Raw genomic sequence first — 241,531 nt, forward strand, 5'->3', positions numbered from 1 at the left:
GTTTTCCATCCTCTCTTTCCACAAATGTAGTCAGTTTCATTCCTGTGTTTTCTATCTGGTGAGGACCACGTGTACAGTCACCTTTATGTTGCTGAAAAAAGATACTTGCAATGCAGAAGCCCTTAGTCTTGCAAAATTCTATCATGGGATCTCTGACATCGTTTCTATCACCAAGGCCATGTTTTCCAACTACTGATCCTTCTTCTTCATTTCCATATTTCGAATTCCAATCCCTAGTAATTATCAATGCATCTTGATTGCATGTTTGATCAATTTCAAACTGTAGAAGTTGGTAAAAATCTTCAATTTTCTCATTTTTGGCATTAGTGGTTGCTGCAAAAATTTGAGTAATAGTCATATTAACTGGTCTTCCTCATAGGCCTAGGGATGTTATCCTATCAATGGCAGTGTTGCACTTCAGGATAGATCTCAAAATGTTCTTTTTGGCGATGAATGCGGAGCCATTTCTATTCAAGTTGTGGGAAGACATCAAGGATATCACACGTGAAGTAAGCAAAAGGTCATTAAAAAGACAGAAAGAAACAAAAGACCAAAATGGATGTCAGAAGAGACTCTGAAACTTGCTCTTGAACATAGAGTAGCTAAAGCAAATGGAAGAAATGATGAAGGAAAAGAGCTGGACAGATTTCAAAGTGCAGCTCCAAAAGACAAAGTAAAATATTATAATGAGTGTGCAAAGACCTGGAGTTAGAAAACCAAAAGGGAAGAAAGACCTGGAGTTAGAAAACCAAAAGGGAAGAACATGCTTGGCATTTCTCAAGCTGAAAAAACTGAAGAAAAAAAATTCAAGCCTCAAGTTGCAATGTTGAAGGATTCTATGGGCAAAATATTGAATGATGCAGGAAGCATCAAAAATAGATGTAAGGATTACACAGAGTCACTGTATCAAAAAGAACTGGTCAAAAAAAAATTTAATAGAAAAAAAACAAAAAGAATTAGGCATTCAACCATTTCAGAAGGTAGCATATGATCAAGAACCGATGATATTGAAGCAAGAAGTCCAAGCTGGACTGAAGGCATTGGCAAGAAATAAGTCTCCAGGAATTGATGGAACACTAATTTAGATGTTTCAACAAACAGATGCAGCCCTGGAGGGGCTCACTCGTCTTTACCAAGAAATTTGGAAGACAGCTACCTGGCCAACTGACTGGAAGAGATCCATATTTGTGCTCATTCCAAAGAAAGGTGATCCAAAAGAATGCAGAAATTATCGAACGTTATCATTAATATCACACTTAAGTAAATTTTTGCTGAAGATCATTCAAAAGCAGTCGCAGCAGTACATCGACAGGGAACTGCCACATATTCAAGCTGGAATCAGGAGATGGAAGGAGGAATATTATTGCTGATGTCAGATGGATCCTGGCTGAAAGCAGAGAATATCAAAAAGATGTTTACCTGTGTTTTATTGACTATGCAAAGGCATTCAACTGTGTAAATCATAACAAATTATGGATAATGTTGCAAAGAATGGGAATTCCAGAACACTTAAATATGCTCACACAGAACCTTTACATAGACCGATAGGCAGTTGTTTTAACAGAGCAAGGGGATATTGCATGATTTAAAATAAAAAGGTATGTGTCAGATTGCATCCTTTCTTCATACTTATTCAGTCTATAAACCCAGTGCCGTCGAGTCGATTCCGACTCATAGTGACCCTATAGGAGAGAGTAGAACTGCCCCATAGAGACGCTGAGCAAAAAATCTGAGAAGCTGGACTACATGAAGAAAAATGTGGCATCAGGATTGGTTGAAGACTCATTAAGAACCTGTAATATACAGATGACAGACTTGATTGCTGAAAATGAAGAGGACTTGAAGCACTTACTGATGAAGATCAAAGACTATAGCCTTCAGTATGGATTACAGCTCAGCATAAAGAATACAAAAATCCTCACAACTGGACCAATAAGCAACATCGTGATAAAAGGAGAAAAGATTGATGTTGTCAAGGATTTCATTTTACTTGCATCCACCATCAATGCCCATGGAAGCAGCAGTCAGGAAATCAAACAAAGTATTGCATTGTGCAAATGTGCTGCAAAAAACTTGTTTAAAGTGTTAAAAAGCAAAGATGTCACTTTGAGGACTAAGGTGCACCTGACCCAAGCCATGATATTTTCAAGCGCCTTATATGCATGTGAAACCTGGACAATGAATAAAGAAGACCCAAGAAGAATTGATGCCTTTGAATTATGGTCTTGGTGGAGAATAATGAATAAATATACTGCCAGAGGAACAAACAAATCTGTCTTGGAAAGTATACAGCCAGAGTGCTCCTGGGAAGCGAGGATGGTGAGACTTTGTCTCATGTACTTTGGACATGTTATCAGGAACGACCAGCCCATGGAGAAGGACATCATGCTTGGTACGGTAGAGGGTCAGTGTAAAACAGAGAGACCCTCGAGGAGATGGATTGACACAGTGGCTGCAACGATGGGCTTGAACATAACAATTGTGAGGATGGTGCAGGACCGGGCAATATTTTGTTCTGTTGTACGTAGGGTGGCTATCAGTGGCAATCGACTAGACAGCACCTGAAAACAATAAATGTTTATTATAAAGCAGCACAGAAGCCAAAGTACAAGCCAGAGATAGCCATTATGAACACATCTTGACGTAATTCTGCAAGTATGAGTGCCTCCTGTGTGCCAGAGTCTGTGCTAGGCGCTGGGCCAGGAATTTGTGACTTTCAGCAGCTGCTGGAAGTAAAAGTGGGAGGAAGGGAAGAGGTTGGTGTCTAGAAACCCAAGGAAAAGCAGCATTCAGTTGGGGAAAACCCCTAGCTTTGGGCAGTAGGGCCGGGGACAGGGACGGGAGGGGGAGCAGAAGGTGGTGAGGGAGAGGGTGGTGCTATTGGGAGGGTGTTCATACCGGCTTCTCAGACTTGGAAGTAACTAGAAGGTGGGATTCCCCTCCCTCATCCTGGCTGGGACTTGAATTTGGCTGAGCTGGGAGGGCAGGGCAACACTTCTCCCCTGAGGCTTTATCAAAATTCCACTGATGTCTACGCTGAATCGCCTAGAGCCAAGAAAGGAAGTTTAGGCCAAGCCCCTAGAAATTCAGATTCGGTGAATCTGTATGTTAATGGGAATGGAGGTAGGAGTTGCCCAGGACCAGAAATTTTCATTTTTAAAGACTCTTTTTATGATTCTGCAAGGAGCCCTGGTGGCGCAATGGTTAAGGGCTTGCTAACCAAAAGGTGGACAGTTTGAACCCACTAGCCGCTCCGTGGGAGAAAGATGTGGCAGGCTGTTTTGGTAAAGATTCCCAAAAGGTAAAGATTACAGCCTTGGAAATCCTATGGGATAGTTCTACTCTATTCTATAGGGTTGCTGTGAGTTGGAATTAATGACAACGGGTTTGGTTTTGGTTTTAGTAAGCCAAGAAGGGTCCCTGGGTGGCTCAAATGGGTTGCCTTGGGCTTCTAACCTAAAGATGGGGACACACTCATAGGCCCTTCAGAAGAAAAGCCTGGCAGTTTGCTTCCATAAAGATTAAAAAAAAGAGCCAAGAAAACCCTATGGAGCCGTTCTACTCTGTAAGAAATGGGATCACCATGAGTCAGAATTGACTTGAAGGTAATGGATTTAGTATGCCAAGAAGTAGGTCTTCCTCAAATCTTATCTAAATCTTTACTACTGTCACTATAATCTCCAAACCCTGCCTGCCCTTTTTGGTAAACTTTCTTTTTTATTTTTGCTACTGGATCAAACTCTTTGCTGTAGAGTCTGTTCCAACTCATAGAGACCCAGTAGGACAGAGCATAACTGCCCCATAAGGTTTCCAAGGCTGTAATCTTTATGGAAGCAGGCTGCCACATCTTCCTCCCAAGGAGCTGCTGATGGGTTCGAACCACTGACCTTTCGGTTAGCAGTTGAGCACTTAACAACTGCACCACCAGGGCTCCTTTGCTACTGGGTAAAGACCGGTAAAAATAAGGTACCCCAAAGGGTTAAGCAAAGTTTGAGTTTGGCATTATTTCTATTTTATCCCTTGCTACCTTGGACCATGTAGAACAGTTGACCATGTGGAGGGTCATCGAAAAAGAGAAAGACCCTCAATGAGATGGATTGACACAGGGGCTGCAACAATGGGCTGAAGTATAACAACAATTGCGAGGATGGTCCAAGACAGAGCAGTGTTTTGTTCTGTTGTACATAGGGTCGCTATGAGTCAGAACCAACTCGACGACACCTAAGAATAAAACCCTGTTGTCCCCCGCTGTAGCGTTTAATTTCAGAGGAACTTCTGGGTCACGCATGCAGGAAAAGAAAGTTAGCTCTCCCCAGGAGACAGGACTGCTATTCTCTTGTTTACGTGTTCAAAGCATTGTTACCAATTGCCAATCTGACACAAAGGGTTCTTGTATTTTCCCGAGTAAGAATACATGCGAAAGACAAATTTTATCTTCAGCAAGCTTTATTTTGCTCGAGTCAAGCAAAAGGAGTCAGCAGGGACCTAAGCCCCTCCAAAAGACTGACTCGAAAAGGGAAGCAAGGCTAGGGCTTATATGGGAATAGAGTAATGAGTATTTAGTGGGCTTCTTTCAAGGGGCGGGTACTTCTCAGAATGGCAGTGCATGTTAATTAGGTTGCGAGGGCATCTGGAATCCAAGATGGAACCCGCTGATATTCAAGATATTCAAGATGGAGTCCTCTCGGCAGTCCATGGCATCACTTATTATGGTTTTATAGCGCGAGCTCACTGATCTTTGGCAGTATATCACCATCTTCGGAGGGCTAAGGAAGGTTAAACAGTAGTCATACTTTGTTCTTCTGTGCATGCGGGAGCCTGTAAAGGAGGAAGGGACTAGAAAACCACTAAGAAGGAGATAGTAATTTTTGTTTCAGCTTTATCTCAGGTTGACAGGGTGCGGTTCTTGTTTACCCAACTTCTAGATAGTAATCTTTTAACAGCTCTTTTGTTCCGCCAGCACAGTTAACCCTATCTGTCTCAATTTATTTATACCAAGTGCTGGCAAGCGTGTGGAATAACTGGAACTCTCATGTATTGTTGGTGGGAATATTAAATGGTACAATCATTGTGGAAAACAGTTTGGCAGCTTTTTGTAAAATTAGAACACAGACTTACCATGTGACCCAATTCCACTCCTCAGTATTTATCCAAGAGAAAGAAAAACATAATGTCCCCAAAAGACTTGAACAAGAATGTCCTCAGCAGCTTTATCTATATTAGCCAAAGTCTGGAACCAACGGCAATGTCCATTAACACAAATTGTGGTATATTCCTAAGATGGGATGCTACTTAGCAATAAAAGGGAAAAAACTATTGATATGATCAACAGCATGGATGAGCCTCAGAAACATGCTGAGTGAAAGACAATGAGCCCTGGTGGCACAGGGGTTAAGCGTTTGGCTGCTAACCGAAAGGTCAGTGGTTTCGAACCCAACAGCCACTCCGAAGAAGGATGTGCCAGTCTGCTTCCATAAAGATTACAGCATTAGAAAACTTGTGAAGCAGTTCTACTCTGTCCTACAAAGTCGCTATGAGTCTGAATCAATTCGAAGGCAATGGATTTTGGTTTGGTACTCTATAGTTACAGAAAGCAGATTATTGGCTGCCAGGGAACAACAAGTGTTTGAAGTGAATCGACCCCAAATAAAATGAAACAGAAACCCTTCAATCATCGTGTTGTTTTTTGAAGCAGTATAAAGAAAAGAAAGCACAGTTCTTACATTTATGACTCAGATAACACAGATCACCATTTGTAACTCGTAACGAACATGGGAGATTACCCATTTCTGTCGTGTTGATTCCAACTCACAGTGACCCTACAGGGCAGAGTAGAACTGTCCCATAGGGTTTCCAAGGCTGTAATCTTTATGGAAGCAGACTGCCACATTTTTCTCCCGAGGAGCAGCTAGTCGGTTCAAACCACTGACCTTTAGGTTAGTAGTCAAGTGCTTAACCACTGTACCACCAGGGCTCCTTGTAGTAATGATTACATATATCAAAATGCATTGCACTGTGCCCTTAAAGAAGCCTTGGTGGCGCAGTGGTTAAGTGTTCTGCTGCTAACCAAAAGGTCAGCACTTTGAACCCACCATCCATTCGTTGGAAACCCTATGGGGCAGTTCTACCCTGTCCTGTAAGGTGGCTATGAGTCGGAATCAACTGGATGGCAAGGGGTTTGGTTTTTGGTTCGTGCACTTAAAATAGGTAGTTTTTTTAATGTGTAAATTAAATTATGCCTCAATAACATTGAAAAATGGGGTAAAAAAGAAAAACTGCATTTATGCCACGGACCATTTGACCAATGAGGCATACGAAGCAATCAGCAAGGTACAAAAAACCCCAGAAAAGTCACTGTTATCAAGTTGACTTTGACTCATAGTGACCCTGTAGGACAGAGTAGAACTGCCCTATAGGGTTTCCAAGGCTGTAATCTTTACGGAAACAAACAGCCACATCTTTCTCCCTTGGTGGGCTCTAACTACCAACCTTTCCGTTAGCAGGCTAGGGCTTTAATCACTGCAACTCCAGGGCTTCAAAGTACCAAAATCTGACTCATAGCTTTCTCTTCAACACATTGCATATATGGGAGAAACAGTCCTTCCTCAAGTCAGGACGCACTTTGGAGAAATGGGGAATTTTCTTTTCTTCTTAAAAAAGTAGCCTACTTACAAAATAATTTGATATAAAAAGTGCAAGTTCTGTGTAAACCCAACCTTCCAGAGGCCACCACTGGTCAGGGATGGCGCCTCCAGGTTATTTCTAAGCCTAGTCTAACGTTTATTATTAGGTTAACCGATTTAACATACCCAACATTATTTAATAATTATCTATTTACAAATACGGAGCCCTGGTGGCACAGTGGTTAAGAGCTCAGGCTGCTAACCAAAAGGTCAGCAGTTTGAACCCACCAGCTGCTCCTTGGAAACCCTGTGGGGCAGTCCTCCTCTGTCCTATAGGGCCGCTATGACTCAGAATCGATTTGACAGCAATGAATTTGGTTTTTCGGCTTATTTACAAACACAGAATCACATTGACATACTTGGATTTTCAACTTTTTTTTTTTTTCCACAAAACAATATATTTTGCATATCTTTCCACACTCGCATCTTCTTTTACTTTTGGTATGGTTCCATGCAACCATCATTTAACTGGTTCCTTTTTGATGGGCAATTTGTTGCTATTTCTTATTACTGGAAACTGTAATAGACATTCTTGTAATTACCTGGCATGAGTATTTTTATAGGATGAATTCCTTGAAGTTTCTCGGCCAAGTTGCGTGGTCAAAAGGCGTAAACAGTTTTCAGGGAGGGGAAACTTCATCCCTTTCTGTTGCTCTGGCTGCAGGATATGTGTGTGGGGGACAGTGACATGTTCTCAGGGATTCAGGTTCTTATGTTTTTCTCAGTCCTAAACCAAAAACCCAAGCCCACTGCCATCAAGTCAATTGCAATACATAGCAACCTTATAGGACAGAGTAGAACTGTCCCCATAGGGTTTCTAAGATCACACAGTGGTTAAGCACTTAGCTGCTAACCAAAAGGTCAGCAGTTGGAACACACTATCTGCTCTGCGGAAGAAAGATGTGGCAATCCATGTCGGTAAAGATTTACAGCTTTGGAAACCCTCTGGAGCAATTCTGCTCTGCCCTGCAGGGTTGCTATGAGTTGAAATGGACTCAGTGGCAGCGAGGTTTAATCTTTACAGAAGGAGCCCTGGTGTCACAGTGGTTAAAGCACTCAGCTGCTAACTGAAAAGTTGGTGGCTGGTGGTTCAAACCCCCCACCCACACCACAGGAGAAAGATGGGGCAGTTTGCTTCTGTAAAGATTACAGCCTTGGAAACCCTATGGGGCAGTTCTACTCTGTCCTAAAGGGTCACTATGAGTTGGAATTGACTTGACAGCAATGGGTTTTTTTTGGTTTTAATCTTGTGGAAAGAGATTGCCACATCTTTCTCTCGGAGTGACTGGTAGGTTCAAAACGAAGACCTTTTGGTTGGCAGCTGAGTGCTTAACCAGGGTTTCTTGTTGTTGTTTTTTTTCATTAGATGAGATTTTTAGTTACAAGACATAAAAACCAGCTATGACTGATTTAGCAAACAGCTTTTTGCTGAAATGATCCTGTGTCCTTCAGGAGATTGCTGCAGAGTTTTGTCATAGTTAAAAAAAAGTAGTATCATATGTGTGTAAATTTTTGTATGAGAAATTAACTTGAGCTGTAAACTTTCGCCTAAAGCACAATAAAGAAAAAAAAGATCATCTTTGCTGATTCATGAAAGTAATAATTATTTTTTTTATTCTTTATACTGCTTCAAAATACAACCTGATGATTGGAGGGTTTCTGTTTCATTTTATTTGGGGATTTACTTCAGACACTTGTTAGCTGCCATCGAGTCAACTGACTCCTCTATGTACAACTGAACAAAATGCTGCCCGGGCCTGCGCCATCCCCACGGTCAGCTGGGGATTGGACCGTTGTATTTCATTGGCTGGTTTTTCGGAAGTAGATGGCCAGGCCTTTCTTCTTAGTCCATCTTACGTTGGAAGTTCTGCTGAAACCCGTTCAGCATCACAGCTGGTGCCTGTGCATGAGGATCGTTGGTCAGGAAGAGAATTCTACCACTGAATCGCCTCCTTTTTCAGGTACAGTTGGCGAACAGGAAATTGTCTTTCTAACTGAAATACATACCTGTGTTAGGTGTGGCTCAAAAAACCATTGGCACGATAATAACTACCTTTGGAGAGAGCTTCTCCCAGTCTTCTTTTTGGTGAACAACATTCTAGGCCTGGGAGGTAATTAGGGAAGAGAGGATTGCTGTCTTTTTGTTTTTAAAAATTATGTAATGACTCAAACATACAGAAAAATAGAGAAAACAGAACTCTCTCAATTTGTAATTTATTTCTTTTTCCTTTTCTAAATACAAGAACAATGTAATGTAGAAATTCAACATAGGCATGTCATCATCGTATAGAGCTTTTCACGTGCATCCCTCCCGGAGCGCTAGCTAGGAAAGGGATAATCACTACCTAAAAAAAATGATGAAATAATGGAAACATACAGAAAAATAGAGAAAGCAACATGTTTTTCTCCTATTTTTAATGACATTTATTCTTTCTTTTCTAAATACAAGAGAGACCCAAATGAAGAATCCATGGCCTGTGAGTTGATTCTGACTCACAGCAACCCTATAGGACAGAGTAGAACCGCCCCATAGGGTTTCCAAGGCTGTAATCTTTATGGAAGCAGAGCGCTGCATCTTCCTCCCGAAGAATAGCTGGTGGGTTTGAACTGCCCACCTTTCAGTTAGCAGCTGAGCACTTAACCACTGTGTCACCAGGGCTCCTTACAAGAGAAGTACAATGCAGAAATTCAGTGCATAAATATAGAAAACACAGAAGAGCATATGAGGAAAAAACATGCTTCATCTCGCATTCCAGTCTTTTCTGTCCATTCTTTATTTCTTTTTATCAAATGTTTATTTTTCTGTTTTTTTCTTTGGTGAATCTTTTTTTAAAATTTTTATTACGCTCTAAGTGAAAGTTTACAAATCAAGTCAGTCTGTCATACAAAAAATTATATGCACTTTGTTATATATACTCCTAGTTGCTCTCCCCTTAATGAGACAGCACGCTTCTTCTCTCCACCCTCTATTTCTGTGTCCATTCAGCCAGCTTCTGTCTCCCTCTGCCTTCTCCTCTCCCCTCCAGACAGGAGCTGCCTGCATAGTCTCATGTGTCTACTTGATGCAAGAAGCTCACTCCTCACCAGTATCATTTTTTTTCCAGGGATCTAGTCTAATCCCTGTCTGAGGAGTTGGCTTTGGGAATGGTTCCTGTGTTGGGCTAAAAGAAGGTCTGGGGACCATGACTTCCGGGGTCCTTCTAGTCTCAGTCAGACCATTAAGTGTGGTCTTTTTATGAGACTTTGAGGTCTGCATCCCACTGCTTTCCTGCTCCCTCAGGGGTTCTCTGTTGTGCTCCCTGTCAGAGCAGTCATTGGATGTAGCCGGGCACCATCTAGTTCTTCTGGTCTCTCCGTGAATCTTTTTAATGACTGTGTTTTGGTAAACTTTTTTATTTGAAATAGAATAAATTTACTCAGTATATTTTTGTTTTATCTTAGTGCGTGTTTATATATATATTTCGTATATTTAATGCATTAATAGAATGAATATTAATACACATATTTTCTGGTTTTCCTTAATGTTTAATAACTGTGCTTCTTTGGTAAACTTTTATTGAAATATAACATACAATGTAAAGTGCTTAAATCTTAAGTGTACAGTGTAATGATTCTTTTACTGAATAAGTGTTGTTACTTGCTGTTGAGTCTGTTCCAATTCGTGACATCCACATGTACAACAGAACGAAGCATTGGCTGGTCATGTGTCATCTTCCCAGTGGCGTTCGTTGTTGTAGTCACTGTGCATTCTGAGTGCCTCCCAATCTAGGGGGCTCATTGTCCAGCACTACATTGGGCAGTATTTTGTTATGACTCACAGGGTTTTCATTGGCTAATTTCCAGAAGTAGATCACCAGGCCCTTCTTCCTAGTCTGGCTTAGTGTAGCAGTTCCACAGAAATCCGTCCATCATGGCTTACCCTGCTGGTATTTGAGATACTGTTGACGTAGCTTCCAGCATCACAGTAACACACAAACTACCACAGTACTGCAAATTGACAGATGGGTTTACTAATAAATACATCCATGTTAACCACTTTGCAGGTTGAGATACAGAACATTTGCAAGACTCAGAAATCCCACTCGTATCCTTCTGCAGTGTATACCCTCCAAATGTAACCACTATTCTGATTTCTCTCATCTTTTGTCTGTTTTTGAACTCGGTATGTTTGGCATCACACAGCATATACTTCATGTTGTCGTCATTAGGTGCTGTTGAATCAACTCCAACTCATGGTGACCTTATGTATAAAAGAAGGAAACATTGCCCAGTCCTGTGCCATCCTCACAATCGTTGCTATGTGTGAGCCCACTGTTGCAGCCACTGTGTCAATCCATCTCATTGAGAGTCTCTCTCTTTTACACTGACGCTCTACTTTACCAAGCATGATGTCCTTCTCCAGGGACTGGTCTCTTCTGATAATGCGTCCAAAGTAAGCGAGATGAAGTCTCGCCATCCTTGCTTCTAAGGACCATTCTGGCTGTATTTCTTCCAAGACAGATATGTTCGTTCTTTGGCAGTCCATGCTATATTCAATATTGTTTGCCAACACCACAAATATAATACTTCATGTTTAAAGAAAAATATTCTATCCTGTTACAAATATTGCTTTGTAACCTGCTTCTCCTGCTTAGTATCAGCTCATGGACATTTTACGATTATAATCTGCAATAAAATCATGATTTTAAATTGGTGCACTGTTTGTAGTTTGTTTTTTTTTTTTGTAGTACACGCTGAAGTACACTTAAATAATTATTCTCCTGTTTTCATTCATGAGGGAAGAGGAGCTCAGAGTCCATTCAGGGAGCAAGTGGAGAAACTGGGACTCGAACCTGCGTCTAAGGAAATGGCTATTCTACTGCAGAAAGCAAAGTGCTCAAATATGGTCAGAACCTTGCCGAAGACTTACATAAGGGTGTTATACCAGGAACAAGAATGACTAATAAGTATTAATGGCCCATGACAAAACAAATGCCATTAAATTATCTTAATAGTCATATTAGTAATGTTTGCACAGTATTATTCATGCAGATACTATTAGCCTGTGTGGGGGCAGTTGTTGGGCTGAACATTGGGCTCAAAGCTCAGGTCTCCGCCCCTCATTCCAGATGTTTAGGGGTTGGGACTTTCAGGGGCACGCCCCCATGGGGGCCGAGGAGCCAATCGGCGCGCGGAAGGCGGGGCCCTGGGAGCGACAACTGTGTTATCCAATGGGCCGACAGCCGAAGCTGCGGCTGGGCCAATGGGCGCGCTGCTCGGCGGCCGTCGGAAGTGGTGAGGCGGCTCTGGGGCCGCGGTTGAGCGCTGGGGCTAGCTGAGAAGGTCCGAGCTGTGGCTAGCGGTCGGCTCGGCGTCCCTCCTCGCGTCTCAGGTGAGGTGTAGCGGCGGCCCCGCGTCGGAAGTCGTCTCCCGATGGGGAGGAGGCCGCCTTCCGGGGCGAGGATGTGTGGGGGTGGGGCCCTAGGCCCCGGAGTCGCGGCCTTAAGGCCAGTCAGGGAGGCCGCGCTTCTCCTCAGGGAAGCGGAGCCTCCACCGCCCCGGCGGCGCCGCCCCCTTCCTGGCCTTAGACACCGCGGCCCGGGCGGAGCTGCGTCGGGCCCCGGCCTGGGGAGTTGAGGGACCAGGTGTGCCGACCGTCGGGCTGCCAGCGTTGGGGGTGAGTGGCGGGTGGTCTAGCGCGGCCTGTGGGCCGACTGACCCGAGTTCGAGTCCCGGCTCTGGCCGGCGTGTAACTGCCTCTCTGGATCTCTGCCATTCACCTTAGAGATTCGTGGTCGGGAAGAAAGGATCATACGTGTGAAGCGTTTGGTACTTAACTAAACGCTGGGTGAAGGTTAACCACTATTACTGGAGTGCTGTGCTCTCTCCACGTCCCGCCCTCACCCCTTTCTGGGAAAGAGCACCCCCGACGTCGCAGAGGGAGGGGCAGGTCTGCACCCCGCTGGCAGCTCCGTTCCCCGGGCATAAAACCAGTACCCGAAACCTGGAGACACCTGGTCGACGCCTAACAGGGGCTCCTTCCATGGTGGAAGACTTAAGGGGCCAAAGCAGTTCCATGCTTTCTCCCGGGGACGCCTCACAACGACGCTTTGAAGTATTAGCAACTGTTAGTGGGAGGAGTCTAAGGCCCAGGGAGGGCAAATCACGCATTTACTGAGTGGCAGAACCAGAATTTGACGCCCAGAGGGGCTGATTCCAAGCCCGGCAGCCACGCCAACCTCCCTGAAGCTACAAAACTGGGCCTTTCCTGCATCCGAGACTCAGGTCTTGGTTTAGAGGTGACCATTTAGTGGGCTGGAACTGAGCACAGCTAGAATCGGTCCCTCAGCCCTGAGAATCTAGGCACTTCCCTTCAGAGAAGTGATTTGTTTCCATAGATAGTTGGTTTCTATCCCTTGTCTCCTAGCTAGCGTTTCATATCAGAGTCGATGTCCTGAATCATGTCACTTCCTGGTTTAAACAACCTTCCTTAGTTTACGGGTTTGGAATAGAATCCAGTAGCATTTCTGGCCTACACTGTCAGGCCTGTCTTGCCGGGTTCTCCTTGTTTGTTGTGTTCCTCATCTGCCTTTACTTTCTCTTTCCTTGTCTTTTTGCCCTTCCTACTTCCTGAATGGGTTTTCCCCTCACTCCCATCCTCTTCTCAAGGCTGGCTCTTCTCCCTTTTAGGTCTTAGTTTAAATGTCATCTCCGCAAAGAGGTCTTCCCCGACCACCCTATCTAAAGGAGATTTTTCTCCACTCAATCCCCCTTTGTGTGTGCTTTCCCATCAAAATACTCACCTTAAGTTTTATTTATTTGCTAATTGTTTTTCTTGACCACTAGGGTTCTCCGTTAGGTCAAACATTATTTTTCTTTAATTTATAAAGTATCCTTAGTGCCAGGGCGCTAAATGTCTGGCAGGTTTTGAACACTGACAGTTGGTTTGGTAATACTGACACCATTCGAGGGCCCAATTCACTGAAAAACAAACCAAACCCATTGCCCTCGAGTCGATTCCGACTCACAGCAACCCTGTAGGACAGAGTAGAACTGCCCCATAGAGTTTCCAAAGAGCGCCTGGTAGATTAGAACTGCTGACCTTTTGGTTAGCAGCCACAGCACTTAACCACTATGCCACCAGGGTTTCCAGAGCCTGATTACAGAGGCACTATTCAAAACTATTTTTAATCATGCAAAACCTAGTGCCATCAAGTCAATTCTGACTCATAGCGACCCTATAAGGAATTAAATATTGAATGTAAAGTTGCCCTGCTGCTTTCTGCATTGATGTCTTGTTTAAAAAGAAGGAATGACTGACTACCCTGGAGGAACCTGGCAGACACCATCTCAGCTAAGTGATTGAAGTTTACATCACCAGTAATATTAAGTCAGTTGATGTCATGTACCTTCTGATATGATGCACCAAGATGGACACAATATCACTTCTATGGTATTCTTGCCAAAAATGTATAACCTAAATTTAATCATGAGGAAACATCAGGCAGAGCCATACTGAAGGACATTCTACAAAATAACTAGCTTACATGGTTAAAAAAAAGTCAGAGAAAATAAAGAAGAACCAAACCAGGTGCTGTTGATTTTGATTCATGGCGACCCCATGTGTTTCAGGGTAGAACTATGCTACATAGGGTTTTTGATGGCTGTGGTGGCGTAATGGTTAAGTGCCACGGCTGCTGACCAAAAGGTCGGCAGTTTGAATCCATCAGGCACTCCTTGGAAACTCTATGGGGCAGTTCTACTCTGTTTTATAGGGTCTGTCTCTGAGTTGGAATTGACTTGATTTGTTTTTTTTTGTAGCACAGTGGTTAAGCATTTGGCTGCTCACCCCAGAGTTTGGCAGTTTGAACCTACCAGCCCCTGAGCAGGCAAAAAGACCTGGCAATCTGCCCCCGTAAAGATAACAGCCAAGGAAATCCTATGGGGCAGTTCTGCTCTATCATATAGGGTTGCTTTAAGTCTGAATCAACTCACCAGCATACGACAACAACACGATCTTTTGGAAACAGATTGCCAGGCCTTTCTTCCAAGGTGCCTCTGGGTGGATTTGAGCCATTAACTTTTCAGTTAGTAGCCAAGTGCTTCACAGTTTGCACCCCGCAGAGCTCATAGAAAGATTGGAGAACTTTCCCAGATTAAACAAGATTAAGGAGAAGTGACAAATGGCAGTGTGTGATCCTGGATTGGATCCTGGGCCAGAAAAAAGGGTATTAGTAGGGCAGTTGGTGAAATTTGAATAAGGACTATGGATTAGTTACTAGTATTATAGAAATGTTAATCTCCTGCCTTTGATAATTTTACTGTCATTATGATAAATTTCAGGGAAGCTGGGCGAAGGGTATATGGGAGTTCTTTGTACTGTTTTTTACAGCTGTTTTTGTAAATCAAATTATTTTAAAATGGAAATTAAAAAATAATAAGAAAAAACCCAAGTGTGTTAGGTATTAACTAATGCACTGGTTTTGGTGACATATTCTATGCACCAGTGTTTTGTTTTTGCTTTATGCATGTCATCCTTAGAGCAGAAATGAAACTGAAAGTTCACTCTTCTTCCTTTGTGGTTTTTAGGAAAAGCTAAAGATGGCCGAATTTCTAGATGACCAGGACACTCGACTATGTGACAACTGGTAAGAAATTAAATCTAAGAAATGCTCTTGGAATGAGTTGGCTTACTTGTTGACAGGCTAAAATTGTAGTCATATAATATATTGTGCAAATATCTGGGCCTAGAGCTTTTGAACAATTTGGGGTAAGGTGCCTGTTCTGGTAATTTTGACAAGATGGTTGGTTTAAGGTAGCATAGAGTAGGGACTAGAGTGATGAAATGAGCCTGGAGTCAGGATCTGCTTCCTGCCCTTACTTAGCTACTCACTTTTGGCAGTCACTTGGCTGCTTTGGAGCCTCACCCTTCTGATATATAAAGAAGGGAGCTTGCCACCTTTTTGTGTGTCTGAAAAATAACAGCACACATTTTTTGTGGGGGAGGGAAGTGACAACTCTACAATTTCGAAGATTTCTTTCTGGAACAAAATGTATCTCTCCATTTATTTGTATTCTGCTTCTCAGATCGTAAATTTAAAAAACGCAGTGAAGGCACAATGAAATGTACTGTTGGTCAGGTCAGTGTTTTTTCCAAAGTACAGGTAGTCCCCAGTTTATTACGTATTCAAATTACGGCAAACACACTTACGACTGTCTTTATCGTAGCTAATATATACTACGTACAGTGTCGCAGTGCATAATTTGCTGGTGTTATTGTGCTCAGATGTTCACTCGGAGATGTTCAATCTTATGATTTACTGTTCAAAACACTCCTGTATTTATAAAGATACTGATAGTAAAAGGCAAAAATAATGAAAACTTAAAAAAAAAAAAAAAATGAGATATTCTATTTACGTCAGAACTGACTGACCAACGGAGTTGTTGGAATGGAACCCTGTCCTAAGTCAGGGGCTACCTGTATGTTTCAAAAAAAGGTCTAATAGAACTCTTAAAGCAGTCCAGGTTCCTTGCTTCAAGATTCCCAAACTGTTAGTGAAGCCTGGGTACCTCCTTGAATGTAAAGCTTTCTAGTTCACTTTTTAACCCCTGAGATTGACAAGAAAGAACAGCTCTTTGCTGCTGAAGTGAAACCTAGCAATAGGTTTAATAATCAGCTGGTTCTTGGTGGGTATTTCTCAAGAATTTATCTTGGTATTTTGGTGATAAGCAAGTGCTCTTACTGAAAACTGGAAAAAAAAAAAAAAGGCAGAGGAAAGCTGTCTGTGCTATATTTAGCTTACCAAATTGTGGTAGAAAAAAATGGGACATGGCATAAAGGAAGTAGTTCAACTCAGGTTGGTGAAAGAGTCGAGCCAGGTAGCAATTTTTCTTGTTCTTCCTTTTCTTTCTTTTGCTCAACCTAACTTTCAGTGGATTTAGAGTATAATTAGAGCAACAGCATGGAGTTAAGATTTCATTTACTTGAGGGTGTCTTGCCTTATATTTCTTCCTAATATGCCACTTGCTGCCATTTCATGAACTATTTTGGCTTTGTTTACAGAGTAATCAATGAAAGATAATCACAAGAAACATCATTGTGATTTTGTAAGAAAACAGGCATATTGGTTTAGCATTAGTTAAGATATTCTTATTTTTTATTAGTCCCCTTTGAAGGACTCTCAAGCCTAAGCAGGTATGCTGCGGAAGTTTAAAAAAAAAAAAAAGGGAGGAGCTAATGAAAAGATTAGTCAAAGCCAAAGCAATTTACGTAAAGAAAAAAGCAGATTAGTTTGCAAGGCTGACTAAGCCGATAGACATCCTATCTAAGTAACCGTGTTTAAAATTCAGGTTTTAAAAATTTTTGTCTTTAGAGCCTTATCCCTACTGTTTTTCCCTAAGAAAAACGAAGGTGATTGAAGATCCTTTGGTACACGTCATCTCTGTTCTCTTGTGTGTGAGGTGGGGGCTGCTGCTGCTATGAGACGGAAATGGCAGCTTCATGTTAGAAGGCTTCAGCTTTTTCCATGGATGAGGAATTGATTTTTGGCTGATTGTGTTTCAGTACTTGGAAGACAGCTGAGAATTTTTCTGGAAGTCTTGGCTTATCTTTCAATCGTTTCTATGTAAAATGAGATTTCATCTTTAACTTGTTCTCCCTTCCTTTTTATCTCTATATGGAGTTGTATACTTATTTATTTCACTATTAAAACACCTTCTTTTATCTATAGGTAAGAAGCAAGTATTAGTATTTCGTCTGGTTGGAATGTTTGGTGGGAATATTTTGGCAGTTATACAGGTAGTCCCCGACTTATGATGGGGTTCCGTTCTGACGACTCTGTTCCAAGTTGGACCTGACAGAAATCGAATACCTCATTTTTTTTTAATGTTTTCATTACTATTGCCTTTTATTATTAGTATCTTTATAACTATGGCAGTATTCTGAACTGTAAATCATAAAATCAAACATCTGTAAGCAAACGTGAAAATGATAACATCAGCAGATTACACGTTGCAACATACTACTGACAATAAAATGTACACAAAAAAAAGGACAGTCGTAAGTGTGGTTTGTCGTAACTCAAATATGTTGTCAGCTGGGGACTACCTGTAGTTAAAAGGGAAAAAAAAATCTGTTTTCATGTAATTTTTGTGAATATTGTTTATCTTTTTCTTTCAAGGTGAAAATACGAAAAAGTGAATGTTTGGTGGTCTTACCTGACAGCTGCTTTTGATTCTTGCTTCTTCATTATGCTATGATGATATCGTCCTTAATATTTTAGTATCCTTGTGCTTTATGTCAACAGGTTATCCTGGACAGCCCTGTAAAAAAAAAAAAACTGTACACATTTATTTTTCAGTTTTTGCTATTTAAAGAAAACTGTTGTCAAAATAATGAAAAAGAAACCCAGAATCTCTGTGCACCTTAATCAGAAATTACTGATTTTAATTGTCTTTTAACCATTTTATGATATTATAATGAGAATTTTTATGTGTAAACCCAAGAGTGAGAGATTACTGAGTTAAACAGTATATAATTTTATGGTTCTAAAAACACATTTTAGGATGTTTTTAAGGAGTTTTTACTACTTAAACAATTAGTGCTTAATGCATTAGAGTACTGTTTCACTATATCTTTAACAGTTGGATTTACTAATTTTAGTTTTCATTAATTTGATAGGCTTAAGATGGTAACAGATTTATTTATAGCTCTTTCCACTTGTATTTTTAACATTTTACAGTTTTTAAAAATTTTAACTGAATTAAAAACCAGTGGTTTCCTTAGGAAGCTAGGAATATGGGAGAAATGTGGGAAGTTAACTCTCTCAGGCCCTTGGTAGTTTTCTCTTTGTCCGTTAGAGTTTCTCTGCCAGCTCTCCCAGTTCATTGTTCTTTGGTCACCTTCCAGCTTTGCTGTGAGAACTGCTTAGGGGTCCTGAGCCTGTTAGTTGTACCATTAGATGAACATGAATTTGCATTTTTTGGCATCTTGCGTGGCCTTTCAGATGGAGAGTATGGCTATGGCTGGAGGCACATCAGTCATCATACTAGGAAATACTCCTTAGACTGTATGAAGATTAAAGCTATAAAAGAGAAGTAAGCTATCAGCAGCTTAGCGTGAGAGAGGGTCCTGCGGCATTCAGCTTCAGAGGCAACGTAGGATATCAGAGATTTGCCTGACTATCCTGCTCAGTATTTTATTTTTCTGGAATCTTAGTCTAGGTGGCATGCTTTTAGGCACAATCCTTTACTGCAGTCTGTAGCTGGACTGTGAGGTTGAGGTTTTTTGGTGGTCATACCTAAATGAATAAAAGGCAGGCCTTGGAACGCGGTGTGCCTGTAGTCGGAGTATATTGCATTCTTCTCAAGTTGAGGTGGTCCTGCTCTTTCATTTAAGGTTATCACTTCATTTTGTCCCCCTGTTTTCTGCAAGTTGGATATGATGTTTGATTGGATCCCTTAAACTAAAGAAGAATGGCAAAAAGTGTGAGGAGACAGGACTGGAGAAGGGGTTCAGGACTTCATTTTTATACAGTTCTGTGGACTAGCATCCAGCCTGCTTTGAAAGGCATATGTGGGACATAAAGGAGGGAATTTCCCCTTCCCTGTGGATTATCCCGAAAGCTGGTGTCTGTTCCCATTAGTTCTTTTTGGTTTGATTTTTTTATAGAATAAAATCCAATGAAATTAAGCTACTTGAAAGTAAGAGTGAAAATAAATGGTAGTCTTTTTTTTTTTTTAATTACCCTGGAGTGTATCATTCTGCTTTGGAGCATGGATAGTTCTGGAAAAGCCTAGCTCAGCTCTCCTTGGCAGCTGACTTGGTGTTGTTATGACTGGCCCTGACTTCTAGAAAGTGACGCTGGGCTTTTAGAGGTAGTGCATAGTGCTAGTAGCTCTATGCTAGTAGCTAGTAATGCACCGGCGTCTCAGAGTCTTAGGATTTAATCGCTGTTTTTGAAAAGCAGAGGTGGTAACAACCTTAGCTTGTAGACTAGATAGTCACTAAAGAGAAATAATGGAGACCAAAGATTGGAAAGACAGATTTTCATGTTATACCCTTGTGCAAGAGAAGTTATACATCAGACAGTAATGCTTGCCTTTTTGTCAATTTCTGTAGCAAAAAAGAAATTCCTGTGTTTAACTTTACCATCCATGAGATCCACTGTCAAAGGAACATTGGTGTGTGTCCTGTCTGCAAGGAACCATTTCCCAAATGTGACATGGAGACTCACATGGCTACAGAACACTGCCAGGTGAACCACCGAGCACCCAGATGTTCATCAGTGTGTTCTACTTGCTGTTACGCATTAGCAAGTGAGCATGTTGTCACAAAGCCAATGTACTGATTCTTACTTCTTACCCTAGGTGACCTGCAAATGTAACAAGAAGTTGGAGAAGAGGCAGTTAAAGACGCATGAGGTTAGTCTCCTGGCACTATGAAGGAGTGACTTAGCATGGGGCCAGTCGTTCCGAGAGGACAGAGCCACATGCAGAGCAGAAAGCCAGTCTGGTGGAGTCTGTTTGCTAGCAGCCCACATTCACACTGCCTCTCAAAGCCTTACTGTTTGACTGCAGCCACGTTCAGCTCCGTGGCTCTTGTGCCACATGCTCAGGCCTCAGTCGTTCCTTTGGAACTGAGTGTCTCTCTCAGTTTTGTGGGGGTTTGGCTCTTGGTGCTGCAGTGAGTGCCAAGCCAGGCCTGGGTGGCAGTGTGGTGCAGCCTCTTTGGCACACAAGTGGCTTTATACCTTGTAATTTCATTTTGACTTCTTCGTTATGGTACTTTACACCCGAAGAAATTCCTCAGAGATCATTTGGTGAAAGAGAACATGGTATCATTTTGTCCTTAGTTGAGATAAAACTGGCCATAGTTGAATGAGTGTACTAAATATTAATTTAAAAATCCCAACGACAGGTTAGGTCATGGTTACCCAGGAGTTTGTATACTGGTATAAAAATTCATCAAGCTTTGCAGTTAAGATTTGTGCATTTTACTCTGTGTACCTTCAAAAAAACCTTATTTTATTAATTTATAATTATCTTTAATCTTAAAAAGTAGTTCATGGTCAGTGTAGAAAATTAGGAAAACAGAGGAAAGTATAAAAAGAAAACAAGAACTATTCATAACCCACAGCTCAGAGAAGAACATCTCATAAATACCTTGGCACTCTGGCTTCCATTCTTTTTTTCTGTGCATTTGACCTATGTTTTACTAGCCTCAGCAGTCTGGGAGGGTGGGGGGTAATGACTGAGGTCACAGTGACAAAAACAGTCAGTATTTCTTGGACTCCAGCATCTACCTGCTATGTTAAACACCCCCAACAAACTGCCCGCTCTCCTAGCTTTTCTCCCAGCCATTTCTGGGAGTCCGATGGTGATACACCAGTCACTGTCAAGGTACAAGTACAGAGCCTTCCATAACATTCTTGCAAGTCAAGACTAGGATAATTTTAGACCAGAGATTTAACTATTTAGGGTTAAAAAAATTCTTTTTAATAGTTTATACTTCCTTTGCTGTTCTGGGGAGTTGCTAACACGTTCTAGGGTTGTTACTGTATTGTATGATGTGTGCTAATGATTATTTGATCTTTTGCTGCTGAGTATCTTAAAACAGTGGCATTTTTTTTCTGTCAGAAAGTTTTTTTCTTTCTAAATTGGTATTCCATCTACATGGTATACAATTTTAAAGCCACGAAAGGATATATGTAAAAAGTATCTCTCCTCCAGCTACCTAGGCTCCTTATTAGTTGCTTGTGTTTCCTACAAGAGATATTCCGTGCGTGTACAAAGAGTGCTAAAAAAAAAAGTTTGGAGCAGCATTTGAAATAGAACTTAGTTTAATTGGTGTGAAAGGAAATTTTTGCCCTTTGTTACAGTGGTTGTAAAGTACCCAAACTTTTGAAATGATGTTACATGAAAGTTCTGAACTTAAGCTCCCAAGTTTTAGGATGTGCATATCATATAACATATTCCTTTATATCTTCTTAACATATTTAGTGTTTTAGCAACAATTTCCAAGTAAGCTTAAAAGTTTTTGAGTATATTTACATTCTCAGGATTCCTGGCTTAGCTGATCAGTTGAAAGCCAGTGTTAAACACAAATGTGCAGATTAGAAAATCAGTGTTCTTTCCAATTTTCAGTCTCGGTTCCTGCTTACAGGCACTTAAGACTGGAGTACTGAGGGAAAGTTAGGTTAGTGAAGCTTTGATAAACACATCTGAATTGCTAATTTTCTTGAGATTTGCCCCTGGGCTTTTCTGGTTGGTTTTGGGTTACTGTTTAATGTGTGTACAAAATGATGATAGTTGGGGTGACTGAATAGATTCCTTTTAAGAATTTTCCTTCCCTTCGTAGAACCTTGTGGGAGGGACAAAACGGGAAGCCATGGCCCTTTTTTTTTTTTTTTGAACATTTTATTGTGGTTTGGGTGAAAATTTACAGAACAGATTAGTGTCCTGTTCAACAATTTATATACATTTTGTTCCATGATATTACTTGCAGTCCCCTCAGTGTGACAGCACTCAACCCCCTTCCTCCCTGGGTTCCCTATTTCCATTCGCCCATCTTTCATGCCCCTTCCTGCCTTATGAACTTTGTTTTCTGGCAGATGCTGCCCTTTTGGTCTCGTATGGTTGATTGTTCTGGGGAGCACATTCCTCACAGGTGTTACTGTTCACTTTATAGGCCTGTCTATCATTTGATCTCTGGGAGTGGGTTATGAGTCTTAAATACATAGAAAAACATGGCAGGTGAAGCTAGGGTTGGGAGAAAATATTGAAGTAGCTGCTCTTTGCCTTCTTGCCTCTTGCTGAAACAGGGCCTCCCCCAGATATGCATATTGACTGGCCTATTCCTCTGTGTTACAGGAGACCGAGTGCCCCCTGCGGCTTGCCCTCTGTCAGCACTGTGATTTGGAACTATCAGTTCTCAAACTGAAGGACCATGAAGATTACTGTGGGGCCCGGACGGAGCTGTGTGGCAGTTGTGGGCGCAATGTCCTGGTGAAGGATCGGAAGACACACCCTGAAGTTTGTGGGAAAGACGGGGAGGAGAAGAGAGAGGTGGTTGCCCTGCCACCTAATGCTGATGATGAGCTTTGGCGTCAAGATGGAATGTGGACGGCATCCCATCTTAGACAGATTGACGCTCTGGTCCCACCCATGAGGCTGCCCCGGAGGCACCTGAGATCCTTTGAATCAGACCTTGTCCACAGTAGGACTACCAGCCAAAGGAACATGCCAACCCAGTTTCCAATTCAGAATAACCTGCGTGAGTTGTATTTGGGGTCAAACTGGAATGGTATCAGAATCCCAGAGAAAACAGAGTACAAAGAGGCAGAAGAACAGGTCTCTGGGGCCAGATTTTAATTATGAAACGAAACTGTAGCTGGATAACACTGGGAAGGATACCCAACTTTCCTATAAAATGGGAATAACAGAACCTGTCACCACTGGGTTACTGTTAGGGTTAATAACGATGATGGTGACGACAGTGCTGTGAATAGCTAACCTTGAATATATCGTATGTGCCACAGGTATATGCAAAGTGCTTTTCATGTATTAATTTAATTCTCACAACAGTCTTATGATGGGTCGGTTTTATTCTCATTTTACAGATCAGGAAGCTGAGGTACTGAGAAGTTAATTTGCGTAAGGTCATATGTAGCCCTGGTGGCACAGTGGTTAAGAGTTATGGCTGCTGACCAAAAGGTTGGCAGCTCAGATCCACCAGGTGCTCCTTGGAAACTCTGTGGAGCAGTTCTACTCTGTCCTGTAGGGTTGCTGTGAGTCAAAATTGCCTTGACAGCAGCTAATAAATGGTAGAGCTAGGATTTAAATTCAGGCAGTCTAACTCCTTGCTGTAAACCATTCTTTGATAATACAGAAAATACATGTAAAGTATTCACAGTGCCTGTCACATAGTTACGGCTTAGGAACACTGCCTATTAATAATACAGTTAGGAGGATAACGGAGCTTTTTCTCACGGCAGACTAGTGTTTGGAGCTCTGTAAAAACTGGAAGTCTGTGGGTGCTGGCAGAGCTGGGCCTCTCGTTCCTGCCCAGATGCCTGTAATCCTTGAAAATTTGCTGGGCATGGGCTTAAGCCGCAGGCCAGCAACATCTCAAATGTATCTTGAGTGTTGGTTGTTGGTTTTTTTTTTTAAGTTGAAGAACAAGAAAGGCAGGAGAGGAATAGAAGCCGCCAGCCCCCCAAAGAAGGTGGTGAAGATAGTGCAAACTTGGACTTCATGTTGGCCCTAAGTCTTCAGAACGAGGGTCAGGCCCCCCACATGGCAGAACAGGACTTCTGGAGGGCGGTATGTGAGGCAGACCAGTCCCGGGGAGGGCCCAGGGCTCTGAGTGACATAAAGGGTAAGTGTCTTTATTCTACACTAGCCTCATGGCTCTTTCTCATTCACATTTTCCATTTCTTTGTCACTCTTTGCTACATTCTGGCTTATTTCTTCTAGTTCACTGATTTTCTCCTTAGCTATTTCTAATGTGTTGTTTTAATATGTCCATGGAGGTTTTTACTTCAGTGATTATGTTTTTTCATTCCTAATACTATTTGATTCTTTTTTCAGTGTGCCTAGTTTTTTTTTTTTTTTCCAAAAAGCTTTGTTCTTTTGTCGTATCTCATTCCCTCTTTAACATGTTTAGACATGTTAAATATACTTACTTTTGTGTCTGAAAATACCAGTATCTAAAGTCTTTTTTTGGTGTGTCTGCTGACTGTCACTTCTGGTGACTTGCTACTGTGTGTGTGTGTGCGTGTGCGTGTGTGTGTGCGTGTGTGCGTGTGCGTGTGTGTTAATGTCCCGTTTTCTGCTGTGATCCTCTAAGAGGATTAGGTATGCTTCTAGCAGGCACCAGGGATCATGACCAACTGGGGTAAATTTAAGTTTTTGCCTTGGGCTTTTTAAAATCATAAATGTGAATTTATATAAAAATATAGATGTAAAAAAAAATTAAAACCATAAATGTCGATTCTGGCCTCAAACCCATGGAACAATCAAGCTGTAGTTACTGAGCCTTAATAGAAACTTCACTCCCTTCTACCGAGAGCCAAGGCTGAATAGGTGCATTTCCTTACCTCCTCCCACTGTTGACCCTCATTTATTCAGCAGTCTCACTGTTTTGGGAACCCCGGGTTTAAAAAGTCTCTATTTACTGACTTAACTTACTTTTAGTCCACAGTTTTGGGTGTTTTGTACTGGGAGAATGTCTCATAAGATTTGTCCGCCAGTAGAACGTAGAATCTACTTAAGTTTTCTCTGAGGATAAAAAACATGCATGGAAAGCTCTTGGATTAGTGCCTCGGGCTGTTTCACATGGAAGGCTCATCCCTAATTAGAGCAGCAGGTGAACTCCTACTTCCCTACCACTCGGGGAACGTGCTGACAAGCAAACACCCTGTTCCATGTGGAAGCTTGTGCCTAGGGCTTGTCTCTTAGAAGGTTTCCCTTGGAGGATTTACAGCCCCGCAAATTGCTACATCTAAGGAATATCAGAGAAAGTCAAACTTTTATATCAGTCCCCATGAGGGCGATGAAAGGTTGAAGTCCGATCCGTTTTGATTGTTTTTGAGTCTGACCGTGTGGCCTGGTACCTAGGTGCGGCCGGCGAGACCATGTTGCCTTGTGAATTCTGTGAGGAGCTCTACCCAGAAGAACTGCTGATTGACCACCAGGTGCGTTGGGCACTCCTCAAGGGCTTTCAGGAGAGCGTATGTGCAGGCCGTGGTTGGGGTTACAGGCTACCTGAGGTCTTGAGCAAACTATGTTAATACAGTGCCTGTGACAGGAGTAGCAAGTGTGCTTTTCCCCTGGTGTGAGTGGCCGTGGGCATGAACTCTGCCATGTCCCCTCACAGAACAAGTAGTGCTCCCTCCATACCTGTGTCCACCTCCACTGACCATCACAAGCCACGTTCTGATTTACTGGAGCCATACTAAAGTATTTGCAGTTCCCCGGGAGGGTCAGGGATCTTTTTTGCAGATACTTTCTCTGCCTGGAATACGTGTGGCCCTCTGCTCTGCCTTTTCAGCACATCCAACAACGCTGGTCTCTTACTTGTAGGGTTAGTTGAGATATGACTTTCAGGAGACTTTCCTGAGAGACACTCTTGACAGCGAAGTTAGGGGTCTCACCTGTCTGCTTCCCAAAAGTCCTGTGTCTCCCTAACCCTTTTTAGCTGCTGTCCCAGTATGAAGCATTATTAAAACTTGTTGATTTCCTCTAGAAAATGTTTTAGGAATATAGTTTTTTTCCTTAACCTGTGATTTTTTTTTTTTAACCTATGTTTTTTGCATGACAGACAAGCTGTAACCCTTCATGTGCCTTACCTCCGCTCAGTACGGGCAGCTCTCCCCTCAAAGTGGTGGAGGACCCTGATGTCATCTTCCAGAAGTTTCTGCAGCAGGCTAACCAGTTAGAGTCTTTGATGGGCCTGCCCAATTCACCCCCTGTGGAAGACAGCATCATCATCCCCTGTGAATTCTGTGGGGTGCAGCTGGAAGAGGAGGTGCTGTTTCATCACCAGGTAAGATTCCTTGACCCCACATTGACCCCCTGTGAACCTGAGGCTTGCAGAGCCTAGAATGCTCTTTAGCCTGTAAGTCACATTCCTGCCTGACCAGGACTCCACATGCTTGCTTCTGGCCATAGCCTGTTGTATGAGCTGACCGAGGCCTTCTCTGTGCTCTGGCGGCTGAAACTGTCACGTCACTACGCTGAGGACTGAGAGCCAGGACTACATTTATGCAGGCGTGGGGGGCTTGCAGGGGGGTTAGAGGTGTTTTCCTGACATCACGGGTTGCATCCTTGTTTTGGCTCTTCCTGTGGTGATGGCGATTGAGATTTGAATTCTAGGATGCCTAGAAGGGGTCTAGTTTTGGACAGTCATGTCCCCTCACCGGGGACATCTGTAAATGAGGAAGTTGGACCGGACAATCAGAGGTCCTTTTCCGTTTTTACAGTCTAGAATTCCAACCCATTAGTGGCACATACACTTTCTGTCCAATTTTGTTTGTTCTAGGGAGCTAACACTACAGGTCTCTTTAGGGTCGTTTCCGTAGTTGATGCCATATAGCTATTGATAGAACACTATACATTTCATTTCTGCAAGCAACTGCTTGTCTCCTAGAGGAGATTGTGAAATAAGCAACCACACAAATACTCTGTGGCCAAAGTAAAATGCTTTTCTGGGCTCCCAAGACCCAGAAGCCTTTCCTTCATCCCTGCGCAGCTCACAAAGTGCCACTGTCACAGCCTTAGGTGAGAGAGGGAATGACTGCTCCATTCCTGAGTCCCAGGGCCTTCCTCTCAGAGGCCATCACAGCTCCCTCCTGACAAGGAACCCGCTCTTCCTTCCTCTTCTACTGCCATTCCCTCTTCCACGAGTGGCTCAATCCAGAGGGACTCATTCTGGTTTTCTTGTCAGGACCAGTGTGACCAACGCCCAGCCACCGCAAACCACCATGTGATGGAGGGGTTTCCCAGACAGGATTCCCGGCCTCGAGAAACCTCACCAGAGCTGCCCAGGAGGCGTGTCAGACACCAGGGTATCAGCCACAGCCATGGGTCCACTGCTGGCTCAAGCCTGCTTACCAGTTCTCATCTGCTCCTGTGTGGGGGTTACCTGAATCCCAAAGTGCCAAGGCCACTAGGGTCTCATGGGGGATTCTCCTGTGGTAGTTGTGGTCCACATTAGACTGAGCTGGCCTTATAGCTGAGTGGGTTTAAAGGGTAATGGCTTTGGGATCAGTCATGGGACAAGCTTGGTAGTCAGTGCTTATTCAGCTCTAGGTCCCCTATCTGTGCACATAGTGGGTTGTTTGGAGATAATCTGCAGACCTTAGTATGGCTGCCTTTGCCCTGCTCCTAGTTGATACAGTGAAACCTGTGAGAGCCAGAACTCCAGGGGACTGCCTAGTTTTTCCAGGTCTCGCAAGTTTTCCACCTTTGACAAGGTGCAATCTTACTACTTTTTTCTCTCTCCTTTTAGTAGAAAATATTGGGGTTTGCCTTCTGACAGGATTTACTGTATGTGCTTAGGGTACTCAAACATATTTGTATTATTATTTCAGGCCCTTAAAAGCCTAATCACTACAAAGCCCACTAGAAGTTATTTTTAAAGCTTGTATGCACACTGTTGTTCACCAACTTGAGGCTTGAATAGTTAGGAGGCTGTAGGAGGGGCCTCGAGTAAGGAGTGTGCAGCTTTGTCCTGGAAGGGTGGGTTCCTCTGTCCAGCATACTATTGCTCCTGCCCCGAATCCAGCACCAATAGCAAGAGCAGGCTTTTCCCCTAAAGCCCTCATTCTCTTCTTAGGAGACCTGTCTTCTGGCTACATGGATGACACCAAGCAGGAAACGGCTAAAGGGCCCACCTACCCTGGGCCCCCCAACAGACCCATTAACAATATGATGGCTACCTATAACCGACTGTCAAAGTCCATGTCAGGCCCCAGGCCTGGGTGCCAGCCCAGCCCTCCTCGTGTCTTGAAGCTCAACAACTCTGACAGCCAGGACATCCGGGGACAGAATGGCAATGGCCATAATGGGGCCGTGGCCCCTGGGCACATTTCAGTGATTCACCCTGTTCGAAACCTCTACCCAGAGAACCTTGTGCCCTCCTTCCCCCGCGGGCCTGCAGGGAGATACGGAGCAAGGTGAGTGTCAGGAGCCTGGGAACGGAGCTTGGGGCAGGCAGGAGACATGGGAAAAGGTCAGGTCACTTCGGCCCAGCCTGGTGTCAGACAGGTCTGTGGGGAGAGGAAGATCGTGGCTTTTACCTGTGGTGCCTTGTGTTCCCACATCAGCAGCTTCTGTTCCCTTACGAGTTTCCAACCTGTGCTCAGGGGCATCTCAGGAACTATTTCTAATCCTTTTCTTTCAGTGGTAGGAGTGAAGGTGGCAGGAACTCCCGGGTCACCGCCCCAGCCGCCAGCTACCGTAATAGAACTGCAAAGGTAAGCGGAGACCCAGCACATGATACATAGTGAGGACCCTGGGTGGGACCGGTGTGGCTCTGGCGGTCAGAGAAAGAGCTGGGGATCAGGCTGGTTCTGGCTGAAGGGCCCTGGACTCTCCTCTTGGCTTTGGAGGAGGAGGTTTCTCTAGAAGCCTGACGTTTTCAGGGCTCATGGGAAGATGTACTGCTCTTGCACATTCTACATAAAATGTGTTTGTGTTCTGTTGGTCCACAGGCAAAAAGCCCCAAACAGCAGGGAGCTGGGGATGTGGAGGAGGAAGAGGAGTAGTCACAGTGTCGCGAGAACCTTCCCGAGGCTCCTATCTTCCATGCACAGCAGCACTCGCCGCAGTGCAGGTCCCGGCTCTTTGGGCAGAGATTTTTTGGATTTTAACTTTTTCTAGGTTGTGGCCATTTTGTGTCTTTTGAGATTGTGCTGTGGGAGTTTTGGGGTTTGAGGGAGGGTTAGCGGGGAGGCTGTTGAAAATGTTTCAGCTTTAGCTGCCACCTTTGGCAGCAGTTATGTCCTCTCGGCCCACCAGGGCTCCATCTTTTGACATTCTGTCACCACTGCTTCTTGGTGCTGTGTGGTCCTGGTGGGACGTAGCAAGGGTTCTGGAAGCCTGGTACCTGCCGGCGAAGGCAGTCTCTTCTCTCGGGGAGCTGAAATGTGGGGGCTTTGGGGTAACTTCTCACTTATACTGCCCCTCCCCACTCTAGAATTTGGGCCTGTGGTATGTGGGGAGGAGCTCTGGCAAAGTGTCCAGGCCAGTTGCAATATGCAAGTTAGAAACCAGGCTTTTGGAGACGAGTCGAACTAGAGGTGAGTGGACCAGGGGCTTTGTTTGAAGCTGCTTCCTTGGCATTTGGCACCGCTGCCTTGGGTTCCTGGTGGGGAGCACAGCTCCTTTGTCTTCACGGCCCCCTAGTGGTGAAGGCTGGGAGCTCCCTGTCACAGTCAGGGCCATGCTGGGTTCTGCCCTGAGCAGGACTGAGGCCTTAGCCCCATGGCTTGCCCTGAAAACCATGTGTCGGAGCCCCACACCCTCTTTTTATTTTACTATTGTTATTCTTAACTTCCTTGTAATAGAAATAAAGTTTGTACTTGGAGTTCAGCTGCGTCTCCTGACTCCTTCACCTGTGCGCTCTGTGGAGACTTCCGGGAGGCCAGAGTGGGTGGAGGCAGCCCTGAGTGCTGGGGGGCAGTGAGCAGGACTGGCCTTTCTCAGGGTTTCCCATAACTAGCAGGTCCAGCATGAGCTTATTCTCCAAGGCCACTGGACATCTAAGGTGAAGTGTCTCTTCTCTCAAATCGGATTTTTGGGAGACCGACAGGTTTGCAGCAGCTCTGGTGATGATTTGGGGAGGGGAGTTTCTGCCAGCTGAAGAGAGAAAAGCAAATTCTCAAAAGCCTCAGTCCCGAGAGTAGCTGGGCCTTAGCTGAATTCTCCATTACCTCTCGGCACCTCACAGCTTACACAGGACCATCTAACACCTGAGGTCATTCTGAGCTTCCCACAACCTGGTGAAGGGTGGGGAGGGCAGGAAGAATTCTCCCCCTTTCATAGATGGAACATGAGACCAGGGAACTGCAGTGACTTGCCTGAGGCCATGCAGCTCACTCAGGGCAGAGCCAGCATCAAAGCCAGCTCTCAAAATGGTTTCACCGAGTGGAGGAAGCTCCCCTCCCTTCAAAAAAGTACACACTGTGTGATTATGCCTTATTATAATTAAACTTACAATAAAACAAAGTCACCAGGAGTTGATTACTCTGAGACACTCATGTCTCAGGTGAAAGGCGTCAGGAGGAATGAGACTTGCCTGCTGCCGGCCCTGTCGCAGTTCCAGGGGACTGCAGAGGTAGGAGGAGGGCTCCAGGGCAGCCTCTCCCCAGGGGGCAGAGAACAGTTCTGTTGTCCTATCACTTTGTATTCTGGGTTGGAGATAAAAAATTAGACCTGATTAAAAGGAAAACTTTGGGTTCCCCCCCGTCCCCTTTTGCTTGGTTAGACATTGAGCGGTATCTCGTGATTTGGGTTCGCATTTCCCCGGTGACCAATGCCCAGCATCTTTTCACGTGTGTATCGGCCACGTGTAGATTCTCTTCCTGGGAGAAATACTCTTTAGATTCTTCCCTCATTTTTTAACTGGGTTATTGATCTTTTTAATTACCAAGTTGTTAAGAGTTCTTTGTATATTCTAAACACAAGTCCTTTATTAAACACATGATTTGCAAATATTTTCTCCGGTAAGTTTTTGTACTTTCTCGATGGTGTCTGTTGAAACACAACAGCAGTTTTAAATTTTGATGAAGTCCAATTTATATTGCTTTTTCTTTTATTGCTTGTGCTTTTGGTGCCATATCTGGGAATCCATTGCCAAATCTAACATTGTGAAGATTCCTCCCTGTGTTTTCTGTAAGGTTTTAGGGTTTCAGCTCTTCCATGTAGGTCTGTGATCCATTTGGAGTTAGATTTGGTTTACGATGTGATGTAAGGGTCCAGGGTCATTTTTTGCATGTGGAAATAGTTGTCCCAGCACCGTTTGTTGAAAAGACTGTTCTTTCCTGAGTAGTCTTGGCACCCTTGTTGAAAACTAATCGGCTACAAGTGTATGGGTTCATTTCATGACTGTCATTACTGCTGCATTGTTCTGTGTGTTACCTTCGTGCCTGCACCACGCTGTCTTGATTACCATTGCTTTGTAGTAAGTTTTGGAATCAGAAACTGTGAGTCCTTCAACTTTGTACTTCTTTTTCAAGATTTTTTTCAAGATTGGCTATTACGGGTCCCTTGCAATTCCATGTGAATTTGAGGATAGGCTTTTCCATTTCTATAAAGAAGTCAGCTGGGACTCTGATGGGGATTGTGTTGAATCTCTATTATCATTTTGGGGAGTATTGGCATCTTAATGTTAAGTCTTCCAATCCATGAACATGGGATGTTTTTCCATTAATTTAATCTTTAATATCTTTCAACAATATTTGGTAGTTTTAGGAGTATAAAATTCACACTTTTTGTTAAATTTATTCCTGGTATTTTATTCTTGTTGATGTTATTGTGAATGGAATTGTTTTCTTAATTTCATTTTTAGATTGTCCATTGCAAATGTACAGAAATACACTTGGTTTTTGATTTTGTATCTTGCAACCTTGCTGAATGTGTTAGTTCTAATAGTTTTGTAGTAGATTCCTTAGGTCTAATTGCTTCTTACATGAACTTCCAATCCCTGTTTTCCCCTGGCACTTGGGGCCTCCAATTCCTTCCCTTTATCCCTTTACAGTTTTTTTGGGGGGGGGCAAATAAGTTGCTTCCCATTATGATATGCTCTTGCTAAGTCGTTTCTTAGTCTTCCACCAGCGGTTCTCTTTCAGAGACTGTGGATTGAAATGATAGAGTTCTCTGAGTTTCATAAAGATGAAATATGTGCCTTGATTATTTCTTGATTTCCTTGGTTAAGGGTACTTTTATTTTCAAGAAACCATCCACACAGTCTAACATCCCTACAGAAAGGTGCATATAAATGTACAGAGCTCAGTGTGAACACAGACCTGTGGCATCACTGCCCCAATCACGACATTACCAACACACTTGACACCCCTCACATTCCCTCTGAGTCACTCCCTCTCCCTCAGCCATTATCTTGATGTTTTATCACTATCGGTTGTTGAAAATTATTTAAGTGAAATCATACCATTAAGCACTCTTTTATGTCTGCCTTATTTTGCTGGCCGTTCTATTTACAACTGCATGTAGCAGTAGTTGGTTCATCTTCCTTCCTGTGTAGTATTCCATTGTGTATCATAATTTATTGAGTCTACTGTTGATGGACCTTCAGCATGTTTATGGTCTGGCTATTACTAATAGTGCTATGAACATGCATTCTTGTACATGTCTTTTGGTGAACATGCGTATGTATTTCTGTAGGGTTTCCACCTCAGAGTGGCGTTTCTGGGCCGTGGGGTGTGTGTAGGAGACAGTACCAGACAGCTCTCCAAGGTCAGCACAGTTGACATTCCCCACAAGCAGCGTGGGAGGATGTGTGAGGGGTCTGCCTGCTCCACATCTTCCCTAGCCATGGTATGGCCTTTCTAGCTTTCTGGGTTGTGGTGTACCATATTTCACTGTGATTTTAATTTGCACCTCCTTGATGACTGATGAGGATAAGTATCTTTTCATTACTGCATGGTATACTTTTTGAACATAGTTGTTTTTTAAGAGGCAGGCCCAGGAGAAGGCCTCCACAGTAGACAGCAAGAGCACCCTTGCTGTGCTCGGCTGGGCAGAGAGCTTTGATGTCTGTTCCCCAGCTTCTCAAGTCTAACCAGCAGTCTTCTCTTTGCTGTGAGTGGCTGCTTTTGCTCTCTGCTTCCAGCACCCTGAAGCCACAGAGAGAAGGAAGAGAAGTTGTCCTTCATCTGAGAGGATCCTTGCTCTCCTTAAATACAGACTTACCTGGGACCCTCCACTGAAAGTTAGCATTTATTTAAGTACAAGAACTGTGGAGGCACGATGATGAGAATTACAAGAGTTGGGGAGCAGAAGTCCATGGAGCAGAGTTGTTTGCTGTCAATTTGATTCTGGCTCATAGCGACCCCAAAGGATAAGAGTAGAACTGCCCCATAGGGTTTCCAAGGCTGTAATCTTTATGGGAGTAGATTGCCAGGTTTTTAATCCTGCAGAGCCACTGGTGGGTTCAAACCTCCGACCTTTTTTTTGGTTAGCAGCTGAGCGCTTAACAATTGCTCCATCAGGGCTCCTTCCAGGGAGCAGCAGGAGGTCACAAGCTGGTCAAGGTGACGTGAGTTGGATTCTCCTGAGTGACCTCAGGGCCCCCTGAGGGTGGGTGGCAGCTGTGCAAGAAACACTGACCTTGGAAAGCAAGACTGAGCCAAGTCTTTGTCCCTTACCTGTATTTCCCTTTTGCACAAAGTAGTTCCAAATCCAGTGCCTGCCCCGAAGGAGGTACCTGGCCTAAGAGTGGCCCAGCCTCTCCCAGTGCAGCCGTCTACTTGAGGAAAACCCCTACAGTGGCGCCAGAGCGCAGACCAGGCACCAGCACACAGATGGGCAGGACATGCCGGCTGAGGTGTAGCTTTGACCTTGAGTTTTCTTCCCTTCAGTCCTACTTTCTAAATGAAAAGCACAGCCTTAACGGGTATGGTGGGGGAACGAGTAGTTTGTAAGCATAATGGAATTAGAATCATGTCAAGTGCAAAGAGACCATACTAATTAGAAACACTTTAATTCCCAGCCACTTGGCGGCACTTAAGTATCAGAGCCATCCAAGCGTGTCAGCCTTTGAACTTGCTCAGCAAGAGTAGACGATCACACAACTCTGAAGGTAAATGAAAATTAGGTGAAGGTTATTTATTGGTGCGACTGTTTTCCTGTAGTGAGCTTCCTTTACACAGCAATGGTGTAAATGGCATCAATTGAATGAAAAGTTTGTTAAATGCAACCATAAATAATTATAATAAATATACATCAAGTAACTTTACAGCACACATGTTTTAGGGCCAAGGTCGGGATCTGTCTGGACCTCAATGTGCTCTCTGGGAGAAGCAGTCATGTTAGCAGCAGATACCTTACTCACAGTTGTCACCTAATCAAGTGATGGGCCAACAGAAGCTTCCCAAACCCCTCTTGGGGAGGTAGCTGACAGATTTCCGAGTCTGTTCAAGGGATGGGAAGGACTGGAGGGTACCAAGAATTTAAAGATAAAGGGAGGAAAAGCCACTTCTAATAAACCCAAAGGCTGTTTCCATTCTGCGGAAATGAAATAAAAGGATCCTTGTTGTGAGGAACACATCCTGATGTTCCTCCCGCCCCGCATCGAGCGGGCTCTGGCCCCGGGAGGCAGCAGGCTGGCCACCTTCCTTCCAAAGCAGGGGAACTGCTTCCAGCACTTACCTCCAGAGATGACTCCTCCATCAAAAAGGAGCTGATGCAACAGCACCGACTCAGCCTAGACTGATCTCCTTCTTAGGTCGGGGGGCCCTCTACCATGGTCCTTAATGCAATTCCTAAGAGCAGGGAGGGAAGGGGGCTCCTGACAGGCCAGGGCCACACATCCTCCCCCTCACCAGCACTCACCCCAGAGCCGTCTAGCAAGCACGCACTCAGAGCTTCCACTATTCACAATATCATACAATAGATACAGCAATGCAATTCACTGAGACTGGCGAGGCCCAAATGACAGCGTCCAACAAGATGGCATGTGCTGCTCTTGAACAAAGTACCACCGGACAAGACCGATCAGGGGCACAGATACACTGGGCAGGGGGTGAGCTCGAGGCGGCTCAGCCCTGGCACACACACTGACATGGGGCAGGGAGGGGCTGCCGGGCCGGGCAGGGAGGCTGGGCAGAGCCCCTGGCACCTGCGGGCCCGGCCGGAGGGGCAGAAGCGCCCCCTGGAGTCTCCGCCTGGACTTGGAGGTCTGAGCAGAGCAACTTGAACAGTAGGCTCTTTACAACGGGGTGTGACCCTTTCCCTGCTCCCCACGGCACAGACACTGCGGTGAGGCAGGGCCCGTTTCCAGTATAAAAGTGGGACCGGCCTGGATCCTGTGCTTTCCTGCTCGGTTTGAGGAAAAAGCCCCATTAGAGCGCTGTCCCTCCAACCCTAGGAGTCCCAGCTTTCATCTCAACCCCAGGAGTTGGGATGCATGCAGCGGGCTCCACGAACAACCAAGGTACCCAAACAAACCCTCTGGCCTTCGGCTCCTGCCGAGCACTCCGCGGAAAACTTTCAGACCAGAGGCCAGAGCGACTGTGGGTGGGAGGGGCAGGGCCCCTGTGGGTTTCTTCTCAGAACAACGAAGACCAGAACAACACTCTCAAGCAGGAGGATTTAACACATAAAGCCCCACGTGTGTCTCGTGTCTGGGTGACTGGCGCAACTGTTTCCAGATGGAAGGATGCCTGTGGAGCCAGCCTCACGGAGAGACTCCAGCTGGAGGCAGGTGGGCCGGCCACGGCCTGGTTTGTGGAGATGCTCTGCAGAGAGCCTGGCGCTCTGTCTGGCTGAGGTTGCCTCACCACCAGCCTCCTGCTTTGTGGTTCTGTGACGAGGAACCATCTGGGCCCTGACGGCATGAGAACCCAGTGGCCAAGAGGGACTGTCCAGGAAGGTCAAATTAGACGCAAACTGGGAGCTAAACTATCCTACAAATATACCACAAACAGGCAGCAAAAGAACCCACCCATCACGAAACATATGGATACCAAAGGTTAAGTCTTCCAGGAGGCCCTGGAACGTGGACAAAAGTTGAGAAAAGCAAATGTCTCCAACTCCTCGCACAGGGCCCCGGGGGGATGTGCCCACGGCAGCTCCCCCACGCTGCGTAGCTGGTGCCTTGGTGACCGCCGCCCGGCCTCGGGGCTCCTCCCATCAGCCACTTAGGGGGTCTTCGCGGTAGTGAATGGCACAACGAAGTTTCTCCAGCATGATTTCCAGGGAGGAGTACTGGGGAAGTTTGATCATGAACATGCAGGTCTCCACTCGGATGTAGCGAGAGTCCGGGGAACCTACAGAGAAAACATCAGGCGGCAGTTAGAGGCCCCATGGGGCCTGGGGCTGCATAAGACGCGCCAGGAGCCTGGTGGGCCTCTCTCCCTCAGGTCTGCCTCTCTGGGCAGCTCCAAGCTAAGCCCAGGGCCCAGCAGGAGGGGGACGAGAAGGCTGGGGGAGAAAAGGGGAATCTACAGTTGCTGGCTGGACCACACGAGCACCAAGCCAGTGACCTGTGCGTTGGATCTGGTTGCAGGCAGGTTTTTGGGTCAGCAAGGTGTTCTATTTTTGGTTTTAATTGGATTACTTTCCACATTTAAAAGTTGGGAGATTTAAAAATGTCTGAATTTCAGCTTTTAAGATGTGAGGAGCTATGTCAACACTGGGCCTGTATTTCCACGGGCAAAGCTCAGGTTTGGGAGGCTCGTGGTCCCTGGTCCCCGGTTCCCACGGCCCTCTCATTCCCTCTGGGCTTTGGTGGCGGCGACTCTACTCACTGTGCCCCCTCCCTCACCAGGAGGCAGTACCTGCTGTGCCATCTGGGGGGGCAATCTTCATGGGGTAAGGGGGCACGTGGGCCGTGTCGGGGCCCCCATCTTTGCAGGGGCAGGTGAACGGGATACGCTCCTGATTGCAGGCGAACTTGATGAACTTGCACAGTTCCTCCTGGGCGAACATCTCCAGGGCCCCCCAGAAGAATTCGATGTGCTGGTCCGTCTCCATCAGCCCCACCTGGTACATGGTGTGGGCCTGGGGAAGAGAGGCCTCAGGCGTGAGCAGCCCGGCCTCTGCTGCCCTAGTGACCCCCCAGCCTTGAGTGGGCAGGCCAGGCCCAGTTCTGGGCAGAGTGAGCGCCAGGGCTGCATGTGGGCCCGAGTAGGGAGGTCGCAGCCACAGGACACAGGATATCACGGCCAGGCCACTGACCGTGGTGGCAGTCGTGGTGGCTCCTGTTGTGTGAGGGCAGCATATGCACTGGGCCCTAGGTATGTCACCTCCTTGACCCTCTGGGGCAGGTCCTGGGACCGTGCCCACTAGAGGTGAAGTCCCTGAGCAGGGCCTCGCAGCCAGTAAGAAGCCATACTGTGATGCCAGAGTGGGGCTGCCCTGAGGGGAGCTGCATGGCAAGGGGGGCCAGACGGAGGGGCACGGAGGCTTGGGAGGAGCAGACTTCATCAAGATGGCGGCTTAAGGTCTGGGCTCGGGAGGCAGGCAGGCCTGGTACAGGTTTTGACAGCCACCGCTGCCTGTGTAACCCTGACCTGGTGACTGCTCTCTGAGCTTCAGTTTGGCTGAAGAACTGTGAGAGGGGGACCCTGCTGCTGGGGCGCTTGGTGGGATGGGGCGGCAGCTGTGGTGCCCTGCTTCACCCACCTTGAGGAACTCGAGGTTGATGTAAGGGAGGCCGCAGGTGCGCAGCTCCATCTCCAGCGGGCTCAGCGTGGTGAGCAGCTGCAGGGGGATGATGGCGCCCAGGCCGGCGCGCACAGCCGTCACACACTCCACGTTCTGCAGTTCTTGCAGCCGCAGGCTCCGGATGGCCGCTGCGTACGTGTCCTTGTTCTCCCACCTGCCAGGCAAGGGGCAAGGTGAGCGGACCTGCCAGGCGGCGGAGGGGGGCTCCTCATCACAGGCCCCCGCCCACGTGGCCACAGGCTTAATAATTCCTCCTCCTGCCCTGGGTGGCATCTGCCTCAGAGCTGGTGTCTTCTGAACAAAGGCCTTCAGTTGAAGAACTTCCACCATCTTTCTTGTCACCTGCTGTCCTGCCTCATCTCCCTCCCATTATGAAATCCACCTGTCATCTGGCCTAGACCCTTGTGCTGCTGCCCAAGTCCAGGTGAGGCTGTCGGTCTGGCTGGCCACCTGGTCAGTCCCCTTCCCATGCGCACACTCACGCCACGGGAATGTGCCGGCCGTGGCTGCACAGCTCCACCTCCTCGCCCGTCATAGTCAGGTAGGTGAACCTGCAGCAGGGCCTGTTGGGGCCGTCGGGGCTCTCAGAGGCGAGGTGCTGGGAGGCGATCTCGGCGCACAGGGCTTCCAGCTCTGTCTCATCGTTGATCTGGAAGGACAGAGAGAGAGGAGGCTGACTGCCCACCCTGCTCCCAGAGCCCTCAGAGGATAGACCCTGATCCCCAGGCAGGCAAACACCCCACCTGCCTGGGATGTGATGGGGCCTTGGGAACACCTGCTGAGTGAGTGAAGGGCCGTGAGCTGCCTCACAGGCCCAGCTGCAGCCTGAGCACTGACCACACCCCCAGAAGAAACCCACTCTGAATGTGGAGGGACAGCCAGAAGTTGTGTGGTCTCAGTATCTCTGTGTCTCAAGCACCACAAGGAGAGAATGAACGCCATCCCCGAGGCTGTCCCCGGCCAATCTCAGATGATCTCTAAGGGCTAATGTCCCACTCTCTCTCTGAGGGCCCAAGACAGAAGCTGGACCCACCTGTAGCAGGGGCCTCACCACCCTTGCTCATTCGGGGGCAGGAACCCTTCATCCCTGGCTCCTTGGAGACCAACGCCATGAGCGGGGAGACCCAGCAGGGCTGACCAAATCACTCCCCAGCCTGCTGCTGCCAGCGGGGAGGGAAGCCACAGCCTCTTGTCCCCATGAAGGGAGCCTTCCCGGCAGAGATGGCCTACACCCCTCATCACTCCTCAGTGGGAGCTCAGGTCTCCCATGGCAGAGACCTCAGCAGACAGCAGGCCCCAGAGGCAGTGACAGGACCCCACAACAAATGTGCCTTTCACTTACACTCTCGAATTTCTTGACGTAGTTGTAGGTGAGTATGTCTGCTTCCTTCAGGTCTAGGTCAGGGTCCAGAGGCTCCCCGACCAGTGTCTTCCAGAAGGAGGGTAGGAGGTCCAGGGGAAGAGGGACATCGGCCCGAATGGCAATACCCAGCAGCTGCCCCAGGAAGTGCAGCAGCTGCTCCTCCCCGTAGGTGATGGGGCTTGGCGTCAGGATGTACTTGCCCTGGAAGTAGAGGCAGGGATGAGGGATGGGCGCCTGCCTCGCTTCCTCCCGGGAACATGTGGCCCAGGGGGAAACCGACCTGAGGCCAGTACATGACAGTTTGCCCAACCAGGAGAGCTGGGCCCAGTCCCACCCAGGCCAGGACAGTTTCTGAAGGGCTCCAAGGACCTGTACCTGTCACCCCAGCCACTGCCCCTTGGGCCCCTGGGAGCACTGGGACACGAGCCTCAGCTGCCCAGCCTCTGGGCCTCACCTTGTTCTTACTGACGGCCGAGCTGGGGCACAGCAGGAGCAGGGACAGCGCAGAGCTCTGTAGCTCTTTGCACACCTGCCACAGGAAGTGGCGGAAAGAACCACCTGCAAGACGAATGGAGACACCTCAGCACCTGGGACCCACCTGGCTGCCCTGCCTGATGGGCCCGTCCCAGGCAGAGAGGCAAGTCTGTGGGAGCGGGGTTCGTGGAGCCTGGGATGGGATGGCTACTTGGGGAGCAGTCCTGGCTTCTACATGGCAGGTAATGAGGAAGTGGAGTTCACTCTTGCTAACAGAGAACTCAGGCAACATAGGCTAAAAACAGCCCTTCCTGGAAGAAACTTGGAGCTGAGGGCGCCTCTAAGCCCAGCCTGCACCCAGCCTGGCTGGCGTGGCCTGCGGGACACTCACTGGTGCCGTGGACCTCTTCCCCGGTGAAACGGATGTTGAAGGCGTATGTGGGGTCGCCGCCGCTAGCCAGTTTGACGCAAAGCTGAGAGGACGGCACCGAGGCCAGCTGCCTGGCAGCTTGGCAGAAATAGGAGTTTTCAGATGCTCGAATTTCCCCTGGGGAGAGAAGAGAGGAGCTGACAACAACCTCCTGCTGGCCATCCTCTGCCCTTCAAGACAGGGCAGACCCCTCCCCATGCTTTGCAGGCCCTGCCCTGTACCGTCCACCCTTGCCTTCTCTCTGTTCTTGGGACATCTTAAGATCTTCCACGCCTTAGCACACGTGGTCCCCTCTGCCTGGAACCTGCCTCCCCTGTGCTCTATGTGGTCAGTCCCTCTCATCCTTCCATTTGCCCTCGAGGGAGGTCCTCCAGACCACCTACCTGAAGTCCCTCCCACAGCCTGGGCCACCTCTCTCATTTCCTCTTGAAGTGTCCTTCCTAATCTCTGTCTGTTCACATGCTATACGACTCCTGGCTGCCTCCCCAGTAGCCACTCTCCCCCTCTTCCCGGTGCTACAACCTCAATTTGGCAGGCACGCAGCCCACCAGAATAAAGGCCACGTCTCTCAGTCTCCACTGTAGTTAGGTGTAGCCATGCGGCTAAGTTCTGGCTGTGAGTGTAAAGGAAAGGAGCCCAATTCACGGTGGGGTGCACCCTTCTGCCCTGCCCCTTGCTCCGGATGCCTAGAATGTGGAACTCATATGACGTAATGGTGAAGTTGGAAGCTACACACTGGGATGCTGGAGCAGAATGGCAGAAGCCAGGGTCCCTGTTGAATGAGACCCTGCCACACCAGCCCTGCGTTCCCTTCCTCTAGAGGCTTCTCTTACATGAAAGAAACCAGCTTGTACTTTGCTGAAGCCACTGCTGGTTTGCTGTCTCTCTTTGTAGCCAGTCCTACCTCCCACAATTTCCAGGGGGTCCAAGGTGATTTCGGGAGCTGCGTGGTCAGCTGTTCTCTGCACGGTGGCGTTCAGCACCCGATTCATCACGGTCACCTTTGTGTCATAAAAGATCAGCCCTGAAGAGAGGAATGTGGGAAAGATGCTTGGGCGGGACTGTTTCTTTCTTTCCTGCGGTCACCCCGGGGCCCAGGGAGGCCAGGCTGTCCCCTCGGGGGTCTTCTCATCTAGGATGCCTTCAAGTCCCTGGTGGGGCACTCACGTACCTTGCTGGTAGGACTATCAACTGTCCTGACCTTCTGGAGGGCAACTGGTGAGTATCTAGACACATTTTCAATGTATATACCCTTTGAGTCTTTCAGGCCCAGGGAGACACCCAGCTTGTGGAAATACAAACCCAAATACATAAAGAAAGAAGAGGTTCATTGTTGCATTTTCTGAAACAGCAGAAAATAAAAACCACCAAAGTGTCTATCAAGAGGGAAATGGTCCCCTGCGCAGACATTCAAGAGGACCAGGCTGATCTGTGTGGGCCGAGGCATAAGGAGTGCTGAGCACATTATTAATTGGAAACAGGAGTTGCAGAGTAGAATGTATGATTAAAAAAAAAAAAAAGACAAAAAGTGCATGTATGTCTACTGGTATATAGATAGAAAAATCTGGAAAGGCATACACTGAACTGTTAATAACATCTACCTCAGAGGTGTAGGGACGTGCGGTGCAGATAATAGGAGGCAGCTGTAATTTTATATATTTCTAAATATTTTGAAAACCTTTAAAGGAAGTTTAATTTTTAGGAGCATATGTTACTTTTGTAACTGAAGTGATCTCTCCTCAGTGGAACTGCTGTTTCAAGGGACACCTGGATGTTAAGTGTAAGCGTAGGGCAGGGGGCTATCTTCCTGGGACAGCTGCCTGAGGCTGGGTAATGGCTGATGGCTCTCCCTTTCAGTTCTGGCCCTGAAGATGACCTCTCCGTTCCTGTCCCTCCTGCACTCAGCCCACCTCTGTGGGTCTGGGTGGGGGCACTGACCTTTGGCCTCCTTCAGCAGGGCCGCGATGCTGTGGGTGTACATGGGCGTCTGGCGCAGCTCCACCAGGGGCAGGAAGAAGGTCTCCAGCGTGGTGTTCAGGGATTGAAGCAGGGCAAAGCGCAGGCGCAGGCTCTCGATGGGCACGTCTGGGGGCATGATGGCCGGTCAGGCTGATCTCAGCCAAGTGAGACTGACACTAGGTGGTCCCTATTCCTGGAGAGGGCTACCGGGGTGGGTGTGCCTCCAGTGGGACAAGGAGCTCCCACAGTGGATTCTGTTCCTGGGCCCTAAAGAAGCTGTTAGCTTGTGAGTGCCGCCTCTCCGCCCCTGCCGCCCCGATCTGCCTGAATCTATACTGAGCAGATGCAAAGGGTGAGACCCTAGGCTGGCCAGATGGGAGCCATGCCACGGCTGATGCCCACTATGTATTTTTTAACTTTTTATTCTGAAAGAATCACAGGCTTGTAGGAAGCTACATAACTGGTGCAGAGTCCTGTGTGCCTCTCACCCAGCTTCCCCCAGTGGCGACACCACATACAGCTGTAGTACAGTGTCAAACCAGGAAACTGGCGCTGGCATGCTGCTCTGTGATTGTTCATCCTCACTAGTGGGTCTCCCTCCACTGTGCCCAAGTGGCCCTTCCCAGGATCCAGAAGAGGGCAGGGGCTCAGACTGGTTTGCTGAGGCAGGGTGAACTAACCAGGAAGCAGCCTGTGCTCTGCTTGAGCACTCAGGCCACAATCCAGGACAGTGTGATATAGGCACAGAAAACCCTGGAAGGCCATCTGCCAGCATGGCGTAATGGGTTATTTTTCAGGGGTGGGTGGCACAGCAGTTACACATTTGGCTGCTAACCAAAAGGTCGGCAGCTCGAATCCACCAGCCGCTCCTTGGAAACCCCATGGGGCAGTTCTACTCCACCCCATAGGGTCACTATGAGTCGGAATCAACTCAATGGCAATGGGTTTGGTTTGGTTTTTGGTGTTTTATTTCCTTTGTGCATTCCTAGATTTTAAGAAAAAGCACCTGTGATTCTCTTGTAATTAAGGATAAAGCCTCTAACACAGGCTGTCAGACTCCTCTGGCCCTGGCTCGCTCCCAGAATGAAGACAGGCTAGTGGTGGCCTCTTGGTCTGGCCCGGGCTCGCTCCCAGAATGAAGACAGGCCAGTGGTGGCCTCTTGGTCTGGCCCTGGCTTGCTCCCAGAATGAAGACAGGCCAGTGGTGGCCTCTTGGCAACAGGAAGGAGTGGCAGTGGCGGATCTTGCCTGCCGGCCACACTACTGTCTCTGTTGCTTGACTGTGTTGTAATGAGCATCTGACAAGGCCTCACAGACTTTAATGTGGCCACACTCACAGCTTCTTAGCTCTCCCCCTCCGATGTTACCAGCTCCCTCTTCCTCTGCACCTGGTTCATGACAGGTGTTCCCAGTATTTGCCATCTGGATGGCACATGGCATAAGGCCCTTCTACACAGCCCTGTGCCACCGCAGGGGATACCCCACCAGGTGGCTAAGGCTGTGGTCCATGAAAAGCATACTTGCTGGGGCCACATACTTGAGAGACAGGCCACTCTGGGGTCCGCACTGTCTGCAGGGTCCAGGTACACCTCATGGGGATGGAGTCGTGCGGGTGTGATGGCGAGGTGGCGGCACAACCTATTGATATACTGCACGAGCGCCACGTCCATCTCCAGGGTCCACTTCCTGGAGGCCTTCTGAGCATGTCGGACGTCGATGCAGGCACACCTGGGTAGGGGGAGAAAGGCAGGGTGGGCCAGGGCCTGCTGGGGACTACTGGATTCATTTTACATAGCACCTCGCCCCAGCCCCTGAGGGATATTTGTAAGGTGGCCTTGCCTTCCCAGCATGTGAACCTTTTCTGGAAAGCAGTTTAGCAACATGAGTCAACACGTACCCACCTCCTGTATGTGGGCAGTCTGAGGCTGTGGTTAAGGGATGGGCTCAGGAATTCTCCACTTGAAATATAGGCCACACTTAGTGACCTAGGGCAAAAAGGTATGTCTACTTCCTGAGCCTCTGTTTCTCTTAAAAATGGAGGCAGAAATGGCATGGGCCTCACAGCACTGTCATGAGGATGAGATGATGCCCATGAAGAGCTCAGCCCAGAGCCTGGCACATTCTAAGGGCGTGGCCAATGTCAGCGGCTGCTGTCACTGAGGTCATCGGCCTCTGATGCAGCAATCCCCCCTGCAGGGACTTACCCTACTGATGGGCCAGAACTAAGAGGCAGGATGTGTGTGTGAGGGCGGTCAGCGCACGACTGCTCTGTCACGGCAACATCCATACCACCTCGGTGTCCATCCTAGGGGACTAGCTGAATGAGGCACACCACACCCTAGTAATGGAATGCTAGGCAGCTGCTAGAACGACCTCAGTAAAATAATCCTTAATATCAGATGATATGAAACAAGCTGAGTACAGACAGGATGTCCTGTCTGCTCCCACTTCTACAGTGTTGTAAAAATGTATCTCCAGGAAAATGTGTGGAGGGACGTTACTACGACATGACAACGGTGACTATCTCCAGGCGCAGAGTTACAGAGAACCACCGTCTTTGTGTCTGAGTGTACTGTATGAGGTTTTCATTTGGTGTGCATGCCATCGCTCCACAAACAAGAAGCTATTAACCAGAGAAAGGCAGGCGGACAGGCGGGCTGGCAGGCAGGGGATGGACAGGCAGGCGGGCAGGTGCCCGTTGAGCCTATAGCTCCAGAGCCTGTGGCAGATCAGTGAGCCACGTGCCAAGTCGGGTACCTCACCCAGAGAGGGGTGATCGCACGGTGGGGGGGCGCATCAGGCATCTCTCCCTACACCCACGGGGAGCTCAGCGCACGACCTCAGCCTCCTTGAGAAGGGTTGCCCCTCTGACTGGAGGGTCCTCCCAGCCCCTCTCAGCTGGCTGGCCCAGGCAGGCACCCCTGGCTCCTTAGGCACGTGTGGGGCGAGAGGGGAGGATGTGCGGGCCCCGTCCCTGCTCCGTCACACAGAGCCTGCTGTCTATTACAAATGCCTCCCTACAGCGGTCTGCAGCCCAGTGTGTTCTCTTCCCACTTAGAATGCAGCTTCCATTTTCCAACAAAGACTCCACAGCCAGCCCTCTACCTGGTCTTGAGAACAAAGTTCCTAAAACTTGTTTTTTCCACTGTGATGTCAAGGTCCAACCGGGGGCTGACTCTGAACCTTTCATTAAGGTACAAGATGCCGGCGTCAAGCAGTAGATCATCTCTCATTTCTGAAAACAGATTTCTAAAAGGCCTGCGCTGCTAACCGTTCTGGCTGTGATGCCCGCCCATCTGTCCTGCTGTGGGTGATGGGCCGTGTAGGCCTGTTTATGAGACCGCCAGAGGGAAAGTGCAGGCCGGTTCTTTGGTTATACAAACACCTTGCCTGCTTGGAATTCCTGTATGGCTGGGAGGAGAACACTGTGTTTGGGTAGCCCTGGAGGTGTGATGGGCAGTGGCCTTGCCAGCTTCCTGGGCCACTGGGATTCAGAGGGTGAGTGTGACTTAGGGAAACAGGTTCTTTGTAATAAGAAATCTGCCCTAAGCCAAGAGTCTAGAAGAAAAAAAAGTGTTTGTTTTCAAACAGGTCAGCAAACCCACTTAAACAATTATGAAAAATTAGAAAAAACCTCAGAAGGCATTAAAAAGAAAAAGAAAAAAAGGGTGAACAGAATGGCTCCCCAGAAAGTGTTTACCTTGGTCAGTTGGTAGAAGCACAATTGTCTTACCTCTCAAAATGAAGATCATAACCACAGGATAAAATCGCCCTCCAGACGCTACGGATGTCTTGCTTGGCTCGGTCAATAACAAACTTGTGAAATCCTTCCAAGGTCAGGTACTTTTCCTCAGGGACTGATGGAACAGTGTAAGCAGTGTCAGGAATTTGGTGAGGACTGGGCACAACTTGGCCTTACAATATGCCAAATTCCGGCCTCTCTTTATCATGGCCTAATCCACCTAGTTCCCTCCAAACCAAAAAAACAAACCCGTTGCCATCGAGTAAATTCTGACTCATAGTGACCCTACAGGACAGAGTAGAATTGGCCTGTAGGGTTTCCAAGGAGCGCCTGGCAGATTCGAACTGCCGACCTTTTGGTTAGCAGCTGTAGCTCTTAACTGCTACGCCACCAGGGTTTCCAGTCCCCCCTCCAGGTCCCCATAACTCCAGGGTACCAACCCCCTGCCCCCTGCTTGCCCACACATAATCCCTTTGACTTTATGAGGTATCTGAGGCCTTGGCCTCATAGAATCAGGCTGGTCATCGAAGGGTGCAGCTGTCTTCCCACAGTCCTTTCTTTCTATGTGTCAGAAACATTCTCGGCTGACAAAGCAGTTTCTGTGACAACAAGAATAATTTTCTCCAACTCTGCTTGGGTCTTCAGAGGTTTTAGTGCCTAAGCAGATCACTAGCTTAGACATGTATCTTCCAGAAGAAAATTTCCAAGCATTTTCAAATCTTTACTTTTCAGCCACAATAATCTATTCTTCACTGTGGGTGTATGGAATTTCTGGAACTGCTATTTTTACCTACATAAGTGCATGGTCATCAAAGATGGCATTTAATCAGCACTGATAACTAATCGGTGTTGGCCAGGCCTACTTCCCAGGGTCTTTGGAAGTGCTGCCCTACTTAAACTAAAACCCAGGGAGTAGAAGTCATCCCGGTGGGAGAGTGGCCAGTCAGGCATAAGCAGAGGCCTCATCCCCAAGTGAGCTACCCGTCCTCAGGGGGAAGCAAGCCCCGAAACCTGATTCACACCAAGCTGCTCACTCACCTTCTTGCTTTTTAGTGGGTGACTTTTCTGGGTCCTTTTCATCTGGCTTGCTCTTTTCCGGAGACTTGGGCTTCACAGTTGGCTTCTTCTCACTTAAGGCGGTCCTGCTGTAGACCAAATCACCGGAATGCGAATTCTGCACATCCACACTGCCCCCCAGAGGAAGTGCAGAGAACCTCATGTGTGCACCTGTTCATATCCCCCAACTCCCAGCTAATGATTCAGGCAGAACTGGGTTCAAGGTCACCTCTTCTCTGACAGAGAAAAGTTTACTGAGCAAATTAGGAGGACAAACGAACAGTCTAAAATGTGAAACCCTGAAGGAGATGCTTTTCAAATGCCCTTTCTACTTACTTAGGGCTGTGCTGTCCAAAGCCAGATGTAGCTACTTAAACTTTACATAAAATTAAAAACTCACTTCCACAGTGGCACTAGTCACATTTCAAGCGTCCAATAACCACACATGGCTAGTGGCTACCATACTGAACAGAACATTTCCATCGTCACAAAGTTCTCTTGGACAGCACTGCTTGAGAAGCACCATTTACACACAATTAATAAAAGACACCTTATTTTTCTGATTATTAACAGTCAGTCTAGAGACTCCTGCTAAGTGACACTTTGCTATCATAGCTTCTAAGTGCTCGAGAGTCATAAACTTACACATAAAGAAAATTCTGTTAAATATATATGCATATCCCCATATGGAATACTATGTAGCTGTGAAAAAACAGGAAAGAGCCCTGGTGGCACCATGGTGAAGCACTTGACTGCTAACCGAAAGGCCAGCGGTTCAAACCCACCAAGGCTCCATGGGAAAAAAGATCTGATGATTTGCTCCCGTAAATATTACAGCCTAGGAAACCCTATAGGGCAGTTCTGCTCTGTCACACAGGGTCACTACAAGTCAGAATCAACTTGACAGCACACAACAACATAAAGGAATGGAGAAGCCTTTTTGTACTGATATGAAATAATCTCCAAGATTATTGTTAAACAGAAGTAGCAAGGTACAGACATTGTGTACGGTATCCAACATTTGTGTTTAAAAAACATACATGTATACATATATATTTGCTTATACCTATAGAAGAGCTCTGGAAGGCTATAGAAGAAACTGGTAACAGGCTGGGGAACCAGGAGGCTTGAGGATGGAGGAGTAAGGAGAGACTGTTCACTGTGTCTGTTTTTGAGTTCTGCACCACTTTAGCCATTCAAGAGTTAAGAAAATAAGATGCCTATGCATAAATAAAGGGCTATGCGTGTAAATGTTAGAAGTATTTTCTACGTGTGGGGGAATGTATTTTAAATATGCATATAAGCATTTTCAAATCTTCCTACAATAACTATATATTTTTTGTGTAGTCAAAAGAAGTTAAAAATATTTTTTAAAACTCTGGCCATTTTACTAATTCAGCCTGGTCTGCTTTCCAGTCTACACAGGCCAGCTTTTACTCCACTTCTGGGGAAAGGGAACTAGCCCCCTCCAGTGGTGGAAGCTGAGGCCTGAAAGAACCCCGGCAGCAGGGCCGAACAGGGCCCCGGGTCAAGCTCCCCCAGAGGTCTAGGAGGCTGCCACCAGCCCCCCGCCCGCCAGGCGCCCCTCCTGGGGCTGCTGGGCCCCACCTGACACTGTTGAGCACGGCCTTGTCCTTGGCAGGTGGCTTGGAGATGGGCCGCTTGGTGCTCACCACCTTCACGGGGTGCTGCTCCTTCCCGGCCTTGCTGTACTTGCTCTTGTCAAACTTGGGCTTGGGCACGCCGTATTTCCTCAGGATCTGCAGAGCACACAGCGGGAGGGTTTCAGGCTCGCCCTGCAGGACACCCAGGCCCAGGTGAGGCACGCTGGGGCCGGGCATCTACCTGGGTGAGCTGGTCCTCCAGCACCTTTTTGGGAGGCCGGACATTGGTGAAGAAGATGTGCAGGAGGTTCCCTGGCGTCTGGGAGTTGATCTGCTCTTTGCTAAGGTAAATGTCAGAGACTTTGACGGGCTTAGCTGGCGTCAGGCTCGTCATCGGCTCGGAGTGGGCACAGCTCTTAAATATCTCCGTCAGAACCTCTCTGGCCCCGGGTACCAGCTTCTCACCTTTGCAGAGTGGAAAAAAAAATTGCAGAGTGGAAAAAAAAAAAGAGGGGGTCAAAACAATTCTGCCATGAGCATGCTATGTCAGGAGAAGCCCTGCCAAGGTTTTGTTTGTTTTTCATAAACACGTTTTTTCTTTTTTAAATTGAGGTGAAATTCACCTGACATACAATTAGCCATTTTCAAGTGAGCAACTCAGTGGCATTTAGTACGTTCCCAGGGCTGTGTAACCGCCACTTCTGTCCAGTTCCCAAACACTTTCATCACCCCAAAAGGAGACCCTGCACCCATTAAGCAGCTGCTCCCCATGTAAACAGTTTATTTTATAAATGAGTAACAGATCTTTGGTGGAGAGGGCAAGCTATTTGTCAGATCCCACGCTCCCCTCTTTGGGCCACACGTGTTACGTTCTCAGCCTTCCTTGTGGTAAGGTATGCTGGGGCCGCTATTTTCCCGTGTGGGGCGAGAGCAGGAGGGATGGGAGCCAGGTCAGGGCCGGGGCCTCTCTGCTCTGCACTCATTCCCTTCGACTGGCTGCATGGAAATGATGAGCCCCTGGGATGGATTTCACTTCCATGTGCCAGAAACAGACTTCCGCTGAGCTGGAGTCCTATATGTTTGAGTTGGTTTACTGCAGTAGTCTAGCCAATTTTACCTTAAATAATACGTATATGCTGGATAATCCCAAAGGAACAAAAGGATAGGTAGCCAGCAAGTATTTTTCATGCAAGGTACAAATTATTAAAGACATGACTGTACTATTTGAGAATATGCTTCAGAACCAGCATAATCAGCAGGGAGAGAACATTTTCTCAGATACGAGAATACAGCCCACAAACAAACAAGTCCTCCAGAAAGGAGTCCTGATGGCGCAGTGGTTAAAGCACTTGGCCGCTCACTGGAAGGATGGCAGTTTAAACCCACCAGCGGCTCCTGGGGAGATAGATGTGGCAGTCTGCCTCCGTATATATTACAGCCTTGGAAACCCTACAGGGCAGTTCTACTCTGTCCTACAGGGTCGCTAGGAGTTGCAATTGGGTTTGGTTTGGTGTTTAAGTGCTCCAGAAGGTACTCTGACCTTTGCTGCGAGACCAATCATGACAAAGAATGGTGCTTCTCGACTAGGGAGCTGCACCAACTGGCCTGTCATTTCCACCTCCTTCCGCCCTTTTCTTTCCATCTTTCTCTCACACTGCTCCCCCTGAGGGTCCTGGCGCACCAAGGACAAGGCCCAGATCAGGTCCAGCTGTGGCAACTAGAGCACAAAGGCCTCACAGACATCTATAGGAAAACTTGTGAAAGCCGGAACTCGATGGGACCACCTTGTTTTTCTTGATCTTGCAAGTTTTCTGCCTTTCATAGGGTTTGGCCTTACCACTTTTCTATCGCTATTAGCAGAAAATGAGTTTTCCTTCTCTGACAGGTTTCTGCCTCACACAGGTCTGGCTTTTGCACGTTTTACTGTATGTGTGTGGACGAAGAGGGCCGGGCCCCAGGAGCTGACTCAACAGGGTCCACCATAAAAGAACCTCACATGCAAATGGCATCTGACAAATACACGTGCTGCAAAAAAGACCAAGCACCTTATGTGGAAGGCTTTAAAGTCAGGACTCAAAACCAAATTCAGATTCAAAGTCTGAGAAGACTGGTAAAGTGTTAGTCATGGTGGAAAAAGGTCTCAAACTAGCGGGCTACTCCATGAGCAGCAGAGAGCTGAGCGGGCAAAGCCTCCGCAGGGGACAGGGCTGGCGCTACAGTGAGGGCATGAGGCGCTGGTCACCAGCGCACAATTTGAGGGGTGCTGAAAGCCTCAGTAATCAAGATATATAATGTTTTACTCACTATTTAAAAAAATCAAAATTAATGCAAAAAACCCATGATGAACGAAATATCAACAATGCCAGTTGAGCCACGATGGAGCCTGAGGCAAAAGGAAGATCAGTGAGACTGATCCTGTCTTTGTTTAAAACTTTAATATTCTGTTGATTTTTACAAACGCACATTAAAATATCTTACTACTGAGCTTTTTGGCAAGCCCCTTCCCCTCAAATTTTCTACCCAAGGCTTCACTTGCCACACCCTTGTCCTGGCTCTGAGGGAATATTTCAAAATTTCAGGGTTGGGGTATAATAATTTGAAAACAAAAAAAACAAAACCTTATTTAATATTATATGGTTTTACACTTGGAAAATATAAAACAACAACTCTATTACATAATTTCAAACAATATTAAAAAATTAGAAAAAGGGACGTGGATTAAAAATTTTGAGAGAGACGGATAAAAACTGAACGAGGACACAAAGAACTACTGTAATTTTTAAAAGAATAAAGGAAATCCTGGCCGCTCCTGAAGTGATGTTTGAACCTGCCGGCATCTTAGCCAGAGGTCCCTCTGCTGATTCAGCCCTAGGGGCATTCTAGCACGCTGGCCCAGGATGAATACCGGGTCTTGTACAAAAGAAGTGGGGACACCAGAAAGGGTCTCCCCACAAATGAGCAGCTAGATGACGAAACAGATGGGAAGGGGCACTTTGAAAAGGGAGATGCAACTGTTTCTTCCCCAAGAATCAGTTTAAGAGAGTGAGGTGTCAGCTGTCCTCAAGCACATGACAAAATCATTACCAGCCTTCTACTTGCTACATTCTAGTGTTCCAGCGCCACAGGACAGGACAAAAGAACACACTTGGACTCCAACAAGGAGAAGCCTGGTTAGACAAGGGGAAAAGCCACTTAAACGCAGGCCCACATTCCAGCCTGAAGCAGGCCGGGCAGATCATTCCTGGAGGTCTCCAGTAGTGGGAACACGCCTGCCTGCAGGCTGCCCCATGGTCTTCAGAGACCTGACAGCTGGGAGAGGACAGGAACGTTCTCTTCACGTCACATGGAGATGCACGCAATCAGCCACTGTAGCAGGCAATGAGCCTCTTGTCTCATCTCCCCAACACCACCTGACTGGTTTTCAAAATCTGCAACCTACCTTTAATTGACTTATCATTGAAATAATCTTCTAACCCTGGGCTTCCTTGCGTATCAAACAGACTTTGATTGACCACAGATACAGTTAAAATCTCTTCTGTCGACATTTCCATCAATTCGTCTTCACCATCCAAACTTGACAAACCAATCAAGTCATTATTGTTAAACAAACTTGCTCGAATTTTCTCGATTTTGGCTCGGGATCTTATCTGCGTGAACATGGAGAAGGGTCAGGCAGGATTTGAACAGAGTAACCAGTTGTTCCATTATGAATAAACTTTTTTCCTTCCTGCCTTTCCCTGGAAACCCTCTGCTTGTCTTGAGTGTTGTGTAGCTCCCCAACTTGGACTAGCTTGCTTTCCTGGTAAAGTTCCTCCCGTGTTTCAACAATAATAACTTTTAAGGGAACAACTGAGCTGGAAATCTCCGCCGCTAAACCCGGGCCAGGGCTGTGGCCTGATGCCCGTGAAGCTTAAGTCCAGGCCTGGCTCAGAGGAAACCCCCAGGAAGGAGGAAATGAGCAGTGCAGATGGGTCAAAAGAAAGTGATTCCATGAAATCCCAGCCCCTGGGAGACAGCAGAGCACTGCAAGCTCTCTCCTCGAGCCCTTTCCACAAATCCAGTGAAGCAGAGGCCAGGTTCTGCTGCTCAGCCTAACTCTGTTACACAAGGGTGCACGAAGGCATCTGTTTGGTGTGGGATTTCCAAACAAGGAGGCACAAGAACTGATTGGTTCTTGCAGTAGAAATATGACTTGGTAACACACACATCATTTGAAACTCAGAGTCACTTGGAACCAAAATGGCAAGAGTCTATTCTCACACTGCTCAGAGCAGACACAGGGAAAGCACCCTCCTGCCAACAGCACCATTTAAAACAACCCAAAGCACTCTTGGAGATGCTGCCTCAGAAATACACCTACGGGTCTTGATAAAGACCATCCATCTCGGGTGGTCAACTCCCTGGGCTGCCCGGCCTCCTTCCCACCACACCAGTGAACTGTACTTACACCATGACAGCACACTCGGCAGCACTCTGGGCATGCTGCCTCAGACACAGAACCGTGATGCCGTTGCCCTGGATGCCCCAGGAAGCCCCCAGGTGTGCCCCAGCCATCCCTTGCAATAACTTTGGGGATTCAGATTGGTCGTGATTATAGTAGCTGCCCAGATTTGAGAGCTGTTACCTCCACGACTGCGAAGCCTTTGATGGGGCGAGCCGTGAGAGGCTGGTTGTCCAGGGATGTGACTGCGTACATGGAGCCCATGTCCGACACCGAGGCTGTCTCTGCGTTGTCCAGTGGCTCCCCCAGGCTCCCTAGGCTTCCAAGGCTGCCGGTGCTGCACAGAGAAATGTCCAGGCTCTCCTGGCTGGATACCACGTGGGGCTCCACCAGGCCAGGCGGGATAGGCAGCTCGAGGCCCGAGGGCAGTGGGTCCACAGAGAGGTCGCCGACCGTCTGCGAGATGCCCTGGGAGCTGCAAATGGAGGCCTGGCTGGTGGAGGCGGATGCGCTGATGCTCATGGCAGGGGTCAGGCTGCTGGATGTGCTGACCTCCAGACTGTCTGTGCCAGGGAAGCCGAGTGTCTTCTCCGGCTCAGCTTTCCTGTCACCGCCCTCTGCCTTGTCTTTTGGCTTCTTGGGGTCTTCTTCCTGCAGGGGAATGTAGATCTCATCTTTGAAGACCCCACCATGGGCATTGCAGGCCTTGCGGATGGCCCCTCTGACGATGCCCTCGTCCAGGTGGGTGGGGATTCCGGAGATCACCAGCAAGCGGCTGTGGGCAGTGGGGCCCACCAGGGCCTGGCAGGCGTCGGCAATGGCGTCGCTGGTCACGCCCAGCCCCTGCGGGTCCTTCTTGGTGAGGTGCCGGAGGATGATGAGCAAGGTCAGCGCTCGGTGGAACCACAGCATGTCCTCAGGCTTGCTGCCCCCGATGCTGAGCAGGGTGGGGTCGGATTCCATCGAGTGGGAGGACGAGCGTTTCCCGGATGATGATGCCTTTTCCCGTTTCATCTTGACTTTTTTTCTTTTGGACAAGAGGCTGGGGCTCTGGGGCGTCTGTCCTGGAGAGGATGATGAGGAGGAAGATGAGTCACTGAGGTTTGGGGTGGTCGTTGAGGTCACCCCACTGGCTGTGACACTCATGTTGGTTGGCAGGGTCACTTCGGCGACTGCCAGGCAGCCTTCCATCAGTGCGTGGAAATACGTGGAGAACCTGCCCTGGTCGGCAGCCACCACTGCCCCAGAGGCCCCGCAGGTGCTGCCTGAGACCCAGCTCTGTGTCTCCTCGTCGTACAGCTTGTGGAGCTCTGACTGCAGGGCCATCAGCATGGCCAGGCAGGGGTTCAGCTGGAGGGCGATGGAGGAGGACAGGCCAGCGGGGTGCTTCCTCTGCTCTAGGGCATGCACGGTGCGCAGCAGCTCTGCCAGGAGATGGAACACTTGCTCCTTCACGCAGGCCGCCATGTCTGTGGTCCACAGGAAGTTTCCTGAGGCAAAAACAAAGTGATAAAAATAGTGGTCACTCAGCGTTTATTACGTGCCAAGCACTGTTCTAGGCGCTTAACCCTCACAATAACCCTGTGAGATTGGTACTTCGTTATTCATCCGTATTTTACAGATGACAAGACACAGGTTCAAAGAGCTGGAGGACTGGCCCAAGGTCATACAGCTACCGGAGGGAGAGCTGGGATTCAAGTCTGCGCAGCCTGGCCCTGGAGGCTGTGGTCTTGCCCCTGTGCCAGTGACAGCATACTAGCCTGCTTCCATGGCGCAGACAAAGAAATCGTTATTTTCTTCCTCAGAAGACTATCAAGCAAATTGGTGGTAAATCACTAGAACAGAGTTTCCTGAAGTGTGGGATGCTTACTATGGGGGGCACGCAATCCAATTTCATCAAATAGCAGAGAAACACACTGAAAACGTACTCTTTATTCCACTCCTCTTTTCAGTCCTGATTTGTCGACAAGAAAGGCTCACTTCGGGGCTGGTATAGTCTTCAACAGCTTTGTAATACTTGCTAATCTCCATTTTTGACAGAGCCTAGGACAGAGACTCAGAGCCTCTGACAGGCTCAATTCAGCCTTTAGCTAATATTCTGTAACAGTGCTTGTTTTCCTGGTATTTATTTTTCATAGTTATCTTCTCATTCTGGCAAACTTACAATAGTGATGCAAATTTCCCTCTAAAACTAAATTTAAATTTAAAAAAAAAGAGGAAGGAGTTGATTGCAATAAAAATATTAAACAAGTAAGTGCTAAGGGGCATGATTCGTGGGCATGGCAGAAATCACAAGTTTGAGAATTTCTATCTAGAACACAAGATGGGGCACACATTTGTACCAAGGTTCCCCTTCCTACCAGACATTTCTCTTACATTCGCCTACTCAGGTTACCTGGAACTAAAAGGAAGTAGAAAAGCTCTTACTAAGTGAGAAGGTATTAGGGATCATAGACTTTAAGGAGGCCCATGTTCCTTAAAGCATCTGAGCCCTCACCCCCAAGACAGCAAGCTGCAGCTTGTTACATCCAGATGGGTCTTGTATAAGGTCAAGATCACCGGACAGAGCCTGAAGAGCTAGGTCTGGCTAACTTACTGAGAGCCTCCAGTTAGGTCCAGCACCTACCAGTAAGGAGGCTAAGCTTCCTGCTCCCCAGTGGTGACGCTGTTTGATTGGAAATAAACGTGTGATTGTCATGGGACATGGACTCTCACAGAGCCTTTCAAAGAAGACAATTGCCACTGTCCCACTCTACCCTGGTCCTGGTGCTCTTGCACCTCCCTCTATTGTCTGACACTTTGTATGAGAGAATTCTCCACCGAAACTGTAAATGGTGCCCTAGGACCTGAGACTGGCCTTAGCCATCTTGTTTCCACAGCTCTGTTTTAAAGAATTTGAATTAGTTGCCAACATTTAAAAATTATAGGATTCACAATCCGTAAATTTCTGGCTTTTCAGAGTCTGGATTTCTGCCTTTTCTTGGGGGGAAAAAAAAAATTTGGCAGGATGAGGCCATATTCTCACACAGCAATGGGCAGGAGGGGCCCAGGGGCTACCTGACAGGGTGTGTGCCTTTCAGGTCACTGACGTCCCCTTCCCCACCCTCATTTCTTTGTTTTCTTTACCTGCCTGACCCTGAGAGCATTTGCGTTTGCAACTTTTTTTAAAATGGTGGCAAAATTTACATTGTAATCACCTTTTCCCTCCAGCATTTGTTTCAAAATTTTTTTGTTTTTAAAAAAAATTCAAACAGACAGAAAAGTTGAGACAATCATACAGTAAATACCTACATACCTACTGCCCAGATTCTCCCATGAACGTCTGGCTGTACTGCTGTTTCACACAGCTACCCATCTACCCATCTCTCCAGTCATCCATCTGTTCATCTCAGCTTTTGATTATTTCAAAAAATGTTGCAGGCATCACTTAAGCACGTCAGCAGTCATATCATGAATTAGAGTTCAATATTGATTTCAATTTTTTTTGTGGTAAATTTATGTGTGGTGAACTGCACAAACCTCAAGTTTACAATCCCATGAGTTTTGACAAACGTACTCTCTTCCGAACTATTCAGGAGCTATGTAGTCACAATGCTTGGTTTTGGACCACAGTTCACTTCTATGCCATGCTACACCCCTCAAGTTACAGTAATGGCATACATTTATTTTTTTTAAGTAAAAAGTATGATAAAATTAATCTTCTTTTCATGATAATGGAACTACCCTGCAAATCATGTCTTTGGAAGTCTAAACCTCACCTTAAAATCGATTCCCCAAGCTCATTTCAAACGACAACGGGTTCAGGTTGCAGCTGCCTGGGCAAGTGTGGCCCACTCCCAGCCCCATTTGCCAAACTCCTCAGGTCCTGTGACAGCCACCCAGCCCCCTTATCTTGAGGGGAAGGTAAGCCTCACCTAGTAGCTCTACTACTTGCAGGAGAACGGATGTCGGAATGGTGTCAGGTTCATCTTCACACTTCCCTTCGCCATCCTCTGATCGCCAGGACAGCAGCTGCTCTGCAAAGGCCATGGCCAGTGGGAACTCCAGGGGCAGAGAATGCAATACCAGCACAGCTCCGGGAGGAGGAGACACCCCTAGAAGAAGCGCCAGGAGGAATCACCTGAGAAAATGGCCTGCCAGGTGCGTGGCCGAAACAGGGCCAGAAAATCTGCTCGAGTGGGAGGAAATGTAACTCCCAACGCTTCAGACAAGTCAGCGGCCAGGTAGGGAGGCAGGATATCCCTCTGAGAGGCCCACTTACTGGGATGGCAACGGGACAATAGCAGTGGGAACAGGGAAGGGTGAGCATTCCTCAAGCAGGAAGACATCAACCAACCTTCTGATCCAGACTGGGAATCCCATCGGAGTACTCCAAGCTCTTTTATACACCTGCTATCCCAAAGGCCATTAAGCTTAGACTAGGCTTATAGAGTGGACCAGCAAGGTGCCCGCAAGATGAAGGCACTTCCAAGGCTTTGTGTTTTGATTCTTTTTTATTACCTTCTGCCATTGCCATGGTTTAAGTCTGACCGAAAACGCCAACAGTGAGAGGAAAAAGGTCGCCTGGGCCCTGTCCACCTCACGTCCTGCACTGCCTCCAACCCCATCACACTGATCATCACGGGTCTTTGGAAGATCAGGAGGTACCATCTGGCCCATCTACACTTTGGGGTGACAATTAGGGAATGACAGGTAAGATGGAGAACCTCTGTTTTTAATAGTTTAAAACCTGAGCTAGCATAGGCAAATTATTATATTCATCTATCCTAGAGCAACTGAGGAAGTAGAGCCTAATAAAAAGGGATCAGAAAGATACGTAGCAATAACCAAATCACCAAGAAATACCCTTTTGTTTTATTCCCAAAATATGCAACGTCTAATGAACTGGGGCCATGGAAAAGCCGAAGTCCATTTCTGGGGCTGAGAGTTCAAATATACTTTATAACAGTCTCTAGGAAACATGCCTCAGTCTTGTACACTTATACACTACTGGTGTGAATGTAAAATGGTACAACCACTTTGGAAGCTGATTTGGCACTTCCTTAAAAGGCTAGAAATAGAACTACCGTACGATCCAGCAACCCCACTCCTTGGCATATATCCTAGAGAAATAAGAGCCTCCACACAAACAGATATATGCACGCTCATGTTCATTGCACCACTGTTTACAACAGCAAAAAGATGGAATCAGTCAAGGTGCCCATCGACAGATGAATGGATAAATAAGTTATGGTATATTCACACAATGGAATACTACACAATGATAAAGAACAACGATGAATGGGTGAAACATCTCATAACATGGAAGAATCTGGAAGGCATTATGCTGAGTGAAATTAGCCAGTTGCAAAAGGACAAATGCTGTATGAGACCACTATTATAAGAACCCAAGAAATAGTTTAAACACAGAATATTCTTTGATGGTTACGAGGGTAAGGAGGGAGGAAGTGGGGTATTCACTAATTAGAGAGTAGACAAGAACTATTTTAGGTGAAGGGAAAGACAACACACAATACAGGAGAGGTTAGCATGACTGGATTAAACCAAAGCAAAGAATACAACTGAACACTTCAAAGGCCACAGTAGCAGGGCAGGGGTCTGGGGACCATGGTTTCAGGGGACATCTAGGTCAACTGGCATAATAAAATCTATTAAGAAAACATTCTGCATCCCACTTTGGTGAGTGGAGTCTGGGGTCTTAAATGCTAGCAAGCGGCCATCTAAGATGCATCAATTGGTCTCGGCCCACCTGGAGAGAAGGAGAATGAAGAACACCAAAGACACAAGGTAATTATGAGCCCAAGAGGCAGAAAGGGCCACATAAATCAGAGAATACATCTTCCGGAGACCAGAAGAACTAGAGGGTGTCTGGCTACAACCGATGACTGCCCAGACAGGGAACACAACAGAGGATCCCTGATGGAGCAGGAGAACAGTGGGATGCAGACCTCAAATTCTTGTAAAAAGACCAGACTTAATGGTCTGACTGAGACTAGAAGCACCCCGGAGGTCATGGTTTCCAGACCTCTGTTAGCCCAAGACTGGAACCATTCCCAAAGCCAGTTCTTTAGACCGGCATCGGACTAGACTATAAGACAGAAAATGATACCGGTGAGAAGCGAGTTTCTTGGCTCAAGTAGACACATGAGACTATGTGGGCAGCTCCTGTCTGGAGGCGAGATGAGAAAGCAGAGGGGGACAGAAGCTGGCTGAATGGACACGGAGAACACAGGGTGGAGAGGAGGAGTATGCTGTCTCATTAGGGGGAGAGCAACTGGGAGTACCTAGCAAGGTATATATAAGTATGAGAGACTGACTTGATTTGTAAACTTTCACTTAGAGCATAATTAGAAAAAAAAAAAAAAGCCTCAGTCTTGAGGTGACCAAAGAAGAGCAAGGGAGCCTGTGACCAGGTTTTAATTTCCTCTCTGAGTCTACTCAGAAGTGGAGTCAGCTGGCCCTGGTGTAAAGGGGATAGGCATGCCAGCTGAAGCCATTATCTCAATCTAAAATACGTAGGCTTCATAAAGGATGCCAGGGAAAAGCAGACAAAGCAGCCTCCCAGCCCATCCATGCAGCTTCCTTCACCACAATAGCCATTCACGGTGGCCAGTGCCCCAGGGAGCCACATTACACATCAGAGAATTCAGTTTTAATGAGAACTCGGCAAAGGAGCTGGGTTATTACAGCTAAATGAAGAGGCTGCTCTGTTCAGATCATTCTGTATGGTATGCATCCCAAAGCACATCTGTGAACAGAAAGGAAATCCCCACTGAAATCTGGGCAGCACCCGCCAGGCCTTTCCCAGGCAGGAAAACTGGTCTTTTCATCTATGGCCTTGGAAATACACCGCCCAAGCAGTCCTAGTCTTTAAAAAAAAAAAAAAAATTTTTTTTTTTTTTAGTCTTTACCAATGGGAAATCAGGCCTTGGCAAGGTATAAGGTATTTTCTTTCTCCAAGAAGAAGGAAAGAAGAGAATGATCTCCCACTGTTCTATTTATCACCATGGGTTCATTAAGAGATTTACCCAGTTTGATGTGGACCTTGTCTGTGGAGAGGATCACAGAAGGGTACTGGTTCGTGGTGGGTGGAGGCGTGAGCCCGGTGTTGGCTGGAGATGCATCCCGCGGGTAGCAGACGGCCTCGATGAGGTTCAGCTGGCCATTGCGCTTCACTTTGTGGCCCAGGCCGTACACGAGCACCCGTGCCCAGGGCGCCTTGTACAGGGAGGAGCTGAGGAGGAGGGCTCAGTGTTAACAGAGTCGAGCCACGCACACCCGGGAGAGTCAACACGTGCTTTTTGATGAGAAAGAAGTTTAATGAGAACTGGGCATAAATCATTTCTACTTCATTTTAGAACTCCTTTAGGTCGCTTTTTTCAGAGTAATTTCCAAAACATGCAAATGTGTGAAGAAGTACAAATGATTTTAAAATGTCGTTGTTGTGGTGTGCCGTCCAGTCGATTCCGACTCATAGCAGCCATATAGGACAGAGTAGAACTGACCCATAGGGTTTCCTAGGCTGTAATCTTAATGGGCACAAACTGCCAGGTCTTTTCTCTTGTGGAGCAGCTGGTGGGTTTGAACCACCAACGTTTCGGTTGGCAGCCAAGTGCTTAACAATTGTGCCACCAGGGATCCTTTTTAAAATACAGTGGACATTTAATAATAAAAACCAATTTCAGTCTCTTCCTTTGCCAATTTCAGCAGAATCCATTTTACTTCTCTTTCCCCATCACCCGCTTCTTGAGAGTGGGCCACTTACTCTTTGCGGAATCCAGACTGACTTTCTTTACAAGACACGACGACAAAAGCTGCCCCAGGGAAATTAACGTCCATATTAACTTTGGACTCAGAAATTGGGAATTCTTCAGAGGGGAACTGCTCCGGTGCTGTCTGCAAAGAAAAAAAAAAGTGAGACATTTAATACGGAAAGCCATGGGCTAAACACCAAAGAGAGCATTTCATTTTCTCATCTCACAGAGCGAGAGAAAACAGCCAGAGCACCCACTGTAAGAGGTTCAGAAGGACAAAAGAGCACTCCAGGAGGACGACAACACCAGATGGGACAAGGCAGAAAAGCTTCTGAGGAAGGAAATCAATGGCGGTGGGGGCTTGGGGAAGGAAGGAATGTGATATCTAGCAAGACAACAAGACTTCCAATTAAAACCCATCCCCAGAGTTGAGGGATGTTAGTGCTTTAGACGTTTACCTGCAGGAAAGAGCAGATCTGCCTGGTCAGCTCCAGCAGGCTCTCCTCGCCCTGGTGCAGGGTGCGCGTGATGGCCACGCTGAGCCACTCCCGCACCGTCTGGGAGTTGCCCTGGTAAAAGAGGTCTGTGGCTGAGCAGTTCTGGGAGCGGATGCAGTGCTGCAAAGACTGCGCCAGGAGGATCGAGCTGGAGCTGATGGTGCCGTCTGCAGGCAGGGAAGAAAACACCAAGTTTTACAAGGACCAAAGCAGCCAGCGGTGATGAAATCCTAAGTAACAAAAACTTAGTAACATGCCAGAGACAACGGACATTACCAATGGACCCTCCGGGGGGGATTCTGATCAACGGTTTTTAACTTTTATTTTCTTTTTAAAAGCAGCAAAACGACTTCTTAAAGTAAAATCTTAAGTCGAAGCCCCGAGTCTCTTAAACAGACGAAAGTGGGGTCAGCTGCTTGGATTTCGGGGCTGCCCCGGCCACCCTGAGGCGGCACCAAGGAGCTGCGAGGGCACCCTGGGGCAGCGGGGCTGCCCGGGCCACCCTGAGGCGGCACCAAGGAGCTGCGAGGGCACCCTGGGGCAGCGGGGCTGCCCGGGCCACCCTGAGGCGGCACCAAGGAGCTGCGAGGGCACCCTGGGGCAGCGGGGCTGCCCGGGCCACCCTGAGGCGGCACCAAGGAGCTGCGAAGGCACCCTGGGGCAGCGGGGCTGCCCCGGCCACCCTGAGGCGGCACCAAGGAGCTGCGAGGGCACCCTGGGGCAGCGGGGCTGCCCGGGTCACCCTGAGGCGGCACCAAGGAGCTGCGAGGGCACCCTGGGGCAGCGGGGCTGCCCGGGCCACCCTGAGGCGGCACCAAGGAGCTGCGAGGGCACCTTGGGGCAGCAGGACTGCCCCGGCCGCCCTGAGGCAGCACCAAGGAGCTGCGAGGGCACCTTGGGGCAGCGTTTGTAGAGCAACGTGTTGGATGATCACGGCAAAGCTCTTTGTGCAAACACTTCAAATCTCTCGCAGGCACGTATCTAAGCCTCTCAGTTCTCGCGATGAGCTAGCAGACCCCAAGCGCTGAAATGACCAGTGGAGAGATAGCACATGCGTGTACACACGTACAGACAGGCGTGTACGCGTGCACTGCCCGGGACTCCACGGCTTCTGGCTGGAAGGCAACTGCCGCAAATGTAGGATGCGCTCAGAGTGCTGCCTGCCCCACCCCTGCTCCCATCGCAGTGGCTGGCAGACCCCGGGGAGCAGGCTGGAGGCTGAGTGGCAGAGGGATGCAGGAGGCGCCTCTCAGTCTTGAACTGCGCTGAGGGCTGTGCCTACCAGGGGAGCAAACACAACGCACTGACCCTCACCCCCAAGAGCCCCCAAGTTCACCACATGGGCACAAGGTGGCCCATTAAAACAGCTCTACCTGAAGCCTCGATGATCTAATGGGTCTGCTTTGGAGATGTCTGATAGCAGGAGTTTTACTTTCTTTACAACGCCAAATACAATGTCTGTGGCAAGGGCGCAGGAACTGTTTTCATAAATAATATGTAATTTCCCTTGAGTCACAATTCATTTGGGAAGCTCAATGAATGCTTAAAAGACTGATGACTAAAATGAGTAACACACTTAACATTTTTCAAAGAGGGAGAGAGATTGGCTAAGGCAATCCCAGTGTGTCAGTGGAGTTTATGTATAGCAGCCTAAAGGTACTGTGCTCAAAGCCCCTCTGTAGGTGGAGAGTGGGTGAACTCAGCACAGATCAGGCCTGGCTCAGTCTCAGGGGTATTCTACCCTGAGGCTGATTTCTGCGGTGACTATAGCAAAGCCTTGTTTACCTGGGAGGGGAGGAGCGAGGAGCTGATTGGACAGCAGCTGCAGGTGCTCCAGGGTAATGTCTCTGATGGCAGGGATGTGGAAGAGGCGGGTAAACAAGTGAGGCAGCTTGGGAGCGAAGATGTTGAGCAGGGCCATGCGGCAGTAGAGCCTAGCCAGTGCAGCCTCGCATCGGAGCAGCTCTCTGCAAGGGAAAAGGCTGGTGGGAGGCACCCACGTGGGTACCCGGCCCCACACCTGGGATAGACCGCAGGGTTCTGAGGGGCAAGGGCCACACCTCAGGCTTCTCTTCTGGCTCCATGTTCTGGACCCCAAGTGAGTTTTTTTTTTTTTTTTAAGTCACATTTAGTTATGTTTTTTCCCCAACTCAAAAATCCCTGTGGAAAGAGAAAAAAACTTGTACACTAATGTTCATAGCAGCATTATTCACAACTCAAGTGTCCATCCACAGATGAATGGAGAAACAAAATGTGGTCCATCCTTACAATGGAATATCACTTAGCCATACAAATGAATGAGATTTTCATACATGCTACAACATGGACAGACCTTGGAAACATTACGCTAAGTGAAAGAAGCCAGATACAGAAGACCACATGCTGTATGACTCTGTTTACATGCAAGGTCCACAACAGCAAATCCACAGAGACCCAAAATACACTGCAGGTTGCCTAGGGCTGGGGCACTGGGGAGAAATGGAGAGTGATCGAAAGGCCAGCACCGCTGAAGGACGATGGAGAAGCAGACAGAGGCCAGATCACACAAGGGCTCTGAGCTAGGCTAAGGGTTTGAACTCTATTCCCAGGGCCATGGAAAACCACTGGGAAGGTTTGATTCAGAGGAATGAAATGAATGATCCAGTTTATGTTGGTATTAAGATCACTCTGCTGTTGTGAGGAGAAGAGAGTTGAGGGAAGCAAGGAGTGGTGGAAATGGAGAGAAGAGGACAGATTGGGAGTACGTGGGGATGGATGAGGAGGAAAAAGGAGGACTCAGGATAATCTCTGGATAAATGGTGGTGTTCCTCACAGATATGGGGAAGAGAGTGAAGGAGGAGGAGGTTCTGAGGAAAAACCCAGAATTCCACTTCACGTACTGTATTTTCAGGTGTTTATTAAATTACCCTTTCCTCTTCTACTTGAGAACTGACTCTGGATTAACCTGCTTCTAGCTCTCTTCCCTGGAAACCTGACAAAGAAAGAACGTCAGCAGCATTACTAGGCACACTGCTTATGGGAGACGTGACCCGGATTGGCAAGCTGCATCTGGACTGGGGGGACTTGAAAGAGGAACATTCTTGGCGGGAAGCCACAGTTTCGAGGCTTCCCAGAGTGCGGTGACTGTGATAACTGGCGTGTCTCTTGCCAGAATCCCTGGAAGCTATGCCTGTGGAGTTGTTACTAGAGATACTGGCTCCTGTTTGGGACATGGGGCTGCTCAGCCACCATGTGAACCCTGTTGTGTGAAGTCTCCCTCATGCTTGAACTGCTTCTTGGGGAGAGGGTGAGAGACTAGCTCCTCAACTTCTGTGTGGACAGTTGTGAAGACTCCTGCTGAAGAAACCTGCACGATGTTGCCCAGGGGCACACCATCCTTCCCATCCTGTCTCTTTCTAAGTGAAGCTAACACCAACTTGGGCTACTTTGATCTTGCAAATATGACTGTCTGCCTGAACTTGAGATCACCAAAACTGGGCCATGCAATATCCGAGTAGAGATGTCAAGGAGGCAGTAGGACACACATATCTCAAGTTCCAGTGAGAGGTCAAAGCTGGAGACATACTCAAGTGAATAAGTGGTTCAAAATTGATAATCTAATGAGAGACTGTGGTGACTAATGGGTGAGTAGCATAAAAAATAGTTTACAGAAACCTTTTATCAGAGAACTCCATTTATTATTATATTTTCCTCTGAATTGCTGCAAGAGTTTTTAAGACCAAAGGAAACAATTCACTGGGGAATCAGTAAGGATACACATGAGGGATTTTTGCTAGAACTTTAGGTTTTGAACCACTGGGGGCAGACATGTGCCGTTAGCATCTTCTGTTCCCACACAGAACCCCATCTGGTGCAAACTAGCAAATTTTAGTTGTTACCAAGCCAGTTAGCTTAACAGAGAGTGTAGCTGGCTGCTCACATGGCTCCTGGGCCTCCTCTTATCATCTCTTCTTGATTCAGTTTACTTCTATAACTTTTCTACACTCTTGAAATGCCAGCCACCCTCAGTCCCCCACACTCAGCAGAGAATGCATGCGACATAAGCCAGGGGATACTGGATCCCCTAACTTTTCTTCCCACCTCCACCCATTTGGCTGTTATCTTTACTAGCTGCCTTTTCTCCCTTTAACTCTTAGCTTTGAAGGAGAAGCCTCTTGTCTTTTTGTCAAGGACAAATGGTACATATGGTAGGATATGATGGGTGGATTTCCTCAGCCCATTAGTAAGAAGGCTCACTTTTACCTGTGAATTTGAAGGTTGGTATTGTCCAGTGTGACCAGCCCGTTGGTGGCAGTCCTCCGGTAGCCGGCTGGGGGCCTTTCCAGCATATCAATAGGATACCAGTATCGGACCAGCACACCTTCACTTCGGAGGTACGTTTCCACCTGCACCAATTCATTTACCTACAACAGTGAGAGAAAATATCTTTTTGTTTTTCTCAGCATTGACTTTGTTTTCCAAGCTAAAAAAAATTAACAAATATACATTAGAAATTATATACATATATAAATTAATATATATAATTTTTTAAATTGTATGCTTTTAACCTGCAATTTCACGGCCATTTCAAAATAAATGAATTAAAAAGGAATTCACAATACATTTCTGAAGCACATACTACAAGGTAAATTTACACTATATAGTTTTCTGAATAAATAAAAAATAATAAACATTAAGAAGCATGGAGATTTTAATAAATTCTTAGATACAAATGTGAGTTAATTAATCAGTTACAAAAAATCACTTCAATTAAAATAGAAAAAGAGAAGTACAGGCTATGACCAGCAACTACTGCAGTAACCACTAGTTTCTTGCCATCGATTGAGCCTAAAAGTTCAAAGACATTTGGTTAGTATTTACAATGGGTTTTTGGGTTTCCATACCAGACAGTGAATTTTAGCTGTTACGATAAATGAAAGACCTCCAACGTCATCATGAGTAAACAATTCAAGGAGAACAGTGCTGTATTTTGGCACGCGTTGCTGCCAGGTAAATTTACGTTGTTTTTATGTCGTCCTTTTTTGAAAGAAGGGAGCCTGTCTGATGGCTCTATTTTATTGCTGGGAAAATAAGAAGTTTAAGTTCACGCCTCTATGCACTCTGGATCCAAATGCCAATGTAATTTTTACTAAGGGATTATTTTTTAAAAGGAAATCAAATTACTTGAGGAATAACTGAATTATTTAACAAAGTTTCTGTTTTACCTTCACGCAGTTCCATTACTGAAAAATATTGTGAGTAACGTATTTTCTGATTGCTAGGGTTAGAAGTTTGTACTGCAGGGCAGTGGGCGGCTGACCGTATTACTGATGGCACTTTCTATTTGATAGTTCACCTCAGTCAACCATAAAACAATGGCCCCTCTAAAAATATTTAATGATTTCTGGTAACATGGAATCCACTGAAGATGTTAGTTTTTAAAAGGTAGATTTCAAAGCATTATCTGTATTTCTAGAAAGAAACCAAAGCCTAGATCTAGGTAGTGAGAGATGACTGTTAGGTCTAATCCATGTATTATTTCATCAGCTCTTCTGGCATGGTAACTTCTTAAAGGCAAGAATGTACATGCAGCCTCAGGATCATGCAGTCATAGTTTTCAAACAAGACCCTTTTGTCAAGAGAAAGCTTCTACTTTCCTTTCTCCCACTCCCTTCTGTTCCTTCTTTACCATTCACACCCAAATCACTGCTGAGACCCCTAAGAGGGCTCTGCAAAATGGAGAAGAAAACTATTGCTCTAGTTTAACACACCCATTTCACAGATAGGGAAACCGAGGCCAAGGGAACCAGTGAGATGATGTAATCAAAATCACAAAATGATTTCTTCGACTGTGTCTGTATAACAATCACAACAATGGCAGATCATCCGCTCATTAAGGACAAACTCATTGCCATCGAGTCAGTTCTGACTCTTATTGATCCTACACGACAGAGCACAACTGCCCCATAGGGTTTCCAAGGAGCAGCTGGTGGATTTGAACTTCTGACCTCTCGGTCAACAGCCAAACACTTAAACACTGAGCCACCAGGGCTCTGAGTTAAGAGCCTATAATCTATCACAAGCCTTGACCTGGGTCCATGGAACCATCGCTGGCCAGTCAGTTGGCATGACAGCACTTTTCCTTGGTTTCTTCGATCCTAACTTGAAGAGCAACACACTTGTGTAAACACTTTTTCAGGTTCTTGGAGTCTGGGCATGAAAACCTCAGTATAAAAGGGCTTACAAATCTGAAAGGCAGTTCACTCACTGAATCAACATCTAAGACAACTCCATGAAGCCCAAAGGTTTTCAGCATCCCTCGGATGGCAAATTTTGGCAGAGCAGTTCCAACTGTAGTGCTGGCTACATTATTGCTGTCTGGAGAGCGGGTTACCACCGTGAGACCTAAGGAGGTTGGAAAGAGAAGTTTTTTTGGGGAGCACGTACCATTATCATCCTGGGACCCTATATTTTAGGGTCTCAAACAGCTCTTATAGCACTTAACAATAGCCTCAGTTATAATTAAAATGGGACACAGCTCAGAGGTAATGCAACGAAATGTAAGAACTGTTACAATTCAAAAATAAAATGACAACCCAATTAAAAAATGGGCAAAGGATTTGAATAGACAATTCTCCAAAGAGAAATGAAAAGATCCACATGAAAGAATGCTCAACATCATTAGTCTTTAGGGAAATGCAAGTCAAAACCACAATGAGATACCACTTCATATCCACTAGGATGGCTAGAATTTAAAAAAAAAAGTAAGTGTTGGGGAAGATATGGAGAAAATGGAACCCTTACACACTGCTGGTGGGAATGTAAAATGGTGCAACCACTTTGGAAAACAGCCTGGCAATTCCTCAAAAAGTTTAACATAGAGTTGCCATATGACTCAGTAATGGTAAAGAGAATATAAGTATTCTCTTTATATATCCGAGAAATAAAAACCTACATCTACACAAAAACTTGTACATGAATGTTCATGGCAGCATTTTTCATAATAGCCAAAAAGTAGAAACAACCCCAGTGTCCATCAACAGAAGAATGGATAAACAAAATGTGGTTTATCCTGACACATGCTACCACATGGATGAACCTTGGAAACACTGTGTTAAGTGAAAGAAGCCAGACACAAAAGGCTACATAATGTACAGCTATTTCATTTATATGAAACCTCCAGAAAGGCAAATCCATAGAGACAGGAAGTTGATTAGTGGTTTCCAGGGAATGAGGGAAGGGAGGAATGGGGAGTGACTGTTAATGGGCACAGGGCTTCTTTTGCGGGGGGATGACAAGGTTGTGGTAGATGGTAGTGATGGCTTGGTGGTTATGTCACTTTGTGAAAACACTAAGTCCACTGATGGTACACTATCCTATAAAAGGGTGAATTTTGTGATATGTGAATCGTATCTTAAAAAAAATGAAAAGAAAGAAAAAGAAAAAACAAAAGTAAATAGCTATCCGTGGCCCTGCCTGTGGTATTCTGGTATTTTTGTGTAGGTCATCTGGTGACTCTAACAGTGAGCAGCTTTAAATTCTCTTTTTTGTGCTTTTCTGTAGTTACTTCATTTTCCCAAAATGTGCAATATATGTAAACTAAAAATATTGTGATAAAATACATATAACATAAAATTTGTCATGTGTACAATTCAGTGACATTAATTACATTCCCAATGTGATGCAACCATCACTACTAATTCCAAACCTTTTTCATCACCCCAAATAGAAGGATGCAAGTGATTTTTAAAGAAAAGAAATACATTCTATTAAAATTCAAAAATGCACAGTAAAACCACGTATGTAGAGTGTATTAGCTCAGTAGCCAGGACTAGGCCCAAGGGCCTCTCTGGAATCCTCGGCCCAGGCCCACTTCCTTCTGTGCACAACTGCCCTGCCAGAGAGGCCTGGGAGTGCGGAAGTGGCCACCAGAGGCCAGATAAACGTTGACTTTTGCCCCACCAGGAAGCTGTAGGGCCACGGACAAGCCTGGAAGAGTGCATGGAAAGCTATCTGGCCTCAGAACAAGTCACTCCTAAGGAAGGAGAGTCACCCTGAGGAAGGAGAGTCACCCTGTGAGAGCCAGCAGCTGCCCGGCTCAAACTCATGCTTGGGAAACCTCAGCTTCTCATCTCATAGGAAATTCCCTAAGTGAAATGAAGAAGAAAGCAATACCTTTTCGAACTTTATCAATTGTGAACTTGTTTGCTTCATCTTTGATGTCTTCAATGGTGGGAAGATAAAGGTCTCTTGGGATGCCACCATTTTCCTCATAGAGAAATTCAACCGTCTGCCTGGCAATATCCACCATGCCTAAAAAAAAACAACAGCACTGGGTGACTTTCCAGAGGGTACACAATCTTCTCATCAACCATGACACCTACTTAAGCCTAGAATGAAAAGGTAAGAGAAGCCTTCAAACACGGTTTGAGGGAGTATGCAACCTTTTGGGGAAGGTGATTACACAGTGTCTACCAAGTTTAAAATGTCCTCTAACTCAGTACTCTACTTCTAGGAGTCTCTCCCACAGAAATACAAGCACAAGTGTGCAAAGGCACACATACAAGAACAATCACTGAAGCTCTGTCAGTAATAATAACCAAACACTTGGACAACCAAAGTGTTTATCAATACCAAATGGTTAAACAATGGTGGTATCTCATTAAGCTGTCACTACATTTTAGTTAACTCGAAAAAAAAAAAAAAAAAAAAACAAAGGATAGGACAACTGGGGAATAAGATGGGAGTGGGGCTAACTTTTACTTTTTAGTTTATACAGTGAAACCTGTGAGAGCCGGAACTTGACAGGACTGCCTTGCTTTTCCAGGTCTCATGAGTTTTCCACCTTTGGCAGGGTGCAGTCTCACCATTTTTCTATCACTCTCTATTACTGGAAAATACTTGAGTTTTCCCTCTCTGACAGGTTTCCACCTCACACAGATTCTGGCTTTCGCAGGTTTTTCTATATACTGTTGTACTGTGTTTGATTTTTATTACAACAGGCACATGCTGCTTATTTAAGAGAGACATCGACTTTTCCCAGCCACTACTGGAATTCCCACCTTTCTTCCTTTCTAGTAGGAGAACACACTCATTTTGTTCAACAGCAACAGCCACTATCAATGAATGAACCAGGTAAGCAAACATCCAAAGGCCTGAAAACGGCAACACTGCAGGCACACAGCAGAGGCGGGGCGTAGCATCTCCGTTTGCTGTGGCTGCCCTGGATCCCACAGGGCTAAGGAAGTTGTGGGCAAAAGAGTGGGTGCTGACAGTGTCTGCTTTTAAACAAAGCCTGCTTCCATCACATTGGGTTACCACTCGACTACTGCCCTCACTGTAATGAAAAGGTGTAGTGATTTTCTGATCATCATTGAAAAGAGGGCTACAGTTTGAGAAGGGTGCTTAGGAAGAGACGTGCCAGGGAGACTAAAAGCAGAAATTTCGTGGCCTAATATTAGAAGATTATGGAAAAATAATCTCTGCAGCACTTTCCAAAGGAATAGTAAGGAGAAGAGGAAAAAAAAACCAAAAAACCACGCTGTACTGTCTGTCTAACAAGCAGGAATCAGGGCCCGTGAGGAGAAGGCCACGTTAAAGCAGGCCCAGAGTAAGAATGGTTGTATTAACCTTCTTTGGAGGACTCAACAACAGACGCTGGTCCACCTTTGCAGAGTCGCCCTTTGGCCTGCATCACTGCTATACTGAGGGGTTTGGAGTTGAGAGGTCAATGTTTTATGCTTAAATCAATACAGTTCAGATGGTTGGCCATGGTCAAAAGGATGGATCCCAAGAGAACGGCTTTGGCAAGATGAGGTCAGGGGCCGTGGGTGCTTTCTGTGTGGGTCATGAGGCTGGGAGTCCTCAGTCTGGCTCTAATCCAACTGCTACCTTTGGGTAACTGGACACAGACATTCAGGACAACGCCAGGGACAAACAGTTAAAAAAAAAAAAAGGAAAAAGAAACTCTAATTGTAAGTGGAAGAACACACATGAAAATAAAGGCACGGCACCCAATGGTTGCACAAAAAAGCTGCTATCCAAATACTGCAGCCTCTTTTCTCCTTTTCTGTCTCCCACAGCAGTAAGAAACACCAACCTCCCTAAACAAACAGTGTTTCTTATTTCTAAACTTAGCCCTGCTTTTACCTAGTTAGCTCCAGGTCTCAGCTTACAGACCACATCTGTAGAGAAGCCAGAAGAGACTGGGTCGCTCTACTTACCTACAATGATTGTAACCACAAGGTGCTTGGTTGCTAATTACCTGTTTCTCCCACTAGAATGTAAGCTCTGTGAGAGAAGGGACTGGACCGTTCCTGTCTTGTTACCAGCAGGTTCCTTACTCCCTCGCACAAGGCCCGACACCCGGGGGGACTTGAACGCGTGAATGAACAAGTACATGAGTCAATGGCTGAATGAACGACTGACACCAAGCCCTCCTAAGTGAAACAATGACCTGCACCAGTGCTTCAAGGCAGACAGTAACCAAAGTGGCGTCACATTTAGTAAGTGTAAGCTGTCTGTAAAAGGACACAAAAAGGGTATTTTCTCTCAGATGCTGAGACTGGATGGAGGGCGGCAAATTCTCTCTGTATCTTTAGGATCTACTATATAAGATTACATTGCTCCTTTGCTCAACGCCGCCTGCTGGCTTCCTGTCTTACTTCCCGTCTTACATAGAGTAAAAGCCAGAGTCCTCAGGACTGCTCCAGCTCGTCTCCATTCCTACCACCTTCTCTTCACACCCTCCTCTTCAGCTACGCTGGCTTGGCCTTACTGCGGTTCCCTGAACAATCCAAACTCACTCCCTTCTTCCTAATATTGCTCCTTCTTAAGGAGGGGGAGGAGGAGGAGAGGGTGGTGGGGGGAGGAGAGGGGGGAGGAGGAGGAGGGGGTATAATAATTAGCCGCCCCGGGATTTGGGTTGGCAGCTGACATAGGGCTCTGATAAGACAGCAGGAAGCAATCATACCACATCATCATAGGATGTAAGGCTGTTCCCAGAGGTTGAGTGACTGTCACAGGTCTTAGCTTTGGGGATAGGACTGCATGAAAGGAATCATACACATATGATTAGTCATATCTGTATATGTCCTGATTCCAAAGTCCAAGTGCTCATGTATCACTGGAATGTATGGACTCAGCACACACAGGGACTAAGAAATAAAGGTGTCTTGGTGGCTTTTCTCTTTACTGGGTCCAACTCTCAGTCAGGACAAAAGTCAAAATAGGAGAAAGACTGCTGACAAAAGGAGAAAATCTCTTATACTATCTCTGACTGCCACATGGTAACAGAAAGCCCAAATTAACGTTCCACTGGAAAGGGCAGCTGCGTCTACTGGGAAAAGGCATTTCTGTATTTCAAAAAGCAGGTGTTTTGGAAGATGAGGAAAAGTCTTTAACAGAAATGAGCTATCTGCACTTAAGACACTTAAGACTCATCAACAATTTTGAGTTAGTCTGTATTATTAAATTTAATTTAAATTTGTATTATTCTTAGCTGGAGGAACAGTGAGAATTTTAGGAGACCAGTGGGGCAAAAGTATCATCATCATCACTGTGACCTCATGAAGAACGATATTGTCACAGGGGAGGAGGTTTGGGGACCATGGTTTCAGGGGACATCTAGGTCAACTGGCATAATAAAATCTATTAAGAAAACATTCTGTATCCCACTTTGGAGAGTGGCGTCTGTGGTCTTAAACGCTAACAAGCAGCCATCTAAGATGCATCAGTTGGTCTCAACCCACTTGGAGCAAAAGAGAGTGAAGAACACCAAGGACACAAGGTAATTATGAGTCCAAGAGACAGAAACCAAAACCAACCAAACCCGTTGCTGTCAAGTCGGTTCCAACTCACAGTGACCCTATAGGACAGAGCAGAACTGCCCCGTAGGGTTTTCAAGGAGCGCCCAGTGGATTTGAACTGCCGACCTTTTGGTTAGCAACTGTAGCTCTTAAGCACTATGCCACCAGTGCTTCCAAGAGACAGAAAGGGTCACATAAATCAGAGACTACATCAGCCTGAGACCAGAAGAACTAGAGGGTGCCTGGCTACAACCGATGACTGCCCAGACAGAGAACACAACAAAGAATCTGTGAGGGAGCAGAAGAACAGTGGGATGCAGACCTCAAATTCTCATAAGAAGACTAGACTTAATGGTTTGACTGAGACTCGAAGGACCCCGGAGGTCATGGTCCCCAGACCTTCCGTTAGACCAAGACTGGAACCATTCCCAAAGCCAACTCTTCACACAGGGATTGGACTGGACTATGAGACAGAAAATGATACTGATGAGGAATGAGCTTCTTGGCTCAAGTAGACACATGAGCCTATGCAGGCAGCTCCTGTCTGGAGGGGAGATGAGAAGGCAGAGGGGGTCAGAAGCTGGCTGAATAGACACGGGGAATACAGGGTGGAGAAAAGGAGTGTGCTGTCTCATTAAGGGGAGAGCGACTAGGAGTATACAAAATTTTGTATGAGAGACTGACTTGATTCGTAAACTTTCACTTAAAGCACAATAAGAATTAAAAAAGAAATTCCTAAAAAAAAGAAAAGAAGAACTACATTAATTGAATGCTTACTATGTGCCAGGCACTGTTCTAAGAACTTCACCTATATTAACTCATTTATTTCTTATATAACGTATGAGGTGGTTACCATCATTGATCCCATTTTAAAGATGAGGAAAGCCCAGAGAAGTTAAGTAATTTTCTGAAGGTCACACAGCTGATAAATAACACAGCCGTGACTTCAGAGCCCAAACTGTTAACCACTAGCTATGCCACTTCCCATTATAACCACCCCAGCTTCATACCTGCAGCTTATCAACTCAAAACAACGAGTTCAACTGACAAACAAAAGCCTAGCAATAAAAACATAAAACCAGAGTTCGATAAAGGTACAGTAAAAGGCACTATTAAGTCTGGTTCAACTTTAGATAAGCCCCTCTTTCCAGATTTACATTCTGATTTTCATCGAAAATACATCTCTTCAATTCATGAAGTGGGCTCCAAAGTAAAACAAAAAACACCAGACCTAGTTGTAAAGCACCCTTGATCTGGTCCAGGCCCGACTTCCGCTCAGCTTCATTGCGGAAGCGTCTTCGGATCGTAGGAAAAACTTTGGTCTCCCATGCTTTCACCAGCAGGGCATAGTGGTCCTCCTGGAAGGGGAGGCAAACACGTGATCAGGGAAGCAGCACCCCGTGCAGGCCCCGGTCCTTCCCAGCCTGAAGTCTTCTCCCAACTCATATGCCAGTGATGGAAACATGGTGTGCTGACTACCTCCCGCAGATGCCTAGGGAGGGAACAGCTACACTGAGCAAGCTTTTCCGTTCCCGCTAAAGCAATACAGGCATTTATATGATTCCCAGTTTTCCTGCTGAATTACTATCCAAGTACTTCAGTTCTCCAATGCCTGGATATTTATTGGGCAAAAAAGCCCAATAAATATTGCTACTGATACGTGGTGTAGAAAACTAACACTTCAGAGTCTTTGTGCAAAGACAATTACATAATTGAAAGTGTAACAACCCCGACCTGGAACCCTCTGGTCCAAACCATTCCTTGTGGTTTCCCCTGGTCAGGGAGCAGGGTAAGCCACACCTGCAGGTGTCTTACCTGTGGGATGTCATCATCGTCATCATCATCACTTTCGTCATCTGCAATGGGAGGTGGGTGTGGGTCTGGGCCAGAGGTGATGAAGTTTTCATAGCTGAGCTCTACTTTATAATGGCAGGAAGTGTCACTGTCATACTCTGTAACAAAGCACAAGGACAGTGAACTCTAAGCAAGAGCAGGCCAGAGAAATCACTCACTTGTCACTCTTGGACAAACCAGATTCTTTTAATTTATGTGACAGAAAAGGTTCCTAGTACTTTGGGGTTTTTTTAACCCAGAGTCAAGGAATAAATGATTATCCATAATTACCCTGAATCCTAAAATAATTCTTATGGGTAAAATTCATTCAACTCAGAAAAGAATTTGGGAAGTTCTTCATCATGAGAAAGAATTAGACAGACTCTTAGAAGAGTTTGCATCCTGGAGACCACCTCCCAGTGAAACAATAGACAAGCCCATAAGATAAAGAATAACACCTGAGAGGAACATACTGCTCAGAACAATTAATTACAGGAGATCAAAAGGCCAGTATCTGCCCAAAAGCCAAGATGAGAAGGTAGGCAGGGGTAGAGAATCAGGGCTAAAGGAAATGGGGAGCCCAGGGCAGAAATGGGGACAGTACTGACACATTGTAGGGAATGAAACCAAGGTCACGAAACACTTTTTGTACAAACTATCAAACAGGAAACTAATTTGCTCTGTAAAACTAAAAAAAAAAAAAAGTTTGCAGTATCTCATGGGCCAGATATGACCTAGAGACATCTTTCATATGGTTGGCTGTTTTTTTTTTTTTCCATTTTATCATGCAAATTTTCAAATAATCAGAAAACTTTTATAGTGCACACCTATATACCTAATACCTAAATTCTACCGTTAGTATTAGCATTTCACTATACTTGGGTGATCTCAGTTTTAAGACATCTTTTTTTAATGATCAATATTTACATATTAGGAGATTTCACATGAAATTCTGGGGTTCTACTAAAACCACTCCCGAAGCCAATTCTTCAGACAAAGAATAGACTGGGTTATAAGACATAAAATGATATTGGTAAAGAGTGTGCTTCTTAGTTCAAGGAGATACACGAGACTAAATGGGCAGCTCCTGTACGGAGATGAGATGAGAAGGCAGGAAGGGACAGGGGCTGGTTGAATAGACACAGGAAATACAGAGTGGAAAGGATGAGTGTCCTGGCACATTATAGGGAGAGCAACTAGGGTTACATAACAATGTGTGTATACATTTTTGTATGAGAAACTAACTTGGCTGTAAACTTTCTCTTAAAGCACAATTAAAAAAAAAAATCAGTAACAGCTGGACCATTGTCCAGCTTGTGTTGCTATGTAGCCATATTCTGCTGGCACTGAAATACAGGCCTCCGGTATGTGGGAAGGCTCCTTCCAGGCTCATATGCCTCCTCCTGCTCCCCACTTCCTTTCCCCAGCCTCTCTTCCCATTTACCAACCAGCACTTGAGTTTCCATCCCTGATTGTAATCCTGATGCTCAACTGAAACGGATTTAGAGAAATCAGAGCTTCCACTTCCCAGGAAGCAGAGGGGCCCTAGGAGGAGGCGGCTTACGCTGCTGAGCAGTGGCCACAGCAGCGATCCGGCACGGAGGCCCATGAGTGCCTGGGTCTGATGCAATACTGGTGCCAGCATCATTGTCACTGTCAGATGCCATGGCAAAGGGCAGGGCCTCGAAGTTAGCACTGATCTCTTCTGCCAGGTCGGTGCACAGGTCAGCAGCATTGCGGTGGGCCTGCCCTTCCGCATAGGCAAATGGGCGGGAGCCAAAGTTAGCCCGAGTTTTGGTGTTCTGGAAAGGAGATCAAATAAAAGGTTTGAAAGGACCTAGGTTTTTAAAAATTTTATTGATTTTTTTTTTTTAACATCCCCAGGTGAACTTCACTAAATATCAAACCAAAAGAATGGCTCCTGGATGGGACAGCATGTGACACCAGATGGAGGGGCCGGCAGAACTGCGAGCACTTGGACGCTGCATAAACAGCCTGGCCTGCCTTCTCCCCTCACAAGCTCCTGCTCTTTGCCACGCAAACACGGTGACCTTTCTTATTTCCAACACTGTTCCCTCCTACCTGTGGCCATTGCACATGCTGTTCCCTCCAACTGGAACATTCTTTCCCCCAATTTTGCCTAGTTAAGACCAGTTAATATTCCAGACCCGGCTCAAACATCACTTCTTCATGGTGACAAGGACATGATCAGATATGCTTGCTTTCATAAAGTCTTATATAAATCTCATTCATAGTATTTATTACAGTTTATGATTATACATGCACACATATTTGTGTGATTATTTGATTAATGTTCAACTCCTCCAACTCCCCCTATGATTATAATTCCATGAAGGCAGAGACTATATCTGTTTTGCTCAATATTATAGCTCCAGAGCTTAGCTGAGTGCTTGGCATACAGTAAGCATTCAATAAATATTTGTTGATGAATAAATATGACAGGTTGAGAAATGCTGTCTTAAATTATTGGCATCTTCAATTAATTCACTCAACAAACAGAGTGATAAAAGACGGTAGCAGCGGCGTATATAGGGTCAGTCAGATCCTACAGGGTCTTGTAAACCACTATAAGAACATGGCTTATACATGCGTGGCATGGGAAGTCACTGATGGTGTAGAGTGGGGAAGTAACACCATCTAACATTTTTAAGGGATCACTGTGGCTGCTGAGTTGAGAAGACATGTCAAAAAGCAAGAACAGGGCAGGGAGAGGAGTTAGGAGAAAACTGCAATAAGCCAACTGAGAGATGATGGTGGGTGGATGGGCCAGGGTGTTAATGGCTGAATGGGTAGGCCAGGGTGTTAATGGTGGAATGAGTAAGTGGTCAGATTCCGGCTGCATTCTGAAGGCAGAGCCAATAAGATTGCTGACAGATTGGGTATGGAGTTTGAGAAAAAGGGGAGTCAAGAAGGAGGCTCTAGGGTTTTTAGTCTTAGCAACTGGAAGGATGGAGATGCCATTTCCTGAGATGAGGAAGACTGGGAAAGAAGCAGATTTGGGTGTGGGACCCAGTTAGGCTCAATTTCGGACATATTAACTTTGGCATGTCAGTGAGACATCTATTTTGAGATGCTGTTTAAGAGGGTGAAATAGTTAAGCACTTAAGTTCCTTGATAATACATCATCCAAACAGTCTTGGGTTTGATGCAAAGAAAAGTTGAACCCACTCACATAGGCTCGTTTTGCTCTTCCTTTTGTTATCGTGCACCATGTATTATTATGTATAATTAGGGCACATTTGATGGCTTTAATTTTTCAATTCCTTTTAGGAACAAATTACTAAGGAGAACTTGTTTTCCTTTCCAAAGAAGATAACCTGCCTTTTTCTGAATGTGAACCACAGGCCACATCCCACCAGAGACATCTTCAAGATAGGGAGAGAGGCGATGCCCGCAGTAGGTGAAGTACACGCGGCCCTTGGCAGGCTGCCCAGGAGGAGGTGGAGTCCCCTCGGTCCTCTCCCAGCCAATTCCCGCCACATCACCTGCGGCAGAGAACAGGAAGGAGAATACTTTTTTTTCCCACTTATTGGCTGTTAAATAAACATCAATTTGCAAGCGGTAAAACGATGCCACATATCATTAATTATCTTTTTACTTACTTATGTCCTCAGTTAAATTAATGTATTGTATTTAAATAGATATAAATTAAGACAATAGAAATAAACAATTTAAAAAATGTAAGTCAGAAACTACATTGAAGGAGAAAAATACCTAGTGTCTGAGTTAATTATTGCAGCCTACACATAAAATTTAGCTTTTATTTTCCTGGTAGTCAGCATAAAAAGGGCAAGACACTGAGTACAATTTTTTTAAAAAAATAGAAGAATACAAGTTTTTCTGTGGAGACACATGGATTCTTTATGGAGGCTATTATGTATACACAGGGCATAAAGGTAAAAAGGTAGCATCTTCTCTGTAAACTTATGGAAGGTTTAAAAATGATCTTCAAAAATGTATTTTGAAACTCAACCATCAATGTAAGCTGAAGGTACACTATTCCGTAACATCATGTCCCCTCACTTACAGGTATTTAAGATGTCTTTGCAGGCAGCTAAGATAATACGGGCAAGGCTTCTTTCTGATTAGGCTACTGGATACTGCAGTAGAAGTGAGAGAGCCAAGGGGGGCGTGCCCATTCCATCAGTTCTCTTCCTTAGCTGCCTCAGACAAGTGCTATAACTAGCCCTTGAACTCGCCAATAAGTGCATGAAGTTCTATGATTCTGTTGTGGATCAGAGTCTCATATACTTTAGATTCCACTAGAATGGAAGCTTTGAGATGGCTGGAGACTTGACCAGGGCATCCCCAGGTCCTAGAAGACCACCTAGCATGCAGGAGATATTCGAGAAGTATCTGATGATGGATGAATACCGGAAGTGTTGGTCCAGAGGCTGAGATTCTGTTGTAAAAATGGGCTCCTGATCTCTATTCTTAAACAGACTCGCTTCTCTAAGAAGAGGGCAGTATGTGTGCCTGAGGTCTGGTCCAAAATTCTCTCAAAAGCCCAAATGTGATAAAATAAAACAAACAACAGTAACAAACAAATAAAAAACCTGATTATGCTTCCCCTGGCTCTCCAGAGCCCCTTTGTGCTTAAAGCGCTTAAAGAAACACTCAGCTAAAGCAACAGAGAAACAACTTGGTCCTGAATTTATTTCCAAGCCACAACTTGACCATAACTGAAGGTGCCCCACTCCCCAGAAAAGTGCAATATAACAAACAGCTCCCTCAAGGATAGGTGACAGCAAAATCACCCTGCAGGCAACTATAAAAGGCTTAATATTCCCAATCTAAACATCCCACGCCACCTACGAGATAAAACAATTTAAGTTTTCTCAGAGATGATGGGAAGATGTTCTCTCTGAAAATAAGTAGCTGACATGTGTGATGGTGTCTACTGTGAAGAAGACAACACTTCTGTTTTGCCACTGCTGGAACACCGGTATTTATCACACCCTCGCCACGGCTGGAACACCGGTATTTATCACACCCTCGCCACTGCTGGAACACCGGTATTTATCACACCCTCGCCACTGCTGGAACACCGGTATTTATCACACCCTCACCACTGCTGGAACACCGGTATTTATCACACCCTCACCACTGCTGGAACACCGGTATTTATCACACCCTCGCCACTGCTGGAACACCGGTATTTATCACACCCTCGCCACTGCTGGAACACCGGTATTTATCACACCCTCGCCACTGCTGGAACACCGGTATTTATCACACCCTCACCACTGCTGGAACACCGGTATTTATCACACCCTCACCACTGCTGGAACACCGGTATTTATCACACCCTCACCACTGCTGGAACACCGGTATTTATCACACCCTCACCACTGCTGGAACACCGGTATTTATTGCACACACCCTCGCCACTGCTGGAACACCAGTATTTATTACACCCTCACCACTGCTGGAACAACAGTATTTATTACACACACCAAGTTATTTACATGAAGGCTGAAAAGAAGGGGGGATAGATTTTTGTTATCGAACCGACTGTGTAACTGAAACATCTGGGCAGATGCTCAGGCCACTGGGTGCAAAGTCTACAGCATGTATGTACCAGTAAAGCACTTCATGGCTAGCTGTAGAGTTCCCTTTTTTTGAAGCTTTTTACCTGCTCATCAGCGAATAGCTGGTGAAAGACTAAACTTCAGAGAGAGGCAAAATCTCGGAATTTTTTTAACGATGGAAGAACGAAAGTAAATATGACTCCTAAGCTACTAAATGGAGAGGTCTCATCAAAAGGAGGGGTTTGGTGTAAACTAGGGGACAGCTATGACAAGCGTTTGGTTGTCACTGAAAGACAAATTGTCCATTTCAAGTTGCTGAATTTATTTCATTTTAACCTATTTAGAATGAAGCTTGGGAAACAGAAGTATGCAGGGGGAAGAAAGCTCCCACTACACTTACCAGGAGAGAGAGTCACATCTAAACGAACACTCTTCCACTGTAATAAACTGGAGCCATTGTAGTGTACAGCTCGGCCATTGCTAAGAAAAAACAGAGGGAAGTCAAGACAAGGCTAATCGGCCAACACAGAGGCAGTTACCTAGAGAGTAGGGAAGGGGACAGGGTTTCAGTAGCATGAGAGTAACTAGACGAGAAATTATAATAGGTACTCTCTTTTCCCGAAACACTAATATATTGCCAACTGGTACGTTATACATTTTGGGAGGTAGAGATTTTACTCCTTTAGTATTAGTACACCCACAAGTGTATTTGCAGAACAGAAGAATTCAGGTTCAAATACATTTGAGAAACAAGATAAACAGGTCCTTCCTGTAGGACAGCTAGGAATCAGTGTGCAACGTGCACTATAAATCTCCAACATAGGAAAGGAATACATTCTATTTCCCCAAACTTATTTGAAGACAGAATCCTATTTTTGTTTCCTGAACACCTGTAATATTTTTATTTCTTGAACATCTACTGTGTTTTTATGCATATAATGTGTGCCTTCTACGTTTGTTTGCCAACCATTCCCTCCTCCTGTGAGGTATCTTCATTACGTGCTTTGCTAATTTTTTTTTTTACGGCAACATGTAAAAAAATATTGGAATAGTGGTGATTATGAAAATACTTTGAACATACCTCATAGAGGAGGGAGCGGTTGGCAAATGTAGAAGGCGAACGTTATCTGCATAAAAGTACATATATGCTCCTTGTGGGAAGCTATTGTTCTGAAATACGGTTTGTTTGGGAAATAGGGATAGTCTGATCTACTTCATTTCTTCTCTTAAATAAAAGCAATAGTAGCCACTTACTTATGGAAAAGACAAGTGCCCACTGGATTAGTCCAAGCCCCATCTCGCTTCTCTGCTTCTGTAGCAAAGCCAAAGGAAACGATTGGTCCAGTGTCGTCATCAGTATCTCCATAGGAAACAATTTCAATTTCCCAGTAAAAAGATGGAGCCTGAAGAAACACCACAGGAGGGCAGACAATCAGAGAGCTCAACCTGGGCCCTTGAACTTGCCCCTGCTTTCAAATTTCAAGGAAGGAGACAAAAGACAGTATCGCTTCTGGTTTCTCACCTGAACTGGCAGTGGTGAGGTGGCATAGATAAAAGTGCCCCGGGGCAGGCCTCCCCCAGCACTGGGGTCAGCCAGAAAGGTGACCGAAGTGAGGTGAGATGAGAACATGCAGGCTCGAACAGGTGGAAACACTCGCGAGGGGCTCCACGTAATCTCCTTGGGCTACATTGAAGAAAAAAAGCAAAATCCTCAGTCAAAAGAAATGCAAATAGGAATCCTTTCATTCTCTCAAAGAAGAACAGTAATTTTTATTTCGTGGTATTATATATTGGTATATTCACAAAAAAGCCTATCTTTTGGCCCACCAGTTTCACTTTTTTCATCCTAATAATTCAAACAGGCATGCGAAGATATAGCTCCAAGGGTGTTCATCAGATCACCGTTAATGGCAAAAATTGGAGACAACTCAGATGTCCAACGATTAAAGCCTGAGTGAGTAAACTGAAGAACAGATGGACACTGGACTATTAAGCTGCTGTTGGTTGACATGAAAAGATAGTCACCATCTACTGAGTGGAAAAAAGCTAGATACAAAACAGCTCAGAGACTGGAAACCCAATTTGTTAAAAAAAATTATACGGAATACATCATATTAATATGTTGACAATGGTAACCAGAGAGGTTGAAAATTCAGGTGACATTTCTTTTCCTTTATATATTTCTTTTTATTTTGAAATAATTTCAAACTTACGGAAAAATTACAAGAATAATACAGCAACTCCTGTATACACTTACCTAGATGTACCAATTTTTCTAAAGTTTTATTGAGATATAATTTACATACCATATAAATATGTACAACCATCACCACAATCTAATTTGAGAACATTTTCATCCCCCCTAAAAGAAATCCCATACCCATTAGCTTGCTCCCTATCTTCTACTCTCCTCAGCCCCTGGAAACCACTAATCTACTTTCTGACTCTGAATTTACCTCTTCTGAATATCTTATACAAACGGAATCATATAATATGTAGTGTTTTGTGTCTAGCTTCTTTCACTCAGCACAATGTCTTCAAGGTTCACCCAGGTTGCAGCATGTATCAGAGCTTCACTCCTGTTTACAGTTGGATCGTAGACTACTGCGTAGTGGCTAGACCACATTTATCCGTTCATCCATTTTTTTTTTGGCTATTATGAATACTGCACCATGAAATTTTGTAGATACACTACATTTTTAACATTTTGCCACATTTGTTTTTAATTACTCTCTTATTTTCTCTCTCTATATACTTATTGGCACTGGGTATATACTTATTATTATGAAATGGACTATAAACCTAAAACTAGAAAACCAGCTCTTTTCTTCTTGCATTGACAACAAAAAAAAAAATGATTGACAAATTAATGAGCTCTGCTCCTCTGCTGTAATTTTTCAATATCGAGAAAGTCAAATCAATGTGCTCTGCTCTGACATTCAAAGATGATAACATGGCATTGCAGACACTGTACCTCAAACGAAATGGCTTTGTGAACAATCATTCTGATGATACTATTACGAACGTACTCTACTGGTCTGTATTTCTCAGTGACTGCTACTCATACGACACATGTTGCAGACCGGCAGGAGGTGTGGTCCGATCCAGAGGGCTCACCTGTCTCCGGTCGGCCTGCAGCGGGGGCGGTGGGGGCCGAGCGCAGTCCCGGTAGAGCATCCTCAGCCGTTCACACTGCACCTCCACAACCGCAAGTCGCTCTCCTGGTGGGGTACACACCATGCCCATGAGAACAAGCCCTATGATCCCCCAGGTGGGTTGACTCCTTGGTAGTAGGGTCAAAGTAATAACCCGCACTTATAAAAATCAGTCAAGGTTTTATAAAAGAGTAAATACCATGGGACAGCTTTGTCTACTATGTGTAGCTCAGTAGCATAGCAATGGGGTCAAGGATGTAAGTCCTGCAGTTGGGCTGCTTGGATTCAGAACCTGACTCCATCACTCGATATTTAACATCTCACTTCCACTATTGGGGGTAATAACAGAACCTTTGCCTCAAAGGGTTGTTGTGAAGATGAAATGGATTAACACAAGCGGAGCCCTTAGCCAAGTCCCTGGAAAGGCTAAACACTCAGTAAATGAAAGCTTTCATTTTTATCATCTAATAAATAAAGGCCATTTTTCTTATCATATAAACTGATTTAGAAAAATCTAATACCTATTGAACGCCTCCTATGAGCAAGGCACACTGCTAGATACTAGAGAATACAAAGACACAGGAGTCAAATCTCCTGCCCTCTGGGACGGAGAAAAGATATGCATGCATGCATGCGCACACACACACACACAGAGATGACAGAGAATAACGGACAAGGCTGTACTGTGTGATTACAGGATACGAGATACAAGTACAGGCCCAGGGGCATGAGGCAGAACCTCACTCCAGGATCTAGAAAAGTATAATAGAAACAATGTTAAGTTAGATCTAGAATAGACATGATTCCAATAAGCAGAAAAGGAAGGGGATTCTGGGTCCAGAATTAGTGAAGTGCAAGATGTCTGAGGAGTATCTTGTACCATATATAAAAATTAACTCCAATAACCTAAATGTAAGAGCTAAAACTATAGAACTCTTAGAAGAAAACATAGGTGTAAATCTTCAGAAATCACCACAACATGAAACAGGAAAAAAATGTAAGGACAGAAAAGAGATTAGAGAGTTACTAAAAAAGAAAATGGCATGAGAAATAATAAGTAACATAGATAATAAAAATGACCAGGAAAAAAAAAAGGAAGTTAAAGATATCCATTTCTTCCTTACAGCAGTTTGTGGAAACGCTGGTACTAGTACATTGGAGGACTGCTAATCTAACTGTGGACAATTTCCAATAGAGATCGATTACATCCTTGGAGATAAAGGGTACGTTTTCACTTAAAAACATCCAGGCCAACTACCAATTTATAGGATATACAAGGACCAAAGAACATGTTAAATGACACCACAGGGATACAATCAGCAGAAAACCCTTCAACAAATAAAATCCAAAGAAAAAAAAGAGACTGAGGGGGAATCTATATCTCAAAAAGAGACTTAAAAGACATAACAAGAAATTACGACATGTGGACTTTATTTGGATCCTGATTCAAATTAACAAATGTAAAAACCAGTATGACCTTTATAAGCAAATTAGAATTTAAACACTGACTAGATATTTAATAATATTAAATAATTATTGTTAGTTTTTAGATGTGATAATAGTGTTGTCATTATTCTTTTAAGGGTCTTTACTTTTTAGAGATATTTATTGATTGATAAAGTAATATCTAGGAGTCTCTTAAAAATAATCCAGAGGGGTACAGCATAGATGAAACAGGATTGGCTATGAGTTGCTAATTATTGAAACTGGATGATGGAAACACAGCGGTTTACTCTTGTAGTCTCTCTATTTTTGTATTTGTTTGAAGTTTTCCATCAACACATGCATACACACACACATGCACACTCATGCAAAACCCTAAGAGTGGATCTTAGCTCAAACTCTTGACTTTGAACTGAAATACAGTCAATGGTGATGGTCAGAATGTATATGGCACCCTTACGGAGGGCTCATAAATAGTTCTAATAGAGAAATAAAGCCAATGAATTAACAGGAATAGAGAAGAGAAAACACAGTGACATGGTCCTGAAGTTAAACTGAAAAACTCTGAGCTCATAGCTGGTCTATACTGAAAGCTATTTATTGACATTTCCAGGTCTGGGATGAAAGTGGGTTGTGATGAATGTTGTCTTTAGAGCTCAGCAGTTTGAGATGCGTGTGTACGAAAGCAGTGAGCACTGCATTATTAAGTCGTCAGTGTACTGATGCAACACAGTGAAATATGGTGGTAAGGAAAATACAGGTACTCACCAGCACTGCATTCCTGGGCTACCAGGTTAAGAACTTCAACAGCTGCTGGACACTGTTGTATGAATTCTTCACAAAATAAGCTGTCTTCTAGAAGCTGGGCCATGACCAGGCATGCTCTTAATGTTAAAAGATTTACAACATTTCAAAGTCATCAGTGTTCACTCTTCAAAAAGTCAACTGTGAAAAACATTTCAATCAATTTTGTCCCCTGATTTACAAAAAGGTTCAACTCCCCATTACTTTGCTTTTTCTCAGCTGGATTGGCTTGAAAATACGTGGATAACTTCTCTTTTCCCGCATAGTAACTGTTGACACTTCATGGACAATCAGAACAGGGAAAGACGGTTGCCATCTCCACTAAATGGAGACCAAAGTACCAGGTGAGAAATCAGCACTTTGTCTTAAGAGGCTTTCCTAAACCGTGTTCCCGAGGGCAATATTAGTTCTCTGGAACAAGAAGGTTCCAAAAGCTCGGGAAACTGATCACTTGCGCCTGATTCAAAATTTCTATTAGAACTTTATAAGAAGTTCCATTGCCAGAAGAGAAACTTGTTACTGCTATTTGATGGTAAACAAATAACTGCATTTGCAGGGAAAGAGTGGTTTTCCCTTCCAACGCCAACACTTGTGAGCATTCCCTAGGTTTCTTGTCGTCAATTTGGAAAGTGATGAACCGGATATGTATGAATGTCATTTATAAATGAAAAGGCTTGGTGGCAGAGGAATTCTGGTGACAGAATAAGGTTCTTTTCCCAAAGTGAATCAGTGGAGCCAGCCTTATGTATGTGTTCCATACATCGCATTTCAATTGTTCGTTCATTTTCTTAGGTGAAGAACTAAGCTTTATTTCAAAGGACAGAAACTGGGGAAAGCAGCAAACTGTGTCAAACATACTTTAACAGAATGGTTTCTGTCACCTAGTTTGGCATGAGCTTAAAGCTATGGGCCCACTAAGCCTGGGGTGGGGGACCCACGTAGGGGCCTGCACCACCAGAGCACATGAGGTGATCTTGGGAGGATGCTCACCTTGTTCTTATCTCAGCCAGGAGCCGAACGACTGCCATCACAGGAGCTGACCCGTCTCCTGTTGCAGGAAGTGAGGTATGAATAGAGAGACTTCCCTCCTGAGGAAGCAACATGGACTGGACTGCCTGTACTACCTTCTCAGTAATGGACAGTTTATGAAGAGGCAGTGCCTGGGGGAGGGGGAGTGTGGCGAAAAGTTAAATGCAAGTAGTTAGTTTATAAGAAATGAGGGTGTTATTATTACCTGGAGTTAATTCTCAAATTTTCAGTTAAAAAAAAAAAAAATTCCCACACAGAACATTGAAAACCAGATCAAAACAATTAAAAATACAATATAGTATGGAATATCCCTAACCTACAAAGAAACAAATTTTGTTGATTAGATGATAACTTTCACACAAATGTTACTATTAAATAATTATAATGAATATATAAATATCTCTCACAAATCCATAAATACACATCACAAGTAAAACTTAAGATACCCGAGCGTCTGCACTTGTGCGGGCCCATCGTTCATTACTGTACAGTTACCACTTGCAGTACATTTTATGACGCATTTAAAAATCACCTCACCTCTGATCTTGGAACACAAAGTCTAGACAATGGAATAGTCAATGTGTCTGATGCTTGCGAAGTCTTTCTACAGTCTATGGGTGGGAATCTGACCGTAGCTATACCTTCCTGTTCGTTGATGGAAGCCACTACTCCGACACTTGCTGATATTCCTCTACCTAAAACCTAGAGACAAAGATGGATTAGCGCTGCCTGCCAGCTCTGATGGTGCAGTTGGCTACCGCATGTGCCGGGTGGGAAGGGTACATTTCCGGCTGTCATTATTAATGCTACAGTAATAGTCTACCGTGACACAGACCTTGAGCCCTCAATATGAGTGAGAATAACAGGCCCTAAAACCTCATGGCAAGGTCATCACAACATTCTACGATCTCAAACTTTCAATTCTAAAATAGTGCTGAGGTTAATGACACGGCAGGACACAAGCAACATAGTTAGCATTCTACAGTACTGCTGAGTCAAAACCAAGTGGACGGCACCTAAGTGCCACACGGTATTGCATGAATTTTTGAATAGTTTGCAGAACAGTGTGGATTAGAATTCATAAGTTTGTCAAATTCCTTATTTAGCTTGAAGGAACAAGGCTTTTCTGTCTAAGTGGACAGTACCTTGTCTTACAAATGATCAATTAATCAAAGGCTGTTTATATACAGGGGAAAGCAGTGACCTGGGGAAAATAAAGATAGCTGGTTACCTGAACCTCAGACCCTATCTTGATTGTCTCTTTGAAGCCTCCAAGTGCACACAGTGCAGCTACGGCCTGTCGGGCAATTCTCTGCAGTTTGGCGAGCTTCCGGCCACTGCTGCTGCCATTTTCCAGAATGCTTTCTGCATACTTCCCCAGTTGTGGGATGTACATCAGCGCACGAGACAGAACCTAGATAAGAGGGAGCCCACGCAGTTGCTGTTAAAGATTTGGTTGTTTTGGTAGCAAGGTTGATGACATGCCTAAAATGGTGCCTGGGTCCTAGGTACTGAAGGAACTCTGGACACGGGAGGGGCCCAATAACTATCAGGTTCAATCAGTGGCATTTTGCCCATATTTGCCTTCTACAGTCTGACAGAACTAGAAATATGCAACCTCAAAATATGAGCGAATCAAACATTGTGTTAATAAAATCCCTAAAACAAAACAATCATTTATCTGAAGAAAAATCATCGCAACATACTGCCTGCATCTCAACACCCAGTTGCTTTTAGGGCACGAAAGGAATTCACTTGAAGAATGACTGCAGGGAAGGGGGACTTGATTGCAGATCTATAGTTTTCAGGAAAGTGGGCTGTTGTTCATCATGATGTATTACCTCCTGACAGAGCACTCAGGGTAATATAAATCATACAGAGGCCGGCTGTCCTTAGGGCCTAAGGAAGTACACTTAATAAATCCATACACCAAGGCTGGGTGATTTCCTAATGCCAGGATCAATCTAACACAAGCAAGAGGAAGAAACAAGAACTGCCTTTCTTTCCCCAGGTGTACTGTCCTGTTGTCTGCAATATTAGAACTGGCAGCAACAGGAGATATAGGTTAACAGAGTTGAAACTACTAAATCCAGAGGAAACACAGTTAACAGGAACATGTGGCCAATCTGGGAAACCTCTTCACTAAAACATCCCCCGCTATGCGTGATTCCAATGCAAGAATGGAGCGTGAACTTCCTTCTCACATGCTCAGCTCAGCAGCAACATGGCACTGACCTTTTCTGCAGTCGTGGTCCATATTTGGGCGGCATTTGACTCAGGAGCCATCAACAAACTGTGAAGCAAGGCAATCACTTCGGCAGCCATGCTGTTAGCCACGTGCCCACTGATGAACGGTCGCACGGGATCAGTCCTGCAAGTGTCAACATGGCAAACTGTGGGTGCCCAGTGATTGGTAAGAGTGCAGACAAGTGGCTTGCAGGGTTAGCATTAGAGGGAAACAGCTCCTGTTTATACTAAAGAGAAGTGGGTTTCGTTGACTGAGAAAAAAAAGAAAGCCAGTTATTACTAGGAAGAAATCCCTTCTCACTTTCTGGTATCTGAAGAATCCCCTGACACAATGGACCTCATCACACTTTTTATCAAAGAGGCCGCCAGGATCAAGGAAAGACACTGTGCTGCACCTACTCCTGGCTTGCAAGCACAGAACACATTGCACCTTCCCAGAGGCAACACTCACTCATCCCTTCCAGCCCTAGAAAGAAGGTGACGTGCACAGCTGGAGCAATGGGGAAATTTCTTTCAAAAGAAGTCGAGGTAGCAAGACCAGAGTTTACTAATACTCAAAAAAAATTGCCACTGGTGTTCCCGGTGGTGGACTTCCTAGAAAAAAACAATCCTCTGGCTGTAAATGTCCGCTTGGCCAGCACCTCCCTACTCTTATAACCTCAGATCTACTTGGACGAGCATTCCTCAGAGATCCTCACACTCCGCTTGGAGAGCAATTACTACCACAGATGGGTAACTGTAAGCCCCTCCCTTCATTTCCAGCAGGCCAAAGGGGATGGTATAAAATTAAAACCCTAAAAACAAACCCATTAAAGAATAAGTGTGGGCAGGGCTTGGAAAGGTTCTACTGTGTGAAAGGTTTTACCTTGCAAGCTCAGAGTTCCTCTCACGGCAAATGGAGGTTTGGGCGGTCTTCTTCTTGTCCCCTGTGGACAGTCCACTCACAGTCTCTGGGTTGACTGACTCTACAGGTGGCCCAACACTGACAATGAGGCCTGACTGTGCCCACTTGGTTGCCTTCCGAAGAGCAGCTACTGCTTCTTCTGTAATCACTTCGCAACAGCCACCCTGGGGGTCAGTTTGAATACGTACAGGATATTTATTTTATTTTCTCAGAGTGACATTTTTTTTCTTAATATTGTGTTTTAGGTGAACATTTGCATAGCAAATTAAGTTCCCATTTAACAATTTTTGTACAAATTGTTCCAAAACATTGGTTATAATTTTCGTAATGTGTCAGCATTCTCATTATTTCCATTCTATTTGTTCTGTTTCCATTTATCTAGCAGCCCTGCCCCTCTTTGCCTTCTCATCTTTGCTTTTGGGTAAATGTTGACTGTTTGGTCTTCCACAGTTCATTGTTTAAGGGAGTGCACGCCTCACAGTTGATATTATTTATTTTATAAGTTAATCTGTTACTTGGTTGAAAGGAGTAGCTTCGGTTCCAAGTTTGAAGGCTATCTTAGGATGATAGTCTTGGGGTTTCTCTAGCCTCTGTAAGTCCAGTAAGTCTGGTCTTTTTCAGGAATTTGAGTTTGTCCTACATTTTTCTTCCCATTCTGTCCGGGATCTTCTGTTGTGTCCCTGGTCAGTGGTAGCTGGGCACCATCTAGTTCTTCTGGTCTTAGGCTAGAAGAGGTCGTGGTTTGTTTATTAGTCCTGTGGACTAGTTTCTTCTTTGTGTCTTTGGTTTCCTTTATTCTCTTTTGCTACAAATGGGGAGAGACTAACTGTTGTATCTTAGATGGCCATTTGCAAGCTTTTAAGACCCCAGATGTTACTCACCAAACTAGGATGCGCAACATTATCTTTACGCACTATGTTTCGCCAACGGACTGAGTCGTTCCACGAGGCTATGGTCCCAAACCCTTTAACCCCATAAACTAATTCAGCGAGGTGTATGGATATGTCTAGGAGGTCTCTGTAACTGTGCCCCCGTGAGCTTTATTATATATGTGAATACATATGTAGCACACCCAACCACGTATATACTTATGCCTACAAATATACCCATATATACATGCATGTGTACTCACATATACCTTCCTGTACACATACACCATACATACATACCTCTGTAACCACACTCATATTTTTGGTTGTTATTACAGTTGTTGCAAAATTGTATATAACATTTACTGTAATGTTCTTTATTCTTGTGTACCTCTCAGTGTCTTCATTCACCTTGGTCAAGTTGTGCTAACTTCCCCCATATTATGTACTGCCTTTCCCATCACCAGAAATAACAGCTGTCCACTATCCAGTGAGTTATTTTTCTCCCCTTCCCCAGCACTACACTTTTAAAAATCTGTTTCCCCCACCACCAATTACCAAAGCAATCCAGGCTCATTTTCAAAAACTCATATAATAAAATATTATCTGCAGAAAGTTAAATTTCCATATACATCCCAGGCCCTGACCCAGTCAGAGATCACTGTGAGCTCTCTAGATGTTTTTCCCCATACACGTTCCAACACACATAACCATGGGATGGCACTACATACACAGCTTTTCAATTTGCTTTCATCAGTTATCAATATACCTGACTACTTTTCCATATCAGTATATACTAGAGCTACCTCATTATTTTTAAGAGCTGCACAGTATTTCACTATATGAGTGTAACAACTTCTTCAACCAATCCCCTACTTATGGGCATGTGGATTCTATTTTGTTTGGTTTTTCAAACAAAACTGTGATGAACATGCTTGTGTGTTCATTTCTGGATACTTGAGAACGCCTACTTATGTCATCTTAACATTGATGGTTATTATCAATCTTCCTGAACTTTACCTATCTGACAGGTGAAAAATGATACATTATTGTTTTTATTCCTTTGTTTTACAGTAATTAACTAATTGTAAACCTGGGTGTCTTTTTATGTTTTTATGGGCTATTTGTCTTTCTTTCTTACTATCTCTTATTCTCTTAATAACCTCATCACTTTCGAACTGTATTTTTAGGCTGTAAAACTTTCTTAAAAGAGCTAAGAAAAAATTTCTAAGTTAAAACTGAGAGCTCTCTTTTACATTTTAACATTAATGACAAATGGATTTTTGACTAGCTCTTTTTGAAATGGCCTCAGTTAAGCCACTGACTTCAATTTCTCACACTGCCTCTTTGTGGGAACTTAAACTAGTGTTTCCTTTTTTGTTTGTTTGTTTTTTCTCCTGAGAACCTGAAGCGTGGTAGATGCTCCTCAAGCACAGGTTTTGTCAGAGCAGGTGTCTCCACTTTGGGGTTACCTTGGTCATGTCGCGATCCATTTTCACAACTTTCTCCATGTTGGCGCCAGTACCAAGCCGGAAAGGCCGTCCTTCTGAGCTACTACAAAAGGAAAGACAAAAAGCAGTGCAGACTTACAGATACCATCAAAGGCGGGGGCTGCGTGCTGTAAAGCAACCCAGTAACAGGTAGGCCAGCATTAGATGCTAAATAGGCTTTTAAAATTTCAGTAAGACTCTCAATTTTTCAAAAACAAAATGATTTACTATTGCTTAATGATAGCACTGTTACGGTCTGAAATAACGATTGTTTTTAGAGTTGTAATGACATCTAATAACCTACCTGAAAATGATGTCTAAACTAAAGAGCTGAACAAAAATGAAAATCTGAACTTAAAATAAATGGAAGGCCTGGCATACAGGAGGAACTCAGCAAGTTATACATTCCAGAGTGAGGGAATTTAATGCCTTGATATGCATGGCTAGTTCTTCCTTTCTAATAATTCAGTCTTCCCAGATGCCTAAAACTGGCTTTCTAAACAATCTTTCACCCAATTTGTACTATGACATTTTGCAATGGCCAAGAATGTTTCTTGGAGATTTCTTCGTCTAAGCACTGGCCTGCCCTGACCCTGCTTAGTTCATGCCATCATCTCACTAGTTCTTTCAGTTGCCATAATGGTAGACAAGGGATCCAATTATGGGATGATGACATCATCAAATCATTTATTTGAAGAGAGCACTCCTCTATGTGAGACATAAGCTACCTGTCCTAAATTCCCTTATGCTACGTGGAAGGTTTCCTGTTGTCCTGGCTCTCATTAAGAAGGCCCTGTAGGGTTGTAACATAAGGACAATAATTACATTTTTACTTCCTTGGTGAGCAATGAAATAAATGCTCAACAAATTAAAGCTTTAAAAAAGTTTCCCTATTTCTCCACCTCACAGTCAATGGTTTCCCCAAATTTTCTGGGGGCTGAAGGATGCCCATAACTGAAACCAAGCCGCACTATTCCTTCTCTAAGCCCAAGGAATGCCGTAGAGTTTCCACAGGACGCAAACAACAATACATTCTCAGCAGGGCTTTAGGCCTCTGTCAGGTTTGGAAAGAGAGTTCTGAGTTTTGTTCAGCGCTCGGGCTCTGCGGCCACAGAGGCCTATGTTTGCGTTTCAGCTCTGCCTCCCTTTCTTCACGTGTAATGCAGCAGCAGCAATGACAGACCAGTGTCCACCTCCTCGGGCTGTTCAGGGAGCTGAGTCAGGTGACATACATAAGGGCCTTACTTATCAGCCCAGTGACTGCCTCATGGTTACTGCTCAGTGACAATAGCTACTACAATCATTACAGTTACCTTAGTAATGGCTGAAGAACTTCATGGGACGACTGGTCTTCCCGCTTGTGGATAAATATAGAGAGCTTGCCATCCACTGCTTCACTCTCTTCTCCAGGATCTTTATCTCCTTTTAAGGAACTCTTGGGACTGGTTTTTGTTAATGTGGTGTCGGGTTCAGAAGCGGTAGGAGAAAGAACTGTTTGACATCCTTCAAGAAAAAAGCAAAGCCCATTCAGAAAAATGCAATGTTGTTTCTGTGGCTCCTCTGCGTGTGGAAACCCTGGCTGTGGAATCTCTGCTCCGCACCCCCTCCGTCCCTTCTCCGTCTCTATTTTATCAGAGGAAGCACAGCGGCAACTGCGAACCAGTCAGGTCTCTCGGGCTGACTGTCACAGAAGTCCACTTCTCCGTCCGGGAGCTCCTCACCTGGGACCACGTAGTCTGCCAGCTTTGCCAACAGCAGTGATGCGATCTTGGAAGCTGGGTCGCTGGGATCCTCCTGTTCACTGTTTAAAGAGGGAACGGAGTAGCTCCATGGCGGGAGCTCCACGTTCCCACAGTCCTCCACGCTCATCAGTGGCAGTGCCGCCCGGCACAGCTGAAGAATGATGAGGACCAGCTTTGGGGACGGGCGTTGGTCAAGCAGCAGGGAGAGGAGCTTGGACACACACGCTGGCTGGCTCAGGATGGCTTTACCGATGTGACTCCTGGGAAGAAGTGAAGGTAAACAGCGCTAGAAGTTTTGATCTACAGAAACTTAGAAACAAGAGCTTCTTAAGCTGAGGCTAAGCAAAGTGAAGAAACCAGATTTCATGAGGAAGACATGGATCTGGCACTATGTTTTGATGAAGGAGAATTAAGGTTTTTTATAAACGTGATGAGAGCTCATTGATGACCAGTAACACTTAAAAAATGATTTTTAAACATTTTCTAACCCCTGATGTTTATTTAATTGAAATCCTATAGCTTAGTGTGATTGACAATGAGCCCTGGTGGTGCAACGGTTAAGTGCTCGGCTGCTAACCGAAAGGGCGCAGTTTGAATCCACCAGCGGCTTCTCAGAAGAAAAGACATGGCGATGTGCTCCTGTAAAGAATACAGCCTAGGTAATAGGGAACCCAAGGGTTGAGAAGGGAGTCTTAATATGTCGTGGGGTCGGTAACCAATGTCACAAAACAACATGTGTACTAATTGTTTAATGAGAAGCTACTTTGTTCTTTAAACCTTCATCTACGCTACAATAAAAAATAAAAAAGATTACAGCCCAGAAAACTATGAGGCAGGTCTACTCTGTCCTATAAGGTCACTATGAGTCAGATTCACTTGACTGCACACAATACCAGTGTGATTCATGGAGCACGGAGACTTAGAAAATCAAACTATAAGCTTTTCTGTTTGAGTCTTTTATTTCTTTTTTAGGAGTAGTTCAAGGTCAAAGATATCATACAGCATTATACTGCCTCAACATTCTCAGATCTGTGACAGCTGAACTTGTTGCATTTCACTAAGAAAACTTACAGTCCAGCAGAAGCCAAAAGAACAGTCTTATGGGGGCCAAGCTTTTACATCACGGCTCATACACGATGGTATTAAATCATCACAGAGTATTTTCTTTTAAAGACACAGCATGAGAAAGCAAGTTAAGCACAGGTGCTGAATGATTATTTTTTTTTTTTATTGTGCTTTAAGTGAAAGTTTATAATTCAAGTCAGTTTCTCATACAAAAACTTATACACACATTGTTATGTGACCCTAGTTGCTCTGCCTACAACGTGACGGCACTTTCCTCCTCTCTACCCTGTATCTCCTGTGTCCATTCAACCAGCTCCTGTCCCCCTCTGCCTTCTCATCTTGCCTTTGGAAGAATGGTTATTCTTTAACGTTGCTATAAGGGGATAAGGATTTTGGTTACTGAATGAAACTGTGTCTACTTGAAAGGCCAGCAGCTATTACCAGCAAATGGTATTTCATGATCACCTAAATAATTTCCACGTTTTGGAACTTAAATACTTACTATGTTTCAATGACTTTATCCTCTATCATTTTTCTTGAGGTAGAAGCATATGAAAAGGGCTTAGTAACTTACATGATTCAAAACACCACCACCACCACAAGGAAACCCTATAAACTCAAGAGGGAGGCCAGCTCACCCCGTAGCTCCGGGCCATCATACCTGGAGAGATCGTTGAGAAGACTAAGGACATCCTGGAGGGCGTCATTCCCAGCAGCCTGGTTGCCACAGCACTCGGTGGCTCGGGCAAGGTGGTTAGTAAGCAGGCTGGACACCTGACGAGCCAGGCCAGAGTGCACGGCCTCTGTGGAACCGCCTTCAGAAGTAAAGAGAGATTAAAGCGCAGTGAAAAATTTCCTGTCTTAAAGCCCTCGCTTTGCCCAATTTGTCTTTATTTTGCTCAGTATTTCATTAACCATCTGCTTAGTGCCTTCTTATTGGATGAAATCTGCACATAACGAAGTGTTGGGGGGAGACATTATTCTTAATTAAAACTGAATACAATTAATCCATAAGTAACCAAGGAACATACTTTGATTGACAGGGAAGAATCACCATTTTACTGGTGATGAAAACACCTTGATTTTTAACTCCTACTATACCTCTTCTCAAACACAATGAAAGACCTTTCAGGACCTTTCTATCTCCACTGTAGTTCTAGAGAGCCGTACACATCCCTTGTAGAAGCCACAAAAGATTGTCATTTCCTAACTTCCCACCTGCCAGGGTTGGATTTCTGCACGTACCCCTCCTTCAACAACAATTCCCACTTCACCTTCTCTGGGAAGCTTTCCTGACCCCTGGCACAGCTGCCCCTCTTCACAGAGTAATGCAATCCCTAATGGCCACATATGATAATATAAGAAATTTAGGTGTCTGTCAGCAGGCAAGCTTGTTTAGTCAGAGTGATAGTGTCACTGGATAATCAAAGCCCCAAATCCAATTTTTTAACTAAAAAATATCTTTACTGCAGTACAACTTACACACAGTAAGTCTGTATAATATACTTAGGGCCTGCTATGCTCCCACTGCACTTTGCATGCAGCTTGGCTATGGCATTGGCTGCACTGTTCATTATTCATTGGTCTATTTCCCCCATTGGACCATGTCTTAAAGGGAACAATGATGTCTTATTCAACTTCAGCCATATAACAGGACTTCAAGATATTAAAATGAATATTGAAAGAATAGGTACGTAAACAACTATATACCTAGACCTTAGATATTTTAGGGAAATTATCCTTCAGTTCTACTTTTCAAATTAGATTGGTGACTAAAATTATAATTTGGAAATATCACTTTGAAAATGCAACTGAAAAACCAGCTCATAAAAACATTTATTTGAAGACTGTTGGTAGTATTGATAAGAAATAAATTGAAAATATCTTCTCAATTTTTTGGCATTAGTATATAGTTTCAGGGTGTTAGGATACTGTTTTGTGTCATGGTGCAGTTACAGATTCTCATGGAGGCATACTGACAAAAGGCCCTCATTAAGTCATTAACTGATTAAACCCATCTGGTTATGCAATTTAATTTAGCTCCCCCCACCACCACCATCCAGCCCATAAACTTAACACACTGATGGAAGAAATCCATGTGCTCTGGGAAGGAGGCCCACTTCTTACCCTCTTCTTTTTCCCACTCCACACAGCGGTTGGCGAGCACCTGGAAAGCTGCCCAGGCCATGGTGGCCACCTTCTGCTTCTTGGTTTGTTTCTCACTGGAGCTGGACTCAGTCTGACTGCTCAAGCTACACAGTCGATCCATGAGCTGGACAAGGCCACTGCGGACCAGACACTTCTCTTCACTCCTGGGCAGAGGGGAAAGGGTTGTATGAAATAAATATAACTGACTGACCCTCAGGAAACTTTTATTTAAGGTCCAGGTTGTCAAAGGAGCATCAGACATGTCAGTATAGTTCTCTGTGTACAACGTAGGATACTACCATGCACAATTAAGCACAAAATGTTTTTTATGATGATGGTTTCCTTTATAAATAAAAAGAGAGTGCAAATTCCGGTTTGTTCATACAGAACCAAACCAAACCAAACATATAGCTGTTGAGTCGATTCTGACTTATAATGACTCTATAAGACAGAGTAGAACTGCCCCAGAGGGTTTTCAAGGCTGTAAACTTTATGGAAGCAGACTGCTACATATTTCTCCTGGGGAGCGACTGGTGGGTTCCAACCGCCGACCTTTTGGTTAGCAGCCAAGTGCTTTAACCACTGCACCACCAGGGCTCCTTTTATATGAAACAGCAAAACAAAAATCAATGAGATCAACTCAAGATTGCTATAATGGAAAAAGTTATATATTTCATGGGAAGGGAATTCAATGAATGACTCCATGAGTGCTTGACATCTTTAGGCTATTAATCAAATGAGCTAAAAAAGAAGACAAATGTGCATATGTAGAATTTTTTTGCTAAACTGTGAATAATTTCCTAGGGAACTTTTATTTTCCTTCAAACCTGCCCATCTTTACAGTGTAATGTAATCCCCTAATGGCTGCATGTGATGATGTAGGAACTCACTAATCAGGAACTGACATAGGAATTTAGGTATCTGTCAACAGGCCAGCTTGTTTAGTCAGAGTGATAGTGTCACTGGATAATCAAATTCAAAATTCAATTTTTAAAATTAAAAAATAAATAAATAAAAATTTATTTAATCAGCTTTATTAGGGAATAACCTACACACAATAAAAGGCACTTCCTTGCTTACCTGGTATATGGTATGGTACATAAGAGCCCGATGCTATTTGCACACGCAATAGGGTAACGAGCGCACAAAGATACTACGGAGGTCATGGTCTCTCCAAAGGCTTCCTGGACCTGCTCAACCATCCCACCGCAGGTAAGTTCTTCGATTCTACGAGACAGAAACCAAAATGCAGGCTTCCTGAATCATGTCAAGAACAGTGTCAGTGATCAAGAGAGCAGAAGAATTCTTTTGAGAAACCCAAAAGTGTGTTGACAAATCCAGGACTGTGGAATCTTGGAGATCATAACCCGAGTGTTTACCAATCTGTGGGACCACAGAAGACTGTTGCAGGATTTCTAGGTGTGCGTTAAAGACAACGGTCCACACTCAAGAAAAGTCAGGGAAATCTGGGTTAGGTAAAGTTAAGCAGGCTTCTCTATTGTAGGACTTCTCAGAGCCTTTAATAAGGCTAGTCTACAGCATCTCCAAGAACAATGGTATCCAACATTTCTAAGACTTATTTGATAATGTAGTCATTATTTGAGACACATCTATAATATTCCATGCAACAATGAATACTGTAAATGTAACTTTACTAATGAGAAAACCAAGGCCCAACTAGATTAGCTGTCTTTTTCAAACCCACATTCAGATTGTAGCAGAGTGTAAGAAACCAGTTGACGTGAAATTAAGATTTTCCCGATGTAAAAACACAACATGAGGCAGAATCTATAGCAATCAGTTGAGAACTGAAGCTAACAGGGTTTATCTATAAAGATATGCAACGAAATATTACTTAAAATTTATACAAAAAAATAAATACAACTAATTCAGGGTTGAAAAATAGGGAATTGGTTAAACGAAGGCTCAGGAATATGATGTAATGTTATACAACCATTAACAACATTATAGGAAATATTTATGATTAGAACAAACACACTAAAATGTTAATAGATATTAAGATGGTGGGTTTACAGATAATTTTTATTTTATTCTTCGGGATTTTCTGCAAAAATAATTTCAAATTTTTCTACAATTACATTAAAAATTGGGAGAAAAGGAATAAAGCTGCCAGTGTTATGCAGAAATTATTTGTGAAGTAAGCTGTGGTAATCATTAGTGTTATTCATCAAATATTTCCTTCTGGGCATGTGGTAGGATTGCATTTCCTGGCCCCCTTGTGGTTAGGTAGGCCGTGTGACTAGTTCTAGCCAATGAGACCAGGGGACTGGCAGCTTTCAAGATGGTAGTCTCCTCTTGTATCCTGGTTTCCTGAGGGATCACCATGAGCCAGGATAGACTCAATGGACATATGGCATGATTGAGAACTAAGCCTTTGTTGTTTTAAGCCATTGAGGTTTCAAAGCTGTTTGTTTCCAAAGTATAAGTTGGCCTCTCCTGACTGACATGGACATTTCTCAAGACATTAACTTCAGGTCTTAGTGAACACGCTTCCCTCCAGCTTGTGGGCCAGAATTCCTCAAAGAATTGCCAGGAGGTATAAGCAACTTTTAGTAGTTCCAGTCCAGGACTTGAACACAAGTATCTTTTCTATTCCTACCTGAAGATCTCTGAAGCCCAGCTAGGAACTAGTATAGAAAAACGCCTCACAAATAAATTATAAAACCTTAGTCAAAGTTAACATCTACAATTACATTTTTAGGAATTGATCCAGTAAAACTAATCTCAAAATTATACAAAAATACAGGTAGACGGACGATGACTACAGCACTGTTGTTAACGTAAAAACAAAACAAAAAAGAACCTATGTGTCCATCAGTAGGGAATACATCAAATAAAAATAAAATATGGTCATCCATATGATGGAAATCTATGAAGTTCTTAAAAATGATAAAGCAGGTCTATTTGTACTAACATGAAAAGATAAAGAGATCCAGGACATGTTGAGGAAAGCAACCTGGGTTGCAGAAGGGCAGGCAAAATATGATCTTAATTAAGTAAAAAAAAAAAAAAAAATTACACACATACTTCTATGTGTATGAAGAGAATTAAATAGCTCTTCGTACATGTACAGCTAATACAACAAGCTCTTAATAAACAGATTGGAATTTAGGAGGCAGGTGGTAAAGAGACTTTTATTTTCTGTCATATAAACTGGGTTTTTTGCAAAACCATATACCACTTTTTTTTATAAAAATAAAAATACGGTATTTTGGGGGAAAACCTTAGCAAATACCACGCCTATGTTTTGGCTTGAAGAATGATCTTTGGAATGGCTTTTGTCCATTGTAGACAGGACAGCATAAACTGACAGAAACCACTGACCTGGGTCCTCCCTGAAGGACCATCGTCACCGGGCCTACAAGATGTGTCACCCCCCCAACGCGCACGGCAGCTGTCAGCAATTCCCGCATGTGCACCAGGGCCTGCTTTCGAGTGTTTCCTCGCCGCCACCTTGTCTGCGCTGCTAAAAGAAAGCTGCTGCTGGACACCTGAAATGCATAACAAGGAAATACACCTGACTCCTTCTAACTGTCACAGGGCCATTCACGCCATGCGCTCGTCTGTAGCTGGCAAAATATGACATACGGCTTGGTCGGGGTTGGTGCCAATGAAAGCAAACAGCTGGCCCAGCAGGACGCTGTAGGTGGGCTTGTCCCTGCTGTCCTCAATGGCCAACGACTGCAGGAGTGTGAAGGAACTACTGCGGTGGCTGGTCACATGGCGCCGCCTACAGGGAAAAACAAGGGACTTTAGATCAGCAGCCCAAGAAATACTCTCGGGGAGTTTGTTGGGATGAATGCACTCAGCTGCATGTGGAAATCCAACCTTGGCCATTAGCATTTACCTCTGGTTGGCTCTAGTAAATTCCAAGTCTTCACTACCAATCATTTCCAGGTCAGAAGGGGCCGACACGCTGCGAAGGAAAAGAGGCTGCCGGGCAGCATGAGGGATCACCTTTGTTTCGGAGGCTGACTTACAAGCTGGAAGACAAAGGGATAAAAGGCTAACGTTGCTGCTATCCAATCTGTGAGGAGGTACAGCCAAAGCTAAGCCCAACACAGAACTACCCAATAGTCTAAGCGTATCTTCTATTGAGTTCAGCTACCAGTCCAGCTAGCATAGCACATTGATGGCTTTTAGGCTAATTTTTTAAAAAAACCTAAAAATTAGGTAATCAATTTTAACTTGAAAAATTAAAAATCTTTTTATTAAATTGGTTTTCCAAAGAAAGGTTGAAAAAATTCATTTAATTTCACAAACCATCCGCTTTTAATATAAGCATTCTAAAAAGCAAGAAAGGACAGAGAAAATAATTCCTGGAATTCAAATAAATCCAGTTTTGTTTTTTTGTTTTTTTTCAGAGATAGCTTTTATCCCCCTTTAATCCCAGATTTATTTAATTGACCTATTGCCATTTGGTAATCTCTCTGCTTTGGTCATGGTTGGTGGAATAAATACCATCCCTGAGCGGGAATCTGAGCAGCCTTTCCTATCAGAGTACTCCTTAACCCTGTCCAGGGAAATAATTTTTCATAAAAGAACATTTAAATGGAAGAAAATAAAACTGGCATGGAAAGCTCAGCTAAGAAAAAAAGACGTTGAGAAAGTGGAGAAGTCATTTTGTATCTGCCTTAAGAGTAGTTACACAGCTTAAACCTAATTTATAATTTTTGAAGATGATGCTATCTCTCAGGATACTACCAGTTCATTATTCCTGATGCCAGCAGGCTCTTGGAATGGCATCATCAGCCTTACTGAGTGGCTAAGTCTTTATATGGGATTTTTAATTAACCAAGGGCTCACGTGGCCAGGAATGCGGTGAAGCAGACCATCTTGGCACGGGACTATACCACATAGTCAGCAAGGAGTGGTATTCTATCACTAGAGTCAGATATCTGGGAGTCATCCTAAACTCCTGGTTCCAAATGAGAGGAGCGCTGGGTGATCAGCTGGGATGAAAACAAGTTTGCTTGCTCAATACCGTCCAGCAGGAAGTGGGGCTAGACTATACCGACTCTTTCATTTAAGAACATGTTTATTCAACCTGCTCCCTCAGGTTCAGAATTAGCACTTGTGGGTTACACCCAGTGTACGGCTCCTGTCCTAAGTAGGAGCACTCATTGGTCTCCCTAAGAGACACATTTTCATGTTAACAATTAAAATGTAAATAGGAAAAAGTTAATTCACAAAAATTCCCGCCATTCCACATAATTACTAAAGATGAAATACAAACCCAGAGTCAAGTATAGAGAAAAAAAGGTATGTTACAAGATTCACAATGTTCACTAATTATATTTGTTGCTATGAAAATGATAAACTGGAAACTAAAAACAAGAGGTGCTTGATTGTAAAAACAGATGTCACTGGGGTCCTGGGATGCCCCCAGAAAAGATCGAGGCAGACAAGGAAACACCACTGCAACTTATTAGTTGACACACAAAGTGACACATGAATTCAGTTAAATGTATTTCTTGACCAAAAAAAGAAAAAGACAAAATTTAAAAATGCTGAAATTTCCTTTTTTTTTTTTTCTTTCTTTCTAGTAGTACACGAGTGATTTTTTCAAAGTTGCTGATGTATACTCTGTGAATAGATGGGAGCCGGATGGCCTCAGAAATGCCCTCCTGAACAGTACCTGGGGTTTCCGCAGGCGTCCCGGAGATGCTTCTCGTGAGGCCCGACTGGGCCGCGATGGTGACATGCAGCAACAGCTCGGCTCGATTCATGAGACTCTTCACTAACGCCTTCGTTTTAGCCAGTGGGTGTGAGGGTTTCTGAATAAGAGAATTCACTTCATGGAGGAACTTCTCCCTATAAAGAAAGGCTGATGTGCATTTAGTCGTCCTTCAGCTTCCCAAAAACCATGTGGGTTTTTTTAATTACAAGGGCTATGAGGAGAGAGAGGGGAAACTAAGCAAAACTAACCTAATACGTAGGTTTCTTGCTTTCCCCCTTTCCCCATCCAAGGACAGCAATGTTACAAACTGTGGCCTGTTTTGTTTTCTGTTCCCCAGTTTCGAATGCCTATATGCTAACTTTTGATGGTTAAAATCTTTTTACTTCCAAAAAACAAATTGGAAAAAAAAAACAAAAAACTATTAAGAGACTAGATCTTTACACTTGGTTTTGAGCATCAAGGTAATAAATTAACCCTAGGTAGTTATTAACATCACTAACCTCAGTGATAGGACCATGTTTTCAAGATCATTTCCATCAAAGGAGACTTCCTTCATTGAACACAAAAGTTCTAGTTCTTTCATTTTGTTCTAAAGAAGGAAAAGTCAAGAAAAGGTGGTATGCAGGATCTGTCAAAACCAAGTTGTACTGTACATATGTTTATCAGAACAGGAAATTTCAGGGGGAAAAACGCCACCTTTGGTCCACATTTCTATGCCTAAAGGACATCTGTCCATCATTCGTTGATATTTTAATGATTAAAATGGTATTGGCTACTTTCTGGGGATTTTTGCCTTTTTTGTTTATTTTCTAAGGCTTGAAAGCAAAATCTGATAATGACTTATTTTGATTTTGTGGGTGTGTGGGGGTGTGTGTGTGTGTCTGGGTGGAGACATGTTTTATTTCACTTGAGTAAATACATAGTAGTTGAATTACTGGGTTGTATGGAAAATACATGATTAACTTTATAAGAAACTTCTAAACTGATTTTTAGTGTTTGTACCAATTCACATTCCTAACCGCATGATGCTTCACATGCTTGCCAACACTTAGTATTGTCAATCTTTTTCATTTTAGGCATTCTAGTGGGTACGCCACAGTGTATCGCTGTGAATTTAATTTGCATTTCTCTGACGATTAATGATGTGGAACATATTTTATGTGCTTATTTGCCATCTGTTTATCTTCTTTAGTTAAGTGTTCAAATCTTTTGGCAATTTTTTTTTTGGGGGGGGTTGTCTATTTTTTGGTTAGAATTCTTTATTCACACAAGTCCTTTGTCAGATATAGGTACTGCCAGTACTTACGTCCAGTCTCTGGCTTTTGATTCTTTACAAAACTATTAATCTGATAAAAATCAACTTAATGAGTAATTTATTTTTCGTATTACTGACATGTTGATCTACTCAATTTTCATTTAACCCCTTCTAGAGAGTAAGTCTGTTTTAGGGTATGCAACATTTTAGGCTGTGACATTATTTTATCGCTACACACATGCGGTATACACCTTGACTCTATAAATAGCAATGCCTCCACGATAAATCATACAATTTGCTTACCTCATTAAAATGGTAATCATAAAAGAAAGGCATGTTGTTCTCCAGTTTCCCCTGGATGGCATCATCAACCTCACTTTGCCACTTCTGTTCCAATTCTGCAACACTCTGATACATTAAAATAAAACAATGTGTAAATACATGGCAGGAGGCAGGGAGGAATGTCATCTATGAATTCCGGGATTCTAGTTGTAATAAAACCCATTGCTGTTGAGTTGATTCCAACTCAAAGCGACCCTACAGGACAGAGCAGAACTGCCCCATAGGGTTTCCAAGGAGCAAGTGGTGGATTCAAACTGACAACCTTTTTGGTTAGCACCCAAGCTCTTAACCACTGTGCCACTGGGGCTCTGCTCTAGTTGTACTAGTAACTAAAAAAAAAAAAAATTCAAACCACATTTTAAGCTTCTTTAAATTTCCAGAAAAGAAATTATTTCTAATTATAGAAATTATTTCTAATAATAGAAAGCTAAGTTTGTTAGGTTTTATTTACCTGTAGCTGTCTCTCCATGGCATTGAGTTTCTTAAAGGTCTCTCCCATGATTTTACATAATAAATCATATTCCTCGGCATGTTCTTCTTGATACTGGAAATTTATTAGGGACTGCAATGCATCAACCAAGTTCAAGTGCTTAATAACACATGATACTACCATTTCCTCCATCACGTCTGGCTGAATCACTTCCCTGCGATTACAATGGAAATTAGTCAGATGTCTGACATGCCCACAACCCACCAATACCATAGTTTAGAGATTTAAGAAAGGAGGTATTGATTTAAATATGCTAAATATATTCATCACACCATCTTCATTACAACAGAGTAAGAACATAATGATGGCTTTCACATCAAGTTGGCAATAATTTAGTAAATTAGCTGATAATTGAAAATTAAAGAGGCTTCATTTCCATGATGTGTCTATTTTCAGCTAGAGTCATATTAGAGCTAGAATAGGTCTAAGGCTAAAAAAAGACCTTTGGCACCATTTATCTACCAACTAATTTGACATGGTATTATGGTGTGTAGTGGAGGCCTGGTGGCACAGTGGTTAAGCGTTCATCCGCTAACCAAAAGATCAGCAATTCGAATCCACCAGCTGCTCCTTGGAAGCCCTATGGGATAGTTCTACTCTGTCCTATAGGGTCACTGTGAGTCAAAATCGACTCATCAGCAATGAGTTTGTAGGTTTATGGTGTGTGGTATTTAGTGCATATGGATGTTGGCTGAAAGTAATGGCATTTCTCTATTCTTTCCTTTTAAATTTCATCCATTCTCTAAATTTTTCTCTCTCAGATGGCCACTCTTGCTTCGGAAGGCAGAACAGAAGTAAAGGAATTAAAGAAAACTTTAAGCAGGAATACCACAAAGGCATTCGTAACTTTAGGACTTCATGTTCTAGATTAAAAACCTCTCACCATCCCTCTAGGCGTCAAATATAAAGAAATGTCTCTAAGCCAACTACTAGTAGAAGATCAAACCACCCGAGAAAAACCCAGAATCAGTCAAACGTTAGTGTGTATCAGAATCACATGGGAAACTTGTTAAAACACAGATTACTGGATGGCATCCCAACAGCTTCTAATTCAGCAGGTGTGGAATGGGGCCCAAGGTCTGCATTTCTAACATGTTCCCAAGTGATGCTGATGCTGCTGGATGGAAGACCACACTTTGAGAACCACTGACCTAGCATACCACCAACTGGGCTTGCCAGAGAACTCAGTTAGCATTCACTAAGAAAACATAAAATTAAAGGTTTATTCAATAGACCACGTGAAGAAATACGCCCTCTTCAATTGTTTAAAACTGTTCTCATGTGAAAAAAGAAAATGCTATATAGCAACATACTTTATACTTGGTCTAAATTGAGGTCTAGCACGCCCAGAAATTTCCCTGAGCTTTATCATGATTCCTGGAGGCAGCCTGATCCGGGGCAGGTCAAAATAGTTTCCCACAGGAGGGACGAGGACGTCAGAAGGGTAGGTGAATTCTCTGTCTTCCTCTATGGTCAGAGGCAGTGGCGAGGGGCTGGGCGTAAGGGCAGGGGAGATCACTCCATTGGCCTCCACTTGCCACTGGCACCTGGACAAACACAAAAGAGGCTGTCACACTTCACTTTTAGCAAGCTTACGGGGGAGCTGTTTCACATTTTCAGATTTAACAAAAACATGAAGAGATTATGTGCTAAATTATTCATCAAACCTTCTCCAGAGGTTAAAGAAAAATGTACAGTGTATGAAAGCACATCTTTGGGAGACTACTTCTTCTCAAAGTTTTATTACAAAGACTTTTAAAGATACACAATAGTTGAATGACATGGCTGACACCTATATACTGCCACCTAGATTCCATAAGAAACATTTTGTTATATTTGCTTTATCACACCTCTATCCATCCTTTGCAGGTCCTTTAATCTAATCATACAATATTTGGGCTGGGGAAAAACTTATGCAGTCCAAGTTTGCAATTTCAAATTTACTAAAGTAAGGACCAGAAGGCACTTTGGTGTAATTTTCATCTTCTTAGACACAATGACTCCTACGAGATTGTCAGCCAGTAGTAGTACAATCAGCTGGGAAATGTCCTGAAAGTACTTTCCCACAGTTAAAGTCCTTTTTCCTTATTGAGCAAAACTAGATCTATTTGAGCCTTTTTGTTACCTTTGTAAAAGTTTGGACCGCAGTAACTCCTGACAGGCTTCTTCTTCTTTGGTAATTTCTGGTCCATTGTATAGGATTCTTAACATGGAACACGCTAATACAGACAGGCCTAGAGCCAGGTCTACCAGAAAGGGCAAGCCTCCTGAGACATCCTCCGAAGATTCCTACAATGCATACAGGGGTAAAGCACACTGGTCATTCTGCACTGGCGGAGCGCGTCCACCTGTGCTGCCCCACACGGTACTATCCCCAACCACAGAGCTTCACAGAGCAGCAGGGAGTGCCACTGCTATGGCACATATGTACGGCACCCAACATCACGAGCAGATGGTGGCACTGGAATGACCACAGTGTAAAGTCTCAACAAAACTCTGGGTGGAGAAGAGCCAATAAGACTCCATGTTAGAAACGGCAAAAAGCATATGCAAGAAGCGCAGATTCTTTGGGTAACTTCCTCTCTGATGTGCCTATCCAGGAATAAATCACTATTTCATTTTGTCACCTCTGTCTTGTGCTTGAACCATGATGTTGTCAATGACTGCAATGAAATCATTCAATAAATATTTATTGAGTGCCTAATGTGTACCAGACATTGTTCTAGGTGCCTGAGATACATCAAGAACAAAACAGAGGTCCCTGCCCTAATGGAGCTCACATTCTAGCAGATAATTCCACTGCAGAGATTCTTAGCTTGGTTAAACTTAAGCAACCTCTTGTCTAAAAATAAGTTTTCAAAATTAGGCCATTAGAGGGGTTAATAGAACTCCTACTACTCTTAAAACCCAGGATCCAAGTGCTTATTTCTGTTAAGTGTGCAAGTCTTCTTTGCCCCATGGAAGTTGTTGGAGCCAGGTCAGCTATCCAGGTTTTGAAGACAGAGCCCCATCAATGGATAATTTCTGTACTGCTGAATTGGTTTTAGGCTGCAGCTAGTGCTTATTCATAAAAAGAAAAGAATGGTTGACTACTGCCAAATGGAAGAGATGAATGAAAGAGCAGCTCATATTTTGCTCTGTTTTCAAGACAAGTATAATGTATGTAACCGAGACACATAGGAGAAAGTACATTTTGCCCACAGCAGTTGCTAGATGCAAGTACCTGAGCGCGAACTGTGCAAGCAAAGCCCCACATGGCTTTATCGGGAGTGTTGTGTTCACGGCCACTTCTCATTTCAAAGGAGAAGGTAACTGTATCTCCTTCCACCTTAAAATTTAAGGGGAGGGGGGAGAAATGCACTTTAAAAATTAGACAATTTTTATGAGAGCAATGAATTTCAGAGACTCACTTTCAAGAGGACCACAGCAACATTTCACTCCTTTTCTCATCCACTGTGTAAATTCAAATTCCATCCCCTCTCATTCAGACACCAGCCTTTTAGGTGTCACCCCTGACCAGGGAGCCTTTGGCACTAGGCATCTGTGAAATGAGCCACAACTGCCCCATAGCAGGACCATATCTTGAGTATAGTTTCCAATAAATCCCTCAGAGTTCTATTCTTTCTGCCTCCCTCTGTCCTCTTCATCATCTCACTGGTGTCAATAACACAGGCAAATGGCCAGTACTCTTGAAGAGCACTGACCAAGTGCTGGGAGACTTTGCTGTGTTGTATCACCAATACCATGAGTGAGAAACAAAATGCAGTAAACCAGGGCACGATTAAAATGTTGTGCTGGCCCTGATCCCTTTAGGTAACTTGCCTATGACTGAGTTAAAAGAGGGTACAGAATGTGTGTAAAATAAAGGTCCAGAGAACAGACTCTGGAAAAGTTGTCAGGTTTTAGTGGGCGCTTCAGTTCACATTCATTTTCTAGGCCAATACAGAGTAGCTCAAGAGCCCATATTATGAAGCATTGCTCGAATCTCATCAGTCTGACAACAGATCATTATCTTTGCTCCAAAGGCCCAAATTACTTTGAAACTAATTCAACACTTTTAAACTATAATGGCTCTGATTCCAGGCTATTAATCATAAGGTAGTGTAGAGAAGAAGTAAGCTGAAAGAACTAGCAGTCCTTTTAATAGACTGGGAAGAAAATGCTATGACAACCTCAGTTCATGGAACAAATACAAGTCCTAGAAAAGACAAGGGTCTGATGCCCTACAAGTGAAAGGAGGATCATCCTGAATACAAATGGTGAGCTTACAGGCCTGACAAGGCAGTCCCACTTCAACAGAAGACTCCCTGGCAAATGTGTTCTGAAATTGTAGCTAATACTTGGGCCTGTGATGAATGTAAGAGCTCAGTTCTCCTTTCTAGGAAGTGATTATGACTGGACACCATACCTTCACCAAGTCTTTCGGCCAGCCAGTTCCTAAGACACTACGGCTGCCATATCCCAGTGCATTGCCTCCATATTCAGCAACCTTCCTACTGTTTGTGTTAGGCCCCGCGTATATCACCAACTTCAAAACAGAAAATATACTGTTAGACTGTAAAAGAAAAACAAAAACAACATCTACAAATAAAAAGGCTGCAAGAAATATTTGTTAAAAAACAAAAAACATTCATAACCAGGCATTGGTATCATTGTAACTAATATTTCCTTTTTTTTTGTTTTTTTTAGATACTACTGACACCAGTTTGGATGCAACCAGCCATTGGCACTTATAGGGCAGCCACAGGGTAATAATGATTAAAATAAAAACATTTTAACATATATTTTAGTTTTTTTTATATTTTCACAATTGAATTGACTTGGGGATCTCACTTTAAAATAGTTATACTCAGCTGTCATACATATCTTTTTTTTTTTTAAATAGCTATTTTACTCCTAATTAATGACATATAACATTAATAGCAGGCACAGTTTACCCCCGGAAGTCCTTTCCAAAATTAATAAAGTGAGCAAATACAGATGAAAAGATATCTAACAACAACAAAATAAAAGCACCAAAAAAATTAATAAATGAAAAAAATTTTAAATGCAACAAATTGAAAATAAGCCATATAGTCTTAGAATGTTGCTTAATGGCATCAAAAGAAATTGACACAACTTTGGGTCAGGAAGGGGTCTGCTGTTGCTTGGGCCGGTTTTCATGTAGTGATACTTTTCTTCCATGAGGGCTGTTCATTTATAAGCAATCAATCAACTTTCTAATATGCAGGAGGAACATTCTCAGGCCACCTGGCATTCAGATACTTCCAGAAGAAAGAGAAAGCTCTGGCTTCTGCCAATACGAAATCCTGTCTTCTAATGTGCACTCTGACTTCTTCTGACTGGGTGAGAGCTAAGCTTGGGACTAAAAGTTAAATTTTTAGTTCTGGATGCTTCTCATTTTGTGATTTCTTACCCTTTTGGACCTTTTGCTGACACCAGCCAGGGGCCGCTGGAAAAGTAAATGTTATTTTATCCATGCAGTAAGCCTCTTTGTGCTTCATCACTTAACACTAATGTCTACTGCAGGTGGAGGTTAGCGTACATCAGAAGATGCAAATTACTGTCTTTAAAAGAGAAACAAAATGACACCAACTAAAATGGCAGCCTCTTCCATTTCCACTTTAAATAATCATCTCTAGGGATCTAGGAAATGGGGGTAAACACGATGCGATGCTAGGAGACATGAAATGGGGTAGACTGATGACAGGAGATAGGTGGTCTGAAAGGCCCAGAGGCCATCTTCTGTATTCTCTTGCCTCCACCCAAGCAAGTTTTGGGGGCAAGTCTTAAACCCCTCCAGATGTCTAAGAATCTTCCCTAGCCTAAACTATTATGGGGAAGAGGATGTTATACCTTCCCCAGTGAGTTTCGCCATCTCATAGTGTGTACAGTCAAGAAGTCCTTAATTTTTAACCTAAAAATCTCCCCTGAAGGGATCTAAGACCATTTGCCCTTACATAGTTCACAGAGGAGAGATGTAACAGATAGCTAAAAATCTACATAAAACAATCCTTCATATGTCCAAAGCCATTATATAATCCTCCAGTTCTTCTTTCATGTGTTACCTATTCCAATTTCTTTAGCCTTTCTTCCTAAGTCCAACATGATTAGAAGTCAAAGAAAATCAACAACAATTAGGAAAAAGAAAAATACATCAGCCCTATAACATTTCCTTTTATTTATGATTGTTAAGCCGCCAGATTGGAAACTATTCTTTCTCAAAATCTATGTGGGCCCAGAGGTAATAGCAAACAAGAACAAATAACTGAAAGAAATATAAACCAGATCCTAGCACATCTGATACCCTTCTAAACGGCCACCTTCTCTCAGAAAATACATGAGAAGTCTTAAGAATTGGGCAGTAAGACACTTCTATATAAATGGACAACACACTCCTACAGGAGTGCAAAGCACAGAGGAAAGGCAGGATGTAAGCAGAATACAAAGGAAATTTTCCTTCGATTAGGAGCTATGCTTTTTGAAAGCTTACAAAAGTGTACTTTCAAAGTGTCATTAAAACACCATTCTTAGACCGCAGAGGTGGTGGCTGTTCACCTCCCTCAATCACTACCCTTCAAGGTATTGTCCTAGGGCAGTTCTCCTCAGAGATAGCTGCAGACGGAAATCAGTCAAGAATGGCGACCAGCAGCAAATTAAAATAAGAAGCATCTAAGAAATCAGCTTCCTAGAGGTGGAAACAAGAATGAGGCAGTTCTTGCTTACTTTGTCATAGTCGTATTGTGAAGAACATCTGCTATCAAATCTAAGATACAGGCAGCGAGCTCCGGGGATGTGGACGGTTTCCTTAAACTTATAGTTGTCTCTGACGGGGTGCACTGTTTCCACAGTCTTCCCAGCCGCCCATGGGGCAGGAATCTTTAAGCCGGTGAGAAAGCCTGGCTCTTCTTTCTCTTCTAGCATTCTAAAACCAGAGACAGATAGTGATCCAGCTTAGCATCAAGGTAGGGAAAAACAAAATGTACACGTGCTAAAATACAAAAGGTTAGGAAATTGCTCATTAATTTTCTGCAGCATGCCGTGTAAAACTATTGTGGTTTCTAAACGCCTGATATCTGTGGTGATCAAAAACATTTTTAAAATTCCTATATTTAAGGTGTTTTATTTTTTTTCTTTTGGCTGTTTGACATTTTTTCAAGGGAGAAGCTCAACTGATATCCAGGAAAGGATCTGCCAATTCTCATTTAGAATTAGTCCGGAAAAAGATACCGTAAAGGACTGTCATGGCTGATCCCTTTCCAAACCACACAGGTTTACGGTCTTGTCAAAGTCCCTTCCATTGGTATCTACAAGTCAGCTGTTGAAGCCTCCATGAGCAGACACAATGGCAAAATTTGTCACTGTAATTTTTACTAAAGAAAAATGTTTTCAAGGGTCCTCTCTTAACATACTATATTTGAACTCTGAAGGACTTCACAGAGCCTATGGTTAAAAAAAAAAAAAATTTTTTTTTTTTTTTTTTAAACCTAAACTTCTCTGTTATTCTCTTTCGATTCCGCATATCCTTTCATTGAAAAGGCTCTACAACTGCATTGTCCCATATGGCAGCTGCTAGTCACACGTGGTCGCTTAAAAAACTTTTTTAAAATAATATTTTATTGTGTTTTCAGTGAAGGTGGGCACAGCAGTTTAGCTTCCCATTCAACAATTTCTACACAAGTTTTTCAGTGACACTGGTTACATTCTTCACCATATATGAACATCCTCATTCTGGTTGTTCCATTGCGGCCACTTAAACTAAATAGAATTAAAAATTCAGTTCCTCCTTTTCAACTAAAAAGTAAAATGTCAGGCCCTCAGTAGCACTAGCCACACTAACCCAACACCCGTGCTCAATAACAACATGTGGCTACAGCTGACGGTATTGGACAAAAGCACAGAGCTGGGTAGCTCTGTTCTAGAGAAACCCAGGATTAGTGGTGCACCCTAGATGGTCCCCCCACCCCGTGGGGGGAACACCATGTTATAGCACTAGGTGACACCAACCCTAGTGACGCCACTGCCCAGGACGTCCTTCCTTCATGGTTAATTTTTTTAAGATCACTTTAATGAGATAATATCCATAAATTACACATATTTAAAGCAACTCGGTAAGTTTTGGCACATGCATACATCTGCGAAATTTCCTCCTACCTATTTGAAATTCCTGTATTTCTCCCCCAGATAATCACTGATCTACTTGTTATCACTAGAGACTAGTTTGCATTTTCTAGGGTTTTATATAAATGGGATTATATAGTATGCACTTTTTTTTTTGGTGGGGCTTTTTTTTTTTTAATTGTAGTAAAATATATATATCACAAGAAATTTGCTGTTTCAATCCGTCTTTAGTGCACAATTCAGCGCCATCAATCACATTCACTATGCTGTGCAACCATCACCACCACCTATTTCCCCCCCAAAAAAAACCTTTTATCACCCCAAACAGAAACCCAGTGCCCCATAAGCTGTAACTTCCTATTTCTCCCTCCCCTCCCCGCTGGTAATAATGATAAATTCTGGTTTCTATGGATTTCCTGTCCTAGATATTTCATATATGTAGAATCATACAGTATTTGTCCTTTTGAATCTGACTATTTCACTCAGCATAACTTTTTCAAGGTTCATCATGTCAGAGATATATCATGACTTCGTTTCTCTTTATGGCTGAATAATATTCCATGTATGGATATATAGGTTTTGTTCATCCATCTGCTAATGGACACTTGGGGTGTTTTTACTTTTTGGTGATTGATTCTGGCTTCTTCGACCCAGGACAAGTATTTTCAGATTCATCCATGTTGTTGAACATATCAATAAACAGTTTATTCCTTTTCACTGCTAGGTAGGGTTCCCTTGTACGGATATACCACAACAGTTTTTCCATTTGCTTATCGATGGATATTTGGGGGTTGTTTCCAGTTTGGGCTACTATAACGAATGCTGTTACAAACATTCACGTACAGTCTTCCGTAAACACCTAGAAATAGAACAGCCGGATCACATAGTAGGTGTACGTTAACTTTTTGAAAAAACGCCAAACTGTTTCCCAAAGTTGCAATATTTTACATCCCACCACTTTACTAGTGTATGAGAGTTTCTGGCCAGTTTTGAACTAAGCTCTTGGATCTGTGGGGAAACTTCTTCTGACCTGTTTCCATACATCTATAAAGCAATTCTCCAATTATCTCTTTCTTTTCCCAGTTAGCTAATCCTTGCTAGAAATCCTGGTCGTAGAAGGAGTGCTAGGCTTTCACTAAACGGGAATGAGGAAGGGGTTCCGCAAGGAAGCAGCATCCATCACCTCTCATCGGGGAGCAGCCTGCCCTTCTGGTCGGATGCGCCACATGGGGAACAGCCCACCTCGGCAAAAACTGGAGACTGGGTTTTAAGCAGCAAAGCCGTCTGAAACACAAAACCATCGTCAGGTCTTAAAGTGCTCATCGTTAATTATCTGGATGGTACTACAGCCAACCTTGGAATTCTCACTTAAATAGTCTTTTTACAATTCTAGTCTGCCCTCCTTCATTAAGAAGTGCTTTGCCACTCAGACCATTTGACATAATGTTACTTGATGCTGGACTGGAATACATCATTTCTATTAGTTACCAATAGCTGGCAAGGACTCGGGAGACGATATGTGATCTTGAGGTTTCAATGGCACACCGTATATTAGCATTTTGACAGCTAAGAGATGGATAATGAAACCTGGCTAAAAGATTGTAATATGCAATTTAGTCAAACAAACAAAGAAAATGTTCTCCCTTAATATTCTAGTTGATTTTTATGACATGATATGTCTCTTCATTCAATCATTAGTTCCCTTGGTTTCTGAAAGATATGGTTATGCTTGTTCTGCCTTCAGTGAAAGCACACAGTGGTGACGTGAATGGGTTGGCCAAAAAGCAGTTCCCTTCAGCCCCTGAGGCCCATACCTGACTGGTATAGAGCACCAGCTGCACTAGCTGAGGCATCAGGGCATCGGCCATGGTCAGAGTCTGCAAGTTTGGATGCATCAGGGAGGTCAGTAACACTGGAAGAAGGTGACCCAGCATAGTAGCCTTAGTAACTTGCTCCAAGCCTTTTAACCTACCAAAAAAATTCAAGAAAACACACAGACTAAGCAACTCCCAATCACGTGAAGAAGCAACAAAGTCATCTTTCCCTGATAAATTCTCTTAAACAGCATCTCCTTGAATTAGCTAAGCACTTACAGTAACAGCAATTCAGTCCCCAAATTTCCTACCTTCTACCACTGAGGGAAAAGGGGAGATCAGACACTTGTTAATGGATTTCACCTGTGACTCTGGCAAAAGTTTACTCAGTGCATTTCCTAGCACCTTCAAAGCACTTTATAAACGAGTTCTAATATGTAAACAGCTACTCTAGCTGGGAACTGCAAAGTCCCTGGGCTCTGGGGCTGCTGGTCATGCAACTGCACTGAGACTCTGAGGTAGGACATGAATGGCTATGATATTGCTGCATCTGCCTGGAGCAGTGAACCCACGTCTGGCTCACAGAAATCAAGTTTGATGTGAGGCAGGCAGTCTTTAAATTTTTCTTTAAAACTACACTTTTAATATCTCCAGCCTCTGCTAGAAGGATTCAGGTCTGAGGGTCTCCCAGGGCAACATAAGGGTTATGGTAGTTCTCTGAGACTGCTAAGGCTATTGCTGTTGGAACAGAGAAGACCTCACATCTCCGTGGCTCTTGCATTGGACTGCACCTCCTCCCCACGACAGATCTGCACGAAGTGCCACAGTGGACGCTACATGCCTTTTTAAAAAATATTTTATTGAGTTTTTGGTGAATATTTATATAGCAAATTAGGTTGCTATTTAACAATTTCTATCCATAATGTTCAGTGACATTGGTTACATTTTCCACATTGTGTCAACATCCTTAATATTTCTGTTCTAGTTGTTCTACTTGCATTAATCTACCTTCCCTGCCCCCTACATGTCTTAATACACCCAACGCAACACCCGTTTGAATTATACTGTTAACCGTCCCAACCTGTACCTATTCTCTGTGAGTGGGCAAGAAACAGGGACACAGGGACAGACAAGGTTACTGAGGCAAAAATCATACTGCAGGATGGCTTTAGATTGGCAGCACTAACATTAAAATCATCAAAAAACACAGAATGTACCTCATCCCTAAAAACAAACCATAGCCAAAATTTTAATAGGGAGGGCTAAGAACCAGCTTGATTACTGTGAAGAAGTTTACCCTCTATATATATTGGTCACTCCTGTATCTGCAGAGGTAAAATTATAGTAGAATCACAAGGTTATCACGTCAGTGTCATCTTCTATGAAGCAACTGATTATCTGTGTCACCAAGTCCCTTCTCCCTCCCTGAAGTATTTACCGTGAGGAAATAAAGTGCACGTGGTGCTGAGCTAGACATTTTAAGGAAAGGCCCATTTGGGAATAATGATGGTAGAAATTCCAATGTCAGAGACAAGGCTGTCCTCCACAACCTTGCTAGCCCTAGATCATGGCTCTCAGCCCGACCTAAAAGCGTCATTAAGGAGTTCAACTGCATTTGGCATTGTAACACTTGCCATTTCAACCTATTCTCACAAAAATCACTCTATACCAAACAAACATTTGAAGTCATGTTCTAAAAGATTTCGTGTTTGTAAGCAAATTCTTCTTCCTGAAGCAGCAGGTCATAGCTGGCATCTACTCCCTCACCTCTGCTCGCGGTCCACTATGTCGCTATTGATGAGGGCAGTTGTGACCTGCTGTAGCATTTCCAGCACTTCATCACACCCAGTCAGAATTTGGGTGGCAAGAGCCAAAATACTGACCTTCAGCTCCTAGGCAGAAAATATCGTAACGTTATTTTTAAGCTTTGTGATGAGTATGCACTCACAATGACAACATGAGGTGATGTACTTAATGATGCATTTCCAAATTAAATGGTGAGGTGGCCAGAATAAGCCCAAAGCAGTAAATTCCACTAGGATGGCAAGTGGCAATTTGATTTGGGAGGCTAAGGTCAGGAGTGCTGACAGAAATACGCAGTATTTCACAGGGAGCACACCGAGTCCCTAGGAGAAAGATGCATTTCTCCCTTCCCCTCCAGCACAAGAGAGCTCCTGGTGGCCAGCCCAGAAACTGTCCAGGTGGGAGATTGCCTTGGGTGGTATGAGGATAGCTAAAGAGAAAAACAGAACAGTAAAAGGCGCATGTATAGGCGGTGAATAAAATGAGACAAAAACACAACATTCTGAAACAGTACAAGTGACCTTTTCATGTCTTAAACCCATTACAGGCTGTTAAACATTAAAACTAACTATTAGAGAATTCAGGGGAGTACAAATACCAAATAATGTGTTAAGAAAATAAGATCATAGAAATGTTTAGTTTACAACTAGTTTCTACTAAAAAAATACAGTCAAATTAACCCTGTAGGTGAAATCTATGTTTTTAATTTTTCCCAGAAGCACGAGGCAACCAAACCTATTCCGCCTGCCTTTACTAAGAATTTTTCCCTTTCTTTCTATGGTTTAATAAGGAACTTATTAAATTTAGCCCTTTCAAATAAAATAAATTTTTTTGTTGTTGTTGGAATTGTCTGTTTTGTTTCGTGTTTTGTATTATTGAGATATTTTTTTATCATTACCACAAAAGGAATTCTGAGCTTCCTAGACAAGCTGAATCGTGGTATAAGCCATACCAATAATACCAGCTATCATCTATGGCCTGCATCCCATGCATCAGCATAGTGTCAGGTATTTGACACACCTTGTCTCTAATCCTCACAGCAATCCTACAAGGTAGGTGTTAATGTCCCTTTTTACTGATTAGGAAACTAAGGCAAGAGAAGTTAAATAAATAGACTCAGCAATTTAAACTATGAATTCATGCATTTCTGCCTATTTAAGAAAATTGATTATATAATGAAGTAAACTCATAAATATTGTATTTATGCAGGAAAGAGTAAGAAAAGGGCAAACTATGACAGCTTTTACCTTTAACTACGGCTTCCTTGTTTTTTTTTTTTTCCTCTCAGTACGTTTAAGTCAACATTTTAAGGGGGAATAAAATTCTTATTGATTTCTCTAGCTCTCCCACAAAGATGAAATTCTGAAGAATAATGCAAACAGCAGCCTGAAGCATCTGTCAAAATTATAACCACCACTGCTCTAAAAAAATCTTTGGACTGCTATAAATTGCCATGTGGGAACAAATTATTGAGTTTACACAGAAGCTTATTTAAAAATAATTATAGCAAATGAAATGAACTGTAAATCGAGAATTTAAATCGTTAATGTAGAGACTGTGAGACAATTGTCACCTTGTTAAAGTTACTTGAACAAGAGAATACAAAAGAACATCCAAAACATCAAAAGTTTTTTAAAATGTTATGCTCCACGGTAAATATATATATATACACACACACACACACATATATATAAATATATATATACATGTTATGTATATACAAAACTTTCAGGTGTGTGTAAGATCACCTGTAAGTGCCTTATTTTATAGGTCTTAAAAGAAGATGAAAATAAACGCAGGCACAAAAAGACTGGCACACAAGGATGACACGTTATGAGAGTGTCACAAATGTGGTAACAACTGTGTAATAACATAAAAACCTATGAAATGGGTGACCTAATATTTCCTTTCACAAAAGTATAAGCCACATGGTGAAATCTGACATCATAATGCACACAAATTTAGCCATGTAAGCTATGTTTTACACGCTGGGTAGAAAGCATCTTTCAAATAAAGCTTGGTGTTTACCTGTACCTTCAATGTCTCTCCCTGCAAGGAGTTGTCACTGTCATCGCTCTCATCAGGTTTAATCAAAATAGTGTTACTGAGAAGGTGGTTCTGAACTGCCATCAGATAGCGCAGGCAGGAGGATGCAGCCTTTAACACAAATAAGGGCATTTAAATGATCGAGACTCTACGGAAAGGAGGATCATGTAATCCTCATGTTTTTAAAAGATCTCAACAAGGGAAACAAAAAGAGAAAATGCAGAAAACAGACCAAGTTAGTTTCTCAGGTGACTTATTTCCACGTGGCTCTCAACAGATAACTTGATACATTTACCGTAACCTTCACCCTTTTGCTACATAATTCTCACTAATCACTCCAAATACTTACTTGCCTCTTAGTATTTCTGCTTCCCCTCACCTGCTTCTCCCTTAAGGAAGACGCTACCCAAACCCTTTAAAAAAATCTTCTAGCTCCTATTAGTTTCTGTAAACTACTGATGGCTTAGAAAACAGTGCTAAATTAAAAATCGGTGGGGAAAAAAATCCTCACTGAATAAATGAAAATGGAAACACGCAAACTGAGTCAAACACTTTACTGTATAAAGAAAATTTAGAAGGAGGAAACGGTTTTTAGCGGTGCTCAAGGGGACTTGCCTAGTGCTTCATTTCTACCACTGACTCTCATAAATTATTTGATGTCTATCCTGTAGAGCGTGTATGTGAGCGTGCGTGTCGACACACACACACCTCAATACAGTCAAGCAGAAAGAGGGAAGCCTGATCTAATTTTTCTCATTAAATACATTTTTACTTACAGGCACAGTTGAGAGGAGCTTTTGAAAATCATCTTTAGAGACAGTCTGGCACTTGGTGATTAAGATACAGGATTCTCGAACAACGATCTTCAGAATGTAGTGTAAAAGTTCATCATTTAGTCTTTAAAATGTGGGAAAAATGTAACAATAAAATATGCATGGTTTATTAGCAAGAGGATAAACTGTATACAACTGGTACGAAAGGACAAATAGAAGATACGAAATTAACTGGTACTGCAAGCAAACCCTCTTACTCAGTAATGATGCTAACAACTAGGTGCAATATCTAAGTCAAATGTATGGAAACAAAATGGCACTCAACCACCTAGTCAAAGTATTTTATAAATAACACAGAAAACTAACACCCCCCTCCCCCTCATCAGCTCTAACACACACTCATCCATTCTCACATTCCAGCAATTTGGATGGAAACCTCCTCCAAGATTTCTTAAATAAGTCCCATCCATTATTTCTCCCCAAATTACTTTATTGATAAAATTGAAATGTTCTGTTATCATTTCTTAGGGCAACTGTGGGATTTATTATCTTTCAATCAATCCATGGCTTAGGCTTTAACATGCTAGTCATCATACTAGATATGATAGGAGACTAAATTGGATCAAACACATTTACGTGTAAATCGATGACTTAAAAGAACAGGAGAAAAGGCTAGCAGTGCATAACATAACTGTGTCACCTGTAATGGTCATCCTCGTCACTGCCAAATCTGTTGTTCTGGAGCTGTTCTGCTAGATTGGTTAGGATCACATCGCGCAGCTGGGAGAGGCCACTGTTTCTCTCTCCTAACACAGAACAAAGTGCCGTAAACTACCCTGGTGATTGCGTTTAGGAAACTGATGCTATTAAAAAAAAGTTTTTAAACAAGTAGAATGTCAACATTTTCTGACAATCTAGGGGGACCAGGTACAAGTACCCGTACAAACAACAGCAACAAAATCGACATCACAAGAAGTCCGACTTTTTAAAGCAGTACCTATTGATTTAAGGGTTACCACCTTCCTGATGGGTCATGAAGTGTGATCTCTAGTTCCTTAAATTAACGTTGCTTTAAAAATTTTTTTTTAAATGCAGAATGGCTTTAGCGTTACGTTTTTCGTTTTGTTCTGTTGTTATTGTTTTTTATTCTAACTTAAACAGTTGGGTTCTAATGTGTTTAAAAAAAAAAAAAAAAAACTGGCTTAGAAATAACCAAGATAGTATTATCATTAATCACATTAAACCTTCATTAAATATTTACAGTCAGGTACATTATGCTAAGCAGTAGGAAGAGGTTTACAAAGCCTGAAGATATATACGACATGGTTTCTGCTTTCAATATGGCTGAGGTGTTGGCAACATAAAGATACATTTTTAAAATAATACTGATTAATAGATATGAAGAAAAGAAGTATCTATTATCTTAATATCCAGTTGTTTCCTTATTGTTGTTGTTAGTTGCTGTCAGGTTGATTCCGATTCATGGTGACCCCCTGAGTGCACAGTAGACCTGCACCATAGGATTTTCAAGGCTGTGACTTTTCGGGAGCAGGTTCCCAAGCCTTACTTCTGAGGTGCCCCTGAGTGGGTCTGAACAGACAACCTTTCAGCTAGCAGTCAAGAGCTCAACCGTCTGCACCACCCAGGGACAAAAATAGGACAGTTGTTCAAGGATAGTGAAAGGACAATTCTCACCTTCTGTTAAGACAAGCTTAAGTAAGTTATTGATTTCCGTTTCACCTGGGTACAAGATATTTAAACCAGAGCTGAAATGACAGAAAAGTAAAAAAGTTCTTAAACAAATGTTCTAGAAAATCCAAACTCTAAATATTTAAAATTTCTATTTTTATTAAAGATGTCAGTTTGATTATAGAAAACTCTAGGGTAAGTTGTATGACTAAAAAGCACTTGAACCTAAATTCAAGCTTGTGATATCATCAATCACTTTCCAGATAAACTCCATTCGTCTCCTCCAATCTGTGAATTGCCAAAATGATAAGCTATCTATAGCTAGAGGTAGAACCAGTTTAAGGGAAGAGCGAGCTATAGAAGGTGAGCATAGTCAAGCCAGCTATACACGCAGACTGTGCCAAAAAGTAATTTGAAAAGGAGAATTTCTAATTCTCAGCTTTTCCATTTCTTTGGAAAAGAACATGAATTACTTTTAGGCAATAGTGTGATGCCACAAGACACAGCTTCAGAAACGGCCTTAGAGTCCAAGGAGAAGGAAGTAAGTTCATTTAAACTTCCAAAGGACTGTCAAAAGGACAGGAAGAATACCAGTTGCAAATGGCACGAGAATTTTTTCCTTTTTCTTTTGTACTGAAGTTTAATTGACATACAATAAACTGTACATATTTAAAGTGTACAATTTGAAAAGTTTGGACATATGTGTTGTCATCATTGTTAGGTGCCGTCGAGTCAGTTCTGACTCATAGCTACCCCGTGTACAACAGAATGCAAAACACTGCTCGGTCCGGCACCATCGTCACAATTGTTGATATGCTTGAGCCCATTGTTGCAGCCGCTGTGTCAATCCATCTCACTGAAGGTCTTCCTCTTTTTCACTGATCCTCTACTTTACAAAGCTTGATGTCCTTCTCCAGGGACTAGTCCCTCCTGATAACAAGTCCAAAGTATGTAAGACATAGTCTCGCCATCCTTGCCTCTAAAGAGCATTCTGGCTGTACGTCTTCCAAGACAGATGTGTTCATTCTTCTGGAAGTCCATGGTATATTCAACATTCTTCACCCACACCATAATTCAAAGGTGTCAATTCTTCTTCAGTCTTCCTTATTCATTGTCCAGCATATGAGGCGATTGAAAATACCATGCCTTGGGTCAGGCACACCTTTGTCTTCAAGGTGACATCTTTGCTTTTTTGACTTATGTGCTCACCCATAAAACCATCACCACAATTAAGACGGTGAACATTTCCATCATCCCCCGAAGTTTCCCCATGGCACTAGATTTTAACATTGCCTCAATGTTCTCAATAGAAAGAGAACCAAAGCATAATCAATTATGGAAGGGAAAAAAAGTCCCCTCCTTCTATGCTCACCTCTCTCATATGGCTCTTTCAGACCAAGCACTCAGTGCTCTCTGAGCCACAGATTTACACTTGGTTACATTAAGGATAAATGTTCACTGCACTCCAAAAAAAAAAAAAAGAGAGAGAGAGATTAAATGATAATAAATAAAAAATGGTCCATAAATTCTGCCCTCTTGTCTAACGAAGTTTTAAGCAGACTAAGAAAAATAATAAAGACTAACACTGTTGAGTACTTACCTTGCGTCTGGCCTTATCTTACTAAAACCTGTAATGTAGGTGCTATTTTTATGCTCATTTTACAGCTGAGAAAACAGAAGCCTCAAGCTAAGGTCACAGCCAGTGAGGGGCAGAACAAGGCCTAGAACCTAAGCCTGCTTGTTGCCAAAGCCTGCATTCTTTTTTTTTTTTTAATTTTTATTGTGCTTTAAGTTTACAAATCAAGTCAGTCTCTCACACAAAAACCCATATACACCTTGCTACACACTCCCAATTGCTCTCCCCCTGATGAGACAGCCCGCTCCCTCCCTCCACTCTCTCTTTTCGGGTCCATTTTGTCAGCTTCCGACCTTCTCTACCCTCCCATCTCCCCTCCAGGCAGGAGATGCCAACATAGTCTCAAGTGTTCACCTGATCCAAGAAGCTCACTCCTCACCAGCATCCCTCTCCAGCCCCAAAGCCTGCATTCTTAACCGCCACACCATTTTAACATTTTAACAGTATATAATCCCACTCTCATTCTCTCTCAAATAAGAAGAGCATCTGCTTGTCAACAATCAAAATATCCACTTAAAGGTTTTTTGGTGTTTTGTCTTTTAAGAGATCCAAAAGAGGGCAGACTTTTGGTGAGATGAGGAATGTGGAGACCACAGGTGGTTTGGGTCCTGAGGGTGGGGCCACAAACCTTTCTCCAATTAAATTATCCTCTGTGCATGAGGTCCTGACAGCCAGAAGGGTAAAAGACATCTCTGCTACTGGCTTGCAGGGAAGATTACAAAGCATTTTGCAGAGGGCACAACGAAAATCATCTGCTGTTTACCTGATGGCAAGGCAGACTTCCTTCTGAATTTCAGGGCAAATTTGATCTTTTGGTGCCATCAACAACTGCCAAAGAAGCAATCCTGACCGTCGAATGATGTCTCGATTCCTTTCAGTTTGTGGGCTGAAGAAAAATTTAAATACCACCTACAGAAACATAAGCGTGAGATCAAAAAATGCTAATTCTACTGGGGATAAAATTAGCCTGATGAAGAAAGAAATGGTAGATATTCTTTTGAATAAATACCCCAGTGGATTTTTAAGTATAATCTTGTCCATTGTGTAATGGTATAATTACAGTAAATATTTTACATATATTAATTGTAATGAGCTACATATAGCAATACTCCATTAACTGCAATGCAATGAATATGATGATAATTCTAATTACAGGATTTGAATGTGATAAGATACCAAACAGGAATGTTATTATATTTTCTTTCTGGTAGAAATTAGCTGGGTAAAGCCAAGGTTTGAGGTTTTTTTTTTTCCCCTCTTATTTATCTCAAAACAGTGTATTTACCTGAAAGACCACAAGAATGCAGCGTATAATACAGGTATCTCCATTAACCATGGCCTTTTCCATGATGTCACAGATACTGCTAAGATGGTGCGCTTCAATCGGATGCTGCTTGCCCAAGACACTTGTGATTGGAAGGTTGGGGTTGGTAGCAAGAAGATTGAGTTGGTGTATGCACATCGCACCAACATGGTGCAATAACTGGTTTATAACCTCACTCGTGGTTATAGCCTCTTCTAGAAGATGAAAAGGAAACTCAGTGAGGAAAGACAGCTCTACAGGTGGTCCTCAAGGAACAGACCTGTGACTTACAAAAGGTGCACACGTACTAGGAGAGAGGGACTTGGCTCCAATCTCTTCCACTACCTGCCACGGAGTGCTGGGGTGAAATCACTTGGGAAATATTTCTAGACCATAACGAGCTACCACTTTGTCTATGCTGGGCAATGGGCCAAGCGCTTTACATGCATCACCTTACAACAGTCTTACGAACTTAGACATGATTTTTAGCCCTGCTTTGTTCCCTCCTATAAATTTTGATATGCTGTTCTTTTGTTTTCATTCACTCCAAAATATTTTCTAATTTACCTTGGGGTTTCTTCTTTGACCCATATATTTTTGTAAGGCCATTAGATTTTATGGTACAATTAACCTAATATTAAGAATCCTAATAATACCAAACAAAAAACCAAACTTGTTGCCGTCGAGTCGATTCCGACTCATAGTGACCCTATACCAATATTTAAAAATAAAGGTCCTCAGTGGTAATTCTATATAATTTGAAGCTTGTGTGTAAATAAACCATTATCAATGTAAGACATTTTAACTGTATATAATCCCATTCCAAGTACAAAAGAATCAATTTTTGCAAAAAAAAAAAAGTTCTGAAAATTTTAGCAGAAACATGTCAATCTTCTTTTAAAAAAAAAAAAAGTCTACAGACCATTTCAAAAGCTCTGTTTATTTACATACTTATTTACTTAATCATAAACCAATCTTTCAGGGTTACAGATAACAAAAGATTTTTGGCTTTCTAAATTCAAAAAGGGAAGGCTACTGACTCATTTTGTTACTTGGTCTATGTTCCCACTTACAACTGCCGCTGTACTCTCTCAGATTGCGGGGGGAACATGTCTTCCTCCAAGGCTGTGGGTTCAGCTCACCTTTGGGCTCAGTGATGATGTGGCTGACTCCCAGTCTCTGGCAGACATAATGGAAGGCTTGATTCCCAGGATTACACCACTGATCGATATAGTCATTCGAGCATGTCCACAACATGTTGTTCACTGTATCGTAACAGGCACCTGCAAAAAGAGCATACTTTACTCAGCTGTCATGTCACCATCGGCCTGCAGACATATTTCTCACAAGCACTGCTACAGAAGGGAAGGGCGAGGACCTCCCCCAGTGCCAACAGTCTACATCCCTACTCCCGTGTATTTACCTGGCAAAGCACTAGGCTGGGACTCAGCAGCAAGAAGCCAGGATTCAGTTTCTAACTTTCCTTAACTACTATGTAAGAACTGAATAAATCCCATGGAATTATTAGTTCTTACCAACTGATTTATATCTGTTACTTCCAAAAAGAATTTCAATGGCTTACATCAAAAACGCAGGCACAACAGGACCGGTTAACATTAACACACAACAAAAGTTTTAGTAACTGAGTCCAAAATGTAGATATGAGCTTCTTAGCAACTAGGGCAAAGAAAAAACCCAACATATTACGTACCACTCATTGTCTAACAATAAGAAGCATACCAATTCCTCATGGGAAATAAACTTTTTTATGGCACATGCTTTGAGAAGAATATATTATAGGCATCATCACACAACACGATGGACAATTTCTTCAAAAAGAAGTTTATACAGAGGAATTTCACACGTGGCAATTTTTTATACTGATCCTCAAAAATTGAACAGGAGTATTAAATTTTTTTTCCTTTTAAGGAAATACAAAGCCAAGGGAAATTGGTAAAATTTTTCAAGAGAAATAGCTAAAATGTTGAATTTTCCAAGGAAATGCAAGCATTTGTTTCTTACCCAATCCTGGTACAAGAGCACCACGTCCCAGGGAGCTTCCGGCAGCATCAATGAGATCCGCACGACTTGTGAACTGCCCGTCGGAAATATTATACACCAAGCTAGAGGCTAGGACTTCGGAAACAAACACTAAGTTGTTTAACTAGCCTTAAGAAGATGGTCGTTCTACTCTTCAAAGTTCAAACTCTAAGCTCTTAACAAGATTTTCATTAAGAAAAAAAAAGTCATCCCTTCATTTTTGTGGTCTGTTGGGGGTAACAATGAGGGTATATATACAGAGGACCATAAAAAGAAAAGCATCACCAGAACACCTTCCTAAATTTAACAGTGAGCCATATATTTTTTAATGTGTCTTAAAAATGGCAGTTTTTGCATGAAGGCTTTTTCAGTATAGGTTATCAAAAGGGTAACTGCAAGAGGGATTACAAATTTTTTTTAATATAATTTTTATTGTGCTTTAAGTGAAAGTTTACAAATCAAGTCAGTCTCTCACACAAAAATTTATATACACCTGCTGCATACTCCCAATTACTCTCCCCCTAATGAGACAGCCCTCTCTCTCTCTCTCCACTCTCCCTTTTCATGTCCATTTCGCCAGTTTCTAACCCCCTCTACCCTCTCATCTACCCTCCAGGCAGGACATGTCAACATAGTCTCACGTGTCCACCTGATCCAAGAAGCTCACTCCTCACCAGCATCCCCCTCCAACCCAGGATTACAATTATTAACACCACAGAGTAACGGCATTTACTGGAAATATTTTATATATAGTTGGTGCTCAATAAAGGTTGATGGACACTCAAATGCAGTTCAGTTCGTGTCCTTCCAAGCACTGGCTCTAAAACTTGGAGACACGTTGGCCCTTCCCCTCAACACAGGATAGTGTAGGGATGAAGGGTATGGGATTCGGGTTTCTGGGTTTTAATTCCACCTCTACCACTTATGGGTGACCCTGGGCAAGTTACTTAACTCGCGGAGTCTTGGATTCCTCATTTGTAAAGTGCAGACAAGTACCAACTTCATAGAGTTATTTTGGAGATTAAATGACTTAAAATATAATATGTCAAGGACCTACAACAGCACATATGTGTTAGCTGCTACTATTGATACTGTTATTTTCTTCCCTACTTTCAAACATAAAATCCTAATACTGTGTCTCTTGAGTTTGTTTTTTGTTTTTTTTCTTCTTCTTATTTCCATTGCCAGATGAGCAGTCCGGGCCCTTATCATGTCTGCCTTCAGTTATAACCAAAACTGTTCTCTTTATTTCTTTCCTATTTTCTACTGTTCCAACCTACATACCAACAGGCTGATCTTCCCAAACTCTTTTTTAAATTGTGTTTACCATACATATCCCTTTTTCCCCCTTGACCACTTACACAGAAGACACCTGTTTTTCTCAATTTAAACTCAAGAAGTTTAAGTCACTCCTTTCCTCAAGGAGTCACTCCTGTCCCTCCCTCTCCACAGTGATGTCTGCATCATTCTGAGTCTGTAGCATTACAGTCAGCTCTGCGTGGTTCAAGCACTGACGCGGCATCCTATGCCACTTTCTAGTTGTTTCATACTCCTACATCGTTTCTCACATTGAGGCTATGAGCTCCTGAAGGCGAGCACTATTTCTTTCACTTTCTGAGGAGCCAGCCCCATAGTGACCAACACAGGACAGAGCATAAACCTGTTGCCCTTGAGTGGATTCTGACTCACAGTGACCCTACAGGACAGAGTAGAACTGCCCCATGGGTTTCCAAGAAACAGCTGGTAAATTTGAACTGCTAACCTTTTGGTTAGCAGCCGAGCTCTTAACCACTGCACCACCAGGGCTCCACTGGACAGAGCATAGAAGGTATTTAAGCATTTTCTAATTTGCAGGCCTGTTTTAATCAAATGGGGCCAATCTTAATTGAGTGAAAAAGCCATGCCAAGGAGACTAAAAACGAACTCTGTGACCAGCACTTGGAAAAACAAACAAATCGGTGTAGAGCTCAATACGACTAGTGGTCAATAAAAAAACAAATGACCCAGTTTAAAAACAGGCAAAGGACTTGAACAGACATTTCTTTAAAGAGGATATATAAATGGCCAATAAGTACATTTAAAGATGCTCAACATCATTGTTGTTGTTAGGTGCCATTGAGTGGATTCCGACTCATAGCAACCATATATGTACAATAGAACGAAACACTGCCCAGTCCTACACAGCAACACACAAGCCCCCGCAGTACGATAACCTGACAGACATGTTGGGGTATTCAACATCATTAGTCATCAGGGAAATGCAAACCAAAACCACAATGAGATACTACTTCACACCCACTCCCAGTTGCCATTGAGTCCACTCTGACTAAAACGACAGACAAGAACAAGCGGTGGTGAGGACGGTGCAGTTTAGAGCTCCTCAAATGGTTAAATGTAGCTACCATACAACCCGGCAATACCACTGCCAGGTGTACACCCAAAAGAATTGAAGACATACGTTCACATAGATTCTTGATCCTGAATGTTCACAGCAGCGTCATTCATAACAGCCAAACGTGGAAACCGCCCAAAGGCCCATCAACGGATGAACAGATGAACAAAACATGGTAAATACGTACAACAGAATATGACTCAGCTATGAAAAGGAACGATGTGCTGACAATATGCTACAACGTGGATGAACCATGAAAACGTTATGCTAAGGGAAAAACGCCAGTCACAAAAGGTCACATATTATATGATTCCACTTAGATGAAAAGTCCAGAATAAGGGAAATCCATGGAGTCAGACAGTACGCTGGTTGTTGCCAGGGGCTGGGAAGGAGGGGCAGATGAGGAGTGACTGCTAACGGATACAGGGTTTCTTTCTGAGCTGATGAAAATGTTCTAAAATCAGACAGGGGTGATGGCTGCACAACTCTGGATACACGACAAACCACTGAATTGTACGCTTTAAAAGGGTGAATTTAATGGTAAGTGAGTTCTATCTCAACGCTGCTATAAAAAAGAAGACTAAAGGTGAAGTTACAAGGGCTAAAGAGGACATACTGGTCGCACTCGGAGAGCGGCGTTGTTAGAGAAAACAGGCTGTTGAGAAAAAGATCAACCAATCTGGTTTTAAGGGAAAATGAGTTTGGAGTTAAGAGTATCTGAATTTCAAGCACATCCAACTTCTTGGAATGAGCTAAAGGTTAAGTTGATGCTGGATAAACAATTTTAACTGCTGAAGTCAAATGTCTACCTGATGGCTTAAGTTTAGAGTAAGAAATGCTTTTATATGTGGAATATAACCCTTTCATGTAATGGCTGTAAGCAAATTAAGAGGGCAGAATATGAAATACTGGGAAGTTAAAACAAGTAAATATTTTAAAACTTTTTAATTTTTTGTACCTAAACAAATTTGAAAGAAAAAAAAGAATGCAAAAATAAGCTATTCCTATATGTGAGGAGGAAACCCTGGTGGCATAGTGATTAAGAGCTCAGCTGCTAACCAAAAGGTTGGCAGTTCAAATCCACCAGGTGCTCCTTGGAAACCCTACGGGGAAGTTCTACTCTGCCTTATAAGGGTCGCTATGAGTTGGAATCAACTTGATAGCAATGGGTTTTCGGTATATATGAGGAATGTTTTTATCATATATTTTATTCCGCTTATTTATTTGCCTACTCCAAAGCCAAAATCACTTTAATTACTGTAGTGTAACCCTCTGTTTTATAAAAATACATGTACATTTATAGACATTAGTGAATTTTTATATATGTTATATTCTTTTTTGGGGGGGGGCAGGGGGGAAACCCTGGTGGCATAGTAGTTAAGAGCTACGGCTGCTAACCAAAAGGTTGGCAGTTTGAATCCACCAGGCACTCCCTGGAAACTGTATGGGACAGTTCTACTGTGCCCTATAGGGTCGCTATGAGTTGGAATCGACTTCATGGGGGCGGGTTTATCTTTTGTTTGTTTGTTTAACATTTTGTATATGTGTCCCAAAATGGAAGCATTTCACATTTTTTAGATATCTTTATGAAACTCTATCATACAGGGGTACAGCTCTTGCTGTGTCATCTGTAAATCATGTGGCAAGAGATTATTTTATTTCATAAAACTTTACTGAACCCATTCTTATTTCTAGTAACTTTACAGGATGATAGTTTCAAAAGTACACAATCATATCCTCTACAAAAATTGCATTTTTAATTCCCCCAAGTCTATAACTATATTGATTATTACTATTTTGGGTTGTTACCAGAAATAATAGGAAAGCTTTAAATTTCAGAGTTTAGGGCAAATGGAGAAATATGCCACAGATAAAATTCACTTACTTTTTAAAGATGACAAACCACTTGTTCCACCAAAAAGAGAGCGGGTGGCAGAGCTGCCTGACCCTCCTGGAGGTGGGACCAGCATCACTAAGTATGTGCCGCAGGTATAGATGGGCGTCTTCCGTAGCATTTTTAGAGGTAACCCACAGCTAGTGTTTGCTGGCGAAAGGAATGAAAATGCTGAGTAGAAATATTTGACACTCAGATTAATGCAATTACCAAAAGAGACTAGGGTATAAGGGGGCCCCAAACTAAAAAAGGATATACCCGGACGAGGAAAACAGAGTGAGAAGTAGAAGGCTAAGGAAAATTTAATGATCTTCTGGCTCTACAGCCTGACTCCAAGCCCCGTTATATGGTGTAAACATTTCTGGAAGGTGCTGCAAATCTGCAATACGTTCTTATGTCTCTAAGAATCCTTCCGAAAGAATGAATCCTCACAGGGACTAAATCTCGAAATAAAAGCAGAATCTTACTGTTCCACTTCCCCTAGGAAACTGTTGTATTACAGATCTTTTCTTTTAATTTTACATAGAACAAATTTTTCACAGATTTGTGATACTACATTCATTACAAACAGCTTTGAACGTGAAATCAGTCAGAAAGCTTAACCTATAACAAGTTAGTGAAAGCTTCCACAGTATCTATCATGAAATAATTTTATACCTAACCCAGTGCCGTCGAGTCGATTCCGACTCATAGTGACCCTATAGGACAGAGTAGAACCGCCCCATAGAGTTTCCAAGGAGTGCCTGGTGGATTCCAACTGCCGACCCTTTGGTTAGCAGCTGTAGCACTTAACCACTACGCCACCAGGGTTTCCAATTTTTTTTTTTTTTAAATACCTACATTATAATAATCCATTATATGGATTTTTTAGGGTCAGTGACAAACTATCATTAAGGAAATAATTATTGTTTCTAATCAAGAGGCATAAAATGTGCTTTAATCTCTCTTACTGGCAGATCTGAAACATGGAGGATACTCCAGGATTTTCTGTACACTAGCTTAGTGAGGACTGATGAAACCAATAGAAAGTCAATCAGAGTGCTTTCCTTAGGAAGCTGTTAGGCTATAAAAGATAATTTACCATTCATGGCCCAAATAGATTGTCTTTAGAAGGTTTGTCTGAGATTAGAAAATTAAGAAAAGAGAAACCTAATCTGTTGGATATTTGTTTTGAATGTTTATGGTTCTAAAATGTTCCCTTTTTAAAAGCTCTCAGCTCCCAACCAGAGTATACTTCATTCAGAGTATAAATTCAGGAACGTAAGTCCACTTCTGTAGGTTAGAAACCCAAATTAAAATGGCAAAAAGGACAACGATTAAAAAATTAGCAATTTTGTGAGCATAACATTGTTCACCAAGATGTTTTTAATAGGCATACGCTAATTAACGTGGTAGTAAATATTAGTTTATCACTTTGATTTTAGGATTAAAAATTCTAGTCTCTCTGAATGTTCAATGAATTTTCACAACTTCACTTATCCTATAACTGGTAAATTTTTTATGTAATAACATCATGTTAAATGAATACATAGAGAATGTTTGCAAGAGTACAACGAGATCACAGGTTTAGAAAACAGACAGCAGTTTCTGCATTCTAAAAATACTTTTGCCTTCTGAGGTCTCTTTTTGGTATTGCCCATATTTTCTTATCCAATAAACATTCCCTTAGTTTCTCTACTGTTCAGGGTAGGATTCAATTTTCTCCCAAGGGACAAATCCAGATCAAGCCTTTAGCTTGTAAAATGTTCATTTCGATAAATAAATGACTGTCCTCTACAAAGTATTTCCTACAACTCAAGTTATCCAGTAACCTAAGTTATAACAACTATTAACAATTTCCTCACTTCTGTGTGATACAATAGAGGCCTGTGGAAATAAAATAATATTCTTAAATTCTAATATGGATTAACACTATCTTTAAATTCTAATGTGGATTAGAATTTGATTTGGTAGTCTCATAATAAATTAACCACAAATATTTTCTCTTCATAGCATTTCAGACTATAAAGGGAATAAAGTATAAAACTGCATTAAATTCATTAAATGCATATTAATTCAGATATATTTTTTCTTTACATGCCATCTTTTTCTGGCTTTATCTTTTACTGTAGCTTCATGGTCTGTTATAAATTCAAGTGGTTGGTGTATAATCTATACAGTCTTCTACAATAATGGTTCTTAGCCTTTTTTTGAGTCATAGATGACTTTGAAAATTGATGAAAGCCATGATAGATACATATAACATGTTATTTAAAACTTTGGGGGAGCATATTTAAGAATTCCTTAGAGGGTTATCCTGGTTAAGACCTCTTTAAAACTGCAGAACGGTGTATACAGTATGTTACTTTTTATTAAGGGAGAAAATAAAAACACATATATTTGTCTTTAATTGTATTTGCATAAAGAAACCCAAGGATAAATAAAAACTAGTCAATATAGTTGCCTGTAGGGTGTGGGGTAGGGGCAGAATATGAAATATACCAAGATGATGGGAGTAAGACTTCTCTGCATATATGAGGGTAAGTAAAAAAGTATTGCTACAAAATCATAGAAACCTTCATTAAACAAAAATATCAAAATGTGACGCTACTGTTTCTCAACATATCCTCCACCTAGGTTTGTATACTTCTGAAGGCGGTGTTTCCATCTCTCTAACCCTTCCCCAAAGAATTCTACGCTCTTCAATTTACACCATGTCGAAACAGCAATTTTGGCATCCTTGAGGGATACAAATTGTGTTCCTTCTAAATGTTTTTTGAGTTTGGGGAATGAAAAGAAGTCTGAAGGGGTAAGATCAGGGCTGTAGGGTGGATGGGGTAGGGTTTCCCAATGAAATTGTCATGGAACAGCCCTTGCTACGCTTGAAGAATCAGCAGGTGCATTGTCATGATGGAAGAAAATTCCTTGGTACAACTTTCCAGGCCTTTTTCTCACCAATGCAGTTTTCAATTCTCTTAAAATTTCTTCATAGAAAGCCCCCATGATTGTCCTGTGTCTTTCAAGAAAATCTATCAAGATTACCCCTTTGGAATCCCCAAAAACAGTCCCCATAACCTTCTGAGTGGTCTTTCCTCTCTTGGCTCATCTTTGAGGTCTTCCTGATCTTCCCTAAAACACTTAATCCATCTAGAAACTGTTGTTTTTATGTGGGGTAGCATTCCCATAAGCTTGTTGCAAAGCTTCAATGATTTGGGAAGATGTCCCCTTGAGTTTTGTTAAAAATTTGATATTAGCCCTGACCTCAAAATTGTTTTTTTTTCATGAGACAAAAAGTATCCTTTTTTTGAAGGCACCCTAACAAGACTATGACAAGTGTGTTACTGAGAGAACCACAGCCATCCACTGATCATAGAGACATGTTTAAACATGTTTTGTTTGCAGGCATGAACTGGAACTGGAACTCTGTTGTCGTTGTTAGGTACCATTGAGTCAGTTCCGACTCATAGCAACCCCATGTACAACAGAACGAAACACTGCCTGGTCCTGCACCATTCTCACAATTGTTGTTCTGCTTGAGCCCATTGTTGCAGCCACCGTGTCAATCCATCTCGTTGAAGGGCTTCCTCTTTTTTGCTGATCTTCTACTTTACCAAGCACGATGTCCTTCTCCAGGGACTGGTCCCTCCTGATAACACGTCCAAAGTATGTGAGATGTAGTCTTGCCATCCTTGCTTTTAAGGAGCATTCTGGCTGTACTTCTTCCAAGACAGATTCGTTTATTCTTCTGGCAGTCCGTGCAAGATTCTTTGCCAACACCATAACTCAAAGGTGTCAATGCTTCAGTTTTCCTTTGTCATTGTTCATCTTTCACATGCATAGGAGGTGGCTGAAAACACCATGGCTTAGGTCAGGCACACCTTAGTCCTTAAAGTGACATCATTGCTTTTTAACACTTTAAAGAGGTCTTTTGCAACAGATTTGCCCGATGCAATATGTCATTTGATTTCCTGACTGTTGCTTCCATGGGCGTTGATTGTAGATCCGAGTAAAATGAAATCCTTGACAACTTCAATCCCCTAGTAGCAATACTTTTTGACTTACCCTTGTACCTTTTTATACTGTGTTCACTTTCAAACATTGTAAATGTATTATCTGGTTTAAAATGTTCAATTACAAACACTAAGTGATAAATTTTTTAAAAAGAAATACCTGTTGTAGAAGATGTGTCTCTTCCTTGCTTGATCAAGATTGTATTTAATGAAAAAAAAAATTTTTTTTTTTTTTGAAGATGATGCCAAATGTTGGCTTTTGACACTCAAGATGCATACTCTCAATGTGAAGTCAATTAATTTATACTGACAGTAATGACGATAAGGTATCAACGGTTAAAGATACAGCGGTTTCCACTTACTGTAGCTTCATGCTAACTCACTTCCATAGCCCACAACATGTATTAAATTGGAACAAATACAGGCACAGTAAGTGGGAGGAGATAAGACGAACTACATAAAGTGCTTTATAAGGCACCTAGTAAGTGCTCAGTAGACTGTTGCTGAACACAGTTACACAGGGTAAACAGATCTGGTAAGTGAACACCAGCTTACCTGCTTGATCCTCTTTCAGAGTGTTGGAGATGGTGGAGCCAGTCAGTGCAGCCAACGTGGCCGAAGGGGAAGCTCGGTACCGTGAAAGTCTGCTCAGAAGCATCTCATTAATGCTCTTTGCAGACTCTCCCTCTTTTCTCATTAGAATTGTGCGTTCCTGAAGAGGGTTGGCTACAAATATGCCATTTTCGATCTAATATCGAGAGAAAAAGAGGTCCTTAGCTGATATCTGCTTCCATTTAGCTAGCAAATTTCTACCTGAGAATTGTATTATTGTGATCAGGTTGCTCAAAAACATTTTCAAAACTGTACCTGAGTAGATCTATACTTAAAACTTAAGTGCTTTCTAGAAACTACTGCAAAGAAAACAAAGAGTAAGCTAAATTTGAGTGCTTTAATTTTTCATAACAGCCCAGGTTCTAAATGTAATCAGCCAAGTTTAAAAAGTTGTTGACTAAAATTTCTTATACTGAATTCCACAGGCAGCAGTCACAAATTGCAAGCCTCTGACAGGTACAAGTAAGATGAGAGGAAAACAAATCAATCAGTTTTTGACTTGCTATTAAGTACAACTATGAGGATAATACTTTCTTGAAATATAATTGTGGCTAAAATTCAAACTCTATTAACAACAACAAAAACACCATTGCCATCACATCGATTCTGACTTATAGTGACCCTATAGGACAAAGTAGAGCTGCCCCACAGGTTTTCCAAGGTGCAGCTGGTAGATTCGAACAGCCAACCTTTTGCTTAGCAGCCAAGCTCTTACCCACTGCGTCACCAGGGCTCCAATATTAACAACAGTTAACATTAATACCAGCTATTTGGGTACTGGAAACCCTGGTGGCATAGTGGTTAAGTGCTACAGCTGCTAACCAAGAGGTCAGCAGTTGAAATCCTCTAGGTGCTCCTTGGAAACTCTGTGGGGCAGTTCTACTCTGTCCTACAGGGTCGCTATGAGTCATAATCAACTCGACGGCAGTGGGTTTGGTTTGGTTTTTTATTTGGGTGCTGGCATAGCAAGTCAGGAGAAAGGCAGACTTTGTCTGCAAAAAATACATGCCAACTTCTCCTGGATCCTTGCTGATGCTTGGCAATTCTTTCATTCATCTTTGATTATTCCCCAAGAAAACCTCCAGAGCAGTGATTCCAAAATTCTTTAACCAATTTTGAGTGTGACTTCAAACAGATCACCTTGCTTTTACCCACCATAAGCTTCTCCCAATCATGTCTCTTCCAACCAAGAATCTTTGTATCCAACCTCCTTCGTTCTTCCTTTCCTCTTATTTCAGAGGAAGAAGCGTTTCACCTCGTATTATTTAAAGTTAACTCTTCCACCTCTGTCTCTAATCCCACATTCTCCTGCTTCCTCTCTCTAACCACTCCTTCTGCCCCTCCATCATCAATGTGTCCCTCTCTACTGCCTTCCTGCTCTGTGATTTCAAATGTTCTCAGGTCTCTGAGATCTTCAACAAAATCCTGCTGGCCCATCAAAATATGATCCCTTTTTTCCCACTTCAATTTGCTGTCCAGTGTCTCAACCGTAAGTGTATCTCATGCAGCCTCTGAATTCCCTGGCCCCCTTGTAGAGCCTGGACTCCTAGATCAGGCTGGAGTCTCAGCAATTGGTCCCACTACTGGAGGTAGGAAGGGCTGTCCTGCAGCTCCACTACTGGAGGTAGGAAGGGCTGGCCTGCAGCTCCACTACTGAAGGTAGGAAGGGCTGGCCTGCAGCTGTGGGGTGTGGAGATATGAGAGGATAGGAGTGCAAAGCTACAAGTCTAGGGAAGCAACCAGAGAGCAAAGAAGGAGTCAAAAGAGGCAGGGTGGTAACAGAGAAGAGGCAAGAGAAAGCAAGTAAATTCAGGAGCACAGCCAGGAAAGCTTCCCATAGGCAGCTACGGCACATGAGGGCCGGGAGTCTCTTACGACACATTCACAAATGATAAGGGAAAGGGTTTCTTAGAGAATCCAAAAGTGCTGTTTCTATTTCCTCACCCCTTGCTTCTTAACCCTGTGCGGTTTGGGCTCTGCACTAGGCACTCTCTAATGAGCAGACATTCTTGATGATCCACGGGAAACCTAAAATCCAAACCATCTACCGCCTCCCCGACTTCCTTGGATGCTGTGCCATGGTTGCCAGACTTTTGGGGATTCTTGTTGGTAAAATGTAATCCTGGTTCATATGTTTTTAATGAAAGCTCTGCACTAGTGGGCAAAGGCAACACAGCCCCTGCCCTACTGCTCTCTCTCTTCTTTGCTGGTTCTGCATCTCCATCTGCTGAGTGAGAGCCTTCCCAGGACTGAGAGCCAGCCTCTGGTGTCTAGGACCTCTGTCTGGAACACTCTGTCCCATCATTCAGGCCTCAAAGGGGTCTTCCCGGATTACCAATCTAAAGATGACCCTCCCCCAGTCACATCACATCACGTCACATCACATCACTTCACCCTGTCTGTTATCTGCACAGCACTCATTCTCTGAAATGATCTTACTCATTAATTCAGTTATTGTTTGCCTCTCTATCTCCTCCTACCCCAATCGAATGCCAGCTCCCTGAGAGCAGGAATCCTGCCTACTTTGTTCACCGTAACATTCCCAGCACTTAATAGGCATTCAATAAACAGTCGATGTTTCACTGAATAAACAAATCAATATCCTCCCTCAAATTCAACTATCATCTCTCCGTGGCAAATCTCAAATTTCTATCTATAGACCATTCTTGCTACCAAGATCTTGTCCTAGTTTTCTGTCACCCAACCCTCCACATTTCTGCTTGAATATGCAACTGTCGCCTAAAATTCAACACATCCACCTCCCACCACATCGCTTTACCCCCACCCTCCTGCTAGATTAATCTTTAGCAAGCATAGCTCTATTTATGTCACACAGCTCTAAATACAACCCCCAAAGGCATCCAAGATAAAAACCAATCACTTTAAGCTTGGCATTCAAAAGCACTACCCAATTTGGTACTATGATAAAATCAATGGGTAACTTAAAAAAAAAAAAAAAGAAAAGAAACTATATTATTGTATTCAAATACTTTTAAAATATAGAAAATAAAAACTGATAAAGCACCTGTGAGAAGCAATAAGGTCTGAGGTTTGGTGCACAAGTGGCAAATCTGCTAGAAATCGACTTCAGTAAAGAAGCTATTCGGGATTAAAAAGCTACTGATTTAGAAAGGAGAAGACGAAGGAGCCGCACAGTTAGTAGTGGGGCTTCCCTCCTAGCTACCATGGTACCATCCTGGTCTAAGCCACTGTCATCTTCAGGCTGCTGTCTAGACCAACCTCCCAACTGGTCTCTCTGTTTCCACCTTTGTAGCCCCATAGTTCATTCTCCACACAGCAAAAAGACAGGACGTAAAGACAGCAAGAATAATCTCTTCCAAGAGTTTTGCTCTAAAGAGGAACAAAGAAATAGGGCAGTGGCTGGAGGGGAGCATGGTCAAGGGAGTTGTTTGTTTTTCCAAGATGGGATACACTATGTATAACATATTTGTATGCTGTTGCGAATGATCCATTGAGAGGGGAAAGTTGTTAACGTAGGAAAACAATTCTAGAAGGCAAGCCCTCCGCTCCCAACTTTTATTACTCAGCTGGTAGCGAATACACACAGTATTCTAAACCTAGTTTTCTGTATTAACAACATACCTTGGAAATCAATCCACTTCAATATATGCAGATCTGCCTCATACTTTTAAAGGCTACACAGCGTTCTATTCTGTAGAATTACCACAGGCAGTAAACCAGTATCTGTGTAAAGCTTCCCAAGTTAGCATTTTAGAAGCTGCTAAGTTAGTGGCCTGTGATGATTTGAAAAAAATTTTTTATGATGAAAAATTTCAAGCATATACAAAAACAGAGAGTAGTATAATGAACCCCTAGCCATCATCCAGAATCAACAATTATCCAGATACTGCCATACTTGCTTCACCTAGCCCCTCCTTTTTTGGCTCAAGTATTTTAAAGCATATCCTAAACATCATCAATTCCACTCTCACTTACTTCATGAAACATTTCTAAAAATATGGACATTTTCTTACAGAACCACAATGCCATTATCATAATTAAAAGATAAATTAACAATAACTCTTTGGTTTCATCTAATATCATTTTACATTCAAATTTCCAATTCTCTCCCAAAAGTTCTTTTACAGTTGGTTTACTTGAATCAGACTCCAAAAAAGGATTCAAAAGTTGTTTTTTTAACCTAGCGCAGGCTCCCCTCTTCCCAACTTTTATTTCATGCTGCTGGCAGAGGCTAATTTTAGTTGTTCTGCTTCCACCACGGAAGGTACGGGCTTTTGACTGTATAACTTTACCTCTAAAAATATCTTTACGTTGTCTTTACCCTTGATTGATACTTTGGTTGAATACTAATTTCTAAGTTGAAAATCAATATCCCTTAGAATTGTGAAAGTACTGTTCCATTTTTGCGTCCAGTGTTGATACTGAAAACTCTGGTACTTTTCTAATTTCTCAACATTTGTATATGATTGTTTTTCTTTCTGAAAGTTTTAGAACCTTCTCTTTATCTCTGGTTGTTTGAAAATTCACGATGATATATCTTGCTGTGGGCATTTTTCATTTCATTGTGCCAGATACCTAATGGGCCCAATAACCTTTGGTCTGAAAATTTTCTTGTATTATTTCTTTGATCATGTCATCCTCTTTATTTTCTCTGTTCTCGTTTTGGAATCCCTAAGAGTAAGATGGATTATTCCTCCACATCTTTTATGTTTTCTCCCATGTTTACTGTTCTTTATCTATTTGCCCTACTTTCTGAGCGTTTCTTTTTATCTTTCAACCCTTTTAACGACTTCTGAAAAATTTTGACTATCATAGTTTTATATCCAGGAGCTCTTTCTCATTCCGATTGTCCCTTTTTCATGATACCCTGTTCTGTTTTATAAATGCAATATCTTCTATCTCACAAATTAAGGTTTGTGAAATTTTATTCTGTTCCTTTTACTAGCTGCTTCTTCTGATTTCTTTTTCTTACTCTTAAATTAGAAAAAGAATTTGAAAATATTGGAGACTTCCCTATTTGTCTAGGGACCTTTGGTTGTCTGTCCTTTTTTTTTTTTTTTTAATTTCTAACTCTTTACCTGGGAAATTTTAAAACGTATGTTAAAAAAAAGAGAGAGAATGGTATATTGAGATCCCTATGTACCCATCGGAAACTCTGGTGGCGTAGTGGTTAAGTGCTACGGCTGCTAACCAAAGGGTCAGCAGTTCAGATCCACCAGGCGCTCCTTGGAAACTCTATGGGGCAGTTCTACTCTGTCCTATAGGGTCTCTATGAGTCGGAATTGACTCGACGGCACTGGGTTTGGTTTTTTGGTTTAAGTACCTATCACCTAGCTTCAATAATTATCAGTATTTTGCCAATCCTGTTTTATCTATTCCCCTCACCTCACACATACACACACCCCTCCAAAGCTTTGGTTTTTTTTCTTGTTTTGTCTGCTCTTTTTCTTACACCAGTTCAGCCTTACTTAGGGATTCTGTGCACATGGTTGAGGGTTGTTAATGGAGACTTTACTTGCAGGTGATTGACCAGGAGCAAGTCTCTTCCTTAGCCGAACCTCAAATGTCAGTACGTAGAGGTCTCTAGGGTCATGCAATTTCTTCAGAAAATAAATGTCTAGTCTTTTGCCTGGACAGCCAGCATCTGACTGCAAGTGTTCTGTGCACCGGGAGGGCTGGTAGTGACTATTCTTTACAGTTAGCCTTATCTCACAATGGCTCTCCACCATACCTGACGCTGCCAGTTCTTAAGACTCTCCAGGGTTTTGTGTGGGCAAATCAACTCTCTTCCTCTTGGCATTCCTCTGAACATATACTTTTAGTTTTAGCTTTCTTCATGAAGGATAGGAAGGGACACTACTATCTCTGTCTTACAAAAAAGGGGGCAAGAGAGCCTGCCTAGAGTTGGTGAACAAGAAACAAAGGCTTAACTGTAAGTCACAAAGATAACCAAAAGAAGAACAAAGATCAATGCCATAAAAACATTAGGAGGAAGAAGAAAAGAAAGAGGAAGAGTTGATCCAAATTCTCATCTATCACAGCAAAAAAATCAACAGACGATATTTAGAGTTCATAACTGAAGAAAGAGCAATATAAGCATTTTATTGAGAGCTATGAAGTAAACACCAGAAGAACCAAAAGCTGAAACCATTAAACCAACTTCCTATAAGAAGCATGCCAGGGGATGGAAGGACAGGACATGGGACTCAAGGTTTTCATTATGAACCTGTGATACCAGATGTTTTAAACCATGTGCATGTATTTCTTTGATATAAATTTTCTTTTAATATGGATGACATAGGAGGGAAAGGGGGAAGTCTTCAGTGTTTTCCCACTATTCTTAGAATGTTGATGTTGTTAGGTGCTGTGGAGTTGATTTTGACTCATAGGGACCCCAGAGTGGAACTGCTCCACAGGGTTTTCTAGGCTAAACTTATATGAGCAGACCGCCAGGTCTTTCTCCCGCAAAGCTGCTGGGTGGGTTCAAAGCGCCAGTCTTCCAGTTAGCAGCCTAGCATTTAACCATTGTGCCACCAAGGTTTATTCTTAGAAGAAACACCTAAATTCTTTAAACAGCCAGTGACTGTCTAAAAACAAATCAACAACAAAAAAAGCTTTTCTGACAACTGGTTTATGAACGTGTGTTCAGGTAGTACAATCTCTAGCAGACTAATGCAAAGATACACTCTGGCAGTGACATTTTATGAGAAAAGATAATGGATAGAGAATCACTGTTAGACCAGACAGAAAAAGAAAAGAATGCATGGTTACAGGTTAGCAGGCTCCTGACTGATAGCTGGCGGGATGGATGACTGGGTTCCCAGAAAAAGCTTTATTCCATTAAAATTTACCAGAAAATTGCTTCAGCGGGTTTTTTTTTTTTTTTTTTGGTGGTTGTTTTTCAGGAATGCTAATTTCTTCCCAGAAGGAGGCTGTAAATTATATCATATATATTAAAAAAAAAAAAAAAAGTTCTGTCATAGGCCTGTTTGGGGACAATTTTCTCTTTTCCACGTCCCTATAAGTACTTATCTAGACCATTGCTGCCTAATAGAACTTCCTGCAATGATGGAAATGTTCTCTATCTTTGCTGTTCTATACAGTAGCCACTAGCCACAAGTGGCTACTGAGTACTGGCAATGTGGCTAGTACAAGTGAAGAACTGAATTTTTAATTTCATTTCATTCTGATTAATTTACATTTAAATTAAAAGGCCTGGGGCAGTGCAGGTCTAGGCCCTACCTTAGCTCCCAGTCTTTTCTCACCCCAGCCTCTCCTTCTCTTGGCATTCCAGCCACTTGGGCCCTCTTTGTGTTTTCGTTTTTTTTTTTTTTTAGTAATATTTTATTGTGTTTTCAGTGAAGGTTTACACAGTAGTTTAGGCTCCCATTCAACAATTTCTTTATAAATTGTTGAGCATCATTGCTTACCTTCTTCATGAACATTCTCATTATTTCCATCTGGTTGTTCTTTTTCCATTAATCTAGTTTCCCTGCCCCCTTACATTCTCATTTTTGTTTTAAAGTAATTGTTCAGTCTCACATAGTTCATTTTTTTTTTTTTTAAAGGAACACAGTACTTACAGATGATATTATTTTTCTGAGCTAGGCCCTCGTTTATTTCCTAAAACACATATGCTCACTCCTGCCACAAAGCCTTTGTACCCTTTGTACTTGTGACTCCTGCTTCTTAGCATGTTCTTCCCTGCCTGTTCTCCAACTCCTTCATCTGGTTAACTACTACTTTTCCTTTTGCTATCTAAAATTATCTTGTCCACTTATTTGTTCACTTGTTAAGGCTAACATTTTGTCTCTCCACCACCACCACCACCACCACCACCCCTCCCCAAAATCAGCCACCAGGTAGAATATAAGCTCCACTTAAGCAAGGACGCTGCCCGCCTTGTTCATCACTATTATTTCTAACAGCTAGAACTGTCAATACACAGTAGACATTCAGCTAATATCTAATGAATGAATGCTCTCACAATTTTAACTGTCAGCCCCTCAGAGACCCCCAACTTCTATCTACACAGATCCATTCCTGCTGCTACAATTTAATCCCACATTTCCAACTGCCCCATGAGCATTTATGCTTAAATGCCCCATTCACTACACATTAACTGGTGTTATCTCCACTCTGCTGCCAAATTAACCTTCAGAAAGCTTGTGTCACACAATTTCAAACAAACATTCAAAGACATCCAAGAGAAAGGTCAATTTTAATAAGGAAACACTGAACACACTACACATACTGCAAAATTCTTAGGTTCTTTGTATATCAATACAAAAAGAAAGCAAACAGAAACATTTCTGCAAAGACATAAAATGAGAACCTACCACAAGTTCAAAGATGTCCATGAAGACAGAATGTCCCTTGGGTGTCTTCTCATTCAGACTGGCAGGAGACCAGATCCAATAGAAGTAAGTGCCATCTGAAGAAAGGTGCACAGTGCTCATAGTGCTGCCGACAGGGAGGTGATTGGTTGGCATTGGCACCATCTGACACACCTGGACGTGAATTGGAGGAAAACTTCATTAGTGTAACAATGAAATTCTGATTAAGGCCCTCGGCCCATCAGCAATGGTATTAAATCCCAAAATGAGAATTCACTACACTTCCCTGTTAAAATAAAATTGATATTCATCTCTAAGAACAGTATGTGAAAATTACATAACAAGGATATAAAAGTTCATAGAATGGGCAATAAAATAATATGAATAGCCATGAAATAGATAAAATGATTCTTGAGATTAACTCAAGTTATATTTTAATAGAAAAAATATTTACTTAACACTTTGAATCTCCTATGCATGTGTGTTTTATCTAACATTTATTAAAAACACAAAGTTTTAGAGAAATAATACTTCCTGAAATTTCCTTAGTAAATAAAATTTAAGATCATTAATTATATTTAAGAGATAGGAACTATATCTTATTCATCTTTATATCCCTAGCACCTAATTCAGACCTAACTCGAAATTGTTTAAGAAATATGGAAACCTTAACCTCACTGAACATGTATCCTTATTTCTTAAAATGGAGTAAAACGTAGAAGTTTGCCTACAAAAAAAAAGAAAGAAAGAAATATAACCAAAAAAAAAGCCATTTGCTGTTGAGTCAATTCTGACTCAGAGTGACCCTAGAGGACAGAGTAGAACTGCACCATAGAGTGTCCAAGGAGTGCCTGGTGGATTTGAACTGCTGTCCTTTTGGTTAGCAGCCGTAGCACTTAACCACTATGCCGCCACGGTTTCCAGAAAGAAATATGGAAAGAAGTTAAAAAGAGAGGGCAGAAGGAAGGCAAGAGGGAAAGAAGAAAACAGGGAGAAGGAGGAGGAGAAAGAAGTCTGAAAAAAATTAAGGCATACGAAATATCCTAACTTGGCACATGAAGGCTCATTGAAATTCACCAAGTACATCGGGGTGGGGGGTGGGGGGGACAAACACCAATTCCCTGTATTTAACGTGGAGACACATGTTTCTAATACTAAACACCCTTCATTTTCAGCATAATGAGTTCGTTTTGCACCATTTCACATTAAATGTGTGGTTACATACTAATTTTTTACTGCCAGAGATCAGCACTTAAAATAAGGGAAAATGAGAATGGAGAAAACAGCTGACTAGGCTTTTTAAAAAAATTCAGGAGTAGGAGAAGAGCTGCAAAACCCGGAATAAAAATAATTAGAGAAGGTCAGATGCCTTCAGGGAAGAGTAAGAACTCTCTTCAGTTACTCCAACTCTTTTGATGAGTCACAAATTTTCCTAAGGCTGCTTTTGACCCCTCGACTCATTCCAGACGAACTTCTGCCCAGACTTGTTTTGCTGTGATCACACTTTGAACTTGCAGTGCCAGGAAATCTACAAAGTTGACAGCTAATTGGTTGGCCTAAGCTACCCCAAATTGCTTCCAACGCACACATCTAGTTAGTGACCTACAGTACTGCTTTCTTGGACGGACGACATGAATTTTTTTGTAACAACATAGAGGAAACTAATGTAAACCTATTGTTTCAAATGTAAATCATGTTCTGAAATTTGACATCTGTTTAACTTCTAGGCTTATAACTTCTATTTCAAAACAATATGAGACACTTCTCATCTGTTTGCTTTAGTAACAAGAGATGAAGTCAATTGGGCATCGATTCTTTAATTCCTTCATTTCACTCATTCAGTAATCATTGAACACCTAATATGTGCTCTGGAGATACGATGATGAACAACAGTCAGTGTCTGTTCTCCAGGCAAGGCAGAGTTGAGTGATGGACAAAAAGAGACGAAACGACCCATTTACTTCCTGGATATGAGTACTCTCAGGGCTCTTACTCCACAGATGGTAACTCCAAGCATTCAGTTCAACTTCGGTTGAAAGGCATAAAGTTGTAATTTAAAGAACTCCAACTCTGGAGCTAAGAACCATGGGCTCAAGTCCTGGTACTGTGGTTATTGGTTGTGTGGGCCTGGGCAAGTTACCTAACCTCTCTGAGTTGCATTCATCTATTCAACACTGAACACTTACGGAGTGCTTCCAACGTGCCTAGCCTCAGCTGCCTTACCTGTAAGATGAGCCTATCACAGTTACACCTCACAGGTAGGGAGAGGAAGTGTATGTAAATTGCCTAGGCCAGGGCCTGGCACAGGGAGAGACGCTGATAATGTTAAAAAAAAAAAAATTTTTTTTTTTTTTTTACTGTCAATGTTATTATTATCCATTAGATATTCTGTGACAGGGATATAAAGATGAGTAAGACAGAATCTAGTCCTAGAAGGTCTATCGGATCTGGTTGGGGAGCCAGACACGAGAGCAGGTAATTTCAGTATAATGTAGCAAGTGCTGTAAAACAGAGCACTAAAGATGAGCTGTTAATCCCTAATACACAATTATTTTATTCTGAATTCATTTCAAAGCTCCCTTTCCCACTGAAAGGCTGCTTAGAACAAATTGAATAGGGAAACGACGCCATCCCAAAAGAGATCCAGTAAAAAAGAAAAAAAAAGCTAGTATTTATAATTTATACCATCTTTGACTCGCTATAGGTTTTTTTTTTTTTTTAAATAAAAAAATAATAATTGTTGGCCTTAGTAACTCTTAGAGAGCATATTAATGGAGGGGGAGGGGAACTGAAGACACTAGTGAGAAAACACAATACTAAAACTATGAAAGTTAGAAGGATGCCACTCTGGTGGGAAAAATATATCAATTGTATTATTATTGCTTCTGATAGTGTGAGAGACTTCCCTTACGCATACCAAATATGAAAGACAATGCCTTCGTTTTCTGTTTACCTGCAGAGTATTCTGGTCGATGACCTGGAAAAGGGAGTGAGGCTTATTATCAAATGACACAGGCCTGTGGAGAAGGCTCCCGCTGCCAAAAGCAACCCATCCTGGCTCCAGCTCCTCGTTCCGGCAGTACACAAATCCTCTGTGGTAAAGAAGGGGACACAGGCTGAGTTAAAGCCCTTTCTCTGCAACCGGCACAGGCAATATTTTCTACCTCATCTGGAAAAATGACCAAAGGATGCAAAACATCCGAAGGAGAATGGGCGTATTACGTTAACTTTCGGGCTGACAAACTAGGGCAAATATTAAGTTTCCACCACTAAGTAGAGAGGAGGAAAGGCCTAATGAAATATATACCAGGATCTCAAACTGTGGTTTCTTTTGGCAGCAATTCATAGATCTTATATCACAATTGAAAATCATTGCTAATCCAATGTCAAATCCAAGTACAAAAAGGTTGAATTGGAAAATCTTCCATTTATCAACATGGAGAAGTCACTGATATTGTTATAGGAACTCTGATCATAAAGCAACTCCTGGCTAGAAACAATGACTGCAGCATTACCAAACGCTGGCAGAGTCCGGACAAAGCTAAAATGCATGAAGAGAACATGAGGAAGAGGGAAGATGACAATAAGAGAAAAAGAACGGATTTGTGCGACTTAACTCAGCTTTATTAGCTACTAATCTACAGGGATTCAGCACGCGCTCCCAGGCGTTTTCTTCACAGAGATTAACATAAAGAGGAAAACACTCCAGCCAAATCATTCAGCAAGTTCCACGCGACTGACCTGAGAGTACCGTGTAATCCAGACCCCAATTTGCTCACTCCTCTTCCAACTGAGTTAGTCGTATACAGGTAAAGGCCGTCTGCTGTGAGACAGCGTCCCAGGTCAGCGTCTGAAAGCGGTTTTCACAGGTCAATTATACACATGCTTTTTCTAAGAAGTTGCAAGCATGCTTTTTCTAATGAAAAAGGCTTTAGAAGGTTGAGTGAAAGATAATCTCCCACTTCTAAAATAAGAGCTTCGATGTGACTTCCAGGCAAGATGGCTCGTAAGCCCCCAAATCAAACATTCAAAATGCATGTGGGATCAAGGACCAGGATCAAGCACAGAGGTTAAGAAATAGTTACTAGTGGGACAACAAGGTTCAGCCTGTTTTTTTTTCTTTCTTTCTTCTTTTGAAAAGAAAAATACTGAGTCCATTTTAAGCAACCCTCATTCTAATCGGAAAGGATGAAGAGCATGGTACTTTTATCAGTGATGGCGAAGCAGGGAAGGCTTGAGCTTTCAACTGCGTTGGCAACTTATCAGGTGACCTTGGGCCTCTCTGAGCTTCAGTTTCTTCATCTGTAAGTTGAGTACAGTAATATATGCTTCAAGGATTACTGTGATGGTTAGGTGAGATAATATAGGCAATACACCTGATGCAGTTTGGTACAAAGGTCAGTGCTCCATGAATGGTAAATGACATTATGCTGATATACTGATGATACACACTGAGCTAAAATCTGCTTCTGTGGAGTTTCCATACAGACATCCTAGTTTTAGTTTCTGGAGCAACGTAACACAAAAGAATAATACCACTTCTATTTTAAAATAGCAATTACTTCTCCCCTTAGCTAAGTCTTCCCCAAGTGAAACAGTGTCTCTCTATATGATAGTAAATGGTTTGCTAACTATAAAGAATTTGCCTTAAAGACAGCTTACACGTAAAACTATGAGTGTTAATTTTTATTAACATTCCACTCACAATGTTTAGTGGTGTTAGTCACCTGAAGCACGTCGCATTTGTTACAGGAAATCGAATGTCACATCACTCAATACGAGTATATTGTTATCTTGGAGCCCTGGTGGCACAGTGGTTAAGAGCCTGGTTGCTAATCAAAAGGCTGGCAGTTCAAATCTACCAGCTGCTCCTTGGAAACCCTATGGGGCAGTTTTACTCTGTCCTATAGGGTTGCTATGATTTGGAATTGACTTAATAGCAACGAGGTCTTCTTTTTTTTATCTGGTATGCATTATCTTAAAAATTCAGTTTACTAATCTGAGAAAACTGGGACCTGTAAATACTGGTTCTGAAAAAAAAAAAACTGAAGTAGGTAATAATTTTTTAAATATTAATTTCATACCTTAAACATTTTATTTTACTTTAACCTAAATTCATAAATATACATTTATTCACCAATCTTTAGAGGAAACCCAAGACCTTTTGAGTTTGGGTCTGGCCAAGGGTGGCAGTGAAGGGGCTAGATTAAACAGACTAGCCAGGAGTATTCTCTCAACTTCTATATATGTTGAATGCTTCCATATTAAAAGTTAAATAAGTTAAATAAGATTATCTTTAAAACTTTCACTTAAAGCACAATAAAATTATATATATAAAAAAGATTATCTTTAAATTGTTATAAGAAAAGCATCCTCTGCCAAGAAGTAAAACCAAAGATACAGAAGAGTGAAAAACAAACAAATCAGCTAAGCATCATCGTCTTCAGTGAGAAACTTCCCAGAGAGGCACTAAGCACAATAAAGACGGAGAATAAAAAAGTTTTTGAATTTGCATGAAGATATAAATTTGAGCCTGTAAAGTCTGAGTACTTCTTGGGGACCACAGACTTTTGCTTCTCCTGATAACTCTGGCAGCGTCCTGAAGATAATAAATCACCTCCACAAAGTCCTGCCTATTCTTCTCACCAGCTTCACGTGACTGTCTAGAAGAAATGGCAAACTGCGAAAATACACAGGTCCCGGGATGAGAGGTGCAAGGGCAGCATGTTGCTTAGACTGAGCTCCATGCCCTTACAGCTGCGAAGGAAGGTCACTCCCATCAAGGGTGGGAAACAATAAGGGTGGCCAGGACAGAAAAGGCTATCGATGACACACCTAATTAACATCAGTTTTCTTAGCGACTCATCTTTGTTGAGTCTTTCTAAAACATTAGACTTTTTTAATGGAGGCAATTTCCTGGTTTTTTTTTTTGTTTTTTTTTTTTTTGCATTCCTATTTCATCAGTTATGCAATATTTGATGATATAATCACAATAACAAGTACCAATGACAATAACAAACAGGTTTTGGAGCAAGGCAGACTCTTGGTAAGCCTGCAGCTCTGCTGGTGGGAGTAGAAGTGCACAGAGGTGTCAAGCGGAGCCTCCTGGCCCGGTAAGTCTGGCGTGCCCTGGCATTGGTATGTATGTTTTCACCGAGCAACTGCAGAGGCCTGATTCACCTGCCAGGTCAGTAAAGTGGAGGTCAATTAAGAGAGTCTCTGCCATGTTCACTGAGAAGTACAATCACGCACCACACGACGTCTGTTCGGGCAACAACCAACCACATATATGTTCGTGGTCTCACAAGGTTATAACAGATTTCGGAAATTCCGACCGGAGAACGGGACGTAGTGGATTTAAGCATGTCGCACTGGAAATCACGATGATCTTCAAAAACTAAGAAAAAATTCTCCAAGCCATTAACGGATTGGTTCCACTGAAAGCCACCAGGCTAACGAAGAGGGACCTATATCAAAAAGGGGAAATTTCTAACGACGTGGGTTGAGAACCAAACACAAAAGCAAATCCCTCTCAGCACGCTGACGATCCCGGCTAAGGCACAAAGCTTGTCTGAGATGCTTAAAGAAAAAGCAGGACCAGACTACGATATCGACTTTAGTGCTAGGCTCTGGGTGGTTCAAGTGCTTCAATGGTTTTCGAGCATAACGTCAAAGTGAGTGGTCAGTCTTTGCGTCCTGACGCAAAGGCAGCAGAAAAACTTGTTGAAAGCTTAGATAAACTCACTGTAAAGGGAGGGTATTTGCCCCAGCAACCTTTTAATATGGACAAAACCTCCGTATTCTGGAAGCGAGTGCCTAAAAGAACCTTCATCCGTAATACGGTGTTCCCACGATGTCCAAATCACATAACACCCTATTTCACAGAACATACTGTGGACACTAAGTGACACGTGTCTGTATAATAAAGTGGCCTGAAGTACTGTGAAACTGTGTAAAAACATTTCAATCTGGTCCGCTGTGTTTAAGAGATACGAAAGAATTTGTGTTCTCTTGAATCTTCTCATTTTTTTGCTTTCAGGACTGAAGGGCTCATAAATACATGCAATAAATTACTAAAAGAAATCGTATCAAGCAGCCAGACCTGATACTTTTATCAGCAGACAAAAACTTTCAACTTAAGGCTCCCGCACCCAAATGCAAACGCCCAGAAACCAATTTAAGTAATTCATGCCTCCTTGGCAGGGGTGTATGGATGATACCTTTCTTTCGATAGTAAAACCTATCCATTTCCTTACCTCACAGACTATCAACTTTTATACTTTTCCTGATAACACAACAATGAACACACTGTACAGGAATCATGAGCTTTTAATTAAAAGGAACACACAGAGTCCTGTCTAAATTCTTTGCCACAAGGATCTAAAACCATGATTTTTACATCTTAATTGAAATCCCAGGACAAAAAAACCCTTACATTACCTTTATTTTCAGAACTGGAGCCAGTGTTGCTATCCGGCGCTGGTAACATATCTTCATACCCCCATGATACTATGTGTTTGCCCCCAAGCAAACAGGAAGGTGATCCAGGTCCTCCTTCCAAAAGCAGCAGCCTATAAGGGGAGGAGGAGAGTCACAAAGCCTCTGAGACTGTCTATTTTGGCAAGAAAATAAAATTCTACCTACCACCTCAAAGAGTAGAAAACTCAGATAGTTCTACATAAATTATACATCTGTAAAGATATTCACAATATATTTTAAATGAAAAAAAGGAGACTACAAAACTATTTGTAGAAATGTTATAATTATAATTCTGTGTAAAAATTTTTTAGAGTCGCAATTATATATAACATAAAGATGATACATATGTATGTTATATATAACTACATATTTACATATATATTAAGAGTTATAATTATATTAGAACACATATATAATGTGCGTGTGTGATATGAATGGATTAGGAAGCACATACACCAAAACACTAGGAATCTCTGGTGGTGAGATTATGGACGATTTTCACTTTCTTCTTTACGCCTCAGTATATTACGATTCTGAATTTTATAACCAGCTTTCAACTCATTACAAGTTATTGCATTTTTAAAAAACAAAAATAAAAAAGAATGAAAAATACCATGTTCTAGGAACACTTTCCAAAAAGGAAGTATGATACAAACATAAACTTTGTACTTATAATATACTTATTACAACATATTGTTGCTAGGAGCCATCAAGTCGGTTCCAACTCAGCCACCCTGTGTACAAGAGAATGAAACATTGCCAGGTCCTATTATGTTATCTGCTAAAACATATTTATTAAAAATACAAACTGGACTTTTTATCATTATATCTTCCCCGTTAAGTGATCTGAATTTATTAGCAATCTACTTATTAAAAGAGCCTTCAGGCACAGATCTGGCATGTTGGGGAGAAGGTTAGGAGTCCCAAGTGACAACTTACCTATATAGTACATCAGCTACAGGCAGGGACCCTAGATCACTCTGTTTCTGTAACAGATGCACTGTGTGAACAAAAGTTTTCAATGATCCCCTAAAAACGAAAGGAGGGAACAGAAAATTGTCAACACTGACTGTCAAATGGTTTAGGTTATTAATGTTAGTTTTATTAACTACATGGGAACACTCTAAAATTTGTCTATGTGCTTCTCCCAATCAGAAGATGCATCGTACAAAATATACTTGATTGTCACCTACAACCACTGGCTCATACAAAAAGCTACTATGTGAGTGGCACCCTGCCAATTAGGATGTTCTCCATGCTCTGTAAGGCTAAACCATTTTCCCTTAATACATAAGTTGAAAACATAAGCCTCAGGCACAAAGAACATGTGACTATTAAGTTTGGATGCTGTTATCATTATCAAGACACCCTCTAGTCTAGAAGAGAGGTTTCACAAAGTGAGGTTATGTTTAAAATCTAACCGTATTTCTAGGCTTGATTTTTTTTTTTAAATATGCTTGTTAAGTTGATCGATTTCACGTAACATCTGACTCTACTCCATCACATGAAATATGACAAAAAGGAGTACATTTAAACAGCTCATGCTTTGTTCCAAGAGGTTCTCCTGCATCCTACTGCTGTGAGCACATGACTGTGATACCTGCAGGACTTACCACTACACACATATCCTTTTGTTTCCCAAGGATCGAGGCTCTAGGAAGTCTGTAATATGGTCAGCAGGATCTAAAAGAAGGTGTTTTTAAGATGCACAAGACTTACCTGGCCAGATCCCAAGCATAAATCACCACAAGAACACTTCCTGAACTAAATGATCGCCTGTATCAGATGGACTGATTCGGACTGCTGCCTTATTCTCTCGGCCAAGGCTTTAATCACTAGGTATCATATGCCTAAATCCCAAAAGAAATGGAATACCTAACACTGGACCGAGTAAGCCTAAAGTCCTCCTCCTAACTGCCCCTTTCGCTCTCTCTTGTGTTCAAAGAAGAAAAACCAAAGAGCTATATAAGGCAGGGAGGCAGCAGATAGGGTATAAAAGTACAAGCTGGGAGTCGGGACACATGGGCTCTGAAACCTAGCTCTGCCACTCACCAGCTACACAAGCTCAGTCTGTCATCTAACTCCTGTGGATTTCTGCTTCTTCATCTGTCCAACAGGGATACCTCCCTGGGGCACAGCTGGGTTAAAATAAAGGGAGTAAGAGCACACAGGGAAGTATAAAACCATTAGCCAACTAACCCAAAAAAAAACTCAGTGCCGTCGAGTCGATTCCGACTCGTAGCGACCCTATAGGACAGGGTAGAACTGCCCCATAGAGTTTCCAAGGAGCGTTATTACCTGACAGAGTAAATCAGGTTTTAAGATTTACTCCTAAGGCCTTACCTGATCTGGGTCCTGCTGACTTCCTCTCCTCCCTCCTTCTCTGGTCACTCACCACATTCCTGCTGCCCTGCCTGCTCTGCTATTCCTCAGCTACCCCCAGTGAAAAAGGAACACCAGAACATTGCCACTTGCTGCTCCCTTTGCCTCAAAATGTCTGTCTCTGGTTTTTCTGTATGGCTGACTCTTTCTTGACATCCAGGGCTCAGTTCAAACATCACTTTACAGTAAGGCCTTCCCTGTTATCTCTAGCTAATGCTGTCGTTCTCCACCACCACCCCCACCCCCACCTCTACTCAATCATTGTCCAGCAAAAGTTCCTGGTTTGTTTGCTTCATAGTGCTTATCTCTCTCCAAGATTATCTTATGCATATATTTGTTGCTTGTTGTCTGCCTCTCTTGCTCTTACGTAAACTCTGCAATTTCAGGGACCATCTGCCTTGCTCACTGCTGTATCCCTACTGCCTACAAGAACCCACATGGTTAAGTGAGCAATAATTATTTGCAGAATTAATTACTCGGGTCCATTCAAGGGTAAGCTCCATAAGAGTAAAGATCATGACATGAATCAGTATATCCCTAACACCAAGGAAGGTTCCTGGCACATTAGAGATGCTCAATAACTATTGGTTGGCTGAATGAATGAACATCTTCATAATAATTTGTGGGAAAAGTTGTTTTGTCTTTGAAAGCATCAACCCCAAGGTTCAATAATTTGACCCTAATAACTTCACTAAAAGGGCTCATCTAACATTGAAAAGTATGTGACTTCTGAAGTAAATTAAGTCTAAAACAAGGTGATAATATTCACAATAGACTAGAACTATCTTAAAAAAAAAAAAAAACAAGAAGAAGAAAAAAAAATTCATTTCAACACTTCTGAATAGAATTTGGAATCTCAAGCGCATGAAGCAATTCAATAACTATCTGTGGTACACACTTAATTTGGACACATAATAAAAAAGTGAGTTTTATGGTCCAATGTTCAATAACTTTAAATGTTTGAAACTACAGAGTTGATGATTATTCCTAACAACCTAAATCTGTCTGAAAATCGACCCATTTGTCATGGATTGAATTGTGTCCTCCAAAAAATATGTGTCAACTTGGCTGGGTCATGACTCCCAGTATTATATGATGGCCTACCATTTTGTCATCTGATGTGATTTCCTTATGTGTTGTAAATCCTATCACTATGATGTAATGAGATGGATTAGTGGCAGTTATATTGATAAGATCTACAAGATTGGATAGTGTCTTAAGCCAAACTCTTTTGAGATATAAAAGAGACGAGAGAGCAGAGAGGCATGGGACCTCCTACCACCAAGAAAACAGTGCAGGGAGCTGAGTATATCCTTTGGACCTGAGGTTCCTGCGCTGAGATGCTCCTAGACCAAGAGAAGACTGGTAACAAGGACCTTCCTCCAGAGCGGACAGAGAGAGACAGACTTCCCCTGGAGCCAGCACCCTGCATTTGGACTTCTAGCCTACTGGAGTGTGAGAGAATAAAATTCTCTTTGTTGAAGCCATCCACTTGTGGCATTTCTGTTACAGCAGCACTAGATGACTAAGACACCATCTAAAACTTTCTCAAAAGGGGATGTTTGCACTGGTAACAAATCTTTTTAGAGCTCAAGATTGTCTTTTGCATATGTAAAAAAAAAAAAACCAAATTACTTATAAAGCATTTACAGGGAAACCTATTTCAGTACCACTCAATAACATATCCAGAATTAAGCTCATGTCAGGATTTCCACAATCAACCACAGTCTTCAGGGATTTAAAGCTAGGCTATGACAATTTGCTCAGGGCAAAGAACCTGACAGTAAATACTGGTGCCATTTTGCCTTAAAAATACCTTGAGATTCAACCATTTGAAGGTCACCTTTGAAGCCATAAAGAGAAAAACAGAGGAAGAAGTCCTATAACTAAAAACTTCATAATCCTCCAAGAAGAATTTTCTCACATACACTTTGCTCAAAAAAGGAAGATCCATAGAAAAAAATCGAGGGATGAGGGACAGACTAATGACCATGGTCAGATCATGATCTTAATTGGTCTCTACACCATGGTCCTAACTGGTCTCTAGAACATGGCCCTAAGTGGTCTCTAGACAACTAGCTTAGAGGAAACTTCTCATGAATACATGCCGGTGATCACACAGGTTACTGGCAGGAGACTATATACATACTTGCCTGGAAAAGCCACTCCAAGCACATTTCTTATTGACAGTAGATCAATCACATCAACTTGCACATGAAGGACAGCACACTATTAAATCTTGAATATACATAGAGAAATCTTTGATTTGAATTGATGGAGGCAAGCATCAGGGTCCAGAAATTAGTGGCAAAGTCAGTGTGAATGAGGCCAGGCGAGTAATAAACCATTCACTTGCTGATATGCTCCTTATAGAGAAGCACAAAAAAAATTAAAAACTCTCTAAACTTTCTGACTGTCCTTATAGGAGAAATACATCCTTGATAACTACCTGATCTAAAACACCAATCATCTAAAGGGTGAGTAGATAATGGCAAGGGTTGATTTCCCATTTTAAGCTGTTATTGTGGCACAGCAGAAAGAGAAATCTTGAACTTGGGTTCCAGCTCAGCCATTGGTGCCAAGTTTTGGTGAAAGCATCTTAGGCACTGTCCAGTACTGTGGCCTTCAATATTGAAAACAAAGAAGGACTGGGGAACGTTAAGACTTCCATCAAATATGTCTGCCAAGCCAGGCAGCAGCAGGCTCAAAGCAACCAAGCTGCACATTCAATTGTCCTTACCTGGCACATGCCAAAGCCACCAGGGCGGCAGCAGCATTTTCTTTTTGCTTATGCGGGATGTATCGGCCTGTGTCAGAAGTCTCCTCCAGCCAAGAGCACAGCAAAGTTTCAATTCCATTGAGACAGTCAGCAGGCTCCTTGGTCAAGCTCAAGGGCTGGCAGTCGCGAAGGCAGTTCAATAGCACCTCAGCAGTTATGTTACAGAGAGAGGGGTCTGTTCTACTCTGGGACTGAATAAGAGGGAAGACCAGCAGGAGCCCCATCCGCGAGGTGAAGGGAGCTTGCTCAGGCTGCTGCAACAAGCCCTGGCGTTTGAGCAGAGCCAGAGTTTCTTCGTCACCTGAACTTTCCCTTTCATGCTGCTCTTCCAAGGCCAGCTGGCGCTGGGCATTCCACAGTCCTCGCAAGGCATTCAGGCGGTATTCAAGCAAGCGGGCATAGGCATTGCTCTGATTCCCACAAACAGAGCGCAAGCGTTCTGCTAATTCCGTTGGGTTCTTGGTCTCAAAAGTTAAAATCTAAGGGAAGAAACAGCAGAGAAGTTGTTGGCATTTAAAAGTCATGTGTTGCTTTCACCAAAGTCATCTGTAGAAGAAAACAAGTGCAAAGGTATCTAAAAATAGTCTGTACCAAAAATCATTTTAATTGCAACCAAATATGAAACCATGTACTGCAAAGCCATTTATTTATTGATGAAGAATTTCCCCCTCTGGCATTTCAGCTAATGCACCTATTAAAATTGGCATTAGACCTAATTGAGAGAATTCAAATCATAAAAGAATATAATTAAGCATAAAAGTCAGAAATTAATGCAAGTAATTTATTTTTTAAAAAAGGAAGTAGAAGGAAGAATGAAGAAAACTAAAGACATAAGGGAAAGGTTAGTCCAAAGGACTAGTGGACCACATCTACCACAGCCTCCACCAGACTGAGTCCAGTACAACTAGATGGTGCCCGGCTACCACCACTGACTGCTCTGACAGGGATCACAATAGAGGGTCCCAGACAGAGCTGGAGAAAAATGTAGAACAAAATTCTAACTCAAAAAGAAAGACCAGACTTGCTGGCCTGACAGAGACTGGAGAAACCCTGAGAGTATGGCCCCCAGACACCCTTTCAGCTCAGTAACGAGGCTACTCCTGAGGTTCACCCTTCAGCCAAAGATTGAACAGTCTCATGGAACAAAACAAGACTAAAGGGGCGCACCAGCCCTGAGGCAGGGACTGGAAGGTAGGAGGGAACAGGACAGCTGGTAATAGGGAACCCAGGGTTGAGAAGGGAGAGTGTTGACATGGCGTGGGGTTGTTAACCAACGTCATACAACAATGTGTGTACTGTTTGATGAGACACTAGTTTGTTCTGTAAACCTTCATCTAAAGTTCAATTAAAAAAAAAATGAAGTAGAATCTTTATTAAAGACTGTTATAAATGTGAGTATCTTAACTCCTATTTATTAGGTGGACTGTCAGTGAAAACAGAACACAGTTTATCTCTGTTCTTCAGAGCCTAATACACCTATTAATAAACGGTCCATTATTTTCTGCTCTTTGATTTTGAAGAATTCTCCATTCTTACGACTTTGAATCCATCATTCAGTTTGTGACATGGTATTTATCCAGTTCATATTTCTAGAGGAATCACCACTATTTTCTTGCCAAAATATATAATTACCAGAAAGCCTCACCTAGATGTTCAGTAGCTGGAGGATAATAAAACCATTAAATCCTCCACCAACTAAGAAAGAATCGGCTCTCAAGATGAAGAATCAAACCAAATTCATGACGCAAAGACTTTATGTGCATAAATGTCACTAGGTGAGAATGAACAGACTATTATAACCAGCGACTAAAGGAGGGCAAACTGGGAGCAAGTTCATTAAAATGGATTATTAGGCACAAGTGGTGTCTAGACCCAAGAGTCAGGGTGGGAAGAAGCTTGGAGTAAAAGCAAAGCAAATTCTGTCAACTCTTTGGCACTGACATTCAGAAAGGTCACAGTTCACTTTATTTCTTTTACTCCAAAAACAGACTTTCTTCTATTTCAAATTTTTCCTTTAAAACGCTGTTAGCCCAATAAAATAACAAGGACTTCCAGAAGCAATGTGAACACTCTAAGTGCCTTGCTTAGCTATATATACAAGCCAATGAACTTATTTTTTAAATGTTTGCAGTTTAGAAAATGAAAAATACCAATTCAAGAAATTCGCTACATATATATCTCATTGAACTGATTTTTTTTAAGTGTTCATAGTTTTTAAAAGAATAATCAATTCAAAATTCAGTACCAACCTATCAGATCAGAAATGATTACAAATGTCATAAAATTTCAACCAGCCACTTATTGTTACTGTTGTTAGGTAACATTGAGTCGGTTGCAACTCATAGTGACCCTATACACAACAGAATGAAACACTTAGTGATATAAAAAAATGAACTGTTGACACACAATAACTTCAATGAATCTCAACAGCATCTTGTTGAGTGAAATAAGCCTATCTCAAAGGTTACATTCTGTATGATTCCATTTATGTGACTTCCTGGAAAAAAATTATATTATAGTAATGGAGACCGAGTCAATGGTTGCTACGGTAGGGATGATATGGATCACATGAAGGAGTTCTTTGAGGTGAAGGAACTGTTCTGGAAACCCTCATGGCGTAGTGGTTAAGTGCTATGGCTACGAACCAAAAGGTCGGCTGTTCGAATCCACCAGGCGCTCCTTGGAAACTCTATGGGGCAGTTCTACTGTGTCCTCTAGGGTCGCTATGAGTCGGAATCGACTCGATGGCAGTGGGTTTTTTTTTTTTTTTTTGGAACTGTTCTGTATCCTAATTGTAGTGGTAGTTACATGAATCTATACATGTGTTAAAGTTCATAGAACTAGACACCCCCAAAAAGTTCAATTTTACTGTACGATAATCTTAAAAATAAAAGAAAAAAAAATCAGGTCACAGTTGTATTCAAATAGTTATCACTGGGTAAAGCTTTATTCAAAATCATATTATTAAGAATAAGAAATAGGGACACTTTTTTAAAAAAATAATTTTTATTGTGCTTTAAGTGAAAGTTTACAAATCAAGTCAGTCTCTCACATATAAACTTACATACACCTTACTACATACTCCCATATACTCTCCCCTAATGAATAGGACCGCTCCCTCCTTCCAGTCTCTCCTTTTGTGACCATTTTGCTAGCTTCTAACCCCCTCTACCCTCCCATCTCTCCTCCAGACAGGAGATGCCAACATAGTCTCAAGTGTCCACATGGTGCAAGTAGCTCACTCCTCAACAGCAACTCTCTCCAACCCACTGTCCAGTCCAATCCACGTCTGACGAGTTGGCTTTGGGAATGGTTTGAAACAGCGACATTTTTAATTGACCACAACTACCACAGCCTCTACCAGACTGAGTCCAGCACTACTAGATGGTGCCCAGCTACTACCACTCCTGCTCTGACAGGGATCACAATAGAGGGTTCTAGGCAGAGCTGGAGAAAAATGTAGAACAAAATTCTAACTCAAAAAAAAAAAAAAAAAAAAGACCAGACTTACTGGTCTGACAGAGACTGAAGAAACCCCGAGACTATGGCCCCTGGACACCCTTATATAGCTCAGTAATGAAGTCATTCCTGAGGTTCACCCTTCAGCCAAAAGTGGTGGTGGTGGTTGTGTGCCATCGATTCTGTTCCAACTCATGGCAATGCTCTAGACAAGTCCATAAAACAAAACGAGGCTAAAGGGGCACACCAGCCCAGTGGTAAGGACGGGAAGGCAAGCGGACAGGAACTGGCAAGGGGGAACCCAAGGTCGAAAAGGGGAAAGCTGTCATGTCATGAGGTTGGAAGCCAATGTCACAAAACAATATGTGTATTAATTGTTTAATGAGAAACTAATTTGCTCTGTAAGCCTTAATCTAAAGTACAATAAAAAAAGGGACATTTTTACCTAGTTTTACTACGACAAGCAAATAATGGTTAATAAAATGTCCCTCATCATCAAGTCATAAAGAACTGCATTTCTGTAGCCTTTTGTCTGGATTCGCCAAACACAAATTACCCTTTTGATTATATTTAAGACAGCACCAGATAAAATAACTCAAGTTCCTTTAAGAAGGATCACACGTCATCTGTCTTGAAACTGTAATCGTACCCAAGGTAGCTACACTGTCCTTTTTTCAGGAGCCACCCACCCCCCCCAAAAAAATTAGTAACCAGCCTCCACCGTTACTACCAATGACCAAAGATTACTGAGATATTTTCAATGACGTGAAAAATCACAAAATTTTAAAATTGATCACCCTCCCAGGAATTTTTGAGGCACTTGAAATTCCTTTTCCAAAATTGGCTTTTGTATTCGTCCACCCAGTACAACTCTTTCATATACAAGACATGTGTTCCACATACATTTTTACCTCTAGGACACTGATCGTCTACTTATGCTATAGGAAACAGCCACTAAAAAATTCAGTGTGGGCTTTTGTTACACTCAAGAGTTGAAGAACAACTCTGTAACATTGAACCCAGCTATTTATTTGTATTATCAATCTCAAACACAAGTGCTTCTGAAATACGGTATTTCATAGTTCCTAAAATTATGTATATCACAGAATCTGTAGCTAACTCCAAATATTAAGAGGAGCTGAGAATAACTATACAATTTTTTCTAACAATTCTATTTTTTACAAGCACTTCACAGTTATATTTAGCATTCCACTTAAAAGACAAATATTCTGAAAGAATTCGAGTTATAATTAACCAAATAGTACATAATAAACACACTTAAGTGACTGTTATCTTTATTGATTTAGCAATACCTAAAGCGCACTATGCTTTCAGAAATCCATTAGGCTACTCAGCATTTTACCCACTTTCGATGGCCCTTTATGAAAACTAAGATCTGTTCGCTATGCTGCTGTTTTTTGAATTCTAAAGTTGCAAGGTCATGGCCTAAAGTCACTTTATAAAGACATTATACCTTTGGGTTTTAGTAAGTCAGCTATGGAGGATCTATTCTGGTACTTATGAATATTAAATGATTTGTCTCAGATCCTCTTATGAAACCTCTGTTCTCAGTAACTGCTCTTGACCAAAAAGATAAAACACCAAAATGTCATTAGAAAACTAATATTTTTCTCATTAAAAAAGGGGATAGCTATTTAAGGAAAAAGGAAGATCCCTGTCATCCGTAATCAGAAGAATCAGTCACAGTACTTTGGTGAAAATTCTGACATTCCCTCAATTAAAGGAGGGACACTTTAAAATAACGCGCAACCTTAATGTAAAAAAAAAAAAATTTTTTTTAATCATACTTGACAAATGTGTTTTTAAGCTAACACAACAACAATCATCCTGAACAATCTAATAAAAAGTAGGCAAAATATTCTTTGCTGGGCAAATCTGGCTTTGAATAAGACTCCAATATTTAATATAAGAATAGTTAAAGAGAAAAAAATAAATAGTTATAGATGATCATATCACATTAGCCAATTTATTTCCATTTCCCATCTGGGGAAAAAAAGAACATACACCAGCCAGCCATGCTGTGAAATGTGAAATGTGACCTGCGAGCACGCATTTCAAGCAAATGGGGTAGTGAGAATGAGCATATAACAGGCATTTGAAGTGGCAGAGAATATAATACGGTGAGACCTGTGAGAGCTGGAACTCAGTGGGACTGCCTTGTTTTTCCGGGTTTCACAAGTTTTCCGCCTTTTACGGGTGCAGTCTTACTACTTTTCTATTGCTCACTAATAGTAGGAAATAGTTGAGTTTTCCTTCTCTGACAAGTTTCCACCTCTCACAGGTTCCAGCTTTCCCCGGTTTTACTATACATACATAATACATATAAAGACAATAATTAGCCTGATAACTAGCAGGGAAGTCAAGACCCAAGAATTCATGAACTACTGTGATTTCCTAAACATTAATATCAATTTCCATCTACTTTGCTGTTCAGAAGAGCACAGGTAATATCCTCTAAGAGGGTCAAATAAGCTAAAATCACCTTACATTACAGCCTATTCTGAAATAGATACAAAGTAACCTCGTTATCTAAGAATTTATCCTCAAGACACATTCTAAAAACAAGGGAAAAAACTACATGCCCAAGGATGTTCACTGTAGTATTATTTATTATACCAGGAAGAGTGGAAGCATGTAACTTAATGCAATACCATACAGTAACTAAAAAGAATAATTAAAACCACACAACATAGAAAAGCAGTAGAAAAACTGTATTTTCCCCATGGTTACCAAAAACCAAATCAAAGCAAACCATTGCTGTCAGGTCAATTATAACTCACAGTGATGCTATATTAAAGCAAAAAAAAAAAAAACCAAACCCAGTGCCGTCGAGTTGATTCCGATTCATATCAACCCTACAGGACAGAGTAGAACTGCCCCATAGAGTTTCCAAGGAGCGCCTGGTGGATTTGAACTGCAGACCCTTTGGTTAACAGCCATAGCACTTAACCACTACGCCACCAGGGTTTCCAATGACGCTATATTAGGACTACGTAAAACACACTTGTTCATTTTTGAAAAATCGTAAGTATTACATTTGTGGTGAAAAAACATGTTTTTTTCCCCTCTAAAAAAAGAAGCGAGTGATGACAAGTTAAATTGCAGTTATAACTAGAGCTTTTATTATTCACGAGCAAACACAACCTTTAATCAGCAGTCAAACGGTGACACAACTGATACATTTAAATATGGGGGGACATAGCTGACAAAGAATAATCACAAGCATCATAGGAAACGCTTTCCATAAACGCACTTCACTTGTCCTGTCTGTTGTACTTCAGCAGCGGTTTATCTCAAATAATGCAGGGTTGGTTATGTTCCTGGTTAGAAAAGAAGATGGTCGCAAAACTGGGAAGACCATCAGATCCATCAAGAGTTATCTATGAACAATAAAGCCTTTCACTCTCTGAAAATAAATCATGTTTAAAACTCAGGATCACTCAAGCTCCAAATAAAAAACAAACAAGCTCCAAATAGATGCATTATATTACTATAATCCCTAGTATGGGAGGTACATTAACGGATTCAATTCATTATAGGAATCCGTCAAAATAAAAGAAATTTACACTTGGATTATTGCAACGCAGATTAACTGGCCAGATTTGCAACCCCACCACAAAATGTTTAAGTAAAGGCAGTATACTGTAACCCTCTCGAAGAGGATTTTTTGAACCATTCTACAGATTTTCCTACTATTTTTCACATTATGAAGTTGGCAATCATGGCTAAATTGAACTGCATGTGGCAATTCAAAGAAGGTTAGAAAGACTTTATGCAAACCAAGAAAGCCAACTGCGAATGAAAGGACGGAATTCTACCTCTAATAGTTGAGCCTAAATCAAGAGCGAATGACTTAAGAATTAAATTAGACTCTGAAACTACACGATCTTATCCAGTCTTGGAAATAAGTGGTCATTCAAACTCCCTTTCAGCAACTTCTATTTTAACAAGGGTCTTTAACTGATAATCACGATATTAAATTTCACACTTTAATTTATGAGTTTTAGTCCCTAGATTGGTGCCAAAACTAGGAATGAGCCCTGACTTGTAGATGATTTAACTTTGACTCAGCCCTGTAATATTTCCTCTAGCGCATGCTGATTTTCCCAGATCTTGGCACAACTGCTGTTTGGGGCTGGATTGTTCAAATCGGGAGGACGCCCAAGCATTAAAAAAAAAGCTAATCAAGTTCTTTTTGCGTGGAAGTCCTATCTTGTCCTAGCCCCTGCCTACTCACTACTATCGTTGCATGAATATTCATCCTCTCAGCCAAAAATTTTATCTATCATTCAAAGCTAAGCTCTGCACCAACACCACCTACTTTGAGAAACTCAGTCTCTCTTTCTCTCCCTCCTCTAATCTTCTTTCTCTCTTCTCTTTTCCAGAATAGCTTCTCTGTGTTTCCACAGTACCCTGTACATACCTCTATCAGAGGGTCAGCTATGGTCTATAAGGAAAAATGCTTCAGCTGTTTCAATAGGCACACATTAATAATTAATTTTAAATAAATTATATCCATAAAGGAAATGCGGCAGTTTGCAGAGTGGCTCCTGAAAGTTGATCCAAGGCATCAAATCCACATCTAAAAATTTCTCCGTGTTCCAAAATTATTTTTTCACCAATATAAAATCTTGACAGAACTAATATAGATCATCTTCCTATACTTAGGAATAAACGGAATAAAACTTGGAGAAAGATGTAGAAACGAACTCCTCGAATGGCTTGAACACTATCATAAATTTTATTATTAGGAGAATTTAAAGAAAAAAAATCTCCAAAAATAATACCTTCATTTTGTAGTTGCTGGAATTACACATTTAATGGAAAGCCTACCAGAGTGATATAGCAAATGTTTAGCATAAACATATTTTAGTGAGAAAACCATTGCTGGTAATTTTTAAAGATAAAAACAAATTGAAGAAGGGAATTATGCAGCTCCATTATTTATAACACTTACCAAATTCTACCGTAACGTTGTTTATTTAAACTCTGCACCCTTCTCAACTGTGAGCTCCTAAGGGGGAGACAATGTCTTATTCATATTTGTATCACCAGAGGTTAGCACAATGCCTGGCACATAAACGTGTGATAAATTAATGAGAAAATGCATAAATCCCAAGACTAATTCTCTTAGAATTTACATCTGGTTCCCACTGTACATATCAGTAACCGTCTGCCGCTTGGACTAAGTCTAACTCTGCCTTCTGGAGCAACGGAGAATAACTCTTCCTCTTCCACACGAGCCCATTGCTGTTGAGTCGATTCTGACTCACAGTGACCCTACAGGACAGAGTAGAACTGTCCCATAGGGTTTCCAAGGCTGTAATATTTACTGAAGCAGACTGCTACATTTTTCTCCTGTGGAGCGGCTGGGGGGTTCGAACAGCCAACCTTTAGGTTAGCAGCTGAGCATTTAACCACTGCGACACCAGGTGTCCTTTTAATCATATGAAGGAAATACATTTGATGGTGGTTGGGGGGCACTATAGTATGAGCTACACAAAAAACCCAGGGCCGTGGAGTATGAGCTAGACTAGTTATTCTCATTCCTGGCTGAACACCTAAATTGAGAGCTTTTAAAAATTGCTAGTCTGATCAACTCAGATTATCTAGGAGTGGGGCCCAGGCTTTTTTTTTTTTTTTTTTTTAACTCCACAGATGAATCCAGTGTGCAGCCAAGGTTGTGAGCCACAGACTTAGGGGAACTAGGATCTACAGTCTGGCCTCCACAATTGACTGTCTCTCTTTAGGCATTGTACTTAAGCTTCCAAGTCTGTTCCTACAGCTACATAATGAGAGCGACACCTGCCTCCATGTTACACAGCTGTTGGATCAAAGGAGATCACGTAAGGGGAATGCTCCAGAAAAATGGAAACTGCTAAACAACTGTTAGAACATTAAAAATAGTTCCGTATTTTAGACCAGATCACCATCAAGAAAGGGAATTTTTCCAGATAATCTTACCAGAAGGAAGGCTTGAGTAGACAAGAGCTGGGGGTGAGTAGGAGGAGTGAGCTAAACAAGATTTTTTAATTAAGCACAAGTTTAGTTTCAGCCGACCCTTTTAAAAATTGCTAATGCTTTCTTAAAACGCATCAGCAGACTTCCCATGTCAGCGGCAAGGGAGGTCATAACCCCATCTGTATTCTGCAACGGTCAGGCTATAACCGGAATATCCTGTTCAGCTCAGAGCACCTCATTTGAAGAAGACATTAACAGACTAGAGTGAGCCCACAGGAAGGTGATTTGGCCAACCTGGAAATCATGGTTAAGGCCTGCAAAAGAAGTAAGTGGAAGAGGGAGCTGCTTTTGTAAGTTTGAAGGGCTGTCATGTGGAAGAGGAAGACTTAGTTTCTATTGCTCCAAAAGCAGAAATAGGAAGTTACAGTACTTCCTAAACAAAGAACTCTGATAACGATTCAAACAGCGCGCATCAGGATTCCTGGATGTACCATGTTTTTACACAAGTAACGCGTGCGTTCTATTTCTTTTGCCAACTGTGCAACCTCCTGGTGCATTATTTCGCTAGACTCACTGTGCACATTATATATGTGTGGGTGCATCATTTGTGGGAAAATACGGTACTTATCTTAAACAAAACTTCCTGGGATTCACTTCTAAAGATTGTTTCACGAGGGCTGGGATGTGGCCCTGGAATCTGCATTTTAAGCATGCTTCCTAGTCCCTCCTCTCTTTTTTTAAATATAATAATCTTTACTGAAGGTTTATTGCAATATAATTCACATACCGTAAAATTCACCCATTTGAAGCATACAATTCAGTGGTTTTTATATTCACAAGGCTATGTAACTACTGTGACTATCTGATTTCGGACCATTTTTATCACCCCTAGAAGGAGCCTTATACCCATTAGCAATCTACTTTCTGTGTCTATAGATTTGCCTATTCTGAACATTTCATATAAATGGAATCATGCAATATGTGGTCTTTTGTAACTGGCTTCTTTCACTCAACGCAATGTTTTCATCATTTATCCAACGTCGTAGCAAGTCTCGGTGCTTTACTCCTGTATATGGCCAAATAATACTCCACTGTACGCATATGCCACGTTTTGTTTATTCACTGGTTGATGAACATTTGAGTGGGTTCCCATTTTTTTGGCTATTATGAGTAATGCTGATGTGAACATTTGTGCACAAGTTTTTATGTAGACATGTGTTTTCATTTCTCTTAGTGTATACCTAGGAGTGGGGTTACTGAGTCACATGGTCACTATATGCTTCACTTTTTGAGGAACTGCTAAAATCTTTTCCCAAGTGACTGCACCATTTTACAATCCCACCAGCAATGTGTGAGGATTCCAATTTCTCCACATCCTCACCAATGCTCGTTATTATGTCTTTTTTATTATAGCCATCCTAGTGAATGTAAAGTAGTATTTCATGTGCTTTTGATTTGCGTTTCCCTGATGGCTAATGATGTTGAACACAGTTTCGTGGACTTATTAGGCATTTGCATATCTTCTTTGGAAAAAGAGTAGTCTGTTTTAAGAAACAATTATTTTGCCAAATCAAAAAGAACAATAACTGCAATGGACTGAAACACAGCAAATACGTTTAAATCCATGAGTTCATAATGGTATTGCAAAAAAAAAAAAAAAAAGTCACCATTGGAGGATGTAGGCAAACCAGCTCATTAGTTTGAAAATTGGTTAATAAAAGGAAAGACAAAAATACATATCATGCCTTTCCCATAGAACTAAACAAGTAGGCAAGCAAATTGTTGAGATAAAGTTTCTCTTTACAGAATCATTCTACCTAATAAATGAAGAAGGAATAACAAACTGCCATTATTTTGAAATCTCTAGTGATTTAATAGAACAAGGCATTGAGTGGCTACAGACATCACCAAAAAAGACAACCAGACATTATGTGCCTACTGATGAAAATACATGCCATCTCCCACAAAGCAGTCCTCCCCCACCACACACACAAAAAATCCAACCTTGATTTGATCAAGCCATGGTCTAGATATCCAAATACAAACTTACAGGAAACAGACAGGATATAAAAACATGTTTAACTGTACCACAGGGTGCAATAAGCAAAATCCAGACTGTGAGAAACTCAAACAATCCAGTTTCTTCAACAAATAAAATGCAAGGGGGTAAAAAAAAAAGAGAGAGAGATGAAGCAGAAACCTATAGGTTAAAAGACTTCAGCCAAACTCAATACCTGATTCAAGTAACTTCAAAAAAAAAAATTATAAGATGACTGGAAATTTGAACATTGTCTACATATTAATTATATTATAGAATTATTATTTTTATTAATGTTGGTTTAATATTGGTCATGTATTTTTAAAGGAGTCATTACCTTTTAGAGACATAAACAGAAATATTTATGGGTAAAATAATCTGATGTCTAGGGTTTGCTTCAAAATAATATGGAAATAAAATGGGAAAGAGGGAAATAGGTGGGGGTATTTTTTTTTTAATAAATGTAGTAAGACTGGCCATGAGTTGATAATTGCTGAAGTTGGTGATGAGTACATGGGGGTTCATTATACAGCTGTGTCTACTTTTACATATGTTTGAAGTTTTCCAAATCTTTCAAAATAAAAGGTTTTTTAAAAGTTGTCAAAAATGAAACAGGATATATTGATAGGTTGTGGGAGTCCAATCGGTAGACACGATCAACAAGAGACTAGGTGGTGCTTTAATAGAATTCTTGTAACATACACGACACACAAAGACTTCATCTTCCAAGGCTGGGAGTCTATGAAAATGAGCAGTCTTTTCAAACTCAGATCCTGGCCTAGCTAACACCTCAATTTGCCACTGCATTTTGCTGAGGGAGACTTTTTCCTTGGGACTCTCAAAACTGTTTACAACTAATTATTAATCCAGTTTCCTCAGTAGGCAAACATATCTTTTTAAATGACTTACCCCTAGGGTGCACACCAATGAGGAAAAAAAAGGAAATTAATCAAATGGGAAAATGCATTTTTTTTTTAATGAAAATTATTTTTTCTTTTGTGTATGTGTGTGTGTTTTATTACTCTTATTGTGCTTTAGGTGAAAGTTTACAGCTCAAGTTAGTTTCTCATACAAAAATTTATACACACATTATTATGTGACCCTAGTTGCTATCTCTACAATGTGACTGTATGTCCTTCCTTTCCACCCCAGGTTTCCTGTGTCCATTCAAGCAGCTCCCATCCCTTTTGTCTTCTCATCCAGACTCCAGACAGGAGCTGCCCATTCAGTCTCTGTACCTTGCTTGAACTAAGAAGCATGCTCTTCGTGAGTATCACTTTATGTCTTATAGTCCAGCCTATTCTTTGCTTGAAGAATTGGCTTCTATTTTTCCTTTTTCTATTGTATTTTAGATGAAGGATTATAGAACAAACTACCTTCTCATTAAGCTGTTAGTACACATTGTTATGTGACATTGGTTAACAACCCCATGACATGTCAACACTCTCCCTTCTCGACCTTGGGTTGCCTATTACCAGCTTTCCTGTCCCCTCCTGCCTTCTAAGTCCTTGCCCCTGGGCTGGTGTGCCTCTTTAGCCTAGTTTTGTGTTTTGGGCCTGTCTAATCTGTCGCTGAAGGGTGAACCTCAGGAGTGACATCATTACTGAGCTATAATGGTGTCCAGGGGCCATACTTAGGTTTTCTCTAGTCTCTGTCAGGCCCGTAAGTCTGGTCTTTTTTTATGAGTTAGAATTTTGTTCTACATTTTTCTCCACCTCTGTCCGGGATCCTCTATTGTGATCCCTGTCAGAGCAGTTAGTGGTGGTAGCCGGGCACCAACTAGTTGTACTGGACTGAGTCTGGTGGAGGCCGTAAAATTACTTTTTAAAGGACTAAATGTAATTTACTTCTAAGGTATAATTATTGTTAGTATGAGCTATATGTTTATCACCAAATAATATACTTACTGAGACAAGGGTGCAATAAGTTTTCTGTGATTAATGACTAAACATCTTTTGCCTCAAAATATATGTACAAATACCCTATCTTATTAGCAGACAGGTATCAGTTACCAAAAAAAAAAAAGACTATTTTACCAATCTATGTTTAACCAAAAAGATTTTGTCGGACGGGATGGAGTAAGGAAAATACAAATAAACCAAACAGAAATGAAAGAGCATGGCAATTCATATAAATGAATGCCAATGAATCAGTGGATCATTTTCTAGAGAGAAGAACAAGTGTACACAGAAAATATTAAGTTTAGAGGTTAGGAGGTGAGGCAAGAGAAATACTAGGTGTAACAAATCACGACAATTTGTAAGTTTAACCAAATCCTTCAACCTTATTATTAGATATAACACTCAATACGTTAACATTTTCACATTCCTATTAATGTATCCAATTAAAAAAAATCTGAATTGGATTTTGTAAAATTTGCACTCTTTTTACAAAATCACTTAGTACTATCTCCTACTCATAAAATGTGAAAGGACCATATGTTAACAAGAATGTGAAAGGACCAAATGTTAACAAGAATGTGAAGCAGCAGGAATTCTTAGACACTCCTGGTAGGAAACAAAAATTGGTATATACACCTTAGAAAACAATTTGGCATTATCAAGGTAAGCTGAAGATACAATGTCTTAGTTTCTGGAGGCTACTGTAACAAATTACCACAAATCCGGTGGTAGCTTAAAACAACAGATATTTATTCCCTCACAGTTCTAGAGGCCAGAAACCCAAAATCAGTATCACTGATGTAAAGCTGTCAGCAGGACCCCACTCTCTCCGGAGGCTCTAGGGGAGAATAGAATTCCTTGTCTCTTCCAGCTTCTGGTGGCTGCCACCATTCCATGGCTTGTGGCTGCATCACTTCAATCTCTGCTTTTGTGGGCATACTGCCTTCTCCTCTTCTGTGTTTAATCTCCCTCTGCTTCTGTCTTATAAGGACACTTGTGATTGCATTTAGGGTCCACTCAGACAGCTCAGGATAATCTTACTATCTCAAGATCCTTAACTGAATCACGTCTGCAAAGACCCTTTTTCTATATAAGGTAATATTTACAGGTTCCAAGAATTAGGACCTGATACCTTTGGGCGTCATTATTCACCCTACTGTATGTGGAGCTTGGAAACCCTGGTGGTATAGTGGTTAAGTGATATGGCTGCACTGACCATAGTACCAGGCGCAGAGTACACATCAACATCAACGTTCTGAACTGTTCTGAAATAATCCACAGAGCACCACACCTGGCATGTAGTAAGCATTCAATAGCATTAACTAATATTATTTGAAAACAGCATTTTTTCCAACTAAATTACATTTAGTCCTTTTTCAAACTCTGTCAATACAACGTAAAACTTTGTCTATTTTGTTTGCTAATATATCCCAAGCCCCACAGAATGTGGCACAGAATAGATGCTTAGTATTTATTGAATGAGTGATGAATAAAAATGCTACCTAATAGTGCTCATACATCCCCCTCCCCCGCAAAAAACCCCACCACAATAGCAATGAAACGACGCACACTGCCTAACACATTCTCAGCTCAGCACTTCTACTTGAGACCTCTGACCCCTGCTTCATCTTCCTCTAGTCAGGCTGCAGCGTTATCCATACTTGGATTATAAGATCCATCAAAGACATTCTAAACCCGTGACCTGTGTTAACTAAGAGTGTGAATATATATATACCCAGTGGCTACTCAATAAAAATCCACTGATGACCACAGCTGACCACTAAGTACCTCTGCCTCTAAGAAGCATGAGAAATGCTGCCTATTTTATGTCACTGAATCGTCCCCTTCTCGCCAAGTCCTGCTCACAGCTGTGCCTGACTAATTAAAACTGCCTGGAAACCTCGTCTATCACTTTACTGGCTATTTCTTCTACTAAATCAAAAGACTCCACTTTAGAATTCAAATCCATCTGTCTCCCTCAGTTTACAAAGAACAAATGTTCAGAAAAACCAACCAACTAGCTAAAATTAAGTGTACTTTTCCTAAAAAAACCTAGCTAAGACTTAATTTTTTAAGACTTAATATGTTTTTGGGGGTAGGGAGCAAGGTCCAAGGATAAACCATTAAGAAGGTACCGCAAAGGTTAACCATGTTATATACTTAGATATTCATTCATCTCCTGTCCTGGCAGATCAGGGACAAATCCAGAAACTCTTGGCTAAAATGGATTTACACCTAAATACAGATTTTCTGGTGAAACTAACACGTTAAATATTGCTCACCCAAAAGTTTGCTCAACCTTTTTACTATCATTTGGACATTAACCTGCTGCCATTGAGTTGATTCCGAATCATAATGACCCTGCAGGACAGAGTATAACTGTCCCCATAGGGCTTCCAGGAGTGGCTGATGGATTCAAACTGCCTACCTTTTGGTCAGCAGTCATAGCTCTTAACCTCTGCCCCAGCAGGGCTCCATGTGGACATTAGTAAGCCTAAACTGGCTCATAACCTATAGCGGCAGCCTTTCATGTCTGAAATGAACAGAATGCATTGCTGAGCTACTGGTCCTGATCTATGAGCAGAAAAACCCAAGAAAAGAAATCCACTTTTTTATATAGGTTTACTCAGGTTCCTTTATCTGGAATCTCTGACTTGAAATTTCTAAGAGTTTTATTAACTATTAAGGCTAAATACAGAAATGCCTCCTCTTAATGCTGCTTTAACTACCAGTTCTAAGGTATAAAGTCCTTGCCCAGAAATGATACAGGGTAAACACAAGAAAATATTCTACAAAACAGAAAAGAACTAAGTTACGGATTTCAGCAGCTAGAAGTTGCTTCTGTGAGATTTGATTAAATCTTTGCTGCCAAAGCCACATAAACCAAATCACAAAACATATAAAGTTCAATTTTTCTTTCCAACATTACTTTTTACCAAACACATGCTTTAACCAGCAAGCAACAGACAATAAAATGAAGCATAAACCACAACCAAAAAATTTTACATCTTGAAAAGTTATTTTAAAACAACTGAAGTTTACCACTTTGCCATATATTTAATTTGCAATACTCTACAAAATAGGGTTTTGGGGTATAATAGCCAGGGAAACACTGGTGGCATAGTGGTTAAGTGCTACAGCTGCTAACCAAGAGGTCAGCAGTTCAAATCCACCAGGCGCTCCTTGGAAACTCTATGGAGCAGTTCTACTCTGTCCTGTAGTTTTGCTATGAGTCAGACTCGACTTGACGGCAGTGGGTTTGGTTTGGTACAGTATCCAGAGGTTACTGATAAAATTAAAATATGAGGTTCCTCCTTTATTTTTCAAAATCATACAGCTGTGCCATTTTAGAATTTCACTCCCACCCCAGTGCCGTCGAGTCGATTCCGACTGATAGCGACCCTACAGATTCCAGATAAAGGAACCTACAACTTCTAAAACTACAGGCAAATCATCTCCAAAGGCCCATCAAAACTTTTATCACACTGGAAACCTGTATCAAATGTAAGAAAATAAATTTCCACCAACTAAGGATTAAAAATACTGTTGCATAGAAAGCTTGCTATAAATGGGCTCAACCTGCATCCTTGATGTTCCAGAACACAGAAGTAGCTAGCAATACCGTGGCTCTCTCAAAACAATGCTTCAATTTTTTTTTTACAAGAACACAATTAAATTCTATTTCTAAATAAATAAAGAAAACTACACTTTGCTAATTCAATTCAACAAGCTTTATTTATGATGAGGCTTCTGATGTACAAAGTACTGATAACCACTGTAAGGATTCAAAAACATTTGGAGGTACAAAGGTATTGAACATGGTTTGTAATAGAGAAAAATAAAAACCAAACTAAAATGTGGAGAAGGGCTAAATAAACTGATCTGTGAGGAAATTAAAAAGAATGAGGCTGAGCAATATATGTCATTGTTGTTAGGTGCCTCTGAGTTGATTCTGACTTATAGCAGCCCTCTGTATAACAGAACGAAACACTGCCTGGTCCTGTGGCACGCTCACAATCATTGTCAGGCTTGAGCCCATTGTTGCAGCCATTACGTCAATCCATCTTGCTGAGGATCTCCTCTCTTTCGCCGACTCTCTACTTTATCAAGCATGATGCCCTTTTCCGGGGACTAGTGCCTCGTGATAACACGTCCAAAGTACGTAAGACATAGTCTTGCCATCCTTTCTTCTAAGGGACATTCTGGCTGTACTTCTTCCAAGACATATTTGTTCATTCTTGGTATATTCAATATTCTTCTCCAAAACCACAGTTCAAAGGCAGGGATTCTTCTTTGGTCTTCCTTACTCGCTGTCCATCTTTCGTATACGTATGAAAAAAAAAATTTTTTTTTTTTTTTTGTATGAGGCAACTGAAAATACCATGGCTTGGGTTAGGCGCACTTTAGTCCTCAAAGTGACATCTTTGCTTAGAACACTTTAAAGAGGTCTTTTGCAGCAGATAAATACTTACATGAAAAAAGCTCCAAGATATGAATGGGAAAAAAAACATGTTGCAGAAACATGCATATAACAATACCAATGTTAAACAAACAAACAAAACAACGTATCTTCTATAGATAGCACCTTTAGGCTTGGTCACTGAACAAAGTAAGAGCTGAAATGAACGTGCCTGGAGGAGACCAACTGTGTGGGGCAAGGCGGACAACGCAATGGGCTTTGAACAGGGCTGCATTTGAATCTTAAATAATCTCTTCAAAGGTCTCCTGAGGTCACTTAGTAGATCATTTAGCAATTTTTAGGAATAAGTTTTTATTTCCGTTTACTTAGAACTGTCACTTTGGGAAAAACTTTCCAAAAATGTTTTCACTACAAAGTATTTCCAACTCTCGATGGCCTTAAAGAGAAAAAGCATGAATCATAGAAAAATCCAGAGTGTTTTGTTTTAGTGAAACAACTGAAGTTATAAACCCAAACCTGAAAGGATGTTAAAACTGGTCAGTGTTTTCTGAAACAACGTGGATGTGTTTTAATCAAAAAGAACACGACCTGGTATACAGCCACGCACTAATTACGGTAATAAACCATCAACACCTCTCTTCAAAATATAAATTGCAAAAGTAGCTTAACACAGTAGAGGCACACAGGTAGTAATACAGAAGAAACAAGACTGAAGGCAAGATACCAGTGGATCTCAGCATTATCTTGAGTTTTTTCTATCACACATGCAATTTTTGAAGTAAGAAAAGAAATCACCAACAATGAGATAGTATGAAAGCAACACAAGGCTCTAAACCCTAACTATAAGAACAAAAAAAAAAAAAAAAACCAGACAAACAAAATTTTAATAATATGAGACCTATACACTGACAAAGAGAACTTCAAAAAGGAAATCAGGAAAATAATACCATTTATAATAGCCCCTAAAAAGATTAATGTTGTTGTTAGGTGTCGTTGAGTTGGTTCTGACTCATAGCAATCCCACTCCTAGGAATATATCCTAGAGAAATAAGAGCCATCACACGAATAGACATATGCATACCCATGTTCATTGCAGCATTATTTAGAATAGCAAAAAGATGGAAACAACCTAAGTGCCCATCAACAGAAAAGAAGATAAATTATGGCACATACACACAACGGAACACTACATAAATTGTGGTATATTCACACAATGGAATACTACGCATCGATAAAGAACAGTGACGAATCTCTGAAACATTTCATAACATGGAGGAACCTGGAAGGCATTATGCTGAGCGAAATGAGTCAGTTGCAAAAGGACAAATATTGTATAAGACCACTATTATAAGATCTTGAGAAACAGAAAAAACGGAGAAGAACACAGACTTATGTGGTTACAAAAGGGGGAGGGAGGGAGGGAGGGAGAGGGCTTTTTATTGATCAATCTGTAGATAAGAACTGCTTTGGGTGAAGGGAAAGACAACACTCAATACAAGGAAGGTCAGCCTAATTGGACTGGACTAAAAGTAAAGAGGTTTCCGGGATAAAATGAAAGCTTCAAAGGTCAGCGAAGCAGGGGCTGGGGTCTGGGGAACTTGGTTTGAGGGGACTTCTAAGTCAATGGGCAAAACAATTCTATTCTGAAAACACTCTGCATCCCACTTTGAATTGTGGCGCCTGGGGTCCTAAATGCCAAAAAGCGGCCATCTAAAATACATTAATTGGTCTCCACCCTCCTGGAGGAAAGGCAAAGGAAGAACACCAAGGTCACAGGACAACTAAGAACCCAAGAGACAGAAAGGGCCACATGAACCAGAGACCTACATTATCCTGAGACCAGAAGAACTAGTTGGTGCCCAGCCACAATCGATGTCTGTCCTGTCAGGGAGCACAACAGACAACTCCTGAGGGAGCAGGAGACCAATGGGATACAGACCTCAAATTCTCATTAAAAGACCACACCTAATGGTATGATTGCGACTAGAGGAATCCCAGAGACAATGCTCCCCAGAACTTCTGATGGCACAGGACAGGAACCATCCCCGAAGACAAATCATCAGGCATGAAAAGGACTGGTCAGTGGGGGAGAGAGAGATGCTGATGAAGAGTGAGCTAATTAAATCAGGTGGACACGGGAGAGTGTGTTGGCAACTCTTGACTGGAGGGGGGATGGGAAGATAGAGAGAGAGGGAAGATGGCAAAATTGGCACGAAAGGAGAGACTGTAAGGGCTGACTCTATAGGGGGAGAGCAAGTGGGAGAAGGGAGTCAGATGTATGTAAACCTACTTGTGACAGACTGATTGGAACGGTAAATGTTCACTTGAAGCTTAATAAAAAAATTTAAAAAATAAAAAAATTATGACGAATCCGTGAGCAAAACATCTCACAATGTGGATAAACCTGGAAGGCATTATGGTGAGTGAAATAAAACAATCACCAAAGGGCAAATATTGTATGAGACCACTATTATAAAAACCCAGGAAAAAGTTTACACACAGAAAAACACAGTCTTTGATAGTTACGAGGGAGGGAAGGGGAAATCACTAACTAGATAGCAGGTAAGTGGTAACTTTGGTGAAGGGAAAGACAACACACAGTATAAGGGAAGTCAGTACAACTTGACAAAGGCAAAGTCATAGAAGCTTCCTAGACATATCCAAACACCTTAAGGGACCAGATTACTGGGGCTGAGGGCTGGGGACCATAGTATCAGAGGATATCTGTGTCAATTGGCTTAAAGAAAATGTTCTACATCCTATTTTGGTGAGATGCATCTGGGGAGCTTACGAGCAGCCACCTAATATACATTTATTGGATCCATCATGTTTGGAGCAAAGGAGAATGAAGAAAAACACTATGAATCCAAAGGACTAATGGCCCACATGAACCACAGCCTCCACCAGCCTGAACCCAGAAGAACTAGATGGTACCCAGCCACCACCACTGACAGACTGCTCTGAAAGGAATTATAATAGAGGGTCCCAGACAGCGTTGGAGAAAAATGTGTAACAAAAGTCAAATTCACAAAAAAAAAGACCAGACTTATTGCTCTGACAGAGACTGGAGGAACCCCTGAGACTATGGCCCCCAGACACCCTGCTAAGAACTGAAGCCACTCCCAAAGCTCACCTTTCAGCCAAAGATTAGACAGGCCTATAAAACAAACAATAACACACATGGGGAATGTGCTTCTTAGTTCAATCAAGTATACGAGACCAAATGGGCAACACCTGCTCAAAAATCCAAGGCAAGAGGCAGGAAGGGACAGGAAACTGGACAGATGGACATGAAGAACCCAGGGTGGAAATGGAAAGGGGGAGAGTGCTGACACATCGTGGGGATTACAACCAATGTCACAAAATGATTTGTGTATAAATTTTTCAAAGCGAAAATAATTTGTACTATAAACTTTCACCTTTTTTAAACACAATAAAATTAAAATAATAATAACAACATCAGAAACATAAAGGTAAATAGCAGAATAAGCAATCTGAGGACAATTAAGTATTTTACAAGAGAAAATCACTAGCTATATATTGATCACACTATAGCATTTGTCTACGAAGACTGAAAGTAAATTAATGAAATAGTGGGTTACAAATAATTTTTATTTTTTTCTTTTTCAAATTTTCTCCAGTGAACACATATTACTTTTTTCAGAAGTTATCTTAGAATGGAAAGCAAACATCAGCCTTTCCTGAAGGCTCTAGAAAGCTGTAGTCTGAGATCTCACAGGAAGCCTGGTAGTAGGTGAGATAACACTTAAACCAAATCAAACCCACTGTCATGGCATCAATTGTGACTCATGGCGACACCCTGTGTTACAGAGTAGAACTGCACTCCATAGGGATTCTTGGGTGTAATCTTTACAGAAGCACGTCACCAGGCCTTCTTCCACAGCACCACCAGGTAGATTCAAACTGCCAACCTTTTAGATAGTAGTCGAGCACTTAACCGTTTGCACCATCAAGGGACCTTGAAATATACTTAGGAAATGTTTATTCCATGCCAGAAACTGCTAAGAAGCTTCCATTCACCATGGCCCTTAATATGGAAAACCACAGCATGAAGTAAATAATACTACCAATTCCGTTTTACAGATAAGGAAACTGCTGGCTTAGAAGGGTAAGCAACATGCCAAGGTCACTTCACTAGCAATTAGTGAACTGGGATCCAAAGCCAGTCTCTAAAATCAGAGCCTACACTCCGAACCCCACCACCAGCATGTCCACATCTGCCTGTTACAAATCACCTTGAGCATTTGTTAGAAAGACATACTCCCACTATACCTTCCCGGGTCCTGGAGGGTCTATATGTTGAATAGGCAACCCAGTAATTCTTATCACGTACAACTTGGAAAACCTCGCACATCCTCTACTGCCATCCAAACTTTCTATTTAGGATGAAGCCTCAAATTGGCCCTCATTGCTAGAATGAACTGTTTAAATGCCAGATATTGCATTCTCCCCTCCCTCCCCGTAGCACCTACCCCCCTCAAAAACCAATGTAGTGGTTGATGTTCCTCTTGGGTTTCCAGAGAGAAATGATCACTTTACAAATATGAAGCAGAAGATTAAGCCTTTGTGTTGAGGCTGCTGTAGTTCCTGAACCTCTACAACGCCTCTGAAATTGCTCTGAAAGTCATAGGTGGCCCATCCTGCCCAACAGTGAACTCAGTGGTTGGGGGTGGGGGTAGGGAACGATGTGTTCAGTAACAGGCCTACTCTGTTGCTCTCATTTTTTAAAACAGGAGAGAAGGAGACATGGAACTTCATATTCCTAAATAAGAGTTTTCCTAGTAGAAACAGGCCATCAATGAGTTGGATTAGTATTTCATATACGCATATACACAGGGAATGGTGGAGCCCATGGCAAACTGGAGCGTGCACGTCCTTCCCAAAGGAATTCAAATTCAAATCTTTTTGGAAACCTCTGCATTGCCAAACAAAACCCATCTGTGGATTGAACTTGGCTTTTGAGCTATAGTTTACAATCCCTATGGGCCCAAATTCTTCATACCTCAGCTTCTTCTTCCATGAACATAGACATTTATTATATAAAAACATATAAGGGGAGAGGCAAATGTTGAATTAAAAAAAAAAAAATCTCTGATGATAAATGAGTTGATATCTGTCAAGTAGGTACTTTGAAAAATGAAACTCCAGGGTAGGGAATAATCTGATGATTGAAATACAAAGCCAGGTAAATTTGAGCAGTTGATTTGCACTTCGGTTACCCAATGCTAACCCTAAGCATGCATTCTGATACTAGGAATAATCTCTGCCAGCCTTAGGCAGACCCCTAGTGGAGAGAATTTGGAGCTATGATGCACAATCTTTTTTCTGTTCCAACTGATCTCAGAGATACAGCACCCTCCGCCCAATCACTGTAGTTTACTAAAGCAGTGATGCTTAGGGCAGAAGGAGTGGGGGCCACGCGGCAGGTGTTAAGAATCACTGACTTACAACATAAGGACAGTCTGTTGGCCCAAGCTGTGTTTGCTCACGTGCCAATTGCTTGCCATATGAACTATAAACACATTCCGTTTATATGGATGCCATGTAATATGACAACACAGGCAGTCCGCGGATTACAAATGAGTTCCGTTCCTAAGTCTATCTTTAATTTGTACGTAAGTCGGAATAGTTAGGTATGATTCATATCTAACAGCAGTTAGTCAAAGGTTTGACTTAGGATATAGTATATAGTGTGCATTTCTGTGCACGAAAAACATTAAAGAAAGACTTCCGGATACACTAAAACATCTTTAACATAATAATACCAAAATAATAATAATAATGTTTTGATGGGCATCACAAAGTAGCATTTGTTTGTTATTACGAACCATTGTATGTACCTGCAATTTTTAACATAATAGGGTTGGTTCATAACTACAGGTTGTATGTAAGTCTGACGTTTCTAACTCAGGGACTGTCTTGTACACAGAATTCCATGCTTGAGATTTTTCAGGCTGTCACCTCATTAGTTCTGTCAATGTCCTTGCCCCGGGCCTGAGAAGAAAGTTTACTTCTTAGTTGGGATGGGCCAAAGAAATCTACCATAAAATAAAATGATGGGGCACAGTGAGTAGAGAAGTTGAAAGTTAGAAAGACCAACTATTATAATTGCAGGTGGAAACACTTTTTAAATTTTTTGATTTAGTCAAATCACTGCAGCATAAAGAAAAGTTACGGTTGCTTTCAAACTAACTCGAGTTGGTCTACAAAGGGATCTAACCAAAAGACCAGATACTTTGTCTGGGTGACCGTAGCATGTTAAGGAACTCTTCAGTTACATTGTTGAGAGAAATAAGCTTTATCAAGCAGATCCTAGTACGCCCTTGAAATAAGTTTTATGGTGCTACAGAATGTTGCGTCAAACAGAACTATGGATCTAAAACTTCTATTCACTAAAACTGTATATGAAGCATGATCCTATTTTTGTAAAAACCTGTGCATATGTACGCTATATATATATGTTTGTGTATGTATATATAATGCGTATTTATACAGGGAGTGAGAGAAAGGGAAAGAGAAGGAGAGAGAAGGAGGAAGCTCAAAATCTTACCAGTAGAGGAATTATGGTTGATTTTTATCCTCTGTTTTTGTTATCCGTGTTTTACAAGTTGTGTACAATAAACACATATTACACCTTTGAATGGGAGGAGGGCATAATATCATGGGAAATACTTAAAATATAATAGATGAACAAAGCAGGCTACAGAATAAAAATAAAATACTCTATTTTTTTTTAATTATGCATGTTGTTGTTAGGTGCCATCGAGTCGGTTCCAACTCACAGCGACCCTATGTACCACAGAATGAAACCCTGCCCGGTCCTGTGCCTTCCTCACAATCGTTGGTATGCTTGAGCCCACTGTGGCACAGCGAAGCCTAAAAAGAAAGGTGCCAAAATCAACATTTAAAATATCTGTTGTATGAAATTTTCATGACAAGTTAGTGTCCAGCGAAGAGTCTAATTGGCAAAGACAAAGCTGTGCTTCTGGGGAAGAAATACCTAGTTTCTCTTCTCTCTCACTGCTACGTGAACCTAAACTTATCCATGCTGAGAGCAGATGGCCAGAGAAACTGTCCCGGAGCTCAACAGTGGCAGTGTGAACGTGGTGGTCAGCAGGAAATGCATCATTCTTGAACTGGACATTTTCCTGGAAACAGTGCCTGGCGTGTAATGGAGTAACAATGGGAGAGCAGGTGTAGGAGGACTGTATTTTTGGCAAGGGGTGAGGGCAAAGTGGAAAACTGAACTTGATGAAAGAAGCCTACTGAATTCTAGAAAAGCAACAGACAATACAGTAGGTTGCGAATACCTTGAATAATTTTATATTTCTGAAAAATATATCTTAAATATTTTTTGGAAAGGCTATTAATAACAAAATACAGCACTTTTTATTTTGGTAATAATTTTCAGAACTCAAGACCCACAGTAAACATGCCATTCTCACAATACACTAGTGAAAAAAAAGCCAAACCCAGTGCCGTTGAGTCGATTCCGACTCCCAGCAACCCTATAGGACAGAGTAGAACTGCCCCACGGAGTTTCCAAGGAGCGCCTGGTGGATTCAAACTGCCGACCCTTTGGTTAGCAGCCGTAGCACTTAACCACTACGCCACTTAACAGGAGGAAGGTCATAATCAGTTCTGAGGAAATAGCCTCTGTTACTAGACAAAATGCTATAACTACACTCTTACTCTGGTTTCCAGGATTTTTGAAGTAGTATCATCTCTTTTTTTTATCATCATGTTCCCAAAACATCTTAGTCTGTCTATTCAATACGAACTCCAGAGTTTGTTTTTAAAGGTGTAAAGTGCCTATTTTATTTCTCTTTATTGAGAATACATTCTAATGCTACCCATAAAGCCAATGAAGTAAAATAAGCCCTCCCTAATCTCTCATATATTTTTATCTAATAAATTTTACGCTTTAGTGATCTTGGATGAATTCATTCAAAAAAATCAAACATTTTTACAGTGGCCCTCAGTAAATAAGACTTTTCTATTTCATCACGATAAAAAATAATCCAACTAACAACGCTTAAGACTGCCAGCAAGACACACCCTCAGTTTTAAGTCTGCTCAGGTGGCTGTGGTTTGTGATGCCAGAACTTCTGGCCACACATCACACCACCATTTGTTCTCCTGGTTATTAGGCCTTTCGGGGAGAGGGCTGGGTCACCTCTTCTGGCTGACATGGCTAGCTCAGTAAACTGTAACCAAGTTACTAGAAATGATGGTGTTTTGGGCTCAATCTGTATAAAGGGCCTATGAGCCTCCCTAAGAAATAGCTCCATTCTGAGTCAGAAAACCAGCCAACTGTGAATGACAAACACCTCCATTCAAAACGTGCAGTTGGCTCGCACGTTAGGCCACCTTCTTTCATATCCTACAGAGGGCGTGCACCATCAGCTGGGTTTCAGTAAGGGCTGATTTTCTCCATCTTGCAGATCTCAAAGGCTTGTACCTAGCTTTCTGCATAGATACATCAAGTAGCCAGTCAGCCCTTACACGTCCCTCCTGACTCACTCAATTAGTGCGGACAACTCATTTCAATCCCCGGCTTCCGAAGTAACACAAGCTTACTGTAAGGACAGAGGTCACCCAGGCATGAAGGAGACAGGTTCATCATCGGGTCAGAAGTGGGGCTCTAACATTGTCGTTTCTTGCCAAACATGCTGGGGTGGGGTATGTTCAGTGTCTGCCAAGACACAGATAAGGTGGCGCAGCTGGCCTTCTCCAGCGCTATCTCAGACGGTGGCTCAAAAAGCATGGAGATCTTCTCTAGGTACCCAAAGTAAATAATCTTCTAACAGCAGAAAACCAGGGGAGTGGTTTAGGAAAAAGAACTCTTTAAGCAGGTACCACAACAAAAACAATTCTGTACATTTCTAGGTCTGTCTACGAACTATTCATAGTGGCTAAACAGATAAAAATGAATCTCGTGTTTTAGCAAATAGAAATTTCTAGGCAAAGGGGTAAAAGAGAAAGGTTTTAATTTAGTTTGCTTGGTCCCCCCTGCCCGCCCCCCCCCCCCCCCGCCACCCCAGTTAAAGCTACAGATAAATCATGGAAGATCTTAACAGAATTTTTTTTTTACCTTTTTTTACATTACACTGCCTGGCTTAAATCGTGCAAACACATAAGAAAAAATTCTTTACCAAGGAAGCATCGTATCTGCTTGTTGTTGTTAGGTGCCATTGAGTCAGTTTCGACTCACAGCAACCCAATAGGACAGAGTAGAACTGCTCCATAGGGTTTCCAAGGTGCAGCTGGTGGATTTGAATTGCCGACCTTTTGGTTAGCAGCCCAGCTCTTAACCACTACGCCACCAGGGTTCCTGTATCCACTTAGTAACTTGTAACTTAATAGATAAAATGCTGGTTACCATGTTTAATAGGCAAAAATTCTAATCCAAGGTATGTCACTCACTGTGATCTTCCTATCCCTCAGTTTCCTAGTCTTTAAAATAAAGACAAAACAACCCATTATCCAACTACCTCTCAGAAATGCAGACAAATAAGCTAGGTGCCTAGCATCCCCATTCACTTGAATGATTCTGGTGTTTTAGTTCAGTTTAACAAATATTCAGCAAACCTACCACACCGTGAGTAGTGAGAAGGCTAAGGAGTTCTCATTCCCAAATGCACAATCAGCTGTGAAGAAATTGAGAACTTCTCCCATTAAGAAGCTTTCTGGTTTTGTTTTTACACAATGCCTAATTCTCAACATATACTGGGGTATATGTCATAGTGTCAATATGGCTTGGAGAAAGGAAAATCATCAATAAACATAAGATATATATTTAATTCTGGGCACACCAGATCCCTTAAAGTAAAAACATGGGCCCTTGTACACCCTGCTAACTCAGAACTGAAGCCACTCCCAAAGTTCACCCTTCAGTCAAAGATTAGACAGGCCAATAAAACAAACAATAACATACATTAGGAACTTGCTTCTTAATCATGTATACAAGATCAAAAGGGCAACACTTGCCCAAAAACAATGATGAGAAGGCAGGAAGGGAAAGGAAAAATGAACAGGTAGAAACGGGGAATTGAGGTGTACATGGAGACAGTGTTGACACGTTGCGGGGATTGCAACCAATGTCAGGAAACAATTTGTGTACAAATTGTTGAACAAGAAACTAATTTGCTCTGTGAAGTTTTACTTAAAGCACAATAAAAGAAAAAACAAACAATAGTTTGGCTAAACTAGTAAAGAAATGTCTGCCTTGAGTATTGAGCACTTTTAAGATCTATCTCTATGGGATGAAACTTAGGGGCCAGTGAGTTTATGTTAATGGGGGAGGGACAATTCAGAAAAAAAAAAAAAATTTTTTTTTTTTTAATTCAGAAAAGGAGGGTGAAAATGGTTTCATGACTCATAAAAGGTAATCAATGTGACTGAATTGTACATGTAGAAACTGATTGGTGTATGTTTTGCTGTGTATGTTCTTAACAACAACATAATAAATAAAATTAAAAAGAAAAAAAAAGAAGTCCAAAAAGGAGAAACATGGAAAAGGAAAAAGAATAACCCACAACAAGATCACTAGGCACAACCCTTACTAGCCAAGGAGTTTAAACTATTTACATACATTCACCGAAGTGATGGAAAATCCTAAGACTAGAAGGGCTAGAACAGAAACATTCAGAGAAAATTTACTATGTTAATGAGTAAATTACTGTCACTAAATATTAACTTACACAGAAAAAGAAAAGCTTGTGAATATCCTTTTTTTGTATGTTTTGTTTTCGTTGTTGTTTTGTTTTTTGGTACGTTGTTACTTTGCGAAGGAGCCACGGTTGATGCGGTGGTTAAAGTGAAAACCTGCTAACCAAAAGGTTGGCGGTTCAAAACCACCAGCCACTCCATGGGAGAAAAAGATGTGGCAGTCTGCTTTTTTTTTTTTTTTTATTATTATTAACTTTTATTAAGCTTCAAGTGAACGTTTACAAATCCAATCAGTCTGTCACATATAAGTTTATATACATCTCACTCCCTACTCCCACTTGCTCTCCCCCTCTTGAGTCAGCCCTTTCAGTCTCTCCTTTCGTGAAAACTTTGCCGGCTTCCCTCTCTCTCTATCCTCCCATCCCCCCTCCAGACAAGAGTTGCCAACACAATCTCAAGTGTCCACCTGATATAATTAGCTCACTCTTCATCAGCATCTCTCTCCCACCCGCTGACCAGTCCCTTTCATGTCTGATGAGTTGTCTTCGGGGATGGTTCCTGTCCTGTGCCAACAGAAGGTCTGGGGACCATGGCCACCGGGATTCCTCTAGTCTCAGTCAGACCATTAAGTTTGGTCTTTTTATGAGAATTTGGGGTCTGGGATAAAAAAAAAAAAAAAATTTTTTTTTTTTTTTTTTTTTTTTATCCCACTGATCTCCTGCTCCCTCAGGGGTTCTCTGCTGTGCTCCCTGTCAGGGCAGACATCGATTGTGGCCGGGCACCAACTAGTTCTTCTGGTCTCAGGATGATGTAGGTCTCTGGTTCATGTGGCCCTTTCTGTCTCTTGGGCTCTTAGTTGTCGTGTGGCCTTGGTGTTCTTCATTTTCCTTTGCTCCAGGTGGGTTGAGACCAATTGCTGCATCTTAGATGGCCACTTGTTAGCATTTAAGACCCCAGACGCCACATTTCAAAGTGGGATGCAGAATGTTTTCATAATAGAATTATTTTGCCAATTGACTTAGAAGTCCCCTTAAACCATGTTCCCCAGACCCCCACCCTTGCTCCGCTGACCTTTGAAGCATTCATTTTATCCCGGAAACTTCTTTGCTTTTGGTCCAGTCCAATTGAGCTGACCTTCCATGTATTGGGTGTTGTCTTTCCCTTCACCTAAAGCAGTTCTTACTGATTAATCAATAAAAAACCCTCTCCCACCCTCCCTCCCTCGTAACCACAAAAGTATGTGTTCTTCTCAGGTTTACTATTTCTCAAGATCTTATAATAGTGGTCTTATACAATATTTGTCCTTTTGCCTCTGACTAATTTCGCTCAGCATAATGCCTTCCAGCTTCCTCCGTGTTATGAAATGTTTCACAGATTCGTCACTGTTCTTTATCGATGCGTAGTATTCCATTGTGTGAATATACCACAATTTATTTACCCATTCATCCGTTGATGGACACCTTGGTTGCTTCCAACTTTTTGCTATTGTAAACAGAGCTGCAATAAACATGGGTGTGCATATATTTGTTTGTATGAAGGCGGGAGTCTGCTTTTGTAGAGATTTACAGCCTTGGAAACCCTACAGAGTCACTATGAGTCATAACTGACTCCACGGCAGTGGGTTTTTTGATTTTTACTTTGTGAAGTTGCTGAGGATGTTATTTTTATTTTTAGATATTATAGAGATATAAAAAAATTGATATAGATATAGCTTTATATGTACAGAAACTACAGTCAATAATAAGGCGATATTCACGCCAGACCCTTGCTAGAAACTCTTAATTGATTTCTCTCTACTGTTCATTTTCATCTATTCAAATACATAAGGCAGAATGACAATGAAAAGGTCTGAAGAGAAAATGAGAGAGACAATAGAGACTGTCAGAAATCTCTGAGCTGCCAAACGACAATCTGGAGGCAAGAATACACATCTCCCTCATTACCTCGGGTAGATTATGAAATTCTCAAAAGAAAATTAATTCAGATTAACTTAAATTTTTTAAAGTCTTCTTAAATTTAATTTTTTTTTTAAGTGACACTTTTGGGGCTGTGTTGTGAAATGTGAACAGGATGGGATATCATTTAAAAAAAGGGAAGAAAAACACCCACTTTGAGAACATTGAACATCATTAAATCAAATACTAAGAACCAAAAATCTTCTGATGGTTCCTTGCTAGAAAATATTAACACACCAAATTCTTGCCTTAATATCAGTTGTGGATTGAATTGTGTCCCCCAAAATATCTGTCAACTCGCCTAGGGCATGAGTCCCTTGTATGACTGTCTATCATTTTATCTTCTGATGTGATTTCCCTATACATTGTAAATCCTATCACTATGATGTAATAAGAAGGGTTAGTGGCAGTTATATTGATGAGGTCTACAAGATCAGGTAGTGTCATAAGCCACTCTTTTTGATATATAAAAGACAGAAGCAAGCAGAGAGACATGGGGACCTCATACCACCAAGAAAGCAGAGCCAGTAGCAGAGTGTGTCCCTTGGACCTAAGGTTCCTGAGCTGAGATGCTCCTAGACCGAGGGGAGACTGATGACGAGGACCTTCCTTCAGAGTCGATAGAGAGAGAAAGGCTTCCCTCAGAGCCAATGCCCTGAATTTGGACTTCTAGCCTACCAGGCTGTGAGAGAATAAACTTCTCTTTGTGAAAGCCATCCACTTGTGGCATTTCTGTTATAGCAGCACTAGATGACGAAGACAATATCCAAGAGTACAATTAGATATGTAAGAAAAAGTAACCAGTGATGGTGAGAAGTGGCCAGGTAGCTGTACTCTCTCCCTTCTGACCCTTTCAGACTTCTATCTTCTTTCATTTGATCTAGACAATCTTTCTCTATGTTTTTATTTCTTCAAGAAACATGAGGTTCCTTTATATAAGCGCTCTGTTTTTCCTTATTATGGTTTAAAAGCTTTGTTCAATCTTATGGTGAATCCTTCAAAGGCAGAGCTTTTTGGAGAAAAAAAGCTCAGTGTAGTAAGACCTCTACTTTTCTAGTTTATGACACCGAATTGGTTTTATCACAAAACTGCAGGTTTTTCCTTGCCTTCTCAGAAGACTGAAACTTCCTTTCCCTTTAGAAAGTAAAGAAACTATGCCATAATATGATGAAAAGGCACGTAAAGCACTTTCTGACTAGAACCACATCTTTTCTAGATCTAAAAGTATAACTAACACTCAGTTTCAAGGTTTATTTGTAGAGAAACTGGATTGTGAATGAATTTTGTTTAGAAATCAAGAGGGAGGTGGCCATCCATATCAAGACAGGAAGCTCGAGATTTCTTAGAAAATATTTTATGTCGATTTTACTAACATTTCAAATCCTAGGCAGACAGAAACTAGCTATAATCACCCAGATATAAATAAAAGTTGGAGAAGTTGAGTTTAAACTAAATGTTTAAATCAAAACACGGCCACCACAGTCTCCCCAGTGGCTGCTAAAAACATCTCTAAGGAATGAAAAAAGGACGTAGGTATGGAAGTGGACTAAAAGCCAGAGGCACAGCCAAATTCATCACAGAGCTCAACTTCATTCAGGTCACCTATAATAAAACACACAAAGCCCCACCGGCATTTGCCCATAAAATAACAGTCATGTAACAAAAATCCCTGCTCCACTCAGGTACTTAAAAATACAGGAAGCAAAAGAGAACTTTAAAAAACCAAAAAACTATCAATTTGCTTGAGTTTTAAACACAGAAAACATAATTTCCATTCATTCTCAGAAAAGTAGCAGAAACTTGTCGCATGGATTTTGATGAGACCTCGTCTGCCATGAAGAAAACTCCAGAATTCCTACAAGATGGTCAGTCGCCAAAAGGCTGGAAGCTTCCTTGTTTTCATGTTAGCAAACCATCCATGACAGAGACTAAGTCCTTGCCTTAGCCCAGCCCCAAACAGAATGACAACCCTATGGAAACAACGAGCAGAGGGATTTCCTAAGAACGAAGGACCTGACTGGAAAGCACATTAGCAACCACCACTGCCAGGCAAAAACCGTGCCTGACCGCCCTAACAGCATTATCTCGACAGCTGTGCAGTTCCAAGGACCAGCACGTGGCCTCCTTACAGTCAAGGGGCACAACAAGTGAGGGCTTTTTTTCTTCCGGTGGACTAGGTACCTGACTTTGCATAGGAGCAGAGTTGCTGTGCTGACAGCTGCCTGGCATGGAAAGATGTATCAGAAAGAGACTCTGACCCTAAAACTTAGTAACTGACACCAAAACTTGAAGACGTGTATGTAAGCACATTGTAGGAAACTTGAAGACGTGTATGTAAGCACATTGTAGGTTAATGGATATTTCATCAAACCTGTATGGTTACCCTAAATTCCAAACTTGTTAAATGAGAGGAAAGGCTCTAAAATTACTAGCTCACCTACAAACTAGTTTTTATTGTCTCTCGTACAGAAGAACATATATAAGGAATATGGATATCACAGTAAAAAAGAATACAAGATTCTCATTTGTCTTTCATATTTTGCAAAATGTGGTACTTCCTGGGGTTTCAACAATGGCTGCTGAACAGAGATAAACGGAGTTATTTTAAGAAAATGCTACCAGATCCTCTCATGCGTCAAAGCAAAAACCCAAAATAAACTCTTAACTTTAACTCGAAAAAGTTAAACTAAAAAGACTCCTCATTTCCTGTCCCCTCAGGATCCACCTGCTTGCTAATGGTATGACAGAAATGTAATTTTTAAAATGTGAAGGGTAATTTTAATCTCATCAACCAGCATTTGCCAAAATGGAACATGCACTCGACAGCATTAATAGCAGTTCTTTGCACAGCGGTCTGAACTTTTTAGAAGATACAGAAAGAGAGAAAAATCTGGGTGTCCTGTTCAGAATGTTCCTATTCAAGCCAGGAAAGCCACTTGGAATCTCAAATTATGTGGTGTCATCACTACACAACTATACTCTCAACCATGGTCTAGGGGTTATTTCAAATCCTACTTTGATTTCAAACATCACAAATACTAAGAATTTGGGCTCTGTAAGAATGAAAACAAGCCTCAAAACAAAGAGGAATGCTGCCCTATAGATTAAATATTTATCCAGTATTTAAATATGCACAAGATTAAGGCTTTGCCAAATGGGATTTTTGTGGGAAAAAAAAAAAAAAATGTGTCACTTTCATTATATGGATAAAGATTTATCCAGTTAACATTACGTGAATGTATCACATAGAGGTGGATGGTGTCACCGAGCAAAAGGCAATTCTGCCACGTTTCTTAACATTCAAATAATTTTTTTAATTTGCCAAAATGAAATCTAGTAAGCCAACAAGATCTTACTTCTGAGGATTCTTGGATTATAAACAGAATTTTTGAAGTGGTGACATTTGGGGAGAGTCACTTGGCTCAGTCACTGACCTTTCTTTATCCTTAAATAGGGAGTGATAATTTCACGATACTGAGAAGTATGAAGAATACAACCCTCAAACCTGTAAACACCACAGCATGCTAACAGCCTTTGACAGTCTCTATATTTATTGTGTCCAACATAAACTCAACCACAATTTGATTCAATTAAAAAATCAGGACAAGACCACTCCAATTCCAGAGAATATCAAAGGGCTGATAAAAATAAAAAGGCCATAACTGTACATACACCACATCAAAAGGGGGCCACTGAACAATATTACAACTACTTGCTTTCCAAAAGCTGACTGACACGAGAACATTGACAAAAGCCCGTCTCCCTTATACAAGAGAATGACATACAAATATTACCATCGTAGGTTCAAATACTTATGGCTATGGCTAGAATTGACTCGACGGCACTGGGTCTGGGTTATGGCTAGTTACCAAAAAGTTTAAGTTCCTTCAACCTTGCTGAGTTGGGGGGATAGCAGCACATTAAATGTTATGAAGTATCTCCAAGAATCAGTACAAATGTATATCACATTTCTGTGTGTCTCTCTTCAAAGTAAGGCTAAGTTTAAAAAGAAAACTGGGAGTTATTTTTAGTTGAAAACCAGCAGTACCAATTTCAATCACCACCTTTCTATAAAATAATACTTCATTTATCTGTTACTCAGATGTCTGGCATCCTCACCCCCCAAAAAATGCAAATTTTAAAGACAGTTTTTGAGACTCTACTATGTGCCAAACACTACGTGAAATGTTCTACAGCAGTTCTTCTCAACTATCTATAAGGAAGAACCAACTTTGTTTTTGTTTTTCTCCAATCCATTCTTGTACATACTTTTGTAAAATGCAATAAAAATCATTACAAAATAAAATGAAAAAAAAAAAAAGACATACAAAAATACAAATTCAAGTTTTTATTATTAAACAGATATAAAACTACTCTATCAAACTGTAATGAGGTTTCTAAACTCTCGCTTTCGGCCTCTGGACTTAGCTTGTCGCTAACGGGTAACTGACAGTTGGTGGCACGCAGACTACATTTTGAGCAGCACTGTGCCATGTGCAACTTATTTAATTGTCCAAAGTAGAATAACTTTTCAAAGTCTCCGTGCTCTCGGCAATGACCACAAGAGGCAAAAGGAACTCAGCGTCTTCTGAGAAAAGAAGGGGCTGTATTAAATGATCTCAAGGTTCTTTTCAGCCCCACAAGTTCTATAAGCATGAGAGCCGAAGAGACGATGTGACTGCTAAGTAAAACCCTCGTTGCCTAAAAATGACAAGCTGTTTTTGTCACACTGACAGAGTGGCTGAAAGAGGAAAGGAGATAAAAAGCAGGAAAAATAAGCTCGGAGGAGAGGAATAAGAATTTAAACCAACACGGTTTAAATTTTTTAAAAACAATAAACATATTAGAAAAACGTGAGCGAATTATTTTCACATTTTAAGTACAGTGTTATATAAATACACTACTATCACTTCCACTTCAACAATGAAACTGGCGCTACAGCCCGCACTATTGCTGGCGGGAAACACACAGGGCCAGTGGTTCTCAAGGCGTGCTCTGAGAAGAGTCTGCATCAGAATCATCAGGGGTACTTTTTGAGAATGCAGACACCTGGGCCCCACACCCAGAAAAACCAAATTGGAGTCTCTGTAGTCAGGCCTGGGAACCTACATTTTAAGAAAGTCCCAGGTGATTCTTGTTTTTGTATGCTGTCCAGTCAATTCCGACTCACAGTGACCCCACATGACAGAGGAGAACTGCCCCAGGGGGTTTCCTAGGTTGTAATTTTTACAACAGCAGATCGCCAGGTCTTTCCTCTCACAGAGCCACTAGTGGGTTTGAACCATCGACCTTCCAGTTAGCAACTGAGCACTTAACCACTGTACCACCAGGGCTCCCTCAGGTGATTCTTAAAAAAAAAAAAATTTTTTTTTTTTTTTTTTTTATTCTTAGGAATGCTAAAATTTGAGAGTCACTGCTGCGGACACATCAGTGATACCTGATTCTGGTGCTATAACGTTTAACATTTCCAGGTACTTCAACTTCCTCAAGAAGAATTTTGAGTTCTTTTTTTTTTTTCTTTTTTTGTGAGTTCATTTTTTAAAATATTATTACATAAGAATATAATTTAATCTTTTCTTGAGGATCCTGAATGTCCTTCTGGATTTTAGACTTTCAGCATTAGCAAAGTCCATAATCAAGGCACTAAACTTACATCAAGAAGAATTTTGAGTTCTGTTTTTTTTTTTTCATTTTTATTATGCTTTAAGTGAAAGTTTACAAATCAAGTCAGTCTCTCACACAAAAACTTATATACACCTTGCTACATACTCCCAATTGCTCCCTCCCTCCCTCCACTCTCTCTTTACGAGTCCACTTCGCCAGCTTCTAACCCCCTCTACCCTCTCACCTCCCCTCCAGGCAGAAGAGGCCAACATAGTTTGAGCTCATTTTTTAAAATATTACTACATAAGAATATACTTTCATCTTTCCTTGAGGACCCTCGATGTCCTTCTGGATTTCAGAATCCCAGCATTAGAAAAGTCCATATCAAGGCACTAGACTTATATCAAGGATATTTTTGGTTAATAAAATATTGAAAAATAAATCAACTTTGACTACAAGACACATTGTACTTCAAAAGTATACACACGCACGTGTATATATATATATATATGTATATATATACGTGTGTGTGTATAGCCAGATTTTTTAAAAAGTTTAGGATCTGCTGCTATAATGGACTTGAGTAATAGTAACTAAAAACTCCAGATTATTAAAGGACAAAAATTGAGCATAGTATCTTTAAGGTGAGGAAACATTCAAACGCTATCCCCACCAGAAAGGCTTCTCAGATCCCTGGGACTAACTGTGTGTGGTTTTGCTAACCTCCAAACCTCCTGTTGCTCTCTACACTTTTTAAGTATAATATATCTGTAAGTGTGTTGCCTGATGGTCTCATACATGATTATGTATGAATACCATGATGAACCAAAGAAATTAGATTCAGTTCATGATCAGAGAAAGAAGACTTAAACTAACACTTCAAATTGCTATTGATGGCACCGAAAGGACTCATTCAAAACGTGTACGAAGAAAATTAATAGGAGATACCAGTTTCTTAGTTATAAATAATGCCAGAACAGCTCATAAGGCTGTAAGAGAGATTAAAAAAAAAAAAAGAAGGAAAGAAAAGACAGAGAGCCAAAGCTACACTTCCGAAAGAGAAATGATTTGTGGCACTGCCCATGTGGTAAGAAAGAAGCTTATTCGTTAAACCGTCTTATAGATTCTAGAGTATAGAGAGCAGCTAGCTACACAGTACGGTCAGTGGACCAGCAGCACCGGCATTACCTGGGAGCTGGCTGGAAATGCAATCTCAGAACCCACTTCAGAACCGCTGAATCAGACTCTACATTTTGACCAAATCCTCAGATGACTGGTATGCGCCTAAAAGTTTGAGACACCCTGCCACAGAATCCAAAGAGAATTCAGAGATGGGAATGTGCACAGGTTCAACAATTGGTTTGTCTCATTGGTGGAATAGGGATGGCCTCTGCTTTGGATGACAATCACAAGGAAAAGATGTTGCACTGATTATTTTCCTCCATATTCTGGGAAATATCTAGTGTGTTGCTGTTAGGTGCCGTCGAGTCAGTTCCGACCCATAGCAACCCTACGTACCACAGAAGGAAACACTGCCCAGTCCTGTTCCATGCTTACAATCGTCGTTATGCTTGAGCCCATTGTTGCAGCCACTGTGTCAATCCATCCTGTTAAGTGTCTTCCTCTTTTCCACTGACCCTGTACTTTACCAAGCATGATGCTCTTCTTCCGGGACTGACCCCTCCCCGACGACATGTCAAAAGTATGGAAGACACAGTCTCGCCATTCTTGCTTCTAAAGAGCGTTCTGGTTGTACTTCTTCCAAGACAGATTTGTTCGTTCTTTTGGCAGTCCATGCTATCTTATATTCAATATTCTTCACCAACGCCATAATTCAAAGGCGCCAATTCTTTTTCGGTCTTCCTTAGTCACTGTCCAGCTTTCACATGCATATGACGCAATTGAAAATACCATGGCTTCTCTTCAAGGTAACATCTTTGCTTTTCAACACTTTAAAGGGGTCCTTTGCAGTAAATTTGCCCAATGCAACGTCTTTTGTTTTCTTGATTGCTGCTTCCATGGGTGTTGACTGTGGATCCAAGTAAAATGAAATCCTTGACAACTTCAATCTTTCCTCCGTTTATCATGATGTTGCTTATTGGTCCAGTTGTGAAGGTTTTTGTTTTCTTTATGTTGCGGTGTAATCCATACTGAAGGCCGTGGTCTTTGATCTTCGTTAGTAAGTGCTTCAAGTCCTCTTCACTTTCAGCAAGCAAGGTTGTGTCATCTGCATATCACAGAGTGTTAATGAGTCTTCCTCCAATCCTGATGCCTCGTTCTTCTTCATACAGTCAAGCTTCTCAGATTATTTGTTCAGCATACAGACTGAATAGGGATGGTGAAAGGATATAACCCTGATGCACACCTTTCCTGACTTTAAACCATGCAGTATCCCTTTGTTCTGTCTGAAAAACTGCCTTTTGATCGACATACAGGTTCCTCATGAGCACAATTAAGTGTTCTGGAATTCCCATTCTTCGCAATGTTATCCATAATTTGTTATGATCCACACAGTCAAATGCCTTTGCATAGTCAAGAAAACACAGGTAAACATCTTTCTGATATTCTCTGCTTTCAGTCAGGATCCATCTGCCATCAGCAATGATATTCCTGGTTCCACGTCCTCTTCTGAATCTGGCCTGAACTCCTGGCAGTTCCCTGTTGATATACTGCTGCAGCCGCTCTTAAATGATCTTCAGCAAAATTTTGCTTGTGTGTGAAATTAAAGATATCGTTCAATAATTTCTGCATTTGGTTGGATCACCACTCTTGGGAACAGGCATAAATATGGATCTCTTCCAGTCGGTTAGCCAGGTAGCTGTCTCCCAAATTTCTTGGCATAGACAAGTGACCACTTCCAGCGCTGCAATCGCTTGCTGAAACATCTCAATTGATATTCCATCAATTCCTGAAGCCTTGTTTTTCACCAATGCCTTCAGTGAAGCTTGGACTTCTTCCTGTATTACCATTGGCTCCTGATCATATGCTACCTCTTGAAAAGGTTGAACATCAACAAATTCTTTTTGGTATAATGACTCTGTGTATTCCTTCCATCTTCTTTTGATGTTTCCTGTGTCATTTAATATTTTCCCCATAGAATCCTTCTGTATTGCAACTCAAGGCTTGAATTTTTTCTTCAGTTCTTTCAGCTTGAGAAATGTTCTTCCCTTTTGGTTTTCTATCTCCAGCTCTTTGCACATGTCATTATATTTTACTTCATCTTCTTGAGCCGCCCTTTGAAATCCTGTTCAGTTCCTTTACCTCATCATTTTTTTCTTTCCTTTAGCTGCTCGACATTCAAGAGCAAGTTTCCCAGTCTCTTCTGACATCCATTTTGGTCTTTTCTTTCTTTTTAATGTCCTCTTGCATTCTTCATGTATGATGTCCGTGATGGCATTCCAAAACTCGTCTGGTCTTTGGTCATGAGAGTTCAATGCGTCAAATCTATTTTTGAGATGGTCTCTAAATTCATGTGGGATATACTCAAGGTCATACTTTGGCTCTCGTAGACTTGTTCTAATTTTTTTCAGTTTCAACTTGAACTTGCATATGAGCAACTGATGGTCTGTTCCACAGTCAGCCCCTGGCCTTGTTCTGACTGATGATATTGAGCATTTCCATCGTCTCTTTCCACAGATGTAGTCGATTTGATTCCTGTGTGTTCCATCTGGCAAGGTCCGTATATATTTACAGTTGCCGTTTATGTTGGTGAAAAAGATTTTTACAATAAAGAAGTCATTGGTATTGAAAAATTCAATCATTTGCGATCTCCCGCATTGTTTCTATCACCAACGCCATATTTTCCAACTACTGGTCCTTTTTTGTTTCCAACTTTTGCATTCCAATCACCAATAATTATCAATGCATCCTGACTGCATGTTCAATCAACTTCGGATTGCAGAAGCTGGTAAAAATCTTCAATTTTTTCATCTTTGGCCTTAGTGGTTAGTGCATAAATTAGAATAATAGTCGTATTAACTGGTCTTCCTTGTAGACGAATGGATATTATCCTATCACTGACAGCGTTGTACTGCAGGATAGATCTTGAAATGTTCTTTTTGAAGATGAATGCAACGCCATTCCTCTTCAAGTTGTCATTCCCAGCATAGTAGACCATATGATTGTCTGATTCAAAATGGCCCAAACCAGTCCATTTCAGCTCACTAATGCCTAAAATATAGATGTCTATACGTTCCATTTCATTTTTGACGATTTCCAATTTTCCTACATTCATACTTCGTACATTCCACATTCCAACTATGAATGGATGTTTGCAGCTGTTTCTTCTCATTTTGAGTCGTGCCACATCAGCAAATGAAGGTCCCAAAAGCCCATGACATTAAAGTCGACTCTACTTTGAGGAGGCAGCTCTTCCCCAGTCGTCATTTGAGTGCCTTTCAACCTGGAGGCTCACCTTCCGACACTATATCAGACAATGTTCCATTGCTATTCATAAGGTTTTCACTGGCTAATGCTTTTCAGAAGTAGACTGCCAGGTCCTTCTTCCTAGTCTGTCTTAGTCTGAAAGCTTAGCTGAAACCTGTTGGCCATGGGTGTCCCTGCTGGTATCTAAATAGCAGTGGCATACCTTCCAGCATCACAGCAACATGCAAGCCCTCACAGTACGACAAACTGACAGACACTTGGGGGTCTAGTATAGGTTTAAACAAATAAAGATAGCAAAATACTATTTTTACCATTCACAAATGTCTCATCAGAGAATGGATATGTTCCAAACGGTACATCAAAGAACGTACCAAAAAGCCTTTCTGTTTGAAGCATCCATCATCCTAAGAATTAAGTTCTCCTGAGGGATGACTCTCAAGAACTAAATACACTGACCTCGTATCTCCTAAACATTCGTAATGTTTTAAGCAAATTATGATTAACAGTCATATTATGCTAACCAGTAGACAGATTATGCTATATACCCTATTATACCACTTATGTGACAGTTCCAGTCTTCAAAGCACTGCTGCTCAATAAAAGATGGTAAACGGACACATAATACATTCACTGAAAGTCCTGACAAATCTCTACATGGAAAGGTTCAAAACAAACAGAACAGTGTTCAAGTTTACTAAACTGTAGAATAACTAAGTTAAACAAAAGTTCATTCAAATTAAGAATTTCAAAATGATGATCTTTATTTCAGAATAAAGAACGAGTAATAATGCAGGATATTTTCAACTAACTCCATCTAATCTAGCTGTTTTTGGGAATCTCTCAGGAATTCATTATTCTCTGTGCAAAACTCTATATGCTGTATACAAAATCAAAGGTCTTAACCCCCTCTTGAGAAAGTCCTGGCAATTTACTTCTGAAAACTCTATGGTGCACAATGGTTCAATCCCTTTGTGCACGGGGTCGCCACTAGTCAGGCACCCACTCGACTACAGCTAACAACAGCAGCCCATATTGCTTACCCACATTCCAGCATTAACAGCATTAATTCAACTGCTGGGATATATTCTGTCTTATCTAAAATGCAAAGTATAACTGCAATTAAAATTCCTAAAGGCTTACCTAAACTACTTTAGGTCATCAAAAATAATTATTTACTCTTACCTTAGTCTCCATTAACTATTTCCTGACCTATGTCTTCAAGCCATGATAAGTGTAGGCGGGGCTGTGTAGCTCTTATTTAAAATAGCTGCCATTTACTGTCTCAGAGCTCACAGGTTATCAAGGTCAAGTGCTACCTAAAGCAGAGGTAGAGTGGAAAATCAGTCAGAAATTATGAACTAGAGTCCTAATCCTAGCACTAACCGATTATGTGACCTTGGACACTTCTCTAAGCCTTTTTCTAAAATAATATGCCCTCTAACTTGCCTCACGGAGCCAGGAAATAAAAATAAACCAGTTGCCATTGAGTCAACTCTGAGTCATCGTGACCCCATGTGTGTCAGAGCAGAACTGTGCTCCATAGGGGTTTCAATGGCTGGTTTTTTGGAAATAGATCACAGGGCTTTCTTCCAAGGTGCCCCTGGATGGACTAGCATCTCTAACCTTTCAGTAGGCAGCCGTGTGTTAATCATTTGTACTACCCAAGGACTCCTGAAATTAAAATAGTATATAAAGCAGCCGGCACAGGGCCCCTGGAAGGATTGCAGGCCATGTGGTTTCTTGCTGCAATTTCTCAACTGTGTTGTAGCCTGAAAGCAGCCATAGACAATATGTAAATGAACAGGATGGCTGTGTTCCAATAAAACTTTATTTACAAAAAGGCAGCTGGCCAGATTTAGCCCTGAGGGCCATAGCTTGTCTACCTCTGTCTACAGCAGCACATCTAATAGAAATACAATGTGAGGCACATATATAATTTTTATATTTTTTTGTAAAAACATTTTAAAAAGTAAAAAGAAAGAGATAAAATTTATTTTATTATATTTTAATTTTAATGATATATTTTATGTAACCCATTATATTAACAATATTATCATTTTAACATCTAATAAACAGAAAATATTATTGAGATATTTCCCATTCCTTTTTTTCATACCAAGTCTTCAAAACCTGCTATGTATTTTATACTTTCAGCCCATCTCAATGGTGACTAGCCACATTTCAAGTGTTTGAAAGCCATATTTGCTTGTGGTTACTGACCGGACAGCACAGCTCTGGAGTATTTAAGTAAAACTGAACCTTGATACTATACATGTAAAATAACATTTTGAACAATAAAGGAAATCAAAAGAGTGTAACTGTATCTATAGAGAAGGTGAAAGGAAATACATTTCAGATTTTTTAAAACAATGTTTCTCTCCTGGGATAGCAACTGTTACAACTTGAGCCCACCTGTTTAAAATGATTCTTTATTGGTATTATGAAATACCAATATAAAATATATTAATAGATTTTTATTCATGTAGCTCTAGCTGACCAACATGTTTCCCCAACAAGGATGTAAAAGAAACCCCAAATTTTGGTGAGTAAAAAATTGCTCAATTTCCCTAAATTGTTTGTCACTTTTTAGCAGATTTTTAAAAATAGCATCCTTATTAATGATACCATGTTTGGCAAATGAAGAAAACTAAGATCACCCAAGTAAATCATTACCAGCTGATAGTTTTCAGTCAGTAGGTAAGGGAAAAAATTATAAGACAGCAATATTTTCTAATACAAAAATATACAGGGGCTTTAAAAAAGTGTGGTCACTTTTACTTCAGACAAACGCAAACTACGCTGGTCTTCAGCAAGCTTCAACTAAAAAGGAAGAGATGCTGGGAGACAGTCTACCTCAAGGGCCCTAAACCTTTTGCAGTTTGGTGAATAGCGTGGAGCCTTATCAGATAACATTTTCAAGTGCATAAAATAAAAGACATAGGATTACATGAAACCAATTATATTGAAATACAGTTACCAAAACACTTAAACAAATTTATGATATAAAGGTTCAATTATCAACATATTGAATAACAAGATCAAACTATGAGTCTAATAATTGTGATAATTTCTATGTGGTGGTGAGCATAAATAATATTTCAAGATATACACAACAATAGATATGAAGATATCTATTATTTCTCTTGATGACAAAGCCATAGGTACTGCCGATACTACTGGCGTTTGTTTGTTGACTATATTTATAATTGAAAAAAGTAATGAATTTCAGCTAAAGATTAGTGAAAATAAAAGTATAATTTTTCTCAACCAAATTTACATATCCTCTGAATTCTATTCATGGACCCTTTAGAGCCCATGGACTCAAAGTTCAGAGGCCCTGAAGGGAAGGAAACTTTATTACAAGTTCATCCAAAAAAAATGCTTCCTGCAAAGTTCCCCAAATGTATTTTTACTTTTCGATCCATTTTGCTCCTTTCTAGACTAAATAAACCAGTATAGCTATACTACAAATGGATGATTAGGAAGCAATCAGTATCAAAAAATAAGGACCGTAATTCTTGTATTCTGTACCATTGTTTTGATGAAAATATGTTGACACAGGTACTCCTTTAATATCCTAAATTATTTTATTTCAACCATAAGAAAAGCAAATATACCAATAGGGATAGGAGGTCCACACTTCCTAGCCTGTTCCATAAAAAGCTACATTTATTGTATTAGATTTCATTCATCTGAAATCTGTATTGCAAACTACAGACCACAAAGCACATACAGTAAACACAGAAAAGATCCATTACAAACACAAGCTGAATGTTAATATTTCGTTGGTATAATACTACTATTTGAATGATGCATCTGTGGTTATTAGTATTACTAAGCTTATAATTTGCATAAAATAGTCTGCAAAGTTAATCTAAAATCGCTACACACTGTGCTATGACCTCATAATTCAGCCAACTGCAGGTTTTGATAGAAACACTAGGGATCCAAATATGTCCACTCCAAAGTGTCCCATCGAGAAACATTAATTATTCTACAATTGTGCCTAATAGCACTTTATAAGTTCCATGCAAATATCAATCATTATTGGAAGAGGAAATACACAGTACAATTAAAAACTTCTTTAAATTATATAACTGTCAATAGTAACAAATTATAGAAACATATTTTAATAATCACCACTCATTCATAACTTATCAAACTTCATCAAATAGCACTCCAAACACTAAAAATCACTTAGCTTCCTATAAACTAGAATTGCCTTTAAAATAGCAGATTTGAAGAAATAGCAAAAATGTCTAATAAGACATTTAGTACATCCACAAATTACTATGCAGCCATCAAAATCATGTTTTTGCGGTCCCAACCCACCTGGAGCAAAAGAGAATGAAGAATAGCAAAGACACAAGGAAAATATTAGCCCAAGAGACAGAAAAGGCCACATAAACCAGAGACTCTATCAGCCTATGATCAGAAGAACTAGATGGTGCCCGGCTACCACCAATGACCACCCTGACAGGGAACACAACAGACAGTCCCTGATGGAGCAGGAGGAAAGTGAGGTGCAGAACTCAAATTCTAGTAAAAAGACCAGACTTAATGGTCTGACTGAGACTGGAGGGACCCCAGAAGACATGGCTTCCGGGCTCTCTGTTACACCAGAACTGAAATCATTCCCAAAGCCAGCTCTTCAGACAAAGATTAGACTGGACTAGAGGACACAAAATGATACTTGTGAATACAGTGCTTCTTAGCTCAAGTAGATAAAAAAAAAAAAAATTTTTTTCAAGTAGATACATTAGACTAAATGGGCAGCTCCTGTCCGGAGGCAGAGAAGGCAAAAGGGGATGGGAGATGGTTGAATGGACAGGGGGAAGTCCGGGGTGGAAAGGAGGAGTGTGCCTTCACATTATAGGGAGAGCAACTAGGGTCACATAACAATGTGTGTATAAATTTTTGTATGAGAAACTAACTTGAACTGCAAACTTTCACTTAAAGCACAATAAAAAAAATCATGTTTTTAATCTGACAAAATGCTTTCGATAAGTAATTAAAGGATATAAAATGGTATACAGCATGTAAACCCAATCCACTGCTGTCAAGTCAATTCCGACTCAGAGCAACCCTGCAGGACTGACTAGAACTGCCCCATAGGGTTTCCAAGGAGTGGCTGGTAGATTCGAACTGCTGACCTTTTGGTTAGCAGCCAAGCTCTTAACCTCTGTGCCACCAGGGCTCCCTATAACATGTAATCCCACTTCTATATATATATAAATATATGAGTTGAAGGGAATAATAAAAAATTAATTAATTATTTTAATTATTTCTGGATAAGGAGACTTGGTGGCACAACAGTTAAGCACTCGACTGCTAACCAAAAGGTTCGTGGTCAAGCCCATCTAGTGGCTCTGCAAGAGAAAGACCTGGCAATCTGTTCCTGTAAAGATTACAGCCAAGAAAACCCTATGGGGCAGTTCTACTCTGTTCCATGGAGTCCCTGTGAGTTGCAATCAACTCAACGGCACCCAACAACGACATTATTTCTGGATGAGGCGATCGCAGGGTTTTCTCTCTTACACTTTGAGGTGTTTTCTGTATTTTCTACAATGCCCATGTATTCCTTCTTTATAATCCAAAAAGTTTTACACAGCATAAAAATATAATCTGCTTTATGTCAATAATTTTTCATATAGGTTAAAAAATGTAGAGTTACTCATTATATTAGCATGGAAGACAAAAAATGTTAAGGGAATCTGAGTCCGCCTACTCTGCCTGAAAACTGCTGTGTACTCTGAACACACTTCAGAAGCCAACACGTTTCTCCCCATGCACGCAGCTCCCTGGCTCGGCTGGACTCTGGCAGCATCCCCAGACCATCTCAGAACAAGGAGCCGTGGCTCTCTCCTGCCTTTATATGGGCATGGTCTGTATTAACTGGATTACTGACCAAAATGAGTTTATGATAGGAGATGGAGGAAATCAAGCCACAAGAGAGGTCTCCTGAAGTGAAGTAGGAGCCACACAGCACTGACAGAAAACTCTGGCTTCTTTCAGCTGACTGTGGTCCGGCATGTATCTCCAAATACCCAATTACACCTACCGGACTCGTCTTTTAGGAGAACAGCCATCGGTTTAAACAAACACTAAGTTTAAACAAATCCATGAATTCTAAAGCAGCCTCTATGAGAATGCGAGGTAAAGGGGTCCTATCAAACACTATAGCTCGAGCTAAACTGTACGGTCACTTTAAAGTGCAACTGGGTAGTATCTGTCAAAAATTTTTAATGGTCACCTATGACTCAGCACTTCTAGTTGTCAGGATCCACCCTAGAGAATCACACGTGCACACAGAGATGCACAAGGATATGCGCTAAAGGACTGTATTTAACAGTGAAAACCTGAGAACTACAATAGCCACTATCGTAGCCTAAATAACGGTCCCCAAAAATACCCAGGTCGGCTTGAAGGCTAGGGACCATAACCCTGAAGGACATCTAGATCAACTGGCATAACACAGTTCATAAAGGCAACGTTCTACATCCCAGTTTTGGCGAGTAGCGTCTGGAGTCTTAAAAGCTTGTGAGCTGCCATCTAAAATACAACTGTTATGGAACACAACAGAGAACCCCTGAGGGAGCAGGAGAGCAGTGGGATGCAGATCCCAAATTCTTGTAAAAAGACCAGACTTAACGGTCTGGCTGAGACTAGAAGGACCCCAATGGTCATGGTCCCTAGACGTTCTGTTAGCCCAGGACAGGAACTATTCCCAAAGCCAACTCTTCAGACAGGGATTGGACTGGACAATGGGACAGAAAAAGATGCTGGTGAAGAATGAGCTTCTTGGATCAAGTAGACACTTGAGGCTATGTTGGCATCTCCTGTCTGAAGGGCAGATGAGAGGGCAGAGGGGTTAGAAGCTGGCGGAATGGACATGAAAAGACAGAGTGGAGAGAAGGAGCAGGTTGTCTCATTAGAGGGACAGCAATTAGGAGTATATAGCAGAGTGTATATAAATTTTTCTATGAGAGACTGACTTGATTTGTAAACTTTCACTTAAAGTACAATAAAAATTAAAAAAAAAGAAGAGCCCCCCCCCCCCCCGCCCAAAATACAACTATTGGTCTCTTTCCATCTGGAGCAAAGGAGAGTGAAGAAAACCAAAGACTCAAATAAGCAATTAGTCCAAAGGACTAACAGACCACAGGAACCACAGCCTCTACTAGCCTGAGACAAGAAAAACTAGATGGTGCCCAGCTAACACTACCAACCGTTCTGACCAGGATCACAATAGAAGATTCCGGTTACAATGGGAAAAAAATATAGAACAAAACTGAAATCATAAAAAGACCAAACTTACTGATCTAATAGAGACTGGAGGAACCTCTGAGATTGTGGTCCTTAGATACCCTTCTAACTTGGAACTGGAGCCACTCCTGGAGACCACCATTCACCCAAACAACAGACAGACGTATATAATAAAGAATAACTCCTATGAGGAAAGTGCTCCTTAGAACAACCATCTATACGAGACCAAATGGGCAACATCTGCCCAAAATCAAAGATAAGAAGGCAGGAAGGAGCAGGAAAACTGGATGAATGGGAACAGAAAACTCAGAGTGGGAAGAGCAACAGGGAGAGCGCTGACACATTGCGGGGACGGCAACCAATGTCATGGAACAATCTGCATATAAATTATTGAACAGGAAAATAATTTGCTCTGTAAACCTTCACCTAAAGCACGATAGAATGTTCAAAAAAGAATAAAAATCCAAAAACCAAACCCTTTGCCATCAAGTTGATTCAGACTCATAGTGACCTTATATGACAGAGTAGAACTGCCCCACAGGGTTTCCCAAGGAGCAGCTGGTGGATTTGAACTACGGACCTTTTGGTTAGCAGCTGAACTCTTAACCACTGTGCCACCAGGCCTCCTCAAAAAAGAATAAACACATATAAAATGCTATCAAAAAAAAAAAAATCCAGGTCCTAATCCTAGGACCTGTGAATGTTACCTTTTATGGAGAAAGGGACTTTGCAGATGTAATCAAGGTGAGGATCCTGAGATGGGAGCATTATCCTGTAGAATCTAAGCGGGCCCTAAATGAAATCACAATGTCCTTATAAGAGGGATGCAGGAAGCAGCAGAATAAGAAGAGAAGGGGATGTGATGAGAAAAGCTGAGACTGAAGTAATGCGCTTTAAAGACAGAGGGTGCAGCCAAAAGCCAAAGAATACAGGTGTCCGCAAAAGGATTCTGCTCTCAGGACCTTGGCAGGAACCAGCCCTGCCAATGCCCTGACTTTAGCCCAGTGACAGTGATTTTGTACATCTGACCTCCAGGACTGTGAGAGAATACATTTGTGTTGTTTTAAGCCACTAAATTGTAGCAATTTGTTACAGCAGCAGCAGGAAACTAAGACAACCATCAAGAGGAAAATGGCTAAATAACCTGTTGTGTAGCGCTTTAAAAGTATGAGCTAGATCTATACATAGTATAAGGATCCCTGGTGGCACAGTGGTTAAGCACTCAGCTGCTAACCAAAAAGTTGGTTTTATATGCACACACACAAATATATACACATGCACTTTTTTAAAAAAAATCTTGAAGAATATACACAAAAAATTATCACTGGTTTAACTTGGGTGTGTGGGTTGGCTGGAAACCAGGATTTGAGATAGTCCAAAAGGAATTCAGTTTTATCTGCTGTTTCCATTTTTCATAAGAATGTATTCATGTATTAGGAGCCCTGGTAGTGCAGCAGTTAAGAGCTCAGCAGCTAGCCAAAAGGTCGGCAGTTTGAATCCACCAGTCGCTCCTTGGAAACCCTACGGGCAGTTCTACTCTGTCCTATAGGGTCGCTATGAGTTGGAATCAACTCTACAACAAAGGGTTTGGTTTTGGTTTACTCATGTATTACTCATAGTTTAAAAACTTTAATGAATATGTAAGCTACGTTAAAAAAAATACAGGATCAAAGTAATAGTCATCCAACTTCTTCAGACTTCTCTCCTTTTGAAATAACTATGCATTTGTTTCATAGTTGATCACCTGCTGTTATTTACATTTGTCTACAACTATTGGCTAAACAGCTGGCAAAGCATACTTTAGTCCTTGTGTTCACCCTAAAACCACTGTTGTAAAACAAGATGGGAAGAAGGGGAGGGAGGAGAAAGTAAGGGACACTTTCAGGGATTAAGGTTCCTTTCCTAATTATCACCACAGGTACCTTATGACTTAGGAAGGAACAGGTACACGACAATCTACCAAGTAGCCCTGGCCAACAGGTGGTATTTTATGACAGTCAATACGGAAGCCAAGAAGACAAATAACCATAACTGATTTATTTAAAAAGACTTTAGGCATACAACTAAAGAAAAACTGAAATGAAGACTATCTACCTAATATGTCATCTGCCTAGTCATACTGCAAGCAAACTAGGAAGAAAGAAAATTCCAGATGTATCACTGAAAAGATGGATCATCTCTACTACCAAAAAAAAAAAAAAAACAAACCCATTGCCATCGAGTCGATTCCAACTCATAGCGACCCTATAGGACAGAGTAGAACTGCCCCATAGAGTTTCCAAGGAGTGCCTGGCAGTTTCTGAACTGCTAACCCTTTGGTTAACAGCCATAGCACTTAACCACTACACCACCAGGGTTTCCTCACCTCTACTACTAGAGAAAAAAAAAATCAGTTGATGGGACAGCTTTGCTTTCATATTTGATGGGCAGCTGATAGAATATGCATAAAATAACTTTTTAACAACACAGAACCTTTAAAGAGTCCATATACTTTAAATACATAAGCACATTCACCCTTTAAATAACCTTGAGAATCTATGATAATTGTTTTCATTTACTGAGCACTTACCATATACCAGACATTGCAGGAAAGGTACTTTACATCTAGGTTCTTACGCTAACCCTATTATTAGCCCCCTCTCATAGATGATGAGGCAGTCCAACATAATGGCTTAAGAGCATGGACACTGGGCTGTAGTCAGACAGACAGACAGATCTCCTTCAGCCTCTGCTCTGTCACCAACTATATGACCTTTGTCAAGTTACTTAATGTCTGCGTCACATTTCCCTCATGTGTAAAATAAGGATAATGACGGCATAAGGTTTTTGTGAGGATTAAATGAGATAATGGGTGTGAAGTGCTTAGCACAGAGCCTGGCACGTTTGGCAGCACGCGATATGCTGATGCTGTTGTCACGGTGGTAGCAGAGGTAGTGAAATGATGACAAAGAAGTTGCAGTGGAAGAAGAAACCAGAGCTTACTAAAGGTATGGAACTTGCCCAGGGTTACAGCTAGTAAGGGGTAGAATTGGAATTTCAATCCGATCTGACTCTAAACCTGATTTTAGGATCTAGAATGAGCCCTGGTGGCACAGTGGTTAAGCATTCGGCTGCAAGCTGAAAGGTTGGTGATTTGAATCCACCAGCTGCTCCCCGGGAGAAATACGTGACAGTCTGCTTCTGTAAAGATTTACAGCCTTGGAAATCCTATGGAGCAGCTCTACTCTGTTCTATAGGGTCACTATAAGTTAGAATCAACTCCAGACAGTGGGTTTTTAGCATCTCCTTGGAAACTCTACGGGGCAGTTCTACTCTGTCCTATAGGGTCGCTACGGGTCAGAATTGACTCGACGGCACTGGGTTTAGTCAATAAATACTGTCTCCCATACTCCCCAGGTATGGGAGGACTATGGCTAGCCAGTCAAGCCTGGGAGCTATTGAGCCACTTGCCCAAGCTCACACCAAGAGTCAGTGATTCGTATTTCAGTGCTCTGTGGACTACATGATAATTAATTCTGCTGGTGAAGAGGGCAGTTTATGTATTTTTTCCTTAATTCCTCCAAATCTAGTCTGGCAACAAAGAGAAGGTTCCAATAGTGGAACAGAATTCCATTAAAGTACATAAACACTTTCCAAAAGATTTTGCCTAAAAGATAAATAGGCTGGTATTCTCTAGGAGAAAAGATCAGTATAAATTTAAACAGTGTCTCAAAGCCTTACAGCAAGGGCCACATAAATCAGAGACTACCTCAGCCTGAGACCAGAAGAACTAGATGGTGCCTGGCTACAACGGATGACTGCCCTGACAGGGAACAAACAGAGAATCCCTGATGGAGCAGGAGAGCAGTGGGATACAGACCTCAAATTCTCATAAAAAGACCAGACTTAATGGTCTGACTGAGACTAGAGGAACCCCAGAGGTCACGGTCCCCAGATCTTTTGGCCCAAGACTGGAACCACTCCGAAAGCCAACTCTTCAGACAGGGGTTGGACTGGACTATGGGATAGAAAATGATACTAGTGAGGAGTGAGCTTCTTGGCTCAAGTGGACACATGAGGCTATGTGGGCAGCTCCTGTCTGGAGGGGAGATGAGAAGGCAGGGGGGACTGGAGCTGGCTGAATGGACGTGGGGAATACAGGGTGGAGAGAAGGAATATGCTGTCTCATTTGGGTAGGACAACTAGGAATACATAGCAATGAGTATACAAATTTTTGTATGAGAGACTGACTTGATTTGTAAACTTTCACTTAAGCACAATAAAAATAAATAGTGTCTCAAAAGATTTCACTGAGTGTATAAGTATTCAAAGCCTTGGCTATTTCATTTATTAGCTCCAAACTGAAATGTTTCCTTCTCTAAAAAAAAAAAATTTCCTTCTCTAACATGGCAAAAAACAAAAACAAAAAACTGCTGAGCTTTTTTTTTTATTATTCCCTACATATTATTAGTAAGCATTCTGAGTCTGTGTAAGGTTTTCCCATTTTTAAAAAACTGAGGTATAATTGGCATATAATAACCTCTATTACTTTATATAAGTAATTGCCCTATAACTTGATGAGTTTTTGGCGTATGTATACACCTGTGAAACCAAAACAGGGACCAAATCGGTCACCAGAAATCTTTACTCGTGCTCCTTCGTAATCTCTCCCTCCTATTCTTTCCCCTCCACCCTAATGCCCTACCCTAGCCCCTAAGCAACCACTGATCTTTACAGATTAATTCGCATTTTCTAGAATTTCGTATACATGGACGCTCACAGTATGTACTCCTGTTTGTCTGACTTCTTTCATTCAGTATAAATTCATGTTATATCAACAGTTCATTTCTTTTTGGTGCAATGGTTAAGCCATCAGCTGCTAACTAAAGAGTCAATGGTTCAGCCCACCAGCCCTCCATGGGAGAAAGGTGTGGCGGTGTGCTTCTGCAAAGAGCTCAGCCTTGGAAACTCTATGGGGCAGCTCTACCTGTCCTACAGGGTAGCTGTTTCCAGTTTTGGGAAACCACAAATAAAGTTGTTGTGCACATTTGTGGTTAAGTCTCTGTATGGTGTGAGTGTGTGTTTCATTTTAAGCAAACACAATGAAAAATGAGAAACACCGATTAAAATACCTCAGTTCAAAATTAATTTAAACTACAGGGTAAGAAGTGGCTCGGGCATCTATGACCCTGGGCCAGTCAATCAGCTTCTCTTGTCCACATCTATATTATGAAACCTGTCCCCAACAGACGTGTGTAAAGAAAAATGAGATAGGAAGCAGAAATTTTTTGTACCTTCCACAAATATGCTATTACATTTTATTTCTCTTGAATTTATATCTATCTCAACACTTAAAAACTAATTTCTTACGTGCTTCCCCTTTCTGCTAGCCACATAAAATTAAAATAAATACAGATAGCTATTTTCAAGGCCAAGGGAAAGCCATTCTGCATTTTTAATTCACTCAGAATAAAAGCCAAAGGCCTCAACCACAAGACCCTACCAGGTCAGCACACACGCCCCACTTTCATTTTCCTCTCCCCCTTTGCTTACTGGACTGGAGCTGCAAACATGCTAAGGGTGCTCCTTCTCAGAGAGTTGGCTCTTGCTGTCCTCTCTGGAATGCTCTTTCCCCAGCAGCCATATGGTACGCCCCCTCACTTCCTTCAGGTTTCTGCTCAAACGCTACCCTGGGCCTTCCTTTCCTGCCCACCCTACTTACACCACAACCTTCCCCCCATTACTGTCCTTTTGCTTTATCTAGCTGTTTGACATCGTATGTGTGCCATATTCTACATTTGGTTATTTATTGTCTATATCCTCCCACTAAAATAAAAGCTTTTTGAGGGTAAGGATTTATGTCATCCACTGCTATACCCCCACCACCCAGGACAGTGCCCAGCATACCCCTGAATTCCACAAATACTTGTTAAATGAATTTGTTGACTAAACATTATTTTTTAATTTTTTTTTTTTAAGGCCTGTTTGGAATTTACTGGAAAGAAAAACTTTAATGCAAATACTCTGCTCTGGCCGAAATTAAAATGCTAAGTCAATGTTGATCTATTTCTTAGGAGTCTTTTTCAGTTTGACATTTAACTTTGAGCAGCACTTTCAGAGTGAAAAGAACACTGGAATTTAAAGGCAGGAAAGCCAAGCTCTAGTCCTCTGCTCTCCCATAACTAGCTGTGTAATAATGACCAAGTCATAATCTCTCCAGGTCTCGGATAACTTCTCTCTCAAATGAGGGAAACAATTACCTCTAAGGTCTTTTCCTGCTCTAAAATTCTGAGGCTCTATCACAGTCTTATGCATGAAGGTTGCCAGTCATCTACTTACTGGCTGGCTTAGTCTGAGTCTCATCTTTCACAACTCAAAATTATTAACTGAAGGATTCTACATAATTAAGAAACCCTATGAAAGATGGCCATTATTCACCCAGATGTCCACTGAAGGAGAGGTTGGAAAGAGTGTACTTCATAGGGATGGCAACATTTCAAAAGGCAGCCTTTAAAAAAATTGATGAACTCCTAATCTTCCTCTAATATGAAAAAGAAAAGAGTTACTCCCAGTAAAACCCCTAGGAAGGAAAATAAAGATATCTGTTCTATGTGTATCCAGTTGGGAAAATAAAAAGTTACAAATATGAATATGATAATACAAGGACACAGTAAAGTATTATGATTAGGAGCAGATGTGTTTGAGACTGTCAGACCTGAGTTCTGCCCAAGCTCTCGTCTCTAAGTTGATGAGCTTGAGCAAGCTGCATCCCTGCTCTGCACTCGATTTGCCTCATCTGTACAATGGGTACAATATTTATCACTGTTACAACAGGTAACAATATTTAGCCCCTAAGGCCCTTTTGAGAATTTAATAAGACAATGCCTGACACACAGGAAACATTTAATCAATACTATTATTAAATAATTAAATGTGAATACACCCACACAAACACAAATTTAATAGCTGCAAAAACACTTTTAGCTATACATTTCTCCTGATGCTACTATGCAGCCTGTATAAGAAGTGAAAAAAACATTCTTCACTACTGCCAGTCACATATGCTTATCACCCATATGCATATGGATTTTTGAGAGGCCAGACCATACATTAAAGAAAAAAAATTTTTTTTTTCACCTACCAGGCCAGAGAGGTTATTTCCTTTAAAATTTTTCTTCTATAAAAATAGCTGACAAATTCATTCAATACATTTATACAGAAAACATCATAAGACAGCCAACTTAACAGCTCAGGTATTTTTAACTACTCCTATTCTTTCTAAACCTAAAAATAAATAAATATAATATGTATGTGTGCATATACGTTATATACATATATATATGTAATTTTTGGTTCTGTGAACTCAGATTAGTCTCTAAGGAACAAAGAGCATCCTCTTCCCACCTCTCACACACAACAGAACCAATTAAATAAAAGATTCCACCATCATAGCATACATACCAGTTTTCAAGCAGACAAGACAGACACAACTTGCTTTTTATAGAACAGGTCCAAATGAGGCATAACAAAACTGTGATTCAATGTAGGAATTCCCTACCAACTTATATCTTCCTTTTTTAGGTGGGCCGATTGTAAAATAAGTCAATTAAGAGTTCACAATAGGAATGCTGAGGCAACCTCAAAATCCAGACACAAAAATACAGCGGAACGAATTCGCAACTCAAGCACGTCCAAATGTCTCAGCCAACGTGATCGGATCGTTGCCGTTTCCAGAAACACACGGTAATGGGTTTTAATGCATTTTTATAAATGTTCGTTGTGCTGAACGCCAAAGGGCATGCAAAACCGAAAAACACACAGATTCCTCGCATTCTGTTTACAGCCCTAAGACAGGCCATCCTCTCTGTGCCCTACCCCGGGGAACTCTCCCTGCGACAATAAGAATTTCATGACACTCCATGCTACCTACACATCAAAATGTCATCCCACAAGGTGGGGGAGGGGGGACACTGTCAACATCTGCCGGCCTCGATGGAACCATACCGCCAGCATTCCCACCTCTGGGCACACATGAAGCCAAGTAAAGTCGGTGGAAAGTTCCCATCAGACGAGCATATTCGGTTTCCTTCTGCACCAAGCCCAGCGGCACAATTGCTGAGATTTGCTTTTGCACCTGCCAGGGCTCCTAAACCCGGACTTCTCCGCGACCCCCGAGCTCACAAAAAGGCCCTGCGGCCTAAATCGCCAGCGACCCTGAGCGGAGAGCCCACGGAGGAAAGAGGAAGCATCCCTCTCGCTTCACTGACAAAGGCCCCGTGTCACTCCGAGGCACAACACACAGAAGTTGCCGGATGCCCACTGCCAACGGGCAGCTGCCACCACCCTCCCCTGGGAGGGGAAAAAAATCCAGCACAGAACTGGAGAAGGAACGGGGGGGGGGTGCACAGCGTTAAAATAAAAATGTCTCCAAAGCTAGGCACCCTGGGTGTGCCCTGGAAGTGAGTCCAGGGGGTCAGGGGGGAGGCAGGAGAGGGCCCGACAGGCGGCGGCTGCTCCTTGGGCCATGAAGGCCGGGCCCGGGGAGAGTCTGATAAAACGCCGGGTGTCGGGACGTTCAAAAGGAAACCGCAGATGAAATCCCCGGCGACGCGAGGCCGGAGGAGCCGGGGGGCCCGCCGTCTGCAACCTGCGGCCGCCGCCCCACCTGCCCGCCCCCCGCCCACACACCTGCCGGGCAGCGACGGGGGCCGGCGGGGGCGGGGGCGACCGAGCCGCAGGAGCCGAGCCCGGGCGGACCGATGACGGCGACCGAGGGCACCCTCGCTCACCTCCAGGTCGGTGTCGGCGGCCTCCGGGGCCCCGAGGATCTCGCTGGGCAGCTCGGCCAGGTCGGTGACCCGGATCAGCCCGTCATGCAGAAAGATGGTCTCTTCCTTCACCGAGAGCCACTGCGCCGAGTCCGCGGCCGCCGCCGCCGCCGCCGCCGCGGCCGCCGACGAGCCCATGGCCCCGGCTGAGGGATTGGCGGCGAGGAGCGGACGCCCGGCCCGGAGGAGACGCGAGAGGAGCCGCCGCGATCACCAGTCCATGGCAGCGGCCGTCGCGCCCGCCCGCCCGCAGCGTTCCGCTGGCTCGCAGCCTCGTCAGTGCAGCTCCGCCCTAGGCGGCCCGAGCCGCCATCCCCCACCCCCCGGCCCCGGAGACCCCGGCCCGGCAGTCACCGCCGCGGCTGCCCTGAGGAGCAGGACCCGCCTCTGCCTCTCAGCAGCCAACTGTCAGGGAGGCGCCATGTTGGGGGCGGGGCTCCCGGCATGCCCCGCGGAGCGGACAATACAGGCCCCGCCCACCGCCGCGCGGCTCTCACGCCCGGGTCTGCGGGGCCCCTTGTGAGGCGCGGGCGGTCCATCTTGTCCGCAGACGGCCCTCCCGGGCCAGTCCGTCTCTGGCCATTCGGGGGCGCCTGCGTCTGCAGTACCCAGGGGGAGGAGGCCACCGCCTCCCATTCTCCCCCGACTCAGGTGTGCACCCCTCACTCGGGCCAGGTCCCCCACCCCGGGCAGGGCATGGAGGTTGACTCACTGCTTTCACGTTTAAATGAGATACATGCAGAAGTCTAGCGCAGGAGAGGCGCTTGTTCATAAGCACTTGGTAGTTAGCACAGTGCCTCCCCCACATCCAAACGAAACCCCTTGCCCGCGAGTCGATTCCGACTCATAGCGACCCTAACTGCCCCATGGGGTTCCCAAGGAGCACCTGGTGGATTCGAACTGCCGACCTTTTGGTTAGCAGCCGTAGCACTTAACCACTGTGCCGCCAGGGTTTCCTACCCCGCATAAGTGCCTAACATTTACTGGAAAATATCCAATATGCACTCAAAACATGGTGAATATAAAACACTTGCCACAAAGCTTGGTATTCATTCCCCAGCACTTAAAAAGTATCCCGTGAATGTCAGTTGTAACAACTATATTCCATCATTATTCAACGCTGATTGGTACACCATAAAATATTCACATCATCCCATTTCTACAAAAGTAAGAAAGGAAAAACCTTACGCGTAGAGAAAAACGTGTAGAATGCACGGCAGATTATTCATGCGAGCTGCCATGGGGGAGTGGGACTGGGCCGCAAGTCTGTTTTAGGGTATGCAACATTTTAGGCTGTGACATTATTTTATCGCTACACACATGTGGTACACACCTTGACTCTATAAATAGCAGTGCCTCCATGATGAATCATACAATTTGCTTACCTCATTAAAATGGCAATCATATAAGAAAGCCATGTTGTTCTCCAGTTTCCCCTGGATGGTATCATCAACCTCACTTTGCCACTTCTGTTCCAATTCTGCAACACTCTAATACTTTAAAATACAACAATGTGTAAATACATGGGGGGGGAGTGTAATCTGTGAATTCGGAAATTGTAGTTGTAATAAAACCCATTGCCATCAGTCGATTCTGACTCATAGCGACCCTATAGGACAGAGTAGAACTGCCCCATAGAGATTCCAAGGAGCACCTGGTGGATTCAAACTGCTAACCTTTTGCTTAATAGCCGTAGCTCTTAACCACCGCGCCAGCAGGGTTTCCTGTATGACTATAGGTGTAGAATAATAGACTGGGAAGGTATCATGCCTGTTAACATTTTGGGGAATCTGAGCAATGCATTTACAGGTGCCTGGGGGATTTGGGGAAACCCTGGTGGCCTAGTGGTTAAGTGCTACGGCTGCTAATCAAAAGGTCAGCAGTTCAAATCTACCAAGTGTTCCTTGGAAAAGCTATGGGGCAGTTCTGCTCCCTCCTGTAGGGTCACTATGAGTCGGAATCAACTCCACAGCAACAGGTTTGGTTTTAGGTTTGGAGGATTTTGTGGTTTGTGGGAAAAAAACGTTGTAAACAATTTCCAAGTTTTCTTCCTTGAGCACGTATTACTTTTGAAAAAAGCAAAAATTAAAACTAAAAATAAAATCACAGAAAGTATTTATTGAACACTTAGGAGTCAGAGTACATCCATTTATTTATCCACTGTAACACTGCACAGAGTTTTCGTTGTTGATGGGTGGCGACAAGTCAATTCCGACTTATGGTGCCCTCATGTGACAGAGTAGAACTGCCCCATGGAGTTTTCTAGGCTGTAATCTTAACAGAAGCAGATCACCAGGTCTGTCTTCTACAGAGCTGGATGGTTTTGAACCACCAACCTTTGGTTTAGAAGCCCAGCTCTTAATCATCGTGCTGCCAGGTCTCTTGAGTATATATTATTGGCCTCATTTTACCAAAAAAAAAAAAAAAAAAAATTGAGACTCAGAAGAATTGACTTGTGTATGGCTAGGAACCAATTTGAATCCATAGCTGGCTTCACCCTGCACTGTCTGCCTCCCAAATAAATAATTCTTATAACATTGCACTGTTACAATAATCTTCTGCTCCTTGCAATGATTGTTAATTTCATTTTCATGCTGTTCATTCCACCAGCATTTGTTAAGCTCCTAACCCCTTAAACTCGATGCCACCAAGTGGATTCCAACTCATAGCGACCGTATAGAACAGAGTAGAACTGCCCCATAGGGTCTCCAAGGAGCAGGTGGTGGATTTGAACTGCTAACATTTTGGTTAACAGCCGAGCTTTTAATCACTACACCACAAGGCCCCCATTAAGCCCCTGTTGTTGTTGTTAGGTGCCGTCCAGTCGGTTCCAACTCACAGCGACAGAACAGAACACTGCACCGTCCTCACAATTGCCATCAGGCTCGAGCCCATGGTTGCAGCCACTGTGTGAATCCATCTCGTTAAGGGTCTTCCTCCTTTTCACTGACCCTCTTACTTTACCAAGCATGATGTCCTTCTTCAGGGACTGATCTGTGACCGGGAAGGTATATACAATGAAGATATATATGAATATCTGAAATAATGTATGAAAAATTGACTCTCTGCTCTCAGAGAGCTGGAGAGCTATTCTAACATACATAGAAAATATCCCAAAGGGACATGGCTGTTCTTCTCTTATTCATTCAACACATACTTCTGGATTCCTGCTGTATGGCAGACATTGTTCTTGGTAAGGTTGCAGGGATGAAGAAGGCAGAAAAAGTCTTCTCTCAAGGAACAGACAATCTAGTGGGAGAAACAGTCAAGAAGCAAGGTAGACAATAAACCCAGCACATCAGACCAGATCAGTGCTGTCAAAACAATAAAACAGGCAAATGTTATACAGTGGCCATTTCAGCAAATCCTCACGAAAACCCTTGAGAGCAGTAGTATTATTATCCCTGCTTTCAACTGGGAAACTGAGGCTCATTGTCAGATAATTTTCTCAGTGTCACGAAGTCAGTAAATATCAAAGCTCAAGATAGCAATAAAGGTTGCACAAAGTGAAGAATGTAATCAATGTCACTGAATTGAACCTGTCAAAGTCACTGAACTGGTGAAGGTTTTTTTCACCACAGTAAAAAATAGTTTCACCACCCTGAAACTATTGCCCTGAGATAATCTTTAAAACTTAACTCCAAAACATCCCCTGAAGTCTCCTTAAAACCAAACAATGGTTTAGCTTAAAGTAAAAACGGCTGGGGGCGGAGGGTGCACCTGACCTCTGACTTCAGAAAAAAAAGAAAATCATTATCAAAACCCAAGGCTGATTGCTATGAGGCAGAGGTCAAACATATCTCCACCCTCCAATCTTTTTATCAGTTCTGAGGTCAATATCCCACAGCACTCTCTACTCTTCTGCTGGGTTCAGTAATTCATTACAATGGCCACACAGAATTCACAGACCATACTCACAGTTATGGGATTTATTCGGGAAGTAACAGGTTACAATTCAGGGTCAGGAAATACTCAGGATACAGTTCTTCTCAGCTATGTTCAGGACAGTTTCTTCTCAGCTATGTTCACAGGCAGGCCTCTCTCTGGCCAGGAAGCCCACAGCGCCATCTCCTCCCAGTCTCCTGCTTCTTGCTCTTCCTACTGCTTTGCCGCCGTCTTGCGCTGTCTTCTGTGTTTCAGCTCTTCTGTCTCCTGGGTCTAGGAGACTCCCAGTGCAGGGATCCCAGCTCCAAAGGACTCACTCTACTCTGGGCTCTTCTTTCTTGATGGTCACGAGGTCTCCTCTTGCTCTGGAATTGGCTCTCAGTTAAGCCTATCGGGGTGGCAAAACTGATCAATCCCCTCATTAGGGTTCCATACACTATATTTGCATGGTCCCACCCCCACAAAGGTGCCATCCACCTTATTTACATTATTAGCAAGCTATCCAATCCCCTTGGTAAGCCACAAACACCTCATTTGCATAGCCCCACCCAGTCTTTTGGTGGGAGTTACAAGACCAAGGTGAGAAAGGCCATATAAAAGTGATCCAGACAGGGCGGGGCCAAGATGGCGGACTAGGTACACGCTACCTCGGATCCCTCTTGCAACAAAGACTCGGAAAAACAAGTGAATCGATCACATACATAACAATCTAGGAACCCTGAACAACAAACACAGATTTAGAGATGGAAAACACTCATAACAGGGAATCACTGAAGTCAATATGTAAAAGATCACAATAATCAAAAAGAGGGACTAAATACAGGTGGCATAGAACTGCCATATGGAGAGTGATACAAGGCGATATAGAACAATACAAGTTAGGTTTTTACTTAGAAAAATAGGGGTAAATAATAAGGTAACCACAAAGAGGTATAACAACTCCATAACTCAAGATAAAAGCCAAGAAAAACATAACGACTCAACAAACATAAAGTCAAACACTGCGAAAATGAGGATCTCACAATTTACAAAGAAAAATGTCTCAGCACAAAAAAGTATGTGGAAAAATGAAATTGTCAACAACACACATAAAAAGGCATCAAAATGACAACACTAAACACTTATTTATCTATAATTACTCTGAATGTAAATGGACTAAATGCACCAATAAAGAGACAGAGAGTCTCGGACTGGATAAAGAAACACGATCCGTCTATATGCTGCCTACAAGAGACACACCTTAGACTTAGAGACACAAACAAACTAAAACTCAAAGGATGGAAAAAAATATATCAAGCAAACAATAAGCAAAAAAGAAGAGGAGTAGCAATATTAATTTCTGACAAAATAGACTTGAGACTTAAATCCACCACAAAGGATAAAGAAGGACATTACATAATGATAAAAGGGACAATTGATCAGGAAGACATAACCATATTAAATATTTATGCACCCAATGACAGGGCTGCAAGATACATAAATCAAATTTTAACAGAACTGAAAAGTGAGATAGACAACTCCACAATTATAGTAGGAGACTTCAACACACCACTTTCGGAGAAGGACAGGACATCCAGTAGAAAGCTCAATAGAGACACTGAAGACCTAATTACAACAATCAACCAACTTGACCTCATTGACTTATACAGAACTCTCCACCCAACTGCTGCAAAGTATACTTTTTTTTCTAGCGCACATGGAACATTCTCTAGAATAGACCACATATTAGGTCATAAAACAAACCTTTGCAGAGTCCAAAACATCGAAATATTACAAAGCATCTTCTCAGACCACAAGGCAATAAAACTAGAAATCAATAACAGAAAAACTAGGGAAAAGAAATCAAATACTTGGAAAATGAACAATACCCTCCTGAAAAAAGACTGGGTTATAGAAGACATCAAGGAGGGAATAAGGAAATTCATAGAATGCAATGAGAATGAAAATACTTCCTATCAAAACTTCTGGGACACAGCAAAAGCAGTGTTCAGAGGCCAATTTATATCGATAAATGCACACATACAAAAAGAAGAAAGAGCCAAAATCAGAGAACTGTCCCTACAACTTGAACAAATAGAAACTGAGCAACAAAAGAATCCATCAGGCACCAGAAGAAAACAAATAATAAAAATTAGAGCTGAACTAAATGAATTAGAGAACAGAAAAACAATTGAAAGAATTAACAAAGCCAAAAGCTGGTTCTTTGAAAAAAATAACAAAATTGATAAACCAGTGGCTAGACTGACTAAAGAAATACAGGAAAGGAAACAAATAACCCGAATAAGAAATGAGAAGGGCCACATCACAACAGACCCAACTGAAATTAAAAGAATCATATCAGATTATTACGAAAAACTGTACTCTAACAAATTTGCAAACCTAGAAGAAATGGATGAATTCCTGGAAAAACACTACCTACCTAAACTAACACATTCAGAAGTAGAACAACTAAATAGACCCATAACAAAAAAAGAGATTGAAACGGTAATCAAAAAACTCCCAACAAAAAAAAGCCCTGGCCCGGACGGTTTCACTGCAGAGTTCTACCAAACTTTCAGAGAAGAGTTAACACCACTACTACTAAAGGTATTTCAAAGCATAGAAAATGACGGAATACTACCCAACTCATTCTATGAAGCCACCATCTCCCTGATACCAAAACCAGGTAAAGACATCACAAAAAAAGAAAATTTTAGACCTATATCCCTCATGAACATAGATGCAAAAATCCTCAACAAAATTCTAGCCAATAGAATTCAACAACATATCAAAAAAATAATTCACCACGACCAAGTGGGATTTATACCAGGTATGCAAGGCTGGTTTAATATTAGAAAAACCATTAATGTAATCCACCACATAAATAAAACAAAAGACAAAAACCACATGATCTTATCAATTGATGCAGAAAAGGCATTTGACAAAGTCCAACACCCATTTATGATAAAAACTCTCACCAAAATAGGAATTGAAGGAAAATTCCTCAACATAATAAAGGGCATCTATGCAAAGCCAACAGCCAATATCACTCTAAATGGAGAGAGCCTGAAAGCATTTCCCTTGAGAACGGGAACCAGACAAGGATGCCCTTTATCACCGCTCTTATTCAACATTGTGCTAGAAGTCCTAGTCAGAGCAATTAGGCTAGACAAAGAAATAAAGGGCATCCGGATTGGCAAAGAGGAAGTAAAAGTATCTCTATTTGCGGATGACATGATCTTATACACAGAAAACCCTAAGGAATCCTCCAGAAAACTACTGAAACTAATAGAAGAGTTTGGCAGAGTCGAAACTAATAGAAGAGTTTGGCAGAGTCTCAGGTTATAAGATAAACATACAAAAATCACTGGGATTCCTCCTCATCAACAAAAAGAACATCGAAGAGGAAATCACCAAATCAATACCATTCACAGTAGCCCCCAAGAAGATAAAATACTTAGGAATAAATCTTACCAAGGATGTAAAAGACCTATACAAAGAAAACTACAAAGCTCTACTACAAGAAATTAAAAAGGACATAAGTGGAAAAACATACCTTGCTTGGATAGGAAGACTTAACATAGTAAAAATGTCTATTCTACCAAAAGCCATCTATACATACAATGCACTTCCGATCCAAATTCCAATGTCACTTTTTAAGGTGATAGAGAAACAAATCACCAACTTCATATGGAAGGGAAAGAAGCCTCGGATAAGCAAAGCATTATTACTGAAAAAGAAGAAGAAAGTTGGAGGCCTCACTCTACCTGATTTCAGAACCTATTATACAGCCACAGTAGTCAAAACAGCCTGGTATTGGTACAACAACAGGCACATAGACCAATGGAACAGAATTGAGAACCCAGATATAAATCCATCCACATATGAGCAGCTGATATTTGACAAAGGCCCAGTGTCAGTTAATTGGGGAAAAGATAGTCTTTTTAACAAATGGTGCTGGCATAATTGGATATCCATTTGCAAAAAAATGAAACAGGACCCATACCTCACACCAAGCACAAAAACTAACTCCAAGTGGACCAAAAACCTAAACATAAAGACTAAAACGATAAAGATCATGGAAGAAAAAATAGGGACAACCCTAGGAGCCCTAATACAAGGCATAAACAGAATACAAAACATTACCAAAAATGACGAAGAGAAACCAGATAACTGGGAGCTCCTAAAAATCAAACACCTATGCTCATCTAAAGACTTCACCAAAAGGGTAAAAAGACCACCTACGGACTGCGAAAGAATTTTCAGCTATGACATCTCCGACCAGCGCCTGATCTTTAAAATCTATATGATTCTGTCAAAACTCAACCACAAAAAGACAAACAACCCAATCAAGAAGTGAGCAAAGGATATGAACACACACTTCACTAAAGAAGATATTCAGGCAGCTAACAGATACATGAGAAAATGCTCTCGATCATTAGCCATTAGAGAAATGCAAATTAAAACTACGATGAGATTCCATCTCACTCCAACAAGGCTGGCATTAATCCAAAAAACACAAAATAATAAATGTTGGAGAGGCTGCGGAGAGACTGGAACTCTTATACGCTGCTGGTGGGAATGTAAAATGGTACAACCACTTTGGAAATCTATCTGGCGTTATCTTAAACAGTTAGAAATAGAACTACCATACAACCCAGAAATCCCACTCCTTGGAATATACCCTAGAGAAACAAGAGCCTTCACACAAACAGATATATGCACACCCATGTTTATTGCAGCTCTGTTTACAATAGCAAAAAGCTGGAAGCAACCAAGGTGTCCATCAACGGATGAATGGGTAAATAAATTGTGGTATATTCACACAATGGAATACTACGCATCGATAAAGAACAGTGACGAATCTGTGAAACATTTCATAACATGGAGGAACCTGGAAGGCATTATGCTGAGCAAAATTAGTCAGAGGCAAAAGGACAAATATTGTATAAGACCACTATTATAAGATCTTTAGAAATAGTATAAACTGAGAAGAACACATACTTTTGTGGTTACGAGGAGGGGAGGGAGGGAGGGAGGGAGAGGGTTTTTTACTGATTAATTAGCAGATAAGAACTGCTTTAGGTGAAGGGAAGGACAACACTCAATACATGGAAGGTCAGCTCAACTGAACTGGACTGGACCAAAAGCAAAGAAGTTGCCGGGATAAAATGAATACTTCAAAGGTCAGTGGAGCAAGGGCGGGGGGTTGCGAACCATGGTTTAAGGGGACTTCTAAGTCAATTGGCAAAATAATTCTATTATGAAAACATTCTGCATCCCACTTTGAAATGTGGCGTCTGGGGTCTTAAATGCTAACAAGCGGCCATCTAAGGTGCATCAATTGGTCTCAACCCACCTGGATCAAAGGAGAATGAAGAACACCAAGGCCACACGACAACTAAGAGCCCAAGAGACAGAAAGGGCCACATGAACCAGAGACCTACATCATCCTGAGACCGGAAGAACTAGTTGGTGCCCGGCCACAATCTATGACTGCCCTGACAGGGAGCACAACAGAGAACCCCTGAGGGAGCAGGAGATCAGTGGGATGCAGACCCCAAATTCTCACAAAAAGACCATACTTAATGGTGACTGAGACTAGAGGAATCCCAGTGGTCATGGTCCCCAAACCCTCTGTTGGCCCAGGACAGGAACCATTCCCGAAGACAACTCATCAGACATGAAAGGGACTGGACAGTGGGTGGGAGAGAGATGCTGATGAAGAGTGAGCTAATTATATCAGGTGGACACTTGAGACTGTGTTGGCATCTCCTGTCTGGAGGGGGGATTGGAGGATAGAGAGAGTTGGAGGCTGGCAAAGTTTTCACGAAAGGAGAGACTGAAAGGGCTGACTCATTAGGGGGAGAGCAAGTGGGAGTAAGGAGTAAGATGTATATTAACTTATATGTGACAGACTGACTTGATTTGTAAACGTTCACTTGAAGCTCAATAAAAGTTAATAATAAAAAAAAAATTACTTACATTAAAAAAAAAGTGATCCATTGTACCACATTTGGGATCTAAATAACCATCTTCAGTAGCTCAGAGAATGTTTCTCCTGACCAGGAGTCAAGATACCCAGGAACTATTGTCCTTCACCCCATGAAAATGAAAACAGTGCAGATCTGGGGCGTAAAGTCTTTAGTCTGCATAATGAATAGTTATTTAATATTTTAGCAACAATAATTAATTAGTCATAGGGCTGCATGGCTGCCACTGTACCACGATGAGACAGCTGATGAATTAATACTTACAGAACCCCCTCTGGAAAGAAGACCATTTAGTGGGCATTTCTAGCATGGATCAGCAAGATAAAGAAAGTCCCTGGCCAAAAGAACTTTATCCTTGAAGCCTGGAGGCAGAGAATCCATATTTAGTCAGGACAACACACATGGACACGCACACTACACACACACACACACATACACTACACACTCGTACCTGAGAAAGAAACATCCATTCACAGAAAGAAAAGTTTTGTGGTATATGACTTTTTTTTTTTTTTTTTTTTGGAATTGTCTTTTTCACTTACCATTTAAGAATGGGAGGTAGATAGAAATGGGGAAAGGAGCAAGAGAAAGTCTTGGCTGGGCAACCCTAAGTTGGAAGCAAAGATGAAGGATGAGAAAAGCCTTAAGAACAGTTATTAATAGGTTGGGCCTCAGTTCCCCCCTGGGAAGTATACCCCCAGGAGGGAGCGAGCTTGTTGATGGAGACCATCTCCCTGCTGCCCCAGCTGCTGACGTGATGGTGATGTTCACTGGCCTTGACTCGAGCTGGGGCCCCTCTGGGATTTTGCAATCTCTCATTCTGCTGGCTTTTCTGCACCAGCTGACTGTCTAAAATGAGTCTGTAATCCTTACTGCGCCCACAGAAATGGGAGTGTGGCGTGAAGATAAGTGGTAAGCCTTAATAAAGCTCAAAGATAGTTTTAGGCAAAGTGGCCATATTAATTACAAGGCCTCTCTAAACACCAGGGAAAAGAACACACATAGGTATCTGCTAACTAGAGATGGACACATGGCCAGAACCTGTGGGGAAGATTGATTATTTCCATCTCACTAATCACAGTCTCAAAGAGGAAACACACATACCTACTCAAAATCTTTTTTCCAAGTGATCTGCTAGGCCTCGTTCATTTTTCTTCTGTCAGGGAAGCTTATTTCAGTTCACGGGTGGATCCGTGAAGCAGCGGGGACAGGATATCAGAGGAAAGGGATATTTGAAAACAAGGAGGGAGAAATTCTCCTTGGAGCGTCACTGGATTATGGTAACTAAGGGACAGGACTCCACATTGATAAAGCGCCCAAAGATGAAGCACCATTCAATGCAGCACTCCTCGTTGCAGAAATCAGCACCCTGGAGCTCAGAAAGACAACCGAGTCCTCTTGCGCCCCCTGGTGGGGATCTGATGCTTCCTTGCACCAGAATTTTCAATTCTGACTTGTAAATTTGCAAGCACTCCCATCTGCATAAACTTAATGAGTAGCCGCCCAAGGCAGAGTGGGCAAAAGACATGATTGCAGAGTTTGAACAAGAAAAAAAGCAATCACTGTATGTTTTCATTCATTCCATATTCACTGAATGCCTACTTTGTGCCTGGCAGTGTCAGGTTCAACTCTCAAGAAGTCAGACAAGTGCCCTCTCTTGTGAAGCTTAAGATGGGGAAAAGCAACTTGGAACTAGTAACCCCAAAGGGGACAAGAAATCCAGGGACCTGGTCTGAGGGTTGGGGAGGCTTCTTGAGGATGTCGTGTTTAAAGCCAGTAACTGCTGTAACGTGTGTTTTCTACATGAACAGGGAGGCTATGGGGAAAACTTCAACAGCCCTAGTAGCCAAAGAAAAATATTTACATGAAATGTAGCATATGTAGTGCTGGGATCATGAATTGCCTGAGTTTGGGTCCCAGTTCCTTCATGTGTCACCTTGAACAAATTATTCCACCTGTCTCTGCCTCAGTCTTCCATCTTAAAATGGGGATGACAGTAATGTACCGACCTCATAGGGTTTTTGTGATTGAATAATTAATATGAGTGCCATGGATTGAATTGTGACCCCCCATAATATCTGTCAACTTGGCTAGGCCATGATTCCCAGTATTCTGTGAGTGACCACCATTTTGTCATCTGATAAACGATTTTCCTGTGTATCGTAAATCCTCTCTATGACATTAATGAGATAGCAGCAGTTATTCTGATGAGGCAGGAGTCAATCTGCAGAATCAGGTTGTGTCTTAAGTCAATCTCTTTTGAGATATAAAAGGGAGAAGGGATCCGAGAGACATGGGGACCTCATACCACCAGGCATCAAGAGCCAGGAGAGCAGTGAGTCCTTTGGACCTGGGATCCCTGCATTAAGAAGCTCCTCAGCCAAGGGAGACTGATGACAAGGACCTCTCCCCAGAGCTGACAGAGAGAGAAAGCCTTCCCTTGGAGCTGGCACCCTGAATTCAGACTTGTAGCCCTATAGACTGTGAGAGAATAAACTTCTGTTTGTTACAGCCATCCACTTGTGATATTTCTGTTATAGCAGCACTAGATAACCAACACAATGAGCAAGACCACTAGCACCATGCCTAGAATGCTGGAAGCTCTCAGTGTTAGCTGTTACACATGGGGTCACCACAAGGCAGCATACACTTGACGGCACAGGGCAACATTATTACACGTGACGCCATTTTCACCTAATAAGTCAAGTAAGATTTTAATTTGTACTCAGGGATGGTAAAGCTCTGGGGTTAGCCTATCATCTAATGCTAGCGGCACTTTAGGTCAGCACAGCCTTTGCTTGAAAGCACTTCGGCTGCACATATTCCAAAACGATAGAAGGACCATGCTTTTTACCCATCATTCTTCGACTCCTAGAAATGCACCTGTGGAAATCTTTCATCCAACAAGTAGTTACGAAGTTCCTACTCTGCTGGGCTCTTACAAAGAAGTCATAGTCCTTATCGTCAAGAAGCTTCAAATCTAATGAAGGAGGAAAACAACTAATCAGGGCATTAGACTGCAGTGCCAGAGGTCTGTCTGTGATGGGGGAAATTGAGAATACCAAGCAGAAGCACCTAACCTATATTCGGGGTGACGTTTGAGGGGCCAGGAGATCTAGAGTAGTGACAAGAGTTGATTTTGCCCACCGGGAACAGCTGGCAATGTCTTGAGATGATTTTTATTCTCATGATTGGTGGGGGAGGGTGGGAGGAGGAGTGCTACTGGCATCTAATGGGTACAGACCAGGGATGCTGCCGAACATCCTACAAAGTACAGGACAGCCTCCACAACAGAGAATTATGCAGCCCCAAATGTCAATAGTGCCAGGACTGAAAACCCTGATCTAGAGGGATGACTAAAGTTAGTTAAATGTGCATGTTTTGTTTTTTTGGAGGGGGGGAAAGGGTAGCAGCAGAGGGAAATGTTTGAGGTGTTCAGAATAGCATGTGCAAAGGCCGGGAGGTGAGAGAAAAGGGTAGATTAGAGATCAGAATAATAGAAGTTAATATTTATTGCTATCTGCCAGGGATCTTCTCAGTAGTTTTCATATATTCACCACACCCAATGGTGCAGCACTACTCTTTATCCCCATTTTACAGATGGAAACATGAAGGCACAGAAAGGTGAAGATCTCACAGATGCCAAGTGGCGGAGCTGGAATCTAAACCAAGAAGCTAGTTCAGGAGCCCGAGCTCTTAACGACAAATCACCATCAGTAGAAGCCCCGTCAGGCTGGAGAATTGGGGGGCAGAGATTGGAATTGGAGCAGATATTGGAGAGAAATGAGGCTTGAGAGAAAAACAGGGGTCTCTTTCAGAAGCTAAGTGAAAGGAATTTCTCCCAGAGGGCAGTGAGGAGTCACTGGCGAAATGTGTGCAGGGGAATGGCAGGATTGGATTTGCATTTCAAAAAGAGCAGTCTGGCTGCCTTATGGAGAATGGCTCAGACGATAGGCTGGGCAACTACTTATGGCTGTCGTGGGAACTCAGAAGAGAAATGGTGTGGTCTTGAACTGGGTGTGTGGCTAGAGGCATGGAGTGAAGCGGGTAAATACTAAAGCAATGAAGGAAGTAGAATTGACTGAATAGTCTTAGTACTTGAGAAGCTGTGAGGGAATAGAGAGGTTGAGGGGGGCTATGAGGATTCAGGATTGGGCACCTGCCTGGGAGATGAGCTGATTCTCTGAGACAGGACGTATAAGGGAAGCAACACGTTGAGGGTTGCGGAACAGGGCCAGAGAATGTATCATTCAAAGGAAATCAGCTCCATGGAAAAGGATATTTATGAAGCTTTGATGGCAACTAGAAAGTGGTAAGAAAATCAAAACACGGAAGCTTATGTCCATTGATAGAACTACATTTGTGCGCAAGTTTTTTTGGTTTTTGTTTAATCACCTCAAGGAAACACTGAGAAGTAAACAGTTGTGTTAGTAAGTGAACACATGGATAAAAGTTTTCAATATCCTTGTCATGAAGGAATTCAATCTGCAGCAAGACTAAGACTCGAGGGTTGCACACCTCGGTTTTTCACAATTCTAGGATTGTTCCAGGCTCTACCTTGGAAGTTACCTATTATATCAACTTGTTTTTCATAAATATTCCCATTGAATATCTCTCAGATCTTTTTCACTGTGCATGTACACACACACACACACACACACACACAATTAAGTCAAAAAAATCAAAACCAAACCAGTCACCATTGAGTCAATTCCGACTCATAGCAACCCTATAGATCAGAGTAGAATGGCCCCATCGAGTTTCCAAGGAGTGCCTGGTGGATTTGAACTTCCAACCTTTTGGTTAGCAGCCATAGCACTTCACCACTGTGCCACCAGGGTTTCCATTAAGTGAAAGAGTGACTTTGAACAACCACTATTTGTTTTATACGCTAAAAGGAGCCCTGGTCATGCAGCAGAGTTAAGCATTTGGTTACTGCTAACCAGAAGTAACCAGTTGCTCAGCGGGAGAAGGATGTGGCCCAGTTCTACTCTGTCCTACAGGGTCGCTCTGAGTTGGAATCAACTTGACAGCAATCGGGTGGGATTTTATGTGCTTACAACTCTGGGCAGCTCTTGCTGGGGGTTCACTCACGTGGCTGTAGGCAGCTCAGCTGGGGCTGGATGGCCTCAGGCGACCTCACTCACACTCACGTATCTGGTGACTGGAGCTGGCTCTCTACCTCTTGGCCTGGCCTCTTGTCCCACATGGTCTCTATTCTCAGGGAGGCTAGCTGGGGCTTTTTCACATGGCTGCAGCAGTGTCCCAAGAGGACAAGCATGGAAGCTGCAGGGCCTAGGCAACAACACTTATGCTACAATGTATTGGCCAGAACAAGTCACAAGGGGTAGGGAATGAGACTCCACTTCCTGATGGAACATTGCCAAGGGGCTAGCACAATGATTCTCAAAGATGTTCCTGGGATCCTTAGGCACTCCTGACATCCTTAAAGAGGAGTCCTTGAAGTCAAAACACAAATTTGTCAGAATACGAAGATGTTGTCTTTCCGCTGTCATTCTCTCCTGAGTGTAGGATGGGGTCTTCCTGAGGCTGTAGTACATGCGCTATCGTAACAAACTGAATGCAGCAGATGAGAATTCAAGTGTCTTCTATAAAACCAGACATTAAAATCAGTTTTGCAAAAACGTAAAATAATGCCATTCTTCCTATTGTTTTGGAAGTTACTTTCATAAAAAAATATTATTTATATTAACATATTGGCATCTTAAATATTCGAATTTCTTGGTTTTAATATATCAAGACAGGACACCCACATGAACAAAAAACTTTTAGATCTTCAGTAATTTAAGACCAAAACGGTTTGAGAATTGCTGGCCTAATGCAAAGATTTCTTATGCGTATTTCTGCAGACTTTACCACTTATTTTTTTTTGAGATACCATACATTCTACCTTGTGACCTTTCATTTCATTGAATGCTTACCATCTCTTTGTCATCAAGTTTTCGTCTTACCTAACAGCCTGTTCTTATTCAAATGTCCCTGATTATCCCAAAATTCCTTTATAGTTGGTTTGTCAAAACAGCATCAACCCAGGGCCTTGTATCACATCGGGTTACGTCCCCAACTTGTTTTTTCCACTCAACATGTCTTGTTGGTCTCTTCCTAACGGTTCAGATTGAGCTGCCTCATTCTTTTAAATCACGTTATACCCCAGCACTATGGATGGGAAATACTTTATCAATCCCCTACTGATGGAATCTTTAGTGTTGCAATGGACACCCTTGCACACATAACTGAGAACTTGTGCAAATCTGCAGGAAAAATGAGAAACCTAATCTTTGAACACACCCTAAGCTCACACCAATTCAATCACGCCGTATTTTCCTATATTATGATGAATGTACGTCAAGTGGACCAGATGCTTCCATTGGCCTAACACTTTTCTTGCTTCTGGCCAAGCCACCTGGGAAGTCAAATTATCTATAATTTAATTCTACTCAGCACAATAGGAGCCAGTGAAGTGGTGGGCCAGGAGGCTGAGAGGATAGGAAGAACAGGCAGGCCAGTGTAGCAAGGAGCACATGCAAAGGTTCTGAGGCAGGAAAAAACAGCCCATTTTGACAACTAAAAGAAACGCAGTAAAGTGGCTGGGAAACTAGATTTATGAAAATAGACCAACCAGAAAGGAAATAAGAATGTCCAAACATTGTGAAGACTGTAACCGATGTCACTGAACTTGTGTAGAAATTGAATGAGAACCAAAACTGCTATGTAAACCTTCACTGAGGACACAGAATATTAAAAAAAAAAAACAAACCTTAGTATGGCAATTACAAAATCGGGGCGGAATGGAACGCACAGGCAGGAGAAATGGGCATTGTGACCGTGACCATTTTGGAACTGATCCTAAGGGAAACTGGAAGCCATAAAGGATTGTAGACAGATGAGTGACATGTCCACATTTGTTTTAACAAATGCATCAGTCTATCACTACGTGTTTATCTGAATGGCTAAAACTGAAAATACCAAGTGCTGACAAAAATGTGGCAAATTCTCACTGATGGCTGGAGGGAATGCAAAATCGAAGTTTATCTGTTTCTTATGGAGTTAAACACCAACCCAGTAATCACCGTTAGGAATCTAACCAAGAGAAATGAAAACGTGTGTTCACACAAAAACCTGTACGCAAAAGTGGCTTTTATTCATAACGGAGTCCCCCAGACAGTGCAAACTGTTTACATACAGCAAAATTCATGCATTTTAGTGTGCAAATCCATATAAATAAGCCTGATTTAGAATCAGACCTGTTTTCGCTGTTCTAACGGCAAAAACCCAAGTTTTAAGACCTGTTCAGCAAGTCTAGGGGGATAATAGGCACTCTTGTACGGTCATGAGTATGAACCAGTACAACCCCTACAGGGGACCACTTGGCACTAGCTACGCTAAAATAAAAATGTACGTAATCCTTTAAACCAGTGACAACCAATTCTTACTTGGGTATTTTTCCCACAGGTACTTGTGCAAGTTCAAAATTATGTCCAAGGTTATTAACTGCAACATTACGTATGACTGTCAACAACAGAAAGTGAAAACATCCCTAGAATACGCAGCTCTAAAAAGGGACACTCTGTATGGAACGATCAAGAGACAGTAAGTGTATAGTACACAGACTTTTTGGTTAAAAAAGGAGATTATATTCATATGCTTAAATCCTTAGAAACGAACAGCAGTGATCACGGGGGTGGAGCAGAAGAGAGTAAGAAATGGATGTTAGGGAGGAAAGTGTTTGTGGTCTGCGGAGCCCACAGTGGTTTCTCATCTATGTGTGATTTAGCTTTGCCTTGTTCAGGAATCATTGGGGAAATGTCACTGTTTTACATGGGGAGATGGAGACAGTAGGCGGAAAAGCCAAGGAGCCAGACACAAAGAAATCTGAAGTCGAAAACCCGGATGCCAGTGGCAAAGTTCAAGGTGACCCCAGGGCCAAAAGCCCATGACAAGGAATCCCCATGGCAGCTGTAACCATGTGCCACTCCCATTTAGAGGCAAAAATCCCATTAACTCAGCCAGGCTGGACACTTAGGAATCAAGTTAACTTACTAAAAGAAAAAACAAAGCACACAAGTTAAATGTATCAATTATTTAATTCAATTCTTTGAGAGAAATCTAGAACACCAACTTGTGAGGGTACATTCCATTTGTGAGAGCGAACAAAGAACGCAGGTAGCCTTGGAGCTGGGGAATGGCTTTGATTTTTGGCATAATTTGCGAGTCTACAGCTTTCTGATCAACCTTCCGCTGCTCTGTTATCTCGTATTTCTAAAGAAACAGAAAAGTTAACATTTAATAAGCAGGTCACAAGTGCCAAACTCCTTTGTCAACTAAAAAATCCTATCTCACAAGTACTCATTTCCAGGAATATTTATAAGGCCCTTAGAGGCGATTTTTATTCTTTCCTTCGAAGGCTGCAAAATAAAACCTACTTCTTACATAATAAAAACAGCAGCTCTTATCCTTTCGTCTACTTGAATATACATTCAGGATACATCAAGGCACATTCCCAATAAGTCAGTGGCAGCAATTCCTAGAAAGTTCCACCAAAACCTCAGGATTCTGTTGAGAGAGCCCACATTCCATTATAAGCTACTGAATTTAGAAGAATCTGGAAAAATACTATTTCCCAGACATGTCTCATTATTTACACTTTTCTTTTTTGTGTATAAGAATGCTTAAACCTATTTATTTTCACTTCCAACTAGAGGTGCCAGTGATATCACAGGATATGACAGAAACAACTCACCTCTTTCTCTGTGTCGAAGATCTCGCCTTCTTGGTGTCTGGGCTTACGCAGCTTCTTCTTCTTAAAGTAAGTGTCCGTGAGATGTTTTGGAATTTTCACACCACTGATATCAATTTTGGTGGAGGTGGCAATGACAAATTTCTGGTGTGTTCTACGCAGAGGAACTCGATTGAGGGAAAGAGGTCCTAAGGGGAAAAATTAATTTGGTAAGGGAAAGGGGAAACAAATATTTAAGAACTGACTTTGAGTAGGCACATTAAGGACGCATTTGGATAAACCTAGGGAGTTAAATTTGGACTCCCCACCTCCCCCCCCTAGATTTGAAGAAATTCCAAACCGTTCTTTCTACTGTCAGCATAGAGAATTTTTCAAAAATTCAAATTTGTCCAAGGCTTTTCTCCCTCCGATTTCTAAAAGTCACCCAGGTTAAGAAAGAGCAGTCACTTCCTTACACAGGTGGGTCAGGACCTTCACAGGCCACTCACAATAAATTTAGGCACATGATTCTGTTGCCAAATGACAGACCACTCATAAGTCTTACGCAGGATGCATTCCCAGCACCATTCCACATTTTAGGTGACAGTTACTTGGCGATGCTGACACACGAAATCTGAACACCTGCCTCCATTTAACGATATGTACACAGGAAGCTCAAAATTTCCTGACACTGAGGAAGTTCCATGCAGGTGGGAGCAACTGGGTGCATCGCAAACACATAAAAATTAAAGTTGGAGAGCCTATGAAATCCAAAGATTTTCTTACCCGTCACAAGTAGCAAGCCACTGTCCAGCTGCTTCAGGAAAATCACTCTCTGTAAGGTAAATAAAACGCTAAGGCGTACTGGTCTCTGCAATTAGAAGCTGACTTTTGAATACATCAAGCCACGTGTCTAAATTTGGTAAAGGAAATGTCTACATACGTATACCATCAGCAGTTCCAGAATGCAAACACCCCAAATTCTTAACAGGAATGACCCCAGGATATCAGCGTTTGAGGTTTTTTTTTAATTAGGTGTTTAAAAAAAATTTTTTTATTGTGCTTTAAATTTACGAATCAAGTCAGTCTCTCATAAAAAATCTGATACACACCTTGCTTTGTACTCCTAGTTGCTCTCCCCCTAACAGAGCAGCACACTCCTCTCCCCCCCGTGTTCCCCGTGTCCGTTCAGCCAGCTCCCATCCCCCCTGCCCTCTCATCTCCCCTCCAGACAGGAGCTGCCCACATAGTCTCACACGTCTACTTGAGCGAAGAAGCTCACTCCTCACCAGTATCATCTTCTATAGTCCAGTCCAATCCCTGCCTGAAGAGTTGGCTTTGGGAATGGTTCCTGTCTTGGGCTAACAGGAGGTCTGGGGACCATGACCTCTGGGCTCCTTCTAGTCTCAATCAGACCATTAAGTCTGGTCTTTTTACGAGACTTTGAGGTCTGCATCCCACTGCTCTCCTGCTCCATCAGAGATTCTGTGTTGTGTTCGCGGGCATTACTTTTAATAAAAAAACTAACACCCTTTAACTCAGTTAATTCCATTACTGTAGATCTATCCTAAAGAAATAACTCAAATAGAGAAATATCTTTCCCCAAAAGGACACCTGAATCATCTCTAACAAGTGGAATGATCAACAACAGGAAATGTTTAAATAAAGTGCTGTATATTACAAGTTATAAACATTATTTTTAAAAGGAAAATGTTTATGCTAGGTGAAGAAAGAACATGAAAAATTACATAGGACATATGACCATTTCTACACTAAAACGCTCTACTACCTATATGACGCCCTGCCAGCTGAGGTGCGCGGCTCACCTTGCCTCTGTGGCGCCCAGTGAGGATGATGAGAACGGTCCCAGGAGTGATGCTAGACCGCAGCTTTCTCACATGCTGACTGAAGGGTTTTTTGCCGTGGCTCAAAAGCTTCCGAGGCACATCTTCAGTAGGGTAATACCTAGGCTGGAGACAGTCCGTGGTTCCAATTTATTTAAATAAGCCTTCCAGATTAGCCGAAAGCTGAGTTCAACTTTTGTCAGTTAAACCTTTGCTACAGATTTCTTATATGAAACTTAAACCCTTATTTGCACTATTGCATTTTTGTCTAAAGTACATTTTTAAATTTGGAAAAGGTCAACATTATGCTTCTGTATCCTCCCTGTGCAAACCTAGGATGGAAACCATTTAACGAAGGAGCTGTGTTCAAGCAAAGGTGGAAAGGGTTGAGCGGGGTTATTTTTGTAAACTTGAGGTTAAAATAAACTTTAGATTACGTGCAAGCCATCTTTATATACTCTCAGGTGGCAGCGATTCCAAACTTTTCTGAGTTCCCTGACCTCCAATGTAAACTACAGCCCTTAAGAAAACACGTAACACATTCTGCGTAATGTAACGGAGAGAGAGGCAGAGCTTGGTTCTCAATTTCAATAAAAAAACAACCCATTTCCAACTACACTGTATCATTTTAGTGGACAGTGTTCGCAAATGTGAACACCTAATAGAAAAAACAGCTCACAAAAACCATGACAAGAAAGGAAATCAAAGTCCCATCTCGCCTCTGGTGTGGCAATTTTCATCCTGAGGGTGTAGCACACCTGGGAAATGTTTCCACAGTAATAAGCAGAGAGAAAACTTTGGGTCTTGCGTGTGGTAAGAGGGGGATGCTGAAACAATGTTCTCTTGGCCAGGCAACATTCTACGCTCTATTCTATTTTTTTTTTTCCAGTTAACCCTCACAACCACCCTGTGTGGTAACTTCTAGTTCCACTTTACGAGGAGGAAAAAAAAAAAACACACAGAAAAGTAACAACTTACTTAAGGTCAAACACTGAGTGGTGGAGCTAAGTTGTAAACCCGGAACCCATTACCTTAGATGAACAACTCTGGTAAACATAAATTTCTAAAAACTCAGTACACAGTCCTCTTCAGAGTATTCAAACGTAACCTAAACACATTCAACTTGCTGTCTCCTCCAGATCTTACCATTTTGCGAAGTTTAACCACTCGGGTACCACCATTCTTGTCACCACCAACTGGTTTTGTGACAGTAGCAAGAACCTTCTCCTTCTTCTTCTTTTCAACCTATAAAGAAACAAAGGCACCAAAGAGTCATGAAACAGATAAAACTTTTTTAAGATTAAAACCTAACTGTCAGCAGTGTCCTTCTCATTCCTTACCCTGGATTTAGCTGCTGAATACTTCCTCTTGTACATGGCCTTTCTGGAATACATGGCTGACCGGGAATATCTGCCAATTCCTCTGACTAGGACGGGATTTCGGCTGCAGTGGGGCTTCCCCTTCTTGGGCTTTTTGCCCTTGAGATTACCATCCTTAGCCTTGCCACTGGCATCTGCTTTCTTGACTTCAGGCTTATTCTCCTTAGTGTCCGGCTTCTCAGCCTTTTCACTCGCCATCTACCAATATTAAAGGGGAAAAAAAAGACAGAATTTCATCAACGATCCTTAAAAAGGCAATACTTGAACCGCACAATGAGGGCTCCCCAGACCAGAAGTCCTCACCATCCCCTCCAAACAGGTAACACCCATTTCATCTCCCAACTCCCAAGAGAGACAGGCCTTCCTCCAAAATCCACCTCTACTCCAGTCCTGTATTACGGTTGTCTCTTCAACATAGTATAAACTTAAGGATCCGGAGATATCAGACCGTCGTTAGATTTTTTCCTAAATATTTGGTGTTCAAGTCTCTACACTATTATCACTCCTATTTTACGAGTTAAATACCTAGGCAGAGACTTTAACAAAGCTCCACAAGCAATAACAACGAACCTGGAACATGAAACCATCTGCTTTTAAAGTCTTTGCTCATAAGTTTTAAGACTATTACCTTTCTCAAAAAACTCAGTTTAAAAGATCAGGGCACATACACATATTAGCCCACGCCCAGCCCAAACTTAAAAAAGCTCAGCGCCCAAGACTTCCGGCCGCAGACATGGGGAATACGGGAAAGCAGGATTTGTCCTCAGTCCTAAACCCCAACGTGGCTGAGACTAGCCCAGCGGCGTCTTCTGGAACCTGGGCCGTGGATTCCAGAGCGCGCACCGCCGGCCGGGTCCCTCCATCCCCACCAACCCACTACGAATCCTCGCAGGGGTCCCGTGCCCCCAGCCCGGGAAGGTGGTAAACTGTTGCAGCCTCCGTGGCATTCCACCTCACCCGCTTCGTGCCCCGCCGCCATCCCAAGCGAAACAAATGAAACGTCTGGGAGGCCTCTTAGTTGGCCCCGAGCATTTTCGGCCCTTCTAGGTGTCAACTTGATGCCCTCCTGCTTCGGATGGCGAAGGATTGGGGTCCTGAAGTAAACTCCAGCACAGCCACCCCGCCATTCTTACCTTGCAAGATGGGAAAAAGAACTAAGGGCCCAACTTCCGGTCTATAAGGAATCACGGGAAGATGTCAGTCCCACTTCCTTCCGGATCTGGGGCATTATGGGAAATGTAGTTTTTCTTCCCTTGACGAAAGAGTGGGGAAGGCAAGACTGTTTTGTCTTGAAGTGTTTTATTTTGTGTTATTGTTAGATGCTGGTGACCGCCCGGACTCATGGCGACCCCGGGCACAACAGAAGGAAACGCTACCCAGTCCTGTGCCCTTCCATGATGGGTTACGGATCAGAGCAATGTGATCCACAGAATTTTCATTGGCTGATTCTCAGAAGTAGATTGCCAGTCCTTTCTTCCTAGTCCATCTTAGTCTGGAAGCTCCAGAGAAATCTGTTCAGCATCCTAGCAACACACAAGCGTCCACTGACAGACAGGTGGTGGCTGTGCACGAGGTGCATTGGCTGGGAATCGAGCCCTGGTCTCTAATGTAGAAAGCAATATTTCCACCACTGAACCACCAATGCCCCCAACAGAGTACTTCCGGAGACTGAAATAGGGTTGTCAGCTTTTTATTTTGCCTAGCAAAGACATTAGAAAACAACTATCATTTTTAGTGTAAGAATGGATAAATACATGCATAACCCTCAAGTAAAGTGAAATCTTTCCTATGAAAGGCTAGTTGGAAACTTTCCATGGATATTTTCTGCACAGCTGGTTTAATGCTATCTCTCCTAATCAGACTGTAAACTATGCTTAATGGTGAAGGGTTAGAGAACCTAGAATCGAAAATGAATAAAATATATTCCTTGCTCTGGAAGGATACACAGTGGAAGAAAAGCAAACCAAAAAACAATTACAAGTTTTCCCTCCTGGGAGATTTAGGAAAGCTTTGGAGAAGAATTGAATTGGTTTTTGTGTTGGGTTTGGATGAATAAAGACATGTTTGGTGGATGATAAAGGCAATTAGAACAATAAATGCGAAAGGTATGGAGGCATGGTCATTTATTCCTTCTACAAGCATTTACTAACCACTTTGTACTCTGCTTCTTCATTTCTAAAATGGAGATAACAATCATACCTAGCTCATAGAGTTGTTGGGAAGATCATATAGATATTCACAAAAGCACTTACAACAGTATCAGATACATGGTAAGTAGTCTAAAAATGTTAGCTCTTGTTACGATCACCATCATCATCATCAGAGTTGTTGATGAGATCTCAGTATATACCAAGTGTTCTGCTAACGTTTATACACCATGGGTAACAAAAGCTAGTATTGCATGCTATGTGCCTGGAACTGTGCTCTGTACCTTTATCTCATTTAATCATCCCAGCAACCTATGTAGTTGTAAGGTGTTGTCGAGTGGATTTCGACTCATAGGGACCCCATGTGACAGAGTAGAACTGCCCTGTAGGGTTTTCTTGGCTGTAATCTTTATGAAGAAGGAGCCCTGGTGGTGCAGTGGCTAAGCACTCAGTTGCTAACTGAAATGTCAGCAATTCCAACCCACCAGCTGTTCCACAGGAGGAAGATGTGGCAGTCTACATCTGCAAAGATTGCAACCTCAGAAACCCTATGGAGCAGATCTGCTCTGTCCAACAGAGTTATTGTGAGTCAACAGTACACAACAATACTCCATCAAAGCCCCTAAACCAAAATGTGCACATTTGTGATATCTTCTGGCTTGAATTTTCTATTCTTTCACATGTTTGTTGCTCATGGCTAGAGCTCGTTACCTTGATTTTCTTCAGATCCAAACCACCTGCTCAGTGGCTTTGTCCCTGGAAATCACATAGCCTTTATCTGGCTGTGGTTGACTGAGGACACAACATAGGGATCTGATGCCTCCAAAGGCTTCAGAAATTTCCCTGGAGCCCTTCAGACTACAGCGAAGGCAGAGTTGCCAGGCCTGCTGAAACATGTGGTTTCCCAATGTGAGTGCCTTCCACGCAGATTAAGGATGAGTGTGGTCCTAATAGCCAGCATTTTATGCCAATTTAGGATTACTCATTGGCCAGGGAGGTGATATTCTCAAGGAAATGCTTAGGCACTGCTCTTTTTTGAGAATGGGAGTGTCAGCAGCTTTATTTGTTCAGCTTCCTGAGCAAAATACCTCTTAGAAACTACCATTTGAAATAAATCTATCACAACAAAGCACAGTGATGCTTCTTTGAGCCCTTCAAAAAGTCTGACCATTTCAGAGACTTTCGCTGGCATTGAAATAAAATAAAAGCATAAATGAACCCATCTTGTGGTTTGTTGTGGTATTGCAAAATTTATGGTTCTTTTTTTTTTTTTTACCAGTCCATTTCAACAAGTGAGGACAGTTCATTGCTGTTAGGTGCCGTGGAGCCTATTTTCCATTCACAGAGACCCCACGTGACAGAGTAGAACTTCCCTGTAGGGTTTCCTATGCTGTAATCTTTATGGGAGCAGATTGCTAGGTCTTTCTCCTGAGGAGCTGCTGGGAGGGTTTGAATTGCCAACTTTTTGGTTAGCAGCCAAGCGCTTAACCATTGCTCCATCAGGGCTCTTTGGCAGTTCATTAGTTGGGTAAAATATCACAAATAATAATGATATAATGATACTAGTGTTGGTTATAAAGTAAACCTTATTATTAAGTCCCTGGTTTTACCATACACAAAGTATTCTTAAATTTATACAGTGCATTCTTATTTGCAAATAATAAACATGTCTGGAGACACTAGGAGCCCTGATGTCTCAGTGGTTAAGAGCTTGGCTGCTAACCAAAAGGTGGGCAGTTCCAATCCACCAACCTCTCCTTGGAAACCCTATGGGGCATTTCTACTCTATCCTATAGGGTTGCTTTGAGTCAGAATCTACTCAATGGCAATGGGTTTGGTTTTTTGGGTTTTGAAGACACCAAGGAGCCCTAGTGGAGCAGTGGTTAAAGCGATTGACTGCTAACCAAAAGGTCAGCAGTTTGACACCAGTGGCAGCTCCTAGAGAGAAAAATATGGCAGTTGACCTCCATAGAGATTTACTTTACACCCTTGGAAACCCTATGAGGTCACTATGAGTTGGAATTGACTTGACAGCAGTAGGGTTTTTTCTTTTTTTTTTTTTTTTGGTTTTGGAGACACTCATTTTTAACCTCATCACAACCTCCACGTGAGGTAGGAATTTTAGATGAAAGAACTTAGGCTCTATTAGTATAAACGAATTAATTACCCAAGGTCACCATCTAGTTACCTTGGTTCATATCTCTTTGTGGCACAGAAAGACAGAAAACCACGAGACAGTTGTGCTGCAGAAAGGGCATTGTCCTTGTAGCCCAGAGGCCACTTTGTGTATGACCCCAGGGCAAGCCCCTGCACATCAGTTTTCTTATAAAATGGGGATGATATTGATAATATTGATAATACTTCCCTGAGTGTTAATACTAAGGCCAACCTAGTGATTCACTCACTTGCTGAGTCAATGATTTCCCCATAAGGAAGTTCATGGAAGCATTATTTTTAGTGGCAAAAAAAAAAAAAAACCCAAAATGGAAATAATTTGAATGTCCATCAACACAGCACTAGTTGACTAAGTAGCACGCATCCATATGATGGAATGTTTTGCAGCACTGGAAATGAATGAACTGTTCAGTATGGTAGCTTCTAGCCAGATGTGGCTACTGATCACTTCAAATGTACATAATTTAACTTAAGATATTCTGTAAGTGTAAAATACACACTTGTTTTGAAGTTTTAGTAAGAAGAAGCGAATGTAAAATATCTCATTAAGAACGTTTCATATTCATGAAAGGAGAGACTGGAAGGAGGAAGCGGGCTGACTCATTAGGGGGAGAGTAAATGGGAGTATGTGGTAAGGTGTATATAAGCTTATATGTGAGAGACTGACTTGATTTGTAAACTTTCACTTAAAGCACAATAAAAAGTATTTTAAAAAAAAAGAATGTTTCATATTGATTACATGTTGAATGATAATATTTTGGTGTATTGGTGTTATGGATTGAATTGTGTTCCCCAAAATTTGTATTGTAAATCCTAACCTCTTTGTTTCTGGTGGCACAGTGGTTGAGAGCTTGGCTGCTAGCCAAAAGGTCAGCAGTTCAAATCCACCAGTTACTCCTTGGAAACCCTGTGGGCCAATTCTACTCTGTTCTATAGGGTTGCTATGAGTTGGAATCCACTGACTGACAATGGGTTTGTTTTGCTTTGTTTTTATGCTTGTAGTTATAATTCTATTTGGCAATGGGTTTTCTTTGTTATGTTAAGAGGCCATATCAGTGTAGGGTGTGTTTTAAGCCAATTACTTTTGAGATATAAAAACAACAGATTAGTACAGAGAAGCAAAGAGATATAGGAGAAGACAGACACCATGCCAAATAAAGATCAGGAAGGAGCAAAGGAATAGAAGCCGAAGAGGCAAGGACCTTCTCTCAGTGCTGACAGAGACAGAAAGCCTTCCCCTAGAGCCAGTGCCCTAACTTGGGGCCTCTGCTTCCAAAATTGTGAGAAAATAAATTTCTGTTCATTAAAGCCACTCACTTGTGTTATTTTTGTTATAGTAGCACTAGATAACTAAAACAATTGGGTTAAATAAAACATATTATTCAAATTAATTCCACTTGTTTAAGTGTGACTAATAGGAACTTTTTTGAGTTGGAATTGACGGCAGTGGGTTTGTTTTTTTAATAGGAACTTTATAATTATGTATGTGGCCCACATTATATTTGTATTGGAAAACCATTGCTAATCTAGAGGGATGTCCGTTGTGTATTACATAAATCACACAAACATCTAATGAACTCAGTTTAAAAAATAAAATAGAAAAAAACTCTATGTTGTGTATGTGAGTGAATGTGGGTGTGGAATGTGTGTGTCGATATAGGCATAGTGAAAAGTGTGAAAGGATATACACCAAGCCTTTAATGTTGATGAGGGTTGAAGAAGATAGAATGTACACTGAGGAGCAGGGCCAATTACTGTTTCTTTGGCTTGTTGCAAGGACTTTGCATTGCCTTTCCAACTGAGAGAGAAATTCAAATAAAGCATCTCTAAATAAGTAATAAGTAAATTTTAAGCTTGTTGTATACCAGGTACTGTGCCAGGCTCTGAGGTTATAAAGACGAAGAAGACAATGACTTTGTCTAAAAAGCTCATAATATGGGGGAAGACAGAGAAGCATCGATCAACAATGACTTTGAAGTATGTTAGGTGCTGACAGAGGCACAAACAGGCTGCCCCAAGTGCATAGGAAGGGGGTGTCCATTTTATCTTCAGTTAGTGGTCAAGGGGTGAGTGCAGAGAATGTTTCCTGGAGGGGCTGCATGAATGTTTCCTGGAGGGGCTGCATGAGGTGGAGCTAAACCTTCCATGACACTTAGTTCTCCAGATGTGGAAGAGTTCAAAGGGTATTCCAGGCAAAAGGAAGTCAATTTTCGAAAGCCGGGAAGTAAGAAACAGCAACAAGCCTTTAGGAATAGCTAGAATATGTGAGGGGGTGGGAGCAAATGAGGCTGAACAGGTAGGCACAGGCCGTACAGTGATGAGTTTTAGGTGCTAATGGAAGGATTTTAATTTACTGCTAAAAGCTTTGATCTCACTCATAGACCAGTGGAATGACATGACTAGATTTGCATCATAGAAAGATCACTGTAGCAGCAGAGTGTACAGAATTATAGGAATGATTAGGGAGGCACAGTTTCTGCACTCAAGGAACTTACAGTCTACTTGGGAAAAGAGACAAATGATAATTGGCATTTATCAAATTCTTACTTGGCCAGTCACTGTTCTAAGCACTTCACAAATATTAACCCTCTTAATCCCCATTTTTGATCCCCATTTCACAGAGAAGGAAGCTGAGACACAGAGGAGTCAAGTGACTTGGTTACGGACTTGCAGGCAGGCAGGCAGGCAGGCTGGGTTTTGGAGGTCAAGAACTTCATTTCCATATGATACTTCCTCTTAGATTTATAATGGAGCATGTTTGGTTCTAAGCTAGGATAGGAGCCTTGGGGGGCTATCTAATCTGGACTAGAAGAATCAGCCATGGCTTCCTATTACAGAGGAGGTGACTTCTACTTTGAGGTTTGAAGCCTAAACTAGAATTCATGGTGGGGGGTGGGCAGGAAGAAACTTCCAGGGAGACAGAGATTGTTTAAAGACCTTGATCTAGGAAAAAGCACGGCATATTGAGGAGAACCAAAAGTCACTCCATACAGCTGGGCCATGAAGAATGGAGGCAAGTGGTGGAGAGCAAAGGAGCTGATGATGTGGGCAGGGGCCAGACCAGGC

General features: G+C 42.2%; 3 protein-coding genes across 9 annotated transcripts; 1 reads left to right on the forward strand and 2 right to left on the reverse strand.

The window, feature by feature from the left end:
* Positions 1-11,939: 11,939 nt before the first annotated feature.
* On the forward strand, positions 11,940-29,756 carry TRAFD1 (TRAF-type zinc finger domain containing 1). Of its 2 annotated transcripts, none has more exons than XM_049866990.1 (12): positions 11,940-12,054; positions 15,252-15,310; positions 19,783-19,918; positions 20,031-20,084; positions 22,533-22,935; positions 23,833-24,039; positions 25,281-25,357; positions 25,984-26,208; positions 27,109-27,229; positions 28,000-28,339; positions 28,567-28,639; positions 28,877-29,756. In XM_049866990.1, the coding sequence occupies exons 2-12, from the start codon at positions 15,264-15,266 to the stop codon at positions 28,928-28,930; spliced, it is 1,737 nt and encodes a 578-aa protein (XP_049722947.1). In that variant the 5' UTR covers positions 11,940-12,054; positions 15,252-15,263; the 3' UTR covers positions 28,931-29,756. The 2 variants fall into 2 exon arrangements, with proteins under 2 accessions (XP_049722947.1, XP_049722949.1); XM_049866992.1 differs by lacking the exon at positions 11,940-12,054 and adding an exon at positions 12,086-12,339.
* A 2,985-nt stretch (positions 29,757-32,741) lies between these two features.
* Positions 32,742-212,756, reverse strand: HECTD4 (HECT domain E3 ubiquitin protein ligase 4). Of its 6 annotated transcripts, none has more exons than XM_049866988.1 (76): positions 212,288-212,756; positions 155,778-156,295; positions 151,595-151,684; positions 150,617-150,747; positions 146,918-147,026; positions 146,130-146,268; positions 143,180-143,350; positions 134,802-134,994; positions 130,249-130,407; positions 125,954-126,067; positions 125,074-125,214; positions 123,914-124,146; positions 123,392-123,537; positions 120,999-121,069; positions 120,004-120,109; positions 119,307-119,427; positions 118,519-118,641; positions 116,449-116,573; positions 114,682-114,835; positions 114,051-114,151; positions 111,473-111,671; positions 109,155-109,274; positions 107,970-108,074; positions 106,872-107,035; positions 106,060-106,293; positions 104,708-104,900; positions 104,218-104,322; positions 103,160-103,248; positions 102,618-102,793; positions 100,827-100,962; positions 100,568-100,709; positions 100,304-100,470; positions 98,039-98,185; positions 96,938-97,122; positions 95,472-95,625; positions 93,725-94,005; positions 93,317-93,506; positions 91,986-92,067; positions 89,606-89,808; positions 88,729-88,864; positions 87,725-87,907; positions 87,031-87,195; positions 86,455-86,624; positions 85,429-85,544; positions 83,180-83,283; positions 81,585-81,746; positions 81,317-81,465; positions 80,463-80,542; positions 77,853-78,016; positions 76,075-76,312; positions 74,493-74,629; positions 73,909-74,035; positions 69,046-69,183; positions 67,139-67,275; positions 65,134-65,294; positions 62,677-62,858; positions 60,853-61,058; positions 60,406-60,536; positions 59,669-59,874; positions 56,555-56,734; positions 52,824-54,130; positions 51,639-51,846; positions 48,441-48,664; positions 48,204-48,355; positions 46,578-46,684; positions 45,531-45,654; positions 43,335-43,525; positions 41,777-41,923; positions 40,743-40,862; positions 39,800-39,955; positions 39,389-39,492; positions 38,914-39,135; positions 38,054-38,220; positions 37,530-37,725; positions 36,683-36,905; positions 32,742-36,172 (listed from the first exon to the last, which is right to left on the reverse strand). In XM_049866988.1, the coding sequence occupies exons 1-76, from the start codon at positions 212,462-212,464 to the stop codon at positions 36,036-36,038; spliced, it is 13,251 nt and encodes a 4,416-aa protein (XP_049722945.1). In that variant the 5' UTR covers positions 212,465-212,756; the 3' UTR covers positions 32,742-36,035. The 6 variants fall into 6 exon arrangements, with proteins under 6 accessions (XP_049722945.1, XP_049722943.1, XP_049722944.1 ...); XM_049866986.1 differs by having other exon boundaries at positions 109,155-109,301; XM_049866987.1 differs by having other exon boundaries at positions 118,513-118,641.
* Positions 212,757-230,269: 17,513 nt separating this feature from the next.
* RPL6 (ribosomal protein L6) lies at positions 230,270-234,341 on the reverse strand. The gene is made up of 6 exons (XM_049866507.1): positions 234,105-234,341; positions 233,911-234,009; positions 232,747-232,890; positions 231,707-231,755; positions 230,945-231,129; positions 230,270-230,463 (listed from the first exon to the last, which is right to left on the reverse strand). The coding sequence occupies exons 1-6, from the start codon at positions 234,339-234,341 to the stop codon at positions 230,311-230,313; spliced, it is 867 nt and encodes a 288-aa protein (XP_049722464.1). The 3' UTR covers positions 230,270-230,310.
* Positions 234,342-241,531: the final 7,190 nt, after the last annotated feature.

This window comes from Elephas maximus, chromosome 22 (genome assembly GCF_024166365.1).
Source record: "Elephas maximus indicus isolate mEleMax1 chromosome 22, mEleMax1 primary haplotype, whole genome shotgun sequence".
Taxonomy (NCBI): Eukaryota; Metazoa; Chordata; class Mammalia; order Proboscidea; family Elephantidae; genus Elephas; species Elephas maximus.

Excerpts from the sequence above, each read along its gene's own strand:
- TRAFD1 (XM_049866990.1), top strand. The coding sequence starts at position 15,264 with ATGGCCGAATTTCTAGATGACCAGGACACTCGACTATGTGACAACTG. Across the intron at positions 19,919-20,030 it reads TGGCTACAGAACACTGCCAG|GTGACCTGCAAATGTAACAA; the intron begins GTGAACCACCGA and ends TTCTTACCCTAG. Across the intron at positions 28,640-28,876 it reads ACCGTAATAGAACTGCAAAG|GCAAAAAGCCCCAAACAGCA; the intron begins GTAAGCGGAGAC and ends GTTGGTCCACAG.
- HECTD4 (XM_049866984.1), bottom strand. The coding sequence starts at position 212,464 with ATGGGCTCGTCGGCGGCCGCGGCGGCGGCGGCGGCGGCGGCCGCGGAC. Across the intron at positions 120,110-120,998 it reads TAAGCTTGTCTTAACAGAAG|GAGAGAGAAACAGTGGCCTC; the intron begins GTGAGAATTGTC and ends GTTCTGTGTTAG. Across the intron at positions 93,507-93,724 it reads GGCAGACTACGTGGTCCCAG|GATGTCAAACAGTTCTTTCT; the intron begins GTGAGGAGCTCC and ends TTTTTCTTGAAG.
- RPL6 (XM_049866507.1), bottom strand. The coding sequence starts at position 234,341 with ATGGCGAGTGAAAAGGCTGAGAAGCCGGACACTAAGGAGAATAAGCCT. Across the intron at positions 231,130-231,706 it reads TGGCTTGCTACTTGTGACGG|GACCTCTTTCCCTCAATCGA; the intron begins GTAAGAAAATCT and ends TTTTCCCCTTAG. Across the intron at positions 230,464-230,944 it reads TCTTCGACACAGAGAAAGAG|AAATACGAGATAACAGAGCA; the intron begins GTGAGTTGTTTC and ends CTGTTTCTTTAG.